The following is a 288,358-nucleotide window of genomic DNA, read 5'->3' as shown; positions in this document are numbered from 1 at the left end:
CAGGGAGTTATAGGCCCTGAAAACAGCAGGGTGCTTTGAATGGTTAATTCACCCTGGAACAGAAAAACCACAGTTTGCCCTGTGGCTTAAGGGTAACTAAGGTTTTCTTTTAAAATTAAAAGTACTTTACTTTTAAAATTAAAAGTAAAAGTACTTTTTACTTTTAAAATTAAAAGTAAAAAGTACTTTTACTTTTAAAATTAAGAGTAAAAAGTACTTTTACTTTTAAGAGTAAAAAGTACTTTTACTTTTAAAATTAAAAGCAAAGTACTTTTACTTTTAAAATTTAAAGTACTTTTACTTTTAAATTTTAAAGTAAAAAGTACTTTTACTTTTAAACTTAAAAGTACTTTTACTTTCAAAATTAAAAGTACTTTTACTTTTTAAATTAAAAGTAAAAGTACTTTTACTTTTTAAATTAAAAGTACTTTTACTTTTTAAATTAAAAGTAAAGCAAATTACTTCTACTTTTAAAATTAAGAGTAAACTACTTATGTTAAAGATGCCCTAGGGACTGACTAGTAGGTACCCATCATTTAAAATCCTGAGATTATTAGAGTTCCTCTAGAGGATGTGTTGGGCTGTCCCCTACTATCCACTTAATGGCCTGTTTATTAGGAACTTTTGTGAGGATTCTATATCAAATTCAAAGCTTTTTCCACTCAATCATACAGAGAGGGTCTAAATAAATAAAAAAACACAGGAATAACTAACTTATCTTTCCAACAGACATTGATGAGAGATCTCAGGTTCAAACTCCACTATGGCAACTAATACCACATACAGGCTTTTGCTTCTTCCCCCATCTCAAACTAAGTTTAATAAATCAATTGAGACATATATATGGATATTAAAATCCAGTCACTCATGCATTTATTCACTTACTCAAACTCTAGCAAGGGTCCATGCTCGATTCCAAGCACGAAATCAAACATGACAAGCATCCTTAATAAATAGATGCTGCAGGGTCCCTAAATGGTGAGTGAAAGTTTCTTATGGGCACAGAGAGTCAGGATTAGGAGAGGGGTCAGCAATTCTTTCTTCTCAAATCTCAGTCCCACCACACTTGACTGGGCCTTGTGTAGAATGAGGCTATATCCAGAAGCTGAAGCTGCTGTTTACGGAAGGGACAGGACACAAGCAGTGCTACTTCGGTACTCAGGTGTCCAAGTGTGTCAGAGCAGAGAAGGAAAGAGCACATTCTGCATTTCTGCACTAACACATGCCATTGGCACATTGTGAACTCCAGGAAATACAGCACCATGTTTTTAAACTTTTTTTTTTTGCCGTACGAGGGCCTCTCACTGTTGTGGCCTCTCCTGTTGCGGAGCACAGGCTCCGGACGCGCAGGTTCAGCTGCCATGGCTCACGGGCCCAGCCGCTCCGCGGCACATGGGATCTTCCCGGACCGGGGCATGAACCCGTGTCCCCTGCATCGGCAGGCGGACTCTCAACCACTGCGCCACCAGGGAAGCCGTAAACTTTTTATTTTATATTGGAGTACAGTTGATTAACAATGTTGTGTTAGTTTCAGGTGTACAACAAAGTGATTCAGTTACATATATACATGTATGTATTCTTACAGACTGCTATATTTAAAATAGATAACCAGAGCTTCCCTGGTGGTGCAGTGGTTAAGAATCTGCCTGCCAATGAAGGGGACACGGGTTTGAGCCCTGGTCCGGGAAGATCCCACTTGCCGCAGTGCAACTAAGCCCGTGCGCCGCAACTAAGCCCGTGCGCCGCAACTGCTGAGCCTGCGCTCTAGAGCCCGCGAGCCACAACTACTGAAGCCCGCACACCTACAGCCCGTGCTCCGCAACAAAAGAAGCCACTGCAATGAGAAGCCCGTGCACCGCAACAAAGAGTAGCCCCTGCTCACCGCAACTAGAGAAAGCCCACGCACAGCAACAAAGACCCAATGCAGCCAAAAATAAAAATAAATAAATAAATTTGTAAAATGGATAACCAACAAGGACTTACTGTATAGCACAGGGAACTCTGCTCAAATATTCTTTAACAACCTACTTGGGAAAAGAATTTTTTTTTGATACCTAGAGGTAATGCAAGCAAAGCCTGGTAGCACAATTCCAGGCAGTGCCATTCACACTGAGTGTATGGAAATGGTGCTTCCTGAGGTTGTGCAGGGCATAACCTTTATGGTCCTACACAGACCTTCCAGTGGCCTTGTGCAGAAGATCAGAAGGCTGCCACTTAGCAAAGATATTAGCACGGCCATGTTGAGCCTCTCAAGCAGTTTCCAATCAGCATAAATCAAGAAGGGAGCTGGAGGGCTTCCCTGGTGGCGCAGTGGTTGAGAGTCCGCCTGCGGATGAATGGGACATGGGTGCGTGCCCCAGTCCGGGAAGATCCCACATCCCGCGGAGAGGCTGGGCGTGTGAGCCATGGCCGCTGAGCCTGCGCGTCCGGAGCCTGTGCCCCGCAACGGGAGAGGCCACAGCAGTGAGACGCCCACGTACAGAAAAAAAAAAAAAAAAAAGAAGGGAGCTGGAGTAGAGGTCATGACAAACCTTTTCAACTCAAAAATACGTTCCTTTCAAACTCCCAGGAATCACTGCATGAGACACTCAGGGAACTTGAAGGTCCAGTAACTAGCATACAGAACAAGTTATTGCTGTTAGTTTAACAATTTGGGGCCTAGGGGATCTTGGGTTATAATTTATTAAAAACAAATTTCTTGAGCACCTAATGTGCTAGAGTACTGTGCTATAAATTCCTCAGAGAACCTTTTCAAGAAACATAATAAAAAATCCATGCATTCACCCTGGAAGTTTTGTCTATAATCACAGATTTCCCTCTACGCAGCATCCTATTCTATGCTTCCCTCATTCGGAACAGCAGCCGTGTCTGAGGGGGTCGGGCGGCGGGGGGGGGGGGGGGGCGGGGAGCGCAAACGCACACATTCAGGTTTTTCTTACTCTATTCATATTTTCATTTAAACAGAAATAAACCCTAACGTCCCCATGCATGCTCTTTTTTTCCTGACTACACCCAGCATAAGTGATAAAACAGAAAAGATTTTCTCTCTTTCCTTCCAAATTCCAAGTGGTATTAAAAAGAACAAGTTCCAATAAACATTGGTGGTGTGGCCAGGTGTGGTGGAGGCGTAATCATTGCTTTTGTATTGCAATTTATTGCCTACCTTTAATTTGATGTATCCACAGAATGTTACTGCCAGAAATGTGATGCTGAGAAGGGAGGGACTAATTCAGATACATTTTACCCTCAAAACAACTTTACTGTAGGTATTAAGATTATCTAACACAGGTGTCATCTTCCCTTAAATATTCTTGTTGTGTCCTTGGACTTTGATTACTTACATGAATATAACTCAACCTATGAAAATGCCTCATAGAATTGATTTATTCTCCACATATGTAAAATCTCTATTTTACTTTGAAGTCTAGTTTCAGGGCTACAAACCAATACAACATAAAAACAAGAAGAAAAAAAAATCAGGACACTGCCAGCAACGTCAACTTTCCCCCGCAAAATCCAAATATTCCAGGTTCACAGCACACATAAAACCTTTTATACTGTTGCATTGAAAAGGATATTTCCAGTGATTCACCCATCTATTTTTTTTTAACTTTAAATATCGTAATCCCCTGGATCATGCTTCATACTGGAGTTCCCACCCTGGACATGAAACTGTTAAGCTCCAAGTGACAGATTTTTGTTTTAGAACAAGCAGCTCACTACTCAACAAAATAAATTCCTGTCCTCATATAGATTGAAGTTTGAAGACTGCCCCTCCCTCCCCAAGACTCAGTCTCTAGATCAAGCTAATGCTGAAGCAGCAGTTTACCTGGTACTCTGACGGAAGTTCCATCAGAGGGCCTTTGTTTAAGGTCCTTTCAGAGGTGATAACTGAGAAAGCCCTTTAACAGAAATTGATTTAAGCAAACCCTTGGCTCACTGAAAGCTTTTTCTCACAGTATTCTCTCTACTGATGTGAAGTCCAGGTCAACAACTAAGAAAGGACAGGGACACCTTAGGGGCAACAATGTTTCTGACAATATGATAAAGAGGATATTGAGAATTGAGATTTCCATAAAATTAAAATAGTTTTGCTTGATCTAATGATCAAATGGGACTATTTCAGAATGAATTCTAAGCCATCTGTAGGCTTTCTGTTTTAGTCATATTGGAATTTGTTCACCTTCATGAACATTACTTAAGTCACATATCTATGTAGAGGCAAACCATTCATATATTTATGTGTGAGGTTGTTTGCATTTTTCTTTGTTTGATATAAAGAATATATTTTACTAAGTGTTAGTGCCTGTCACTTAAAAAAAAAGAAATCAGTGCTTATTTCACACCTGGAAAAGTGATCTCTTAGTTTTAAATTGCTTCATGGAAAAACAATTACATTTTGAGTAATATTTCAATTATACTTCCCATGAGGCTGTGGAAGTAAATTCAAGCTCTTGTTGCTTCCTAACACCTACCGCCAAGCACAGGTTTAATGAGGAACTGAATATGATAATATCGTACCCAGATATTTAAGGTGAAAAACAGCAGCTGTGTTTCTGGCTTCAACTGTGCTAACAACATAAACTGCTTTACTGTTTAGGATAAAGCAGAATAGTCAATTTTTTTTTTCATACACACACACTGTATTTTATTTTTACAAGAGATAAATAAACTGACACCAAGCATTGTAAATGGATGGCCACAACAAAAGCAACAGTGATTGCAATTACCAAACATGAAAGAATAGTCCATTTAATATAAAAATAAACACTGTGGTCAGATCAGTTAAAATAGTCAAATTGTTTAACAGTATCATCCACATTTATATTAGCCAAGGTTCCCAAACCTTTAATTATCAAATGTTTCTTTTACCAGTTAATGAAGAAAATTTTCAATATTAAAAGGACCTGGGATGAGTGATAATTGAACAGTAGAAAAAAACTACTGAGAAATTGATGCCTGATGTATAAGAATGGAAAGAGTTACATTACATTGGATGGTAATTATAGCCTGGTTTAGGCAACATAAAAATCATAATTTAAATGTTTTCTTCTAATAGAAAACATGTAAATAGGCTGCCGTATTCTTAAGTAAACTAGCATAAATATGTCTGCATATTCTTACGAAAAATAAGTGCTAGTTGTAGCAGGTGAAGGATTCATGGCCAATTTTGCGTTTATCACATCTCCCCTTACAGGAAATGAAAGTGAGTGAAATAATAAATAAATAAATAAATAAAGCAGAAGGCTGCAAATATGGTCAAAGGCAACTGATGCTTATGAGTACATACTTAACCTTCCTGGCTAGCATTTTACAAGCTTGCCTGTATCATTACATACTGAAATCACATCTACAGACAATTTTGTCCTAGTATAGTGACAGTCTGATCCTTATTTCGGAGGGTGGCTAGAGACAGGGCAAGCAGGGATAAGAAACCCAGCCCAATTTAATAAAATGTGTATATCTGAGTTTGTTAAGGAAGTACATTTTTATTATTCTCAGATATATAATAGTAAATTTAAACTGGAAGTTAGTGCAATTCTTTGATTAGAATGAGAAGAAAAATTAAACCGGCTTTAATGAGTAGAAAAAGACAAATTTGTAGTTTAGGGAAGGAAAACAAAAACTTTCAACAGGGCCACCGAGTATGATTGTGCACCCTACACAAGGGTGCCCAGCCCAGGAGGCCAGGGGAGTTGAAATCCAGCAGGCACTCCTCTTGCCAAGCCGTATACCCCAGTGGGGCCCTGTGTCTGCCCAGAAAAGGGGCACCTTTTTCTGATGCTTACAAAGGCACCCTTCGGACAAGCATAGGCCCTACTTTAAAGAGAACGCTCAGTTTTTGCTAGGGTTCAGGAAAATAGAAACTCACATATACTGCTATAGGAATAAAATTAGTAGAAATTGTCTGGAAGGCAATTCAGAAATATGTATGAGCCTTAACATGTTCCACATCCTTTGATCCTTCAAGTCCCATCTTTAGGAATTTAAGGTTCACAAGGTTAAGGACATATTTTAAGTTTTTGAAAGTATGTCCATACAATTTTTTAAACACTCCTCCCTTCAAAAGATGGAACCTAATTCCTCTCCTCTTGAAGGTGGACCAGATTTAGTCAAGACTCACTTCTAAGAGAGACAACGTGATAGAAGGGCTGCTATACGAATCTCAAGGCTACATCACAAGAAAAACAGCTTCTGTCTGGCTTTCTATCAGATAAATTGCTTTGGGCCAGGAAGTCAGCTGCCATGTTGTAAGAATTCTCAAGCAGCCTGCGGAAGGGCCCACATGGGGAGGAACTGAGGCCTACTGCCAAAACCCAACACTAACTTGCTGGCCATGAGAGTGAGCCATGAAAGTCAAGCCTTCAGCCTCTGGCAAGGCTTCAGATGATTCTTCAATAAGTGGTGCTGGGAAAGCTGGACAGCCACATGCAAAGAATAAAACTGGACCCCAATCTGACAACACACAACAAAAGTCAACTCAGGAATTCCCTGGCAGTCCAGTGGTTAGAACTCAGCGCTTTCACTGACACGGCCCTGGTACAATCCCTGATCAGGAAACTAAGATCCCACAAGCCACATGGTGCAGCCAAAATAAATACATAAATAAATTTTAAAAACAAAATCAACTCAAAATGGGTTAAAGATTTGAACGTAAGTCCTGAAAGCATACAAATCCTAGAAGAAAAGGTAGGGGGTAAGCTCCTTGACATCAGTCTTGGAAGTGATTTTCTGGGTTTGACACCAAAAGCAAAGGCAACAAAAGCAAAAACAAGCAAACAGGATTACATCAAACTAAAAACAGCTTCTGCACAGCAAAGGAAACTATCAACGAAAAGGAAACCTATGAAATGGGAATAAATATTGCAAATCATATCTAATAAAGGGTTAATATCCAAAACATATAAAGAACTCATATAACCCAATAGTAAAGAAACAATTCAATTTAAAAATGGGCAGATAAAGTGACTGGACATTTTTCTAAAAAAGAATACAAATGGCCAACAGGTACATAAAAAGGTATTCAACAACACTAGTCACCAGGGAAAGGCAAATCAAGACCACAATGAGATTACCTCACACCTGTTAGAATGGCTGTCAACAAAAAGTTAGTAAAGATGTGCAGAAGAGGAAACCCTCGTGCACTGTTGGTAGGAATGTAAATTGGTGCAGCCACTATGGAAAATAGTATGGAGGATCCTCAAAATTTGAGACTAGAACTACTATATATATGATCTAACAATCCCACTTCCGGGTATATATCTAAAGGACATGAAAACAAGATAGCAAAGAGATATCTGCCCTCTCATGTTCACTGCAGTATTATTCATAATAGCCAAGATATGAAACAACCTAAGCATCTTTCAGTGGATGGATGAATGGATAAAGATGTAGTACATATATACGATGGAGTATAACTCAGCCATAAAAAGGAATGAAATTGGGTCATTTGTAGAGATGTGGATGGACCTAGAGACTGTCATATAGAGTGAAGTAAATTAGAAAGAGAAAAACAAATATCATATATTAACACATATATGGAATCTGAAAAAAATTGGTATAGACGATCTTATTTACAAAGCAGAAATAGAGACACAGATGTAGAGAACAAACGGGGAAAGAGAGGGTGGGATGAATTGGGAGATTGGGATTGACATATACACACTATTGATACTATGTATAAAACAGATAACTAATGAGAACCTACTGTAGAGCACAGGGAACTCTACTCAATGTTCTGTGGTGACCTAAATGGGAAGGAAATCCTAAAAAGAGGGGATATATGTATACGTATAGCTGATTCACTTTGCTATACAGTAGAAACTAACACAACATTGTAAAGCAGCTATACTCAAAAAAAAAAGATGCGGTGTATTTTCAATGGAATATTACTCAACCATGAAAAAGAAGGACATCCTGCCATTTGTGACAACATGGATGGATCTTGAGGACATTATGCTGAGTGAAATAAGTCAGACAGAGAAAGACAAATACCATTCTATCTCACATATGGAATCTAAAAAAGCCAAGCTCACAGAGACCAGAAAGGTAGTTACTAGGGGCCTGGGGTGGGCGCATTGGGGGCAGGAGAGGAAGGAGTGATGTTGGTCAAAGAGTACAAACTTCCAGTTATAAGATACATAAGTTCTGGGGATCTAATGTACAGCACAGTGATTACAGTTAATAATACCATATTGTGTACTTAAAAAAAAGAGAGCCTTCAGATGACTACAACCTCGGCTGACATCTTGACAACAGCCTATGAGAGACCCTGAACTAGACCACCCAGTATGCCTCTAATTCCCGACTCACAGAAAATATGAGGATAATAAACGTTTGTTGTTTTAAGCTATTAAGTGTGGGATAATTTATTAATGCAGAAGTAGACAATACAGATATATACAAAGCTTTGACTACACGGATATATATTGTAATGTTATCTTACAAAAAGTAAGAAAAAACTTAAGTGCTCAATATCAAAAAGTGAATAGAGTATTATATGACTACCCATAAAATGAAATAGGCACATAGCAAAAATTATATTCTAAATAAGATTTACTAAGGGAATATTTTAATATTAAATGAAAAATTTAGAAACCGTTAGGCCCAATAGAATTCTGTTTTGTAAAAAAAATTTCCATATATTTATGTCTCTAAAAAAGACCAAAATAAAATGTTAGCGGCAATTATTTATGAATGGCATCGAATTAAAGTTTTTTTTTTCTTTTTTCCCTGCTGGTCTCTATTTTTCAAATTTTCTGCAATAAGCATATGTTACTTTTGTCAAAAACATTTTTAAAACTCGCGGTGGCAGGGCAAGTTAAATGATTAGAACAGGGGCATCGGATACCCCTGATGTTTAAATCCCCTCTACAGTACTCCTTACGCTCAGTCCCTCTACAGCGAGGTGGAAACTTACTGTTCCACCAGATGGCCCATTCCATCATTAAGCAGCTTTGACTAAGAGAAAGTTATTTTTATATGATCTGAAATTAGTTTTCCTATAACTTTCATTCAAAGTTTCTGAGAGATTGTACAATAAATACTGTACAATCTCACTTATATGTGGAATCTAAAACAACTGAATTCATATTTACAGAGGATTGCCAGAGGAGGGCGTAGCGATGTGGGGTGGGCAAAATGGGTGAAGGTGGTCGAAAGGTACAAACTTCCAGTTATAAGACAGACAAGTCATGCGGATGGAATGTAGAGCCTGGTGACCACAGCTAACAACACTGTACTGTATATTTGAAAGCTGCTAAGAAAATAGGCCTTAAAAGTTCTCATCACACACAAAAAAATTTGTAACTATGTGTGGGGTGACGATGTTAACTAAACTTATTCTGATAATCATTTTGCAATATATACATATATCAAATCATTATGTTGTACCCCTGAAACAAATACCACATTATGTCATCTATATATCAATTTTTTAAAAGTTACTTAAAATTACAAAGCTAAAAACTAGAATAAAAACGTTTAATTTCCAAATTATTAGAAAAAACACACTTAAAACAAAGCAAACAACTGAGGAAATCTGAATAAGATCGGCGGTTGCATCAATGACAACATCCTGGTTGTGATATTGTACTAGTGTTTTGCAAAACATCACCATTGAGGGAAACTGAGTAAGGGGTACATGAGATTTCTCTGTATTATTTCCTATAAATACATGTGAATCTACAATTATCTCAATTAAATTTGCAATAAAAAAATTTCTGAGAGAGAACACACCCTCTGTGTGATAATAATTTGTGAAGAATTAAAGGACATTTTTGTCTCTTCTACATATAAACTCTTAGTGAAGCAGAAGATCTTATTAACTTTTGTCACCTCTTTATATTATCAATAAATCCGGAGCTTTCTGTCAAATACAAATCATAAATTTTTTCCCAGTTTTGCCACAAGCACTATACCCAGCCTCAACTTAATAAAAATAATTGACATTTGTGCAGAAAAGATTTTTCAAATATTTTGAACAAGGATTTTCCTTTAGTCATTTAAAAGGATTTAATATTCAGTAAGATGGGTCCTGGGAATCCATACCTTTAATAACACGTTTTTCAGATGATTCTGAACCTCAAATTACACTTTGAAAAACACTGAGATTTTTGTAAGAGTTATATAGCCTTGCCTCAGAAAAACACTCAAAAACTTTGCACTCAATTTTAGGGGTTTTGTGGACTTTCTCAAACCCATCATTTGTCCTCTAAATTGATGGTACACTGGTCCATTTTAGGGGTCTTACTTTTCAGCATAATTTACCTCAACTGCAGATTTTCATTCCTTCCAACATACTCCAACATACTCCATATTGTGGCACACACAGAAAATGATCATTGTTGTAGTGCTAAGCAGATAAGGCTGAGGGCAGGTTCTTCCAGTTTTTCAGACTCCACCCGGCCGCCAAAAGGAGCCAATGTTACCACCTACGTGTAACCTGTTTGTGGCACACTTGTAGGACCCACTATTTGGTAATTATTGGCAGAAATCAGGTATTTTGAAGTATAAAACCAAAATAACTATTTTAAAATATACCATGTTAACTTATGCAAGAATAAAAGATAATGTCTAGATAGGAAGCTAAATTGTTTTTTTTGTTTTTTGGTGGAGGGGGATGTCCAATATATGAAAGAATGGCATGGACTCCTAAATGACCCTTAGTTGGGGCATAAAAACCCAAGTGTGAAGCAGTTCTTAGGTATCTTTATTTAGTAAACATTGATCAGTGCCTAATATGCACTAGATATTAAGTGCTTAATAAGCTCCTAAAAGTCAAAGATTTGAGAAAAGGACAAGAGGAAGGAGAAAATTTGGCATGTTTATATGATTTGCGTTTGTAAATGGAGAGTTCGGACTAAAGGAAACAACTGGAGTAATCTCATTAGACAATTTAGACAGGCGACAGGTATATCATAGATTCAAAATTTTAGGAAATGTTGACCTAAAGAATAGAATAAGAGACTTCTGGTTTAAGGTGGTAGATTGGAAAGAACTCTCCACTACTGAATATTTTATAAAGTTAGCCATAATAAATATAAAAAGATTACCTGACATTAAGTTCTCTCTATATGCCAGAGACTGTTTTAAAAGGTTTACTTGTATTAATTGATTTCATCTTAATCTTTTGAGGAAGATATTTGGCAGACTGGGAAACTAACACCATGGAAGCTACTTTTCTGATTCCAAGTCTCAGGATGAGCAAGTGGCTGAGACTTAAAGCCAGGCAGTACGGCTCCAGAGTTCATGCCTTTATGCGCGGTACTAAAGTTGCCTTTTATAGTTTAAAGAAAAAAAAAGTGAAATGCAACAAAAAGAAAAATTCACCAAGCCGCCAAATAAGGAAAGAGGTATAATCTATTGCAATAAGAAACAACTGATTTTGGAATGAAACAAGGATGAAAGACATAGCTTGGCTCAGAATGCAGCCCTCAGCTTTCCAGAAACTATGATGGTGGGTTCACAAAAATCTGAGAATTCCCATAAAAACTTCCAAATATGGAGAAAAGGAAACTGAGTTGGTTTTATTATCCAATTCCTCTTCTGACTGAGGAACAGTGGAAAAGGACTAAAGGGGAGAAATGGGTGAAACAGAAAGCAATCCAAAGCCCAAGAGAACTCCCCAGTGTGAATGGTATTAAGCCCTAATTAACTGAAGTGAATCCGTGTACAGGATATGTGATAAAATCTCAGAAAAAAAAGCACAAGACCCCACATCATCTGACAGCCTGCATGCTACCCTTCCGTTCCTCACCACTCCTTTAGGGTACAGGGAAAAAAAAGTGTAAGAACATGTAGAATCTCAAGCTGTAGGTAGGAACTGGAAAAAAACAACAAACCCTCAGATACTGTAGAAACAGTTAAGAAATCACTCCCACCTTAGCAGAGCAAATAGAGTGGAGAGTCACTCAGGCATGAACAATGCAAAAAGAAACAGCACAGCAACTCTGCAACTTGCAAACATTAAAATGGCAAGAAACAAGGAAAACCCACCAGTAAAATGAAGCAAAAGGATAGGAACAAACCATTCAAAAGACGGGGCGGGGGGGGGGAAAATCAAGCCAGAAAAAAATAAAAATTCCAAACACAGGAGTTAACTCTTAAGTGCCTTGCATCATTCACCCTAATAAGAATATCAAAACAATAATAATAAAGAGCTTAAAGATGTGATTATACAACGAAGTGAGATGAAAAGAAGCATGGCAGTTGAAATGATACAAAGTTAATAGCTTGGGAACATAAAGTCAATTCCAAAGTAAGAATAATTGAGAGCTCAGAAGCAAAGAGCCCAGGAAAAGAATAGAGCATATATTCACAGATAATATAAGAAAATTTCTCTAAAATGAAGGGAAAAACAATATTTGCAGGATACAGACTCAGGAAAGTTTGATACAGAAATCTTAAGCTTCACACACAACAGTTAAGTTATGCAGCTTCAGGTCACAGATCAAAAAATATTTATTTACAAATCTAGTCAGAGAGAAAATTAGTCTAGACTCAATCTAACTTATAGCAAAGCTTAATGCTAGAAGGTCAACGAAGCAATGTTTGCCAAGTTCTAAGGAAAAGAAAAGCATGACCCATAATTATGAGAGCCAGCACAAATGTTTAAATATAAATGCAACAGGCAGAATTCTCAGTGGTAAAGGAACTTAAGAATACAGCCCTATGAGCCCTTCTGAAAAAAATTACTTGACAATGAAATCCAGCTTCTAAGAACTGAATCAAAATACAGAATATAGAAATAAGAAAGTTGTGATAAGAGCTGATGGCAGCACTAAGTAAATTTAACCATAGTATTATTAAGAATGGGCATGTGTTCTATAGAACAGAATGGTAACATTATAAACCTGGGCAATATAAAACAATAACATAAATGACAAAAGTCAGGATGTGAACGAGGGAAAAGGTATTATGAGGGTGCTCATGTTCAAACTTTCATAACCAAGGATCAATTTCTACTATTTAAAAGAACTTTAAAAATAGCATGACCCTGTCAACTTTTAAAAGTTATTTGTAAGTTATTTTTTAGACTTAGCACAGTGTTTTAGGAAATACTGTCTCCTGAGGTGTTTATGTACACCATATATGTGTGCATATGTGTATGTATGTACTTAACAATTCATTCTCTTCCATTCTCTTAGCATTCAAGTAAAATTAAATGCTTTTATATTAAAAGTAGCTTCTATAGTATGATCCCAATTTTGTAAAAGGATTTCTACATATCTATATGCATAGAAACATTTTGCAACTGATGTTCACCTAATGTTAATGACGAGTATATCTGGTGTGGGATTTGGGGTATTTTTTCTTTCATTTTGTACTTTTCTGCACTGTTGAAATTCTTTATAATCAACATGTATTATTTGAAAAAACAGAAGAGTGATGAAGATGAAGGAAGGGAAATAGGAATTAAAGAGGAAGAAATATGTAAAGATTGGTTATAATCCTGGATGGTAAAAATGTGAAACAACATATTCTTTGTGAATTTTCCTTTCTTAAATTTCCAATAAAAAGTAAAAAAGGGAAGTAGAACTATAGGTAAGATGGAGGTTCTTTGACGTACACACAAAAATCAAAGGATTACATGTAAATTTTATTCGGTTGGAATTACCTGATTTTAGAAAGTCGGGAACTGAAGACCTAATTCAATCCCCATGTTTTATGTTTTGTTGCTAACCACCTCCCACCTCTCCATGGTTCCCAGAAATACCCCTAGAAAGTTCTGAAACTTTGACCCTAGGCAATTCTTACTTTTAAGGTAGTCAGAATGAAACAAGACAATGTTTTAATTCCTATTCTGTTGGCTCCGGGTCACCAGACCAATGCAAACTAGCAAGAATATGTTTCTTCTATTATATTAAAATCAAACATAAACAAAAACAAACACAAGGTTCATCAGCGTTTCTCCTTCCCCAGCCTTGCCTGGGTTGAAAGTCACAAGTGGTGTTTGAGAAGACAATTTTTTCCTCCATTCTCCCTTCCTGGTGATTTGTAAGAAGAACCTCACTGCCCCCTCATGTCAGGGGCGGCTATGAAAATGGTTATTTTAATATCCTTTGGAAAACTCTTGAAAAAACTCAGCTGACAGAACAATTACCCTGAAGCTAATGGTTAAAGTGGAGAGTCACAGAGTCAGGATATAGATTGAGTGAACCACTTCCGGCTTTCTAACATTGCTTTTGACTCTTCATGTGTCCTCTGATATCCTACAGCACCTGCTGCTATGCTAACACGCAAAGGGACTACAAAGACAAACTAACAAGCCACAACAGCCCTGACTAGATTTTTTTGTTTGTAGACAAACTGTCAGTAATAAAGTCATGCTTTGATTTAGTTGAACAACTATTTTCAGGTGAAAATACTTAATTTTAGAAAGTACTGAAAATTGATAATCAGGTACAATGCTATTCTCTGATACTATACATTAGACAATTAAAGATACACAATTGGCACTGTCATGACCAGAGGGGTGAACTCGGGCAAAAATACTCAATTTTATTTCCTACTAAATGTGGGTATTTTCTACATACACCTCTCCTCATTTTCCTTTTAGTGGAAGTTAGTTCACAGCCTGAGACTATAAATAATCCTAAATACATGAAGAGAAATTAAACTGTATTTCAAAGATCCGTATCTTTGAATCAATGAAGTTCCTCTGAAGAATGGAATTCAGATTAAATGAGAGTGAAATGTGCTAATTATTCCCTTTGAGGATCATTCTTCCACTCATTCATTCAATAAATATAGTATATTGAACACTAGTGAACCTCTGGTTCCTTCCCTCTCCTCTTTTTTCAGTTACAGCTCCTATATGTTCCTTTGGGGAATAACTTCTTCTCCTTTCCCACTCAATCTACTTGGTTCTGTTGGTGTGATTTCCATTCCTGTCACAAGACCCACAATTGGTCCATAGCATTTCCTGCCCCTTTGGCCGTAAGGATTGGTTCAAGGATGGCACAGACCCAAAGACAGGCCCATGGGACTCAACTCTGGACTTTTATTGGAAATACTGGCAAAGAAAGAGAACTTTTTCCACTGGGTTGGCTGGATTGAAAAAATGTGAATTTGAGGCCACCAGCAGCCATTTTTCTACCTCAATTTCATTCAGTTAGCGGCTGAGGGCCCTTGAACTTGTAAAGTTAGGCCCCTCCTCCAGTCCTAAGGGATCATGATTGGTGTTTTAAGTAGTAGTCAACCTTGGCTGCACATCGGAATCACTTGGGAAACTGAAACAAATAAACCTGATGCCTGGGTCACACCCAGAACAGTTGCATCAGAATCCCTGGAGGTAAGACTCAGACCCCAGTATTTTTTAAGTCTCCCAAGGTGATTTCAATGTGCAGTGAAATCTGAGACATGCTGGCCTATGTCAATCATGGTAATCCCTTTCCTTTCACTAGGGATTGATCTGCATAGGCATGTGACCCAGTTTTGCCTAATGTGTATAGACTGCAGTTCTAGCCAAAGGGATGTTAGCCACAGCTCACTGCTTCTGAAAAACAAATATTCTACCCAGGTGAATAGAAGCAAAAGCCTTCTAGTAGGACCTTCTCTTCCTGCCTTGCACCAGTTGAGTGAGGAACAGTGACAGCCAAATTATCATCACGAGAGAGGATGGTAGACTAGAAAAGAAAAAGAACCAGGGTCCTTGGTGATATAGCCAATTCCTTCTGAAACCTGCAACTGCCTACCTTCACTTTTCCTATTGTGTGAAAAAATCAAATGTCTTTATTGCTTAAGCCACAGCTAGTTGGGTAATCTTATTACTGCTGTTGAAAGTATTCCTAACAAAATTAACTGATAACTTATTTAAGAAACAGGTTTTAGAAGGGAAGTATCTCAGCAATAGTCAAATATGGCTCAGGTCATAGTCTTTTTATACATCAAGTGTTTACAACATGTGTAAGGTGGAAACGAGAAGCAAACTTGGAAGATTTGTAGAATGCAATGCTAAGAAATATGAAGGCATATATGCAAGAGGATGGAATCAAAGAGGACTTTGCTGACTCTTGCTTTGCCCTCCAATACGTCTGGCTTTCTGAGTCCCCAACTAAGGATCTGCCTATTTCACCCTTACTTTTAAGATCAATCCAGATTTGAAGCAGACAGTAAGTACTTAAACAACCTTAGCCATAACCTGCCTCCCCCTCTGGTGAAGCAAAATATCAACACTTTCCTTTTTCATCTGCAGCGGGGTCGATGCCCCTGGGTCAAAGCTCTATCCCCACATTTTTCCTACGTGTACCAAATGTATGCTTCTGGCTCTCCACTTGCATTACTCTTTGCCAAATAAAATTACAAAAAATGTTAACCTCTTTGTCTAATATTTTACCTCATTGTCCAACCTCTTATACGTCTACATTTATTTCTACATTTATGTTGAGTTCCCTTGTCTGAGTTTTCCTGCCTCTGCATGCCTTAGTCACGTAACTGGGGTTTTCTCATGCTCCCTCTTTTTGAGGAATCTGATACCTAATGTAGTATCCCAGCACACTTCTAGTAAAGAAGTCCTATCCTGATCTTATTAATCATCTTCCCTAGGATAAAATTCTGTCCTTATATCCCTGACCAGGGTCTGATCTCTCCTTCTTACGGTTGGTCCTCTCTCACATAAACTTCCAAGGATCCCCTATCTTGGGTTTTCTGTTACTGGGAATTCACCTCTTACAGTCTCTCATTTCTTATTGGATCTCTATGCATTGTACAGTGCATCAGTAAGTGTAAACCTCTTGCCAAGAACTGTGAAGGGTCTGACATTTTGCTCTACTTGCAAGCTATCAAAGTTAGCCTGCCTCGGTTTTATGGATACTTGCAGAAGATGTGCGTTTTGAGTTAGAGGCAAAGGAATTTATTAATCAACAGCCATAGCCAGAATATTAGCATTTTCTTACATCAGTTCCTCAAGCTCCAATTCCCACAGGGCAATGCAAAGAGGGTCAGGTAACACTTGCACCAGTGGTTTGCTTTCCAGGAGAGGAGACTTGAACTTGGAGAACTCAAATCTTTTGTGATGGCCAATAAGCATGCCTGCCCTTTGTTCCACAGAAAGACACTATCTGTTCTCCAAGATTGTTCCTTACACAGATATAGTCAAGAAAAGATAGTCCAGAGAAAAAACCATCAGTAATTCTTCTTGTAAGACAAGTAGAAATATGAGAGACGCAGAGAGAATTGTCTCCCAGTCCCCCACCATACATCACATATTCAAGTATTTCTCTTTTCTTCTCCCTTAATCAGTATAACCGTCATCTGAGACTACTGCAGTAGGACTCTAAATAGTCCTCCTATTTCCACTATCATTCTCTTACAATCCATTCTACACACAATATAGTCAGAATGCTATCCTTAAAATGTAATTCAGACTTTGCCTTAAAATCTCTTTTCCAGTGGAAAAGCTTTTTATAATATCCAACTCCATATGGTTGGCACATGTGTTTGGGCCTCCACCTCCTTCTTTGGCCTCAACTTCTACCACTTTCTCTCTCCTCCACTATGCTCCAGATCCCTGGCCTTCTTGGTTTTCTGACATGTAAGCTTATTCTCTCTGCCTGAATACTCTTGGCCTAGAGTTTTGCAAACTCTGGTTCTTAATAAGGCCTTCCCTGACCCCTATCTAACTTCACTGATTCTGTTTTCAACTGTGGTTGCAGTTAAAGTTATCTACAGAGTGCTTAACTCAGTTATCATTTGTCTAGTTTTATTTGGTTAATTTTAAAATCTGCTAAGACTTTTTAAAATAAGTTTTCTGTTCAGGTATTTTTAGGTTTGTCTTTTCTTTCCTTAAACATGATTTGTTTTAAAACATAAATTTATACTTAAATTTTGGGTAAATATGTCTCATATTAACCCTGAAAATTTCTATAGGTCTGCTTTTGTTGCCTGTTGTTTCTGCTGGTTCTTGCTGATGGTATCTTACTTCTTTGTGTGCTTGATTCTCTTTGGCTCTGAACTACTTTTTTTACCTTGAAAAATTCTATGTGGGAAATCTTTGAGGCCTGGGATGTAGGTGGGTTTCTCTAGAGGGGATTTGCATTTACTTCTGCCAAGTATACAGGGTACTACCAGTTCTGGAGCACTTTCAGTTATATTCAAGGCTTGCACTTTTGGGGGTTTCCCAGAAGATGTGAATTTTATCTATAAAATTCTTTTAGGACAGGCTTGTGATTTCAGCTTCTCAGGGATTGCTTTATTATTTTTTCCCCCAACACCCTGCTTTGTCTAGTAACATTCATAGCAATTCTTACAGTCCCCTGATGTTGAGGGAATGGAAGAAACAGAGTTTATCATTAGTTCAGTCTTACATCCTTACACATGTAGCATAACACTTTGAGGTCCCAGGGCTAGTAGGAATTTACTTTTTAGACTGCCTGGCATTACATTAGAAGGGCTCTGTCTTCTACCCTTCACACTCCACAAGGCCTTGATAAATTAAGCTAGCTTAATTTAGCGTAACAGTTCTGCTTAACTTTCTGGTTACTGCCTTTTACGTGGATTTGGGCTTGATGTTTTTTGTTTGTTTGTTTTTACTATTTTTTCCAGCATTTCTCACATATTTTCAGCAAGAAGTTTAGTGTAAATACTTTGATGGCCATATTATAGATGTGGAGCTCAGAGGCTACCATTAGTTCCAAAACATTTATGGAATCCCTTCCCCTTCTCTCTAGTCCTATGATTCTGCCCTTGTTTAAGTCATTGCTTCTTACCTGAATTGTTGAAAGTCTTTTAAACTGTTTTCTCAGCCTCCAGTCATTCCCATTAATCTCATTTTCTACCCTACTGACAAATACACTGTAAAACAATGAACTGTCATGTGACTCTTTAAAATATCAATGGCTCCCTGTTTCCTATAGAAATCAAACTCTACTCTTGTCCCAACTTGACTTGCTTCATGTTCAAACGCTTTCTTCTCCACACACCAAAGTATGACACTCATTCCTAAATGACCGTATACTTCCATACTTCCATGCCTTTGTTCAAACAACCTATTCTACCTTATGTACTATTCTCTGCTTGGTAAATTTCTTCTCCCTCTACATAAACCAGGTCTCAAATCTTCACTTCTAAGGGCAGCCTCTACTCCTACAGGAAGAACTAACCCTTTTCTTCTACTACTCTACCATATTACATATTAACGGTTTGCATGGTCATTTGTCAGCATAGATTGTGAGGCTGAAATAAGTCAGGGAATGAATGCTATTTATTTAAAGATTTCTAGCCTTTAATATAGTGCCTGCTACATAGCCAGTGTTTAACAAATAAATAAATGAAGACAGCTGGCTTGGACTTTCTAAAAGTACAATGTGCACCTTTTTGTTTTAAATTCCCCACCTTCGGCAGCGTAGTCATAGCACTGCAGAGTTAAAAAGCACTTTAAACGTCATTAGTATGATCACTTTTATGACAATAAAAAACTGAGGTCCAAAATAGTTAAGTGCAAAACTGCATGGAAATTCAATGGATGTTTGTTGTGAAAATGAGTACTATTTATTCACTGTTTACTGTATATCATACACAACCATCATTAAGTATTTTTATCTCATTTTCCCCATGACCCTATAAATTAGGAATACTTACTTCATTTTGTGCACAGTGTTTATCAGTTTACCAACTGAACTTTGATCCGAAATAATGCCATAGGTTCAAATTATTGTACCTTTTCATGGCCCCTGGCACCTTCTCCTTCAGCCAGTTCCTGGTTGCCATGTAGAGGAAAAGGTTTTATTGCTTCCTTAACACCTTCTAGTTACTCTAGGCTCTTGATTTTTCTCCCGCAGGGCTGTTCCTGATTTAGAGGCTAGGGCTCGGAGTCTCTGTGCACTTTCTGCTGTTATCAAAATGATGGCAAATAATGTCCAGAAGCTCTCCCCACACTGAGAGCTGCTTCTTCTTGGAACAATTCCTTTTTATATCTATTTTACATGTATTTTAAATATATTTCCTCCCATACCATGTAAACCAAATCTGAACAATTAACTCATTTAAACAAGCATCATCTGATTCAATCCGGATTCCTTCAGTCATAAGTTTTCTAATTCTGTGGGTTTTATCTCATTATACCAAATTCCCCTAGCTATAAGTCTTTTGTCACAGAACAGTTTTCTAATTGTCTCAGATTCTATATGATTTTCAAAATGGAATCTCATGAGGCTACATTAGTTGGAGGCATTCAGTAAACCAGTTGATTAGGCACTGGGAGCCATTAACTGCAGGAAGCCTTGGTAATTCAACCCGGATTTTGATAACCACATCCTGGTGTTAGTAAAAATACTGTTTTCCTAATTATGGGTATCATGATCATGCCCCAATCAAGAACTGACTAAGAAATCATGGAATTCTTAATAAATGGAGAAAGAATGAGAACATCTTAATAAACGGAGAAGGAATGAGAACAGAAAAACACCACTAGGCAAACATTGTTTTAAGGCAAGAATGAATCATCAATAGATGACACATTTAGTGAGCAAAAGTACAATAAGCAACAGCATATTTGCATCCTATGAAAGTATCTCCTCATAAGATATTTCTTAAAAACAAAGAAAAAATAATTACTTCATAGTAGAGAAGCCTGGCAGACACCAGATTAACCAAAGGTGCAAAGATCACCAGTAAGAAGATAAACTGATGTTAAATAAACACTGATGTGATGCACCTAGAAGGGCACAACAAAGATACATAACCTGAAGTTAATCATAGGAAATGCCAGACAAACCCAACTTGGGAGACATTCTACTAAATAATTGACCAGAACTCTTCAATAATGTCAAGGTCATGAAATACAAGGACAGACTGAGGAACCGTCACAGACTGGAAGAGAACAAGGAGACATGATACTTACCATAATGTAGAATCCTGGATTGGATTCTGTACAGGTAAAACACTTCCCTGAGAAAACTGGTGAAACCCAAATAAGGTCTGCAGTTTAGTTAATAATATTGTATCGATGTTAATTTCCTGGTTTTGATCACTGCACTACCGTTATACAAGATGCTAACATTAGGGGAAGCTGGGTGAAGGGTATACAGGAACTCTCTGTACTATTAGTGCAACCTTTCTCTAAGTCTCAACTATTCCTAAATGAGAAGTGAAAAGAAATCATGCAATTTCAACAAATAAGATCTCTGGGCTGTTTCTCCTTTTCAGTTTATCCCAGAACAGAGAAAAAGAAGCCTGGACTGGGCCAGTTTCCTGCACTTCGACTGCCACTAATGGTGCCCTGAGGAGACTCTCCAATCATTTTCCTACAACCAGATCTGAGCCTTCAGTTTCTCCTGAGATCTCTGTGAGCTGTTCAGTATCTTTCTAACAAATGATTTCTTTTTTCTTAAGACTGTCAGAGGTGTTTTTTACTTTGTAAAATCTAAAACTTTAAGTAGTTACAAAGCATTATTACACCTAATGAAGTACCTGTCTGTACAAGGTGAATAGATAAAATTGACTCTTGTTTTAGGAGTTTACAATATGCTTATCACTGATAAATACTTGCCTCTTAAGAGCTCCTATCCTCACACTCCCAGCCTCCACTGCTGTCTACTTTCTTCACTCCTGTAGAGCCATCCAGAGTTTGGTTGTGTTGTTTGTAAATAGCCTGTACATAGACAAGGTTAGAGCTCACCTCACACGTATGACCTTCTTATCCATCCTCCACGTAATTTTCTCTTATTTTATTTTGGTTTTAACTTGTACAGTACTTTTATCTTAACTAATACCTTTTTTGTGCTCACGAGCTCTCTAACTCTCCCCTCAAATTTCTAAGCACATCTTACTGTATCAACTGGCAGTTCACAGTGCAAATTAATACCGACTTTCAGATCTTAGATTTCTGATTTTTTTAATATCTTTATTGGAGTGTAATTGCTTTACAATGTCGTGTTAGTTTCTGCTGTATAACAAACTGAATCAATATACATATACATATATCCCCATATCCCCTCCCTCTGCGTCTCCCTCCCACCCTCCCTATCCCACCCCTCTAGGTGGTCACAAAGCACCAAGCTGATCTCCCTGTGCTATGCAGCTGCTTCCCACTACCTATTTTACATTTGGTAGTATATATAAGTCCATGCCACTCTCTCACTTCAATACCAGCTTACCCTTCCCCCTCCCAATGTCCTCAAGTCCATTCTCTACATCTGCATCTTTACTCCTGTGCTGCCCCTAGGTTCATCAGAACCTTTTTTTTTTTTTTTTTTAGGTTCCATATATATGTGTTAGCATATGGTATTTGTTTTTCTCTTTCTGATTTACTTCACTCTGTATGACAGTCTCTAGGTCCATCCACCTCACTACAAATAACTCAATTTCATTTCTTTTTATGTCTGAGTAATATTCCATCGTATGTATGTGCCACATCTTCTTTATCCATTCATCTGTCAATGGACACTTAGGTTGCTTCCATGTCCCGGCTACTGTAAATAATGCTGCAATGAACATTGTTGTACATGACTTTTTGTATTATGGTTTTCTCAGGCTATATGCCCAGTAGTGGGATTGCTGGGTCAAATGGTAGTTCTAGTTTTAGTTTTTGAGGAACTTCCATACTGTTCTCCATAGTGGCTATATCAACGTACATTCCCACCAACAGTGCAGGAGAGTTCCCTTTTCTCCACATCCTCTCCAGCATTTATTGTTTATAGAATTTTTGATGATGGCCATTCTGACCAATGTGAGGTGATAGATACATCATTGCAGTTTTGGTTTACATTTCTCTAATTATTAGTCATGTGAGCATCCTTTCATGTGTTTGTTGGCAATCTGTATATCTTCTTTGGAGAAATGTCTATTTAGGTCTTCTGTTCATTTTGGGATTGGGTTGTTTGTTTTTTTGATATTGACCTACATGAGCTGCTTGTATATTTTGTAGATTAATCCTTTGTCAGGTGCTTCATTTGCAAATATTTTCTCCCATTCAGAGGGTTGTGTTTTCATCTTGTTTTTGGCTTCCTTTACTGTGCAAAAGCTGTGAAGTTTCATTATATCCCATTTGTTTATTTTTGCTTTTATTTCCATTTCTCTAGGAGGTGGGTCAAAAAGGATCTTGCTGTGATTTATGTTATAGAGTGCTCTGCCTATATTTCCTCTAAGAGTTTTACAGTGTCTGGTCTTACATTTAGGTCATTAATCCATTTTGACTTTATTTTTGTGTATGGTATTAGAAAATGTTCTAATTTCATTCCTTTACATGTAGCTGTCCAGTTTTCCCAGCACCACTTATTGCAGAGGCTGTCTTTTTTCTATTATATATTCTTGCCTCCTTTATCAAAGATAAACCCATGCACATATGGTTATCTTACCTCTGGACTTTCTATCCTGTTCCATTGATCTATCTTTCTGTTTTTGTGCCAGTACCATACTGTCTTGATTACTGTTGCTTTGTAGTATAGTCTGAAGTCAGGAGCCTGATTCCTCCAGCTCTGTTTTTCTTTCTCAAGATTGCTTTGGCTATTCAGGGTGTTTTGTGTTTCCATACAAACTGTGAAATTTTTTGTTCTAGTTCTGTGAAAAATGCCACTGGTAGTTTGATAGGGATTGCAATGAATCTGTAGATTGCTTTGGGTAGTATAGTTATTTTCACAATGTTCATTCTTCCAGTCCAAGAGCACAGTATATCTCTCCATCTGTTTGTATCATCTTAAATTTCTTTCATAAGTGTCTTATAATTTTCTGCATACAGGTCTTTTGTCTCCCTAGGTACATTTATTCCTAGGTATTTTACCCTTTTTGTTGCAATGGTAAATGGGAGTGTTTTCTTAATCTCTCTTTCAGATTTATCATCATTAGTGTATAGAAATGCAAGAGATTTTTGTGCATTAATTTTATATCCTGCTACTCTACCAGATTCATTGATTAGCTCTAGTAGTTTTCTGGTAGCATCTTTAGGATTCTCTATAGTATCATCTCATCTACAAACAGTGAGAGTTTTACTTCTTCTTCTCTGATTTGGATTCCTTTTATTCCTTTTTCATCTCTGATTGCTGTGGCTAAAACTTCCAAAACTATGTTGAATAATAGTGGTGAGAGTGGGCAACCTTGTCTTGTTCCTGATTTTAGAGGAAATGATTTCCATTTTTCACCATTGAAAACAACATTGGCTGTGGTTTGTCATATATGGCCTTTATTATGTTGAGCTAGGTTCCCTCTAATGCCTACTTTCTGGAGAGTTTTTATCACACATGGGTGTTGAATTTTGTCAAAAGCTTTTTCTGCATCTATTGAGATTATCATATGGTTTTTACCCTTAATTTTTTAATATGGTGTATCACATTGATTGATTTATGTATATTAAAGAATCCTTGCATTCCTGGGATAAACCCCACTTGATCATGGTGTATGATCCTTTAAATGTGTTGTTGGATTCTGTTTGCTAATATTTTGTTGAGGATTTCTGCATCTATCTTCATCAGTGATAATGGCCTACAGTTTTCTTTCTTTGTGACATCTTTGTCTGGTTTTGGTATCAGGATGGTTGTGGCCTCGTAGAATGAGTTTGGAAGTGTTCCTCCCTCTACTATATTTTGGAAGAGTTTGAGAAGGATAGGTGTTAGCTCTTCTCTAAACGTTTGATAGAATTCACCTGTGAAGACATCTGGTCCTGGGCTTTTGTTTCTCGGAAGATTTTTAAGCACAGTCTCAATTTCAGTACTTGTGATTGGTCTGTTTATATTTTCTATTTCTTCCTGGTTCAGTCTCAGAAGCTTGCGCTTTTCTAAGAATTTGTCCATTTCTTCCAGGTTGCCCATTTTATTGGCATAGAGTTACTTGTAGTAATCTCTCATGATCTTTTGTATTTCTGCAGTGCCAGTTTTTACTTCTCCTTTTTCATTTCTAATTCTATTGATTTGAGTCTTCTCCCTTTTTTTTCCTGATGAGTCTGCCTAATGGTTTACTGATTTTGTTTATCTTCTCAAAGAACCAGCTTTCAGTTGTATTCATCTTTGCTATTGTTCCCTTCATTTCTTTTTCATTTATTTCTGATCTGAAATTTATGATTTCTTTCCTTCTGCTAACTTTGGGGTTTTTTTGTTCTTCTTTCTCTTATTACTTTAGGTATAAGGTTAGGTTGTTTAGGTGTAAGGTTAGGTTGTTTGAGATTTTTCTTGTTTCTTGAGTTAGGATTTTATTGCAATAAATTTCCATCTTAGAACTGCTTTTGCTGCATCCCATAGGTTTTGAGTCATTGTGTTTTCACTGTCATTTGTTTCTACGTATTTTTTGATTTCCTCTTTGATTTTTGCAGTGATCTCTTGATTATTTAGTAACGTATTGATTAGCCTCATGTGTATTTTTTACAGTTTTTTCCCGTAATTGATACCTATTCTCATAGCACTGTTTACAGAAAAGATACCTGATATGATTTCAATTTTCTTAAATTTACCAAGGCTTGATTGGTGACCCAAGATATGGTCTATCCTGGAGAATGTTTCATGAGCACTTAAGAACGTGTATTCTGTTGTTTCTGGATGGAATGTCCCATAAATATCAATTAAGTCCATCTTGTTTAATGTTCATTTCAAGCTGTGTTTCCTTATTCTCTTTTTGGATGATCTGTCCTTTGGTGAAAGTGGGGTGTTAAAATCCCCTATTATTGTGTTTCTGTCAATTTCCCTTTTACGGCTGCTAGCATTTGCCTTATGTATCGAGGTGCTCCTATGTTGGGAGCATAAATATTTACAATTGTTATATCTTCATCTTGGATTGATCCCTTGATCATTATGTAGTGCCCTTCTTTGTCTCTTCTAATAGTCTTTGTTTTAAAGTCCATTTTTTCTGATATGAGAATTGCTACTCCAGCCTTCTTCTAATTTCCATTTGCATGGAATATCTTTTTCCATCCCCTCACTTTCAGTCTGTATGTGTCCCTAAGTCTGAAGTGGGTCTCTTGTAGACAGTATATATACAGGTCTTGTTTTTGTTTCCATTCAGCCAGTCTGTCTTTTGGTGGGAGCATCGAATCCATTTACATTTAAGGTAATTACCAATATGTATGTTCCTATTACCATTTTCTTAATTGTTCAGGTTTGTTATTATAGGCCTTTTCCTTCTCTTGTGTTTCCTGCCTAGAGAAGTTCCTTTAGCATTTGTTGTAAAGCTGGTTTGGTGGTGCTGAATTCTCTTAGCTTTTGCTTGTCTGTAAAGGTTTTCATTTCTCCATCGAATCTGAATGAGATCCTTGCTGGGTAGAGTAATCTTGGTTGTAGGTTTTTCCCTTTCATCACTTTAAATATGTCCTGCCACTTCCTTCTGGCTTGCAGAATTTCTGCTGAAAGATCAGCTGTTAACCTTATGGGGATTCCCTTGTATGTTATTTGCTGTTTTTCCCTTGCTGTTTTTAATATGTTTTCTTTGTATTTAATTTTTTTATAGTTTGATTAATATGTGTCTTGGCTTGTCTCTCCTTGGATTTATCCTGTATGGGACTCTGTGTTTCCTGGACTTGACTATTTCCTTTCCCATGTTAGGGAGGTTTTCAACATAATCTCTTCAAATATTTTCTCAGACCCTTTTTTTTCCTCTTCTTCTGGGACACCTATAATTCAAATGTTGTTGCATTTAATGTTGTCCCAGAGGGCTCTGAGACTGTCCTAAATTCTTTTCATTCTTTTTTCTTTATTCTGCTCTGCAGTAGTTATTTCCACTATTTTATTTTCCAGGTCATGTATCCGTTCTTCTGCATAAGTTATTCTGCTATTGATTCCTTCTAGAGAATTTTAAATTTCATTTATTGTGTTGTTCATTGTTGTCTGTTTGCTCTTTAGTTCTTCTAGGCCCTTGTTAAACATTTCTTGTATTTTCTCCATTCTATTCCAAGATTTTGGATCATCTTCACTATCATTACTCTGAATTCTTTTTCAGGTAGCCTGCCTACTTCCTCTTCATTTGTTTGGTCTGGTGGGTTTTTACTTTGCTCCTTCATCTGCTGCATATTACTCTATTCTCATTTTGTTTAACTTACTGTGTTTGGGGTCTCCTTTTTGCAGGCTTCAGGTTCGTAGTTCCCTTTGTTTTTGGTGTGTGGTTGGTTCAGCAGCCTGTGTAGGTATCCTGGTGCAGGGGATTGGTGCCTGTGTTCCGGTGGATGAGGCTGGATCTTGTCTTTCTTGTGGGCAGGGCTGTGTCCAGTGGTGTGTTTGGGGATGTCTGTGAACTTAGTATTTTAGGCAGCCTCTCTGCTAATGGGTGGGGCTGTGTTCCTGTCTTGCTAATTGTTTGGCATGCGGCGTCCAGCACTGGAGCTTGCTGGCCGTTGAGTGGAGCTGGTTCTTAGAGTTGAGATGGAGATCTCTGGGAGAGCTCTCGCCAATTGATATTACATGGGGCCAGGATGTCTCTGGTGGTTGAATATCCTACACTTGCCTCTCCCACCTTAGAGACTCAGTCCTGACACCAGGCCAGAGCACTAAGACCCTGCCAGCTACACAGCTCAGAAGAAAAGGGAGAAAGAAATTTAAAAAATGAAAAAAAAATTAAAATACAAAAATAAAAGAGAGCAACCAAACCGATAAAGAAATCCAATGATAACAAGCGCTAAACACTAAACTAAGATAAACATAAAAATAACACATCAGTCGCAGACAGCAAACCCCATGTCTACAGTAGATCCCAAAGTCCACTACCACAGTTTTGAGATGATTCATTGTCTATTCATGTATTCCACAGATGCAGGGTACATCAAGTTGACTGTGGGGATTTAATCTGCTGCTCCTGAGGCTGCTGGGAGAGATTTCCTTTTCTCTTCTTTGCACAGCTCCCGGGGTTCAGCTTTAGTTTTGGCCCTACCTCTGCGTGTGGGTCACCGTGAGGCATCTGTTCCTGCCCAGACAGGAGGAGGTTAAATCAGCGACCGATTCAGGCTGCTGAATCTCCTTGCTCATTCAGGCTGGGGGAAGGGAGGGGCACAGTAGTTATAACTGGAATAAAGGGCAAGCCTGCGGTGCCAGAGGCTGACATGAGATTACAACAGCCTGAGGTGTGCTGTGTGTTCTCCCAGGCAAGTTGTCCCTGGATCACGGGACCCTGGCAGTGGCGGGCTGCATAGGCTCTCAGGAGGGGAGGTGTGGATTGTGACCCTATGCTCACACACAGGCTTCTTGGTGGCGGCAGCAGCAGCCTTAGCATTTCATGCCCGTCTCTGGTGTCCACGCTGGTAGCCGCAGCTCGCGCCCGTTTCTGGAGCTCATTTAGGCAGTGGTCTGAATCCCCTCTCCTCGCACACTCCAAAACAATGGTCTCTTGCCTCTATAGACAGGTGCAGACTTTCTCCTGGACTCCCTCCTGGCTAGCCGTGGCGCACTAGCCCCCTTTAGGCTGTGTTCACCCAGCCAAACCCCAGTCCTCTCCCTGGGATCTGACCTCTGAGCCCGAGCTTCAGCTCCCAGCCCCGCCCGCCCTGGCAGGTGAGCAGACAGGCCTCTCAGGCTGTTGAGTGCTGGTCAGCACCGATCCTCTGTGCGGGAATCTCTCCGCTTTGCCCTCCGCACCCCTGTGGCTGCTCTCTCCTCCATGGCTCCAAAGCCTCCCCTCAGCCACTCCCTGTCTCTGCCCGTGAAGGGTCTTCCTAGTGTGGAAACCTTTCCTCCTTCACGGCTCCCTCCAAGAGGTGTATGTCCTGTCCCTATTCTTTGGTCTGTTTTTTCTTTTTCCCTACCCAGGTACGTGAGGAGTTTCTTGCCTTTTGGGAGGTCTGAGGTCTTCTGCCAGCATTCAGTAGGTGTCCTGTAGGGGTTGTTCCACGTGTAGATGTATTTTTGATGTAGTTGGGGAGGAAGCTGATCTCCATGCCTTACTCCTCCGCCATCTTGAAAGTCCTCTTCGATTTCTGCTTCTTAAAGTGCATTTGTATGCATTCCTATATTGGACCTTGTGAACTAGATGTGCCTGTTATTTATCCTGGGTTCAGACAAGGAAATTGAGTCCCAGAGATGCTACTTCACCCATTAAAGAAGCAAAAAAAGACTGATAGATCCTGAGCAATGAGCCCTGCAGCTTTGAGACCCAGAGGGCTCCAGTAGCATGGGGCGGCGGGCGGCAGTACCGAGAGGGCTGTAGCACCAGAGGGGGCAGCAGCCCCCAGTGTGTGATGGCAGACGTGGGGAGCACATCAAGATGCCCCTTCCCGAGTCCTCCCAGATGTACACTTTGCTGGGAAGGACTCCCAGGAAGCAGAGTACTGGGAGACTCAGTACTTCCAGCAGTGGGGACCTGTGCCTTTCATTTGCTTTCTTAGTGGAAAAAATCGCAGCTTCAGAGTCCTCCCCATAATTTCTCTTTCCAACACAGAAAATTCTCGCAACTGTCCTAGTTCGTATTTTCCAAAATATAAAAATAAAGGAAAAAAGTTTCGTTATTCCAGTGCATTTGCTCTCAAAACATACAGTGATTAGAGAGAGCTATGTCGTTTGGCAGTGACTACTGGACCACCCTTTGGTTTTGTCAGTTCCATTCCTGAAGGCCATGGGAATTCTTGGAGCTCAGCTTTCTGTTTTCACAGCTTTGCCCCAGCACCTGTTCCAAAATCAATTGGAAGGGCTCGACTGGATCCTGATTCTTAATTTTCAGCTCACAAGCAAGAATGTTTAGGATTTAAGGTATAATACTATATTTTACAGTGTAAGAACTAAAGCTTTTATGTGGAATTATACCATAAAACACTTCACAATTTAGGGAAAACAGTATATTTAAACCGGTTTTTGTCCTTACTGAAAGAGGAAAAATAAACATATATAATAACCATGTAGGGAGGGAAAAATACATATTTGTATGAGCTTTTATTATTTTGATTTGTCATTAGATTGTAAACATTTCCCTATGGAATCCTGCAGAGTGTAAATGCCTTATAAATGTTGTTTTTTATCAAACAAAGAATAGTACTCCAGTACTTTTAGATGTTTGCCCACCTACATGAATCCATGATACTTTCAATATTGTAACTGTGTAGAAATTCTTCATTAATTCATCAAGAATAAAAATAATTAAAGTTCTAGTTCAGTATATACATAAAATAATGCTCAAAATTGTTATCTGAGTATCAGTCAAGTTCATCTAAAGAGGACTTGTATCAGATGGTCTTGGAAAAGCAAGCTTTTAAAGTACTTTAGGTGATTTGGAGACCACAAGGGGAAAAAAGAAAAGAATTGTGGGGGGTGTCTTCTGTCCTTTGGACTAAAAGAACTAAACCACTACAAATGACTTTAAAATAGAAGGTCACTTGTCATCTAGAATTCACTCAGCTTAAAAGTGATGTCATGATTATAAGGGATGCCGATTTAGTGGGACACTGGACTTCAGTGGGGACTCTCTTACTGGGTAGGGAGTGACCAGGGAAGTCATGGGCCTGTTCTGGCCAGGGTTAAGTCAAGGACAATTACGTGGTGGGGAGTCCCGGGTGAGAGGAAGGCTCAACCAAATCTTGGAGCATCAACTCAAAACAAAGCAGAGAACAAGGATAGGCCTGAAACAACCAGTATGAAGGAGTGGGCGCCAAAAACCTACAAGGTTTGCTATGAAATTAAGGACAGGAGAGGGGAGTAAAGAGGTTTGTGAGTGAGAACCTGGGTACAGTTCCCTCGTGACCTGCAGGGGGTGCAGGGAGCTGGGAGCAGCAGCTCCAGGGGCTCCTGCTGGGAATGACCACGGAGCCAAGTGGAGGCTGGGGCTAGGTGGCCAAGAGCGGGGTGCCAATGATATGCGGGGTGCTGGTCACAACTGGACTTCAGAGAGTGTGAGCAAGAGACAAAGTGGACGTTCACATTCAGCTTTTCTGTAAAAGAACAGAATGTCATTCTGTCTCAACACTGGGCTCTGAATTGTGCATGGAATGGCCTATCTGAAATCAATTGTGAGATACAGTCACCTTCGCAGCATTTCCCAAAAGACAGAAGAAATGATAAATTCCATACATGAGAAAGCTCATTAAGAATAAAAATATTTATGTTTGTTCACTTTACACAAAGTCTAAGTAACAGATTAAGAACTCTTTTACAGTATTATCATTCTGTATTTTTCCCATTTAAAGTGTGGACTTTTGCGAACTGCCTCTTTAAGCTTTATTTTTACTAAATTGTTAATATAAGTATCAGTAGAAATGACAGTGGAACACAAACTGTTAGAAAGTTTTTATAAATCGATCTGTGAAAGCTGAAGTTACATCCTAAACTTCTAACTTCTGTGCTTGTAAATTAAATAGCCATGAAGAGCAAACTAGTCATTTCAAACAACTGAAAATCTCTCTTTAGTCGCTTGAAGGGTTTGCTTCATCGAGTAAACTGTACATTCTAGAATTGTAACAACAAAAAGAATATGTTATGCTCTTTTTCAGATGCTGTGTTCTGATTTTAATATTATAAGATTTTGTTTAAACATAGAGTGTTAGCCTTAAGAAATTTGGAAGTCTCTGACATTGTCCAAACTGAGGCCGAGGATCACAGAGCATCTAAACGAATGGTGGTGTTATGACTAGAACCTGAATTTCCTGACTTCCACTCTGGTGCCATTTCCATTAGAACATACTTAGGCAAGTAAAATGAAGCTGATTCAACTTATGCTGAACTTTAAAAAATTATAATAAAATGTAGTTCCAGATTTTGCTAGTAAAATAAACGTAGTTTACTTTTCTTTTAATTCTCAATCTTACTAGTTTAAAAAAGAAAGTTTTCAATTTGTAGTAGTGATTTAAATATGAACTTTGTGGATCAAAGCCATATTGTACTGTTAAGTTCATATTTTAGACCCTAGAAATAAGAGTATAGTGGAATTAAGTATATACTAGAACTATGAAGGAGGAATTCTGCCAATGTCATAAAATTCAATACTGTAAGTTTTCAGTTTTAACCAGAAATGTTAAAAAGTAAACAAATAAGAACACACTGAGAAATTATGCTGAAAATATACTAAATGTTTAAGGGGCAATAAAACTGCCACCATCCAATAAATATTCTTAGAAGCATTAGATCAAGAGCCAGTAGTACCAAGTTCCCACAATTAAAGAAAAACAAATTCTACAGGACAGACTTATGGAATAAAAATGGCTTAGTCATGGGTGAGAAAATAAATGTATTTGATATTCTAAACATTATATCTATCTGCACTATTGTGTACCATAAGCAAAATAATTGTTACAAGAAGACAAGTGTTGAAGACAGGATGTTTTAATTCAGGATAAAATTAAGAACTAGGAAAAATCTTCAAATTCCTTAACAAAAACCTAAGAATATGATGCACAGTTTGTTTGCTTTAAACAAAGTTGGAAAGGGAACACATGTTGTGTTCTTAATGAGGTAAAGAAAATGAGAACATGGAGCCCTCCTGCACTGTTGGTGGGAATGTAAATTGATAACAGACGCTATGGAGAACAGTACAGAGGTTCCTTAAAAAACTACAAATAGAACTACCATATGACCCAGCAATCCCACTACTGAGCATATACCCTGAGAAAACCATAATTCAAAAAGATACATGTACCACAATGATCATTGCAGCTCTGTTTACAATAGCCAGGTCATGGAAGCAACCTAATTGTCCATCGACAGGTGATTGGATAAAGAAGATGTGGTACATATATACAATGGAATATTACTCAGCCATAAAAAGAAATGAAGTTGAGTTATTTGTAGTGAGGTGGGTGGACCTAGAGTCTGTCATACAGAGTGAAGTAAGTCATAAAGAGAAAAACAAATACCGTATGCTAACACATATATATGGAATCTAGAAAAATGGTATTGATGAACCTAGTGGTAGAGCAGGAATAAAGATGCAGATGTTGAGAACAGACTTGAGGACACAGCGGGGAAGGGGAGGCTGGGACATAGTGAGAGTAGCACTGACATACATACACTACCAAATACATAATGGATGGCTGGTGGGAAGCTGCTGCATAGCACGGGGAGATCAGCTTGGCGCTTTGTGACCACCTAGAGGCGTGGGATAGGAAGGGTGGGAGGGAAGCTTAAGAGGGAGGGGATATATGAATATATGTGTGCATATAGCTGATTCACTTTGTTGTACAGCAGAAACACAATATTGTGAAGCAATTATACTCCAATAAAGATGTATGAAAAAATGAAATCATGTTGTGAAGAATGTAAGTGTAATTTGTGAATCAAAAATTATATTAATTTATGTGATATATTTGTGTAATATTAAAGAGAACATTCATTTTATTCAGATATTTCCTGACAATATGAAAGATTACTCTAACAAATTTAGTGAGTTGTTTCTATCAGAGTTGTTGAATTTCAAAGAAAAGAACTCAGTTAAGGAAGCCTTTATTGTTGGAATACATGTGGAATCTCAGTTTTCTGATAGGTGTTCTCAGAAGGGCATAGGGTATATAGAAATAGAGCTAGGTTCCCATAGAGAATAGACTGATCATTGCCAAGGGAAAGGGGGTGTGGGAGAGGGATGGAGTAGGAGGTCAGGATTAACAGATGCAAACTGGTATATATAGAATGGATAAACAATGTCCTACTGTATAGCACAGGGAAATATATGCAGTATCCTTTGATAAACCATAATGGAAGAGAACATGAAAAAGAATGTATATATATGTATAACTTAGTCACTTTGCTATATAGCAGTAATTAACATTGTAAATCAGCTATGCTTCAATTAAAAACAACAAAAGAAATAGAGCCAGGTTCTACCATTAGTAGGGGGAAGTCTTACTTTGATAGACTTGTGTTTGTATCCACCCAACTTATGTAAGCTATGCAATTCGGCTCTCTGGACTTGAATCCTGAGCTCACCACATGCTAGTGCTGTAACATTTTTTTATTAAAATATTGTTTTCTAGCTGCAGTTAGAAAATATAACACTTAAATATATTTATTGCTTTTGTCTGCAACTCTTCTAATTACTTCAAAATACAATTCACAATTTATTTAAATAGAAGAATAAAAGCACTTCAACATCTATATAGTTGTAGTAATATGGTTGATGCCTCTTCCTTTAAGGGTTTCATTATCTACAAATGTTTTCTTAGTGGCCTTGCCAGATGAAGTGAACAGAAATCAGACTTGAGTCTATACAGGATAAGGAATCATTTATAGGAGATCTTCCTCACAAAAAGCTGAGGTGCAAATGAGTCACACCTTCAGGATAAAGTTGAACCATAGGTAAACCAGAGATCGCCTGGATTTGCAGTCCAAGTTCACATAACCTGGGTTGTATAGGAAAATAATTGTGTCTATATTAGCAATGTCCCCAGGATAGTGCGACTATATTACACCTTAAGGCAGAAAAATAAATAATTAGTAGAAGTAGAGACACTTAATAGACAGAATATATAATTCACTAGGAAAATATAAATTTGTATGCAGCTCATAATATAGCTTCAAAATGTATAAAGTAAATTGACAGAATTAAAAGGAAAAATAAAGTCAAAAGGAGAGTTCCATGAGTAATTTGATAGAACAAATGGACCAGAAATGAAGATTAAGGGATTATACAAGCCAGTTAACTAATTTGATCTCGTGGCCATACATATACATATATATAACAACTGCTGAATATATATTTTAAGAATATATGGCACATTTAAAAGTGTTAAGCATATCTTGGCCATAAATCAAGTCTCAAGAAATTTCAATTAATTGAAATCATATAGAGTGGTTCTCAAACCACAAGTTCTAGCAATTACGCTAGAAATAGAGAGCAAAAAAGAAAACTAGAATTCTACAGTTTGGAAGAAATTTACCTCTACATAATTTAAGGGTCAAAGAATAAATCAAATTAGAAAGTAACTTTCAAGCCAAGAGCTAACATCATATTAAACAGTGAAATACTGAAAGCTTTTCCTCTACAATTAAGACAATGATGCTTACTCTCACCACTTTTATTCAACATAGTATTGGAAGACCTAGCCAGAGAAATTAGGCAAGATAAAGAAATAAAAGTCACCTAAATCAGAAAGAAAGAAATAAATTGTCTCTATTGCAGATGACAAAATATATATAGAAAACCCTAAAGACTCCACTAAAAAAACCCATTAGAACTAATAGATGAATTCAGTAAAGCTGCAGGATGCAAAATCAATATACAAAAAAGTTGCATTTCTGTATACTAATAACTAGCAGAAAGAGAAGAAACAGCCCCATTCACAATTGCATCCAAAAGAGTAAAATACCTAGGAATAAATTTAACCAAGGAGGTAAAAGACTTGTACACTGAGAACTATAAGATACTGATGAAAGAAATTGAAGATGGCACAGATAAATGGAAATATGCTCATGAACTGGAAGAATATTGGTAAAATGTCCATACTACCCAAAACAGTCTATAGATTCAGTGCAATCTCTATCAAAATTCCAAAGGAATTTTTCAAAGAAACAGAACAAAAAATTCCATAATTTGTATGGGAGCACAGAAGACTCCAAATAGCCAAAACAAACTTGAAAAAGAACAAGGGTGGAAGCATCATGCTTCCCGATTTCAAACTATATTACAAAGCAATAATAATCAAAGCAATATGGTGTTGACATAAAAAGAGTCATGAAGATCAGTGTAAAAGAATAGACTGCCCAGAAGTAAACCTCCATATGCATGGTCAATTAATTTACCACAAAGAAGCCAAGAATATACACTGGGGAAAAACAGTCTCTTCAATAAATGGTGTTGGGAAATGGACAAACATAAGCAAAAGAAAGACTGGATCCTAGCACACACCATACACAAAAATGAACTCAAGATGGATTAAAGACTCAAATGTAATACCTAAAACCATAAAACTCCTAGAAGAAAACATAGGAAAATCCTTGACATCAGTCTTGATGATGTATTTCAGATTGACATCAAAAGCAAAGGAAACAAAATAAAACACAAACAAGTGGGACTATATCAAATTTAAAAAGATTCTGCACAGCAAAGAAAACAGGTAACAAAATGAAAAGGCAACCTACCAAATGGGAGAAAATACTTGCAAATCATTTATCTGATATGGGGGTTAATATCCAAAATATATGAAGAATTTATAAAACTAAATAGCAAAAAAACCCAAATGATCCAATTAAAAAATGAGCAGAAGAACAGAATAGACATTTTTCTAAGGAAGACATACAGATGGTCAACTGGTGTATAAAATGGTGTTCACACCACTAATCATCAGAGAAATGCAAATCAAAACCACAATGAAATATCACCTCACACCTGTTAGAATGGTTATCATCAAAAAAAAAGACACAGCAAGTGTTAACGAGGACATGGAGAAAAGGAGACCCTTGTCCACTGTTGGTGTGAATATAAAATGGTACAGCCACTATGCAAAACTGTATAAAGTTTCCTCAAAAAATTATAACTAGAACTACCATATGATCCAGGAATCCCACTTCTGGATATTCCTCTGAAAGAAAAAAAAAAAAAACTAACTTGGAAAGATATCTGCACCTCCACATTCATTGCAGCATTACTTACCATAATGAAGACACTGAAACAATCTAAGTGTCCACTGATGAAGAAAATGTGGTATATATGTACACAATGGAATATTATTCAGCCATAAAAAATAAGAAATCCTGCCATTTGTGACAACATGGATGGACATTGAAGGCATTATGCTAAGTGAAATAAGTCAGAGAGCAAAAGACAAAAACTGTATGACATCACTTATATGTGGAATCTTTTATTTTTTTAATTGAAGAACAGTTGATTTACAATGTGTTAGTTTTAGGTGGATGGCAAAGTGATTCAGTTACATATATATTCTTTGCCATTATAAGTTATTACAAGATACTGCATATAGTTCCCTGTGTTATATTATTACAAGATATTGCATATATTTCCCTGTGTTACACAATACGACCTGTTGTTTACTTTATATATAGTAGTGTGTATCTGTTAATCCCAAACTCCTGATTTATCCCTCTCCACCTCCTTTTTCCTTTGGTAACTATAAGTTTGTTTTCTATGTCTGTGAATCTGTTTTATAAATAAGTTCACTCATGCCATATTTTAGATTCCACATATAACTGATATCATATGATATTTCTGTTTGACTTCACTTAGTATGAAAATCTTTAGGTCCATCCATGTTCTTGCAAATGGCACTATTTCATTCTTTCCTATGGCTGAGTAGTATTGCACTGTTCATATATACCACATCTTTATCCATCCATCAATGGACGCTTAGGTTGCTTCCATATCTTGGTTATTGTAAGTAGTGCTATGAACACTGGGGTGCATGTATGTTTTTCGAATTCAAGTTATCTCTGGATATATCCCCACGAGTGGGATTGCAGGATCATATGGTAGCTCTATTTTTAGTTTTTTAAGGAACCTCCATACTGTTCTCCATAGTGGCTGTATCAATTTACATTCCCACCAACAGTGCAAGAGGGTTCCCTTTTCTCCACACCCTCCCCAGCATTCATTATTTGTAGACTTTTTCATGATGGCCATTCTGACCAGTGTCAGGTGATATCTCATTGTATTTTTGATTTGCATTTCTCTGATAATTAGTGATGCTGAACATCTTTTCATGTGCTTATTGGCCGTCTATATGCCTCCTTCATCAAAGATTAATTGACTGTAGGTATGTGGGTTGGAATCTTAAAATTTTTTTTTAAGAATGCACTTACAGGGATAAAAAGAAAGTATCTTCAGTGGAACAATCATTAAAACATTAACTTTCAAATCTTGAAAGTTAAAAGATTAAATAGATAAAACAAGGAAATATGGGGCTTCAAATACGTATCTTAGAAAAAAATTACATGAGGTAAAAATTAATGAGGTACCTATGCATCTCAATAAGTTAGAAAAAACAGCTAAATAAATCCAAAAAAAGCCACAGAAAGAGAATAAAAACAAGAGCAGAAATCAATTAAATAGCCACAAGTATATAATTGAGATTTTGATCAATAAAACAGAGTCCCTCCCATCAGGACACTTGCACAAGCCTCTTAGATAGCCTCATCCACCAGAGGGCAGACAGCAGAAGCAAGAAGAACTACAATCCTGCAGCCTGTGGAACAAAAACCACATTCACAGAAAGACAAGACGAAAAGGCAAAGGGCTATGTATCAGATGAAGGAACAAGATAAAACCCCAGAAAAACAACTAAATGAAGTGGAGATAGGCAACCTTCCAGAAAAAGAATTCAGAATAATGAGAGTGAAGATGATCCAGGACCTCGTTAAAAGAATGGATGCAAAGATCGAGAAGATGCAAGAAATGTTTAACAAAGACCTAGAAGGATTAAAGAACAAACAAACAGAGATGAATATAATAACTGAAACAAAAAATAGACTAGAAGGAATCAATAGCAGAATAAGTGAGGCAGAAGAACAGATAAGTTACCTGGAAGACAGAACGGTGGAACTCACTGCTGTGGAACAGAAGGAAAAAGAATGAGAAGAAACGAAAACAGCCTAAGAGACCTCTGGGACAACATTAAATGCAACACCATTCGCATTATACAGGTCCCAGAAGAAGAGAGAGAGAAAGGACCTGAGAAAATATGTGAAGAGTTATACTTGAAAACTTCCTTAACATGGGAAAGGAAATAGCCACTGAAGTCCAGGAAGCACAGAGTGAGTCCCATACAGGATAAACCCAACACAAAGAAAAATTATTGAAAGCAGCAAGGGAAAAATGACAAATAACATACAAGGGAACTCCCATAAGGTTAACAGCTGATTTCTCAGCAGAAACTCTTCAAGCCAGAAGGGAGTGGCAGGACATATTTAAAGTGATAAAAGGGAAGAACGTACAACAAAGATTACTCTACTCATCAAGGATCTCATTCAGATTCAATGCAGAAATCAAAAGTTTTACAGACAAGCAAAAGCTAAGAAAATTCAGCACCACCAAACCAGCTATACAACAAATGCTAAAGGAACTTCTCTAAGTGGGAAACACAAGAGAAGAAAAGGACCTATAAAAACCCCAAACAATTAAGAAAATGGTAATAGGAACATACATATCAATAATTACCTTAAACGTGAATGGATTAAATGCTCCAACCAAAAGACACAGGCTCACTGAATGGATACAAAAACAACACCCATATATATGCTGTCTACAAGAGACCCACTTCAGACCTAGGGACACATACAGACTGAAAGTGAGGGGATGGAAAAAGATATTCCATGCAAAAGGAAATCAAAAGAAAGCTGGAGTAGCAATACTCATATCAGATAAAATAGACTGTAAAATAAAGAATGTTACAAGAGACAATGAAGGACACTACATAATGATCAAGGGATCAATCCAAGAATAAGATATAACAATTATAAATATATATGCACCCAACATAGGAGCACCTCAATACATAAGGCAACTGCTAACAGCTATAAAAGAGGAAATCGGCAGTAACACAGTAATAGTGGGGGACTTTAACACCTCACTTACACCAAAGGACAGAACATCCAAACAGAAAATTAATAAGGAAACACAAGCTTTAAATAACACAACAGACCAGATAGATTTAATTGTTATTTATAGGACATTCCATCCAAAAACAGCAGATTACACTTTCTTCTCAAGTGCACACGGAACAATCTCCAGGATAGATCACATCTTGGGTCACAAATCAAGCCCCAGTAAATTTAAGAAAATTGAAATCATATATCTTTTCTGACCACAATGCTATGAGATTAGAAATCAATTACAGGGAAAAATACGTATAAAACACAAACACATGGAGGCTAAACAATACGTTACTAAATAACCAAGAGATCACTGAAGAAATCAAAGAGTAAATCAAAAAATACCTAGAGACAAATGACAATGAAAACACGATGATCGGGCTTCCCTGGTGGCACAGTGGTTGATAGTCTGCCTGCTGATGCAGGGGACGTGGGTTCATACCCCGGTCCGGGAAGATCCCACATGCCGCAGAGTGGCTAGGCCCATGAGTCATGGCCGCTGAGCCTGCGTGTCTGGAGCCTGTGCTCCGCAACGGGAGAGGCCACAACAGTGAGAGGCCCGCGTACCGCAAAACAAAACAAAACAAAACAAAACACGATGATCCAAAACCTATGGGATGCAGCAAAAGCAGTTCTAAAAGGGAAGATTATAGCTATACAAGCCTACCTCAAGAAACAACAAACATCTCAAACAATTCAACCTTACACCTAAAGGAACTAGAGAAAGAATATCAAACAAAACTCAAAGTTAGTAGAAGGAAAGAAATCATAAAGATCAGAGCAGAAATAAATGAAATAGAAACAAAGAAAACAATAGTAAAGATCAATAAAACTAAAAGTTGGTTCTTTGAAAAGATAAACAAAATCGATAAAGCATTAGCCAGACTCATCAAGAGGGAGAGGACTCAAATCAATAAAATTAGAAATGGAAAAGGAGAAGTTAGGACAGACACCTCAGAAATACAAAGCATCCCAGGAGACTACTACTATGCCAATAAAATGGACAACCTGGAAGAAATGGACAAATTCTTAGAAAGTTATAACCTTCCAAGACTGAGCCAGGAAGAAACAAAATATTAACAGACCAATCACAAGTAATGAAATTGAAACTGTGATTAAAAATCTTCCAACAAACAAAAGTCCAGGACCACATGTCTTCACAGGTGAATTCTATCAAACATTTAGAGAAGAGCTAACACCCATCCTCCTCAAACTCTTCCAAAAAATTGCAGAGGAAGGAACACTCCCAAACTCTTTCTATGAAGCCACCATCACCCTGATACCAAAACCAAACAAATATACTACAAAAAAAGAAAATTACAGACCAATATCACTAATGAATACAGATGCAAAACCCTCAACAAAATACTAGCAAACAGAATCCAACAACACATTAAAAGGATCATACACCATGATCAAGTGGGATTTATACCAGGGATGCAACGATTCTTCAATATACACAAATCAATCAATGTGATACACCATATTAACAAACTGAAGAATAAAAACCATATGATCATCTCAATAGATGCAGAAAAAGCATTTGACAAAATTCAGCACCCATTTATGATAAAAACTCTCCAGAAACTGGGCATAGAGGGAACCTACCTCAACATAATAAAGGCCACATATGACAGACCCACAGCAAACATCATTCTCAATGGTGAAAAACTGAAAGCATTTCCTTTAAAGTCAGGAACAAGACAAGGATGTCCACTCTCTCCACTATTATTCAACATAGTTTTGCAAGTCCTAGCCATGGCAAACAGAGAAGAAATAAAAGGAATACAAATTGGAAAAGAAGTAAAACTGTCACTGTTTGCAGATGACACGATACTGGACATAGAGAATCCTAAAGATGCTGCCAGAAAACTACTAGAGCTAATCAATGAATTTGGTCAAGTTGCAGGATACAAAATTAATGCACAGAAATCTCTTGCATTCCTGTAACTAATGATAAAATCTGAAAGAGAAATTAAGGAAACACTCTCATTTATTATTACAACTAAAAGAATAAAATACCTAGGATAAACCTACTTAGGGAGACAAAAGACTTGTATGCAGAAAAATGTAAGACAGTGATGAAAGAAATTAAAGATGATACAAACAGATGGAGAGATATACCATGTTCTTGGATTGGAAAAATCAATATAGTGAAAATGACTATACTACCCAAAGCAATCTACAGATTCAATGCAATCCCTATCAAGTTACCAATAGCAATTTTTTTTTTTTTTTTAACACAGAACTAGAACAAAAAATCTTAAAATTTGTATGGAGACACAAAAGACCCTGAATAGCCAAAGTGGTCTTGAGGAAAAAAAACGGAGCTGGAGGAATCAGACTCCCTGACTTCAGACTACACTACAAAGCTACAGTAATCAAGACAATATGGTACTGGCACAAAAACAGCTTCGGCTGTCCCCAAAGCTTATGCTTTTTTGTGCTGCTAAATAGGCTTAGCAGGTTTAGCCCTGCCCCTTCGTAACAGGGAAAAGTCATTTCATAAACTAAAATCTACTTATTGATATTCTCAAAATTATGTTCTTCACACTTCATACTTAAAAAATAATCAAAGTTTTCTGAAATTAATCTTTTTCTAATAAACAATTTCTCTGTGGATAAATATTAGTCAAGGTTCTCCAGAGAAATATTTAGAACCAATAGGACATATTGTAGACAGAAAAGGTTTATTTTAAGGAATTGGCCCATACGATTATGGGGGCTGTCAAGTCTCAAATCTGTAGGGCAAGCCAGTAGGCTGGAAATTACATAGTCATTCAGTTTCAGTTTTTTCATCTGTAAAATCGCGTTGTTAAAAATAGTACCTATCTCATAGATTTGTAGGAAATAAAAGGGATAATCTACGCAAAGTTCTTTGCACAATGCTAAGCACATAGGAAGTGATTAAAAATTGTTGCTATAATTATTCATGATAAAATTGTGGTTTTGCAATTCTTGAATCAGTTTTGTTCAACCTTGTATTTAGAAGGAATCAGTGGGAAGGAAAGGATGAGGAAGCCCTGTGTCCATAGAAGTAATTTGAGCTTACACGGATCAAATGAGTAGGAGGTCGGTAGCAACTATTAAAATTAATTTGTGATTTTTCTATGTAGTAAATTTGAAAAACCACCTTATTATAAAACCCATCTCACAACCACAGTTCAACAATATTCATGTTTCATGTGCAATGCAATGTATCAGACTTTAATTTTCACTTAGTTCATATATAAATGAATTTATAGAGAACTTTAACATTTATAACCTCCTTTAAAAATATTTAGCCCCTAAATTTATATTTTTATAGTATTATATGTATTTCTTTTCTATTACATACCTACTGTCTATAAAATACACTGTTTCTATTTGTTGATTTATGCTTTGCAAATATTTTCTCCAAGACTGTGGCTTATCTTCTCATTTTTAAAAAATGGTCTTCGACAAATCTAGGTTTTGTACTTTAATGAAAAAGAATTTAGCAATATTTTCCTTTGTGTGTATTTACGTGTGGTATTTTAAAACTCTTATGCTACCTACGAGTAAAACATTTTTGTCTATATTTTATTCTAGTGATTTTGAAAGTCCACTTTTCACATTTAGATCTTTACACACTTGAAATAAATTTCTGTGTTATATATAAAGTACAAATCCAATTTTCCCTGTACATGGCCAACTAATAGCAGCAGCATTTACTGAAAAGATGATTTTCTCTGGCTGATCTGCAAAGCCACCTCTGATATGGATCCAATTTTCACGTTCATGGATTTGAATCCAGACCTTCTGTTTGTTTCTATTGATCTGTTTGTCTATCCTTGTGTCAATACTATTCCAATTACTGTTTTAAAACATATTGGTTATACAAAAAGATTTACTGCAAGGAGGCTTAAAATAATTAGATCCTTCAGGGCATTAACAACAACTGAATTGTAAAATATCTAACTCACATAATATTTCAGGAATGATCTATTCTGTAAAAGCAATAATCTACATTTACTGTGTGATCATGGGGTTTAACACTCACTTCTCACGGGTGAAAACTCTGGTCATTTAACAATATCTATTGCACTCCATACCTTTAAGTGTAATGAATGAATGGATGACTGACAACCTTTGGATGGAGAATTTCTGGCATGTTTTTTAGAAACAACTTTATTACTCCATAATTGTCCTTTTGATTACTAACTCTAAGGTAAAGGTGTGAGAGCCAAGAACTGTCCTTGTCCAAAGCTCAGAGCTTCAAGGAATGGCCTCAAAGGCATCATTTCTTTTATTCTGGCAATTCACTTCTGCACTGGGGTTCAAGGGATTCTTCTTCATAAATTCCTGAGCATATGTGTATGTGTGTGTTGTGTATGGTTATGTATGTGTGAACGTGTGCGCTGGGGGGAGTGCATTTATCGTTCTCAAATTGTTTTTCTATTCAAGTTTTCAAAACATGCTCATAGACCTCAGCTTTCTGTGCAGAGACAGTGCCAGCTGTCAGCAGAGAACAGAGCTCTCACTGCAGCAGGCAGACCTGTTCTTCAATGAGGAGGAGAAAGGAAATGAAAGGATGTAATAGAACTTTGCCCCAAGGCAAGTGCAGGTGGCCGTTCAGGATCTTTTTAAAATTTTTATGGCAAATTGGCATCTCGTTTTGAATTTATAGGAAACTGATGATCCAAAAGTCAGTTGGGAAAGAAGCAGCAGGAAATGAGTCTCATTCTATGGGAGTTTAGAAATAGAAGTGAGTAGGGTGTGCACAGTCTAATTTACAAGGCTAGCCCTAAATATGTCATGATGATTTCTAGTAAGAGTCCAGAAGCAATTTCTGTTGAGGCTCAAAGAGAGAGGAAAGCAGATTCTGATAAAGACCACAAGGCTGATGGGATACTTGAACCCACTGAAACTGGAATGATGTACTTTAAAAATACTTCTGAGGGCATAACCCAGCCCTTAAATTCTTGTTGGAATTGAAAGCTGTTTTTCAGAATTTGTATTGCTCTCAGTGACTATTTCTGAACTTACTATTGAGTATTTTATAACTTCCGTTTATGAGAATTGTAACATTTCAAGTTAACAAAAATCTTTAAGAAAATAGTGACATACGATGGTAAACCTCTGAAAATCTCCCCAAGTCAAAGAGACTCATGTGCTATCAAGGATGCCTGCTCAAGGAAAACAAGTTAACAAGGACTATATCTAACACTTTAAAGTGTTTACTAGGTATGGGCAGTGACCTGTACTATTGTCAATAAACTTCATGATCCTGAGGTGAGATAATATCTTTCCCACTTGACAGATGAGGAAACTGAGGCTTAGACAAATTAAGTAACTTTCCTAAGACTGTATTTCTAGTAAGTGGTAGAAGTGAACGGGAATTAGGTCTAGTTTGACTCACACCATTTTTTTTCTATACCAGTTGGGTTGTATGCACCATACAGCAGCTGAGGTAGGCAGATAATAGTCATCCAAAGATGGCCACACCCTCATCCTCAGAACATAGGAACATGGGGTCTACATGGCAAAAGGGAAGCTGAAAATGTAATTAAGTTAAGGATTTTGAAATGGAGAGATTAGCCTGGATTATGAAGGTGTGCTTGATGTAATCACAAGGGTTCTTATGCATGAGAGAGGGAGGCTGAAGTGTGAGAGTCAGAAGATGTGTCCTGGAAGCAGAGATCACAGTGATGCGATTGTTGGAAGGGGCCGCGAGCCAAGGAATACAGGCAGACTCCAGAAGCTGCACAACACAAGAAATGAATTCCTCCCTAGACTCTCCAGAAGCGTAACGTAGCCCTGCCAAACCCCTGCTTTTAGCCTTCTAAGATCCATTTTGGACTTCAACCATACCAGTATCAATTCTGATGCCTGTGTATTTTTTTCCCCCATAGCATCAAGCAATTCTCCAACACCAGCTGGGTATCCTACAATTCAACTCGACTCCAACACTACCTAAAGATAGCATTGGATTCTAGAGGTTAAGTGCTCAGTTCTAAATGACTGCACCCCTGCGCCTACTTTAGATGTTGAAGAAGTCTAGGTTGTCATCTGTGCTTCTGACTGACCAGCTACAGATCAGAGGTTCCAACCATCCCCTCCTTGCGTTCAATTAACTTGCTAGAGTGGCTCACAGAAAACAGTTTACTTACTAGATTACAGGTTTATTAAAGGAGGATATACCTCAGGAATAGCCAGACAGAAGAGATGTGTAGTAAAAGTATGGAGGGAAGGGCGTGGAGCTTCCATGCCTTCTCTGGGCACAACACTCTCCCCAAATCTTTACGTGTTCACCAAACCAGAAGTTCCCAGGACCCTATCCTTTGGGGGTTTTATGGAGGTTCCATGACAGAGGCATGACTGATTAAATCATTGGCCATTGGTGATTGAATTCAATCCCCAGCTCGTCTCCCCTCCTCAGAGGTTAGGGTGAAGGGGGGTGGAACTGAAAGTTTCTACCCTCCAATCACGAGATTGGTTCTCCTGTCAACCAGCCCCTCCCCCTTAAGTGCTTTCTAAAGGTCACCTCATTAACATAACAAAAGCCATCGCTACTGCTCTCCTCACTTAGGAAATTAAAGGTTTTAGCAGGTGTGTGCCAGGAATGGGGACAAAGGACTAATATATATTTCTTATTATATATCATAATATAACAACTTACGACCTTCAGAAATGTAAGGTAATAAAGTTGTACTGTTTTAAACCACTAATTTTGTGATCATTTATTATAGCAGAAAAGGAAAATAATACATTGGCTAAACAGAATGACAATCCGCCCTTGATTAATTCAGAACCTGAGTCAACGTCTAGAAACACACAGACTTAGCCAACGCTCGTTGAACTGATAATGTTCAGTGTGTAATCTGGTTTGAAACCCTAAATGTGAGATGTAAAAAGACACTAAGATGCTATGGGCTGTGAAGACCTCGGTTCTAGCGTCCTCCCAAACTTAGGAAGATGTTGGGCACCTCTCTGCCAAAGCAGCCAAAGCCTTAGTTTTCAGTGGCTGGTGAGTAGCTCCAGTAACTTCTACTTTATTCTTAATGAGGCCGTGAATGGACACAGACTTCCTAAAAGGAACTACAATGACAATGTAACGTCAACAGTTAAAACTGTTTAGGACAGTTTTAACTGCTCAGCCTGAGAGCCTGTTCTAAACTCTCAATGATGGAGTTCACAATTCATGTCTCAGGCACCTGCTCCCAAGGGCTGAAGATGCTGGGGAGCCACTAGATATCAGGAAGCAGCATGACCACTTGCCACGGGATATTAATTAAGTATTTGTTGAATATATTATGTGAGTGAACAAGATAGACAAGGTGCCTGTCCACAGAGACCTTATATTCAGATTGGGGAGGCAAAGCACTGCAGAAGTAAGTATGTCAATGGAACCATGCTAAATGCTGTGATGGAGAACGACAGTGATGGGCCAAATCTAGTCTGGAGACCCAGAGTAAGTCAGTTAACCTGTGGGGGAAGATTAGAGAGTGGTTTTGAAAATGGTTTGAAATTATTAACAACTAGATGAGATCTTATTATATAATGTGATTATAAAGCAAAGTTGTAAAGTCATTTGAACACGTGACTACATGAACACACAGGATTATTATTTTAGAAGACATGTTTCTGCTTGAAAGAATTCAAAGGCCTCCCTTAGCCCTGGAACATGGTGCACACTCCTTGACACGGCCCACGAAGCCCTCTGAGAGCTGTGCCTTGCTTCCTTTCACAGCCCATCTCGGGTGCCTCTATCACACACGGCTGCCCGTACCCTTCCTCTCCATTGATTCCTCTTCTTCTCCCCAAGTTAGCAGCTTAGCCACGGCTGCCCCCAGAAGTCTTCTCTGATGCTGAGTCAGGGTCGGATACCCTGCCCTGTGTGCTTATGGCTCCTTTTATGTTCCCTCTACCTGCACCTACCACCAGGTGCATCAACTTATTTAATTACTCGTGAAATGGTGATGCCTCCTGAACATGAATTCTTTGAGGGCAGTGTTCATGTCTCATTCACTGGGGATGTACATGTATGCATGGCTTAGGTAAATGGAATGGTGATGGGAAGAAAGGAGAACAATGCTGGGAACCTCTGCATGGATGGTAAAGGTATCTGCCCGTGGGGCTGAACTTGGTATGAAAGATGAGAAAGGGAAAATTGCGCCTAAGCATGTACCTCCAGAGTCATGCTGCCTAGGTCTGAGTCCCAGGCCCTCTACTTGCCACGTGGTCTGCCTAGGACAACCGATGTAAAGCGTCAAAGCTGCAGGGGAAGCTAGGCCTCAACTGGAGTTAAAACTCTGCGTACTGCTCCCCAAGGCTTATGCCCTGGTGCAGGGCTGTGTCTGCTTTGAGGAAGTAGTATCTCTGTTACAAAAATGATGCCCACACTCTAAGATGTCAGCTGAATCCCTGTTGGGGGGCTATACAGACATAGGACAGGCACCTTTTCATAACTCCACTGCTCACTGGAGTACCTTTCTATAATTGATCTACCCTTAGATGCTGCCTTTTGATTTGATACAATGGCCAGATACAGGCTAGCCTACCAGGTTGAGAACTTGTGCAAGTTACCAATCTCAGTAAACCTCAGCTTCTTATCTACAGCTCATGGGGCTCTTCCAAAGCTTATGTTAGATGACCCACATGAGATACTTAGCACATAGAAGTGTTCAAAACTGGTAGCAATTTTAAGTGTTTAAATCAGTCAGGAACCCACGTCACCATTTTGTGTTTAAAAAAAGCCTTACGGGGCTTCCCTGGTGGCACAGTGGTTGAGAGTCCACCTGCTAATGCAGGGGACACGGGTTCGTGACCTGGTCTGGGAGGATCCCACATGCCGCGGAGCGGCTGGGCCCGTGAGCCATGGCTGCTGAGCCTGTGCGTCTGGAGCCTGTGCTCCGCAACGGGAGAGGCCACAGCAGTGAGAGGCCCACGTACCGCAAAAAAAAAATAAATAAAAATAAATAAAGCCTTAGGAAAAGTGCCCTTTCCCAAAAGCCTTGTAGGAGGTGCCAGAAGTTTCAGAGATGCCTTGTAGGAGGTGTCAGAAGTTTCAGAGACGCCTTCTTATTTGCCTGTCCTGCTTACATTGTGCATCATGCCCTTCTAGGCCTACTTGTAAAACTGCAGGATGCCGATTTCCTTACACATAATTCTCACAATGGATATTTAAAATTTATGGCCAAATCTCCCACATGAAGGTGGTCTGGCAGCCATAATTTTTTCCTTCTGTATATAAATGACTATTAACTTGGCGTTTTGCAGACAGGTTTTGATGAACTATGATATTTTGCTTAAAATCATTCCAAGAATAATGTCAGACTTCATAATTGCCTTACCCATGACCACCAGCAAGCAAAATTCACCTCAACAGCACAGCTTATATTAAAAGGAATCAAAATACAACCAGACAGAACTGTGAATTCAAGAACACAGGGCAGACGGCTCCTATTCCGCAAGGTTTTGGAGTATACTCAGAAGTGGCAGAGCTCAGACTATAAATATGTGTCAATTTCTACAAGCAGAGAAATATGCTAGGAGCATGGCTTTTGTAGGCTCTTTCAGATTTAAAAAAAACAACTTGGCAGATGGCTTAACATGAAAACAAAGCAATAATCAAAATTCAGTCACAGTGGCAATAAAAATATTTCAGTTTGTATTTGGGTGCTGTTTAGAACAAATGTTCCCAAATACCAGACTATGTTAAAATGTTCACTCATTCAGATCAAGATCGGACAAATTTATATACGTAACACTTCCATATATGCATTTGTTTTTCCATGTATATGTCAGGACTAGGGACTTACCTGGTGGCACAATGGTTAGGAATCCGCCTGCCAATGCAGGGGACACAGGTTCGATCCCTGGTCTGGGAAGATCCCACATGCCGCGGAGTAACTAAGCCCGTGAGCCAAAACTGCTGAGCCTGTGCTCTAGAGCCCGCGTGCCGCAACTACTGAGCCCATGAGCCACAACTACTGAGCACATGCGCTGCAACTACTACTGAAGCCCGCGCACCTAGAGCTCACGCTCCGCAGCAAGTGAAGAGTATCCCCCGCTCACCGCAGCTGGAGAAAGCCCGCGTGCAGCAACGAAGACCCAATGCAGCCGAAAGTAAATAAATTTATATATGCCAGGGCTAGATTGTCAACAAGCTTTACTTAGGAAGAGTTGTCGGTTATTCTGAGATTGTGTCCTTTCAACTTCTTTGATGTTAAAATGTTCTTTTATGTAATGATTTCCATAAGCAAATGATAGCTGTCAATCTGTGACAAGTATAAAAATTGGCAGCCTCTTGGAAACGTGAACGCTACAGAAAATCCAATGGCGTCAGAGCCAAAGATTGACTGTATTTTCTATTTTCCCAGCCACTGGTTTGCTCTGACATAGACAAGGCCGACTTATTCTCTGTCAAAGAACTGGGGTTGGGGGAAGGGTGCCTAGACCTCCTCCATGTTGTCACAGCCTCAGGGCAAACAGGTTTGCATGGAGAGCCACAGCCCACCATGAAATCCACTGAGAAGAGTTCTAGAGAAACATATGCATTCATATATGGGTTATAAAGAAACATATGCAAAGATAAAGAAAAAATATCTGGCTCCTTATGAAATGTATAGTTCCAATAAGACCTTTGCTCAAAACCTGGTACTTTGCATCATTTTCTGTCATTTCGAATAAATGGACTTTCTCACGCATATTCAACAGAGAACAGCTCTCATGCCACGCAACCTTGGGTAAAATCGCTTTTCCTAGACAGACCTTTCTGTCCTCAACTGTAAAACAAGGGTTGGATTCAGTTGCTAACGTACCTCCCAACACTAACAAATAATTCTCTGCTCCCCAGAATAGCTTGTTTAGTGGGGAGATTTGAATGGAGGTTGGTGAGTATTAAGGATTAATAGCAGTTGCATAACGGCCATGTGCACCAAATTTAAAGATCTATTTTCATGTATCCCTTTGTCCTTTTTCTTGCTTCTTAAAACTCTTTCACCATGTTCCTCTCCCACTGAGAGGAGAGCCCTCCGTAGCTCTTCATTAGTAAATCAGAGGCCTGGCACTCGAGTGTTCGCAGGACCAGGCAGATGACGCAGATGAGTGGATAGCCAGCCTGCAGGACCACAGGAGCAAACTGAGAACGAAGTGACAGCAGCCACTTGGCTCCAGCACCTCCCCACCAGGAAGGCTGGAAGCTGCCACATCTTCAGAGCGCCAAGACACAATTCTGACTTTTGGGTATATAATCTTCAGAGTTTGAACAGTTGCCAACTATGTTAAAAAAAAATTTTTTTTTTAACCTAATGGCCATATAGAGATTGCAACTGGCAGGCAGGCTGCTTGTTTCCAATTTCTGACATAAAGGATAAAAATTCTCGTTGTCAAGACTCTGTCATGTAGCCCTGACTTCTACTGGTGCCCCAAACATTCTCTTCATTATGTCTTGAAATCAGCAAGTGAGTCCAACACTTCTGAATTATAGACGAGGGCTTAGAACAATACAAGGGCTGATTCTGTCCTTTGCTACCTTGTGAAAAATACTTAAGTATTTTGAACCTCAGTCTCCCTAGCTTTAAAATAAAGTCACTAATTCTTCCCTTCTGGGTTGTTAAATGCCCCCCCCCCACCGCACCCCTTTCCCTATTCCTTCCAGACTGGAAGTATCTTTGGACACATCTTGGGCCTATTCTCCACATGCCATTCTCCGGGATTCTGTACCAACGTTAAGGTCTGACCATCTGTACCACTCCCCTATGCCGCCCTTGCAGACCAGCTAAATCTGGAGTGACTTATCGGCCTCATCCTCTCCATAAACATTTGTTTTTTGCAATCAAATATTTTCTTTTGGTCTGTTGTTCCTCTGTCTCACTCTGGATTTAAGAGAAGGTGTTGAAAATCATTCCCACTTTCAAATTATAACCCCAGAAAGATTTAAATTATTTGAAAAGAGAATATGCTCAGAAATCGTAGTTTTCAAATTTTTTTTTTTTTTTTTTTTGCAGTACGCGGGCCTCTCACTGTTGTGGCCTCTCCCGTTGCAGAGCACAGGCTCCGGACGCGCAGGCCCAGCGGCCATGGCTCACGGGCCCAGCCGCTCCGCGGCATGTGGGATCTTCCCGGACCGGGGCACGAACCCGTGTCCCCTGCATCGGCAGGTGGACTCTCAACCACTGCACCACCAGGGAAGCCCGAGAGGTATCTTTTTAACAGGTGCTTTTTTGATACCGACAAGGACCAAATTTCAACAGCCACAACTGGGAACCTGTTCTACTCTGCTGGTTAAACACCAATAATTAGAATGTATTGTCACAGCTGCTTCCTCTTGTCCCCCAAAACATGGTCCTAGTTCTGAACTGCTAATAAGATTCTGCTCTAATTCTGCTCTGGGCTATGTCCAGACTCGATGGTGAAATGCTCTGGCTACACCAACGTACGGGGGAAGCCCCAGGAGTGTTTTTTGTCAAAGCCTTGCTTTAGTGATAAACCCTGCTCTCTAAGGAGATAAGCAATGCTCTCCCGCGGCAATCCATTTCAATATCTGTCCAGCACAGGTTTCTCTGCAGATTTATTTGCACTAAGTCCCCATGATGTCACACAGAGGTGGTGATCTGGAAACAGAATTAGAGAAAAGTGTTTGCGGGAATCATTCTGAGGACTGATTGGTCAAGGAGGCTGGTAATGGAGAATGCAACACCAACGAGCCTTTCCTACTTGGGCTAAGCGATCAACTGTCAATGGTTCATAACCTTCTGAAGCTCATAAAATGAGTCATACAAATTGGCACACACACGACGTACCTGGATTCCAGAAGGAACAAATAGTGTCCTGAGTATAAAACATTGTTCTACATGTTTAGAGGGAACCATCTGTAAAGATGTGAAAACTTTATTGCCTGGCCAGAAAGCAGTTTGAAGAACAAAGTAAATGCTATCCAGCTGGACAGTCACTCGAGGTGACGGAGCCAGGGGCAGGGAGGAGTAGGGCAGCCAAGGAAGCATTTTTCTTGCCACTACTAAACAAGCCACACCACCAGTTCACAGCCTCCACGACCGACCAAGTCCCACAGCAAGACCGAGTTTAAATCCTCATAGTCAACATGCACACGTTCATGATTTGTTTGGGGGAGTCCCTTTTACCTTTGAGCTGCTGATAGTTATGTCTGGGGTGGAGATTACAGTGTGATTTCCCCAAAGCTTTGCAGGTTTCTAGAACGGTGATTAGCAACACTTTAAGAGAGATAATCAATGAAAAACAAAATACAGGAGTCTCCTACTTTTAATTGCAAGTGAAGTTCCCCAACACCTCTTGTGAGGGGTTAAGGGAAGAAGGTAGAGGTTATATTTATTTCCTTCACCTGTGGATGCAGGTACATCCACTTAACCTCTTGGGCCGTCAGCAATGTAACAGCTGGTCATTTCATCTACTTCCCACACATCCTGGCCCTGAGGAATTCTAGGGGAAGCCCCTTCTCTGTGCCTAAGAGCCTATTTGAGCAGGGAGTTATGGAAGGCTCATGTCATAGTGTGGCAGCCCTGCGAGAATGAGCTTCCTCCAGGCCCAGAAACGGCAAGAAAGAAGAAAAGGAAAATTGGAGACTACTAAATTTTGTGTTACGGAAATTAGAGGAAGTCCGGACTTGTGAAATTTCATCAAGATGAGAACTACATAATTTCTCTTACAAGCCAAAAATAGAGCGTTCAGGAAGCCCTGCCCTGGGAGCAAATCACAGTAAAAGTCAAAGGTGGTTAGTAACACTACAAACACACTCAGGCCTTCATTCACTTAGACATCGGAATGTGGTCCTCCAGTTGCCAGAGATCCACCTCACAAGTGGGGATGTGCAGAGAGAGAGGGGGAGAGGAGAGAAACATGCCATCCCAAAGGACTCGTTAACTATTTTCCATTAAAGTAAAAGCCCAAGTGCCCCCTGCTGGAGCCTTCCCAACCCCTTTCTCTCCCTCCCCAGACCCCTTTCTCTCCCGCTCGCTCCAGCCACTTTGGCTCTTTGCTGTTCTCTGAATGTGCCAAGATTTTTCCTTTGCCTGGAACAACCTTCTTCCAAATATCCATGTGGCCCTCTCCCTCCCTCCCTGTCTGGTTCACCAACACCGGCCCTGCATTTCCCTCAACGCTTCTTTATTTTGTTTCATTCGCTAGCTGATATGCTATAGATTCAATTGCTACCTTGTTCATTGTGCCTCTCCTGATTGAATGTAAGCTTTTGGAGGGACAACACCTGTGCTAAATCTCAAGTGACTAAGATGGTGCATGCTAAGTGCTAGGTGCTCCAACACGTTTGTTCCATAAACGAATGTGCGAAAGGATGGGCGTGGCACCAACGTATGTGGACCATATTTTTTCAACTCCCTTGCAGAAGTATTTTCTGGGATGAGATTTAATATTTTGCTCTTAGAGCTGATATAAACATGACTTTATACAAATGATGGTTTTTCCTACCCATTCCGAGATTGAAAACATGTGCAAGAGACCTTGGGTAACAAAATGGCCCAAGGATCAAACACAAAGTCCTTTAAGAATCCAGGGCCAGGAGCCTTCCTCATGACACTTATTTGCATCTTTTAAATCTGAATATACAGACCACAGAGCACCTTTCTCTTAATTGCCAGGAAAATAATAATGTAATAGGACCGTTGTTACCAATACAGGGAAATTGTGCACACGTGTAAGGGGCTATTCTAATTAAAATTATCTGTGCTTTCTGTAAGTTTTATGATCTTCCCTTGCTATTATGCTCTATATTGATAGGTGTATCTTCTTGTTCCCTAGTATGTCGCATAGCATTAGAAGTAATGTTATTTTGCTGTTTCCTAGGAGACCATGTTCTTCAAATTGTTTCCAAGTCCCTCTGAGATGGACGGAAATCAAAAAATCAGTCCAAATATCATTGTACTGGAATAAACCAAGAGGCGAGTCATTTCCCAGAGGGTGGGCAGAGAGAGAAAGACACAGAGACAGAGAGAGAAATGGGAAATTAAAAGAGGATGACCCTGACGCAACAGTGAAGAAATATCGTGCTGTCTTGCCTCCAGACTAACCTAAATGTCACCTGGAATCTCCATTGCTCCGTTGAGAACTGCATTTACCTTGGCCTCTGGCCAAGAGGGTTTAGTGGGAAAAGTATTAACGCCTGCAAGGTGGTCTCACAGCAAGGTCCCTGAGGACAGAGGTTCCAGTATAGCTGGGGAAAAGCTGGAGGAACAGGCCGATTCCAACATGGTGGCGTCTGCTGCTAAGTGACGAGGCACTATATCGTATAACAAACCGCAGCTTTAAAATGGGAGAGGGTGGAGGAATGATTGAAACCCCTATGTCCCACAGGTGGATGCGAAGTGAGTGAGCAGCGCTGTCCTCGAAGAACATAATCTACACCTGAACAGGCAGGGGTTTGTTTAGGTTTAAGCCACGGCAACAAATTGTAGCTTTGCAGCTCCCAGAGCAGCTGTACCGAGGGACCTTGGGCAAGGCCAGCAATGGCGGGCCAGACTCCCTGCTCTGGGCTCTGTTGTATTATATCTTCAAACAGCACTTAAGTATTAAACCTTCAGTTCATTTGCACAGCGCAGCTAAGAAAACAGAGCAACTCCCAGACCTCCCTGAGTGGCTGCAGACAACCTTTCCTCTTCCCTCCCCCTCCCAGACCAAGTAGTTTTCAATAGTTTGAAAAGAAAAAAAAACAACAACAAATAACAGCTGCTTGTTGGTTTCCGGGGTGGGGTGGGTGGGGAAGCATTGAAGACAAGGATTATGATTAAAAACAAAACCATAGAACTATTCTTTAGAAGTCAAAGTCATTGCCGAGAACGTGAACGCACGTGTATCCAGCAGAACAAATCCACCATCCCCAAAGGTGGTTGCATGCCCGCACTGGAAGAAATTTAGGCGGCCTTTCCGTTAGGCGAATTCCAAACCTTGTTCATAAGAACCTGAGAAGCCCAGAGTTTCTTTGGTGGTTTTGCAAGTCAGAAGTAGCTTTTGCTTAAACAAAAAAAAAATCTAGGAAATTAACGCGCCAAATGCTTACCTCTGGGATGTTCTATGTGTTAGCTTCTGAAGATGTGTTGAAAGAGTTACTAAAACAATCAAAATGTAGACTCTACTGATCTAGTTAATTTTTATAGAGAAGGAAGGTCTGGTCAGGATTGGACCCAGGCCATTTCCGAGATCAAAGAAGTAATTCGCAATCAACCGGACCAAACACCCAAATCCATTACTCCCGGCTCCGTGCACGCTCTTTTATAACTCACTGCCGCACCCACTCGCTCCCCACTTCACGGGAAATTAACACTCCTAATATGGAATGAGGACGAAAACCCCTACCACTTGAGATTTAATTTAACTCCTCACTTACTGGCAGGGCTGCACGTTGACTGGGGCATTCAGTGCTTCAGCTCAGCCAACGGGCAGGTCTGTACGGGATCTGCTCTGCTTTCCACGAGCGCCATAGAAATCCTGAAAAGAAAAAATGGTGAAAGAAACTTGCAGAATTCCCAGAGTACATCGTGTTTTCCTACGTGTCTAAAATTTTCAGAAATCGAAGCATGAGTCTGATTTTAGCCACAACAGGAAGAGCGAAAACGTTGGTTTCTCTGAAAGCCCCTCACCATTTTGTTTCAGGACGTCTAAGCGAGAGAATCCCACCTCCGCGTGTGATCAGTGGACCAGCAGTGTCAGGCAGGGCTCGTCAGAATTGCAAATATATTGACCCCATCCCAGTCCTACCCAATCAGCGTCTCTGAGGGTGGGCCCAGGAACGCCTTTTAACAAGATCCAAGGTTATTTGCATATTAAAGTGAGAAGCAAGGGTCTAGATCTATAACAGGTGCTTCCCAAAGCGTGGTCTTCAGACCATCAGTATCAGCCTCACCTGGGAACTTGGTAGAAATGCAGATTTTCACCTGCTCCAGACCTACTAAATCAGAAACTGGGGGTGAGGCTCAAAAAATCTAGTTTTGTCAAGCCCTCCAGAAGATTCTGACACACACCAAAGTTTGAAAACCACTGGTTTAAAATGTGAAGGCAGACACGACTAAGGGTATTCACGCTAAAAGAGAAAAGATGAGCTAGTATTTCCCAAATTGTATTATGTAGAATACCTAGATGTTTTAAAAATATATTTAAGAAATGCATAGTTAAAACTGTTATTTTTCTTTCTCATGGTAAGGTTACTCCGTTTAAATGTGCACTGTGAATCTCTGAGATAGCTGATGGCAATTCCCAAATTTATTTGGGAACATTTAAGATTTAAGCTATAGCAGTCCATTCAGATATTACATGATAGGTCTCATTTTCTGAACATAGGACTAACAATTTGAACCTGTTTTTTGAGTAATATCTCTTATTGTCTCCTAGAAAAAAGGCTGAATAGATTATAGCTCTGGTATGTTCACATGGACTGTCTTATTTGTGTCTCAACAACTCGCTAAGATACTGGAGAATTATCCTCCAAGATGGTGAAGGGACACACTAGTAAAAAAAAAAAAAAAAAAAGCACAGACTCAACCAAATTCTGTAGCTTTTCCAAGGTCAGAAGGTTCCTCAGGGAGGGAACACCAGAGAAGCTGGTCTGCTGGTTAATTGCCCAGGGTGTCCATACATGAGAAGCTCTAAACATCACTGGAAACACTAAACATCTCATGGAGAAAATTGTAATTCCTTAGGGTGATTCTTGGGGAGAGAACTTCATGGGGTTGAATGGGATACTTTAATAAGCAGCACAGAGTCAGGGATTGAGAGTCCTAAGGGAGACTTTGGAACAACACCAGCTAATCCTGGCCGAGGGCTTCTTTGCTGAGGGGGATGGACGAGTACGGGGCAGAACCAAGTGGATCAGAGCATGTTAGGAAGTTGATCTCTGCTTCCCGGGATCCTCCGCCTACCCCTTTCTCCGCAACAAAGTGCTCAGCCTTCCCTTTACATAAATGTTGAATAAAAATATAAAAAAAGCAACACCGTTGATTGGGGGGTGATCCAAATTATTAGCCTGCCTGTGGCAACCCTGTAAATAAGTTCAACCTGGGTGTAATCAAGATTCAACTCAGAGAGGCTTGTCAAATGCCAGTGCCTGTATCCCTCCCAAACAAAGTTCCCTCTCTAAACGCTTGACTCAAATATTTACATACAACTACTGCATTCAGTATAACCGCTCTACTCTGACAACAGCTAAAGTTGGTCTTGAGATAAACTGAACTGTGTTCTTGAACCTGTTCCATTGGTTCCCCATCAGATTAGTGTGAGAGTGAAATTTATTAGCGTAGGCGTGAACTTCATTACAATCATTTCAAGAGATTCTACAGTCATTTTCTCCATCTTTTTTATTTTCAGAACATTCTGCTACAACCTGGAACTCAAGCAAGCACTGTAACCAAGTCAGGGCTCTCAAAGAAGCTGAGAGTAAAGTCAAATCACACAGAATTCTGCATATAATAACTGTAATCATTAGAAGTCTAAAAGACGCTATTTCATCAACGTTCTTTTAGTTTGAACCAGTTTAAGAGCCTAAACACTTAAGACTTAAGCCAGAGAAGTCCGTTCACATATTTCATAATATGTCTCATTTTGTGAACAAAGGATTAACAACTTGAATGTAAGAAGCAGGTGTGACCACTCTTGATAGGTCAAAACCTTAACACCACCAAGACAAGTCTCTAATTTCTGGGCACAGTACATGGCATGCGTGAATTTTGTTTCAATATGTTTTCCATAGTGATAGCTTAGCAAGTCACATAGCCATATTCTACCCAGACTTCCATTCCTAGCGGCAGAATTATTTGCTGATGATTGAAAGGTCATGTAAAACAGATGTGAGGGCAGCTGGATTTTCCAGCTATGCTTCAGTGGACTTAGCAGTGGTGCCTGCCATTACCAAACAGCAGAGAGATTTTATTTCAATTGAGCAAAGAAAGAATCTTAGGCAACCTTGTCAGCATAATTGGATGTATATGCAGTTTCTCACCTTTTCCACCTTCCACTGTTCACTCAGGGCCTGGAACTAACTTCATCACACTGCAAAGGTAACAATGAACTGCGTGTCAACCACCCTGACATGTTTTCCAACATGTTATAAATAGGTTATTATTGACCTCTGAGTGTGGAATTAATGGAAATTCCATTTCCTACAGCTTTCTCATTTGTTTGGTATCACATTGGGTATTATCTCCACTTCAAACTAACATAACTTACTCTCATTATCCCTATGCTTCTTTGAAATGAAGCAACACAAAGAACAGCAAATGGTGCATTGCAGAGGGGGCTACTGCATCACAAATACCCTTGAAGAACAGATGGTCCATTTGCAAACCTCCCAAATATTGACATCTGTGTGGCAGGCAACTGTACAAGTCAGAGAGATACAGCTTTAAGTTTTACACATTCTATCAAAATTAATTCCTAAAACTGTCCTTTACTAACTGAATATATGGGAATTCTCCCTTATTAATAAGACGAACTCCAAAGGACTGTGAATGAAATACTAAATTTTCTCTCTAATCTTTTAAAAAGTCTAAGTCTCAGATTTGCCAGTTAATAACTATGTTGTTAGAGAATCATTTCTCTGAGTCTTCATTTTCTCATCTCTAATACTTGGGTTAAAAATACTTGACTCTCCATTTATTAGAACCTGACAGTGTATTAGTGTACCCTAGTGTGAGAGATGAGATAATATGCCACACAAGTTACAATGACTATACAACAAATATAAGTTATTATTATAGATCCACTGGACTTGATCTTTCATGGTTTATTGTGAAGGGGAAATTATTAATCTCTTTGCTTTCTATACTAATATGAAAATAATCCATTTTTTCTATTTGATAGGGGTGTAGGTTTATACAGAAAAACTTCTATTAACTAAAATTCCAATTAACTAACACGAACTTTCATTTAAGAATGTTTTACTCATTTTAACCATAGGAAAGCATTAGTACAATAAAATAAACTCATTAAAGAACCTTTTGGCTATATCTTAGGATATATCCAACTAAATCTCTGAAATATTCAGAACTGTTCAATTATACGGTATGTTTAGATGGTAGCTCTTGAAAAAAAACAATCAGTGCTACGTTATGTTTACTTCACATATTGAAGGTATACTAATTATCAGAGAATTTTGACAATGAAGAGAGAAGTTAGGAGAATTTCTTGTTCTACTTTCCACTTCATCAAGAGTAGGCATTGGGCTTCCCCGGTGGCGCAGTGGTTGAGAGTCGCCTGCATCGGGTTCGTGCCCCGGTCCGGGAAGATCCCACATGCCGCGGAGCGGTTGGGCCCGTGAGCCATGGCCGCTGAGCCTGCGCGTCCGGAGCCTGTGCTCCGCAACGGGAGAGGCCACAACAGTGAGAGGCCCGTGTACCGCAAAAAAAAAAAAAAAAAAAAAAAAAGAATAGGCATTGATGTTCTGGATAATGGAGGTTTCAATTTAGTTCAGAATCTAAAGTTTTATTTTGTACCCAGACATGCCAGTTAACAACTTACTGATTTTCAGTTCCCAATTCACCCTTCAGTACCTGCTCCGTGATGCTGCACCAGACTCTTCAACCATTTCTCCAATACAGTGAGTGCAGCGTTAGGCTTTGTCAGCTGTCAGCCAAGGAAGCTGAAGGAACAGTGCAGAAGTCAGGGGCTTCTCTTCCCGGCTCCAGGTGCTGCACTTGGCTTTGTCTTGCTCCAGCTGCATGGTTCAATCACGGTGCAGGTGTGTGGGAACGTCTGGTGGAGCGCTGCCTCAGCTGCGTGTCCAGCGTGCACGGTCCCTCAATGACCTCACGCCCCTGGCCTGGGCCTGGTGACCGCCTTGCCATAGCCCCCTCGACGTGGATACTGCCTGTTCCACGCCTCGTATCCCCAGCAGTACCCCAATGCCCTTTGCACACCTACCTACCGGTCTTAGCTTACCTGTATTCAGAGGGTTGTTTCCTAGTTCTGGGCAACTGAGGACCAGCTCTGGTCCAGAGAACTTCTGTGTCATTGTGAGCTGCAACCACACTTTCTTCAACAAGGTCTGACCTCCAGCCATGGGAAGGGGGCCTCCTTCTAAAGGTGGCCTTCCTTGGGTCCTCTCTCTCAGCCCAAGGTTACCCCTTAGAGTTCGCTTTATATTTTCATACTTATTTTCCTATCATAGCTTAGTAATTCTCTGCACTAAACTTCTCCTGTTAAGTTATTGTGTAATATCTGACTCCTGATGGGACTTAGGCTGACCCACCAGGACTCATCAAACACATTTCCCTTGCAAGCTCTAATTTATAGTCTGAACATCTATATTATGTTGATATATTGTTGAAGATCATTTACAACTCCCTGATTCAGGCATAAGAAAACTATAATAGATTCACATCATTGATTTGTATCTTTTCAGGCATTAGTACTGGGTTCACTTCAGTGCCTCTCATCTTGCTTATTAAGTTCATTTTTATTTGAAGTATTTATAATAGTACCAGAAAAATTAGTAAGTAGTATAATAAACAGAGCAGAATAAACGGTAGGTTTCAGTTGATAAAGCCATAATTACTTTAACTTATATTTCAAATTTCATACTTGAAAAGCACCATGGATTCTTCTGCTCTTCATTTCATTCAACTAAGGACGCTTGGGATTGCCAATGTTCTCAAGCAAACAGGGTAGAGAAAATTTCCAGGTTCAGATGATACCAATAGGAGGTTACCTAAGCAAAAACTATTATTTATGCAAAAATTAATATTGGTAGAAGTCACTGGAGTTTAGTTTACTTTCCTACTTACCAAGAGAACAGTTTGGCATATCAGTGATACACTAGGGGAAAAAAAAAAAATCAAAAGACACCTCTAAAGAATACTACAGACTACTAAAATACCTTAAACAAACAAACAGAATTATTTTTGAGTAAGTGCATAGAATAGTACCAGCTGTGTGTGCTTTACAAGCAAAAGAAAAAAATTTTTAAAAAGTATATTTGAACTTAGCAAATGTGACAATTTAGAACATGAAGCTGAAAAACTAATTTGGAACCCAATTATTAAACAGAAACTTTGCCCTTTGGAACATGGATGCATTAGAGACCATGTCAATCAATTCATGGAGCTAGCACAGAAGTCATTTTCCTTGGGAGCTCAAGAGAAATTGACAAATTATACTCTCTGTGAATTCTCAATTGTTTTATTTTTTCCCCTGAGGTCAGTGATCAGTGCTTTTCTCACATGGAAATGTTTTCTTCTTTTACACTAAGCAATGGTTCCAAACTTTCTTGTATATGATTAACACAGTTACAGACACAGGAAAAAAAATTCCTTCTTGGCAAACTTTCATTTAATAGGGCTCCTCCAGTGTTTTGCCATGAGTGCCAATCACTAAACACACCTTGCTTTTCCCCAGTTCTGTGTTTAATGTTTGGAAGCCACACCCTTCCTATTAATCATTGATGCAATCTTGCTACCTACTCAGTCAGCTTCTAAATCATGGACTAAAGAGTAAAAGTTCAGTAATAGAATACCACAGACAATATTCTTCATAACATGGACAGTTGAGGGGATCAGACACTTGCCACCAAATACTATCCATATCTGCTTAGTATGATAAACAGACAGGCTACTTTGACTTTTGGAGGGAAAGGGATTCTTTCACAAACTTCTGTACTTGGTGTTTCCTGAGTTAAATGCTCTCATTCATAAATACAACACAAAACCGTATCAGTCTGAGATTTCTGTTGGGTAGCCATGTGTCCTAGCCCCTTTCCTCTTTAAAATTTTAAATACTGCACAGGAACCACTTTCCCTGGGTGGCTCCCACACTGGGGATGAAACCTCCCCTGTGGAATTTTGGCACCTTATTAATTAGTGGTTATGAGTAGGAGCTGCTCTCAGCAACTCCTATTCTGCCATCAGTCAAGTGTGATTCTGTAATAAATTCCCACGAAGCACACTATTTCTGGTAATTCTCCCTAATTAACACCAGGCCTGCTAATAATACATCAGGTCCTATGTGTTTCTGATATAACCAAGATCTTGTCTGAGAGGACTCAGAAACGGAAACCACCAACCTAAATTAAGCTTTTGCTGGCAAAAAAGATTTTATAGGTAGTTCTGTAAGAAAACCTTTGATAATCTTACATGGGGGACATTTTGGCCAGAAAACACTGAATGACAGGGAGGCTTGTTCTGGTTTGAGCACTGAATGGGGACTTATTGTGAACACACACTGTTGAGTCTTAAGCCTATAAATCTGGTACTGGATTACTGTTTCTTAAAGAAGGAATGACAGATCTCTTATTTTGTCGGTGCATTTTAATGTGCAATGACGTGATTGATAGAAACCAAACAGCAGCTATTAAAATGTCAGATGCAGACTTGATGTTCTTATAAGTTTGGCTTCTGGAGTTTCATATACTGTGAGCAAATACACTTGAATTTGTCTTTTATTCCAACATACAGCCTGCAACAGAAACATTCCTCTCAAATTTACACAGTTGGAAAAAAATCTGAAAGCAATGAACAGACAAGGAATAGGTGAGCCTACCTAGTTACAGAAAAGTTAGCTAATGAGATCAGAATGAGTTAAAAATGAAGTAGCATACCCTGGTCAATGAAAGACATGAAAATGTGGATGACAACTGATGTTGTTTGAATGTGATATATGATACAATATAATGCTTGACAGGACAGGTTACTCCAATCGATGATTTCAGCAATAAATATTTTTAAAAGAAAGACAATTAGAGCTTACTATCTATTCACAACCATTTATTGTGCACATGCCACATGCAGAGCATAAATATGGATTAAAATAGAATAAAAGTGACAGTATTTTCAAACCTATTGTTTCTGGGACATTTTGATAGGCAAATACCATAAAAGAGGAATTCTCCTGAGAATTATCACATCTCAGCCTATCCTGTGAACATGATTTTTTTTTTCCCATGACTTAATGGAAACCACTTGCCACCCAAAAAGAAAAACCAGGAAAGCCTGTCTACATCACTGCAGCCATTTATTTACTGAGTGTGTGCACATGAAGGTATTACTATACTGATTATATTTCTCATGTGGTTTTTAATTAGAAAATCTATCCAAAAGCAAAACAGCACAGACATATACCAATTGAAAAATGTAAAGAAACAGAAGATAGAGATTAACACATAAGGCAAATGACACATTGAAAATCCAAACCCAAAACCTTAAAACATTTGGGGGTGATGGGGGACAAAATGAAGCCACATTAAATTTGTGTAAAATTATTCAGTGTGTTTTCCCTTCCCTTATGTCTGAAAAGCTTCTTTCAATAGGAATGACTAAACTCCAAATATCACAAAAATGTTAATATAACTCTAGATTCACACTTGAACAGGGAAGAGGAATTATTTTCTATAAAAGTGGTCCTTGAAAACGGTACCACGAATGCCTTTTTGTTATAGATCATTTGTAAACATAACGCTGAACTAATATTTTGAAGATTAAACTCTTATTTCTACTTGTCTTCATACAGTGACCAAATGATCAGGTTTTAGTTTTAGGCTCTAACTGTAATCTGAATCAACAGGAAATACGAATGCTACAAGCATATGCAGAGGGCATTATTTTTAGGCTGCTGCTTCAGTGAGCAACATTCCGTCCCTGTAAAATGGTGTAGATCTGAACCGATCACTAACATCTGGAAACTGGGGAACTCAAGCAGGGGATGCTTTAGAGTCGTGTACTGTGATCTTAATCTGTATTATCCTAAGCACAACATTCCAAAATATACATCTAGAGAGACTGAAAGTAATGCTCTACAATAAAGAGGTAATAATTAAAAAATTGCTACTGACATGGCATATTTATAATCAGAAAAATAAATATTCAGGGAGCTCACCAGAAGATTAAAGTGCTGCCAGTTATTAAAAGATTAATGCTGGTGTATTAAATATGGCATTCCCCACTGTAAAATACAGAGATTCTTCTGGGTTATAAGCAATATTTATTTCACGGGATTAACTGTTTTAGGAACAGACAGAAGAAAGCTTTGCCACAGAAGAGAAGGACAAAGCACAAAGACAAAATGTTAAGTTAGGAAGCGACGTTATCCTTTTAGGGATAAAATTTAGAGAAATGCAACATTATGCTCTATGAATAATATGCAGAAAGAAAAGTGTAATAAAAATGAAGTGCTTAATGTAAGATAACTTTATAAGAAATCCAGGTCAAATAAAATTCTTTGAAGGAAATACCCAAATGCCATTCCAATGCCACTGACTTATCAAATACTATCTTGGCATATAATCTGTAAAGGCAAAACTAAATAACAACAACAACAACAAATCTCTACCACACCAAAACAAAACCACCAACTTACTTTATGTTGTGTAAAGCAAAGGACTGACACTAAGATAACGTGACAATGCACACAGCCGGCATGTCTTCTACAGGTGGTTTCAGCAGCAATGGGAAATAATGCACAATTCAGTTCCAGCTTTTAGAAAACAAACAACAAAAAACTTCCTGCCTCCCTACAGGTGCAGGGTGAGGAGGTAGTTTGGGGGTGCTGTTGGTGAACCATTTAGTTTGCCGCTTTGTGTCACCCTTCTCACTCTTTTATCCCCAGTTAATTATTATCTGCATGTTAAGTCTGCTAGACGATAAATTAGCAGCTTTCAGGACAGATACCTTGAAAAGTTCTTAGGGAGGTTAAACAAATATTATAGCCTAAAACCGCCCTCTCTAACAAACATGCACACAATGGAAGTGAAGTCGCAAGTGACTGATGGGACAGGCAGGGCTTGGGGCTCAGTCTCAACTATAAAAGCACCCTTCCCCGAACAAACTTAAATGATAACTCAATGTGATCATGGGCTTTTGTCCATTTTGGTAACAAAGAAATAAAAAACAACTATCAAATGCCATAATCTCTTCTCTCAAATATCACTAGGATCCACAATTTTACCACAATTGCTTCTCTGTCTTCCTGTGGTATCTACATAATTTTTTCCCTAAAATGAAAAAAACAAAGAAAGGCTGGTCTGAATAATTAATCACGTTCCTCTCTATACTATCAAACCTCTGTGAATTCCAAACTTCATGATTACATTTGGAAGTGGTTCATTTATTACTGAGAAAGAACTACCAAAAGAAAAAAAAATCTAAATTTTTATCACATCCCCAAGCCAATCTTTTATTTTTCCAATGTAGAACTAAAGAAAAAAATTATTCTGCAAAGAGAAATTTCAAACCTTCATCAGTCAGTAGTATAACTCTGAAACTGATCTAATTGATTCATTGTCCAAAAAGGGAGAATTTAAAAAATTTTCTGATCTAATCCTCTGATTTACCATAATTCCCAACAGCATTCTTTTCTCTTTATTCTCTTTAAAGACAGAGAAAACTTTCAGAGTCCAAAGTTATTCAACAAGGTCTTTACCTCAGCATGGGGAAGGGAAAAAAAATAGTTTGACTAATACAGGTGGTGAAACATACACAATGAGTAGAAATGGTCATATTTTAATAAAAGGCAAAAATTTAAAGTTTATAAGCTATATGGTAGCTTTTCTGGGGTGGAGGGGATCAGAGAAAAATATAACATCTCTTTTGGGCATGACACATTTTGATCAAAATCTCATTGGCCTTTCCTACTGGAATGATCAACTGTAAACACACACAAAAAAAAGGATACAGTTTAAAAAACCCTGACACCTACTATTGATAAAATTCTGTTTAAACTCCTATTTACTGTTTTAAAGATAAACACTATTTTTTTTAAAAAAAACACCATGTTTCACTTATTAATTAAGTGAAGGCATTTTTATTGCCTTTTATAGATTTACTCACAACTACCTAGTATGGAAAGAAGGTATAATTATTTCAGCATAGAGGTTGAAGGCTTTTATTCTGAAATTTAGTTCTTCACTGATTTATTCTAAGATGAATTTAACAGTCAACCAGGAAACTGGCTTTTATAAAAGTTATTTTATGGGCAGAAAATGCAGGAAAAAAAGTAATAATAAACGCCAAACTGTCTCTTTACTTTATGAAACCAGATATTTCCTCATAGACTTGGTTTTCAAAGCCTGGAATTTATCCCTTCAGGGCCACTATTATTTTTCAAAACTCCATATAAATATTAAATCTAAAAATTAATCGGTGATTTAAATTCTCCTCTTTCTCTTCAAATTTCTTCTCTTCCCCTGGACTGTTGACTTTCAAATATTCACAGAGTGAGCATGTTTCTTGCAAAGTGGCTTGTCTTTCTTGGAGAAAAAGGTCTGACCTTCCAAACTTTCACAACATACCTGAAAAAGAAGCATTATTTGAGAGAATATCATTATTTTATCAAGTACGCCTAACAAGGGGAAAATGATTTTTTTACCCAATGGATAACACGACAAAGCACTTTAGTTGGTTGTGTCAGACCCCCTAGCATTTCATGATTACTATTATATTCCATGGAATCTTTCAAAAGCAATGAAGAATGACTTTTTCCTGGAATGCATTCTGATTTATTTAAACTCATTGATCATTATTTTTCTCTGTTGGGAATGACTACTTGGCCCTAGTGAAAAAATTAACACATAAATAGGTCACATTAAATATAATTTCTCTTCTCAGATTCTAGTCAATGTTTTAAATCTGCCTCTTGTTGCAGAGAAACAAAGCATTCAGAGAAACAAACCAAAAAACCCAGCACAGTTGCTTTGCCACCCATTCCCAAGCCCCTATTATACAGTCACAGAATACCTGACAGTTATTTTTAATTCGTTTCTTTGTTTCTTAAAATGAAAACCCTAGTCAACATCTGGCTGCTGGAAGTTATGTCGTCAGTTAACTATTCACACTTATGTCTTATTTTTCCTACTGTCTTTGTTAATTTTAATGCTCCTGAGCAGATCTACCAGAGAATAGGAGGCGGCAAATCTGCTAACAGTTGTGGCTTTTTACAGATTTTATGAAGTCTAAGAGATGGATGAGGTAAACAAGACAGGGTTCAATGGTAATGTTTGAGGAAATTATTTGACTTCAATTAACAAGCCTTTTCACCCTTCCTACAATGGCTTTAAAAACTATTAGAAATATTAAATATAATTAAAAAAACAACATCTGAACAGAATACTTTATTAGATATTTACTTCTAAATTTAAAAAATATATATCTTAGGTTCACGTTAATCTCTGAATCTATACTCATCATTAAAAATAAAGCCAAAAATATTAAAATATCAAATGAAAGAGGTAAATATACTACTACAAGTTTATTATAGTCTCAAAAAGAAAAGAACATTCATAGACTATTACTAAGGAAGGAAATGGATCAACGTACCGTTTACTTCCAGTGTTAAGTCAGTAATAGATTTTTATAACAGTTTACTTCTATTTTAAGAAGTACCTATGTTTTCATAAATGACTAAAAGTACTCCAATAAAACATAGTTTAAAAAAAGTAAAAGGCTCTTATTGTTTTAAGAAATATATAGCTTCTCCTTATAAACAAAAATGTATCAAAAATAGGATTTTCTCTAAAGGGATAAACATCACATTATTTTTGAAATTGCTAAACAATTTCAAAAAGTACCGAAAATTTTAATAAACAATTTTCAAAATCACTGTAAAAATATTTCTAGGTTTAAAGCACTGAAAGATATAAAAACTGTCATTCCCATTTAGTGCTTAGGCTAGAACCGGCCATACTGTGCTCCTTCAATTCGGAAACAAGAGTTTACTTACTGAGCATACAAAGCAAGTGTCGTGCCAGGTGTAGGCCAGAGCTTCCAGGAACATGTCACCAGCTTCTATGGGAAACTCACATCCATGGCATATAGTGCCAAAGAGGGCATAATAATCTGTATTGGGGCAGGGGTAGGGGTAGACACAAGTTAAACATGCCAAAGCTTTAGAATGATAGGTTTTAGAAAATAGCAACAAAATGGGAATTAAATGAGATGATGAAGATAAAGCTACTAGTAACTGGAAAATTTTCAGATGGCATAAAATTTGGCTTGAGATACACGCGTAGTATATTTCAGGTTACCCCTGGTAAACGTTATATACGCAACTTAACATCCTCTATTATATTTTTCCATATAATACTCCTCAGTTCTGTCCAACTTCTTAAATGCCCAAATATGCATGAAGAAGAACACTGTTCTCTGATGTTATCAATAGCCATGATTGTTTCAATAAAATATAAGAGAACTTCCAGTAACTAGTAACAATGAGACTAATGAACATAAATGAAGAAGAAATACCTGATATTAGCAAATTTCATAGCACATCTGACTTGGTAAGGAAGAAAAACAAGTCACAGGAAACCTCCATGAAGAAATGCTGTGACTGAGTTTCTGGCTGGACTGTATCACAACAATATTAGCCACTATTTCTTTTGCTGTATTTTCTTTTCCATTTTATGACTTCATGCTGAAAATCCTTAGCCAGAGAACACCTCTTACTTGACACAGATTAGAGTCATAAAATATTAATATCTTCCTTCTGAAGAAAGCAGTTTTGACAAGATGTCTCTGTATTATCACTAAATTAGAACTTCCTGGCAATTTTCTTTTCTTTTCTGCAGCTGCTCTTACTATGTGTGTTCACTCATGGTTCACTCTGTGACTTTGGACACTTCCAATCCCACCTGGGCTGGAGGAGAAAGTAGGCTACCACCCGCGGCGTGAGTCACCTTTCCAGCAATCCTCAATACTCCTCAGTGCCAGCTGTTCAACATGCACCCACAGAGCCCCACTGTGCGCCAGGCGCTGTTCTAGGCACCGGTTGGGGGCACAGGGGAGAAGACAGACGGGGTTGTTCACCTCATGGGCTTTACAGTCTCATTGGGAGCAGGATGTCATCATTTATTATATTTTAAAAATAAATGATAATAAACAACTTCAGATTGTGACAAAGACCATAAGGGAAAGGAAAGAGTGATGCGATAGAGAATAGTTGGGGGAGGTGTATAACACTACACTCTAGAGGAGGGTTAGGAAAGGCTTCCCTGAGGAGAAAACAGTTGTGCTGTGACTTGAAAAAAAGGGGGACAGAAATCACCTCAGAAAAGCTGGGGAAGGACATTCCAGTCAGAAGAAATAGCGAGTACAAAAGCCCTGAGGCCGGAAGTATCCAGCAGGTTCAGAAACAACCAAGGGGCCAGGTATGGCTGGAATCCAGCGACAGAAAATCAGGGGGAGGAGATGAGGTTGGCAAAGCTGGACCTAGGGAGGAGCATAGTTTTTACCCTAGTGGAAGCCATAAGGGTGTCAAGCACAAGCTGATTCACCTTCACACAAGTACTACTGTGGCTATCTGAGGGTAGGGGGGAAGAAGTAAACCATTTTGGCTGGCAATTATAATGCCCAGGCAAAGAGTGAGGGTGAACTGGAGTTAATGGGGACAGTGGAGGTGAGAGAAATGAATGAATTCCACATCCACTGGGGGTAGAACTGTTAGAATTTACTAATTAGATTGGGCAAAGAAGCGTCAAGTCATGTTGACCGGCCTCAAATTAGAAGCTGACTGCTTCTTTAACTTGACTACTATGGACTATTCCCTTTGTCCAGCACCACCCTTTGAATTGCAAGGTAGAACAACAATAAAACCCCAGAGTGGCAATGCAGGGGTACTGAGTCGAGGCATAAAAAAGGAAAAATATTTTATTTTTTGAAACATGTATGTGGAGTTGTTAATATCTAAATAAGGATAATATTAATAAATAAGTGCTAAGAAAGCTCACTTATAGTCTTTGGGAAGGAAAAGGAAGTGTTCACAGTTTAGGTAATAGGACAAATGTCGTAGACTGGTCTTTAGAGCCTGTTTTTAAAAAAATAATCTTAACCAAGGGAGCAGTCCAAACCACAATTACCCTCCCATTCAGTAAAAGTAATAAAGGATTTCCAATTTGTTGTCAAAGCAGTGGTCTTCAAGAGCATATCACTACTATATTCAAAAGTTGAATATTTCTCATTTTTATAACCACTGAAAGTTCACTAGTGGAGTGTAAGGGGTGGCTTTAACCTACACGATTTGGTAGGATTTATATCCAGAAGTTATTCGGGATTCAAGAATAATAGTTTTCTAAATTGCTTACATGGTCATTTCTCTTAATGAAGCTGGGAATATGTTTTGACCAAGTCACATGCAAATCTTACGTATTTTTTTTTGCTATATATTTAAAGTAACATTAAGTGCTCCTAGAACATCCAGCAAAACTATTTTGCCCAATATTTCCTTTCGGCTTTATAGCACTATAAGGGACAATGTTTTGTCTTCATTCAAAACTTAAGAAACTCCTGGCTTTAGGATCTTACCAGTCTCACAGTAGGGCTCGCCGTCCTCCAAGTGAAAGACATTATTACGAATGGGTTTCCCACAGGCCACACACACAAAACAGGAAACATGCCAAGTTTGTTTCAAAGCATTGATGACTTCCTGTTATAGAAAGGAAATGGACGTAAAGAAAGGTGATGATTATTCTACTAGCTGTACCAATACAGTCCTTTTAAACTGACCCAAAGTAGACACACATGCTTTGTCTTTGCCTAAGCTTTTCATCTACTGAACTAGAGATATTTAAGGACAGACTCACAAATCATCTAAACTGATGCATCATATAAAATACGCATTTTCACAAATACACGTCAATAAACTTACTTAAAGAATGAGTAGTGTTATTTAAACATTATAAATGTGGTGAATCCAAGTAAGCATTTCATAAGTGTTTGCTACCCTACATTCTGCTTTCCCTGAAAGGGTGTCAGGAAACATTAACTTGTAAAGATTTCACAGTATTATCTTGAAAATGTCATGGAGGAATGGCAAAACACTTAAAAACTAAAACAAGCCTATACTGTGTCGCACAATGGAAGCAACAACTTCATCAGTGTAACCCAATCATGTTTAACACATGGTTAGGATCTTGGAAATCAGCTATGGCTGTACTAAGCACACATTCATATGAGTGTCTAAAATTTGAACCATAAAGCATGGATTCTAGTCAACAATAATCCTATGGTTACATATACCAAGCATCAAAGACCTGGGCCAGATTTTAGTTAGTAAAAGAAGTTCTGGGGAGTTGGATTTGCAAGGAATTGTTTCTTTGAATTGACAGAACGAGGTGGAGTCATTAAAAATCATTTTTGGGGCTTCCCTGGTGGCGCAGTGGTTGAGAGTCCGCCTGCCGATGCAGGGGACACGGGTTCATGCCCCGGTCTGGGAAGATCCCACATGGGCCCATGAGCCATGGCCGCTGAGCCTGCGCGTCCGGAGCCTGTGCCCCGCAACGGGAGAGGCCACAGCAGTGAGAGGCCCGCGTACCGCAAAAAAAAAAAATCATTTTTGAAGAATAGTTAACATTATAGGAATTTACTCTTTCCACAACATTTATCACAAAAAGGAGGATGCTATACATAAAGTATGGTTACAATTTTGTAAACGAATTACTCATAAGAAGCAAACTGGAAGAAAACACATCCTAAGGTTAAGAGGAACTCTCTGGGACTGGTAAATATATAGATCATTTTAATTTTATTCTTTACATGTTTTGTATTTTCTAATTGTTGTAGAGTGAAATATTTTCTTTTCTAATAATAAATATTGTCAAAATAAAAGACAACAAAAAAAGAAGATGATATAGATAAGTTATTGGCCATAGAAAATGCCGTATTTCACTACTGAAGGGCTATGGGAAGAAATGGAAGTTATTTATATCCAAAGAGATCACCATGAACATGTACAAGTGGACATTCAACCAAATCATTTCCCAAGGCTTCTAGTATCTATTCAACTCTCTATCCTTGAGACAGATTACTATCCCTTCTTTAACAGGTTATCAAACAACTAAAACACAGTCCAGAAAATCTGTCCCTTTAGTGAAGTTCTGGTCCATGTCTGAAGCAATGAGTTTAAGATTTCCATTTCCTAGAACCTCATTTAGTGCTAAGACTCTTACTTAACTTTATTAATCATTCTAGAACTCATGGAATACATTTATACACTAAAAGAGTATTAATGTATTCTACTTATTAATTATTTGTCATTTGAAAAGGTACAGGCTGAATCATTCTCCTCTTTTCCTCTTCATATATTGTACAAATTAATAATATAGGAATATTCCAGTAGTATATTTATAATTTTAAAGTGTCTTCAAAGTTTTAGACCCATTTAAAGATGTATTCTAAAATTAAGGCTACTCAGTAATTCATACTAGCTTTTCTCAATTGGTATGAATTACACTTTCATTATTGTATTTTCATATTGAGAATATTAGAACTCAGCAATGTAATTTCCAAATTTTGCATGAGTTTCATATGAGTCCAGGTACCTTGGCTGCTTCTAAAGTAAAATTTCAACTCCTGGTCACCCACAGGAAATGCCTTATCCTTACTTCACAACTGCAAATTGGGTATTCCAGAGTAGGAAATTCACTAATTCATCATTATTTATTATGTATCTGAATCCTAAATTACTCCCTTTTTGTTTAAAAAAAAAAAAGGTGTGGCTTGATTATTTTTCTATCACATTATACCTCATAAAACTGAGGTTATATTTTTAAACATTACATGCATTCAAGAAAAATATATCATTAATAAGCCTCATGTTTTATATATTTCATGAGATCTGTGCCCTGAGCTTGAACCCTGACAGATGGGGAAGTGCTGCTCTTATAAAAGCGATGGAATTTAATTTAAAACAGTGAAGGTGTCAATTCTGAGAACTCAGATGTGTGTGGTCCTGTGCGACCTCTTCATTCCTGAGCAAACAGGCTCCTGTTGAGGTAGCACACCCACAGTAAATTATTTTTTCCCCACAGTGGCTAGACTTTCACCAGACAAGCCAGCACTCAGTAAGACAAAACCAAAGACAACTTAACCCCATGAGTCTGACAGACTTCTACAGAGGTCTATTTAGTTTTGTTTTGCAAAAATAAATAGTGATGAAAGCAGAGAGGGGATCAAGCAAGAGGAAAATAGAGAGCAAAAATGACAGAAGGGTTTCATACCAAAAAATTGTTCTGCTTGAAAACTCACTCGGAGTGAAAAGGTTTCCAATACTTACTCCAAGGATCTTCCTCTGGCATCGACCACATACAGGGGCAAAGAATCTCTCATAGCAGAGCTCACAATACAGGGCTCCCTGCTCCTCTACGAATCCAATGTAGGCCATCGTATTTTTGCAGTGAGCACAGTTAAATTCTTCTGGGTGCCAAGATTTCCCCAGTGCCACTAGGAATGGTCCCCTGCCAAAACAAAAGAGATCAAGTTGGCTTAGGAAAGAGGTTTCTAGTTAGCCTGAAGAGGACCTCTTGTACGCAATGTCCAAACAATTAAATACTTGCTCAATTGTCCTTCTCAGGGGTGCTGGAAATTTACATAGGAACTCTGCTCGTTGAAGTGAAAAGGACGGGAGAGAGGAATAAGCACTGAAGGGATTCCTTCAAGAAAGGCCATCTCTGCCCCCTGGTTTTCTGTATTCAAGGGATTTGGTAGTTAGGGTTTTTGAGCTGCAATGAGTGAGTGCGTCATGATTACGACTGAGACTGAGAATATTAACTGTGACAGAAAATGAAGTAACCAGGAAAAATATATATGGGCTAGGCAGAAATGAGAGTTCGAAATTTCCATAAAATAAACAAAAGGAAAAAAAATCTCAATTTGGTAATGTCAGCGTCTTAAAAACAGTAACAATTATTACTGGAAAAAAACATTCTAGTCAATTTCTCTTCCCCATACATTGTTTCTTATACTTATTTCTCAACTTTGTTAAACACACCAAATCCTCCCCCTCCAAAATGACTACAGAAATTATAAACTGGGTATTAGAGATGGTTTGAAGCTACTTAGAAAGGTTTTATTTAATTCAAACATGACTGATTTTTAATGTACATTTGTATCAAGGTAAGAAATGTTTGTAAAGTGATTTTTTTCCATTAAATACTATACAGCCATGAACTGATAAGATGGGTTTGGTTTGCTTGACAGGAATCCATTATGAAGATTTATCTAGTCATGAAGCCTGCGGAGATTAACCTTTCTAGCCTCTGCAACATGCTTTTCAGTAGCTACATCACACTAATTTTTATTCATAGAGTGGCTTTACCTCCAAGCCACTTTTACAGTTATCTAATTTGTCCATGCAACATTCCTGTGAGACAGACCAGGGCAGTTATTATGAACCCAGTTTAACAGATGGAGAAGCTGAGATACAGAACGTTCACAAGGTATGACATATATCATAAAATCACTGATTGAATGAAGGCCAGAAGCTGAATTTCCTGATTCCTATTACACTGCTCTAGTCAAATGATATTCTGTCTCTGATCACACTACCATCAATTATCATCACTGAGTAACCACAGGGTATCTAATTCTTAGTAAGCATAGGATATCTGACTTTTAGATAGATTATTAGTGGGAAAAGTCACAGTAACGAGCATCACAAAGCCGAAACATTTTTTAGCCTCTGACAATAACAGAAACCTTGATATTCAGTAACTATCTTCCATTGGGAAATTCTTTGCAAATACACTGTCATTTTCTCAGAACCAGCACTTACCTGACTCTGCAAGAGTCAGGTAAGTAGAAAGGCCCTTGATGAATGATTAAAATGTGTTCTGTGGGAATAAGAGGGTATTTTTTACCTACTTTTTGTTAACTTGTTTCTTATTACTAATATGATGCCATTTTGTATAAGCTAGTGCATGCAACTCTCTTAACATTTGAGAAAAGTAGTTTATTATTATTATTATTTTTAAACTTTAGGGTACCATTCTTGTTACCACTAACAAGGAATGCCTTTGTTAACTAATTCCTGCCAGGAAAAAAAAAGGGCTACAGATCACTTATTCTGTAACCAAATATTTTGGTAGGCTGTCCCTCAACTTGTAACTGGTTTATAAACTACAGTCCTACTCAAGAGTTCATTTCATTTTCTCAGTGTATACCTGGCAAGTAGTTTACTTTCAAAGATAAGCCAGAGTCACAATGCTCAAAGACAGACAAAGTTTTAGGAGAGCACTTAGCTCTTCCACCAGGTAGGTAGCTCGTTATGTAGGCCTGAAAGATCTGCCAGGCTAAATTTACTGTGTAAATTTAGAGTATGGTAGAACTTTAGGGTTTTATGCTATGATTTGCCTGGACATTAAAGCAGGTTCTAAACTATTTACGAGGGTGAATTTATCAGGGCACATCTTCAGCTCATCCAGAAGGGTGGATAGCCCCTGAGGCCGGTATCCTTATTGACTCTTCAGTTTGCAAAAGAAGTCAATTCAATCTCAATTTCCACTTTCTGTTAAAGCAGAAGTGTTAGTATGCACTTGGAAGAAAGAGTTTTCCTCCTGAAACATGCCCATCAGTGCTACCAAATACTTAACAAACTTCATCTGAGAAAAAAAAAAAGACATTTAAGAACAGCTGACTGCATTTTCTAGAATTTCTAAAATATGTGTTGAGATCAACTCAGAGAACCCTGTTCTGTGAATCGGAGCAGACTGGGCCTGCCCCTTCCCACAGGATAATTCCTTTAATGATGGGTGCTAAGTGTGACACCATCAGTCTGCACTGACACTTGTGAAAGGAAACAGCTCCACGAAACCCACCCCTGCTCTTTCTGGAAGTTCCTGTTGAGAGTGCTGTTCGTTAGATCACACATGGCCGTTTTTACATGGATTCCTTGGAGAAGTTCCTTTCAGGTTTTTGTAACAAGAACGGTTTTGCTTTTTCTGGACAAGAGATTTTATTTTTTTATCTCACTGAACAGTAATTTGCAAAATTAATTTTCTTTGTTTTGTCAGCTGCTAGAAGGCTTACAGCCAAATTCAGTCTAACCAAAGGCAAGTATATATGTCATTACTGTCCAGACACAATGACAAATTTTTCTCCAGGCTTCATTTTTAACAGTCCCATCCATGATTTTCATTCTTCTTTTGCTCCCTTTTGTAATTTAGAAGGTTTTCTTATATTTCATATATTCTTAAAAAGTCTTTTTGAAAGCTTTCTGGGATAGAGTCCACTATATATAAATAAATAAATGACCCACTGAAAGGGTATTTTAAGGTATTTACTTAAGTTTCTTTGTCAAATTTGAATAGTGAACAATCTTAACGACAGTAAAGAAATTCCCTCTGCACCTTTAAAAAGTGATTTGAGGGCTTCCCTGGTGGCACAGTGGTTGAGAGTCCGCCTGCCGATGCAGGGGACACGGGTTCGTGCACCGGTCCGGGAGGATCCCCCATGCCGCGCAGCGGCTGGGCCCATGAGCCATGGCCGCTGAGCCTGCGTGTCCGGGGCCTGTGCTCCGCAGCAGGAGAGGCCACAACAGTGAGAGGCCCGTGTACCGCAAAAAAAAAAAAAAAAAGTAAAAAAGTGAGTTGACAGTGACCTGTGCTCCTGCCAGCCTTCCTTTCCTACATAAACAGGCTCTGTGCAGATACTCCTCGGCTGAACTGAAAGAGCATCTTCCCCATCAATGCCACTGAAGTTATGTATAAACAATAAAATCTATACATAACAGAGTCCTGTCTTGTCTGTGTCAGCAGAGACTAATTTAACAAATTCATTAACACAGGATGAACAGAATACGTTCTTCTTATCCCAGGTAGGATTGGGTTTCCGTCTGGGAACTGGAAGGCAGGCTTGCGTAACTGCACAGTGGAATGAAGCATTCAGCTCCCTCTCAGAGCTCTCTGCATCCATGAACCCCCCTGAATCCCTGCTGACGGACAAGTGAAGGAAGGGGAGACAGCTGAAGCACTGATTGGCTGAGAGAGCAGAGCTATGGCGCGGAACTTTTCACCCTGTTCATTTTCTGTGAGACTGATGCCAAAAAAAAAAATTATTAATAATGGAAGGAAAGGTAGGGAAGGATGCTAAGGGAATAATTCAGAGAAAAAGAAGAGCTTAGTCAGAAAGGTGAAAAGAACTGCAAATTTCAACAGGCACAGCTAATAGGGATTTAGGTTGAAAATCAAACGCTTACTTCTTTTTTTCTTTGACTACCACAATAGGTTTATTGAACATCCACCATTCTCATACAGATACAAAATTAAAGAAATAGAAAAAAAATTTTTCCTGGTGATGAGAACTCTCAGGATTTACTCCCTTAACTTTCAAAGGTAACATACAGCACTGCTGATTCAAAGGCTTACTTCTTGCTTCCCTTTGTTATTTAACTCTTAACAGTAACCCTCACTGATAGAACTTAACTCTATAAATAGATGGAGAAAACATCAGAGAAGTTAGGCAACTTCTCTGAGATGATGTGGATCATGAACTGGAAAGCTAGAATCCTCCAGGGCCCAGCCACTACAGGTTAAAATGTTTTATTTAACCAGAAGTTAAGTGCATCAAAAGAAGTTAACAAGAAAGTTTAAAAAAATCAAAATAAGTTAATTAACAAAAGTTAAAAACAAAGCCACATTAAAAAATAACTCACATGCTCAAAAATAAATATGGAATCTGATAGTTGGCTACAGGGATCAGTGAAGCAGAAGATGTGACATATTATACCAGATCCATATGTATGTAAGTATTGAAATCACCAAAATGAATTCCCATTATTAAAGATGTTCCTAAGGCAGGATTAATTTTTGAACTTTACAACTATGACAATTTAGAGCCCTATAGATATCTCATGACTTTTCCTCAGTGCCATGATTCAGGACTCCTTACTATGGCTATAAGGGCAGTACATATATATTACTTATATTACCAGGGTACTATGTACTGCTCATGACACTTACATTACTGCATTATGGTTATCTATTTCAGGTCTCTGGCTTCCTTATCAGGTGATAAAATACATGAAACCAGGGACTGCCTCTTAACATTTATATACTATGGTGCTAGTATGGCAACTTGCACTTGTTTTCTTTTTTTAATATATTAAAAAAATTGAGATGTAATTGACATATAACACTGTGTAAATGTAAGGTGCACAACGTGTTGGTTTGATATGTTTATGTATTGCAATATGATTACCCACCTTAGCATTAGCTAATACTTTATAAGTTTTTGATGGATATTTGTTGTATAAAAGTATCATTTTATGAGTAGACTATTGAACTTTATTGCTTGCAATTTCTTTCAAATAAAAGTAATTGGTTGTTGAAGCTAGATAATCCCCATCTCTCCTCTTTGCACCAACAGGATTCTGGAGGTATCTTTATTAGACTTACCACATTGATATGGCTGTTGATTTGCTTGTCTGTAGTTTTTACTAGAGTGTAACTATTAATTTGCTAGAACTGCCTTAACAAAGTGCCACAGATGGGATGGCTTAAACAACAGGAATTAACTTTTTCACAGTTTTGGAGGTTAGAAGTCTAAGGCCAAGATGTTGGCAGGGTTAAACTCTTCTAAGGCCTCTCTCTTTGGCTTGTAGATGGTCACCTTCACCTGGTCTTCCCTCTGTATGTGTGTGTGTCCTAATCTCTTCTTAAAAGGACACCAGTCATACTGGATTAGAGCCCATCCTAATGACCTCACTTTACTTCTTAAGGACCCTATCTCCGGTTACAGTCACAGTGAGATATTAGGGGTTAGGATTTCAACATGAATTTTGGGGGGACACAATTCAGTCTATAACAGTAACTTCCTTAAGGGAAGGGAGTAAATATGTCTTTGATTTCTGTATCACTGGTATTTAAAGGAGGTGGCACATAAAATACTCAATGAGCACTGCTTATAGGATGACTATATTTCTATGAGAAATAGAAATATAGTCATCCTATAGTCTCATCTATAGTTAGACGAGAAACTGGAAATGTAAACCTCTCATCCCCTCGGTCATCTCTATGAGTCTAGGAATGCATGTATGGGGTACAAAGTCATTTGGTGGGGAGGAAAGAACCTGTAACTGTTTGGCCTATCTATTACTTTCTCCTTTCTCACTTACCCACTCTAACATTATGAAGAAGAGTACCTTGCCACACTCAAGTTATGACAGGTCTGCTTAAGCTGTTTTTTTCTCCTGATTTAATATAGGAGTATATATGATTACATATATATAGAGTCACAATATTTATATATATTATATATTTATATATCTTGGTATGTATTTTCTTTACACAAAGTTAGAATCATATTTTATTTAGAGTTCTATAGTCCTTTTTCTATCTTAATACTATAACTTCTTCCTAAGTAGTGGAAGTTAAAAGCATGAATATAATTTAAAGTTAGATCTGAGCTCAAATGCAGGTTTTACCGTTTACTATCTAGGTAACTTCAGCAAATATGTAACTTTTCTGTGCCTCTGTTTTCTCATCTGTGAAATCAGGCAATTATAATAACTGTCTTACAAGGTTATAAGAATTTAATGAGAAGCCAGTTAAAATTCTTAGCACAGTATTTGGCATATGCTAAGAATACATTAAACAATTATTATCCAAAACAGCATCTTAATGGCACCATAATATTACATCATATAGATGCTGAACATTTTGTTCTTTCCAATTTTTCACTACAGTAGATCTGAACTCTTGGTCTATGCATTGCTCATAAATCTTGGTCTATGTCTTTGGTTATTTCTTTAAATGGAAGGACTAACACATTAAGACAAGAAGCCTTTTATTTTCAAGTAAAATCTTAACCAGAAGGGAAAATAAATAAAACCTATTAATAATGGAGTGCTCAGAGATAGAACTGGATGGTGAGACAGGCAAGAAAACTCTGCTGGCTTCTTCCTGGGGTAACTGAGATGGCCCTCCTTATGAGAAAAGTTTGAAAATAAGTGAGCAGGAAATAAATCAATAATGTTAAAATTTTCTCTGTCGCTGGAATAAACAATGAGTTTGTGATTGTTCTGGTGCTGGACTGTAGGCAAAGACAGGATAATAGCATTGTGGCTATTTTTTTTTTTAAGCATTTCATATCAAAGAAGAAATCAAGCACCATGAATCCCTTACTTCTTTCACCAAAATGCTAAGAAGCTAAATGTGAATGGTCCATTTAACTTTATGTAATACAAGTGGATTTTAATGCCACTAGATGTAACAGTTCAGAAATAAGCTAGTGTTTTCATAAGCCCGTTCTACCAGAGAAACTAAATATGGCTTTGGCTATATTAGTAGCCTGATTTTCTGTTTCCCTATTATAGCAGCACTCCAAACAGTCAATCTGTTCATGAGTATGAGTTGAGGAAATGGCACTTCTATCATAAATGGATTGGAAATGTTCTAGAGCAATTTAATCAGAGCTTCAGTAGGATTTCCTAAAATGTAACGTTCTATCCATCTGTAAAAGGCAACTGACTAATCAAAGTATTGCCTAAATAATACAATTTAGGCAAAACATCCATCATCTTTTCAAGATTCAAATAAACCAAAGAATTATAAACATTAGATGAAAATAAAATGATCTATGGAGTTTTAAGCTAAAAATATGTTCAATAAGAGATAATCAGTTCAGTACCAACATTCAGTGACCCAGGTTTCTGAGATTTTCCAAAAACAATGAACTTTTCTACAAAAAAAATAAAATAAAACATAAAATTTGTCTTAGTTTGCCTTTACTTAAAAATATTTTTGAAAATTTTAAACATTTAGAAAATAAATATAAAACAATATAAATTATAAACAAATAATGTAAATTACACTGTGGAAAACCAAACAACAATATAAATTATAAAATAATCTTAAACTTCTCAGGTTCTGCCAGGTTACAATATTCTGTACTGAAAGTATCAAGCCTACAACTGCAGCTTGTTTTTAAAACAGGTGTCCAAGAGAATGTCACTTGACCTAACGCCTCCTTGCTTTGGTAAGTGATACTGACACTGAGGCCAAGAACTAGAATTATGCTTTGACTAGCTCTCTGAACTGACCACAATCTATTCAAGCTGCTTTAGCATTTGAGCACCAAGCAAATGTGCTATGTTAATTACTGTTATAGGATCTTGACATGAGCTAATACCTGTTCCTGTTAACTTCCCCAGTAAATGAAGCTCTAATGCTTAGCTGATAACAAGTGCTGAGATAATCCAGAGTAGTATAAAATTTAACAGATGAGGGGGCAATAAGTGGTGGCTATTCATGTTTTTAACGTAATATTTATTTTACTTGGCAGAAGACTGTGCATTAAAATTATATCCTAGGCTAGCATTGAAAACTGAAACCATGGCAGTTAGGGGTGGGGAATGTAATTTCTATTTTGATCTTCATATATTCTCCATACTAAGTTTTTCAGATGTGCTGGCAGTGGTGATAGCAGGATATCACAGAATTTTATAATCAGACAACAAGAATCAGAAACTGATATGGCTTGACATTTTGTTAATCCATCCAGTAATCACTTGCTTATTACAACAGGACACAAACAGCAGTGACTCCTGTCTCCATAAAGGGTGTTTTTCTCCGGACTAAAGAATCCCCACATACCAGTCTACATAACCAAAGCACCATAACTTACAGAAACAATGTTACAAGTCAAAACTTATTTTTATTAATATTAACCTTAAAAACATAACCCAATATAGAGTTAGTAATTAAAAACATTGCTTTATTTATTGAGACAAAGCAGTATCACACTAGATTCTATAATAGTTTAAATATTTCTGTTAAGACCCTATAGTAGTACTTTAAAAAAAAGTCTCTAACCAAATTGATACTATGATCTGAAGGGTGAGTGGGTCTAGAGTCATGTATGATCTGTTCAGGTCAAACACTCACCGAATGGCTTTTGTGTGTCGGATACTGTGCTAGACTCTGGAAACTTCTACTGAGTTTCTGCTTCTCCCCATAAACCATTATTACCCCTCCCACTGCTGCTGGCTAATTCTTATACAGCAGGTGCTCACTGTGGAAAATACAAACTAAGGGAAAAATAACAGCTTACAAAATATCATGATTTCATTTCTGTAAAACAACATCTGTCCTTATGTGTGTGTGTTTTAAAAGTGTGAACTAAAATACTAATAGTGGTTACCTTGGGATGTGGAATTATGGATGAACTTTTATTTTCGCTTTCTGTTTTTCCGTATTTTGGAAATGTCACAATGAACGCAGACTACCTTTAAAAGGCAAAAGCTATTTTTCAAAAAATCATGTACTCTGTGCTGTGCTCTTGACACATTTATTATTTAATAGTGAATTAAGGAGAAGAATATTTATATTTGGTTCTTAAATAAGGTATTGAGACTCCCTGTGCTCCATTTTAAGTAGTAACTAGAAACATTATCCTAAGCAATAATTATGTAAGAGAGGAGGGGAAAATGCAAGTAAGTCTTAACCTTTTTCAGCTTTAGAGGCGCTGTTGTTTCAACTATTACAAAACAAGGTAAGTTAAAAATGATGAGAGAGCTTGAGCAGTCATTTCAAGTAATCATCTGTTACTGCCAACAAGAAAACTCACAGAGGCAACAGGGTCCTCTGGTGGGATCCCTGCATTAACATTCACACCTAAGCCTCATAACATTCTTCTTTTTTTTTTTTTAGATGTTGGGGGTAGGAGTTTATTAATTTATTTTTGCTGTGTTGGGTCTTCGTTTCTGTGCGAGGGCTTTCTCCACTTGTGGCAAGCGGGGGCCACTCTACATCGCGGTGCGCGGGCCTCTCACTATCGCGGCCTCTCTTGTTGCGGAGCACTGGCTCCAGACGTGCAGGCTCAGTAGTTGTGGCTCACGGGCCTAGTTGCTCCGCGGCATGTGGGATCCTCCCAGACCAGGGCTCAAACCCGTGTCCCCTGCATTAGCAGGCAGATTCTCAACCACTGTGCCACCAGGGAAGCCCCCACCCCCATAACGTTTTAAAAGTCACTTGTTCAGAAACGCTGAGGTTTATAAGTGCCAGTGTAATACACTCACTTAAGAGCTTACTTTTAGCCTTTTCTGCTTATCAGAATTAAAGAAACAATAAAATACATTGGGATAAAAAATATTTTAAAGAAGCAGATTATGACCTAATCTAAAATGTAAAGCATTTATGAATAGATCTGAAGGTAATTATATCTTTTAGAGCTTAGGTATTCAAAAATCCAATCTTCTTTTCTCAAGGACTCAAAGTTCTTTATTTTACATCATTAGTTATTTTTCATCTAAATGAAAGTCCTCACTTTTACAATTTGTGAAATAATGGAGTTCTTTGGGGTCCCTTTGAGTCTTAATATTTGATTATTCTCTGAAAAGCCACATTAATCATTATTTTCCCTTAGTTCTGATAGGAATTAATAACTGACTAGATTGGTATTTTTAGTTTTATTATCACAGAGCCCAGAATTACTTTTTATTAAAATAGATTCTAACAAATGTACATATATTCATATGTGTCTACTTCAATACTATTATATAGAAATACAGCAAGAATATTTTCACTAATAAAATTTCTAATCTTCCAGAATATTAAAAAAAATCCATATTGGTATTAAGTCCTTTCAAGAAAAAATTAAAATCAAATAACCAACCTGATGACCTGGTTGCAGTGGGCACACATCGGAGTTCGTTTCCCTGCGGGAATGTGCTCGGCCCTTTGCACCAAAGTGTCCTCATCACTGGGCTGAGGCTGCCTTTCGGCTGAGTTGGCTGATGCCACTGCTCCTGTGGATGTCCCGCTGCTTGCGACTCTTCTGGTAGAAGGTGCTAGGAGTTAAAACAGAAGAATCAGAATGACAACAAGCCAAATATAAACTTTTCCCAATAATCAAATAATAACATTACTTTAAAAAATAATCTATCCACTCACTTCTTCACTCATTCACTCACACTTATGGATAGGTTACAGACCAAACACTGGTCTGAGACTACAGAGTTAAAAAAGAAAAATTCAAGGATGACAACCCAGTGAAAGAGTTATGACAGATGACTGCAGAGGGTTTTGTAGGAAAAGCAGAGTCACCTCTGCTTCCAAGAGGAGATATGGTTAATGTTGAATATTGATGTTGAAATACTTCTAGTCATCCAGACATCTCTGCGAACCATTAATTAGATTTAACTCAAAATCTGTCAGAGCACATTAAAGATTTCAATGTGTTGAAGATAAAAGCAAAAATGAACTCCCTATATTCTGTCTCTTCCTGTACTGCCTAAGTAGACTGTGAAATCGGTCACCCGGTCATATAAGGCAGATACATAAGAATCATCTCATCCTAGGGCCTTCCTCTCCCTCCTCTGTGGTTATAATGGGTCCTGCTGACTTTACATCACAAATGGTTCTTGATTTCGCCCCCTCGTCTCCATTCCTACAATACTGTCCTGGTTCATGTCCTCAAAGTCTCCCACCTGGACTAACCACCAAATGCCTCGTCCGCCTTAAATTCGTACTCCCACTGCCACCGAGGACTGAAATCTTATCTGATCACAGCTCTGCATAAACCCTTTCAAGGATGTCATTCTTCTTTGACCACTGAGTGTAGTCCAATCTTCTAAGCACCACATACAGGTCCCTCCAGTGGTCTCTGCCTGCCGCACAGCCTCATCTGTCACCACCCTCTGCTTTTCTCTTTATGCTACAGTGAATACAAAACTGGCTCATTTCCCCTGTGAATGGGGCTATCTATTCACAGCCTGTCCTCACCTCACTTCTCTACCATTCTTCCTATTCACCTAGTAACCACCACTCATTAAGATGCAGCCCAGTCTGACTGGTGTGAAGTGATACCTCATTGTAGTTTTGATTTGCATTGCTCTACAATAAATGCTGGAGAGGGTGTGGAGAAAAGGGAACCCTCATACACTGTTGGTGGGAATGTAAATTGATACAGCCACTATGGAGAACAGTATGGAGGTTCCTTTAAAAACTACAAATAGAACTACCATACGACCCAGCAATCCCACTACTGGGCATATCCCCTGAGAAAACCATAATTCAAAAAGTCATCTAACACAATGTTCATTGCAGATCTATTTACAATAGCCAGGACATGGAAGCAACCTAAGTGTCCATCAACAGATGAATGGATAAAAAAGATGTGGCACATATATACAATGGAATATTACTCAGCCATAAAAAGAAACGAAATTGAGTTATTTGTAGTGAGGTGGATGGACCTAGAGTCTGTCATACAGAGTGAAGTAAGTCAGAAAGAGAAAAACAAGTACCGTATGCTAACACATATATATGGAATCTAAAAAAAAAAAGTGGTTCTGAAGAACCTAGGGGCAGGAGAGGGATAAAGACGCAGACGCAGAGAATGGACTTGAGGACACAGGGAGGGGAAGGGTAAGTTGGGACGAAGTGAGAGAGTGGCATGGACTTATATATACATTACCAAATTTAAAATAGATAGCTAGTGGGAAGCAGCCGCATAGCACAGGGAGATCAGCTCGGTGCTCTGTGACCACCTAGAGGGGTGGGATAGGGCGGGTGGAGGGAGATGCAAGAGGGAGGAGATATGGGGATATATGTATACATATATCTGATTCACTTTTTTATAAAGCAGAAACTAACACACCATTGTAAAGCAATTATACTCCAATAAAGATGTTAAAAAAAAAAAAAAAGATGCAGCCCAGGAGTCAGCTGCTCCACAACTCCCCCCTGAACTATCTCTCCCCGCTTCCTCTTCCACATAATCCAGATTAAAGTCTTTTTCCCATGTTCCCGTAATTTTCCAAATGACTAGATTATTGCCTCTACTGCATGTATTTGTGTCTTTTCTTCCCCAACTAGAGAGTAAGCTCCCTGAGGGCAGGAACTATGTCTTATTCTTCACCATAGCAACTAATACAGTGTCTGGAATGAATAAATGAATAAATGAATGAATGAATGAGTAAAGTGGAATCAATACATAAATGAACAACAGCAAAAACTGCGAAGGATTAAAACCAACAGGTCTGCTACTTACCCACAGGTGATTAAAGTGTAGTGGAAGAGAAAAGGCATATATTCTAATGGTTGACAAGGAACAACTTTTAAGAAAAGCATATAAATAATATAAATTGTGTGTGTATGTATGTGTGTGTGGTACGTATGTGGTACGTATGTACGTGTGCGTGTGTGCTGACGGGATTCACATTAAAGGCATGGTTAGAACTGGATAAGGTTAATTAGCATACTTGAAAGGCTATTTCTCCCTCAGGAGAATAAAGCCTGTTTGCAATGATGTGCAACTGCAGATCCAGAAGCCCTGCATTTATAAACACGTGGCACATCTCCTCCAGCTCTGCCTGGCACTTGAGCTGTGAAATGGCACTTGACAGGCCAGGGAGCTCGACTAGTGCCCATGTTTCAAGTGAGTCAACTGGATTAGGAACACGTTTTCACTCTCTTGGACTCACACTTTCTCTTACAGAAATGCAAAAGAAAGTTACTGTAATGTTTGCTTTGTCTACTCTCTTCCTAATGCCCTCACTGGCTTGCATAGCACAATGCTCCTTCAATTTCTAGATCCAGGCCTGACTGCTCTTGGAGAAAGCAGATATGCATCTTCACTGCCGCAAAGCTTGTTCTTATCTTTAAATTCAAGACAGGCAACATGGATTTCATCTGCTTGCGCACATTACCAGCTCATCCTCACTATTCCTGCATGTCTGCATTCTCCCACTTACTCACGCATGGCCCTCTGGCTCTGCTGTCCCTGTCAGCCCCCAGACCCTAAGAACTGTTCCCTTGGAAATGTTTCCAAGGTCTGTCCCTTAATCCAAACCCACGCTCCAGCATTTGAGTCCTGGTCTTGAACCCCTCAAGTCTGGACAATTCCAAGTCTCCTAACCAGTCTCTCTGTCTTCAGTCTCTTTTTCAGCCTATTCTGCTGGATTATTTTTCCAAATACACTACTCTGATCATATTTTCTTGCTTATAAAGCTTCCCTAACTCTTCCCTGCAAACTCTATGCATTCCTGACAGTCCAGTCCCTGCATGAGCTCACTCCAATCTTCTTTACAACCTTGTTTTTTATGTTCACCCACATCCCCGCCATTATCATCTAACTCAGTGATCTTTATTTACCATTTAACTTGTGCCGTCCCTATTGAAGGCTCTATTCTCAAATCCTTACAACAGCCTTATGATTTAGGCATGATTAGTACCACACTTTTACTCTAGCTGAGGCAAAGAGAGGTTAAGAAAGCGGCCCAAGGTCACACAGCAAATTAAGGGCAACCCTAAAGCCAGGCAGTCTGGCTCCAGAGTCTGTGCTCTTAAACACTATGCTATCGTCTACTCACTGTCCCCTGGACATGCCGTGACAGGCCCTGCTTCTATGAGGCACAGTTGATGAAATGTCCCTTTCTCCATGACTACTCATGGATTTCCCATTCTGTAAGGCTCATGGAAATTCCATCTTCTTCCCCAGTATTCCCTGATTATCCCAGTCAGAAGTGTTCTCTTGTCCCTCTTAACATCTTTAACACCTCCACCTATGAAATATATTCGCTATTTATCAATATCCTGTAATATTTTTCCTTCCTAAATCAATGATAAACTCTGTAAAATGACAGCTTCCTTCTATTAACTTCTTTCTACCCATTACCAGAAAACTGCCTTAAAAATAGAAGGCAGGGCTTCCCTGGTGGCGCAGTGGTTGAGAGTCCGCCTGCCGATGCAGGGGACGCGGGTTCGTGCCCCGGTCCGGGAAGATCCCACATGCCGCGTTACGGCTGGGCCCGTGAGCCATGGCCGCTGAGCCTGCGCGTCCGGAGCCTGTGCTCCGCAACGGAAGAGGCCACAGCAGTGACAGGCCCATGTACCACAAAAAAAAAAAAAAAAAAAAGGCAAAAAATTAATATTTAATCAAGTAAATGAAAAAGAAAAGGTTCCGAATCACTTTCATTTTGCCTTTTTAAAGAACACAATTGAGATAGCTATTTTTAAAATATGGATTAGGTTCAGGATTTCAAACAGTGGGAAAGTTACCAATTGAAAAATCTGAAAATCAGACCTCAAAGAGGGTCAAACCCTTTCATCTACCATATGCCTTTATTTCATCACATCTATGCATAAGCCCTAAAGTACTGAGTCACTGAGACATTTATAGCAATAAAAGAGTGTAGTAATTCCCCATCAGTCATTGTAAAATGGGACAGAATCCATCTGGCCCATGCTTCAAGGAGAAGGTACATGGGAACTAACTTATTTAACACGAGAAGCCATTCTTAAACATGAAACATGTGACTGTGTCTTAAACACATATAAAGAGGGTCTGAGCTCACTGCTGTTCCTTCCTTGGGAAGAAAAGCCTTGTTTTTTGTTACTGCCCCATTTTAACCACTTTGGATAAGATAGAAATTCTCACACCTCCGTTTTGTTGCTGTGTTGCTGGTACACTGGTCCTCACACAAAGCTACACAAGCCTTGTTAATTTTTACCAAGCCCTGAACATTTCCAAGGAACAGTTATTGCCCTTATGAATAAAGTGCTGTTTCATTTCTTCAGACTGAATTTCTCACTAGTCTAGCACAGGAGTGGGCAACTTTTGAGCTGTCAAGTGCCCACTCCCTGGCCTCTGCTCCCTTGGCTTATTGGGGAGAGGGAGGTGTAAGAAGGTGAAGTTTTAGAAAAGGGGAAGCACCACAACATGAGCCCAGCTTCCTTTATAATTCTGTATAAAACTGCACTACCGGCTTCCCTGGTGGTGCAGTGGTTGAGAGTCCACCTGCCGATGCAGGGGACGCGGGTTCGTGCCCCGGTCCGGGAAGATCCCACATGCCGCGGAGTGGCTGGGCCCGTGAGCCATGGCCGCTGAGCCTGCGCGTCCGGAGCCTGTGCTCCGCAACGGGAGAGGCCACAACGGTGAGAGGCCTGCGTACCGCAAAAAAACAAAACAAAACAAAAAAAAACTGCACTACCACACAGACAAAAACAGTCTTCCACGGGGAGTAGAGAGACCAAAATACTTCTAATTTATTGAAACTGCCATAAAAATAAATTTTATGTAGAAAAAAATATACATCTCTTTAGAGACAGCAGTTTAAAGACCTCAATCTACTTATCTGTAATAAAACCAGATTTTTCTTTTAAGTTCTAATAGAGGTATTAAATGGGAGCATTGAATAAGCCCTATTTCATAATATAGGAACCTAAGTCACAAAAATTTAAGTGACTTATTCAAACTGAATAATGAGTAAGTCAGTAAAGTGTCACAATGAGAACATGAAGCGGAGCTTAGTTCTTGACTCAAGTTTTCCTTTTTAATCTTAATCTTGAACATCTTCCATTAAATTAGGCTTCTTTCATGGCTGATCTCTATCCCAATGGAACCATGTTTAAAAGTTAATTTTTTTCTTTTGTATTAAATATATTTCAGCATCATAAAACTCATCGAGAAATTTAAAGCCAGTAGCTACTCTCCAAAGTAAGTGTTAGTGAGATATCTTTTATTAACTTTAGAATGATAATTTATGAGTCTTAAAGGTTTGGAATGACATACATTCATACTTATTCTAAGCTTTTGTTTTTAGCACTATGATAGTCAAACCTAAGATTACAAAGATTATCATTAAATAAGTTAATATAAATTAGTGGGAAACCTAGCAGCACACTAGAATACCTTCTCAGTATATAATATGTAAAGTTGTCAAATTAATCAAGTAAAATTTAACCAACGCACAATATGTTGAGTTGCTAGTTTTTAAAATATTTGTCATAGTGATATATCTGAGAATTCTAAGGGGCAATACTTTTTAAAAAAGCAAACAGACCACTGACTTACTAACCATGAAATTTAATTTACTACAAAGAAATAAGGTCATTTCTTTTGGACTATAGACTATAAATTGGTGATAAAGAATTTTTAAAAATTGAACCACGTGATATTCATTAATTTAGTAGAACACGTACCTCCTGATATTGGGGAAATTTTTGTGGTATATCACTTGGAAAGATAAAGTGAAAACTCTTTACTCTAGAAAGACCTTAATTGCATTTTTCCCCAAGCAGATGATTCAAGTTTGCATCATTTAGCAAATTAGTTAACACAAGTTTTAAGCAATCTTATCCTGAGGTTTAATTTTCTTTTCTAACCATTTTAAGGCCCTAACTATGTGATTTTCAAGTTTATCCAAGTAACTTCTCAGTAATGTGCCACATAAATATATTACTGGGGATTTGTAGAGTATTATGTTATAAAAGACTATGTAACATATAAGGAATTAGAAATCATCTAATTATTTACTATGTGCTTCAAATATAGCTGAGCTCACTAAAAGGCTCTTGTTTATATATATAAAGTTTCCAGAGAGAAAACAAAGATTAAGACCATTAGAATTCCAGGTAGTACAATGTGTGAATTCTCTGAAAACAGATGTTTTCCAACTATATTAAGAATAAGGTGGGTTAGGGACTGCCCTGGCAGTCCAGTGGTTAAGACTCCGCGCTTCCACTGCAGGGAGCATGGGTTCACTCCCTGGTCAGGGAACTAAGATTCCCGTATGCTGCAAAATAAATAAATAAATAAATAAAGAGGTGTTAAGATAAGAATAAGGTGGGTTATATGATATTTTTTCAAAAACAGCTGTTAACTCTAAACCAATATTGTTAAAAAAAAAAAAAAAGAGTAGTGAAGATTATAATGTAGATTTAAATATCTGGCCAGGCTGTACCTGAACAGGCATGAAATTCATCAGTTAACTCTCTGGTTCAAGTCAAATTACTCAACTACCAGTAAAATATTCTTATTACTGGCATATATTAGGTGAAAAAACACTACGTTACATCAAACCTTACTTGGAAACTTAACATAAGTCAAATGGGGCTGGGGGATGATATCCCCCTAAACAAACAGATGTCGCTAAGCGTCTTCCAAGGAAGGTTACTCTTACTAGATGTAGTGCTTTTGAATTGCTGAACATATCATTCAGTAGGAGAGCAAGTTGGTGTTGAAAGATGAACTGCCCACGACAATATGAGAAATATATAACCTGATGACTTCTTACAACGTCCAGAGTAAGTACGTCCCAGTTCAAGCCATCATTACCTCTTGCTTGGATAACTTATTGCAGTGACTGCCTAAAGATCCTGCTCTACCCTTCCAAGGACATAGAGGCCAGGAAAGACTAAATCAGGTCACGCTGCTCCTCTGCTAAAAACCCTCCAACAACTCCCTTCTAAGTCAGAACTAAAACCAGAGGTCCTATAGAATCTGACTCCTGCGACCTCTCTGGCCTGATCTGCCACTTTTCCTTTGCTCACGAGCTACAGGGCACACTGTCTTCCTTACTATTTCTCTAAATGGCCAGTATGCTTCTAATTCAGGGCCTTTGTAGTTTCTAGTCCCTCTGCCTGGAAATCTTCTCCCCAGCTGCTTGCATGGCTTGCTCCCTCATTTCCTTCCTGTTCTCTGCTCAGAGGCCCTTTTACCCATGTGGCTTTCTCTCATCACCCTACATAAAACAGCAACCCTCTCTCTCCAAACCAGCATTCTCTATACTCCTTAACTGGTTTATCATCCCCATCTAACGTATTTTATATTCTTCTTATTGCTTTTTATCTCTCTCTCCACACCTTGAGGCCAGGGACACTGTCTGTTTCGTTCATTGCTGTATCTCTGGCACCTAGAACAGTCCCCAGCACGTTGCTTAACAAATCTCTGTTTAGAGAATGAATGACTCTGGCACCAAAATTATTGTCTTCCCACTGAAAGGAACCAGACTCCTTAGAGAAACTGCTGATTCTAGGATTGGGACAAACAATGAACATGGAAAGTCCAGAATATCTTGTCGAAGTAGAAAGCAAGAACGCTATCAAAGAACTAGAGTTGTATCAAATGGACTTAAAGAAGCAGATGAGACAGCCTGAACATTAATAATAATAATAATAACTACAAAGGATTGAAATACTTCAAATAAGTTAACATGAACTTACAATGATCCTGGAATTTAAAAAAACCACATTGATCATCTTTAGAGGATGCTACGGAAACAATTCATTATTTTAAAAACCCATAAAATTTAATAAAGAGGAAAAAAATCAAGCTTTACAACGTATCACCTGATAACCAATCATGTTTCGACTATATTCGCTCACTCCCCTGCCGTCTCTGAACTGTCCTGAAGCAAATTCAAGATTTATCATTTAATCCATAATATTTCAACATCATTTCTAAGAGTACTCTTTTTAAAAAATCTACCCATAATACCATTATCACACCTAAAATAAAACAAAAATCTCCTTATCATCATCAAATAACCAATTTTCCAATTTACTTCTGATTAACCTCTGTATTAGTTTTCTCTCGCTGCTGTAACAAATTACTAAAACCGCATCGACTTAAAAACAGCACAAGTGTATTATTTTACAGTTCTCCTATACTGATATTACCGGGCCAAAGTCAAGGCGTTGGCAGGGCCGAGTTTCTTCCTGAAAGCTCTAGGGAAAATCCATTTCCTTGCTTTTTTCCAGCTTCTAGAGCTGCCCAAATTCCATGGTTCATCCACCATCTCAAAGCCAGCAGGTTGAGTCCTTCTCACGCTACAGCACTCTAACCCTCTCTTTGCTTCCCTCTTCCAGTTTTAAAGGCCCTCGTGATTACAGTGGGCCCACCAGGATAATATCCCTATTTTAAGGTCAGGTGATAAACAATCGTAATTCCATCTGCATCCCTAATTCCCCTTCGACATGCAATATAACATATTCACAGGCTCTGGATATTAGGACATGGACATCTTTGGCGGGACATTATTCGGCTTACCACACACACCCCAACACAATATTAATCAGGATCCAAATAAGGAAGGTCCATATACTACAGTTGGTGTATGTCTCCTAAATCTTTTAGTCTGTAATCCTTTCCATCTCCCCACTCCTTGCAATATACATGTAGAAGAAACTAAGTCTCTAGTTACATGTTTTTGTGTGTATTTGAACTTTTTTTATAGTAAAAAGTTAAAGAAAAATTGTATACATATTAAACTGAATTGTTTCATCTTTACAACAACAATATAAGGTAATATTATTACTATTTGATGGGTCAGGAATACAAAGCTCAGAAAGGATAAGTGATTTGCCCGAAGACATGTACAGCAATAAAAAGAAGCAAGTATTTTTTGAATAACTACTATACACCAAATAATGCGCTAGGCTTAACTGCTGCAAATAAGACAGATAGGATTTCTGCCCTCATGGAGTTTAAAGAAGGTTACAGACCAGTAATTAGTCAATTATGTTATAGTGGAGTTAGTGCTAGGATGATGGAAAGATAATCAGTTTAATTACAGATATCCATTCAGTCAAGTGTATACCTGCAGCCTACGGTGTGGCAGGTACTATGTTATACGCAGGTACCCAGTAGAGTAGGTGTACATGTTTCGTCCTTTCCCTCATAGAGCTCAAGCCTTTTTTTTTTTTTTGAGTTGGAGGTGCTCTTGGTTCATCTAAGTATAGACAGTCTACTGAATATATGAACTCAGGAAAAAGATCTGAGCTAGAAGAATGATTCAAGAGTTATCAGCACATTGATGACAACTGAGGCTGTGGGAATAAATGAAATTGTTCAGGGAAAGAGTGGCATGAAATAGAAAAGCTCCTAAGGCACAAGACAAATGACAGAAATACTTTGGGAACAGAGAAAGAGGTAGGAGAAAAACCAGGAGAGTGCATCATGGAAGCCAAAGAAGCAGAGTAGAGAACATGGGATCCAAAACCAATTCTATCTGACTCCAAAGTCTATGTCCCTAAGCACTCGTTCACCAAATATTTATTATGTGCTTACTGTGTGCCAAGCTCTTTGCCAGGCACTACCTTGACCCAAGAAAATATGAAGGCAGATCTTCTTGACTGTGATCTAAACGTGGAAGTACTAACTTCTAGACCAGTTTAGAAGGAGGGGATAATGATAATGATGATTATCTTCTGCTATTTTAATTTTCTTAATAAGGCTGCTATGGTAAATTTAGGAATAATATATGAAAGCATTATTTTTTTATTTGCCCTGGTATGCCTAACATCTTAGATTATCACTTTTAAGTCCTTCATGTACCTGTAAAAGATAAGTTTATGGGCTTCCCTGGTGGCGCAGTGGTTGAGAGTCTGCCTGCCGATGCCGGGGACTGATTCTGATCCCACATGCTACGGAGCGGCTGGGCCCGTGAGCCATGGCCACTGAGCCTGCGCATCCGGAGCCTGTGCTCCGCAATGGGAGAGGCCACAACAGTGAGAGGCCTGCATACCGCAAAAAAAAAAAAAAAGATAAGTTTATTACAGAGATCTAACTTTCTCTTCCTCGACCTGGCTGTCCATCCTTTTCAGCCTTTATAATTAATGGCTTCAAAGTTCTTAAAATATAACATATGGCTATAAAGCTAATTCTTTATGTTTTGAGAAACATTTCAGAGAATTTATATAAACTGCTTCAGAAAGGGAAATATAATTATAGATCTAATGCTTTTGCTAAAGACAAAGAGGCCTGTGGCATTAAATGTTGAATCCATTTTTGTTGTACAAACTATATGGATGTAAATATTTCAACTACTATATTTGAATTAAGAGAAAGCAACAGAGAAAGTTATAGCAGTAAATCTATGGATAACCATCAAATATGTTTTAAGAACGCTGTAATATTTCATTCTCATTAAGTCAGAAATAAGGCTGAAATTAAGAATCTTAACATTCTCCCTCAAAAGAAAAAGGACAGATGTTTACAGCCTGGACCGAGAAGTCATACGTGAGGTTTTATGGTGTGAAAAACAACTGGCTCTACCAAAAGGCATATTCCTGTTATAAACACTGAGGCTAATGGTGTCCTCATATAAATAACTGGGCTACATCACAGTGACACTCTGGCACTCTTGGGGAGATACAACATTATAATTCAACATCTCAGAGAATATGTTCACGAAGGTATGGTCGAAATTTTACACATACTAAACTGGGTAGCGGTGATGGCAACACACTTGCATATTATCACGGGCAGCAAGCGCGTTCTTCTCTGTCCTGTCCCCAGCCGCCTCAAATAGATGGTGGCCATGAGAAGCGTAGAATCTGTGCGTTTTGTCTGTCAAGCCCCTTATGTTGAAAGCATAAACAACAGTCTACTCTTCATAATCCAGGCATGAAATCATATCCAGTAGAAACAGAAAAGGTTTAATGTTGAGCCAAGATCTAGGATCAGAGGAAAATACATTCTAGAGAGGTTTGTACAACTTTTGTTAAGTGGAATCAAAAAAATTTTTAATTCAATGATTAAAAGCAAAATTGGACAGATTAAACTATTATCATTTCCCTAAGCAGTGGAGAATGCTGGTATGTACACCATAAAGAATTGGAACAGGTGCACCCAAGCCTCAAAGTATCGAATATTTCCGCAACTTCAGGAGGTTTGTTTCTTCCATTAGCAACCAGCCTTTCAACTCTTAAGAACGCAGATTAAACTGGATCTCGGGTGTCTTAATTAAAGTGAGTGTGGGGACTTGGATTAGGTTTTCTCTGCTTTTTCAATTTTTTGCTTCACACATCATTAAAATTCGGGATACAGAAACTTGCCTTTATCACCCTACTAACTAACTTAACTAACTACTTACATAGAAAACTTCCATTTGGTCAGAGTTACAACTAAAAGAAACCCAGTCCGTACCTTGTAAATAAAGATAACAGATCTTAAAAAAATATCTGTTTTTGCCAACATTCTATTAAAAACCAACAAATTATTTATCACTTACAGAGTTTTCTAAATCATCTCAGTACCACTGTTACAATTTCGACTTTTATAATGGGAAGACAAGGCCATGCTCTAATCATGGGCACTCAATGTGCTTCATGCTGAGAGAGAGGCATGGGGGAGGGAGAGAGAGGGAGGGGAGGGGGGAAATAAAGACAACGAAACAAAGTCAGATAAAATAGTTAAGAAACCCACAAATCTGAGACGTGATTCATGACCTCCGGCGTACTAGAGAGGATCACTGGTAAACTCATACAGACTGTGCAAGCTAAGAATTTATTTAAAATACTAAATTTGTAGAATTTTACTCATATTTGAATGAGAAAACCATAAGGACATATATTAAAATTATTTATACTCACATTATATCTAGAGTTCTCACACATTTTATTGCCAAAGTAACATGAAATCCAAATGGGCTTGCCTTTTTACCATTTTCCCACCAATTTTCACCTATTTATTTAAGTGAGAAAGCAACCTAGTCTTAGAAGTAAAGGAGAAAGTGACCTCAGACTTGAGTGCTCATATAAATAAGGATTCTTTTAAGGTAGGCAAAACAAGCAGAAAGGGAAAGAAAATTTAAGAAGAGCTCCCCATGTCAAACAATACCAAACATGTCTCTAATGATGAATACAAGTTACTGGAAAATGTAAAACCTGGGATACTCCTTACATTTCCATTACTACTATTAATTCTCTAAGGTATCTTTCTCCATTAAAGTCATTAGATCTCTAAAATAAACAAAATTATATTATCATTATCTAAAGTTATGCTTGAATTTCATATCTTTTAAAAGCAGAGAACATTGCTCAGCTATTTTATGCTGGAGGGAGCAGTATCTCTAGCATAATGACTGACGTTAAGAGACACTTGGGCTCCTCGTTCTTCTAATTTCTAGTGTGAACTTCGAAGTTCCATCATTTGGGGACTTAGTTTCCTCATCTGTAAAACAGCAAAAATAATAACTACCTCAAAGTGTGAGAGGGTTAAATAAGGTACTATAAGTGTTTACTTATAGTTCCTTGAGTGTGTAAGAAATGCTTCATAAATGTCAATTATTTTATACTCTGACATAAGATCTTAACATGGTTAAAAGAAATAAAGTATCCACTCATTCAAGAGCTACCTAGTGAGCACATTCAACGTTTTAGGTCTAGGAACTCTTCTGGTAGGAAAGATACACCCAAGAATAAGATACCTGCCCCCAAAGAATTTATCTTCTTATGGGTGATGTTCACAATCAAAGTGAACAGAGTGCTTTAGGATTAGTGCCTGTCAAGACTGCTCATGACCCCCAATAAAGTGTGCATCTACTATGCAGAATTAGCAAGCATACTTTTACTTATTCCTGTGGTCTAAACCTAGGGTTGGTAATTTTTTTTCTGTAAATGGCTAGAGAGTAAATATATTAGGCTTTGTGGGCCATATGGTTTATGTTGCAACTACTCAACTGTGCCACTGGAGCACCAAAGGAGCCACAGACAACACGTAAATGAATGAGCATGTCTGTGCTCTAATAAAACTTTATTTACAAAGACAGGTATGTAATAATAAGAAGTAATAATTCTTTCTTTAAAAATTTTATCAAAGTAGAGCTGATTTACAATGTTGTGTTAATTTCTGCTGTATAGCAAAGTGACTCAGTTACGCATATATATTCTTTTTCATATTCTTTTCCATTATGGTTTATCACAGGGTATTGAACATAGTTCCCTGTGCTATACAGTAGGACCTTGCTGTTTATCCAACCTATATGTAATAGTTTGCATCTGCTAATCCCAAACTCCCAATCCTTTCCTCCCCGCACGCCCCCTCCCCCTTGGCAACCACAAGTCTGTTCTCTATGTCTGTGAGACTATTTCTGTTCCATAGATATGTTCATTTGTGTCATATTTTAGATTCCACATATAAGTGATATCATATGGCATTTGTCTGTCTCTCTTCTGACTTAAGGAAGTAATAATTCTTTATGAAAAGCATATGTGAATAAATCCAGGTATCTTCCCTTACAAAAGATTTAATATTTTAATCTCAGGATGAGACGAAAATGGGGAGAAAAGAAGAGCTTTCAACACAGAGCACTTGCATCAGAGCTGGGAAGGTTCCAACATGGGAAAAAATTCCAATAAGAGGACATTTAAAAAAAAAAAAAAAAGAGGGCAGTTAATGGCTGCTACTTTTATTTTTTCCTATGTCAGGGCCATAATTCTAAACAAAAATATATTTGTTACATAAAGAGACAGAACATATTTATATGCTTCACACCATGGTTTTGACAATGGACAGCTCCAGTCAGGCCTTTACGGCAAGTGGACTGTTTAGTTTAATGATGTCAAAATGCAGGGGAGCAGATGGCAATAAAACATTATTAGAAGAGATGAAACATACGCAACTGGTAGCAGTTTACTTATTCATATCAAAATTTAAAAATGGAACCAATAAATCTATCCATCTTAGCTAAGCAAATCTAGTTATCTTGATTTATTACTGCAGACTAAAGCCTACAATGAAATTTGGGATGGTTGTAGAAACAGTAATTTCCTTTCTCACCCCTATCTTCTTTAGGCTTCAAATAAAATATAGAATTTATATCCACTTATAACTGAGATGCACATCACTCAGTCTTTGATCTAATCAGATCTCACAAATACATTCGAGTCTTCCTTGAAAAAAACAAAGAATACATCAGATCTCCCCAAAGCTCTGTCCATAGTGAATAAAGAAGCTTTTGCTTGTTGCTAAAATGTAGCATACACCAGAGGCAGGGTATGATAAAGGGTCATATTAACTAGAATCTTAGCTAAATTTTTAAAATGTAATTGAGATGCAATGAAAATGTTACTTGAAACAGATCTTAATAATTGCTAGTTACCTAGTTTATCTGCCCTATACAATCTTTTCTATACTATCCCAAAGAGAGTTAGTTCTCCCTAAGTATATTCACTGATTTTATCCTATCATACAGAAAACTGCACTATTTAGTCAAAATAACAGGGGTTCAAATCACGATAGGACTCTGAACAATTCTTTTGACATTTCTCAGACTCTGCCACCTCACTGGGAAAATGATGCCCATTTAAAATTTTAATGACATTCTCTTACTGTACACTCTGAATAAAAAGATACTTTTAAAAACTGAAAGTATTACAAAAACATAATTTTTTTTACTACTAATAAATGATACCCACCATTTTACTGTTAAAAGAGGGTATCTGTTCCCTTCGAGTCTACCAACTACAGTCTTGAGTTCCAAATGGCCAAATGATGAGTACTCCACAAAGACAGGATGCAACAGAAACTAAAATTAACTAAATATTCATTTTGAAAGCAAGTTTGTGCCTTACTCCCTTTTTCATTTGACCAAAATAAACTTACTGTGTTACTAAAAGATCTTCCAATGATCCCAACTTTTCTATTTATAGCTTACTTGCATTGTGCTTCTTCAAAACACAATTCATATTTTAAAAAAGAATCACCAATTTTTACAAGTCTCACTGTCAATTATGAGCCATTGTCTTCACTATGTATATTAAAATTGCTCCATAAAGAAAAAAGCAATTCACTAATAAAAAGCCTATATACATATTACAGGTATCCCCGGCACTGTCCTAAAATGCTATAAGAACTGCTAATGAAAACAGAAAAAGGAAAAATTTCAGCACAGCTAGACAACACTAACTACTGTGAAAGAAAACATAACAAAGCTTTTCATTTTCAATGGCCCTATGAAATAAGGTCACACTGCTTTCTATAGAAAATGGTGATTAAAGTATTAGCCAAGACTATATAGCTCCATGATTTTCTGAGTAAGAAATTACAAGTTATTTATTAAAAACTTATCATAATGTTAACACATTGAAGTATTATTACAAATGCTCTCAAAATCAACATATTTTGAAAGTGGGAAAGAAGGAAAAAGCCTGTAATTAATGGAAAAAAACCCTGAAAGCCTATTTACGGACTTAAAGCTTTCAGAACTACATACAAATAACAACATGAGTATTTAATTTTTGATCAGTGAGATTTTACAGAATTTTTCTTCTTTTGTCTTGGAAGAAACCTCTTTTCCATCTCATAATGTTTATTTCCATGACAACGTGTAGTATAATACATGTGCTTCCTGAAAAGGTAAGCAATTCGGTGAGGATCATGCCAAAGCTACCAGTCTCATATCTGCCACTATAAAGAACTGAAAGAGTCAACATTTACAAAATGCTGACTTAGGGGAAATCAATGCACTCACCTGAGGAAATGCTGCAAAAACAGGCTATGTTATAAAAGTAAACTTTAAGTTATTTCTCAAGTACAATACAAAATGCAATCTACTCAGATTTATATTTTGTAACTACACACATTACATAAACAAAGCTGTATTCAACCAAATTTTTGTGCCATAGTCTGACTTAGAACAAAGTATAGTTTCTTCAAGCCAAGTACAATCCTCTACCAGGTTTTAACAGAGGATACGTGAATACTCCATAAGGGATAAAGTTCCCTAGGGAAGCAATGGTTAGAACTTGCCTCCCCGGCAGATTTAAGTGTAAGTACTTTGCATTCTCTTGGAATTCTCTCGGTTCGCACCGGGTAACGTTCATTATTATTACCCCTATACTGGATAACCTCAACAACCTCTCAATATTCTGCAGGACTCCAGTCTTAATCTCTACAGTGAAGTCATCATAATCTTTTAAACACATTAACACTATCATGATCTCTTAATCATGCAAATCTGACTGTGTCACTTTCCAACTTAGGAATCTTTCGGCATCAATCCACACTCTGTTACTTTCAAAGCCCCTTCTGACCAGCCCCACTAACCCATCCAGCTTTCTTTCCAGCCACTGGAATATATCCATCCTGGATATATTGAACTACTTGCCCTTCCACCAAGAAGGCAAGTTCTCTGACAGCTTTTGCATGTGTTGTTCTCTCTCCATCTTGGCCTCTTCCTAAAAATATTCAAGGAACACGGACTTCATACAATTTTACTTCAGGCACAAACATGAACACTGTGTTCTTGCATAAAATACGACTCCACTATAAACAAATACTTACTACACCTCGAGACTGTATCACTGCAACATTACTGGCCTCTTTCTCCCCCTTCCATTGATCCAGACCTCCACGCCTCTGGACCTTGTTATCGGATTTAACTCTTTGTATTTACCTTGAGGTTTTTTTTTTTTTAATTGATTTCTGTTACTGGCGTTTTGCATCCAAGTTAATTTGTCCATAGTGACAAGGTGGGTGAATATCCCTAATATTTCCTCTGCATTCCACTGCTTGGTTCCTTATATGCCATTAAGTTTCCAAATTTTCTGAGAAAAAAATTCCTGTGATACAGCTTCGGACCTATTACTAATTTTTTTTAATTACCGGAAAATAAAAATAAGAGTACTAGTTACAGTATTGCTAATGTTCACAACTTTTAAGGTTTCTGGGAGTTTAATGCTTCAAGGACAGTGGAGTCCCCTTCTCCTTTACCAATGTGTATAGTTCTTAACGGCAGCCATTGGCAGACAGCACGTCCACCTTTGTTCAAGGACTGTTGCGGGAATTTCAGGTCTGATAGGAGGAAAGAACAAAGCCTGGGGAATTCCTCAAATCATGTGAAGATGTCCAAAATAAGACAAACTAACCTATCCAGCCACTCACTCACTCACTCACTGACATTTACTGAGGGCCTATAAATGTGCCAGCTATCGGGTAAGCGCCATAAAGATTAGTAAGACTTGGTCCCTGTCCTTACGGGGATCTAAAAACAGTGGTAAAATACACATATGTAAACGACCAAAATGAACATGATGAACGTTATAACAAAGCAACCATCAAATTTCTGTAGGAACACAGAGGAAGGCAACTATGAAGGCTCAAGCAAGGTTCACAAAGGACGTGACATCTGGGCTTAAAGAGGGAAGAGAAAATTTCAGGGGTGGAAGGGTGGGAAAGCATTTCAAATAAAAGGAGCCTCTTGTACAAAGCTCAGAGGTGTGTGCCTGAGGAATGGTATGAACTCATGAGCCTGAGTGTGGCTGGGCTGGAGGAACCATGAGGAACGACATGACAACGTGTGGCTGGAGGAGAGGCTGGCACGAGGATGTGAGGGGACGGTAAGCCCTGTTAAGAAGCCAAACATTTAATATGTGGGCGGCAGAGCGCCCAAAACATTTTCAGGCAGGGAAGTCACATGAGGAGAACTGTTTTATTGGATGGTAACAGTGTAAGTTATTAATACTATCATTAAAAGGAATAAAGGGCTAGAAGCTTAACCTTTCTTGAGTACCCTCTATGGACAAAGCACTTCAATATATTTATATCATTTGAGCTTCCCAACAATGCTCTAGTGGACTTTCTGGACACTTATTTTAATAGATCAAGAAATCGAAGGCTCAGAATCCTCCATCTGGGGAACATTCCTGGCTTTCTGAAATTCCTACCCCAGAGGGCAGGGGTACCTATTCTTTAGGCCCCTCGAATCAACAAACTGTGATGAACAATGGGCCTGGAGGAGCTTCAAGATGGCAGAATGGTAAGACGCAGAGATCACCTTCCTCCCCACAGATACATCAGAAATACATCTACACGTGGAACAACTCCTACAGAACACCTACTGAATGCTGGCAGAAGACCTCAGACCTCCCAAAAGGCAAGAAACCCCCCACGTAATTGGGTAGGGCAAAAGAAAAAACAGAGACAAAAGGATAGGGACAGGACCTGCACCAGTGGGAGGGAGCTGTGAAGGAGGAAAGGTTTCCACACACTACGAAGGCCCTTCGCGGGCGGAGACTGCGGGTGGTGGAGGGGGGAAAGCTTCGGAGCCGCGGAAGAGAGCGCAGCAACAGGGGTGCGGAGGACAAAGCGGAGAGATTCCCGCACAGAGGATCGGCACCGACCGGCACTCACCAGCCCGAGAGGCTTGTCTGCTCACACGCTGGGGCGGGTGGGGGCTGGGAGCTGAGGCTCGGGCTTTGGTGGGACCGCAGGGAGAGGACTGGGGTTGGCAGCGTGAACACAGCCAGAAGGGCTTAGTGCGCCACAGCTAGCCGAGAGGGAGTCCGGGGAAAAGTCTGGACCTGCCGAAGAGGCAAGAGACTTTTTCTTACCTCTTTGTTTCCTGGTGCGCGAGGAGAGGGGATTAAGAGCGCTGCTTAAAGGAGCTCCAGAGACGGGCGCGAGCCGCGGCTAAAAGCGCGGACCCCAGAGACGGGCGGGAGACGCTAAGGCTGCTGCTGCCGCCACCAAGAAGCCTGGGTGCGAGCACAGGTCACTATCCACACCCGCCTTCAGGGGAGCCCGTGCAGCCCGCCACTGCCAGGGTCCCGTGATCCAGGGACAACTTCCCCGGGAGAACGCATGGCGCACCTCCGGCTGGTGCAACATCACACCGGCCTCTGCTGCTGCAAGCTCGCCCAGCATCCGTACCCCTCCCTCCCCCCAGCCTGAGTGAGCCAGAGCCCCCGAATCACCTGCTCCTTTAACCCCATCCTGTCTGAGAGAAGAACAAGACGCCCTCAGGTGACCTACATGCAGCGGGTCCAAATCCAAAGCTGAACCCCGGGAGCTGTGCGAACAAAGAAGAGAATGGGAAATCTCTCCCAGCAGCCTCAGAAGCAGTGGATTAAATCTACACAATCAACATGATGTACCCTGCATCTGTGGAATACCTGAATAGACAACGAATCATCCCAAATTGAGGAGATGGACTTTGGGAGCAATGATATATATATATTTTTTTTCCCCTTTTTCTCTTTTTGTGAGTGTGTATGTGTATGCTTCTGTGTGTGATTTTGTCTGTATAGCTTTGCTTTTACCATTTGTCCTAGAGTTCTGTCTGTTTTTTTTTTGTTTGTTTCTTGTTTTTGTTTTTTTTTTTTTAAGTAGATGTTGGGGGTAGGAGTTTATTAATTTATTTATTTTTGGCTGTGTTGGGTCTTCGTTTCTGTGCAAAGGCTTTCTCTAGTTGTGGCAAGTGGGGGCCACTCTTCATCGTGGCGCGCGGGCCTCTCACTATCGCGGCCCTCTCACTATCGCGGCCTCTCTTGTTGCGGAGCACAGGCTCCAGACGCGCAGGCTCAGTAGTTGTGGCTCAGGGGCCTAGTTGCTCCGCGGCACGTGGGATCCTCCCAGACCAGGGCTCGAACCCGTGTCCCCTGCATTAGCAGGCAGACTCTCAACCACTGTGCCACCAGGGAAGCCCTGTTTTTTTTTTTAGTATAGTTTTCAGCATTTGTTATCATTGGTGGATTTGATTTTTGGTTTGGTTGCTCTGTTCTTTCTTTTTTTTTTTTTAATTACTTCAATCCTTCCTTCCTTCCTTCCTTCCTCCCTTCCTTTTTCTTTCTCCCTTTTATTCTGAGCCATCTTGGTGCTCTGGCTGGGCATCAGGGCTGTGCCTCTGAGGTGGAAGAGCCAAGTTCAGGACATTGGTCCACCAGAGACCTCCCAGCTCCACGTAATATCAAATGGCAAAAATCACCCAGAGATCTCCATCTCAATGCCAAGACCCAGCTCCACTCAACGACCAGCAAGCTACAGTGCTGGACACCCTATGCCAAACAACTAGCAAGACAGGAACACAACCCCACCCATTAGCAGAGACGATGCTTAAAATCATAATAAGGTCACAGACACCCCAAAACACACCACCAGACGTGGACCTGCCCACCAGAAAGACAAGATCCACCACATCCACCAGAACACAGGCACTAGTCCCCTCCACCAGGAAGCCTACACAACCCACTGAACCAACCTTAGTCACTGGGGGCAGACACCAAAAACAATGGGAACTACGAACCTGAAGCCTGCAAAAAGGAGACCCCAAACACAGTAAGTTAAGCAAAATGAGAAGACAGAGAAACACACAAGAGATGAAGGAGCAAGGTAAAAACCCACCAGACCAAAGAAATGAAGAAGAAATAGGCAGTCTACCTGAAAAAGAATTCAGAGTAATGATAGTAAAGATGATCCAAAATCTTGGAAATAGAATGGAGAAAATACAAGAAACATTTAACAAGGACCTAGAGGAACTAAAGAGAAAACGAACAATGACAAACAACACAATAAATGAAATTTAAAAACTCCAGAAGGAATCAATAGCAGAATAACTGAGGCAGAAGAACGGATAAGTGACCTAGAAGATAAAAGAGTGGAAATAACGACTGCAGAGTAGAATAAAGAAAAAAGAATGAAAAGAATTGAGGACAGTCTCAGAGACCTCTGGGACAACATTAAACACACCAACATTAGAATTATAGGGGTCCCAGAAGAAGAAGAGAAAAAGAAAGGGACTGAGAAAATATTTGAAGAGATTATAGTTGAAAACTTCCCTAATATGGAAAAGGAAATAGTTAGTCAAGTCCAGGAAGTGCAGAGAGTACCATACAGGATAAATCCAAGGAGAAACACACCAAGACACATATTAATCAAATTATCAAAAATTAAATACAAAGAAAAAATATTAAAAGCAGCAAGGGAAAAACAACAAATAACATACAAGGGAATCCCCATAAGGTTAACAACTGATCTTTCAGCAGAAACTCTTCAAGCCAGAAGGGAGTGGCAGGACATATTTAACGTGATGAAAGGGAAAAACCTACAACCAAGACTACTCAACCAAGCAAGGATTTCATTCAGATTTGAGGGAGAAATTAAAACCTTTACAGACAAGCAAGAGCTAGGAGAATTCAGAACCACCAAACCAGCTTTACAACAAATGCTAAAGGAACTTCTCTAGGTAGGAAACACAAGAGAAGGAAAAGACCTACAATAACAAACCCAAAACAATTAAGAAAATGGTAATAGGAACATACATATCCATAATTACCTTAAATGTAATGCTCCAACCAAAAGACACAGACTGGCTGAATGGATACAAAAACAAAACCCATATATATGCTGTCTACAAGAGACCCACTTCAGACCTAGGGAGACATACAGACTGAAAGTGAGGGGAGGAAAAAGATATTCCATTCAAATGGAAATCAAAAGAAAGCTGGAGTAGCAATTCTCTATCAGACAAAATAGACTTTAAAACAAAGACTATTATAAGAGACAAAGAAGGACACCACATAATTATCAAGGGATCAATCCAAGAAGAAGATATAACAATTGTAAATATTTATACACCCAACATATGAGCACCTCAATACATAAGGCAAACGCTAACAGCCATAAAAGGGGAAATCGACAGTAATGCAATCATAGTAGGGGACTTTAACACCCCACTTTCAGCAATGGACAAATCATCCAAAATGAAAATAAATGGAAACACAAGCTTTAAATGACACATTAAACAAGATGGACTTAATTGATATTTATAGGACATTCCATCCAAAAACAGCAGAATACACTTTCTTCTCAAGTGATCATGGAACATTCTCCAGGATAGATCATATCTTGGGTCACAAATCAAGCCTTGGTAAATTTAAGAAAACTGTAATTGTATCAAGTATCTTTTCTGACCACAACGCTATGAGACTAGATATCAATTACAGGGAAAAAAATCTGTAAAAAATACAAACACATGGAGGCTAAACAATACACTACTTAATAACCAAGAGATCACTGAGGAAATCAAAAAATACTTAGAAACAAATGACAATGAAAACACAATGACCCAAAACCTATGGGATGCAGCAAAAGCAGTTCTAAGAGGGAAGTTTATAGCAATACAATCCTACCTTAAGAAACAAGAAACATCTCAAATAAACAACCTAACCTTACACCTAAAGCAATTAGAGAAAGAACAAAATAACCCCAAAGTTAGCAGAAGGAAAGAAATCATAAAGATCAGGTCAGAAAAATAAAAAAGAAATGAAGGAAACAATAGCAAAGACCTATAATACTAAAAGCTGGTTCTTTAAGAAGATAAACAAAATTGATAAACCATTAGCCAGACTCATCAAGAGAAAAGGAAGACTCAAATCAATAGAATTAGAAATGAAAAAGGAGAAGTAACAAGTGACACTGCAGAAATACAAAGGATCATGAGAGATTACTACAAGCAACTATATACCAATAAAATGGACAAGCTGGAAGAAATGGACAAATTTTTAGAAAAGCACAACCTCCGAGACTGATCCAGGAAGAAATACAAAATATAAACAGACCAATCACAAGCACTGATATTGAAACTGATCAAAAATCATCCAACAGGGCCTCCCTGGTGGTGCAGTGGTTGAGAATCCGCCGCCGATGCAGGGGACACGGGTTCGTGCCCCGGTCTGGGAAGATCCCACATGCCGCAGAGCGGCTAGGCCCATGAGTCACAATTACTGAACCTGCACGTCTGGAGCCTGTGCTCCACAACGAGAGGCTGCGATAGTGAGAGGTCCGTGCACCGCGATGAAGAGTGGCCCCCACTTGCTGCAACTAGAGAAAGCCCTCTCACAGAAACGAAGACCCAACACAGCCATAAATAAATTAAAATTTTTTAAAAAATTAAAAAAAAATTACCCAACAAACAAAACTCCAGGACCAGATGGCTTCACAGGCTAATTCTATCAAACATTTAGAGAAGAGCTAACACCTATCCTTCTCAAACTCTTCCAAAATATAGCAGAGGAAGGAACACTCCCAAACTCATTCTACACGGCCACCATCACCCTGATACCAAAACCAGACAAAGATGTCACAAAGAAAGAAAACTACAGGCCAATATCATTGATGAACACAGATGCAAAAATCCTCAACAAAATACTAGCAAACAGAATCCAACAGCACATTAAAGTATCATACACCATGATCAACTGGGGTTTATCCCAGGAATGCAAGGATTCTTCAATATACGCAAATCAATCAATGTGATAAACCACATTAACAAATTGAAGGAGAAAAGCCGTATGATCAACTCAATAGATGCAGCAAGAGCTCCTGACAAAATTCAACACCCATTTATGATAAAAACCCTCCAGAAAGTAGGCACAGAAGGAACTTTCCTCAACATAATAAAGGCCATATATGACAAATCCACAGCCAACATCGTCCTCAGTGGTGAAAAACTGAAAGCATTTCCACTAAGATCAGGAACAAGACAAGGTTGCCCACTCTCATCACTATTATTCAGCATTGTTTTGGAAGTTTTAGCCACATCAAAGAGAAGAAAAAGAAATAAAAGGAATCCAAATAAGAAAAGAAGAAGTAAAGCTGTCACTGTTTGTAGATGACATGATACTATACACAGAGAATCCTAAAGATGCTACTAGAAAACTACTAGAACTAAACAATAAATTTGGTAAAGTAGGATATAAAATTAATGCACAGAAATCTCTTGCCTTCCTATACACTAATTATGAAAAATCTGAAAGTGAAATTAAGGAAACACTCCCATTTACCATTGCAACAAAAAGAAGAAAATACCTAGGAATAAACCTACTTAAGGAGACAAAAGACCTGTATGCAGAAAATTATAAGACACTGATGAAAGAAATTAAGGATGATACAAACAAGGCTTCCCTGGTGGCGCAGTGGTTGAGAGTCCGCCTGCCGACGCAGGGGACATGGGTTCGTGCACCGATCCAGGAAGATCCCAAATGCCGTGGAGCAGCTAGGCCCGTGAGCCATGGCCGCTGAGCCTGCGCATCCGGAGCCTGTGCTCCGCAACAGGAGAGGCCACAACAGTGAGAGGCCTGCGTACCACAAAAAAAAAAAAAAAAAGATGATACAAACAGATGGAGAGATATACCATGTTCTTGGATTGGAAGAATCAACATTGTGAAAATGACTATACTACCCAAAGCAATCTACAGATTCAATGCAATCCCTGTCATACTACCACTGGCTTTTTTGACAGAAGTAGAACAAAAAATTTCACAATTTTTATGGAAACACAAAAGATCCTGCATAGCCAAAGCAGTCCTGAGGGAAAAAAACAGAGCTGGTGGAATCAGGGTCCCTGACTTCAGACTATACTACAAAGCTACAGTAATCATGACAGTATGATACTGGCACAAAAACAGAAATACAGATCAATGGAACAGGATAGAAATCCCAGAGATAAACCCATGCACATATGGTCACCTTATCTTTGATAAAGGAGGCAAGAATATACAATGGAGAAAAGACAGCCTTTTCAATAAGTGGTGCTGGGAAAACTGGACAGCTACATGTAAAATAATGACATTAGAACACTCCCTACCACCATACACAAAAATAAACTGAAAATGGATTAAAGACCTAAATGTAAGGCCAGACACTATCAAACTCTTAGAGGAAAACATAGGCAGAACACTCTATGACAAAATCACAGCAAGATCCTTCTTGACCCACCTCCTAGAGAAAAGGAAATAAAAAGAAAAATAAACAAATGGGACCTAATGAAACTTAAAAGCTTTTGCACAGCAAAGGAAACCATAAACAAGACGAAAAGACAACTCTCAGAATGGGAGAAAATATTTGCAAATGAAGCAACTGACAAAGGATTAATCTCCAAAACATACAAGCAACTCATGCAGCTCAATATCAAAAAAACAAACAACCCAATCCAAAAATGGGCAGAAGACCTAAATAGACATTTCTCCAAAGAAGATATACAGATTGCCAACAAACACATGAAAGGATGCTCAACATCACTAATCATTAGAGAAATGCAAATCAAATCTACAATGAGGTATCACCTCACACCAGTCAGAATGGCCATCATCAAAAAATGTACAAACAATAAATGCTGGAGAGGGTGTGGAGAAAAGGGAACCCTCATACACTGTTGGTGGGAATGTAAATTGATATAGCCACTATGGAGAACAGTATGGAGGTTCCTTAAAAAACTAAAAATAGAACTACCATATGACCCAGTACTCCCACTACTGGGCATATACCCTGAGAAAACCATACTTCAAAAAGAGTCATGTACCACAATGTTCATTGCAGCTCTATTTACAATAGCCAGGACATGGAAGCAACCTAAGTGTCCATGGACAGATGAATGGATAAAGAAGATGTGGCACATATATACAATGGAATATTACTCAGCCATAAAAAGAAATGAAATTGAGCTATTTGTAGTGAGGTGGATGGACCTAGAGTCTGTCATACAGAGTGAAGTCAGTCAGAAAGAGAAAAACAAATACTGCATGCTAACACATGTATAAGGAATGTAAAAAAAAAAAGGTCATGAAGAACCTAGGGGCAGGATGGGAATAGAGACGCAGACCTACTACAGAATGGACTTGAGGACTCGGGGAGGGGGAAGGGTACACTGGGAGAAAGTGAGCGAGTGGCATGGACATATATACAGTACCAAATGTAAAATAGATAGCTAGTGGGAAGCAGCCGCATAGCACAGGGAGATCAGCTCAGTGCTTTGTGACCACCTACAGGGGTGGGATAGAGAGGGTGGGAGGGAGGGAGACGCAAGAGGGAAGAGATGTGGGGATATATGTATATGTATAGCTGATTCACTTTTTTATAAAGCAGAAACTAACACACCATTGTAAAGCAATTATACTCCAATAAAGATGTTAAAGAAAATAAAAAGTAAAAATAAATAAAAGGTTAAAAAAAATAAAAATGAGAAAAAAAAAAAACAACAGTAGGCCTGATCTAGCAAAGCACTGCTTATATTCTAATGAATTGGTCATTCTCATTTAGTTTATATAATTAAAGTTAGAAAACTGATGTGCATCAAACATATAGTCCTTCATAACTTTAAGACTGGATTTGTTAAAAAACATCTGACTGTATTTGGTAAGATAGTAATATTTTATATATACACTTGTGTCAAATGAATTAAATTTACCTAAACTGGTATCTATAACCTAAACAGAATCGAGAAAAAATATTATATAGCAAACTAGGGCACCTACATAAACACAGGAACATATTTTTAAACTTATATGATTAAATTTATGAACTTTTTAAGAATATCTATCTAACTACTTATTGTATACAATATGAAGGTTTTGAGCATTAAAAAACCTATTAGACATACAAATATAGTGAATTAAAATATTAGTATAAAATTACAAATCCTCAATTCTGAAAAATATCAAGAAGAATCTCAGCTTTTGTGTATTTTTCTAGATCAAGTAAACAGGTAAACATTTCTAAAGGGACTACTGCATCTGCATTATGGAAGTATTACCAAAACACAGGGCAAGTAGGCAGTAGTACTGCTAGCTTACTTAAAAACTCAAGCATGGATTCTCACTTCTTTTGTATCTTGATACTTTCATGCAGACTATGAACTTTTTAACACGTTGCATCTGAAAATATTTCTCTGTTTGTCAGTCACCGGCAAGCTTGTGCATGTGTGGTGGTGTACGTTAAAACCACATGCCCGAGAAAAAGAAGAGGATCCAGTCTAAACCATAACGCTGTTACATATTCACCTAGTTCCTATTTACCAACTGGCATTACGTTACTGTCTTCTTGAAAGACTTCTGGATACACAGGTTATACTACACCACAAGTGAAATGATCTAAGATTTAAAGTCAGAATTTCAATGGAGGTAATAGAAACCCCGACAGGTTCAGAATACTCTAGTAGGTCTTAAAATTTCAATTAGCCCCTTCAATGCAGTCTTTTTTTTTTTTCGGTTATCATTTCAAAACTAAATTAGTCATCCCAAATAGACAAAAGTATGACTAAAATACTTATTTAAGTAAGTGACTTTCAAACTTTTTCTTAACTATAAAAAATAAGAAATACACTTTACCTGCTGTTCATTTTACCTGCTGATCCAAAATATATGTTAGTACGTGTGTATAGATATACACTTACATACATATATATAATCTAAAGCCACATTTTCATAACATGATACCTACCCTTAATATGTTAAGATACTTCATATAGTAGAATATTCTGATATTTTCTATTCAATTTCATTTTTTAATGAAAATGTTGGCTATGATTCATTAAACTTTCATAATCAACTAAGCAGGCCACAGACTGCATTTTAGTGATTCTAATCCCATCCTGCCCACTCAACTGTAGGAATTAACTTTAAAATGACATTATTAGTGGGGCTTCCCTGGTGGCACAGTGGTTGAGAATCTGCCTGCCAATGCAGGGGACACAGGTTCGATCCCTGGATCTGGGAAGATCCCACATGCCGCGGAGCAACTAAGCCTTGCACCACAACTACTGAGCCCACGTGCTGCAACTACTGAAGCCCGCGCGCCTAGAGCCCACACTCCGCAACAAGAGAAGCCCCCGCTTGCCGCAACTAGAGAAAGCCCGCACACAGCAACGAAGACGCAACACAGCCAAAAATAAATAAATTTTAAAAAAGAAAGAAATGCCTTAAAAATAAATAAAATAAAAATGACATCATTAGTGATAGGCACTCTTGGGTGATGGTAGAAGGGTGGGAGGAATAAAAAATCTTTTTTTTCCTCCTACTTTACCCACACTAGAGCACAGCTGTGAATTATCAAGAGAAAGACACCTGAAGTTCTCAATGTGAGAGAAGCACTGCCGCCTGCTTAGCACTTCATCTGAGTCCACACTAGTGCAGTGACTTGCCTTTGTAGCTTTTGCACCCTTTGGTCGGAACTGTCCTTTTCACGGGTGAGTTGTGAAGAACATAAGAACCCATCATGTGACAGTTACCACCTTCTGAATCAAAAGAACTTTTCCCATTTGCATTAGGAAGCCCTTGAAACTATTTATCAAAGACTAAGAGTAGATTCTGGGGTGTTGTTTTGTTTTGGGTTTTTTTTGAAATATGGTATACTGTTAGGTAGAGTAGAATAAAATAACTTGAGTGACTGGGAATTCTGTATTTATTTTACAATTTTTACAAAATAGCATAAAATAAGTAACTTTTAAATAACATAAGTGCCAGTTTGTGGCACCCAGAGCAAGATAAACAGCAGGAGTTCTGCAAATATTTTCTGATTTGAGCTAAGCATCATGATGTAATTCAACTAAGACTTCACAATGGCAAAACATTTTCTTTCAATAATTAATGCTTTACGTTATATAATGTATAATTTTCTAACCTGTTCTAGTCTTGCTCAAAATAGATTCAGCTATACCTTCTGTAAAAAGATTAGTATTTTAAATGCTAACCACGTGAATCATGATTATAGTTATTTACCTGCTTTGATTATTAAATTAGACTGAGAGAAAGAAGGATTCGATCGCCCTCTTGTGGTAATTTTGCTGTAGTGTATCCTCCAGGAGTTCCACGTCAACTGGAATTTTTTCTTTTTACTCTAGTCAGAGTGGTCTTCTGTCCATAGTTTCTGAATTTCCAAAGGCACTACATATACTTTCTGTCCTTCACAGTACATATACTTTGTAGCCTCCCTTCAGTTTCTACCTCTGAAATTTAGCCTTTTCCTTGCTCTTTTAGGAAACATTCTCCTGTTCCCTTCCAATTACCATACCAAAAACTTTTTTTATGAAAGTTGCTTCCAGTATTCTAATCACATACGAAATAATTACAGCAACTCTCCATCGACATAGATAAGCTTTAAGTAAATGGAAATAATTAAAAATGTGTGGGGCTAAGGTGTCAGCATTTTTTCCAAGAGGACAGGTGCTAAGTCAATTAATAGTCCAGAAAGTTCAGAGGCTAATGATATTAGTCTAAATAGTTTTAAGTTTTCAAAAGTAATAAAATAGCCTTTTCTTTAAAATAGTCTAGATCGTATGCAGTAGCCTTTCCTCTTTCTCCCACAGCACAAAGCTTTGAGCTTCTTTGCAAAATTAGTAATGGAAATTCAAGAATATACAAAATGACACTACGAAGTATTTTTAACTATATAAAAAATTCATGATTTCTTAAAGATAATTTACAATAAGTGAAGTTAGTGTTAATGTATTTAAATGTTATAGAAAATACAAAGATGGATTCCTAATTAATTACAAGTTCACTTTTTCCACTCTTGCGAACTGTAAAAAAAAAAAAAAGTTCTTAAATAATGAATGACCGGGCTTCCCCGGTGGCACAGTGGTTAAGAATCCACCTGCCAATGCAGGGGACACGGGTTCGATCCCTGGTCCCGGAAGATCCCACATGCCGCGGAGCAACTAAGCCCGTGAGCCACAACTACTGAGCCCGCGTGCTGCAACTACTGAAGCCCGCGTGCCTAGAGCCCATGCTCTGCAACAAGAGAAGCCACTGCAATGAGAAGCCCTCACACTGCAACGAAGAGTAGCCCCGCTCGCTGCCTGGGCGCAGCAACAAAGACCCAATGCCGCCAAAAATAAGCAAAATAAAAAAAAAAATTTTTAATAATAAATGATCTATTTTTAAAGCTATCATATTTTTCAAGCAGCCCCTTGTGTATTCAATCAATACTCATCCCAAAACTGATGAGGGAAGACTAGAAATACATAGGGGATTAGGTTAAAAATGTTCCTTCTTTGCAAAGGAACCAGAACTTTCAAAAGCAGAGTAGCATGGCATGTCTCAGTAACTGAAGATACTCTACTAAAACCACAGCACAGATTATAAATTGGGAGCAGCAGGAAATGAGCTTGAAAAGTTAGCAGGGGTCATAGTGGCAAAGGTCTTAATGATTAGTGAAGGAGGGGGAAACAGTCCAGCACCTGAAGCAGGAGAGTGACACGGGCAAGTGAGAGCTTTAGAAGATCACTTGCACTAAGGAGGACAGACTGACAGGGTGAGAAGGAGATGGGGAAATTAGTTAGGAGCTGTTTGTAAAGACCAGGGCCTGAACCAAACCAATGGCTGTGACCACAAAGAGGAGAAAAGAGATTTGAGAAATGCTAAGATGTGGAATCATTAGGTATTAGTTACTGTGGGAACATGGGGGTGGAGGCGGGACTCTCAAGCTTCCATTCTAGCTTTGGCGCCTGGGTGACTGTGACATCTCCAGAGACAGGTACGATATTTTCAGACACACTGCATTTGAGGTGCCACCCAGAAACAGTAAGGAGGTCAACAAGTTTGAGGGTACGGAGATCAGGAGAGAGAGGACTGTAAATTATCAGTGGCTGGGTAGTAAAAGGAACCTGGACGAGAGATCTATCAGGGAGAGTGTAAAGAGTGTCAAGAGGTAAGACTGAGGGTGGCGTCAGCAACATTTAAGTATAGTCCCATTTTCCTCTTAAGAGAGGTACTTTTGTCCGATGACCGTAACCTTCATTCAGGTTGGGAGAAGCATTTAGTCTCCTTCCACTTTGCAGATCAGAAAACTGAGGGTCAAGGTTAAGTGACTTTATTTAAAGCTCTTTATCTGTAGAAGTGAATGAAAACTCAGGTTTCCAGATGGAGCCCAAGGACAGGAAGTAAAAGAACTTTCTTCAATAATTGTTTGACGGCAGCAAGTGCTTCTGTTGTTATTTTGTATACGTGATGAAAACTAAAATGTATTTCCAGGGCTAACCTTCCAACAACATAGTTTGTTAATAAGACCCCAAATTTACAATGGAACCCATGCCTCCTGGGTAATCCAGGAAACCAGGCCACGCTCTCAATTCTATAGTTATAAATAGCAAGTGGCAACACACACAGAGAATGTTTATACTGTACCTAGTGCTGTACCTACTTTTCCCAGTCCTTTGTAAATCTTAGATCGTTGAGAATGGGTTTCCCAGAACACATTTTCATAATTATACTTAAAGGCAAAAAGCAAGAGATTTCTTGGGCGTAGTACCTGCTTGGTTGGGCCGTTGCCAGCTTGGTGACTTGATGCCACCGGTGGACCCTAGAGGCTTGAAGGCGGCAGCAGTGGTGAGCCCGGCCACCCCTGGTCTGGCCGAGCCTGGGCTTCCCGGCCCCTCAGGCATGCTCCCAGCTGCAGCTGTGGCGGCGGCCAGTGGCTGAGAGGGCTCCTGGGCGCTGCTGGAGAGAAAAGAAGGAAACATTTCTGGTGATGCGCTAGCGATCTAACTTAGCAATGATTTGTTCTTTCCTCAATTTATTAAATCTCTAAGGAAAACAAAAATACATATATACACTACCAAACGTAAAATAGATAGCTAGTGGGAAGCAGCCGCATAGCACAGGGAGATCAGCTTGGTGCTTTGTGACCACCTACAGGGGTGGGATAGGGAGGGTGGGATAGGGAGGGTGGGAGGGAGGGAGACGCAAGAGGGAGGGGATATGGGGATATATGTATATGTATAGCTCATTCACTTCGTTATACAGCAGAAACTAACACACCATTGTAAAGCAATTATACTCCAATAAAGATGTTAAAAAAAACACAACTAATTAATTAACTGATATTTTAAAAAGAAAAACTCTAATACCATGACTGAGGGGCTGCCTTTTTTAAAACAGAAAAAAAGAAAAAGGGAAGGAAAGGAGTCAGACTGCAGTTCTTTCAATGCTTTGGAAATTCTCTTTAAAAAGTTCTACCATGAGAAATGAGGCACTGAAAAACTTATACAGCCAATCCTTTTAAATAAGAAGCTAATTGCCTCTATCTCAACGTTTCAGAAGGGTCATCTACATTAAAACAATTAATTATTGGAGACTCCTTGATAATTTCTATGAAATGGCACAGATGCTGTTTTCCTCTTCTCCACATTCTTCTAGTATTTTATGAACCAAGCTTCCCTGACATCTTACCAGTCACTCTTTTCACTCACACACTCAGTCACTCATTCATGCAATAAATACTTAAGCACCTACTATATTCCAGACATTGTGTTACACAGTGGTAAACAAAAGACAACATCCACCGCCTAACACAACATCCAGTGTTCTGTGTTCAGGATTACAGGAAAACAAGAAACAAGTCTGCCACTGCCTTCTTTCAATCAGAGCTATTTGCTTAACAGGTGGAACAGGTGGTTCCAGTTTGATTTAGAAGATCATATGGCTTTTATTATCCCAGTCATTTGTTATTTATATTTATATATCATCATTTCAAAAAAAAATTTTAGGTAGTTCAAATTATAAAATACGCTCTTTGGAATGATGCAATACTATAAGTTTCTCTCAGGTAAAGTATAATAATAGTAACAACAATGACAACAACAATAATACATACATCCTACTAAGTTTTCAATAGAAATTTAGCTACCGCTTGCTAAAAATTCCATGCACAGAAACTCAATTCCTTCAATACCTGAAATCAACAGCTAGAGGAATAGATCAATAAAGATAGGATATTATATAAATGACTTTAGTAAAATAAATAGCCTTAATTATACTGTTAGGTTGAAATTTCAATGCAATTTCAAATGCAATCGTGCCCACTATACTACCAAATGACCAAGATTACCTAATTTTCGCAATGCCTCTTGAACCCTGGGTAACACCTAACAGAGCAGGCCTGAGGCTGCCTATGCTTAGGAAGCCCCGCTGCAAGGCTGCCCTTTGACTGGCTTTTGGCAACTTGGCTGGTAAACAGTTCCCTATGGTCATATAAAAGTTTCTCCGAAAGATAAACAGTGGCGGGCTTCCCTGGTGGCGCAGTGGTTGACAGTCCGCCTGCCGATGCAGGGGACGCCGGTTCGTGCCCCGGTCCAGGAAGATCCCACATGCCGCGGAGTGGCTGGGCCCGTGAGCCATGGCCGCTGAGGCTGCACGTCCGGAGCCTGTGCTCCGCAACAGGAGAGGCCACAACAGTGAGAGGCCCGCGTACCGCAAAAAAAAAAAAAAAAAAATATATATATATATATATATATATACACATAAACAGTGGCTCATTGTGCCTAAACTATACCAACAATGTGGTTTATGATAAACCCCTGCTTTCCTTTGGAGAGTCTGGAGTTTGGGTATGAACAAGGCACAGCGTGCCTACATGACAAGCCCCAATTAAATATGTCTTAGGTACTTAGTTTCTGAAGAGCCTCTCTGGTAGAGAACACTTTGCACGTCTTCTCATAACTCACTGCTCTAGGAATCCACACATCCTGTATGACCTCACTGGGACAGGACTTTTGGACACCTGAGCCTCCTTTCTTCTGGACTTGGTCCTATGCACCTTTCTCCTTGCTGATTCTGCTTTGTTCTCTTTCAGTGTAGTAACTCTCTGTCAGGAGCACTACGATGGACTGAGTTCTGTCAAGTCCTCTAGTGAGTCATCACACCTTGGGGTGGGTTCTGGGCACCTCTGACACTAAATAGTTTTGAAAAATTATATTAGAGCTATTTTAACTTTCTTGAAATACTGTTCCCTATTACTGTCCCCTCAAATTCAAGTGCAGTAGAGCCATCACCTTCTCCCAACATTTCTAATCAGTTTAATGAAAAACTCACATCTGCTTGATGTTAAAACATACTATACTATGAAAAAAATAAGCACTTTAATAATTTTTATCATAAATAAAAAGTGAAAGATGGTTTACTTATTGGTAGTGCTGAACACAATTCTCAGTAAAGATGACACACTAAATAATATTAATAGAAACAGGGTTTAAATGTTATAGGTCAGTCCTTATAAAAGATTTGTGAGGGACAGGTTATTTTACTTCTCTAAGCCTCAGTTACCTAAACTTTTAATGGGGATAATGCTTTGCTCATAAGAATTCCGGGGACTTAATTAAGATATTTATGTACAAAGTACTTAACCATACTCTAGGACACAGAATATGAGCTTAACATATGAAAAAGATAATTAATGTATTCAAATAATAAAGACTTATTTTCAATATTTTTACACATTACAAACAAATTATTTTTGAAAGTAACAGAGAAGTATAGACAATTTTAATTCTAGGGTTAATTACTCATGAGGATTTGAAAAATAAAAACAACTAATAATCCATATAGCCACAATTCTGAAAAGAGAATTCATGACCAAGCAATACTGGAATTTACAGATGAAACACAGAATCTGAAAATAATAATAAAACCCAAATCATCATTTAATGTGTAATAACCTGAAATCGTTAAAATTTAATTACAGGAGAGTTGCCAACTCACTTAGAAGAAAGTGACCAGGACGACAGGAAATCAATGCCAAGCCTAGTGAAGTCAGGTTGAGGGAACTGGTTAACTGGCCCATGGTATGAAAGAAACTCAGAAGAAGCATAAGACTAATGCTCAAATATCTGACATGTGGATTCACTCTATATGGCTATGCTCTCTCTGTTTGCTGAATGTTGAGTCAAATCTATGGTGAGATAGACTAGGTTCAATAAAAGGAAGTATTTCCTAATATGAAAAATCATCCAAAGGAAACACTTTCCATGAGAGGTTTGTTTCCAGAAGGCACTTCACAAAAGATGGAGGTGCTGTAGACCAGATCCAACCATTTAGAGAGTAGAGGACTAAGTTACACGTCGGCCTGACATTTGAAGCCTCCTAAGATAGAGCTACAATCTATCTGTTCAGTCATATCTCCTACCACTCTGCTACACAAACTATATTCTTGCCATAGCTCCTTTCTGTCCACAGCTCTACATCTTTGCCAGGCTCTACATGGAAGGTGCTCCTCCACTCTCCCTCTGCACCTGTCCAAACCTTATCCATACTTAGCAATAGGAGTAGTAGCACAATAATACCCATCATGCATTGTGCACTACGCTAAGCAATTAACATATTTTATTTAATCACTCAATCTCCTAGAAGTAAAGACACCCCTTGCTTCAATGCATGGCAGATATCAGCTGCATGGCATAAAGCTACACTTCAATTTGTAATAGCTACAGTTTTTCTTCATTAATAGTAACTTCTTTATGTATCTTGGCTCCTCTACTACATTATAAACTATTTGAGGTTGGTGCATTTATTGTGACCTTGATATGTTACTTAAACTTGGTAAATTTCCTCATTTGTAAAATGAGGTTAACATACTTTTAGGAACACTCCTGCACTGTTGGTAGGAATGTAAATTGGAGCAGCCACTACGGAGAACAGTATGGAGGCTCCTACAAACAGTTACCATATGACCCAGCAATCTCACTCCTGGGCATATATCTGGAAAAGACGAAAACTCTAAAGATACGTGCACCCCAATGTTCATAGCAGCACTATTTACAATAGCCAAGACATAGAAGACACCTACGTGTCCATCGACAGATGAATAGATAAAATAGGTGGCGTATACATACATACATACACACACACATTGGAATACTACTCAGCCATAAAAAGAATGAAATACTGCCATTTGCGGCAACATGGATGTACCTGGAGATTATCATGCTAAGTGAAGTAAGTCAGACAAAGAAATACAAATATATGATAACACTTATATGTGGAATCTAAAAAAAGATGCAAATGAACTTATTTACAAAACAGAAACAGACTCACTGACTTAGAGAACGAACTTACAGTTACGATGGGGGATGTGTGTTGGGGGAGGGATAGATAGGGAGTTTGGGATTGACATGTACACACTGCTATATTTAAAAACAGATAACCAACAAGGACCTACTGCATAGCACAGGGAATGGTGCTCAATACTCTGTAATAACCTAAATGGGAAAAGAATTTGAAAAAGAATAGATACATGTATTTGTATAACTGAATCACTTTGCTGTACACCTGAAACTACCACATTGTTAATCAACTGTACTCCAATATAAAATAAAAATTTTTAAAGAATGAAAAAATGCCATTTGCAGCAACAAAAATAGACCTAGAGATTATCATACTAAGTGAAGTAAGTCAGACAGAGAGGGGCAAATATCATATGCTATCACTTGTGTGGAATCTAAAAAAAAGATGCAAATGAATTTATTTACAAAACAGAAATAGACTACACAGACATAGAAAACAAACTTATGGTTAACAAAGGGGAAAAGGGCAGGGGGGATAAATTAGGAGTTTGGGATTAACAGATACACACTACTACATATAAAATAAACAACTAGGACCTACTGTATGGCAGTAGAGATAATACATGTAACACATGTAAGGTATTGAGCACAGTGCTGAGCAGAGTATATGCTCAAGAAACGCTATTATCTTGTAATATCTAGCTAGGATATCCAGGAATACATACATTCATCAAATAAACATCCTCCATCTGTACTAATAATTCTGCTTCTAAATGTAGTTTGTAGATAGTTCTGGTCCAGGATTTTGAGACCAGGCACAATCCTGCTTCCTCAATTTTAAATAACACAATATTTCTTAAAATTCCCATGGACTATAATTCATAAGCAAAAAAAGTTTTCATTTTTTTATTGTATCCTTTGTACATAGTCTTGTATATATTCTCTCCCAAAAGGCCTAAGATGTTTACATCTTAAACAGTACTCTTCAGATACAAAGAGTGTGCAGATTATAAAGAATTTATAAAAATCTAAGTTATAAGCAAGAAAGTTCTTCCATTTACATTTATATTCAGGATTGGTCAGTAAAGTTAATCTCTGGGGAAACAGAGCTCTATCAACTTAAAATATTTAATGTAGTAATGGGAAGATATTAGGTTTTATCTAGACAATCACATATTGGAATATATGATGTATAGGTCTCTAAAAATCCCATGTCTTTTTTTCTAATTTTTAACTGTTAGCTACTATTTAAAGAAAATACATAAACATTAGGTATCGTATACTAAAGATTAAAAAATTAGTAAAGCCACTGGCTATGTAATTTTATATTTGGGAAGAAAATGTTATCAGTAATCACTAACAGCAAAATATTTCAAATTGATGACTAATTTATTAATATAATATGTCATGAATACTTAGATTGGTATCTTATTTCTGAAGTAATGACTCACATATATTTTTTCTAAATTTAAATTGTTTAAGGTATACCTAAATTCTAAACAAAATTAAAATGCTTTCTGAAAGATTCTAGTGAGGAAATCAGAGCAAATCCGTAAATACTGTTGGCTAATACCACAGAAGCTAACAATCAAATATGGTTATTTTCACTAGTCTGCCAAATAAACAAGCACTGAAATAAAATGTTAAATTAATATGACTTCCATCTCAAGAATACTAAAGATTCTGTTTCATATTCAAAAAACTGAAAATGGAGAAAAACATACTGACAGAGCAAAGGTTTCTTTTCAAAACTGAGCTAATGAGGACAAAAGAAAAACTAAGAGAAGTTAACTTTCAGTGTCAGCAACCTGATTTATCTTGAGTTTACATTCTTTTCCCACATTTGTTTAACTATTACAACAAATCAATTTCAGCTGCAGATTGGGAACAGTTGGAAAGTTCAAGTCTATTTTCAAAGGAAAATCTGTTCAAAGAATAATCTGGAGGTAACTTTTATTCTAATTACACATTTAAATGTTTTTTAAAAAGCCAGCTGTACATTGCAAGTTTAATTATCAGTGTTTAAACTACACAGTTTTTAGCTAAAGTTTTACAAAAATTGATATACATAGATTCTGAAGTAGTAGAAAAGGAGTATTTTTGGAAGGTCATAATTATAAACAACTTTTAATTTCAATAGAATTCTCCTGTCAGAACTCTATGAAAGGACCTAGATGTATAGAGCAGTCATGAGTCTCCTTTGTTCCAGAATCCTATTTACAAGAAAATTTTTTGTATTTTCCTAAGCAAAATTCTTTAAGTTAGACGTTTTGTATCAAAATTCAACATGTTAAATATACTATAATAGAAAGGCACAATTCTGGTATTATACTACACTTTATTATAATTTTATTTTAAAGATTACTGTTATACAAAAGCAAACATCAGAGATAAAATACCTCTGACATTAACCCAACTGCTCTTTTGGTACTCCTCTCACTGAAGTGGCAAGGTCTCCTCAGGAAACCCTGCACTCCAGCTTTGCAGAATGCCAACTAGCTTACCTTGTTGAGAACCATTTTCCTTTCCCAAATATCGAAACATATTTAGTTTGTGCCTATTGCTGTTAATAAAAAGTAATGTAAATGACTACTAACACTTCCTCTAGAAGTGGGTGCATGGATAAATATTCAGTTAGTCCATAAGTACAGGCATACCTTTTTTTCAAAAACAAAAAGTTTATTTAAACAATAAGACACCTGACTTGAAGGAAAAACTATCTAGGATTCATTTCTTTTAGAGTAAATTTTCCTGCTTACAGATTGCCTTACATGTAACAACTACATACAAAAAAGTTATAAAACTGTCCTCAGTTTTACAATGATAAATGAAAAGCATTAAAATTCTCCAATCAAACAAGGTATGCCAGGATTTTTATGTTGTTCTTTTTCTGTTAAAACAGGGAGAACAAAATAACTTACTGGAATATAAAGCGAAAAGCTGAATGAGCATGGTACTAATGGAGAAAGGGAGTATTTTCTCATAATCAGCATCTTTCCCCATCCCATCTCCATTTAATGTCAATCAATGCTTAGAGCATTCCATTAGGTTCTCAAAGGAACCTTTTATTCCAAGGGTAGTTAGTAACCTGTCTTTGTACAGACTTAGCCCTGACAATGTAATATTTCTGCTCATTTAACAATCACAATTCCACAAGTATAAAATAATTTCGGGTATATTTTTTCTTGGAGCAAAATGTACAATGACCTCTTGTACATTTTGCTGTTTGTCCCCCTGTTTTAATCTCCCTTAAAAGTAATCTAGAATTATACAGGGACACCTCATTTTATTGCACTTTACTGTGCTTTGCACACATTGCATTGTTTTTTTTTTAACAACTTGAAGGTTTGTGGCAACCCTGCAACAAGCAAGTCTATTGGCATCATTTTTCTAAAAGCATTTGCTGCTAACTTAGTGTCTCTATGCCATAATTTGGTAATCCTTACAATATTTCAAACTTTTTCATTATTATTACATTTGTTAATGGTGATTGGTGATCAGTGATCTTTCATGTTACTACTGCAAAAAGATTATGACTCACTGAAGGCTCAGATGATGGTTAGCATTTTTAAGCAATAAAGTATTTTTAAATTAAGATATATACATTAACTTTAGACATAATGCTATTGCACACTTAACAGAATACAATATAGTGTGAACATAACTTTTATATAAATGTACTGGGAAACCAAAAAATTTGTGACTCACTTTATTGCATTATTTACCTTATTGCAATGGTTTGGAACCAAACCCATATCTCCGAGGTATGCTTGTAATTAAGTATAATGAGAATATCCATAACAGTGGGTAGGACACAAACACATGATCAACAGGCAGCCTGTGTCATATCATGCTTTTACGAATTATAGTCATAGTTGTACCCTCTGTCATTAATTTTATGTTCTGTCAGAAATAATATAGTCATTTCATTAAGATTATACCTTTAGTAAATACTTAAGATATTTTTATTTTTATGTTATACCTAATAATTTTAGCATAATTGTTAAGTTTAGGAGAAAAATTCATTTTTGTGTTTCAGTATTTCCCAGATATGGAGAAAATTAAGTTGTTTGCCCACATAAAACCTTCATATCTACGAGCTATAAGATAGTAGCCAATCAAAACCAATTATTTTATTATTCTTTTTCATTTTTTCAAAAGGTATAAAGGTATGTTTTATTAAACATTTAACTCTTCTCATATAGCAACATCCATGCAATAAAAAACAGGGTTCTACTCTAAGTTAAATACTTGTACTATTACTCGTAATTTCATACCAAATATCAAATGTGCTAATAAAAGATGTCACAAAGGATTAAAAGGCAAGTTAATAATCATACAAAATAACATGCTTGTGCATTACCACTGCATTGAAATTACGGTTAATTTAAAACTGGACACAAATGAGCTCTAGGATTTTCTCATCTGGGCTGTTAATATGACACTTCAGCGTTAGAGAAAGCAGTACCTTCCACAGCAAACCACCCCTTGTGACATCCGCTCTCCCAGTACCTGGTTTTCTTAACATGGACAGAGTCAGTTGATTTCCTCGAGGGCTGGAGATATGAAAAAGCTAAAGGCTTGGAAACAGGGCTGATGCAAAGTGCATCCAGGAGTGAGTGATATTTTTCAGGACTGGAGAGCCTGGTGAGCATTCAGAAAGAGTTTTAAGTTGAAAAATCACACTACCAAGTGCAGAAAGTATGTAGTTTTTACAGTTTATGATTTGAAACATTTCCAGAGAAAGAGAGAGATAGGGACAGAGACAGAGAGAACAAAGATGTGGAAAGAGGACGAAGAGAAAAGTCTATTATGTTATTCTACTCATTAATACAGAATTGATTAAATTTTCACCAAAACTGATCAAGGCAATCTTTTGGAAAGCATTTAAAGCTATGAAGACTACTATAACTTATGTAAAAACAAAACCCCACAACAATAAAAAGGTTTTTACTATTTTTATAGGAGAAAGGGATATTAGAATAGTTAGGCTTTAGATCAACCTCAAACATAACCAGTTAGTAGGAGAAGGTAAAACCAACAGAAACTTAAAATACCTATTTATAATTGGTTCTGTTTCAGATATAAAGATTAAAAATGATAATAAGGCACACAAAATGCAACAATCCACACAACTGAGAACTATCATAGATAAATGGTGGTAATGAAAAGAGATAAAAGGATAATTTAAAGAAAAATCAGTAATAAACACTGTGGGATATATCTGCAACCTAGAAAAAATGTCCCCAATACAATTAAGATCTCACAATAGGGCTGTGACTATTTCAAATGGGTAAGTTTTCTCGGAGGTGAGTTGTAAGACAGTGAAAAGTGCTGGGTTCACATGAGACGCACATTGTACACGTAGTTCTACCTGGTTTTTGCAGCAAGAACAGCAGACACAGTAGCGGCTGCGCTGCTCAGAACGGCAGCACTATATCTAGCAGGAGAAGACAAGGTAGGCAAGTTTCGAGACCCTTCCAAAGAACTTGTCGCCACATTTCTTGTGGAGCTGCTTAAATTGATCAGTAGAGAAAGAAAAACAGAGGAGAAGAACAAAAAGGAAAGTGAGAAGAGGTAGCATAATAAAGATAAGATAGCAGCCATGCTATATTAATATTTAGATTTTATAAAGGTGTGACATGTCACAAGTGTAAAAGGAGCTTGGGTCCTTTATTTACTGTTGCTAGGATTTCTTTCAGAAATTCAAATCTGATACATAATCCTCCGTAAAACTGATGTTCTGAACATACAAACTTTCTTTGAATGTTTTTAAGTTCACTGTCTCTAATCCTATTTATAATGAAATCAGTATAACAACACACATTTGAAGACTGATTTGTCAACAACTAAGTAGAAACTAAATCCAAACATGAAGTGTGAATTTCCGTAAGCAGAGAAAGGAGGAAGGTTATGTTAATTTTTTCAAAAAAGTCTCTACATAAAGAGTTTTACCTTAGAGATGATATACACCCAGAGCCTCACATTTTAATGAGACTTGTGTTTTCAAGAGAAGCAGGTACAACCAGCTGCCTATTCAAAAGCAGCAATATGTATTAATATGGACAAGAAATAACTTTAAAATACTGAGAGTAAAACTATTTGGGGATGGCAAGCACCTTTGTAAAATAAACAGTAATTACAGTGAATATGACTAAAAGATCACCTTCTCTGCGGACACGCTGCATTTCTATTTTCAGTTAGCCCTGTAAAGATTCAAAAATGCTGGTATGAAATTTTATCTTCAGAATTCTTATTACTTAAAATAATAATTAGTTTCCTTTGGTCTTTTAGAAAAGGTCGTACACCTAGACAGGACTTAACACTCCATCATTAGGACTGTAATGATTTTCAAGTCTGGTTATCAAATTGGAATTTGAGAATTTCTTTTTTATTAAGTAAAAAGAAAGTCTAAAATGCATGGGGTGAAATCTGTGTCTCCTTCATTTATGAGTGCAACTTCTTAATGAACATCCTCACTACACTACGATCACCTTTTCCAAAATTTGGTGACAATGGCCACCTCCAAAACAAAGTAATTATGTACCAAACTCAACCCAGGCTAATGAGAGCTCAGATGTCTAAAACTGTGAGGGTTGACATAAGTCTCTTCTCCCTGTCAGAAGAATCTGATAATCCATTATTCCTAGTTCCACTGGCTACAATTTTACAAACCATTAGAAGACAAATTTAAAAAACAGTGGCAAGCCATTAAATATATATATATATATACACACACACACAGAATTAAGTATAATTTTTTGTTAAGTCTATAATTTAACTGAACTCTATGGCTATGTTTTAACTGTTGTGAATGGCTAGAAGATAAAGAATGGGGGCTGAGAAAGAGAAAAGAAAGATGTTATCAGTGGCAGAGCAGGGGAATATGAGTGTCATGCCAAGTGGAAGAATAAAGTTATCAGTGACACAACTTTGAGTTTCTCAATTACTCTGCATCTTTGAGGCAATGGCTACTATTTGAGGGAAGTAATGGTGAATAATAACGAGAAACTGAAGTCTATAAAAAAGTCAGCTAAAAAAATAAATCAGCTAAATTATCCTTCTTCTGTAAAAAGAAAAGGAAACTAATGAATTTCTTTTATCATATTGTATCACAAATAATAATATAAAAATACTCAGTATCAGCAGAGTCCAGAAAAATCTCACAAGAAGAATTAACCAGAATACCTTTAGAATATCTGGGCAACTGGAACACATAATCTCTATCACTCTTTTTTTAGAGGGGAATGTTCTAATTCAGTAAAGCAGACTTATGTCAAACTTAAGGAAGCTGACTTTCCAAATCACAGTGAATAAACAAAAGGCACAGATTTCCTGACACTAAAACTTAGAATCTAAACAAAAAATTAAAAATGTAAAAGCGGTGTAAAGCAGTGTTCCAAAGCTGAGGCCAAGCTTTGTCTATATTTTAGTGATGTCAGTTCTGTAATCTATGATCCCTTTTTCTTTTTTAGTCAAACAGTTTTAGTATTTTAATTTCACCACCAGCATTAAAATTTAGACATACCAAGAGGAAAAAACTCTACCTAGGATACGTAGTTACTTTAGAAAGTGTGGCTACTTGGCTACCAACATGTAAAACCTGAGGAGTTGCAGGTGGGTGAGGTCCACTCTCAGGTAGATCTTCCAGAGAACTGTCAAACCTGAGTTTTCAGAAGTAAAATAAAGGCAGAGGAAATATTAATGAAAAGTATAGACATTTATCATGTATACTACCTTAAAAGTACATTGGTTCATTGTACAATGTACAAAAATCTAGTACATTGCTAGATTCTTTTTTAACTTCATATCTGCATAAGATTAAAACTAATACCAAACACCCTCACCATCACCAAATATGGGCTGTTTTTCCCCCTAATTTTTTAACATGGCGACTTTCTTGTGATGAAAGATCATGCTTACAGGGGAAGAAAGGTGGATGGGAATTTCCATCACTGACTATGTATTTTGCATGCTTCAGGGAAACTTAGGCTCCAAGAAATTAATTACATTGCCCAATATCATATACCTAGTAAGACTCAGATGGAATTTAAAGCAAGTCTATCTGTACAATTTCCACTACGTTATGCTTTCCAGCATCTTGTGGGGCTGAATAGTGCAATACACAGAAGCAACTAGGAACTCCCCTCAAGTCAGAATGATGTATTTGCAGATCTGATATTATATGGATATTGTTTATCTTGACGTATTTTATCTAGTCACACAACAAATGTTTACATGCAATTGTGTTGTTTGAATATTATTCACTTTGTTCTTCTGATGTCTCTACCAGTTTTTGTTTTGAATGCCAGAATTAAATTTTAGAACTATTACCAGGTAAAGAAAAGATGAAAAATTCAGCGTTAGGTCTGAAAGAAGAAAGCACCAAGTATAACACTTTTGGAAGAAAAAAATAAACAGGAAAAACACAAAATTACCCATTATTTTTTAAAAAGCCTGTGGATAAAAAAATAGAATGGGTCAGTCATGTCATTTTCAAATGGAAAATGTAACACTAAGATAAAGAAATAGAAAAGAAGGGGTTATATTCCCATTTTTTATTTAGCGTTGGTCATACCTTTACCAGAGTGTTGAAAAACATGTAGACAACTTAAGAAAAATGTCAAGGTAGAAGTAAAACATCATTTAAGAGGCAGAGTAAAAAAAGTTAAACAAATAAGAAATATAAGTACTATAACAGGGGTCAGCAAACTGTGGCTCTCAGGTCAGCCTGCTTCCTATCTGTGTATGGCCTGGGAACTAAGAATGGCTTTCATATTTTTAAGTGTTTTTTTTTTAATTAATTAATTTAATTTATTTTTTATTTTTGGCTGCATTGGGTCTTTGTTGCTGTGCGTGGGCTTTCTCTAGTTGTGGAGAGCGGGAGCTACTCTTTGTTGCGGTGTGCGGGCTTCTCACTGTGGTGGCTTCTCTTGTTGAGGAGCACGGGCTCTAGGCACGTGGGCTTCAGTAGTTGTGGCTCGTGGGCTTCAGCAGTTGTGGCATGTGGGCTCTAGAGCGCAGGCTCAGTAGTTGTGGCGCACGGGCTTAGTTGCTCCGCGGCATGTGGGATCTCCCCAGACCAGGGATCTAACCCGTGTCCCCTGCATTGGCAGGCAGATTCTTAACCACTGCGCCACCAGGGAAGTTCCTTAAGTGGTTTTAAAGAAATAAAAAGAATATTTCACGACACATAAAAATCTGTATTAAATTGAAATTTCAGCATCCATAAATAAATTTTATAGAACAGAGCCAGGTTTGTTCACTTACATATGTCTCGGCTACTTTCATAAAACATGGAGAGTTGGGTAGTTCCAACAGACCATATGACCCACAAAATTTATTATATTTACTATCTGGCTTTTTTACAGGAAAAGTTTGCTGCCTCCTGTCATACAGAATAATGTTTCCATACAGCTACCAGAGTGAACTTTTAAGACACAAATCTGATCCTGTCTGGTTCTTAGATACTTCCAGCACTGCTCTAAGGACAGCTGTGATCCTGGGCTCCCTACTCGCCAGCCTTTCTTATGGAGCTTTCTCTTTGGCTTGCTCCAGTCCAACTGGTCTTCCATCTCTTCTTAAACAGGCCAAACTTCTTCTCACCTCAAGGCCTCTGTGGAGTCTATTCTCACTTTCTATACCCACCTCTCTGCCACACCTTTACTATGCTAATTCTTAAGTATCCTTCTGGCCTCAGCTTAAATATCACCTCCTCAGGGAGGCTTCCCTGATTCCCCACCTTAAGGTTGCCCACGTCATACACTTTCATACTACCCTGTACTTTTTCTTCACAGAATTTGTTATTATTACAATTATACAATTTGTGTGCTTATTTGTTTGAATCTGGACTCCCTCGCTAGAGTAGAAGCCCCCGAGGTCAGGGACAGTTATGTTCACTGGTATAACAAAGTGCTTACCACACAGTAAACAACAAGTATTTGCTGAATAAATGCATGAAAGAAACTTACTGTTTTCAAATACAGACTCACTCACGATACACACGTATTTCTCAGAACATATTTGTACCTTCTAGAGACTGCTTCCCAATTCAGGTGAAACAGGTATTACTGCTTAAGAATTGATATGAGATCAACCTCAAAGAAGTGACTAGAACTCCAAAAATACCTTTTAAAATGTCCTTTAAAATATAAAGAAGTATCAGTATCTTGGAAAAAAGAAAATACAGTTATAAAGAATTATCAATACCTATATAATAATATATAATGAGGACAGGTAAGAAAAAAGAGTGAATTGGAGAATTTGAGTTTTCCAACACCTCCACAAACTAGGTGGATTGGAAAAGTGAATGCCACTTGAGAATAAAGTTCATATAATTCATGAGATACCTTTGAAAGCCAGATCTCCAAGTTTCCAAACAAATGCACTTGGGAGGTTTCCCATGTGTTACACACACACTGATTACCTATTCCTTTGCTTAGCCAATACTAGACTTAAGAAAATCTAAAATTACCTCATTTAATATGGAACAGACATCAATATCTATTCTCATTGTCATTCCTTAATATTTATTCTTTTTAGGGTTGGAAGAAGCTCTGATTAATAGCACCTCTACAGCAGCCAGACTTTCTGCTTTGTCTATTACTTGAGTTTCCATTTCTCACCAGAGAGAGGTATGAAGACTTCCCAGATATATCGGGAGAGTTGGGCTTGCAGCCTTTTGGCCTGCTTTTCTTAGGAAAAATGAACAAAAAGCTATCTGTGCATTATCTCTCTCTGCAGTTGTGCCTTTCTTGGCATAATCTCCGCACTGAGTCTTTGTACGCTTTTCCGTGGGGAAATCGGGGACCCATGTTAGCTATCTGCCCAGGCAAAGCAGGCGTGAGGCTGCCCACCTTATTAACTTACCAACCTGACCATCCTGCAGGACCAGCGTGAGGAACTCTCTATCCACCAGTCCTGACAACTGTCAAAGAGCAACATCCTTATGCTGTGGACTCTAGCTCCTCCCTTTTTCTCAGGGGCCTCAATTAATCAATCTCTGTTTCTCTCACTTTTTCCAGTTCCCCACTGCAGGCTTTATAGAAAGCATCCCCATTCAAAAATGCTCTTAAAACAACAACAACAACAAAAGTACCTTCAGCTTCTATTTTCCAACTCACCTTAACATTCAAACTCTGTGAAATAACCATTTACTCACGTAGTCTCCATTTCCTCACCTGCCTGCCCCTCTTCCACTGCCTCACTGGGGCTCACTCCCCAACCCCTAGAGAGCCATATCCTTGCTGAGGTCACAAGTGACCTCTCTGGGGCTAAATTCAATTGACAATTTGCATTCTTCATTTTCTTTTTATTGTGGTAAAAAACACAACATAAAATTTATCATCTTAGCTATAACGAAAAACAATCTGAAAAAGAATATGTACAACTGAATCACTTTGTTGTACACCTGAAACTTGAATACAACATTGTAAATCAACTATAATTCAATTTAAAAAAACTTACCATCTTCACCAATTTTAAAGGTACAGCTCAGTAGTGTTAAGTATAGTCACAGTTGTGAAACAGATCTCCAGAACTTTTTCATCTTGCAAATCTGAAACTCTATACCCATTAAATAACAACTCCCCTTCCCTCCTTCCCCCAGCTCCTGGTAACCACCATTCTGCTTTCTGTTTCTATGAATCTGACCACTGTAGATACCTCACACAGGTGGAAACATACTGTTTCGTCTTCTGGGGTTCATTCCTCATTTCACTTAGTCTCAACATAGGACCCAACTGACAACGCCTTCTCTTCTTCCGTCTTCTGTGCTCTGACCCTATCTCTACACTTGCCTATTTCTAGTACTATTTCACTGGCTATTCCTGGTGGCAGGATGGTAAAACGCAGCATCAGTAATAGAATTTCAAAATGTTAATTTGGCTCATCCATATTTTGATGGAATGACATCCAACCTACGTAAGGATAAATTCTTCCCAAGGGCTAAGCTTGAGAAAGAATGCAGAAACTTTCCTTTGCACTATGAAAACTTCAAGTCTCCAGCTACAAATTTCAGTGCTTTGTCACTTTCCACAGCAATGTCACAAAATAATCAAAGAAAGGGACTTATTGCATCCCTACATGGCAGGTTTTCAATAAGAGAAATTCAGATATCTTAAAATATGTATTTTATAGCAGGTAAAGGAGGAAAATGACAACAGGTTGTTGTTGATTTTCACTCTTCCACAAAGCAAACATTCACGGAATAATACTGCTAAGCAGAAAGTGGGATATACCAGGATCGTGGTTGTATTTTGTGCTTTTGGGGTTCACTGGTATAGCAAAGCTATTTATTTTAGCCAAGGAAACTGCTTGCCGTCAGGGAAAATGGGTATCTTCCACTGGCTTCCTGACAATAAATATGGCGAGTGTGTTCACTTGTAACTACAATCTCCCCTTTGGAAAATTAAAAAAACTAAACCTCAGTGGGAAATTTCTGATGCTCTTAATCACAAGCTAAATTTACTAATTAACTCCGACAGCCTTTGTTTCTTTAGCAGCCTAAAAACATTATTTGAGCCTGCTAATTCTACACGTATTATAAATGGCATCTTGAAGAGAATATAAAAATCAGCAAGAGGGCGCCTCCTTGATTTGCACATGGAGGGGACGAGGGGACTAAGTGTCAGAGGTTAAAAGAAGATTATGAAGTAAATAGTAATATCACCTCAATAAATAAAATGAGGTTTATTTTTTGTGAGAGCAAAAGAAAAGGACTGGCTCAGAGAAACTTCTCTTGGAGCTTTCTAATTTACCGATGCAAAGAAAAGAGGGAAACCTAAAGGGAGATCCTGAAGGAACTGGAACTTATTTGTTAGGCGGAAAGAATTTGCTCTTTGTCGTTATATCCCATTTTCTTCAGCGCCTTTCAAACTCCGCCTTAGCCTTCACGCATTTCTCTGCTCTTGCCTTCCCGTAATGGATCTTACGTTATTAAATGTCCAGACTTAATATGATGTGAACTCTTTAGTTATCTATACTATTCCTTGATCTCTTCAGAGAAAATGTAGTATGGGGTCTAAAGATAAGATAGGTAAAGAATGAGCATATATTTATACTATGTCTATAAAAAATACCAATAAACTATAATGATTTTAAGGTGTAACACCAACTTAAAAATCACTTGTAACAATCCCCTGATAAAAGTATGAGTCCCTCAGTAACAGCAGCGTCCTTACCACTAACCTTAGCTCCTCTCGCTGTGCATCATCAGTTTCATCACTGGATCATTCCTATTAGTGATTTCAGTGATTTCTACTAGTTAGGAACAGCTTCTTCTATAGGGCAAAAATCTGCCATTTTCTAGTAGTAATGTAATCTTAACATTACAAAAAGAATTAATATACGATAAAAGTATTTCTCCAAATTCAGATTAAAAGGATGCATTATTCAACAGTGTTCAATCTGTTACCAATTTGAAAATATAAATAAATCTGTCTGAATGCCTAGTGTTCAACAGCCACCATTGTGAGTCCTTGGAGAAGCCACGTGTCTTGAGAAAGCTACCACAGCACCCCATGCCCAGCGAGAATGTCCTTCCAACGTTAGACAACAAAAGCCAAGGGCCACATGCTCTCTGGCTAAATGTTCTGGATCACACGTGCTGAGCTCTCCCATTCAGTCACTCATTGCGTCCACTCATTCATTCAACAACAAAATATTTGAAGTCCCACTTTATGCCAGGCATATTGCCCACCTGAAGCTCCTCTCATGAAGCTTACAGCCTGGTGTCCACTTCCCTCTAACAGACCACGAGGATCAGTCCCATCATACTTTCCATCCCTGTCTACCTGCCACAACCAGAAGTACAGACCCCTTGAGTCGTCCATCACCTCCTGAACTCATTTCTTTACTGTTCTGTGTATCTCCTAATCTGATCCATTTTCCATCCCTCTCAGCCCTCACAAACCCTCTACACCACTCTATACCTTCCTTGTAGTTCCTTCAAACAGAAGTCCCTTTTCTTTCACATATGTTTATAAACCTGGAGATAGATGTCCTTCTCATTACTGTTTCTGACACCTCAATCATCTTTGATCCTGCAAAATGCCAAGTCCTTGGAGGCCTGTGTCACCAGACGACACCACTGACTCTGCACCCAGTCACTGTCTTGTCTCGACCTCGCCCACCGTTTGCTTGAGCCCCCGGCTCACTGTCTTCCTCTTTACCCCAGTCCAACAATCTTTCTTGATGACTTCAATGTTCTCATGCTGAATCACTGAATGACGCAACTGCTAAATTCTTTGACTTCTTCACTTCAAGGATAATCGCTCTACAGTTAAGTCTTAGGCCTGGGATACACTAGCCATGCACTCCAACATTCAAAACCTCTGCTTCTTCATCAACAAGTATAACATGTCTAAAATCTGGATTTTAAGCCCCTTTTTTCCTAACTCACTCTCTCCTCTACCTCTTGATGCCCTTAGCTTTTTTACTGTACTGAAGTGACTCATCAATTTCACTGACTCTTACCAACCAAATTAATTCTTACCAAACTCACTGACTCAGCAATTTTCCATTATCCATCACCAATCTCCCCCACCCACGATTCCTACACTCCTGTTGTTCTTCCTCTAAAATATAAACCCGCCCAATTCTCTGCATCTCTATTAGGAACTTCATGGCCTAAGCCACTACCAACTCTTGCCTGAAATAAGAAAATACACAGAACTAGCCTCCTGCTTTCATTATTTCTCCCTTAAAATCAAGTTTCCATAGTATTCAGAGTGATCTTTTAAAACCATACATCAGATGTCACTTCCATGATTAAAATCCTATATCTGGCTTCCTATTTAACTGAGGTAAGAATCTAAACCCCTTAACACGACCTACAAGGCAATAAGTGATCTGCCCCCTGACTACTTCTTCACTCAATTGCCTGTCACTCTCCACTGCCATCTATGAGGTCTGAGACTGAGGGAGAATGTTTGTGGAAGAAGACACAGCTGTGGATTCAGGTCAAGGAACTAGCTCATATTATCAGCGAAAAACAGGCACTCATATAACTGCCTCTGACCCAAAGACAGCTTCAATGTCCCATGATGTTCCAGTTGATTTTCTTGGGATTATCTATATAATTGTCAGAGGTCAATGCCACAGATAAAACACAATATGCCACGTTAACGTTTACTAGCACAGAACAGAACTATGACTTGCCTTATAATTTTAGAGGCCATATGACATGACAAACTCATACTGGGTTCATTTTCTTCTAAAACCCCTAGTTTTTCAAGTATTAGTTTTTGTTAACCGTATCCCAACCCCACCCCTGCATATGTCCCAGAAGAGCAAATGATGTGATCCAAACTGCACATAAACCATATGAAATTTCTTCCATTTATTTTAAACTAGATTTGGTCCATTTTCCTACATGCCCAATATATTTTTGAAGGAGGATCTGGTTATGAAACATGAATGATATACCTCCCTGCTTCATGTCACCCACAAATTTAGGCAGTAAGCCGTAGAGGTCCTCATCCAAGGCGCTGATTCATCTTTAAACAACAGCCTTTGGTTAAACTCCTTCAATCTGTTATGAATCTAAAAACTTGATAATCATTAGCCTCATTTTATTATTAAATTAAATGGGATCTGAAAAGTTTTTCTTTGATAATCTGTTAAAATTAACATTTCCTCCAATCTATCCAAAGTGTGTTAGTTGGGTGATCTGTTTCTTGAGAACTTAATTCTCGGTCTTGGCAATCCTGCCCTCCTTTTCTCAGTGCTCACTAGCTGGCTTTTAAGAATGCCTTCTAGACTTTTTTTCAGGTGACCTCAAGTTCAAATTAGTTTATAGTTTAGAAGCTGACCTTTTTTCTTTTTGAAAATCAGCACTATATTTCCTGTTCCCAGTCTTCTACTTACCCATTCTCCAGACTTAAAAAAAGAAAAATTGTGTTACTTCGCAAATCTCATCTGTAAGTTCTCTAAATACTTACGCTATAAATCATTGAGAAAAAGAGACTCCAGGGAGCTCATTAAGAACAACTTTCTACCTGGGGCTTCAATTTCCTCCAGAAGGTAAATAAACCTAAACTTCTTCAGTATTTATCTCTGGGTTTGAGTGACTTTTGTTTGCTTGTTAAGATCTTTCAACAACCAGCATTTATTATTTTAATAATCCTTGACATACCTTTTTTTTTAAACTTTTTTTTATCTCTTTAATTAACGTTGCCAGGTTGTTTTTATCTTTTACACTTAAATGACTGTTATGTGTATGTATATTTTCTTAACATGCATGTGGTACTGCTTCAATATCCCTGCTAGTATCACTGCTAAGAGATTTGCTGATTTTAACAAGAGATATTTGATTCCATTGCTGTAAGCAAAGGATAAGTTTGAGTACACCAAGTTTGTTTAAAAGTTTCACTTCTTTGTATTAAAACCTCATGTTCACCCATTACCTAAACAGTGATATACAACTGCCTGAAGCCATTAGAATCTTTCAGAAATTTATCCTCAAATATTTTTCCTATCCACGAATTACAAGGATATTTATGAGCATATTGGGATAAAGTATGTGAAAAGATAAAATACATAGGTACCACTAACTCAAAAATTGATGAGGTGTTATCCTAGCTTTAACATATTCTTCTGTTCAAAGAAATGAATACAGACTCTTCATAAGTAATTGATTAGGTGAACCTGGGAGATGAACGCCTATATCTAAGTTGGACAAAGCAGCACTCAATGTACAACTGTTAATAGATATAAAAATAGAGAAATACAAAAGAGAAAACATGGACAATTGAGACCGCTTTTAAGATTAATGTAATTTGAAAATAGAGTTCTTTAACTTGACTAAGAAGAAAATTAGGACGTCTAGATGTCCATACCTGTCATATGCTTTATGCTACACTATGTAATATACTATTTCAATTTTCTTTTATAAAATCATACCATCATAATAAACACACCTTCACATAAAGGTAGAAAAACTGGGGCTTCTGAAATTTTCAACATGACTGAAATACGTAAAACTGAATAGTGGGAAAAGATAGAAAATTAAGCCTTCCACCATGGGGAAGACTGTCTATTATCATTACCCCTAGTTAATCATTTTAAGCTGTAATTTCTTTTGAATTAAAAAAGTAAGCTGCAGGAGGTATCTGCAATATTGAGTATTAGTTAAGAAAATAAGTTCCTTTTTTCTGGTTTAATTCAATAAAGTAATTTTGTTGTTAAATGTACCTCTCTAAAGGTGAAGAGAAAAGAATTTATTCAAACAGCATCATAAGAGAAGCACTGCTGGCCTGATAAAACTTCCAAAGAACTCAGTGCATATTCTGGACTATGAAAGTCAATTTTTGCTTATTATGAATATTGATTTTTATGAAAAAAACTTCATAAATGCTAGTCTTCCCAGTTTAATTTGGGAAAAGTACCCAAGTAATTCCATAATTAAACAGAGAATTAAACAATTTGTGTCTGAAAATACAGAGTAGATAGGAACTATGTTTCTCGCTTCAATCATTTTATAAGTACTTTTCCCACAAGAAATTCAAGTGTAGTAATTACTAATGTTCAATAGATGGCGACCTTTACATTATAGTTACCAAACCAGTATTAGCCTAGGACAGTGTAATCCAACAGTAGAAAATGAAAGGAGATAAATTACAAATACCATATTTTGCAACAGACAATAATTATTGTTTGGTTATATACCCATGTTTTTGAACCTGTGGTCTTTTTTCCAGGTTGGTGAAATACTTTGCAGGAATGCATGTGATAATATAGGCTAAGTGATTCTATCTAGCTGTAAATGTTTTATTTTTACTTTTTAAAAGTAGACTATGCTGTGAAAGCCTTGGTATTCTGTGTTGGGGGGCAAATCTGACTGTTAATTCCTACCTCATGAAGATATGTGAGAATATGAGCCTAGGGAATGATTCCTGATTTCTCTGCATAGCTTACAGAGGAGAGCTTTAGGTAATTTACTCAAATGACATGTGTCCTAATAAGGATAGGCAACACGAGTCCAGTATATTTGTGAAACAGCAATAATGAAGACATGGCAGGTCAGCAAACTGTGTTTCTTCATTCATCTATTTTATGTGGATCCTGTGAATATCTGTGAACAAGCTAAAATGTTTAAAACCTTGCTGTAAAAAGAGTGTTTGGAAGCACTTACGTAGCTTTCTAAACTTTCAATGAATGTACAAAGGCAATAAGATTCTGTTCAAGAAGCAACTTAACATCTGTACCGATGGCCTTCAGCTGCAAATCGCGTGGACATTAGTTAGTGCCAGTGGACAGCCTAGAAGAGGATAGTTTTTTTTCTATAACTGCTTCAGTTTTGGGTAATGTAACTTGTGACTGGAGTTTGTACTGTTTTCCAACTAAAGGGAAAGGCAGTCACTCCTCCCTTGAGGATTATATTTTAAGTCTTTGAAAACTGGGAAAGCACATCATACATTATAATTCTTAATCATAATATGTGAAAAATCAGAACCCACCATTCCTTGAACGAGAGAAAAGAAAGACTAATAAAAGTATGTTTTGATCATGATAATTTTAGGCATCTTTTTGCTAAACTAAAATGCTGCTTTATATAAGCCTATACAAGCATAAAAAATTTGAAACTGCCTATTAGATAAATATTGTACTATAGAAAATAGAAACTGAGAAAATAGTGAGCTCAAGAAAATCACACTTTAACTTAAAATAAATTGTATGGTGCTTGGCATAATGATATATTTTAGGTATATATGCTTTTAAAAGACTTATTTTTAAATGAAATTTTCTATGGCATCCCATAATTCTCTATACTGGTAGGCCACATATTACTATCAGCTTTCAGTACTAATATCTAACTAATAATATGGCAGCTGTTTCTTTTTTTTCTTAAGATTTTTAGAAATTTGGTGTAATGTCTGAAACATTTATATTAACATATTTCCATAGAAATAACCCAAAGAAAGTTTAGTATTATTTGTTTGTTTGTTTTTCTATACTGCAGGTTCTTAATAGTCATCAGGTTTTTTTGTGTGTGTGTGTGGTACGCGGGCCTCTCACTGTTGTGGCCTCTCCCATTGCAGAGCACAGGTTCCAGACACACAGGCTCAGCCACCATGCACGGCTCATGGGCCCAGCCGCGCCGCAGCATGTGGGATCTTCCCGGACTGGGACACGAACCCGTATTCCCTGCAGCAGCAGGCGGACTCTCAACCACTGCGCCACCAGGGAAGCCCTAGTCATCAGTTTTATACACATCAGTGTATACGTGTCAATCCCAATCGCCCAATACAGCACACCACCATCCCCACCCCACTGCAGTTTTCCCTCCTTGGTGTCCATACGTTTGTTCTCTACATCTGTGTCTCAACTTCTGCCCTGCAAACCACTTCATCTGCACCATTTTTCTAGGTTCCACATACATGCGTTAATATATTTGTTTTTCTCTTTCTGACTTACTTCACTCTGTATGACAGTCCTAGATCCATCCACGTCTCAACAAATGACTCAATTTCGTTCCTTTTTATGGCTGAGTAATATTCCATTGTATATATGTACCACACCTTCTTTATCCATTTGCCTGGCGATGGGCATTTAGCTTGCTTCCATGACCTGGCTATTGTAAATAGTGCTGCAATGAACATTGGGGTGCATGTGTCTTTTTGAATTATGGTTTTCTCTGGGTAGTGGGATTGCTGGATCATATGGTAATTCTATTTTCAATTTTTTAAGGAACCTCCATACTGTTCTCCAAAGTGGCTGTATCAATTTACATTCCGACCAACAGTGCAAGAGGGTTCCCTTTTCTCCACACCCTCTCCAGCATTTGTTGTTTGTAGATTTTCTGATGATGCCCATTCTAACTGGTGAGAGGTGATACCTCATTGTAGTTTTGATTTGCATTTCTCTAAGAATTAGTGATGTTGGACACTTTTCATGTGCTTCTTGGCCATCTGTATGTCTTCTTTGGAGAAATGTCTATTTAGGTCTTCTGCCCATTTTGCATTGGGTTGTTTGTTTTTTTAATATTGAGCTGCATGAGCTGTTTATATATTTTGGAGATTAATCCTCTGTCCGTTGATTCATTTGCAAATATTTTCTCCCATTCTGAGGGCTGTCTTTTTGTCTTGTTTATTGTTTCCTTTGCTGTGCAAAAGCTTTGAAGTTTCATTAGGTCCCATTTATTTTTGGTTTTATTTCCATTACTCTAGGAGGTGGATCAAAAAAGATCTTGCTGTGATTTATGTCAAAGAGTGTTCTTCCTATGTTTTCCTCTAAGAGTTTTATAGTGTCTGGTCTTACATTTAGGTCTCGAATCCATTTTGAGTTGTGTATGGTGTTAGGGAGTGTTCTAATTTCATTCCTTTACATGTAGCTGTCCAGTTTTCCCAGTACCACTTATTGAAGAGACTGTCTTTTCTCCATTGTATATCCCTGCCTCCTTTGTCATAGATTAGTTGACCATAGGTGCATGGGATTATCTCTGGGCTTTCTATCTTGTTCCATTGATCTGTGTTTCTGTTTTTGTGCCAGTACCATATTTTCTTGATTACTATAGCTTTGTAGTATAGTCTGAAGTCAGGGAGTCTGATTCCTCCAGCTCCGTTTTTTTCCCTCAAGACTGCTTTGGCTATTCGGGGTCTTTTGTGTCTCCATACAAGTTTTAAGATGATTTGTTCTAGTTCTGTAAAAAATGCCATTGGTAATTTGATAGGGATTACATTGAATCAGTAGATTGCTTTGGATAGTACAGTCATTTTCACAATATTGATTCTTCCAATCCAAGAACATGGTATATCTCTCCATCTGTTTGTATCATCTTTAATTTCTTTCATCAGTGTCTTATTGTTTTCTGCATACAGGTCTTTTGTCTCCCTAGGTAGGTTTATTCCTAGGTCTTTTATTCTTTTTGTTGCAATAGTAAATGGGAGTGTTTCCATAATTTTTCTTTCAGATTTTTCATCATTAGTGTATAGGAATGAAAGACATTACTGTGCATTAATTTAGTATCCTGCAACTTTACCAAATTCATTGATTAGCTCTAGTAGTTTTCTGGTGGCACTTTTAGGATTCTCTATGTATAGTATCATGTCATTGGCACACAGTGACAGTTTTACTTCTTCTTTTCCAATGTGTATTCCTTTTATTTCTTTTACTTCTCTGATTGCCGTGGCTAGGACTTCCAAAACTATGTTGAATAATAGTGGTGAGAGTGGATATCCTAGTCTCGTTCTTGATCTTAGAGGAAATGCTTTCAGTTTTTCCCCATTGAGAACGATGTTTGCTGTGGGTTTGTCATATATGGCCTTTATCATGTTGAGGTAGGTTCCCTCTATGCCCACTTTCTGGAGAGTTTTTATCATAAATGGGTGTTGAATTTTGTCAAAAGCTTGTTCTGCATCTATTGAGATGATCATATGGTTTTCATTCTTCAATTTGTTAATATGGTGTATCACATTGAATGATTTGTGAATATTGAAGAATCCTTGCATCCCTGGGATAAATCCCACTGGATCATGGTGTATGATCCTTTTATTATGTTGTTGGATTCTGTTTGCTAGTATTTTGTTGAGGACTTTTGCATCTATGTTCATCAGTGATATTGGTCTGTAATTTTCTTTTTTTGTAGTATCTTTGTCTGGTTTTGGTATCAGGGTGTTGGTGGCCTCAAAGAATGAGTTTGGGAGTGTTCCTTTCTCTGCAATTTTCTGGAAGAGTTTTTTTCCTTTTTTTTTTTTTTGGCAGTACGCAGGCCTCTCACTGTTGTGGCCTCTCCCATTGCGGAGCACAGGCTCCGGAAGCACAGGCTCAGCGGCCGTGGCTCATGGGCCCAGCCGCTCCGCGGCATGTGGGATCTTCCCAGACCGGGGCACAAACCTGTGTCCCCTGCATCGGCAGGTGGACTCCCAACCACTGCGCCACTAGGGAAGCCCTGGAAGAGTTTGAGAAGGCTGGGTGTTAGCTCTTCTCTAAATATTTGATAGAATTCACCTGTGAAGCCATCTGGTCCTGGACTTTTGTTTGTTGGAAGATGTTTAATCACAGTTTCAATTTCATTACTTGTGATTGGTCTGTTCATATTTTCTGTTTCTTCCTGATTCAGTCTTGGAAGCTTATACCTTTCTAAGAATTTGTCCATTTCTTCCAGGTTGTCCATTTTATTGGCATAGAGTTGCTTGTAGTAGTCTCTTAGGATGCTTTGTATTTCTGATGTGTCTGTTCTAATTTCTCCATTTTCATTTCTACTTTTATTGATTTGAGTCCTCTCCTTCTTTTTCTTGATGAGTCTGGCTAAAGGTTTATCAATTCTGATTATCTTCTCAAAGAACCTGCTTTTGGTTTTATTGATCTTTGGTATTGTTTTCTTTGTTTCTATTTCATTTATTTCTGACCTGATCTTTATGATTTCTTTCCTTCTGCTAACTTTGGGTTTTGTTTGTTCTTCTTTCTCTAGTTCCTTTAGGTGTAAGGTTAGATTGTTTTGAGATTTTTCTTGTTTATTGAGGTAGGCTTGTATAGCAATAAACTTCCCTCTTAGAACTGCTTTTGCTGCATCCCACAGGTTTTGGATTGTCGTGTTTTCATTGTCATTTGTCTCTAGGTAGTTTTTGATTTCCTCTTTGATTTCTTCAGTGATCTCTTGGTTATTTAGGAATGTATTGTTTAGCCTCCATGTGTTTGTGTTTTTTACACTTTTTTCCCTATAATTCATTTCTAATCTCATAGCATTGTGGTCAGAAAAGATGCTTGATATGATTTCAATTTTCCTAAATTTACTGAGGCTTGATTTGTGACCCACGATGTGATCTATCCTGGAGAATGTTCCTTGCGCACTAGAGAAGAAAGTGTAATCTGCTGTTTTTGGATGGAATGTCCTATAAATATCAATTAAATCTATCTGGTCTATTGTGTCATTTAAAGTTTCTGTTTCCTTATTTATTTTCATTTTCGATGATCTGTCCATTGGTGTAAGTGAGGTGTTAAAGTCCCCCACTATTACTGTGTTACTGTCTATTTCCTCTTTTATAGCTGTTAGCAGTTGTCTTATGTATTGAGGTGCTCCCATGTTGGGTGCATATATATTTATAATTGTTATATCTTCTTCGATTGATCCCTTGATCATTATGTAGTGTCCTTCCTTGTCTCTTGTAACAGTCTTTATTTAAAGTCTATTTTATCTAATAAGAGTATAGCTACTCCAGCTTTCTTTTGATTTCCATTTGCATGGAATATCTTTTCCCATCCCCTCACTTTCAGTCTGAATGTGTCCCTAGGTCTGAAGGGGGTCTCTTGTAGACAGCATATATATGGATCCTGTTTTTGTATCCATTCAGCAAGCCTGTGTCTTTTGGTTGGAGCATTTAATCCATTCACGTTTAAGCTAATTATCGATATGTATGTTCCTATGACCATTTTCTTAATTCTTTTGGGTTTGTTTTTGTAGGTCCTTTTCTTCTCCTGTGTTTCCCACTTAGAGAAGTTCCTTTAGCATTTGTTGTAGAGCTGGTTTGGTGGTGCTGAATTCTCTTAGCTTTTGCTTGTCTGTAAAGCTTTTGATTTCTCCATGAAATCTGAATGAGATCCTTGCCAGGTAGAGTAATTTTGGTTGTAGGTTCTTCCCTTTCATCACTTTAAGTATATCATGCCACTCCCTTCTGACTTGTAGAGTTTCTGCTGAGAAATCAGCTGTTAACCTTATGGGAGTTCCCTTGTATGTTATTTTTCGGTTTTCCCTTGCTGCTTTCAGTAATTTTTCTTTTTCTTTAATTTTTGCCAATTTGATTGCTATGTGTCTCCCCATGTTTCTCCTTGGGTTTATCCTGTATGGGACTTGCTGCGGTTCCTGGACTTTGGTGGCTATTTCCTTTCCCATGTTAGGGAAGTTTTCGACTCTCATCTCTTCAAATATTTTCTCTGGTCCTTTCTCTCTCTCTTCTCCTTCTGGGACCCCTATAATGTGAATGTTGTTGCGTTTAATGTTGTCCCAGAGGTCTCTTAGGCTGTCTTCCTTTTTTTTTTTTTTTTTGCTGTATGCAGGCCTTTCACTGTTGTGGCCTCTCCCGTTGCAGAGCACAGGCTCCAGATGTGCAGGCTCAGCGGCCATGGCTCACGGGCCCAGCCGCTCCACGGCATGTGGGATCCTCCCAGACCAGGGCACGAACCCGTGTCCCCTGCATCGGCAGGCAGACTCTCAACCACTGCGCCACCAGGGAAGCCCCGTCTTCAATTCTTTTCATTCTTTTTTCTTTATTCTGTTTCGCAGTAGTGAATTCCACCATTCTGTCTTCCAGGTCACTTATCCATTCTTCTGCCTCAGTTATTCTGCTATTGATTCCTTCTAGTGTAGTTTTCATTTCAGTTGTTGTGTTGTTCATCTCTGTTTGTTTGTTCTTTAATTCTTCTAGATGTTTGTTAAACATTTCTTGCATCTTCTCGATCTTTGCCTCCATTCTTTTTCCGAGGTCCTGGATCATCTTCACTCTCATTATTCTGAATTCTTTTTCTGGAAGGTTGCCTATCTCCACTTCATTTAGTTGTTTTTCTGGGGTTTTATCTTGTTCCTTCATCTGGTACATAGCCCTCTGCCTTTTCATCTTGTCTATCTTTCTGTGAATGTGGTTTCTGTTCCACAGGCTGCAGGATTGTAGTTCTTCTTGCTTCTGCTCTCTGCCCTCTTGTGGATGACTCACCAGTTAAGAAGATTGTAGAATGGGTCTCATCAATGCTGGTAGGAAAATCCATCCAATCAGGCCAGGGGTTCTATGTTCTCTTGGATGGGTCAGCAGCTGTAACTTTCAGCGTTTTCATAGTCCAGCCAACTCCAAATGACTCTAAGCCTGAGGGTCTACAAGCTGCAGGAACAGCTGTTTATTTTTAATCAATATTTTAGATTAGACTCTTAACTTTAAATGTTTCCTTAGTAATGATAAAAATTTCTGTTGGTTGTTCCAATCACAGTACTAAGCATTTCATTTGCCTGTTTCTAAAATTAGTCAGGTATTGTCACCTCACAGGAGTCACTGAGCTATTCGTGTCAAAACAGACCAAAAACACAAAGGAAGATGGATTAAGGAACAAACGTTCATTTAATTTAAAAAAAAAAATACCTTGCACGACTACTCAACAGATAATACCAAGGGAAAAGCATCAACTTTTGCCAGTTAGATTGTCCAGAGCACAGTTCTCCTTTCAAGCAGCTTAGGTATGATTCTACTTTACCTTCAGTATAGATATTAATGCCTTGATATTTTTATGAAATTTTGACCTTATGTTGACTTTTTATTAGATTAAAAGTTACATAGACCATATTGTAAACAATCTCCCTAAAATTTAACAATTAGGGAATTGGAGAAATATGCAATTATATACAGTTGGTACCATTAGTAAGTGCTAATTAGAACCAAATATGGGGGTGGGGGGTGGTGAAGACTACAACAACTTGTGTTAAAAAAGCTTATACTCTAGTTAAGTATACAGGACATGGAGACAAATACCTGTCACCAAATTAGAAAAGGACGCACCACAACAGAGGTAACAATGCTACTTTCAACTAGGTCTAAGTCAGTGACTCTACTGCAGAATAACTTTTTCTTAAATGCTCATTGGCCAAAATGAATATTAATACAGAACGGTAGCTGGTGTGTATTGTGGACTGAATTGTGTCCCTCCCCCAGATGCATGTTGAAGCCCTAACCCTTAATGCAATAGTATTTTTGAGACAGGGCTTATAAAGAGGTAATCAAGGTTAAATGAGGTCATAACGGTTGAGGCCCTAATCCAAAATGACTGGTGTCCTTGAAGGAGGGGAACAGATAGACACCAGAGCTCTTGGAGGGAAGGCCATGTGAGGACACAGCGAGAATGTGGCCACCTGCAAGCCAGACAGGCCTCACCAGAAACCTACCCCTGCGAGCACCTCGGTCTTAGACGTCTAGCTTCTAGGGCTGGGAGAAAATAAATTTCTGTTGTTTAAGCCATCAAGTTTGGGTATCTTGTTATGGCAGCCTCAGCTGACTAATATAGGATATTTGTAACTTAAGAAGTAGTTCACTAGACATGAAGCTTACACTCCTAACACCCACCTTCAAACTGAATTTGTATATTTATATACAGCTGACCCTTGAAGAACACGGGTTTGAACTGCACTGGTCCATTCATACGTGGATTTTTTTCACTAAATGCGTACTATAGTATTACACAATCCATGCTTGGTTGAATCCACGCGTGTGGAACCACAGAGAGGGAGGGCCGACTATAAAGTTACATGTGGATTTTTGACTGTACGGGGGTTGGCGCCCCTAACCCCCACTGTGTTCAGGGGGCAACTGTATTTACATACATAAATATTTATATTTTTATGGTATATTTACATATCTCTTTGTGTATAAACGTCTAGAAAGAAGTAGCATGCCTGTCAGAATGCCTTTTCCTCCCAATTTATATTACACGGAGACTCTGGTATTCAAGGAGCTCGTACTCTAGTTGGGAGATTTAGGACATGCAGACAAGTATCCACGGTACAAATTAGAAACGGAGGCGCCAGGGAGTGGTAAAAACGGCACAACTGCTACTTCAGAAGTGAGGCTCTTTCCGCCGTGGGGCTGGGGCTGGGGGCAGGGCTGGGGCTAGGGGTGGGGTTGGGGTAGGTGTTGGGGTGGGGTTGGGGGTGGGGTGCTGCGGGAAAGGATGTGCAGGCGACGGGCTCAGTAGGCAGCAGGGGAGCTGGGATGAGGGAGCATCTGCGCTTGGCCCGCATTCTCTGGGGCCCAGCACTGGCCGTTCGGGCGGATGACGCTCGATCCCATGGGATTACTCAGAGCACTGCAAGACGGCTGGTCCCCCTGGTCCCCCAGTAGCACCCTCCTGACTCTGTAAGATCTGTAATATCCCCTTACACATTTCCAAAGGCCGTTCAGCAGCAGCGTCTCCCGCAGGAGAGAAGAACTAGAGGTAGACTTTTAAAGATGTGAAGGAAATGGCAGAGGTGCTCAAATAAAACGTATTACATGACCCATTAAATGATTAACACGTGTGATTCTAAAAATGGCATATGGAAAATTACTGCTACAAAACTTATCCTGCCACTCACCAGTTACAAGATCTTATCACATTTGTTCAGAGTTAATCTTAATTTTCTGTCTTGAAGCTTCTTCTTTCATTCATTCATTCATTCATAGAGCCCTGATTATATTTGATTTCTTTCTTTTTTCTTTCATTTTTTTTTTGCCAGTACACTTGCTTTATTGCAAAGATAAAGAACAAAACCCTACAAACACCAAGGTAGGAAACAAAAGTTATTTATAATAGAAATACCTTTACCTACTCGTTACTCCCAGGGTGCTTCTGATGGAATCGACAAACATCCTTTACTCGAGAGAAAGAAAAGTGTCTTTCTTTTGACTTCCATACACGTTTCAGGCTACCCTAAACTGATCTTTCACTTTAATGATCTCCCTAAATAGTGTCTGTGATCTGGTTTCAAAATGTAGGAGAAGGGATGAGAAGTGTCCCAGACGGAGAGAATGATGAGAAGGTGAAGACAAGGCCCACGCTGAAGAGAATGGATACAACTGAGGTCCAAACCAGGATCTAACAGAGCCAGCAAGGTCCTCCCCAGTCAGCCGGCCTGACAGCGACCAGGCTTCCTCTCCACCCTCCCCCCGACCCTCAGTTCACTGCATGTGGGCAGCTACTCACGGAGACTGTGGCCTTGGAGGAGGGGATGGGTGGCTGGAGCTGAGGTGACATGTGAAAACCAAGACAGGTTTTTATAGAGAAGACTAAATTGTCAAATTCATCACTAAATTATGAAGAGAGCATTGTATGTCACATTTCTACACGTGAAAGTTTTGTTTTTGAGTGACTTCATGTGTGTTTAAGGGGCATTCTGTTCCCTACAAATACGTTACCAACATCTACTACATTTCTAGGACTTCAGTGGGTCTCAATGGGAAAAGCATTAAGTTGATCATTATGCCCAGGGCTGGCACTAACTAGGTGGGTATACTTTATTTAGCAAGTTGATAACCTCCCCGATTCTTCATTTTCTAATTTTACTTGAAGGTGGTTAGATATGATAATTAGACAACTTCCCATTTAAAATGCTGTGGATAGTACTGGGAACGTATATTATTTGCCTCTACGTGTTAAGCGTTGTGTTTTTGGATCACGCTTCCCTTCACATGCCACATTTGGGCCACGCTGTCTTTTTGGTTCTGTGAACCCGCCATGCTCCTTTCCACTTCGGGATTCCCACATTTGTTTCCTCTGCCTTGAGCACTCACCCCAAGTCATCACATGGTTGACCCCTTTTCCTCCCTCAGGTGATGGCATTAAGGTCATCTCCTCAGAAATCCACACAATCTAAGTAATCCCACTCTACCTAAGCCAAACTTCCTTTATATTAACTTATTTTATTATCTTGATAACACAATTATCTTAGATTATCTTGTTTATATATTGATATGCTATTCTTCTGAATCCCTAGCACACATCAGTCCCTGGAATTTAAGCATTCAGTAATTATTCATGTGAAAGAATGAATGCAGGCAACAAATGAATATTTACAATTTATAAGGTTTTAAATCCACATCAGCAACACAACTACTGCAAAATTATTTGTCTTGGGAAATCTATTCATCCTATATTTCAGGAAAAAAAAATGAATAAAAGAAGGGACTGCTACTCTCTTTCTTAACACCACAGTTTTTATTAAACACGCTCTCTAAGATGTTTTTTACCTGAGTCTTCCTAAAGGGCATAATGATGTATAAAAGGAGTAGGTTTCTGTTTCCATAGATAATTGTTTTTCAAGTAGCAAAAAGACTGACTGTGTGGGAGACATTCTATCTTCTGGCTGGTAAAATATTATACGAAAAAAACTGTTGAAAATTCTAAAGAGTAACTTTCTAATTTTACATGAAAAACAAGCCTGTGATAAAGTCTGTATAAGAGAGACAAACAAAAACAAGCTATAAATTAGGTCACTAGACTTACAACAATATTTTTGCAAGAAGTTTTTATAAGTTTTGGCTAGCTTTTAAGCTTGGACTATAAGATGTCCCAGGAGGCTAAATGAGCACAGGAATTTCTCCTCTGACAGGGTCAAATGCAATGTCCTTTGCGAGCCTGGCTGAACATTTACCCTCATGCTCAAATGTGGATCATTCCATTTACCTAAATCTATGCTTTCAGTAAGACATCAAGTATTTTATCTTTAATTAGGCAAGGCATTAAACTCCTATTTTCAACTGCACCTATTTCAAGTTATAAAGCTCTACATACATGCATACATACGTTCTCTTGTCTTTATTAAGGAAAAACTCTTTTATTTACCTAAAACGCTCTTTCTTTCTCTCAACTCCGAAGTTATTCTAGAAATTTGGTTCTTGGTGTAAAATACCATGTTTACTCTACCCAGACCATTTATTTTCATGAGAATTTGATTCTTCTTTCAAGCATCATCTTTTGAGATCAATGAAGAATTAAAGGGTATAGGAAAAGCTGGTGTAAGTAAATAGATTTTCTTACAGAGGCCAGAGACACAGTGGTAACTGGGATTGATGTCAGAAACATAAAATCATAAGAAGCATCTGAAAAAGTACTGATATAATTAAAAGAAAGACATCGTAATATATTATATAGTAAAAATGAACATAGATAAATCCTAGAATTATTTTAAAAAATGCATCTGGCATGCCAAATTTTAAATAGTAATCACTAACTGAAATTAATGTTAGTTTCTCAAAATTATCAGGCAGTTTTCCTACTTTACAGTGACATTAAAATCAAGAAAACCTGGAAAAATAAAAACGGAACCTTGAATGCAAGCAAAGATGCTTCAGTAATAATTTTCACACAAAGCCTCATTCTATGTTGTGCCCCAGTCTAACTGACCTTATCTGTTACTCACATAAGACGTTATGTAAAATAATGAAACAATGCAGGAAAAAAAATATGGATCTTTGTCATATTCCACACTCACATTTTAGCAACCTCACAAAATTAAAAACGTTGTCCAAATTAAATGTCAGGAGAATTATTTATTTTACCAAACTGATAATGTACGTCTTGAAAGGCTTGTTACTAGCTTCAAGGAAACAGAAAACAACTACAAAGCTAAGTTAAAGGCAACTTTATTACAATACTTTTCCAAACTTCAAAATGCATTTATTATTGAATTTAATCTAATATATAATACATTATATTACAAGACAGAAAGCATTTCTGGTCAGATATTTAGCTTGCATGTAAAGCCCAATACAAGAGCTTCCTTGGAACAGCAATAATGCATAATAGTTTATATCACTAAGTAAAATATTTCTCTGATGTTGCATAAAGAATCATTCATATTGCAATTTATTTTATGTTCATTTCCCCTGATTTAGAAATAAAGCAAAGCTATCTTTTCTTCAACTTACTAGCTTATACCTAGAAGTTGTCTATATCCTAAACACATCCACCAGCTTAGAAATAATTGCTTTGGTAGAAAACAGGATTTTAAAACTAACGAAACCAAACGAACACTATTATTTTCCCATTGCAAACAGGGGCAGAATTCTCTTCTTTCCTTTTTTGGGAGCCAAATCTGGGCCCTCCTGCTCTTCAGACAGTCACCCTCAATAGTTTCTGCTTTACAAAAATACCCAAATCTGTAATGAACTCTATTCTAACAAAGTCATTTCTCTTTTATCTTGCCTCCTCATATTTGCTTACTTAGAAGCGTTTACAGCCCACTTTGAACATCACGTAATAATGAACTTTATAATAAAGTAACCTTGGGAAATGCAGTAACATAAAGGAAGTATTTTCCAAATTAGACAAGGACATTATTTGCTCATCTACCTCTGCTTCAACCAACCAACCAGATTCCACTTACGAAAATAATTCCTTTTCCAAGGTTACTCCTATAATAACAATAAAAACAGATGTAAATCCACTGAATCAATCTGGCTCCTTACTTCGCTCTCTCGGTTTAACATTTGTGAGCTACCAACTAGCACAAAACGTGTTCATCCTCCTTGTTTTCACAATGGCAGGAAATGGTTAGAGAAGTATAGAAAAGATTCTATTTTGTCTTTCATAAGGCAAATTTAAAACGGATTTTGCTATGAAGTTGGAGGAAAAGAAAAAGGGAACGAAAAGGCATGTGCTGGCTGCTCTTGGGGCAAGGTTCATAAATCACTGTACGTTAAGAGCGCGTGCTGAAACTTCATGGTGCCAGTCACGTAATTTTGTGTATTTGGGACTAAAGACGTGAAGGGGTGTCTTTTCCCTGTGGAAATAAAAAGAAAAGAAAGAAGAAAAGAGAGTGATAGAAGAGTCACAAGAAAGAGAAAGAAAAGGTTTCTACACTTAGATCACCATGCAGAAAACGTGCCTTCCAAAAGCTTAATTTCACAGAGCTGTTTTGTTTAACAGCGAAGATTTCAAGGGTAGAGCATGTTTAGAAGTACAGAAATTAATCTCTAGAGCCCTCTTGGAAACGTCCATTTTTTTTCCCCAAACAAAGCGACTGCAAGACAACATACGAACTCATTCACAAACACCTGTAGTGTTAGCAAAGCGCCCCCAGATATACCCTTCTGCCCACTCACTTCAATACTGAAGAAAACAAGCCACAGACAAAAAATCCAGACAGCATCAACTAATTTAAAAATCTGTAAGTTGTACATTTCAGTCCCACAAAAGGCATCAAAGTTAAGCTTAGCTCCTAGGTGCAAAGACAAAATGCCATACCATTCACTGGAAAAAACACAAATTGAGACCATTCATAAAAGGAAAGCATTCAATTTACCAAAAGAAAGGACAACTTACTTTGCCTTCTTTGTATTATCAGTTTCAGATTCTTTCACTGAAATAAAATAAGCAATATCCAATGTCAGTTTGCTTTTTTTTTAACTTTAAAATCACTTAAGCAATTACCTGTATCGATTAATACCAAATGGTCAAGTTACACAGAGCCGCTAAAAAAGTTCCTTATCACGTTGGCATTGGCTATACGCTATAGTCAGTACTATGACTACTACTACTGCTACACTTTTCAATATAACTCTCCTGAGCTGGTTGCTTATTTACAGTACCACTATGCATGGCATAATTTAAAAGCAAACTGTCTCAGGAAAATTACTATTTTCCAATAACTGTCCATCAGTCTAAATGCCACTCTCTGTGGCAGAGAAATATTCATCCATTAGAATCCCTAGGTATTCACTTACTACGTTCAGTCCCAGTGATCTGGGCGAGGATTCGGAAAGAGCGAGACTGAGTCGTTCCAGTCCTTGGACGCCAGTCTTCAGTATCTTCAATCAGTCTCTTCTTACTGGCATCACTGTGAGTAGGTATGTGATAAAACTCTGTATAACGATCCATAATGTGTTTTCTTGGTGGGCTAGGGTTCAAAAGGAAAAAAAAGGATTAAAGTATTTATAATTATGTTAAGAACAAAATAACTTCTCCCATATTATTTATAACTTATACATTTAATCCTCAATGTTCCTTTTGTGTATTTTGCTTTTTCAAGTATACTCAGTAACAATTTTTCTTAAAAAAAGAAAGCATCCTTCTAAAATAGAGTAGACTAGGTTATTTTTTTAAATTAGTTTTAAAAAAGGTACTTATATGCTAATATAAAATAATAGTATAGATGGCTATTCAACAGAAAGGTTACCGTTTGGGTAGGATTTTCCTTTTAATTGACAGAAGAAGGCAGCAGAAGAGAGATTTCAACATGAAGAAAAGGAAAAGAAAAGAATAAGAAAAGAAGGAAAATAACAAGAAATTGCAAAGTCCACAGTAATTAAAATCAAACAATTCAAAATTACTGGTATTGTTCATCTTATGGCTAACGAAGCAGATATGGACTACATCCACAACCACTGTTAAATACCCATATGCTGCTAAAATATGTTGGCTTTCACAAAATTAAATGATCATTTCTTCACCGGGCCCAGAAGCCATGAATGGTGTAGTACAGGCTAAACCAACAATTCCAAACACAATTTTGAAAAGGGTCAGAACTTATTTTCTACAGTATTCTCATTTATGTGTACAGATATCCCTAACCCTAAATAACGCTGGGTGCAGGATCACTGCTGTAAAGAGCTGTGGTCTATCAGAAACCAATAAAATATTTATCAAAAGACCAAGATATGAATTGTGGCTCTATGACTTTTGACTAGTCAATCTCACTGAGCCTCAGTTTTTTAAGAATATCACATATAAAGTAGCACTGTTCTCAGGATTAAATGAAATAATATATGTGAAAGGGATGTGTAAACTACGGAGTTCAAGAACTTTGAGTTTGCTAAGACTATTCATTTTTCTATTAAGAAAGCATAAATACCAATACTACGGAATTTACAATGTACATTATTTTATTAACACGTTAACCTAAGATCTAGGTAACTTTATAAATACTCCTCCCTTCTCAACCCCGCCCCCCAAATAGGATAAATGCAAACTAAATTAGGAGTTTCGTTTCAGAAGAGAAGAAGGAACCTGAGCCTGGACTAGCAGACAAGTGGCACAAGATCCCAGCAGAGAAAGTACCCTAAGAGTGCCAGATGTGTGTGGCAACACCTGCTAGGTTAACTCACTGCTAAAAAATCACATTGCTATCAGAATGCCACGTGACTGGTGTCATTGTAATAGGGATACCATCAAAAACTGTCTCAGTACACTAGAACAGTTTTTGCCCAGTGACATGGTAGAATTAATGTTAACACTAGCTTTACAGTCAGACAGGTAGTAGTTCTAAGCATACATCCTCCATTCAGTGTGTATTTTATGCAAGTCATTTAACTTCTCCAAGTCTCGATTTTTACCACCTGAGAAATGGGGATTGCATCTACTTTAAAGGGTTGTTTTGAGGAATAAATAAGGTAGGTAAAGTATGTAAAAGTGCTTTCCACACTAACACAAAGTAACATAATGTGTTCTTTTATGATTATTAGAAAAATTATTTGCAATGTATGTTCTAAGACTACAAGTCATCATATATGTAAAGAACAGAATCAATAGTATTTACACATAATACTAATAATAGTATTTTAATAGTATTTAATGGTATATTTAGTAGCATATTTTAATAGTAATTCAAATTATTATTTATGATAAAATTTTAATATTCCAGGAGTGAAATATCTAAAATACCTTTTACTGATATTGAACAAAACCTCCTAACCCTTTTTAAAATAGACATAATTTTCTTTAATTACAAAATAATAGACATACGCTATTTCATAAATACACTGTCTCTGGCAGATTCCCAAACAGACAACACTTTATCTTATGCAATTACTTGAAAAACTTTATATTTAAGCTACTAAACTTATAGTTTTAAATTTCTCTATAGTCAGTAAGTGTTTACTCTTAAATGGTGCCAATTTCAGCTATAAGACTGTTTTATCCTCTATAAAAGGTTTGGACTATAAAAATACAAAAAAACAGTGTTAAGCTAAGACACCAAGATTAATAAAATGTCACCACTTAAGAATATTTTTTAGCCACAACACACTTGTGAAAAGTACAGTGCGTCTTAGACTCTTTTGTGACATTCACCACAGCTTAAGGTCTGTGTCAAGTGATAGAAAGTTTCTAAACGTTTACTGCCTTTGAAACTCTCATGACTATGATTAAAGAAGGGAATAATCTCAATAATTTGATTTTTTGAAATGTATTTGGGATAGAATATAAATTCAACTATCAAGAGCAAACAATTTATTTCAAAATACAGACATTCAAAATTAGCAAATTTATTCAAAATTTTAAAAAATATTAAACACGGGAGGCCCCAACCATATCTCTAACTCCAGTATATACTGTCTATAATAATAATCTATCTTTCTGAAGGTTTAGCTTTCTAGCATGGAAAACAAGTTTCCTAGGCTCCTAATATATTTGAAAATTCTAAGCAATGAGAAGAGACTAACAAAATTTGGTGATGGTGTTAAGTTGAAAGCCAGATGAAAAGTTGCAGAGAGACAATGATGAAAATTAGAAAAGAAACCACTGATGAGGTACTTACACAGTGCCAGGGTTACTGAAGGAGGAATAACACACACACAGAAAGATGTGATAGAGTAGAGAAGACAGTGATGTTCCCAGGATGATGGGCAACAAAGATGAGGCCAAAAAAAAAAGAAGAAAAAATGAAATAACAAAATTCAAAAAAATGAAGACATTACACCAAACATCATGCTTCAAAATAATCACGTAAATGCAGACAAACAAAAATGAACAAGTGTTAGTCAAAATTCTGTTACACTGTTATTATTTGGAGAACAGTTTTATCTGTATTTGTTTGTTTCCAAAAAACACTGAAAAATATTTTATATATTAATGCTAGTTGAAGTCTCAAGTTACTAATACCAAGAAAGATTCACTATTTAAAATTTTTTTCTAGGTTTTTATAAAATTTATTTTAGAGTGAATCCAAATTCCTACCATGGTTCCTAATAAAAGGCAGAGATTAAAATATAAATAAGATGTCAGATATAGAAACAGATCATTTTAGAATCACTTTTAAAATCAGAGCAGACTAAGAGAAAATCTTTCAGTCTCACATAAGATAAGAAGTATACATTACTAATAGCAAGTGTAATCTTCTCACATAAATTATCCTGAGCCATACATTATAAAGGAATAATATGCTATATGAAACTTTTCTCTTATTTTTTAAAATGAAGTGATTATGATGAAAAATATATGAAGCAGTGGGTCATAAATAATAGTCTATTACTCAATTTTCATACTCTCCCCTGTCCATCGTTACCACCGCCCTCATTCAGAAGCAAATTCCAGGAAGTTTAGAGCTCACTTGGAGGAACTCCAGAGTTCTGTGTTATCAGCAACCTAATTATTGCCCAGAAAGGCATGTTTGATATGATAAAAGAACTAGGTTAATAACACCTAAAGAGGAAAGACATAATTCATTCATACAGCCTATTAAGCATAAAATCATTAAAAACAAATATATTCACATTCTATTATGTATAGAGACGATGAAAGTATAAAATGCTACACAGCTTCTCTACGCATTGTTGAATCAATCCTACCGCAATGATGTTTGGTCAGAGTAACTAATTACTCATTATAAACACAGTGAGAAAAGCTGCCTACCAGTTTGAATACTAAGACTGTGCATTGTAGCTAAGCGGTATTTCCGCACGTCAAAGTCAGTTTCATTAACTCAATAAAGGGCTGAGTTTTGCTGAGTGGGGGTGAGATGCAGGATTAAGTTAATCTCAGTAATTTATGGGTATTTAGTCTTCTCTAAACCATAATGCAAAGCATTCTCTCCTCTGCCTTGCTATTTTAAATAGTAGGGAAACAGTTTTTCAAAATAACCTCCTCTGAATCACCTCAGAATAAAATCTTAGATATATATTTAAACATTTTAAAATTTAGGGAAGAAGTTTTATGTCAAAATGAAGTTGGGGGGAAATATTCTATGATGTGGTAAGGGGTAGCCAGCGGAGGGTTGATTAGTTAAAACCTGAAGATGCCAATTTTAATACTTTGAACAGATATTTTCATGAATTTTAGAAAATGTGCCCAAGTGGAATAGCCCATCATACACCACAGTGGCATTTGTGCCAACGTGACAAGTCAGATGACGTGGCTTTTCACCCTAGCTACGCCACCCACTTCCTCTGTGCCTGGACAAGCTGCAATCCCCAAGAAGCCTCCTTTTCCTCAATGGTGAAATGGATTACAATGTCTTCATCTCTCAGAATTCTTGTAAGGGTGTATGTTTTTGTATTTGAAAGCACTCTGAAAACTATACAAATACAGATTTGTTGTTAGAATAGATCCTCCAGCGACTCAACATAGAAAAAGTATCAAACCCAACGGTAGTTTATGCACATTATTCACTCATGTAGCCTCAATTCACTCAATTTATCCTCAAGTCTATAACCATGAAAAACAAATACTAATTCAAAGTAACAGAAATAAGCCCAGGGCACAAACAGGTGACAGAACCAAAAATTTGGCAAGACACACCAAAATTTGGCTTCAAAAAACCCTAGGCTTGAATCTTAGCTCTATCACTTGAGAATTCAATCACATACTGCATTTAAAAACACCTAGCACAATGCTTAGTAATAATGAAAAAATTAATGAATCTTAATCTGCATTCTAAAAAATGTATATTTAACCTAAATGCTTAAATTTATTTTTCCAAGTCCCATTTTTTTCCCCTTTATAAGTCAAATTGTTACACTGGAATCTAGTAACTAGTGGAAATCTTTGTGTACAGAATTTAACTTTAAATAGACAAACAATACATCAGGGCTTGGGGGTGTTTCTCTAGTGCATTGTGCAATATTCTTATGTGTCTATAACATGAAACTCTTCAATTAGTGAGATCATAGCCACGCTGGAAGAAAGTTGCTCTAATAATTCAATAGTTAATCCCTCCAGTGTGTCTAAGATAGATATTCCATATTTCCAATTCTACTCTAGAGTAGGATGATAAGGAAATTTCAGCACATGCTCAGAATAATCATAACATAAAATTAATTTAAGTTCTTACCTAATGTGATTTTTATCTATTTTTAAAGCTAGTAATCACCAGTTTATCATCAATACCAACAGACACAAAAGCAAGGTTTTGAAGTTATACCACAGTTATTTTCAATGCCTATGCCAACTACCTGTGACACTTAACAAGCTGGTACTTAACTCTCTTAACAAATTCCAAGGTGCACAGAATTTTTATCATCCAGTGACACACAACTGCATATACAGAGTTCTCAAACTTTCAATAACACTGGCTGAAAAATCGAAATGGTTCTTAAAGATTTTACCTGGGAAATATTGGGTTTTGATATGAATTTGGAAAACAACTCAGTTTTATATGTACTATTCAATAGTGGTACATATGTTTATGCTTTACATTCTATCTTTATCTTTGTATTCTAATAGTCTTGACTGATACAAATTACCCCGAACATTACCTCTTTTAAACCATTACACAGCAAACCCCACATATATTTTATGATAAAAGTTAAACACTACTATTTACTACCATAAAGGAATTCACCACAACACAGCAATGCAAAACCAAACTTATTGAAAAGGCTAAATGTGGTTATTCTAAATTACAGCTATTTTGCAAAATTTAGCCTAATTTTGCAAAAATCGGGCATTCATGCTGTTTACTCATATATAAGTCACCATATTTTCTCTCCAGTAATGTGGATACTAACTCTGTCACTTTTGTTTTCTGTAAAGAGAAAAGCATTTAAAAATATTACTGTCATATCATGTTTTGTATCTTCCAAGGCCAGGTTCTTCAAAATCCCACATAAGAGCTGTTAGAAGAAACTGCAGTCCAATGAAATTAAAATTAATTAAGGATGCATGAAAGACTTACCTCTTGAAAGCAGTGGCACATTATAATGCAAGGGCATATGGAAAGGGAAAAGGTAAATCAGTTAAACTACTTGATGTAAAATAGACTCCTTTCCAGTTTGGAATATAAAGTTCCATTTTGCTCTAAGGAGAGTAAGGAGAGTAATAAAGAAGACAGTAAGCCAAAACTAAAAATTCATATATGTACAAGATGGACTAAAAATTTCTTAGAAGTACCTTGTTCATTATTACTTATAAGAAGGAATAGGAATGTTAACGTAGTATTATTAAGAAATATTATAAAGATAGCAACACAATCGTTAGATTTCATACCATTAGGATGAATAACTATTTCTCAGTAATGATGCATAATTCATAAGCACTTATTTGTCTTATGTTTATTAATCCTAGACAAATTTGGGTGGGATGCCTATAAATCACTTAAAAACTAATAGTCCTCCAGCTTTGAAGAAAAAGATAACTTATGCATTTAACTTCACATCCTCCTAAACTCCTAAATTTTTGGTTACTGGCATGTATTAGTTATAAAATAAAAAGTAATTCATAAAAAGTAACAACTCTCTCTTTAAAAAAAAGGAACAACCCTCAACTGTGAAAGAGTTTTGCTGAAGATCTTTTGTCACACTATAAAAATGTGGAAAATTCAATAATCACATAATTAGTAAAAACGCTGACAGTGATTTCAGGAAAATAGTTTGACACCGGATGCAGGAAATTCATCAATATCACAAATCACCTGCTCTTCAAAATGACACATCACTGACTAGTAAATAGTAAAATGTGTGATGTATTTTCGATTTTTCTGCTCTAAATGTAGTAAGAGAAAGAGCACTGCAAATATGTCTCAGAACTTCATAGATACTTTGTTTTCAAGTTTTCATCGTGCTAACATATCTGGACAACATCTGAAATTAAGCTATTTTTAAATGCAATCAATTTACGAATCCAAAGCAGTAATTTGCTTGTTAATGATGCAAAATATGTAATAATCCCTTCTGTCCTGAACCTTGTGCAGCGCTGAACACCAGGCATGTGCTCGATAACCACATGTCGACTGATTAAGAAGCCACTGTAGAGACCCTGTAACCATACCTCTGCTGCCTACAGCTTCAGTTGAAAAATAATAAGCTTTAAATCATTTCAAGTTTGATCACCAAAGCTGTACTCATAAAACACAATTTCAGCTTGGTATTTTCACATGTTTTCAATGTAGTACCTTTCCGTAACCTCAATTTGCTTTTATCTCTACAAGTTTCCATTAAGAAGGCTTTCTTATAAAATTTCAAGAAATGTTAGCAAGGAGAAAAGATTTTAACTCAAATACTTCCTTCAAAGGACTTTTTTCTACTGAGCCTGGAATTTAACAAACACAATAAACTTCTGCTTTTAGTTTTCTGTGGGGCTAGCATTTGACAGGCAGCATCTGTTTTTTCAAGGTACTACTTTGATTACTCTAAAATCTATTGTCTTAAAAAAGACATACCAAAAAATATATAACCAAACGCATCTCAACACTACATACTACTTCTCTTCCTCACATGAAAGAAGAGATAACTTAGGACACTAGTTTTCCTCAATTTATACATCGAAACTTTCAAAAGCCATCCACCACCACAAAACCGCATGTAGGGCCCAGTAGCTGTCCTTCCAGACCTGCCCCTTCCTCTCAGCAACAGCCTGGAACCCTGCCACTTTCTTTTTCAAAGCCCCCAAGTTGCCATGGTAGCAGTGCTATGAAAGCACAGCCCCTTCATTACATGAATTAACATTCAGAAGGGATTATCTCAGAAAGGACCTATCTACACAATTATTTTAATTTTATTTTCCTGGGAACCGGCATTGGTAAAAACAATCACGCATGCAGATTATTTCCTTTTGTTTTCCTTTTAAAAGACACTTTTGTCACAATAAATCTGATCAAAATGATTTTACAAAAATGACTTTGGCTTAAAGTACGGTCACTGGATTCCAAAAAGAATAAAATAACCGTCTATAAATGGAGGCTGCTGAAAACAGACTTCAACCAGTTTTTAAAAAATCTGTACCATAAAGAGGGGAAAATTATAAGGAATGGATTTTCAAAAAATTCTGCTAACATTATATATTTAGTGTCCACTGCTTTAAATTTTAGAAATATTTTTACAGTGAAATATCCTCTAATTTGCTTCTGATATTTTTTAAGCATCCTTTAATGTTACTGTCCTCTCATTACTGTTTGATTTTAAAGACTAAATTCCAGCATAAGTTTATCTGAAAAGAATGTTGCTTAGCTAGCTGACCTAAGCTAATGCATCATACATAGACATGAGTCAAAACTAAATTTGTTTTCTGTCTTAAAACTACTTCCTAGAAAAAAAGCTTCTTACAGACTTCTCATTTCCTCTCTTCAGCATGAGATACATAAGCTGACACGACTGCAACCACTCTGTTTCAACTTTTGTTGGCTCATAAAAGGATGGAAAAATTGAGGAAGAAAGATTCAAGGTTTGCCTTGCATTATAAGGGCCAGCTGCTCCACGTTGTGCCAGGACTTGGAGAAAAAGAGTTACAGAGTCTGTTACATGGTTCATAACAGGTCAAAATGCATAATTAGGTCTGGATTAACCTATAATCGCCTTGCAGAAAGTGTTGTATTGTATGTAACATAACACTACATGCTAATGAAGCAAATGAAACCTTCATCTCCCTCCCTTCAAAGAACAGCTGATTTTGGGGGGGATGGAAATTAAGTTTTGCTTGGAAATTGCCTGAAAGAAGAGTTTTGATAAGAGCAGAAAGCACCCTTGGCCACCTACCCATTTTGCTGTTTACTGTCACCCTGGGATCCTCTTCTCTGTCCCTCCGCTAGCTCCTGGGCAGTCTCGGCACACACGCTGGTGACTGTGGGCTGCCGTGGGACATTAACTGCAGGTTTACCAGCGCTCAGTGCAGATGACCGCTGGTCAGCACTAACACTGGCATTAGCATGCGGTCCAGATGCAGCGAATGGGGGAGGAGTGACAGTGGCCCCAGGTGCAGGGGAAGCATGTGATGAAGTGGTCGCATGGGCTGGGGTGAAGGCGGACGATGGTGATGGGATGGATGTGACTTTTGGTGAAGACACAGAACCAAAGGGTCGTGGTGCCTTATTGTAGGCCATGTTGGTTGTGGAAGTGACTTTGGACACAGCAGGAGATGGAATGGGCACAGGTTTAACTACTTCTTTAGGTTCTCCCTATGTAAAATAAAAATAAACATACACAAAAACAGGCCAAAGACATGCAAAATAGATCCACTGAAAAGAACACACAGCTAGTTTGTAAAAAGACAAACACAATCATGTTAGCAGGCCAAACTTCACACGTTTTCAGATAAAAACAATGAGTTGATATAACACAGTATGCATGCCAACTGGTCCCAGCATGCATAACGTGGATGCACATACTGAGTAGATATTTTTTTTTAATAAAAATGAAAGGAGTTCAAAATATTTAGGAAGTAGATTAGAAAAGTTATCAAAAAGCCTAAAGGCCAAAATAAGTACCAATTCAGACATATTCCAAAGGAAAATTTTCTAAATACCCCACAGTAAACAAAACATCACTAACCAAAATATTTATTTTAAAATACCCAGAGTCTCAATTATAATTCCATCTTTCAAACCTGTTTAATTACTCTCCAGAGTACAATTATTTGATTCATGCAGAAGCAGCAGCACATTTCTAACTCAATTAAAAACAAAACAAAACAAAACAACCGAAGGAATGTTCATTTTCATCTGACTCAGAAATGTGCACATTCTAATTATTTTGAATCAAGAAATCACTCCTTAAAAAAAAAACTCAACAAAAAAAGCAAACAAATCAACAAAACAAAATCAATCCTTTCCCTTTCCTGTAATCCACCTGTTGTTTCTCTCTCTGGAATGTTGTGAGATATCACTAAAGATGGAATAAATTTCTTCCCTTTTCTAAAATAAATATTTAATATTTAGTAGTTACATGAGGGGAAAAAAAAGATCTTAGATGTTTCTTCACTGCCATCAGTCAAAGAAAAAAAATAACAACTAGGAAAGCTCAATTCTTCCTAAAATTAACAGAATTTGTGTTTGCAAATCCCTATCCCAGAGTAAGTATGAAGTTAAAAACGAAAAACAAAAAACAACAGCTTAAGCTTCTATGACATTCAAGAATAAGTCCCTACTATCCCCAAAGAAAAACAATCAAAATTCCTTAAAAAGCATACAATGGTGGCTCTCTTATGTTTAATTTGAAGGAAAAAAAAGTAATCTAAATTAATGTTACAGAAATAATAAAGCTAACTGCGGGGGATAAAGTACCTTCATGCCTCTGGGAATCAATATAAATAAATTCAATGGAAAGGCACAAGTAAAATTAAGGAGAAAACCCCCAAAAGCGCAAAACCAGATTATATGAATAATGGCTTAGGAAAATTTCAGGATATATATGAGAAAAAAAGGGTACTTGCCAATAACCTAATCCAAGAATACTCCGAAAATGTAATTTAAAAACTCATTAATATTACTGATAAAATGTTATTAAAGACTTACTGTGATATTCATCTTTTTAGATTATGTGAATAGAGATAGGCAAATTAAAAGTGAAGGTAAGAAATCTGGATATGAGTTATTGATAACATACGACATTGGAAATAATGTTTAAATGATGAGGAATAATTTCAGATGATAATTCTGTGTGTGTTGATTTCCACTTTCCCTCGTCATCTTTAAAGAAGAACTGTGCGGAGAACTGCATCGAAACTATAAATTGTCAGTATGACTGGAGACAGGAACGCAAGTTACAGTGGTTCAAGAGGGACAGTCAAATAATGTCCTAGTGATGCTAGATTAGAAACACACCTTTTGAACAGGAACCGGCTCAGGCTTGGGTGTAGCAGATGCTCTGAGGAAAAAAAAGAAAAAGGAAAAAAACATGAATTTTTGCAAACTTCTTACTAATGGAATTTTTATTATTATATACCTCAATATACTAAATCATCAGAATTTACAGTTTCATAATTCATGGTTTTACTATTCACAATCTAATTAGTTCATGCAGCTCAAATGCCGTAAGATCCAATACCTCATATACTAGGTATTCATTAGTGTATGAACACCCACTCTACCCACTCAAGAATGAGGAAAGACAAACACCAGTCCTGTTTGCTAATGCATCCATGTTTAACCTTTAAATTAAGGCTATTCCCTAGCAAAAAGGGTAAGGTAAAATAAACATGACTTTCTGATCCCTGCATGGCTCCTGAAACAAATAATCTGCATCTCTATCTCCAATAGTATCTGCCTTTTCTCCTATCATCCATGAATATGCCCAGAGGACAATGGATGTTTTTGTGAAGATACTGAATAAATTCTGGTTGAACTGGGTCACTGAAGGCATATTAATTTTGTATTTATATTCTTCAGTGCACGTTACTGTATCTGTTCTACTAAAACCAAACTAAGTTCTTCCACTAGGCTATAATTTCAGTGAATGCAATGACCGCGCCCCACTTGTGTCTATATCAGCACTGCACCTGGCATGTAATAGGTCATCAGTAATGAGTGTAGAAAGGAGAGAACAGGGAAGAAGGACAAAAATCCATGCACAGAACTATTCTCATATTCAAATATATTATTCTTAATCTATGCTTTTTTGCATTATTACTGTCCCTTTGGTTATCATGGACTAATAATAATGATAATTGATTTGGAGTGAGTATGTCATATAATCAAGACAAATAACCAAAGTAGCAACTATCATTATCCCCATGCTTCACATGAGAAACTCCAAAATTAAAGTAAATTACTTCTAGGATGGCACTAAGGCCAACGGTCCTTATATATTACAATACACTGGCTGTAGTCAAGGACAGTAACTAAATGATTGGAGAGCTTCTAATGATTTAAAGGCTATTTTCCCAGAATTAAGGTACATGTTATGTTTAATAATGTCAGAAGCAGTCTGACTCCTCTTACAACACATAAGCCTGAGGATAAGACAGCAAGTGCAGAATTCAAGAAATGTAACCATAGTAGGTAAATAATAAGTGATAATTTTAAGATGCAAACCATGAGATCATTTGACTTACAGAGAAGCTAACACAGGATATTTGGTCTCCATGATCATAACCTAGTAATGAACTCTGATCAACATTTTTAGCAGCAACTGAATTTCCCAATAACAACTAATTTGGTTAGCCAGGGCAGGCACAGACTGAATAATTGGCTAACCTAATAGGAGAGAGCACAATGGATGCTAACATTTGGTTAGTGCCATGTAGAATTACCCTCTGGCAGTTGTACAACTTTCCACGTGTGGTCTCAATCAGACAATTTCTCTTTTAGCTTATAGGGTTATTATAACAAGCAAAGGAAACAAGTTCAAATACAGAACAGTGGAATCTTCCTTTCATTGAAATTTCACAGTAAGATGTAATCACAAAGGATCTACTCATTAAAACTACCCAAGACATGATTGAAAGTTTGCCATGGGACTTCCCTGGTGGCACAGTAGTTAAGAATCCGCCTGCCAATGCAGGGGACACGGGTTCAAGTCCTGGTCTGGGAAGATCCCACATGCCGCAGAGCAGCTAAGCCCATGCACCACAACTACTGAGCCTGTGCTCTAGAGCCCGGGAGCCACAACTACTGAGCCCACGTGCCACAACTACTGAAGCCCGTGCGCCTAGAGCCCGTGCTCCACAATGAGAAGCCACCGCAATGAGAAGCCTGCGCACCGCAACTAAGAGTAGCCCCCGCTCGCCACAACTAGAGAAAAGCCTGCGTGCAGCAACAAAGACCCAACGCAGCCAAAAAAAAAAAAAGAAAGTTTGCCATAATAGAGAAGACAATATTCTTTTTCATTTTTCATCTGGACACTTAAAGGTACATGGAGCTCTTCTAGCAACACAAAAACAATTTATACAAAAGACGGATGTTTAACAGTCACTAGGTTTCCAAACAGAAGAAAATGCACATATCCTACATCTATGAAAACAAACCCCTTAGTTTTTTCTAGGTGTTAGTTCTTATTTAAACAGGTTAGCAACAACAATAACAAAAGCCCCAGAATGGTTAGTTTTCATTAACTTTAGAGCCCAACCTCTTAGTTTGTTGAGAACGCAGAGTAATGAGTCTTAACATATTTTATGGAATGAAAGTTCTACAAAAATACTTCTTAAAATATGAATTCACAAAAAAATTTTAAACTGGATCTTGAATATCTGCCCTGCTTGCCTTCTAATAAAGTCCCGTAAGTGCAATGACATGAAATAAGAAAAGCAGTCAAAGAGGGACAACCTGTCCTCAAAATTCCAGGATTGAATCCACTACATGTTAGAAACACAAGCATCATTTTGTAGGTGGAAAAAAGAAAAAAAAGATGGCTTATAAGTAAATGTCAAATGGAAGAGTGAACACTAGATGCAATAAAAATTAGTTCTGGTTTAACTATTTAAATAACTACCAAATGAGTCCTAGAATCATTAAAACTTAGAAGGTTCCTTAGAGTTACTCTATCACATGCCAATCAGATACATGTCTGACCTCTGTTTGAATATATATAGGAGCTCACAGTTTAAGACATGTAATTTTTGAATCCTGTTTAAAATGGCCTTCATTGTAATGTTATTTTGCTTTTTTGGAATAAACAGAAGAAGTCAACTGGTCCACATCAAAAATATTTGGAAAAGCATTTTTAACACACAAAATACGTATACAAATCTATAACATACATTATTTACATTTTAAAAGATCAGTAGGGTACATAAATCTCATATTTAAGTGTGATTACATATTCTTACAACACAAACTATTGTGGCTTGGGAAATTTAGAATACATGACAATTGAAATCTGAATAATGAACAGCAATCACACCAGCTTTTTAAAAATCAAACTTTACTAATTATCACAAAACAACAGAATAAAAAGATACAACACCTTTTATTTTCAAAGTGTCAAGATTTTTAAAAAATATTAATGCATAATGTTTGTGAGAATACTCTGTTGCTGGAAGAATTATATATTATTACAGCTCTTTTGGAAAATAATTTGGCATTTATTTATAAAAGGCTTGAAGAAAGCTCACACCCTTTGACTTATTAAATCAATTTCTGGGAGTCTATCATAAGGAAATAACCTAAAAGAGGAAAAAGACTTTATGTAAAAATATACTCATTCCCTACAGTATAACTTATAATAGTGAAAAACAGGAAACAACCAATTAAATATACAATGAGGAAATGGTTAACTGTAATATAACCAAATGATGAAACATTATGCAATGATTAAAAATCATTTTGAGAAAGAATTCTGAATTGCATGATAACATGCTTACTTTACGATATTAAGTGAAAAAAGAGAAATATAAAATAGCATATAGAGCATGATCAATGCATGGAAAAAAGTGGTTGGAAACACACCAACATTTAGTAGAAGCTCTCTATGAATATTTATTTTCTTCTCTTTCGTGTGTTTTCCACATTTTATGCACTGTACACGTGCTATTTTTTATAATAAGTAAGACTATTTCTCAAAGCATGCTTCACAGAAAACTACTTTCTAAAACACAACCCCGCCCCACCCCCCAAAACAAAGGTTCTGTTATCAAAGATATCTAGAAAACTTGAAGTTAAAGTTACGTAAGCATTGTTAAAGTTACGTAAAGGGACTACTCAAAGCCTTTAAATGCCCAGGAAGAAAATACTGTGGATCATGATCCACACCCATTTGGAGTTTAGAATACTCATTTATGGAACTCGTTTTCAGAATATTCATTTGCTCAGGAAACCTTTCTCAAGGTTGGAGTTAGGAAAGGGAAAAACCCTCTGAGAAATGCTATTTTAAAGAAACAGTAAAGAGAGTAAACCTCTGTCAGCCTGAAAAGTTTTAAGTCTCCTCCAGGTGGCTACAATTAAGGGAGAGAAACATTACAGTCCACAAAATCCTGGAAACCTTTTGTCATACAGAATATCGCTCTTACTGAGATGGTGCTTTCATGGACTTGGTTAAATAAGATACCCAAAGCCTCTGAGCATAATTTAATCGATGTTTAACGAGGAAAATCTCATTTCCTTCACCAAACTGAAATATGTATTTCCCATATTTCCTGAGGGGAAAATCCTAATATATGAATAAGGAAAGCTAGTTCTCAAAATTAAAATTTTTGTAGTTGTCTTTCTTTTTTTTAGAACAATATTGGATTGAGCATCTGCTCCTTTACTTTAGAAATGTGATAGATTACTTAAAAGCAAATAATTTTATAAAGACTTTAAAATAAGGTTTTAAAACCTGATGTATAATTATTAAAAATTATTGCTACATTTTTCTGTTCAAATCCTGGGAAATACACAATGGGATAATAGATTTCCCTTTCAACCGCAGCGAGCGACACAAGTCACTTTTGTGCAGTGTGGTGTGTTTCAAACCAGAAGAGATCCTGGCAATGGCTTGGTGCCACGGGTCCAACAGTCTTCTTATTGTTCTCTCTTCCCTTAGTGCGAAGCCCCTGTATGGGAGTAAGCCACGATGGCGGGAGGCTAGTGCCCTGGCCCGGTACTATCCTCAGCTCATGGAATTCAAAGAACAAAGCCGTCAGTGTGGCTACAGCAATCTATTTTGAAAGCTGATTGACTTTTGTGAGAGCAGTATCCAAAATAAAAATCCCTGATGCATTACAACCAGTTTCAGAACTTCTGGCTGAACAGTTGCAAGGAGTTCTAAATTACAATGTTGTATTCAAAACTGGAATTGTGGTGCCCTGGTTAGAATAATGCATAGGAAAAATAATACCATAAATAAGCAACAGATCTATTAAAGATTAGATTCAAAGGAATCATGAAAAACTGCATTGTTCGAACGCTCAATGAATTTTCTAATACTGCTGTATAAAGTAATACGTTTTTAGCTAATAAAAGTTGCCAATGAATGTTCACATTAGTGTTTAAGAATGAGGAATTATGCAACAGAACTGGAATGATAAAGATTACTCACATTACTCATTATGTCTTGGTGAAGCCTTCAACCATATCTAATACACTTAACTCATAAACAATCATACAGAAAAGAGGAGGATTTTTAGTTCATCTTCCGTGAGATGAGCTCTATCTAAGTTTCCCACAGCATGGCCATCTTTGGGCTCACTGACCTCAGGACCCATAAACACTAGGGCACATCATTAATCACTTTAATTGCAAAGTTGTCAATTTACAATAACAAAGCAACTCCAGAGGGGAAAAAAGTGAGCACTCAAGTGTGTAGAGGGATGTCTCTTTAAACCATTTCCCTATATTTAATTGTACTTCTAGTCAGCTGGCTCTCCTAAAAACTCAAACCTTAAACATTTAAATCACTTATGGCAATGCATCAGTGGTTTTTTCCAAATGATCTGAGAACACGTAAAGATTATTTTTTCTACAAACATAAGTACAAAATAGTACTTAATATCAGCATGTTATAACACCTTTTAGCTTATAGAAGATTATATTCACCACATATACATGCATTCATACACAGTCTCATTTTCTTTCTCTCTCTTTGCATTTTCTCTATTTTACTATGGGTACTAAGTAAAGTATATTTTTTCCTCTAGAGAGTAAGAAATAACCCAAAGCTGGACAGACTTTGAAAAGTGGGAGAAAGAAGGTAAAAAGAGAGAAGCAAAGGAACTGCTGGAGCCCATCTGAGCACCCAGGACTCCCTCTGCTGGGGCTTGGCTTGAAATTGGGTGTGGCTCAGAGAAATCCAGAACAGGCAGTTAGCACTTGATAATTACCTCCCTAGGTAAGGGAAAGGGCTTTTGTTGTAAAGATCCTTTTCAGGTGGTCACAAGAGTTGATGGGGCTTGAGAAGAAATTTTCAGCAACCAGTTCTAAATGAAGCCACAGAGGGAGAGAGGGTGAGGAAGGGAGGAAAGGACTTCTACTGAGCTTCCCTGACCCACACGGTTACAGTATTATCAAGGAGGAAAAAAAGGGGATGGCGGGGAGGGGAGAGAAGGGAGCATTAGGCTAAATTTAAAATGATAACATATTTCCCATTATTTGAACAATGAGAGGATCGGTGTCAGCATTCAGCTACCATTTATTGGGATCGGTCATACTAGGAGCTCAATACTGAATTAAAGGCCTTATATACAATTCTTAAGTTTCAGAAATAAAGTCTAGAAATGTTAAATAACTTGGACCACTAAAAAGTTTAATGCCAATTTCTACATTATCCTCCCTCTAATATATCCATCTCACTTAGCAGAAGCCAACAAATTAACAAATATTTCTTCATCTCATGATATGCTACTTTATTTTCTATGGTTGAAGTACTGTTCCAAGTTTGGGAACACGGTGGTAAAAACCAGCCAAAGAAGGTCCTTGCCCAGAGTCTACATTTTAATGGAGGCGGCAGATAGTAAGTCAATAAGTAAGGTAGTTTTATAAAGTGATAAATCCAAAATTTCCCATTATTCTACTTGATTCTAGATACAAGAAATGTTTTTTTACCCTACGTTTATTTCCAAAAGAACATTTTTATTGGGGAAGAAAGTTTCATTTGTCTGTCGTGCCTCATGTCCACACTCCCAATAATCTCAGCCTCATTTAAGGAAAAAAAAATGCATTTTTCTAACTAGTATTTATAAAATAATTTCTATAAAAAAGAATGTTGAAGAAATTATATAATATTTAGATGTGTTCAAGGTTACATAAAAGGAATTTCAAAGTTCAGGATAATTCATACTTATTATAAGTAAAATTCTTTTAGAGTGAAAATACCATTTCAATAAAGGGTTTTATACAAGGAGGCTATTTTTGTATGCCCCATTGTTAAGAAATGGCAAACTTTACCGCAAAGGGCCAGACAGTCAATCTTTTAGACTTTGTGGGTCACAGGATGTAGATTCAACTATTCAGCTCTGCTATTATAGCTAGGAAGACAATCCAGACAAAATATGAGTGAGCATGACTGTGTTCCAATAAAGCTTTATTTATAAATACAGGAAGGGGGATAGAGTTGTCCTGTAGGTCATAGTTCGCCAACCCCTCGTTTAGATTATTTTATGGTTTTTACTGTAACAAACACTCTAGGAAATAACTTACATGACCATGGCTCTTTTGGAGTCTAAACCTCATAACCATTCTGCATAATGGAAAACCTCAGATTACAATTTGTTCAGCCACTGATTGCCATAAGAAACGAGAGTTGAGCTTCCATTATTCCTTCTGTGGTTGCAGGACACTACTTTTCAATCCCTCTTAACTCCTCTACTCCAACTTTCATACTACTTGCCGTTAAATGATCCATCTAAACTTCCAAACCACACATTCAAATAAAATTCACACCACAGGGCACTGATACTGAAGCTTGGTAAAGGGACAGGTGTAATATTATTGGATTAAGGATGACATTTTAAGCACTATTTTTAACTCTGCACCTCAGTTCCTTTACTAATACATGATAAAGGCTACTAAAAACCTCTCTCACCTTCTGCTTCTACATATTATAAACGCAACTATTAGTAATTTTTTTTTAATTCTAAAAGAACAACTAAAAAGGATGCGCCATACATTCTGTAAGAGAAACTGAGAAGTATAATTTCCTTCTTTCCCACTAAAACCCTATTCTTTATTTCATATCAGACATAGATTATAATACTTTTAGGATTAATATAAACAAGCAATCTATAACAGAGTTGCATTCTCTCAAAACCTACTACGTTTATACCTTCCTTAGGGCACGATGATAATTCTATTTAATATATCTTCTCTTCCAACTCATCTGGTAGAGAAAAAAACATTATCAACATAGTACTATCAACATAATACTTCATTATTAATAAGAAACTAATAGATTTGCAAAGCAAATAATCTGCCTGTGAAAAATTAGGAGTTCCATTTATACATCTACATTTTTCTGGTTCTTTCGTGACATTATTAAAATGCCCTTGAACAACAAATGTGGTTAAAATTCACATTAAGAAAGTAGGCATCAATAACAAACCATATGCATAATTGGCTTTTCCCAGATATCTAGCAATGCATGGTAAGAGTCAGATACTGAAGAGTAGGATAAAAGGTAAGTAGGTACGACTCACACCCTGATGTTTGTCTACTTATTTTTTCCTTCCTTTTAGGAAAAGCTTAGAGCCTTAAAGAGACAGAGAGATCCTCCTACCTTTCATATTCAGGGTTTCTCTTATCAAGGTCTTCCTTGATAGAGGAATACTTTGATAAACAGGAGAAATAGCTAATGAAGGTTGCAAGTCTAGGTTACCAACAAAATAAAATAGCTACTCTACAGTTTCTTTGCTAGTATGAGGACGGTAATTCTTCCACTGTAGAATTATTTTGAGGATGGAATGAGGTCATGTATGTAACACACCTCACGGTGACTGGCACAAAGTAAGCAGCAACAGACTACTTTTCTACCCCTTATGTAGAAGATACGACCCTGGAGTTCTGGAAATTATTCTGTTTCTGATTATATACTGTTATAACCAAACCAAACCAAATTATCTACCAGGATAGGTTTCAAGAGAAAACAACAGAAACAACAACAAACTAGAAATTATTGAGAAAATATCACTTATTGAGTACGTACCAAATAGCAATAATTTCATTTGGCCCCATTCTGTCAATTATCTCATTTATTCTTCCTGAGCAAGTAGTGTTGTGCTCATTTTAATTACAGGAAGCAGAAGCTCAAATAGGTTAAATAATTTGACCACAACTTAGAATTTGAAAATAGCAGAGGCAAGATTTGAACCCAAGTCCTCCAGATACTTTAAATGCAACTCTAACACTCTGCCTTCTAAAAATAATATCAAAGTGAAAGTCATAAAAGTAACTTTGGTAAAGAACTTCAGAGATCTAGAAATGCTTTCAAACAATGAATGACTATTAATTTTCTATTAACTAATAACTATTCATTTTTCAATCATGTTACTTATAGAATGTCATTTTTGGATTAATTCATGTAAAAACTGAAGTTACTCATGGTAATACATACATATATGTGTACATATGTAGTTAACATATAGATATACATAGAGAGAGGATATATATGTGGACATCTATCTACCTATCTGATTCTCGGATCTATAGAAAGTACACATTTTACAGCATGAACAATATACACATAAGTAAGAGTTTAAGTACTTCAGGAAATTCCCAGTTAAAGGTTTATAAACATGCAAAAACAAAGAAACAAGCGCCTTAAGTCCATTCTTCCTTATTGTTCCAGAGAAGAGGAATATTTTTCCCCATAGTAATAGGAATTCTTTAATAACTTCATTTTCCAGCAGGATGGGGCTGGAAGTTCCTTAATGAACATCACCTATGGTGCTAAACTAGGTGTTCTGGTCAAAATAGCAGCCAGCTTCTGAAGTTAGCGGCCATGCAGATCCCAAGACACCACATCATGAGATCTTCTTGTGGGTATGTGTCGAGAACCTCATGTTTATATCTCGTCTTCCTGACGATCTTGAGAAAATAAAGGACCATTGTAGTCCCCATTACAGCTATTGATGGTGATATGTTACCAATAACCCAGAGTGAGTAAGACTGATGGTCTGATGTGTGCCCTGTGATACAGAGGTGTATACCGCACATGTAAGATTACAGAAATAACCATGATGCTTCCTTCTCAATTTGGTTTAGCTACATATGTTCATATATACCTAGTCACTGAATAATACATTTTAATAGGGTTTAATTCTTTTTGAATCAGCCTATACTTTTATAAACAAACACACACCCTTATGCTATGGTCAGACTCTAACTCCTGTTAACCCTCCAGATCTATTATAATTAGTATGGGCTTCTCTATTACCATAAATTATTTTAACCAAGCACTTCTCATTCCTGACCAATATGTGTTACACCTAATGCCACTTCAAGTTCAAGGGCAATACTTGTACTATATATTTTCCTTAAATTAATTTATTTTGTTAATTTATTAATTAATTCCACAAATATTCATTGAGCCCCTAACGGAACAGGCTCTGATGTAGGAGGTTCATCAACAGTAATGAATAACAGACAAAACCCCTACTTTGAAGGTGCTTACATTCTACTTGGAAGAGGCAGATTAAAAACAAACAAGCAAAGAATGTCACATGGTAATGAGTGTAGTGGAGTATAATAAAGCAAGACAGGGGCAGGGATACATTATTTTATATGAAGAAGTCAGAGAAGGCCTCTATAATATGAAATCTGAGCAGAGACCTGAAGAAGAGAATTCCAGGCAGACCAAATAGCAAGTGTGAAGTCTCAGAGGCAGGAATGTGCCAACGAGCTAGAATGGGAGTGAAAGCAAAAACAGCAGTGACAGATGAAGCCAGAAAGCTCACTGGGAGCCAGGACACATAAGCTACTCCATGCCACTATACGGTCTTTGTCTTTCCCTCCTCTAAGTGAGAGGGATACGCGGGCCTCTCGCTGCTGTGGCCCCTCCCGCTGCGGAGCACAGGCTCCGGACGCGCAGGCTCAGCGGCCATGGCTCACGGGCCCAGCCGCTCCGCGGCATAAGGGATCTTCCCAGACCGGGGCACGAACCCGTGTCCCCTACATCGGCAGGCGGACTCTCAACCACTGCGCGACCAGGGAAGCCCCGGAAACATATTTCTAAATACGGTACTTCATCTTCTAAGAAAGTTTAACCCAAATCTCAAATTACAGAACAGTAAATCTAAATACAGTGTTGACCAATAAATTAGCCTATAAATATGTTTGAACTGTATAAGCCTACTAACAAAAGGAAGGGGAGAGAGAGGGACTAAAACTTGCCCCAAATCTTAAATATATCAAGACAAATAGAATACAAATGGAAAATAGCAAAATATCTAATTTGTCCTTCAAACATCCAAAGGGTAAGAAAATGCTCTTTGAGGCTCATTTTTATATGCTCTGTCCTATGCTAATATTGAAGGCACAATTTTGGCACTAACTTTTTCCAGATACATCTTTTTCTATTTTTGTCTAGGCTAAGCACATTCAATTGCAAAATTTTTTGGTAAAGTGGGTATTTTTAGGTAATTCAATAAAATTCAAGGGGAGAAGCATTCCAACATTTAGCACAGCCTTATTAGGAAAACAAAGTCAGTCTACTGTCTTGTGGAAAGCACAGAAATGAAAACTTTTCATTCTTTGTAGTCTAAACTTAGGTTTTTCCATTTATTTATTTAACTCTTAAAAAATAACTTGGGGGTGGGTTTAGGTTTTTTAAAAATCTGGAGTACTCAGAGTCTAGGAATTTAAAAATTAGTGATCAAATGTGGCTATTTTAGCCATAGATAAGCTAGGTCTGTCCTTGTTTAATAACTTTAAGATGAGCTATAAATTTCACATTTATCAGTTCAGAAGTAGAATCATCTTCATCACTGAGTCTTATTAAATTAATTCAAAGTATTCTATATAATAATATCTAAATCTGAAAAAAGAAAATTTGAAGCAAGTGTTCATATATTTGTCATTTAAGAAAATTCTTATATTATTTGTGATTAACTTCACATTTATACTATCACACATAAAGGGCTGAAACACATTCAATTGTTTCTTTAATTTAAGAAACTATTTCTGTTTATAGAGACAAAAATTTGTTTATAAAATGACAGTATTACTTATATTTCTGATTGATAATTCAATGGATTTTGTTGTAAAATTTAAGCTATCTTAGAATTCCAAAGTTTTCCAATGTTAACAAAATATGTTTTTAAACAAAGAGACAATATAAAACATTATATTCTCTAATACCTCTGTCATTACAGGAAGAAAATCTGAAACTAGCAAATTAGAAACACATTCTGCCTATTTTACCAAAAAGCATGCTTGTTATCTTGAGAGAATTAATTCCCTCCACCACAGTGTGAATCTAATATATTAGAAAATGACCCTAGAATAGTGCTTCTCAACAATACACAACTCAGAACATGTGTGGCTCACCATGCACGTTCAACAACACCCAAACTGTTCTACATCTTTCAATGGGACAAATCCACTGATCCAAAGCTTGACAATTGTGGCTATGTCAAATTGCTACAAAATTTCTAAATGCTTATTCTCAATTTCAGTACTTATCGCATTGCAGACCAGGGACAAACAGTTCAAACTGGCACCAGACTTCAGGGACTGCAAACTTAGTAGCACCGAAGTAGACTACTGTTTTCAAAGTTTTCATCACAATACACAGTCAGAGATATATTTTATATCATGACCTACATGGTACAAATCTGAACCAATAAAAACATATTTTCACATGCAATCCATTATTATGTTTTGTTCTAGTCCATTTTATTTACAAAACAAAAAAAGGAGGTTAGGGCAGATGCTGGCCCTGACTCCATAAACTGAATGCATAATAAGCCTCAGTTTGATAAAGAGTAATCTTGATGGGGGGCAGGGGGTGGGCAGAGAACTCAGAAGGGTTTGGAAGCTTGACAGGTCATATAATAAACATGATGGCTGCCTAACAGTGGTCACACAAAAATTCTCACTGAACTGAAACAGCCCATTCACAAAACAATATTAAGCTGGTTTTAATTTGTGAGAAGTATTGCATTCAATAATATCCTTAAAGGCACAAAATAAACAAATGTAGCAACAACAACAATTAACACAAAGTTCTGGCTAGTACATGTCTTAAAGCTCCATCTCACCAAATTTGCTTCTGACAGAATTATAATTACTGAGAAGAACAGAAGTGCTGACCATAGGTTACTACACGTATTGTTCCAACAACGACATCCTCCAGCAAGTACTTAAAAACTGAAGTGGATAATGAACATTTTCCCTATTTGAAAATGTGTGAAAATTTAGAGAAGCCAAACACTAATACTTAACTCTTAAGACAAATAATCTGAAATGTATTTGATTCTTTAGTGAAAGAAAAACACAACCTCTAATGTGATGTTTCCCTTAAGCTGGTGCTAAGCATCCCCTAAAACATCTCTAGAGAACAGAAATAGGAGATTCTTGTCCTATTTACTTCCTCTTTTCAAAAATTCACAGAAGGACCTGAGACCTCACAAAAGATTAGAACCAGTTCAGAGACAAACACACAGTGTGCTCTATACTGTGATCCGTTAAAAACTCTTTACAATAAATGAATATGCATTTATGTAACTCTGACACCAAAGTTCCTGATTCCTTTCAAGATAACAATGCTTCTTTTCTTCCATAACTATTCTGATATTTAACTCTTTTGGCTGCTTTTTCTAAAATGTTCTTGCTGAACACCGACCATGAGAGGTGTCTAACTGGAATGGGCTGTCCAGTGGTGATGTTCACAAAGGACCTATAATACTATTGCAGGGATTCTTTCATAGAAGACAAGACCAATTGGCCACAAGGTCCCTTCAAGCTCAGGGGAACACAAACACCTCTATAACACAGCTTGTATCATACAGTGTTCTTGTTCTTTCTGAAAATCTGTCAATATTAGCTAATTCTTTTATTTCCCTTAGGTATATATGACAGGGGTGAGACTCAGGACAGCCTGGCAAATAACCCCGACACTAATACTGGCCTCAAAGACAAGCAAACCATAGGTAAATTTAAAAAATTCTTTGCCTGGGGACCTCTCTGGTGGTCCAGTGGTTAAGAATCCGTCTTCCAATGCAGAGGACACAGGTTCGATCCCTGGTCGGGGAACTAAGATCCCACAGGCCACAGGGCAACTAAGCCCGCATGCCACAACTACTGAGCACATAAGCCACAACTAGAGAGCCCACGCGCCACAACTTGAGAGCCCACATGCCGCAACAAGGAGCCCACATGCCGCAACAAAGAGCCCGCGCGCTGCAACGAAGATCCCATGTGCCGCAACAAAGATCCCACGTGCCACAACTACGACCTGATGCAGCCAAAAATAAAATAAATAAATATTTTTTTAAAAAATAGAAATTCTTAGCCTGGTCACTTTGATGAGCAATGTAGTCCCTAGAATGTCCAGTATCTGACAGAGTTGAGAAGCAGATTTCTCTGAGTCAAATCCTAGTGTCAGCAGGTAGTGTAGGGAGTCCCCAGAGAAAGAGAACCAGGCATGGTTTTTGACATAAGAGAAGCCATCTTGGCCTAAGCCATTTTGTGATCTAAGCCTGGCCACAATGTTTGCCTTTGAAGGGTCTCAGTCATTAGTGATCTTAAGGAAATTGAGGGAATGCAGGAACAAAGGGAAAGCAGTCAAGAAACACTAGTTCAGTGATAAAAGCTCCTCCTCAAGGGATATACATAACCATGTGATCCATATCTTTGAACTCCGCAGGCACTAAGGCCCCCACCCAGGTGGAGGATGCCAAAACCGCAGACTGGTCAGAACCTAAGGAATGATGATGTTGACCTTTTCCAACCCTTGTGACTTCAATCCACTAAAGCTTGCACTCTGTGAACCGCTTCCCCAATTCTATGTTGAATTCTTCTCCATTCAAACCCCTTCATGAATATGTCTGTATCCTTAGCTTAAAAGGTCCCCGATTTTGCTGTTTGGGAGACACTGCTGTGGGAAAGATCCCCAGTGTTCTCCTTACTGGCTGCAAGTAATAAATCCTCCTTCTGATCTTTGGCTTGGTTGTGTCTTTTGGCTCGACACCCACCACTAGGCAAACCCAGTTTTCAAGAAACACTAGTTCCTCCGTTCACTAGTTGTTCGACCTAGAACAAGAGTTACTTAGGCGTTCTCTCTTAGTTTCTTCACATGTAAGATAAGAATAATAACAATATTAATCCATCACTAATCCATCTTACAGGGCCATTGTGAAAACAAAAGGAAAAATGTAAGGTGCTCAGAATAGTGCTTGCCACATAAATATACACTATTAGAGTGTCAGCCATGATATTTATCATTCTCCATGACATGAAAGCTGAACATAAATGGCAATTATAATCTTTCAGGCTCTAGGCTTTTGTAAGAGAAGAGAAGAGTCTAACATTAAACACAATATAGTTTTGTGAAAGCCACTTCACAGGTTCCATTTCAGAAAACGTCAGTTCTTGGCCACCGTAATCATGGGAAAGTAACTGGGGGAGTTTTGGCGGCAATGGGAAATGGCAGAGATAACTCAGTTACAAATCATCCATAAGATACAGAATCACCCCTAAATTCCCAGAACTGGTTTTCTAGACAGTTCTTTCACCTAACAACAATGCAGGACTTGGTGCTGGCTACATTTGTTTCTGAAAAGTTAGATGGAGGAGAAAGGTGAGGTCAATGACTCTCCTTTTCTGAATTCCCCTCAGGCACTTCCCTGAATCCAAGGTACAAGGACAACACCTAGGCTCACCAAAGCAGGCAGTTATGTGCACCTGCCCGCAGAAGTCATGTATGGGTGACAGTGTGGGCCTTGGATGCCTCTGAAACCATCACAGTGATTAGCAATGGAGTTTACATAGATAAAAAACTATCACAGACTGGCCAGAGAACAAGCTGTTTCCAATCCCCACAAAGAAATCCAGCATATTAAACTTTCTCCAAAAGTGCTTCCAAGTACTGAAGTTCTATGAACAAAAAAAATTCTGATGACACAAACACCAAAGCCAGAAATATGTATGTTATGTTTCCTTCATTTTCATTTGCATCAATGGTTACAACCCAAAGGCCCAGTCATACATGGCAAAAAAATACATAAAAATTACAGATCAGAGTTAGCAGCTGTGTTCACAGGCCACACCCAAGGCTGTGGATAAGCTGCAGACCTCGATTAATGTTGGGATCCATATTTAAGGAAACTAAACTTGCATTATAACCTTTGTTCCCATTTTGATATGCACAACATCTAAGGGTTTGGCTGCTTTCACACATGGCCTTGCTTTTAGCTGTCTGTCACATAAAATTGCAATTTAGCACCTCACTGATCTCCTGTTTTCTAGGGAAACCTATCCCAAAGCAAACACTGGCATATGCTTATGCTTTGGTGCTCCTATGAAAACAAAACGTGGCACGACTCACTGTGCTCTGGTTGAATTATGTGTCTTACGTTAGTTCTGAAAAAAGAGACTAGCAGTTGGGCTTCCCTGGTGGCGCACTGCTTGAGAGTCTGCCTGCTGATGCAGGGGATGCGGGTTCGTGCCCCGGTCCGGGAGGATCCCACATGCCGCGGAGCGGCTGGGCCCGTTAGCCATGGCCACTGGGCCTGCGCGTCCGGAGCCTGTGCTCTGCAACAGGAGAGGCCACAGCGGTGAGAGGCCTGCGTACCGCAAAAAAAAAAAAAAAAATGAGACTAGCAGTTAAATGTGCTGGAATATTGATGTGTATGGCTGTAAGAAACCAGTTATTTAGTAGGAACGTTTGTTGAGGTACATCAGACTTGTAAAAATAGCACTAGACAGAAGGTCCAGTTGAGATCATTACAGTTTTTCATTTCAGAATAACCAATAATATCTGCTGTATCTTAGATATTTGTATAGCCTATGTTTGATAAAGTTGGATATTCAGAAAACTAGGCCAGTTTCTGAAACTTGACAAAATTCTCAGAAAAGGCTTGAGAAATCAAAGACTCACACAGATCTTAACTGGTCATCTAGACTGACTTTCCTTAATATCAACATCAAAATCATAATGAAATCTTCATTTTTTCCAGCTGCCTGATAGACAAACAATAATAACTTAGTCAATGTCAAATTATCACAATTTCCTACTAGTCTAATCAGAAGTTCTCATTCTATAATATAAATTTATTTTCTTTAGTTCACCAAAAATACGGAGCATGGATATCTATATACAGACTCAATATCATTGTTATATACGAAATGCTTTAGACAAAAAAAAAAAATTCATCATATCTACTTGGATATCTAACAACGCATGTTGTTAGTAAAAACACTCATAAAGATCAATATTCACTTATATAAATTAATTCTCATTAAATTTTTTACTATCCAAAAAAAGGCCATGACAGGTCATTTAATAGAAAAATAGAGAACTGATTTACTTATGATCTCACCTAGAATAAAAGTAAAGTAGCAAATCAAACCTGAAAGTCCAAATTTTTATTTCCAAGCTAGGTTAGGATCATAATCCTTCGTTATGCTTAAATGTGTTTCAAGGTTCAGTATATAAAACAAATTTTAAAAGTACAGCTTTTCTAGTTGAACTGAAAGTATAAGCAGAAAATGCAGAATGCATCCCACTGGCCTCCTGGTACCACCACTGTAGCACAGTTTGATACAGACGAATCCCCTTATACAGAGACAGGAAAAGTCAAGTTCAGGAAGAATAGGCTGACTACTATTTCATTGCCTTTTACATTATACTTGAAATCTTAGTCTTTTCTTTGCTTCAGTTTTCTCATTTGAGAAGTGGGTATAATACTTCCTACTCATCTACCTCACCATTACAAGATGAGAGCATAGTATCAAGAAAATTAAAAACATGAATTTTATTTGGAGCCAAGCAAGACTTACTGTTGAGATCTTCACAACAGTAAGTTAGTCCAAGTTAATTAACTTCTCTAAATTTGTTTCCTCATCTGTAAAAAAGGTTACTACTCATCTGACTGGGTTATTCTGAGGATTAAATGATGTAATATATGTAAATTATCTAGCACTATACCTTAACTTGTAGTGAACAAAAAAATAGCCTAGAATATGTATGGCATTTCCATGTATTTATAAAATAAATCTACTTAACATTAAAATCATCATACGGTACTTTTATGGGCAAGTTCAGTATAAGCAGTATGTCCCACTACTCTGCCACTTGACCAGTGGCTGAAATGAAAGATTCAAATGAAAACGTTTATATACGAAAGATAAAGTTGAAAGCAGAAGGATTCTTCACATTAGTTAGTATTCAATTCTACTAGGTCACGATTCTATAATATCTCCTAAGGAGAAATAACTTTTGACAAATTTACATACATTGGAGAATGTGTGTGTGTGTGTGTATATATATATATATATATTACAGAGGCATTTTAGTATGTATTATGACAATTTTTTTTTTAAATGACGAAATCTGCTTGCAGATTTGATAATGCTAGTCCCTTCCTTAAAACTGTTTGTGTTCTCTGAATCACTACGCTGTACACCCAAAACTAATATAATACTGTAAATCAACTATTCAATTTTTATTTTATTTTATTTATTTATTTTTTGGCTGCTCCATGCAGCTTGCAGGATCTTAGTTCCCTGACCAGGGATCAAACCTGGGGTCGCAGCAGTGAAAGTGCCGAATCCTAACCACTAGACTGAAAGGGAATTCCCTATACTTTAATTTTTTAAAAAGCTATTTGTGTTCTTATACCACATGCATTTGTCCAAATTATAATTAATTATGTTACTATATGTTGATTATCTCCTTTATTAGCTAGTGTAGCAGGTCCATGATAGCAGGGCCATATCTCTCTCGTTCACCTCTATATTCCTGAAAAAAATGCACTATCTGTGTATGTGTATGTATATAGTCAGACTAGAAGAGCACATCCCAAAATATGTTTGTCTTCTCTGGATGGCATATGAATTTCTTATTTTCTGTATCTTCCAAATATTCTTCAAGAAAGGTGTAACTATTTTACAAATAGGAAGAAGCCACAAAATATTTTTTTAAAGATAAAAGTGCTTGAAATAAAAAATAATAGAGAACAAGGAACACAACAGCATTAATTTGAAAACCACTTCAACTCAAATGATTTTGTAACCTCTTGATGGAAGATGGCCTCTTAAAGGGATTAAGGCATGTCCCTTTACTCACATAAAGGGACAGAGAAAAGCAATTAAGTAGCTTTAAGTAATAAAACAATGAACACTGTATAAAGACAACAGAAAGATAAGACAGTAGTCCAATAACAAAAGGGAAGATGCACGTCTCATTCCTAGCAAAGACATTATCTGTACAGACAACACAGTAGAACAATATAAATATATGAAGAATGTGAAAGAAGAGTTTTTTCATAAAATGTATTTTTGGAAAATATTCTCCCATTTCCCACAAGCTTACTTAATCCAGTCATCCTCCAATACCAATTTATATATATTCTCTGAGATGCTATATATATACGCATATATATATGGAAATGAAGGCCTGCAATCACGGGCCCAGCACACTAAGCTAATCCACAGAGTGAGGGAGCCATGGCTCATACACTCCTTTAGGGCCCACAATACCTGGAATTGGTCTCTGTGGGACACTGTCAACCCTCTTGTTGAATTCTGATACACTGAAATTTCCCAAACTTTGGCTCAGCACTGAATACTTATATTGTCCTAAGAATGAAAAGATTGAATATAGATTTTTTTAAAAATTTACTGTTAAATAATCCTCCTAAAGTGATGATCTTTTTTTTTTTTTTTTTTTTTTTTAATTTTGCGGTAAGCGGGCCTCTCACTGCTGTGGCCTCTCCCGTTGCAGAGCACAGGCTCCGGACGCGCAGGCCCAGCGGCCACGGCCCACGGGCCCACCCGCTCCGCGGCACGCGGGACCCTCCCAGACCGGGGCACGAACCCGCGTCCCCCGCACCAGCAGGCGGACTCTCAACCACTGCGCCACCAGGGAAGCCCTAAAGTGATGATCTTGACAAAACTGGAAGAGAAACAGAACTAGAAGTAAGGTAAAATTCTCACCTACCTAAAGAGGAAGTCAGTGAATAATAACTAAAACTGATGATTCAAGAGTTAGCAGATGATTATTATTTAGAAATACAAAGGTAAATACCAGGAGAAATAATTGGTTGCCTCTGATGGAAGAGACCAGGTAAGTGGAGGTGCAAAAAAGGGACTGCTGAGGAGCTTTTTTTGTATATAAAGCTTTTAATGTCATATACTATTTGCATAAAACATTTTGATTAAAAAAAAGCTAACTTTTTTTTTTTTTTTTGCGGTACACGGGCCTCTCACTGTTGTGGCCTCTCCCGCCGCGGAGCACAGGCTCCGGACGCACAGGCTCAGCAGCCATGGCTCACGGGCCCAGCCGCTCCGAGGCATGTGGGATCCTCCCGGACCGGGGCACGAACCCGCGTCCCCTGCATCGGCAGGCGGACTCCCAACCACTGCGCCGCCAGGGAAGCCCAAAGCCAACTTTTAAGAAGTACATTTGGTGATTCAAAATATAAAATAAGGTAGAAACATGAGGGATATATATAAAGAGAGAATTTATGCCTAATAATTTCAAATATCATATAAGAAAATTAGATTTACTAAAAAACAAAGCAAAACAAAGGAGACCAATATCTACCAACACACAACTTCACTACATTTCTCGCCACTCCCCTCCTGCTCTGGAAGCACTTCAAACCAGACCACCTAAAGTTACCCAACCCTGCCTTGCCGTTTCCAGGCTCTATAACCATGTCACAGATGGGCCTGATGTTCCCCTGGGGACTTTTTTTCCAACTGCCACTATATGAAACTAGATCAGTCCCTTTTTAGCCAATTTCAAATACCACTATTTTATGAAGCAAAATCTGAGGGACAAAAATCTTTTCCTTCTCTGTGTTCTTATATCTTTTTGCTTAGGGAAAGTTTCTTATTCTGACTTACATAATACTAGTATACATTAAAATGAGATTTTTACCTATAGTAAACTTTGCTATATATTAAGAGATTTTTATACCTTATTTTAATTCACTTAGTCAACAAGTGCTCTACTGAAGTCATAGAATGCATAACCAGAAGTTAATTTTAATACTGTCTCTTTACGTAACTACTATTTAGAAGACACTGGGCTGGCCAAAAAGTTCGTTCGGGTTTTCCATAAGATGCTACAGAAAACTCGAACAAAATTTTTGGCCAACCCAATATTTACAGTTAGCATTTAGTCTGTTCTCATTTTTATTTTAAAAACAGACCCTAAATCTCAGATATAATCCACTTCATAATATTAGATTAAAAACATCTTTTGAACAATAATTTCATTTTCTCCCTAGAATGTTGCCCACATTTCTTTAAACAAATCTCTCAGCCACTCAACCTGACAACTTGAGGATATTTTTCAATTATACCAGAGTATATGTTACACTGTCAAGAAACAGTTGCCACTAAATGGAATATATGACTTATAAAGGAGACTGAGCTCCTCATATCTGAAAATAGTTAACTGCGATGATACATAAAAAAGCATCATCAAAGTATGCATTTTCCAACAGCAGTAAAACACACATCTATGTCCACATCATCTCAGCTAGAGAAGCACACTCCTGTTAGCCAATAGGTAGCTTCTGAGAATTGATTAAGCAAGCTTTAAAATCATTAGGCAGAGCCAAAAATCCTACCATATTTAAGTGAACTTTACTATACAATATCTTTGCCTATTTATCATATAAGAAATAATCAGTTCATCAAGAGTCAAAAAGTCAATCAGTCCTTCTTCAGCGAATGAATATCATTTCCTAAAGCAAAAAGAAAGGAAGCTTCTTCCACTCCTCCATTTCTTCTTAGAGAACAATTTATATTCAGCTGCACCAGAAGACTTTTCCTTCTGAGCTGACCTCAGTTGTTTTCCGTTTTTCCTTTACGGGTCATATACTGGCCATAGAGGCTGGTTAGGTAAACCACTGTGTTACCTGGATTTAATTCCTCATGTGTACGCATATTTTAGCATCTCTTGCGCGTTAAGACTCTGTTATAGGTTTGTAGGAGATATCACAGAGCAGAATAAGAAATGAATCCTTCCTTCAAGGATCTTACCATTTACTGGGGGAGATGAAATAAACAAGCAGTAAGGGCCAGTAAATACATGGGCTGTGGAGTGACAGAGACTTCACTCTAGAATCAGTCTCTGGGATGGAACCCAGTAATCTGCCTCAAGCTTTTTAAGTTCGATAAAGTTTCAGGGCCTTGATTTTGGAGGATCTAAGGGATGCCCCTTGATTTACTGCACACTCATAAATTCACTAGGATCCCGTTTTAGTACCAGCAGTTTACGAGGCCCTGTATAAACAGTAAATCCAGTAGTCTTCATTCAGATTACCAATTTTTCTCTCCTAAGCATTTGGCAGAATGGTTGGCATGAAAGAGGTACACAGTAAATTTACCAAATAAATGCTAATTAGTAAATGAAATAGCTTCACTAGGAAAGAAACCTGTGGATTTAACTAGAGACAGATCAGCCAGAAAACTCTGAGATGAGAATGATCTTTTCCAGCAGAAGCATTAAAATGATTCTGCAGCCTCATAGCGATGATTCCACACTGCCCTTGGCTTTATATTGTGATGTATTGTAGGACAATCCTCTCACTTTATTCTTCAAATTTTTCTAAACTCTTCTTGAGTGTTTGCTCTTCCATTTGAATTTTTAAATAGGCAATGTTTAAAGTTCAAGCTTCTATTCTTTGGGGGGGTTTTTTTGGCATTTCTCCTTCTCTTGGTTCTTTCTATACCTATTTAATTTTATTCTGATAAGGACCCTGACTTCATAGTTCAGGTAGAGTGTAATTTCATAAAAGGTTACACACTATTTTCATGGACTTCTTTCTAGTAATGCTTGTGCAAACAAAATGCTGAAATATTATAATGGGTAATTTTTAATATGAGAATAATAAAAAAAAATCATTAATTACAAATATTAGAACTATTATTCCCTTTTGCCCCTCAAGTAGGGAGAACTGCTGTTGGACATGGCAGAATTTCAAAATTAGAGTTTTAGAATTCCAAACTTTGAGGGTTCCAAAATTAGACGTGTATGGAGCTGCAAGTCATCAATGCTTAAGTCAATCTCTAGTGTCTCTGATGGATATTTTGAAGTGGGCCAACTAAGCTAAAATGCCACTGAAGATAATACACCAAAGTTATTCTGAGAAGTGATAAGCTCCAGCCAAAGCCACATTGTTTCCTTCATCCTTCAGTGTGTGACAACAGATAGAGCTTAAAATAATTTTACAAGGACGGCAGTACATGTTAAACGCTTGCTAACAAGTCTTTTATTGTAAATTCCTCCTCTTCTGTGATTCATTTAGTCTTTACGTATTAGAAAGTGATTGAAAGATTTCTACTAAATAGATAATGCATAAATCTTTCTGAAATGTCTTAGTTTTGAATCCAAAAAGTGAGAATAAAATGTATTTCATATAGAAATATAATTCATATGCAATCATAGATTAGGACAAAAATGGTACTTAAGACTACAGAGATGTCTTAAATCAAGCCTTATAAATAAGTAAACTAAGAAAATGTGTTCAGATGATAATCCTATTGAATCATTAGATAACTATATAATATTATATTATTATAAAATCAATATGTGTATGTTTGTGTGTATGCCGGATACTGTACCACTGACTTCAGCAAGGAAGCATATAAATAGAAGCTTTATATTCTGCAAACCATTTGAAAGATATGAGGTACTGGTATCACTGTCATTTTCCTGAAGATTTATGCTCCTGAAGATTTACTGAAGAATTTTAGAATCATGGTATTCTAGACTTCAAGCCTTCTGGTCATGCTACAATTTACCAATCTCCATTTTCCTAACAGTTGTAAAGAACTTGGCCCAGGGATGTTTAATAAATGGTTAAGAATAAATGAGTAAAGCAGCTGGCAAAACACCCCTTCTTCAATAATAAAGAAGCCACCTCTGACGACCAGGGCAAGTAAACATGGCTTAGAAAAGTGACTGCTTCGTTCAGTGTGCCGAAAGAGAGGGTGCTCCAATAGGTTATAACTTTTCTACAATGCTAACTTCAGAGAAGAGAACCAGAAAATAGAATAGTGAGTCAAAGTACAATCTAAATTTAGTAGCACTTTGGCCACCACAGGGCATTTGTGCAGGGTGTGGTGTGTGGCGGTGTGTGTGAAGGAACGGGTGGGTAGAGATAGGTGACAGGAGGGGGCTAAGCTGACAGTCATTTAGATTTCAGCAGTCCCTAAGAGCACCAGAATGTCACACTAAAGATGCATCTGTTAACCTAAGGGTAGGATATCACAGAGGGAGAGCCTGGCTGGGTTCAAAGGCACGGTGCTGCCGTTTACTAAAGGGATGGTCTCAGGCAAGTTACCTAATCCTTCTGTGCTTTACTTGGCTTGGATATAAATTACTGAATATCATTTACTTCACAGAAAAGATGCTGTGAGTGTTATATGAGTTCATATATATAAATCAGTTAGAACAATGGTTTAGCTATTATTAATTACGTGACAGGTGTTCCAGTACCTGGCTCTTGTCCTGATCTTCACCACCTCCCTATGCACCCAGGTGCAAGGTGTACCTCAGACAATGAATGTTATTAGAAAAGTTCGTTCAAGAACTGATCTATCATATAGATAAAATACCAAACTCTCAGACTATTACGAAAGGTTAATGTGCCAAATACCCAGAATTCAGTTCAAACTAGAAAAATTAAAAAAAAAAACAAAAACCCTCAAGATGCCTGTGACATGGTCATATGCCAAAAGCAGAAGAGGATGCATCTTCTGAAGCCTGAGGAAAATTTGCAAGCACTGGAATAAAGGTCAGCTTAAATTCTTATGCGCATCAAGGATGGCCTCTCACACTCCATGACACTGCAAATGACACAGAAGAGTAGGGGGACAAGAAGGTGCCTGCTTTCTACTCTGCTAGCAATTTTTTTAATCAAAAACTTTTTCATTACAGCATGCCGCTACCTTACAACTGCATCTTTGGCACCTTATAATAAATGCTGCTTATAAAAAGATTCTGAACTCCTAGAAATGTTTAATCATGCACTTTCTAATACAGAAATCAAGTAAATGTTACCCAGATAAACTTCAGCTCTGTCTGACAATGAAGTTCATATTCCTTCCGTTGTACCATGTAGTCTCCTTCAGCTAGAGAGAATAACTCATTTATCCAGGAGATTCAGATAGTAATAATTTGCTATAGCCAAGACATTTTCTCAGGTTTTAACTAAATTTTCCCAGCTCCAAATTATCATATATATAGTTTCAAAACATTTTTGCTAGAGGCAGTAGTTACTTTCAAGAATAACGACTTCAATATTTTGGACTATTCAGATGCCAAATCTCTAAGTAACTTCAGTCATTCTTATGGTTTAATCAATGAGGCATAAAAGATTTCTAGATCTTTCTGAAAAAGTTGACAATAGAAGCAAAGAGCGTGAATCCTTGTTTCTAGTACAGTCTCCAATTAGGACTCCTGATTTCGAGTACAGTTTCTAATATAGAGAATATTTTTTATGCATTCTCTTCTTCTAAAAGAAAAATTTAAAACTAAAGAAATATAAATATGTTAAGGTATCAGTTCCAACTGTCAGAGCTCATGTCCATCAAGGGCCTTTTCTGAGAACGCATACAAACAGGTAACCTAACAAGAGAATGAGAATGCATATGGAGGGAGGGGAGGGGAGGGGAGGGGAGGGAAGGGAAGGGAAGGAATTAAGGAGTATAGAAGTCATTTAGCAACTAACTGTATGCTCCGTATAAAATCTCCTCACTGTACATAAGAATATGAAGCTTCGGGCATTATACTGGCCCAAACAGAATACAAAAGCACGCAAATGAAGGAAAATTAACTCTGCATACAGTGTCCTAAACTTTAGGACAGAGAGCAAATATGCAGAAAATGGATGTTTTCTGCAAATAATCATTTGTGGAAACCAAGAATGTAGAAACGAAGAAGAGTGGCCAAATAAAGCAAAACATGAATTAGAAGACAAAGTGACCATCACTGTGTACTTAGTACCTTAGATGACTTTCAGCTCTCAGAAATATTGCCAAGGCAATGGAACATTCAGGATTGGGCAAAATATTTGTTAGTCATCAGGTACTCATTTATATAAGGAAGAAACTGAGACAGAATAGGAAGTTTGGCCCGCCGGAGGACATCAAATCACCGCTGGCAAGGTAACTGCATAGCAAAAGTGGTGAGCTGAGAAAGACCAATTTATCTGTGAACTGTACTAGGCTTAGAGGGAAGTGGGTGTGCCTCGAAGAAGATTAGATGAATTCCTAACATGTTTTTAAAGCAGAATACTGTGAGTGACTCACAGGGAGTAAACAGGCACTTTATATCTGATGTCTTTCAGTTCACCCCTTTATTTCCTCTCTTATCTTCCCTTAGAAGACTGTCACAAAAACAGCCCAATTCCTTATCTCTTCCCAAGTTGAGAATTCGGTTTATATGAACTGTTTCTACTTAATCTGCTAAAACAAAGTTATCATCCCTCAGATTTCCTATTTCAGCCCTCTAAAGGGGCAAGGCAGAGTGAAAGCATCAGTCCATCTTACTCCCATCTTCCTGCTAGTAAATGAAATTATGTTCAATGTAAGTTTCTCCCTTCTAGTTGCAAAGCCGTCTTCATTAAAATGTCATGACAAACGGATTTCAAAAGAAAAAGCTCAGGGTTTAGAATGAACGTTGGATAGCAATTCAATAGAGCGGTAAGCCCGGGCTCTCCCGGATTAAGTAACCTTGGGTTCAAATCCTGAATCAGCCATTGATGAGTAACTGTGCAAATTACTCAGAATTCCATTTCTTCACCTTAACACACACACACACACACACACACACACACAAAGTACTCTGGTACACAAAGGAAAAACAAACATGAAGAACAAAGGGTGCAGCAGACAGCAAAAAGACCAGGGCAAGACTAGAATCTGACAAAGATCAGACGTCTTAAAAAACTGGCACCCTAAGTGACCAGAAGGCAGATACATCAACCGTGGTGATGATGAGAGATGTGATGATAAGGACAGGAACGGGCTTTTCGGTAATAAACAGAGTGGACAAATGAAAGATTACTGAATAGCACTGTACCTCCCAGGAGTGAGAAGCGGTGTGAAAACACTGATCTGTATCCCAACAAAAATAGCCCTTAGTGACTCTGGTAGAGAAAATCTCTACTGTGTCTGCAGAAGTATAGTCACCTACAAAAAGTACTAGTGAACCACAAAGAAGGCCCAGCAACCAAGCTGAGGAAGCTTGCAAGGGACTTTTAATTTCACTTTGGGGCAGTAGATGGTGATAAAATAAATCAGTCGGACCTCCTATCTCGTGCGATCTACATAATTACAGTCAGTTCAGTACACATGGTTCGACACTTTAAGAAGGCAAAGTGTGGTAGGAAGAATAATGGCCCAAATGGACATCCCAAAGATGTGCCTATCCTAATCTCCAGACCTGTAAACAATGTTAAATTACGTGGCAATGGGGAATTAAGGTACCCTTAAAGTGGAATTAAAGCTGCTAATCAGATGATCTCAAAATAAGGAGATTATCCTGGATTATTCAGGGGGCCCAATGTAATGACAAGCGTCCTTAAATATGGAAGAGGAAGGCTGAAGAGTCAGTGTTAGAATGATGTGAGGTGAGATATAGTCTGTGGTCTTTGTCGCCTTGGAAGATGGAAAGAATGGGAGCCAAAGAAAGCAGGCAGCCCCTAGAAGGTGGAAAAAGCAAGAGAACACCCTTGCCCCTAGAGCCTCCAGAACCCTGGCAACCCTGCCAACACCGTAAGTTTAGCTCAGTGAGACCCATTTTGGACTTCTGACCTCCAGAATTGTAAGATAATGAATTTGTGGGATTTTTTCAGCCACTAAGTCTGTGGTAATTTGTTACAGCCTCAATAGGAAACTAATACACAAAGAAATCATTTTTGAAAGACTTCTATGAAAATGTTACAGTAAACATTTTAAAGAATTGAGGTATTTAATGTCAATTTATCTAGAAAATTCAGTTATTCAGAATTAGCTATGCCCTGAGGTTTGAGGGGTAACTGAAGTTTTACCACTAACTTTTGATAAATGCTGTTTCCTTAAGCCTAAAATCACTAACAGTAACCGTACAACTAGATGTTACGATGCTAATTGAGATAACCACATCATAACCCAGATGCAATTTCTAATACTTTAAATCCATTACATATTTAGATTTGAAAAAGGAATGGCCTGTTGCCAAAAGGAATGTTAGGGTTGAATATATTAAGTAAAAAGCATAAGTAATGTGTGTGTGTGTGTATAAAATATCCTAAAATATTCAAGTTTAAAAATTTGACATCCCTGATGCTTTCATATCTCTTACCATAGATTAAATTTAGCTTTATGTTTTAAAAGTTACTTCAAATTATAGATGGGATGTTAAATAATCAAGAACACCTACACATGTTTCAAAACATCTTCTATTAATAACAGAAATTTTTATTTATATTTAATATCAGATTAAATATTAAACCCATTAATGTATTTCCTAAAGAGTAAGGGTACAGAAAACAACACATTTGGAAACTTTTCAGAGCAAACTCCAAAAGATTTCCAAATACAGGCAGACCTCGTCTTGCTTTATTGCACTTTGCTTTTTACAAATGGAAGGTTTGTCGCAACCCTGCATCCAGTGAATCTATTGGTGCCTTTTTCCAACAGCACCAACAGTGAATCTATTGGTGCCTTTTTCCCTTCGAGTCTCTGCATCACATTTTGGTAATTTCTCACAACATTTCAAACTTTTTCACTATTATTATATTTGTCATGGTGATCTGTGACCAATGATCTTTTACTACTATGGCTTGCTGAAAGCTCAGAGGATGGTTAGCATATTTTAGCAATAAAATATTTTTTAATTAAGGTATGTACATTGTTGGACATGATGCTATTACACACGTAACAGACTACAGCATAGTGTAAACATAAGTTTTATATGCACTGAGAAACCAAAAATTTTGTGTGACTCACTTTATTGCAATATTCACTTTATTGCGGTGGTCTGGAACCAAACCGACAGTATCGCCAAGGTATGCCTGTAGCTTTTGTTTGATATCAATTTAAAGAAAAAGTAAATGCAGAGAGGAAAACTGTTACTTACATATACTTCTCTAAGTGGAGTTTATCTTCTTTTTCTACATTGTTACATCCACTTAGAAATGTGGGTGTGTACACATGGGTGTCTATGTATGTGTGAAGGAGGGGGTGAAGATGTTTAAATGGGGTGCGGTAGGAACAAACCATTTTCTACTCCAGGAAAAGATTAATAGCAGGAGCAGTATGAGTAATGCAATGTCATTTGGGTCAGAATATTTTAAAAAATCTATCACTCGGGCTTCCCTGGTGGCGCAGTGGTTAAGAATCCACCTGCCAATGCGGGGGACACGGGTTCGAGCCCTGGTCTGGGAAGATCCCGCATGCCGCAGAGCAACTAAGCCCGTGCGCCACAACTACTGAGCCTGCACTCTAGAGCCTTCAAGCCACAACTACTGAGCCTGCACTCTAGAGCCTTCAAGCCACAACTACTGAGCCCGCATCCCACAACTACTGACGCCCACGTGCCTAGAGCCCGTGCTCCACAGCAAGAGAAGCCACCGCAGTGAGAAGCCTGCACAAAGAAACGAAGAGTAGCCCCCGCTCGCCGCAGCTAGAGAACGCCCGCGTGCAGCAACGAAGACCCAATGCAGCCAAGAATAAATTAATTAATTAATTAATTTTTTAAAAATCCATCACTCCATTCAACTCTGTGATAATATACTCTGCCCGAAGCAAGCATCATAAATGCTAATGGTCAAAAACTTTGCAGCTATTATTGTACTATCTGCACAAAAGTAGAAAACAAATATTTACAAATACTACTCAGTTGGGCCTACCACTTCACAGCGTTTTGCATCATCTAAACAACAGTTCTATTCAAGACAGATTATGTTAAGACTAGTCTAAAAGTTTTTATAAAACACCAAAAAATAAGACATGTTTCAAAAAATACTGTTTTCTAAAATATCTATTTTTGAAATTTTCTCAGTTGTCAGGAATTTAATAGGATAAGAGAAGACAATATTGAAAAAAAAATCAGTCCTTTCACCAGAAAAATAGATGAAAAATATAGCCAAGCACCATAACCTTATTATCAAATAGGCTTACACAACAAGAATAACAAGAATAAGTAAGTGAAAAACGAACAAGAATAAGTAAGAACGACTAGACTGGGGCAGTTTGTTTTATCCGGCATCCAGTATTCTCAGTAAACATCTACTTTAAAAGGGCAGGGCTTCCTTGGTGGCGCAGTGGTTGAGAGTCCACCTGCCGATGCAGGGGACACGGGTTCGTGCCCCGGTCCGGGATGATCCCACATGCCGCGGAGCAGCTGGGCCCGTTAGCCATGGCCGCTGAGCCTGTGCATCCGCTGAGCCTGCACATTCATTTCAATAAAATGAAAGATGGTCATGTTTTCCATCTAGGAAATATTATTTAGAATTGGAACATAGGGCTCTTAAAAAGAAACAGTGACCTCCAACCTTAACAAGAATGTCTCCTTAGGAAGAAGCTAGCGCTCACAAAATGCTGAGAGTACAATAATCCAATATTGTGACCTGAGCAACATTCTTTCTTGTAATTTCTACCTTTTTGATATGTGCGTCAGGCACTGGGTAAGAGAAATAATCTTTAAAAAAAACAAACCATAAAACCAAAGTGTGCTGAGGGAGATACCACAAACAGGTAAAGCAAATATTATCTAGGCTTTTAAAAATACCATATATGTACATGGATAATGAACGATGCTCATGTATTAAAATTTTAATTTAAAGAAGCAAGCTCCGGGAATTCCCTGGCGGTCCACTGGTTAGGAATCCACACTTTCACTGCCGGGGGCCCGGTTTCAATCCCTGGTCAGAGAACTAAGATCCCCCAAGCTGCGTGGGGCAGCCAAAAAAAAAGAAGCAGCAAGCTCCATCATTTGTGATACAGAGAACTGTTTAAAAAGTATAGCTTTTGTTAGTAAAGAGCGCGAAACAAGCCGTAAAAATTCATGGACATTGGAATTATAGTTTTTAAAAATTAATATGCTTAATTTAGGCAAACTAATTTTTTAAACTGAAGTACAGTTGATTTAGCAAACTACTTATTAAATGCTCAGGTTTAGTTTTTCGACTAATCTATCTACTCTACAAAATAGAGATTCCTAATCTATGGGTAAATAAACTGAGGTTTTAAGAGCGGAAGTAACTTGCTCATAGCCCTGGAGCTAGTAAGTGATGAAGTCAGGGTTAAAGCTCTGAGGTTGCTGATTGGTCCCGCTGAACCAGAAAAACCAGTCTATGTTGCCTCTTCTCTGCTGGAGTTACCCATGGCACAGTAACTCCAGTCTTTATCAAGAGAATTCATCAATGAATCTTACGCTTATACGTCCCAAAACAGATACTAAGCAACAAGCAGAAAAAACTTACCAAGCGTGAATTCATTCCTAATTAAATAAAAGACTAGCTATCATACAGGTAATACTTCAAAACAGATCATCTAAAAACAGAGCAGAGGGCTTCCCTGGTGGCTCAGTGGTTGAGAGTCCGTCTACCGATGCAGGGGACGCGGGTTCATGCCCTGGTCCGGGAAGATCCCACATGCCGCGGAGCGGCTGGGCCCGTGAGCCATGGCCGCTGGGCCTGCGCGTCCGGAGGTTGTGGAGAGGTACAGCTTCTGCTCATAATGGATTTACCCCTCACTCACTCAGAGCCTCCCTGGAAAACTGGGGTAATAAGAATATGCACCTGTAGTGGATTGAATGGTGGTCCTCAAAAAGATATGTCCATGTTCTTATACCCAGACCCTGTGAATGCTACCTATTTAGAAAACGGGTCTTTGAAGATATAATTAAGTTAAAGATCTGGCGATGAGATCATCCTGAGGAGACCCTATAGCCAATGACAAATCTCCATGTAAGAGACAGAAGAGGAGAAGACACAGACAGTAAGTCTTCTATGCCCCTAAAAATAGCTACATAATGGCTCAATGAGGGGCCCAGCTCTGACCTTTGAGAAGCTAGGGAACTGTAGACCTCCTCAGCCCAGATGAATCCCTCAAATCGCTTAAGAAATACAAACAGAAGATGAACCATACAAATAACCATGGCTTTCCCAGAAGTCTGTATCATTCTGATAGCCCCTCTCACAGTGACTCGAATTACAGGTTCTGCACTTATCTGACCTGTCATACACCTCGTTAAGGCAGGGACTGTGTGTGTCTCTCTCTTTTATTTTCTTTTCTGTAACTGCACAGTAATTAATGTAGCCTCACACCAACTAAAAACCTGACAAATATTTGTTAAAAGAATGAGGAAATAAGCATTACTAACGGGAGAAAAGAGAGAAGAGAGAAAAACTAAACAGAAGGAACAGAATCAAGTTCTAAATGGGAGAAAGAAGCAATAAGCAAGGAGGCAGGAAGACCGGAATCAGCATAGCTGCTCACCAGAAAGTTACCCAAGCAGTTTTGGAACTTTCTTCCTCACCAGCAGCAGAACTCTCACCACCTCTGTCCAGCCCAGGCCTTCACTAGCTCCCACCTGCACCTGTGACCGGTCTCCTGACTGGCATCCTCCTCTCCAGGCCCTACACATCCTGCACGCAGCCCGAACGCCTGGGATCCTGACCCCGCAGCTGAGTGCAGGCACAGTTTGCCTTATCTTCAATAGAAGAAGAAGAACCGCATCTAAGCCTCGCAGGTTCTCGAAAGGATTAAATGAGTTATGCGTAAAGCATTTAAAAGGATGCCTGACATACAGTACCTACTCAATAATCTATTATTTTTAAACATATTATTGCCAATAACTCTCCCACAGTTTCCCACTGACGAAGAACCAAAATTCAAAATGTGACTTATGGCAGCTAAGCACCTTTTAGAATAACCCGAATCCTCTGAGCCCTCGAACCATGTCCTACTCCTCCTGTTCTCTCAAAAACTACGTTTCAGGGCTTCCCTGGTAGCACAGTGGTTGAGAGTCCGCCTGCCAATGCAGGGGAACACGGGTTCGTGCCCCGGTCCGGGAAGATCCCACATGCTGCGGAGCGGCTGGGCCCGTGAGCCATGGCCGCTGAGCCTGCGCGTCCGGAGCCTGTGCTCTGCAACGGGAGAGGCCACAACAGTGAGAGGTCCGCGTACCGCAAAAACAAACAAACAAACAAACAAAAAACTACGTTTCAGCCATAGTGGACTACTGGCAAGTTCTCAGAGCAGGGTGTGCCGCTCTCTCTACCTAGAATGCCCCTCTCTCTTCCTACTGCTGACCCCCTGGCAAGCCCCGATTCTAAATTCAAGCTTCGACTCATGCCTTAGCTCATGGAATATCTTCTCTGCCTCCTTCTGACTCCTTCCTCTACGTCCCAGATGCTACTTGTACACACCTGCATTCTGACCATCACTTACCTGTATTATAAAAATGTCTGCTTCTTCCCATTAGGGGCTTCTTGAACTAAGAGATGCATTTACTCTACTTAGTCCCTGATCCTAGCATAGTCACTGCCCATATATTTAACTATAGTTAAACATACGCTTTCAGAAGAAAGGGGGAAAGGGAGGGAGGAAAAGAGGGCGCTCTCTCTCCCATACATCATGGCCTCAGTGGCCCCAAGATTCCCCGACATTTCTCCATTCTCATAAGTGTCCTCTTTAGTCAACACATTCACTCAGCAGCCTAAAGTTTTCTACACTACAAAGTTCCTTTCACTACACTACAAAGTTTTCTACACTACAAAGGAATTGGGGGTATGAATTTGGTATTATATATAGATACACATGCATAAGCACAAGTTACAGAAAACTCAGTTCATCTTGTCACTCATGCACATCTTGCTGAAGTTTGTACAGTCCTTTTAACCTCCAGGACAGCTCATCTCATTTGATTCCTGAGAAAACAGAGTTCTTTTTGTACTAACTTATAACTTGCCCTGTATTTTAATCATGGAATCACCCTGAACTAGGATCTCTCTTCCCTGGGGTCCCGGCAAACTTTCTCACTGCCCTTAGTCTAAACAATTCTTCCTTTTCAGAATTTGAAACTTCAGGTGCTTGAACAATGCCACTCTGTTCCTTCCTGCCATCACCACTCATCCCACGTGTGTGTGTGTGTGTGTGTGTGTGTGTGTGTGTGTGTTACGGTGGGGGAGGGGCGGTGAGGTGAAGGTGGCTGTATCGTAGTGTCTCTAAGGTCTCGATATCCACTGAAACAACATAAACATTTTACTTATTTCTGTAGCTCAATTACATAAGGTTTATTCAAGCACCAGACATGTATAATTTGGGGAGGAAATTTTGACACCTTAGAGTCAAGAGGAGGGATTTTAAGGCTCCAAAGAAAGAAAGAAATGCAGGAAGATAAGCAACTTAAAGAAAGTAGGAGAAAAGATTAGAGAAAAGAGGAAACATATTGGTTTGTTTAACAGTTACGGTATTTCCTATAAACCAATTTACCACTAAATCCAGCATTATTTCCCACTCTCGGCTTAAGATACCGATGAGAGACCTAAGAGAACATTGTAATTAGACCACAAAACACATGAGAAAAGAGCAGAGCCAGGTGAAAGGTGCTGGGGTGCGGAGGTTCAGCTCATAGGCTGACCTCAGCTCCTCTGCTGTACAACTCCAACGCAGTGTCACGACTGTCACAGAGTGGTCACCGTAGGTATTTTTTACACACATCAAAAAGAAATTTTGAAATACAAAAAGAGACAAATTGTGTAGGTGGACTAACGGCTCCACAGGTTGACAGCTGGAGTTGCTTCAAACTCTAAAATACTGTGAACCTACAAAGTCTGTTCCCTATACTTGAACTTAGCCATGCATTTTAATTCAACTGAAAAACTGTTCCACAGATGAAGGTATTATTAAAGCTGCTTTAATTTACCCAGAAAATGTATACATTGGAGCTGCTAAAGGAATGAATGAGGTAATATTACCGCTAGAATATTCTGTGAGTTTCTAAAAAAGCAAATTTTTCAAAGAGCATTGACTCCTTGCTAGTATTTTCCATGGAATTTGAAATTTACTGGAATATCAAACAAAGTTAATGGCAAAAATGCTTATTTTGTGCTGTATTTGGAAAAGCAAAATGAACTTTTAGACAACATGTATTATGATGATTGTACAATAAAAATATTTTTTAAATTCCTTTGTTTAAAGAGACAGTGTAACATTGTAGAAAAATCATTATATTAGGAGGGAAACAGATCTGAGCTTGACTTCTGGCTTACTTACAAGTTGTGTGACTTTGAAGTATTTACTTAACTTTCCTGTAAAATACAGTGATAATATCAATATCTGCCACAATAACAGCTGTGAAGATTAAATGACTAAAGTATACAAAGTTCCTAGCTTAGTAACTTGTTGGAGTAGAACTTTAAAATTCCAGTTTCTTTTTCTTTAATATGCTTTACTTGCTAAATTCCTACTGTGTACTAAGAAACATGACTGAAATAGCATTCCTAGGAACTTTTTTTTAAGTGTTTGGTATTTTATTTTTAAATTCTAGAGTGCTTTATAATTTTCAAAAGTTTCACACACGTGACTTCATATAATCCCATAATAACCCTTTTTTAAATCCCCTACCCTATATTGCCCCTCCCCCTTCCCTCGCCCCACTGGCAAACTTGTGGTTACAAGTTTGTTCTCTGTATCTGTGAGTCTACTTCTTTTTTGTTTGTTTTCACTACTTCATTGTATTTTTTTGGAGTCCACATATAAGTGATACCATACAGTATTTGTTTTTCTCTGTCTGACTTATTTCACTTAGCATAATGCCCTCCAAGTCCATCCGTGTTGCTGCAAATGGCAAGATTTCATTCCTCTTTATGACTGAGTAGTATTCCATTGTGTATATATACCACATCTTCTTTATCCAGTTATCAGTCGATGAACACTTAGGTTGCTTCCATACCTTGGCAATTGTAAATAATGCTGCTATGAACACTGACATCCCTAGCAACTTTAACACTTTTTCCATCAGATATCTCAGAAGAAAAACTATTATCTAAAGTCCTTGGGAACATGAATATTGCTATAACCCATATAAGCTTCTATAAAGGGAAAATAAAAATGAACACTTTTCTGCATAATACTAAAATAATTCAACTGTAAATATTATATAGCAATAAAAATTACACATAAAAATCAAAAACATCACAGCAAACTTTCAATAAAGGAACAATTCACTTTGATCCCTTGGACATAACTCTTTGCCTTACTAAAGTAAAGAGGTTCTCATTAGAAAATGAAATCTACGTGAACATTACAGAATCTATGAAATCTATAAAAGAGATGTTCTATATTTCAGTGTGTCAAAGAGATTAAAATCCTAGTTTGAAAGAGGCAGTTAACTAGTTTAGCTTTCAAATACAAAAATACTTTTCTTAATTTTAAGAATAACTTAGTGACCAGACATATCTCAGGATAACAAAAACATTCTGGACTAATAAATAATCCACTATTTCAAAACACAGTCTATATAACAAAATTCCAATAAAACAAAAGAATCTGGAAAGCCCCTCATATTCATTGTAACAGGATGAATTACACAGGAAAACAGTGCCATAAACTTCAGCCACAACAGTCAAGATAAAGGCAGACTCGATTGTAAGGGAGGTCACTGAACTCAAGATTATCATCTATGGATTTTTATTGTAATGTAGAAATGAACTCCTGCTGTATTATACAAGAAATTAAAATTCATACATACAAAAACCAGATAAATGAAAGACTTTCATATGCTTTAAATTTCAGAGCAAATGTTAATAGGGATCATAGCTGATAAAAGAAATTATTAGGACTAGTAATATTTAGAAATCTATTTATAAAGCTGGTTTACTAGGAAAATACAGCCTTTGAAATACATGAAAGAAAAAGTAAGCTGCAAAGTTCAACTGTATAAATACTCTGCTGCTTGTGCTCTGCACAGCCCTTCACTCTTGTTTACTTTCCAACTCATATAAAGCCTAAGCTATTTCAGCCTTTGAGACCCTAATAGCAACAACAGCCGCTGGAAACAGTTGGGAGTGACCTGAATTTCAATCCTTTCAAAAGCTCTCAATGCAATGGACAACATGTTTATTTTGAATTCCAAGGAGACTGCTGCCATTCAAAACACAAGAATGACCAGTCTGTCACTCTACCTCACTAATAACTCCTCGTAAATTATTTCTCAATCTGTTATGCAAAAGTAGAAAAATTACTGTATTTTTAAAAGTAGCAGTCTCTACTACTCAAGGCAATAACTATTTACTGAGTATCTTCTATGTCCAAGCCACGGTGATAGGCACTGGAGCGTGTAAAAATAGAATATTATTTCTTCCCTTCAAAAGTTGGGCATGATATTCTTTCCACTTAGGGTGCATGTTACATCTTTCTCAGCTATTCCTTTTTATACAAGGAAATAACTGTATGCTTCTCCTCTTACACTCTGAAATTAGCTTTTTTTCTTAAAATGATACTGAAGGTAAATTTGGTAGAACCCGATGTTGTGGAACCATGGGTCCTTTTAATCTGCTATAAGCCGATGTGACCAGGAGAATCTTCTCCTGTTACTCTACTCCTTCAACGGTCCTGCAGTCTGTGTCTTTCTGTCTTTGTTTCCCTCCCCATCCTCATGCGGTCTCTCCTCAGTCTCGCCTTCCCTGTGGATGTCTCTGCTCCCGTCTCTCTACTTCCAAATGGCTTAAATGTTTTTGGCCAGTGGTTCCCAATCTGTGAACCACACTTGAAGCAGCTGGAGGTAACAGGCACACAGTTCTAAGTTTTCACAAATGATTCATGAATTCATCTATGTACTAAACACTAAAGTCTGCTTAAATCATGTATTATATATTTGGATTTTTAAATAAATGTAGATTCTTATACATAAACGTAAAAAAACTTCCTCTTCATTTAAAACTGCAATACAATATTTACAAAATCTGCAGTTACTTTAAAAATAATTGTTATCCTAACATGGTGGGGGAAGGGTTGCCCATGAAATATTTGACATTGAAAAAAAAAGGTCCTTATTTAAGGTCAGAAACCACTGCTCTACCCTGTGAGCTCCTACAGGGCATGTGTGAGGACTTCCTTTCCCTCCCCAGCGACCAGCACAGCAACTGTTCAATTAGATGGACCTTAAACCTTTCTGTTTAAGATATAGGCATTAGGGCTAGGAGCTGTGTCTCTCCCCACCAATCCACCCTGAGGCCATGCTAATTTATTCTATTCTATTCATAGTGTGCTTGGAGATCTATGCAAATTGTACTGAACAGGTGGTTAGAGATGGGCGTGGGAGGTTCAGCAAGGAATGAGTCTTTCTGATCTGGTAACAGGGTGGATGGTGGGCCCTTCACCAAGATAAGCGCAGCAGGAGACGCAAATTGGTGACACGCAGTGTGGAGCTCAGTTTTGACCAGCTGAGCTTGAGGAATCTGTGAGACGTCCAAGCGTCAGTTTCAGTGACATGACAGCGGCAGAAGCCAGGCTCCAGTGAGAAGAGGAACGAGGGGAAGATGAAAGGAGAACGGAGCCTGGGTCCAGCAGGCTGAGCACCTGAGCTGTCTTCGGTTTTTCCCTCTTCCCTCATATCCACACCATTATTGTGGCTTTCAGAACTCCTGTTCACAAGTTCTCATTTCTCCCATTTCTCCTCTGTTTTCCACTCCAAGCCCGCAAATAGCCACGTTACTGTAATACTTGCCTGACCAGTCTCCCTGCCTCACCTCTCCGCCTTCTTCCAAGCTATCTCACTAAATATTATCCAGAAAATGTCACTTTTCTGATCAAAACTTTTAATATCTCAGTGTCTAAGACTCTGCAAAGCACTATTTGAATCTAACTCTTATTCTTATCTCCATTTCCAACTGGTTCACATACTCCTCCCTACAGGTGCCTGGGGACTGGCCACCTCCATCTGAGATGGCCTTCTCATCAAAGCCTAGCCCAAGATGCAGCACCTCCAGGAAGCCTTTCCGTTTCAATGAGATCTTGTCCTCTTTGAACCCCTGTTGCACTTTCTGTGTCTTCTTATCTCAATGAATGTCCTAATAAATAGATATAAGTTCATTAAAGGCAGAAATCATAAATCACTCTCTTTATATCTACCCCTTATGGCTTCTGGTCATAAGGTAAATCTAGAGAAGTCCGATGTTCAAAAATTTGGAACATTATGCGATTTTTCAACTAATTAAGTAATGACAGTGTTGATGAGAAGTTACAAGAGAAAATTATTTCTAAAAGTATCATAACACAGTCCAAAAGTTAGCAATTTAACTAATTTAAATTACTTTAAAGGGAATACACATGATTTTGGATGGGAGAGTGACAGAAAAAACACTTGTTTTGTTTGTTTGTCTTTCTGGCTTAACCCACAGTAAAGGAGAATTACACCTGCATTTTTTCCTCTAAGGAGAACAAGAGGAATCAGCAGAAAAAAGAAGACTAGGTATGTACTGGTTTCTCTTCGCTGCCATAAATTACTGGTTGAGAGTTTTTAACCAAAGCAGTAGTTAGCTGGCACTCAGCATAATGTTTGTATCCCCTCATGCTTTTAAAAAGCTTTAATTACAACTGTATGATCAAAAACCACTCACTTGACTAAACAATCCTTTCTTCTAACACTTGCATAATCATCTTTCTGACTTTCCAAGATAACTACCTACCCGACTGCCCTCTCATTTTCTCCCTATTTCCCTCCAGTCACACCCATTTTGTTGCTAAGAAACAAAATAAATATAACCTCCTGGAAGTAACCTTACAATGGATACTATATTAATACTTACTTATACTGGAGAAATAGGAAGAAAGAAGAGAAAACTTATCTCTGTTATATCCTAGGTTCTTTACATTTGTTATTTAATCTTTACAAGTTATTACTTGTAATAATCTTTACAAGTTATTACTATGCCCATTTACAAATGGTTAACGGAAACTCACTTATGTAACTTGCCTAAGCTAGACAAGTGGTAGAATCAAGGTTTGCACCAAGTTTGTCTAATTTCAAAGTCAGTTTTATTACCATTCCCCTTCTTTATATCTCTATTTCATGGTTTCGTTTAAAAATTCTGCACAGATGAGGGCTTCCCTGGTGGCGCAGTGGTTGAGAGTCCGCCTGCTGATGCAGGGGACACGGGTTCATGCCCCGGTCCAGGAAGATCCCACATGCCGCGGAGCGGCTGGGCCCGTGAGCCATGGCTGCTGAGCCTGCGTGTCCGGAGCCTGTGCTCCGCAATGGGAGTGGCCACAACAGTGACAGGCCCAAGTACTGCAAAAAAAAAAAAAAAAAAAAAAAATTCTGCACACATGAAATGTTCTACAAATTAAAATTTTACAATAAAGCTTTAAACATGTCTTTAAATATATTATTTCCTAGGATTTTTTCCCCAAAGGATTATAACTGAAGTAATTTTTCCTTCAGAAAAATAAATAAGACTTTTATGTTAAAAAATGAAAGTTAAAAATAAAAGGGACTTCCCTGGTGGCACAGTGGTTAAGAATCCACCTGCCAATGCAGGGGACACGGGTTCATGCCCTGGTCAGGAAAGATCCCACATGCTGTGGAGCAACTAAGCCCATGTACCACAACTACTGAGCCTGCACTCTAGAGTCCGCAAGCTGCAACTACTGAGCCCACGTGCCACAACTACTGAGCCCACGTGCCACAACTACTGAAGCCCGCGTGCCTAGAGCCCGTTCTCTCCAACAAGAGAAGCCACCGCAATGAGAAGCCTGTGCACTGCAACAAAGAGTTAGCCCTGGCTCGCAGCAACTATAGAGAAAGCCTGCGCACAGCAACAAAGACACAACTCAGCCAAAAATTAAATACATAAATTTATATAAAATAACTGCGCACTTTCAAGAGGGAAAGTTCAGGGAAGAATTTAAAAATGCAAAATACACCCCGATGAACCTATACTCAAATTGCTACAGACTATCAAACAAGATGTACTAATTTGAGCCTTCAAGTTCATTTTCAGCAATCTTTATCCCTACTGAATTGAAGAAAAAGACACAGAAGAGAAATACTTCTCTTCCATGTCTGTTGATGGATTTGTTGATTGACAGTTTTGGTATCTTTTCCAGTCAGTGTCACATTGAGCAAAAAGTCTTAAAAACGTATTTTTTTTAATTGCTGAATCCTTAGTTACTCATGGGATGCCTACACAGAAGCCTGCTGAAGAACAAAGTCTTCAAACTTTAATACAGTAATAATTTAGCAAATATAGTCAACAGGCTTATAAACTTGGGAGGGAAAAATAAAAGATGATATTCTGACTTAGGACAGGCAACCATATATACAAGTCAGTATCCAAATGAATGCTCCTATCTAGTGACCCGTGAACCTATTTAGCCTCCTTTTTCTCTTTTACTTTTATGCTAACCTACAGGGTCTACGAAGCACATAGAAAATAATTTAGGCATAATATTTATTACAGAATACCAACAGGTGAGTGTGAAAACAGACACTGTTGCTTACAAGTGAAAGAGTCAAAGAGTTACCCCTACTGAATTACTATCCTGTCTTATCAAATTTTATTAGGAGACTATAGTCACTAAGTCCTAGCTATAAGAAAGTGGGGAAGGAAATAGTCTTTGAACTGACCTGGGTTTGTTATGCAAGTCACATAAACCCTCAAAACCATAAATTAATCATCTGGAAAATGGGTATGTTAACTCCTTTCTCAATGGACTGATAGAAGGATTAAATGTATATGTGAAAAGATTTGCACAGGGCTTCCCTGGTGGTGCAGTGGTTGAGAGTCTGCCTGCCGATACAGGGGACATGGGTTTGTGCCCCGGTCCAGGAGGATCCCACATGCCGCGGAGCGGCTGGGCCCATGAGCCATGGCCGCTGAGCCTGCGTGTCCGGAGCCTGTGCTCCGCAAAGGGAGAGGCCATGACAGTGAGAGGCCTGCATACCGCAAAAAACAGAAAAAAAGACTTGCACAAAAGAGATGTCAATGGCTGCTTGTCCTCATCCCCTTTCCTAAGCAGCACTTCTAATTTTAATGAGGGAGAGGGAGGATTAATCAGACAGTCCTTCTGGAAAAGAATTTAAAAATGAAACTAAAACCAACACAAACGATCAAACAAACAAACAGTAAAACCTATATTGCAGAAAACACATTCAAAAAGTATGTGAAATACCGGGGGAAAAAAGGAACCTGAGGTGGGATAATGTGCAACTCCAATTAAATGAAAAGGTAATTGAACTAAATGTCTTTTAATTCACATGAATTGAAACATCCCAGATACAGAACTGAAAACTTGGATTTTAAAAAAGTATTTTTTAATATCTTGCCTCTGTGCTAATAGTGAAAGAAAGAGCAGAGGTGAACTCATTAAAGTTAACAGTAACAGGATGTTAAGCAATCCATTAAAATGAAACAAAAGATGGCTAATAGCTTCAGTCTGGTACCACAGCTACTTCTTTTCTTTTTGTAATTCACTGTGCCTATTAAATTATTCCAGTCTGTCATTTATTAGTAGTAGTTACCGGACCTCTGACAATTTTTCTGCTGTTTGAAGGATGAGGAAGAAGGGGGAGGCAGAGAGTACATCAATATTTTTCAAAACTCAATCCTTCTAGATCTTTCACTTCCAATCATAACAAGTTATACACTAAATGAAATTTAAGGAACCAAAGTAAATAAGTAAATAAACCCACAGATATGCCACTACTGATAATGTAAAAAACAAGGAAGATTAGAAAAGTTATATATATTCTCTGTGATTCTGAAAGGATTAATTTTAAAATATAAAATAAGGACAAGTATATAAAGTATTTTTTTATGATTAAGTTCTGTTTGAATATCCAGCTGACCTACCTTTCACCTTGAAGTCGGCAGGGTAGTACAAGTTACTTTGCTAACCTGGCATGGTTTAAGATAACTCCAGTGAAGAAAGTCCAATTTCCTGATACTCTCAGCCAAAACAAGCAAACTGACATTAGTCTGATCTAATAGCAAACTTTAGGGAACTTATCCATTTACAGCTAAAAAACCAGAACAAGAACCAGAATTTAAGGGAACTTAGAAATCACTCATGACCTCATTTTATAGTCAAGAAAATTAAGGCCCAGAAGTTCAGCACCTTACCCCAATTCATACAGTAAGTCAGTAACAAGTTTATCTATGTTATACAAAGAATTAATGAAATAAAATGAAATAGTTAAAAATCTTATTCATAGACTCCAACTCTAATATAGTTCATAGATTTATTTGACATCAAAGCTTCAGAAAGTAGTCTTCTTCTATTATTAGCTGAAATAATGTAATTGTTAAAATGATCCACTTTGACGTGGATCAAAAGCATAGGCAAAAAGCACTTGATATTTAAAAACAAGCACACTACTATTTGCCTGTTCTCCCAAGAGGAAAAATAATTTCAAATAGAATTTTTCATTGTCCAGTTGTAGCACTCTTAGAATCAGTGCCAGTTTCAGGGGGAAAAAAATATTTTCCAATCTTTCCCAATGATAAAAGAAATCAAAATGAAATCTTCCACACCTCTATATTCATTAGATACTAGAATATAGTGAGTCAAGTCTTATTTTTTTAGGATATCAATGAGAGAGCATATGTTTGCTTTATTACATACCCCCAAATAAGACAAGATTGAAAAAAAAGTTCCAAAATAACCTTACGCAAGCAAATATCTTTATCTTACCTTTTCTTATCTAAACCTTATTTTAGGATTGAGGTTGGGCTTAAACAAGAGGTCAATTAAATATATATATATAATGAACAAATATATAACAATAATACTTAATACAAAAAAAATTCACAAAACAAAAACAAAGATGGGGGACTTCCCTGGTGGCACAGTGGTTAAGAATCTGCCTGCCAATGCAGGCGACACGAGTTCAAGCCCTGGTCCGGGGCGATCTCACATGCCATAGAGCAACTAAGCCCGTGCACAACAACTACTGAGCCTGCACTCTAGAGCCCACGAGCCACAACTACTGAGCCCACGTGCCACAACTACTGAAGCCTGCACACCTAGAGGCCATACTCTGCAACAAGAGAAGCTACTGCAATGAGAAGCCCGTGCACTGCAACAAAGAGTAGCCCCCGCTCACCGCAACTAGAAAAAGCCCACGCACAGCAACGAAGATCCAACGCAGCCAAAAATAAATAAATAAATAAATAAATTTTTAAAAGATGGGTTTTCTCTGTCATAGTCTCCTGCTGGGGGTTCTTGGGTGGAGATCAGCAGAAGTGGTAATCGTCCAGTATTTCTACCGCACTAGAAGAAAAAGGCAGTGCCATGGCTATCAAGACTGGGGTGAGGCTTGGTCTGCTCTTCCTTCTAGCCCCTTTCCAATAATGAAACCACCTCTCTCCCAAATCCTGCTGTAGAGCTGGCCAAGCAGCTATAACTCTTCAAGGCTTTCTCACAACTTTCTACAGGCCCAGGAAAATTTAAAGTCGATTACAAATACTACAGTGACGCATGGGTCCTACAAGTACTGTCCCATCTCCACTCACTTCCTGCTATCTCTCTGACCTCACTTCTGACCTTGCTGCCTTCACCCCCTCTGCTCCGGGCCCACTGGCCTCCTGACAGGACCACTGCACCAGCTCTTCCCTCTGCCGGGGACACTCGTGACCCAGATATCCAATAACCTTCTCACTGAGGCTCTCCCGACCACTCTATTTTATTTTATTTTTTTGCAGTACGCGGGCCTCTCACTGTTGTGGCCTCTCCCGTTGCGGAGCAGAGTCTCCAGACGTGCAGGCTCAGCGACCATGGCTCACGGGCCCAGCCGCTCCGCGGCATGTGGGATCTTCCCGGACCGGGGCACAAACCCGTGTCCCCTGCATCAGCAGGCGTACTCTCAACCACTGCGCCACCAGGGAAGCCCCCGACCACTCTATTTTAAATTGCAATTTCCTACCTCTGCATTCCCTATGTCCCTTACATGCTTTATTTTTCCCCAAGGCACTTACCACCTCCATGTGATATACTATACATTTTTACTTACTTGTTTGTTTATTTATTTATTTATGGCTGTGCGGCGCGGCTTGTGGGATCTTAGTTCCCTGACCAGGGATCCAACCTGGGCCCCAGTAGTGAAAGCACCTAACCACTGGACAGACAGGGAATTCCCATTACTTAACTTGTTTATTGTCTGCCTCTGCTCACTAAAAGGTCAGCACCAAGGAGGCAGGGATTTTGTTTGTTTTGCTCACTGCTGAATGTCCCCAGCATCTACAACAGTGCCTGGCACATAGCAATAGCTCAAAAAGCATTTGTGGAATAAATAAATGATGCCAAATTTGAGAAATAATGCTGGTGCCCATCAAATATTTATTAGACACTAAAAGCACAAAACTATACAAGATGCCAAATACAAATAGCGCAAAAAACAAGGTCTTTGCTTTCAAGGAGTCTAGTTGGTGAAACACAGAGTAATTAGTTAATTACATAGGCAGTATTAGGTATGACTATTAACCAGTTAGGTTTATTTGTATATGACTCATGGAATCTGCCTTGTCATTCCTGGTTATACCTAGTGTACAATTAAACGCTGAGTCGAGTGGTATAAATTTGTCTTAAGAGTTTAGAGGGGAAAAAAATGAGTAAGTTGCAATAGTAAGAAAAGACCATGGGTAGATGATGAGGTTTGATATGGGATTTGTGGAGGTGGAGGTATGCATTGGCAGTGAAAAGGTGGGTGGGCATTCTAGATGAAGCAAATTTCATGAGAGGACAAAAAAGGCATGTGAGGGACAGTAAGAAACCTACCTTAAATGGAAAAATGGTATTCGCTGACGAGTAGTGATGATCTGGGGAGGACAATCTTTCTTTTTTTTTTTTTTTAAACTTTTGGCTGCACCAGGCGGCATATATCCCTGACTAGGGATCGAACTATCGCTCCCTGAACTGGGAGCACAGAGTCTTAACCATTGGACTGCCAGGGAAGTCCTAGGGGGAGGACAATCTGAGTGTGCCTGGGTCACAGAGAGCCTAATCCTCTGAGCAAAGGACTCCAGTCTGGAAGGAATCTCACAGCACGTGCTATTGGTGCCCAGCTTGGGTCCTCTGGAACCCTTCGACTGGTTTGGTACATCCAGTCCCAAAGGTGCTCCCTGCATTGCTAATGGTTCATACCAGCAACTTTCTGTGGAAGTAACAGAAGCTACCTCCTAGACCTCTTCTGCACTCCTGCACACACACATATTTCCAGGACAGCTGGTGGTCAATAAGTAACGAATGAAGGGGAGAGGGGACAAAAGCCCAGTTCCCTTGCCTCAAGGCAAGACAGACTCTATGGTACAATTTTGTTCCAAAATTCCCTCCTGGGTCAAGCTGAGGCTAGACATCCGATGAAACCAAACCCTTCCTCATCTCAGTTTCTTCTTCTTCCCAATCCCGCTTGACTTATTCCCTTTTAAGTAACATGTGAAAGAACTCTCTTGATACATCATTTGCACATGAATACCATCTCAGATTCTGTTTCTAGGGAAACTGGACTAAGACAAGTCTGTAAAGGAAAATACCTAGATATTCATGAAGAAAACAGTTACACAGAGAAAATACTGTTGTGGGTCACTCAGTTTGGAAGAAGAATGCTCAGCAGTTTGGCTGGTGACAGATGGAATAAAGAGGGTAAGGTGACTGGAGGCCAATTAAGGGTGCTGTTGTTCAAACTCAGAAATAAGTGGAAGAAAAAATATTTGCTCTGATATAAGAAAGAGAGAACTTAAGAAGAAAATGGCTTTGGTATAGGGAAGAATTGATGATAACTCTTCAAAGTTTTATTTTTTCCATAAAAAACAAAAAGTCTTTCTTCAGTAGTACCAATGTTATACCATGAATTCTCTTAAACGCAAATCTCTTTTAGGCTGACATTACCTAACACAAGAAGTGTTCAAAACCTTAAGAAGAATAACAATGAATAACAACAGGACTCTAAAATTCTCTCATAGTTTGAGTCTCTGAATATCCATATTCAGAAATACGAAGATAAGATTAAGTAGTATCTCCAAATGTTTATAACAAGTTGGTTTGTCAGATTTTGTATTCAAGTAGCTTAAAAGAATCTGTATTAGAGTCAGTAGCAGATTACTTAAATTGCAAATTCATCCAAACAGGGTAACATCTGGTTTTCATCTACTTTTATGGAACCAGAAGTGCTGTCAATAGAAAATAAGATACTGAGTCCTAGGTTGTAAAATAGGGAGCACAATGTGAAAACAAGTAGGCTACTATGAAAGAAATGATACACAGCCCAGAAGGAAAGATTATACCCTACATAAACTTTCACTTTAGAATTTGAGAAACAGCCCAACATCATCTGTATTTGTTTTGCTTTGTTGATATCTCAGACAAGTTAAGCTTCTTGACTTCTTGGTTTCCTTTCAAAATTCATACTTAGCAAAAATGCCTATGAGTAAAAATGACTATTTTCACTTAATTAGTAACAATTTTTGTGTTACATGTCTAAATATATAGAACAGAAAGGATACTATCGAAACAGGACTTTTTAGCAAGGTTATTTTTTCTCATTGATCACTTTTCTATGAATTAAAATGTATAGCTAATAGCTTTCAAATTTTAAATACACATGACCTTTGATTCAACAGTTCCACTGAAAGCAATTTCACACACAGACACACACACACTCCACCAAAAGAAAACTGGTCAGAAAGTCATGCTACAACAAAGTAAATCTATAAGTCTAAGTTTTTCTAAATTTTTCCTATTCAGTTTTAAGACCAAATTGATACTCTTCCAGACAAGTACATATAATTTGCCCTGTATATATCCTTTAAATACTCCCAGGAGAGACTCCAAGAAAAAAAAGGTTTCTTAGCTATAAGTGTTAGGAAGGTATGGCATGTTGTTCCCCTCTTAAAGATTTATAATAAAGACAACAATTTACGGAAGCCTATGAGACGTTTTTGGGGAAAATGGCATTTTCCAAAATTTATAGACCAGAGAACACTTATGTAATTATCAAAAGCAAGAATTGCTTAAAACCCTCCATGACCACCTGGTAAATGATAGCTACTTCCTTATAAACCTAAAGGTTCAGAGCCATCATTCAATCACCCTCCCTCTATCCTCTCTTTCTCCTCCCTTCCCCTCAACCCAAGACACTGCAGTAGTTCTAACTTCATATTTCATAATAATCATAGAAAACTTATTCATATATAATTCTTGGTCCTTACTTCCAGATATTCTGATTCCTATCACAACTTTTTTTTTTTTTTTTTTTTTTTTTGCGGTACGCGGGCCTCTCACTGCTGTGGCCTCTCCCGCTGCGGAGCACAGGCTCCAGACGCGCACACTCAGCGGCCATGGCTCACAGGCCCAGCCGCTCCGCGGCATGTGGGATCTTCCTGGACTGGGGCACGAACCCGTGTCCCCTGCATCAGCAGACGGACTCTCAACCACTGCGCCACCAGGGAAGCCCTATCACTATTTTTAACAAGCAATCCAGGTGATCTCAATACAGTTCAAATGTTGGGATGCTGAAAAGATCTGATATAGTACAATCAATGAGATGATTATTTTTAAATTGAAGCCAAACTGAGTTCAGAAAATTTGGACTTCAAATGAGTATATTAAAATTCTGTTTTTCTACCCAGGGAAAGAAAGGGAAAAGGACATACTAAGAAAAGCCAAATCATATCTTAAAAGAATACCCCTAATATACTGCCCAGAATATTAAGGCCAAGAGTTTTACCCCGTAACAAGAATTCTTAGGCTGCACTCCATTGAGAAATTTCAGGAATTCTTAAACTCTCTGAAACTGCACACACAATCTTTATGCGTATGTGAATACATGCCTTATAATCCAAAGCTTTCACCAATTCTCATACTGCTCAATTACCCAATTTAAAAGCCATTCTATTTTTTATTTATCCACCTGAAACAATGGCAACAGAAACTGCTTCTTAGTTAACACCATGAATCAGACACACGAAAACACATTCCTCAGTGTTGTCTTTTCTCTCAGAGCCAAACAAAAAGCAATTTACCTTTGCAGAGTCATATTCAAAGAGCCTGTACAACCCTTAATCTTGTTCTGGGCTTCAAGATGAGTCATGCCATGTGCACTTATTCCATCAATGCTGAGAACCACATCACCTATTCTTACGTTTGCCTGGGATGCTTTGCCGCCATCTTTTAGCTGTAAAAAATATATTTCATTAGAATTGTCACTCTTTAAAAATAGACACAGATGAAAATTATACTTTTGTTATATCAAAAGAGAAGTATATTAATATACTATTAGACAAAGTAATACAAATTATCTTGCTTAACAGGTAACGTTAAAATTCAAATGACTTTCATACTTATTTCCTTAAATTCTTACTTGTTTTCTAAAAAACTGAACTAATTGTCTGAGAAAAGGTCCCTGATAAGTTCTCCATTTCTTTACTGTATAACAGTAGTGTGTGATTGTTACAAATAAGGAAGAGAAGTAGGCAAGGCAACTACATTTTAGCAGAAAAAAAAAGAAAGTAATATGAATAGGGTATTTAATACTCTTTTAGAAATAACTTTTAAAACTCTTTAAACAGCTGTATTTTTGTTTGAGCACAAAGAGTAATACAGATGGAGGATCTACTGAACTATCCTTCCTGTTGAGTCCAATTCATATCCAGCGTTTGAGGGACTGAATTCTTTAAGATCACAGGCCCAAATATCTTTTATGCTGGCTGTGCTTCCTGCTCCAGGCATTTAGAACGAGGGGACGAAAACCAGTTGTGTCTGAGACTGTCAGACTCATTTGTGTACCACGATCTTTAATCCCCAATCTTTTTTTCCCTTTTTACAAAATTTTCTACATGTTTACATTTAGTTTGATCTCCTTCAAACTTCATGTGTATCTATTTCATTGCTCCAAAAGGAGCAAACAAATATAAAATGAAGTAAAATGAAAGATGATACAAATTTAATAGATACTCAGAAACATGGAACAAGTACAAATCAAAAGGAACCATTCTAATTAAAATGACAAGCTTAGAATTCAGTGAGTACAAGTAGATCACAATGAATACTGGGCTGTTGGAAGACAGGTGAGACTAGGCCCAAAAAAGAAAGAAAGAAAACAACCACTATTTCTCTAATACTTAAAAGTGTAGATTTTATGCAGGGATGATGAAAAACATCTGGAAAAGGATAGTGGTAATGACTGCACAACACTGAAAATGTACTTAATGCAATTAATGAATTGTGCAATTAAAAATGGTTAAAATGTCTAATTTTTTTTTTTTTTTTTTTGCTGTACGCTGGCCTCTCACTGCCGCGGCCTCTCCGGTTGCGGAGCACAGGCTCCAGATGCGCAGGCCCAGCGGCCATGGCTCACGGGCCCAGCCTTTCCGCAGCATGTGGGATCCTCCCAGACAGGGGCACGAACCCGCGTCCCCTGCATCGGCAGACGGACCCTCAACCACTGCGCCACCAGGGAAGCCCAAAATGCCTAATTTTTATATTTTACCACAATTTTTCTAAAACTAACAAAAACTAAATATTTTAGAGAACATTTTACTAAAATTACTTTTTGATTAAAAGAAAAACATCCCTCAGCAAACTGAACGAGGGGTGAGTGCTAGAATTCATAATCTGGAAGCAAAGCAATAAATACAACTGGATATTGTATGCTCAGATAGGTTTTGATTACCATCAGTTGTCAAATCCTTTCCTTAAAAATAACGATCAAGGCAGATCAATCCTAGTGTACAAGAACAACTCTTTGGATCTAAAATCAAGAAAACAGTATTGACTGCTAGATCCACCCAGCCAGCACCCATGTCTGCGCTTCTCCCCAACTACCCTTAAGCTAGAAGTGTGCCTGACACTATAGACCTTCGTTATAATATATACTGAATGAATGGATGCCACGTATTTATTATTTAACACTGGCAAAATCTATGGCTTGTTTTAAAGTGCAAAATTAGGAAGAATTAGAATTTTAAATAATTTGAAATTTATCTCATTTAACACATAACTATCAAATGATGGATATAGTTCTTGAAATTAGTAAGAAAAAATATCTATTTGAGCAAGAATATGTAAAATCTAACAGATACAAAGTGTAAAATAAAAGATTTCAAACCTTTCAAATGAAATATTCTCTATTATATACATAGTACATAGAGTTGACCCTTGAGCCACGTGAGTTTGAACTGCGTGGGTCCACTCACATGCGGATTTTTTTCAACAGTGAATGCTATAGTACTACATGGTATGTGTGTTTGTATACGGAGGAACCAAACTATATGTACGGAGGACAGACTATAAATTACAGGCGGATTTTCAACTTCGCAGAGGGCCAGTGCCTCTAATCCCCAAGTGTTCAAGGGTCAAGTGTAGTGATTCTGTTTTCATCTTTGTACTAATGTGAACAAACAAAACAACTCCTCTCAGCTGCCCAGATATTTAAAGGTAAGAAAAATTAATGAAATGTTGACAATAAAGAAATAAATTTCCAGAGTAATAAAACAGATGAAAATTTAATGCATATCAAACTTATCAACATAGCTATATTACACACATGTGTATGTATATACATACATATAGACACACTTTTCATTATATATGACTGGCGAAGTAATACCAAAATTCAATGAAAATTAAATAAAGTTAATCTGAATTCCAGGATCACTGGATCAAGAAGAAAAAAATTAAGATAGAACTTTATTAAGTATATTTTAAAATACTGTATAGACATATATATTTATTAAAATATGAAAGTAATGTATGCGTGTGGAGGGAGTAAGAAAAAAGTCTTTAAAAATAATGATATCTACATTAAATGTTACAGTTTTACTGTATTAAGTAACAGGTGTGGGGACTTCCCTGGTGGTGCAGTGGTTAAGAATCCACCTGCCAGTGCAGGGGACACGGGTTCGAGCCCGGTCCGGGAAGATCCCACATGCCACGGAGCAACCAAGCCTGTGCACAACAACTACTGAGCCTGCGCTCTGGAGCCCACGAACCACAACTACTGAGCCCGCGTGCCACAGCTACTGAAGCCCGTGCGCCACAACTACTGAGCCTGTGCTCTAGAGCCCACGAGCCACAACCACTGAGCCCATGTGCCACAACTATTGAAGCCCACGCGCCTAGAGCCTGTGCTCTGCAACAAGAGAAGCCACCGCAATGAGAAGGCCACGCACTGCAACGAAGAGTTGCCCCCACTCATCACAACTAGAGAAAGCCCGCGTGCAGCAACGAAGACCCAACGCAGCCAAACAATAAAAATAAATAAATAAATAATAGGTGTGGACTCTTAATAATTAGTATTTCTTTTTTATTAATATAAATATTAAAGAAATAATTTAATTTAATAACAAATAACTGTTCGTCTCTCCTGCACAGAACTAAATTGTTCAAACTGTGAAGGACATTTACAAAGAAAACAACTCCTAAATCTAGCAATGCCACCCATTTTCCATGGAACTTACTTGTAGGGTTTTATAAAGATTATGTGAGATAACAGCTTAATAAATGTTAGCTATTATTATTATTATTATTCTCCTGACCTCAGATTACTAATCCAAGAAATGTGGAGGTTGTACTGGATGATGTCAAAGGCCTTCTAAGGTCCCTTCCAGTCTTAAAAGTTTTATCTATCTGTGAACTGTCTATACAAAGGTATAACTCTAATCCTAAAATAAGAGTCATATCTGAATGGTAGGGCAAAGGGACATCTATTCCCTACGAAAATAAATGAATGGAAATTTGAATCCTGATAATAAGACAAAAAATAAACATAATTTATCCTACATTTTGTTTTAGCCAAGAAGGGCATCCAAAAAAAAAAAAATTTTTTTTAACCAGAAATAGAACACAGCTAAATTACCTACCTCACCATTCTTCACATAAGATAGCCTTAAAATAGAAACACTGAAACCTAAGGGCATTTGCTCAAAATGTACCCAACTAAAGCAATTTAAATACTCCCAGTCCAGTAATATAAAGGTAATGAGCAATTAAGAAAATAATCTAATATTACTCAGCCATAAAAAGAAAAACAAAATTGAGTTATTTGTAGTGAGGTGGATGGACCTAGAGTCTGTCATACAGAGTGAAGTAAGTCAGAAAGAGAAAAACAAATACCGTATGCTAACACATATATATGGAATCTTAAAAAAAAAAAAAAAAAAGTTTCTGAAGAACCTAGGGGCAGGACAGGAATAAAGATGCAGATGTAGAGAATGGACTTGAGGACACAGGGAGGGGGAAGGGTAAGCTGGGATGAAGTGAGAGAGTGGCAAGGGCATATATACACTACCAAATGTAAAATAGATAGCTAGTGGGAAGCAGCTGCATAGCACAAGGAGATCAGCTTGGTGCTTTGTGACCACCTAGAGGGGTGGGATAGGGAGGGTGGGAGGGAGATGCAAGAGGGAGGGGATACAGGGATATATGTATACATATAGCTGATTCACTTTGTTATAAAGCAGAAACTAATACACCATTATAAAGCAATTATACTCCAATAAAGATGTTTAAAAAAAAGAGAAAATAATCTAATCTAATCAAATGTCATACACTAGATAAAACTTACTCCTTTGTTGCAGCTGCCTACTCGATTCTGAGAGCCTATGATCTCAAGATGTTCAAATCCAACTTCTCAGAATTACCTATCTTTTTAGGCTTGCTTTTACTCTGCCACCCTTATTTTCAAAACATGGAGCATAGAAATCATATAGCCCCCGTGTTCTGCCGTTTCCTTGAGCACCACATCTAGGGAAATTACTAAATTTTGCTGATTCTTCCTTTTGTCTCCCATGCTAGTCCAAACCCTGATCATCTGTCACCTTGATCTTGCCTGCTGCCTACAGTAAGAGTTTTCTAAAGACCTCCTTACTGCCAAACTCTGCATGTTCCTTGCCCTTTCCTCCATCTTACTGTATTTCCATAATGGTGACCCTACTACCACTTCACACTGAGGAGTTCCATCATGTCCACTATTTATAAAATGAGGGTGAAAAACTTCAAATATCTTCTACTTCCTACAGTGTAGAATAAAGCTGAAGGCTGAAATAGAAGCAATCTATAACTAGTCATCAAGCTGCTTCCGACTTCAAAGCAAGCGCCATAAGGTCAGGGATCATATTTTATACTATGTTCTCAAGAGTCTTGAAGATTGTAGGTACTAGAAAAACAGATGATTAAACCACAGTAAATAAGAAATCAATGAATCTATCCATCCGTTTAATATGTGAAATTCTGGTATAAATATACTTAATTCACCGAAGAGAAAAATAGATAATCTGAAAATGAGAATCTTCAGTTAAACATTAGGCTGAGCTAACCTAAGAAAGGTCAAAAATCAAACTGTATTTTCAATAGAACAAAGTAAATCCATTTTGGATAGTTAGTTAATATATTTTTCCTAGGATTTCCAAAGAGGTGTCACAACTCCCCTTGGTACTTTATCTAACAAGTATTAGGAAGAGTTTAATTGTATTTAATCTCAACCCTTTCTCAATCAGTTATCAGAAATGTAAACAAATGCTCATCGCCATCTGTACAATCTTTCATGTTATTTAAACTGTCAAACAAACTCCTTTTTGTCTACAGTTTTTTTGAGCTTACTAATATTAATCATCTTGGATTTTTGACATTAACATCTTTTCTAAATCTCTAACCATCTTTATTATTCAATACTCAGGCTTTCTACTCACTATTTAAAGTGCAGAAAGAGCCTAAACGAACGCCAGTGGGAAAGGCCCAATGCACAGAAACAAATGTAAAGCTTGTTAAAGGTGGCATCTCATTGAAAACTCCTATGAGCCTTCATTTATCCCCAGAACTACTTCCTCAAGGCATCCACTCAATAGAACGATAAATTTTTTGCCTTAATTGGGTAGGATGTATCACTCTTAGGAATTGTGAGCAGCTAAGAAAAGACTACAAGGTCACTCATTATTTGCATAGTTCATTTTTTCCTTTGTTTTTTCAAGCCTAAATAGTCTGCATTTGTTTGAAGCAGTAATAACCTTCTGTCATCAGTAACTCTTGTACATACTATATGACAGCCATAAATGTGTGTGTATCTCATAAATGCACAATGTGTAGGAAGGAAGCAGTCATGGGAGGCTCCTGAGTCAGCTTCATTATAAATCAAACTAATCACAAGCAAATGCTTCTCCTTTGATCTTTAAATACATTTTTCAGTACTGTTGTCCAGTTTTCCATAAACTTAATTGTAGCTGTATGCTTCTTTAAAAACACTGCTTTGTGGTCTCACTTAAGTTGCAAGCAGACATGGCTGCAGATGTCAGAACTACCTCTGAACTTCTGTTTACTGATGCAGAAACCAGGACAACTGTATGCTCTTCAAGAGAATGGTCTCTTTACTGAGCCTCCCCATTGGCTTAGATAAGAAAGGATCTAATATCAACCACCTGTTATCAGACTACGCCATCAATTCACATAGGCTGGACATCTACCTCAAGCACCTAAGGGCAGAGAAGACAACTTTTCAAACTGACCAGTCAGACCTGATTTTTCCCTTCCCTCCTTAAAGGAAGACCAAACACCCCTCTTCTCTTCCCTCTGCTTCTCTAAGCCTCAACTTTCTCTTCACTTACCAAAAGAGCTTGATATGCCACCGAATCAGGACCCCGGCTCCCCGTGTCCTCCTTCCCTGCTTACCACTATTCAAGTCTGAATTTTCCAAACTCCATTCCCACAGAATGGTGGCCTCAAGATCACCACTTTCCAGGACAGTCTGGCCACTGTGCCAAAAGGCCAAAGGATAAGAATCAATGAGGTGGGCTTCCCTGGTGGCGCCGTGGTTGGGAGTCCGCCTGCCAATGCAGGGGACACGGGTTCGTGCCTCGGTCCAGAAGGATCCCACATGCCGCACAGCGGCTGGGCCCGTGAACCATGGCCACTGAGCCTGTGCGTCCGGAGCCTGTGCTCCGCAACGGTAGAGGCCACAACAGTGAGAGGCCGGTGTACAGCAAAAAAAAAAAAAAAAAAAAGAATCAGTAAGGTGATACTGGTGAAGAAATCTTGAACTGGGGGTCAGGGAAGGGCAGGAAGGAAAGAAAACAAAAGAACACATGACAAGGGAGGGCACTGGGAAGAAGGCAGAATAGGGAACCAAGGCCATGAGCAAAGAAAGGGTCATGAGATGTCCCTGATTTGGGGTCCAGGCCTTCTCTCTGGGTGTGTTGTACATCACCGTGCACGTGCACAAAATAATGGAAATATTTAACAGAACATCAAGATAGTAACTAATTATAGAAGCAAGAAGATCTTACACTTTAATTGAATAACTAAAATAACCTAAATGACTATAACTATGATGTAGAGCCAATTAACTCACAGTAATATTTATGTATGTCATCAAACATGTCATTATCTTTATTGGACTCAAGTAAAATTTATAACTAAACTCCCAAATGCTTATTAGCCTCTATACAAATGTGCGGATCCAACAGTATTTCTTCTTAAAACTTTTTAACAAAAGAGGAAAGTAGTACTATGTCTTTATAAAACTGCATTGAAAGTAAAATACTATCTCAAGATAGCATACCACTTAGACGAGGATCTCAAAGACACACTGAAGAGAAAAATCTGTCCTATCCATAAAGAAGTAAACTACGTGGGATTCATAAGGGGTTATAGCTATCCCTGTTAAACTAACCCTGCCCCATAGCTATTACCTCTTAAGAGGCATATCATAGAAGCAAACCAATCATTGAACTCACAGCAAAAACCAAACAAAATCAAAGGAAGCAGTATAGAGCTTTCATTTTTAAAAGTTAGAACCCAGTATGGCAGATATCATTTTAAGTATGTCTAACTGCTTAAGCTTTCTGTCTAAAATGAACATTTAACACAGCTGCTATACTGTCTGCAGCCTTTTCATAAAAAGGCAAAATGTTTAGTCATAGCAGTGACTCCAACACTATCTTAGAATTCCCTAATGAAATGTATCCTTCCAAATCATAGGGAACTCTCAGTATGCACATAGAAACCGCTATCTGTCTTCCCTTGGAAATAAGCCAGCAGTTCCAAACCTCAGAAAACAGGTGCCAGCAATAGAAATATTTTTTGAAAATATATGTGCCCAAGAACATTAGAGATCATTTTATAATACAGATAACATTGTATCAGTCAGATGTTTACTGAGAACAATCTATGCTGGTTCAAAAGAACTGGTATTAATCCGATTAATAAGATCAAGATTGGTATTAATCCTATTATATGCTACAGGTAACAAATAGAAGACAGGTACCTATATAATAAGCCACTGCCAACGTCCAGTTTTCAACCTCCTGCATATTTTCAACAAATATGGAATGCTTGGGAATGTGTGACCCTAACGCCATGGGTATGACAGGAATGCCATCAGGCTTAGTAAATGTAAAAAAAGGAACACATAAATATGACAGTTACAGAAAGAAACACTAACAGAAATTTCCCATGTCCAAAAACCATGGGAACTAAACCATGGGAAAAGAAAAGCTATTGTTTTTCTAACAGTGCCGTTACCAAAATTCAGAGAAATACATATACTAAAAAAATTATATCCATCTGACCAACAGGATCTTCGTGAGGCAGAGGAAAGCACAGAGAAAAATCTCATTTTAAAAAATACCTAATTAATGGGCAATCTTTAATTTTGCTTTAAAATATATTTTCTAGTAGTACCTACTGTAGAATAAAAAATCTGAATCCAGTTAGGAGCCTATGGTCAAAAGTATCTAGGTGTTTATCTCCCACATACTTCCCAGAATACTGTGAATATGATTTTTTTGCACTACCACCCCCCAAAAATACCTAAGACTAAATGAGCATTATTCCAAAAGAGAGAACTCACAGAACTTGTTTTCCTGCCAAATGATGAATGCTACTCAATTACCAAGAAATATCACAAATGAAGAAAAATGGTCAGAGTTTTCAGCCACCAAAATGAGCCGAAGAACACTGAGAAGTACTAAATTTTTTCCAAACATATCCTTCAAGGCTTTTTTTCAAATCCCAATTTATTTACCACCGCTCCAGTGCTTATTAATCTGCCCTATGTTACTACACTCAACACTTAAAGGTGTTCTGTCTTGCACTGTTTATTGTTATAGAATGTTGGCACCTCCACTGGCCTACAAATGCAACTCAGCTACGTACAAAATGTCAGTCTCTGGCCTGGATGTCTAGTGTGAATGTGCCCCTTTAAACCTGGAGGCTACTTTGAATTCATTTGAACACCTTTTTTGTGAAATAAACTGACTTGGCTTTCTATAGGTCAGAATAGGGAGATAAAACAAGCAATCACTGATGTCTCTCAGTGAGTACGTTTGTAAAATCCTGACTCGTGGGCACTGGTTACTTTAACTATGGGCCTTATTTTTTAGCTTATGAGTCAAACAGTAATCAATTTTACCCAAAAGTCTGAGAATACACCTTATATGGTAGCAACGAAGAGAATACCTCAAAGTATGTGTCATTATGCCTTACAAAACCAAACGGAAGTGAGGGTGATTACTCCTCTTTCCTTATGTAGTCACTGAGCTACCTAGTTCAAAACATATGTTGCTCTGCTAATATGTTTGTTCTAGTAGTCTAAACGTATTTCCTTGATGAGTCCTACTTAATTGAAACAACATCTTTATTCTTCTCTACCAGTGACCTAATAAAATAGAAACACGCCTTCTTAAACTGCAATTCACTATTAAGATGCCACATAGCATTTTCTTTCAGTTAATCCATATGTGTTTAAGCCCAGAGATTTAATGTGCTCTGTAGTCCATGTGTGAATATAATTCTACCAGAAATGTGAAAAGTATGGCGGTTTGCTAAAAAAAAAAGAGCACATCCACAAACATCTCAAAATCAAACAAATTTGTTACTTACAGAGAAACTAGTGTTTCTATATAGTCCATTCTATAATTATAAGGAAAATGGTAAGAAATGTCAGAGAGCTATACAGGTTCAAAATGAATTAGTCAACTCTAGTTTACCTGAGAACAGATTAACACGGAAATTCACACATTTCAACCCTCCCTCCTCTTAAGGTTCTTTTCAATGATGAGATGAATCCCCCTCAAAATTGTATGCAAATTGTGTGCAAGTATACATGTATTTTCCACTGAGTTGGTCCACAGCTTTCCCCAAATTCTCAAAGGTATCTATGACCAAAAGAAATGTTATGAACTAATGATTTAGTGAAATCTTAGAACACTGTTTCTCAAAGTGTGGTTCCTAAACCACCAGTGCCAGCATACTTCAATGACAGGGGAAACAAATCACAAGACCTTCAAAACCCACATGCTAAAGATGTTTCAAAACAAAAACAAAAATCTGTTAGCATCAAGAAAATTTAAGAACTCAGAACAGAATTAATATTTATTCAAAGTGGTGCAAAATCATGACTTCACATGCTAACAGCAGATAAGTATAGCTTAAAAAAGCGGGGACTCGCTTTTAAACTTTTAAAATCTTCATAGCATAAATCACTAACATCTAATAAGGGTCTCTATTCCAATGAGGCACTACATTCAATACGGAATTCTGAGAACAGGCATAGCCCTTCCCCTTATCTACCGTTTTCTACTATTTAACTTTTCCCACCTGTATTGCAACTCTTCAGAAAGCAGTGCTCCTCAAACTATCTGTGGTGGAAGATACCATCTGGGGAAAGATTTCTCCCCATTTGCCTTTACCAATTCTTCTGTAATCTACAATAAATTACTGAAAAAACAAAATTTAAAGAAGCCACTCAAATTATAAGACCAAATTCTTTATCATCAGATTCAATAGACATAAAATTACTCTGTCAAAAGACAAAAGTTTCTAGATACTTACTCTTCACTTCTATCCTTATTTCATCTCAAACTGCAACTGACAGTTTGCTGATCTGAAGACCAGCAAGGATGCTCCTTCTAGGCAAGGACTACATCTTTTATTTCTCTTTAGGTTCATTGTACAAAGACTTAAACATAATACACAATAAACATGTGATGAATCACCACACTGGAAATTAAAGGTATTTAGTAAATAGGCTATTATTTAATAATTTAACCCATTTCCTTTTTTTTTTTTTTGCTCTTATGTTAAACAAAGTGATGAATGATACTGTACATTTATTTTGGCACACTTATCTTTCTTTAGGAATTATTTCTAAAAAGGTATGCACATTTAAATTTTTGATGCACGACACTAGATTGCCGGCAAGAATATTTGCAGCCATTTACAATCCTGCAAACTGTGTATGAGAATGTCCGTTATCCACACCGTTGCGACCCTTAGTTTTATAAAAGAAACCTGAGGGTAATTCTAGCTCCACCACTAACAAATCCTGTGACCTTGGGCAAGTCATTTACCCCTCTGGCCTCATTCTGCTCAGCTGTACAGGAGAGTTGGATCAAATGTTCTAGGGTCCCTTTCAACTCTAAACCATAATAAATATTTACAGACTTCACAACCTCTCATTAAAGTCATTACAATCAGTATCCGTTACTCAGGCACTAAAATGAATTTTGTATTATTCTCCAATTACTTCATACATATTACACTTATTTCTTCATTACAAAACACTAAAATGGCAAACATGGGTGCTTTTCAAAAACCTGAAACTGTGTCAACATTAGAAACTCAAAAGGTTGGATTTTGGAGCTAATTACGAGAGAAGAGAATCTAGCTTATCTACTTTTTCAGATCCCAAATGAGTTTTTCTTTTAGAATGAATTAGCCTAAATGACAAGACTCTCCTTTCCACTGGTAGCAGCTGAACCCTCTGGCATTTAATGCTGAGTTATGCCTTCATTCATACCGAGTGAGTACGTATGGACCAGATGCTAATGACTATAAGAATAAATTATTAGGCTAATGGGGAAACCAAATACTCATTTATTCCATCATTTAACAAATACTTGCCAGGTGTCTATTATGTGCCAGGCTATTCTAGACACCGTGATACAACAAACAAAATGAATCCATGCCCTCATGGAACTTTACTTCAATCAACTGGAAAGAGAAAGTCAACATATAAACATGCAGATAACTAACTAAATGTCAGGCCTATAATAAAGGGCACAGTAAGTGACAATAAGTAACTTCAGAAGAATCTAAGTCCACAAGTTGCTTCCACATCAACTCATGTGGGTGTTCTTCACGTTTCCATTGCTTAGAACAGACTGCTTACATTTACAACTATTACTCCTGGACACCATACTGTTCCAAGAAATCCACGCTTGTCAATTCCTGGCTCCTTTCAGTGCTGTTTCTACCATGCCCTTTCTCTCATCCCTTAAAGAAGATGGGTACGTCTTCACTCCATTCCCATCTCCGGAAGTGTGATCTCAGTTTCCTTTGTACATCTGTAGCCTTTAAGAACTGAGACTCATCAAAACTTGGACCCAAGGATTTAACACTTGCTGTACATGGAATTATTTTATTTATCCCGCTTGGGATTTGTTGAGGGGGAATAAGAAAACAAACAAACAAACAAACAAAAACCCCCGGGAATCCTTTCCTTCCAGCTCTCTTTCTTTAGGTCAGAACTACTACCAATACCCTTTTATGGGTCTCCTATGCCTTTTCCTGCCATCCCAGGTTTATTTTTCCAGCCCAGGAATCCAGCCTGCACAGCTGGCTTTCATTGAGAGGGCACCAATTGTTGGTAGATCACGTCTAGCACTCGGGTCTCTAGTCACAAAACACTGATTTACCCTAGAGGCTTTACACCCTCCACAGAAAGCAAACACGTGATCACAAACAGCAGCAAGACATGAAAAGGAAATGTTCTTACGTCAGTGCCACTATTTTTTTTTTTTTTCCTTTTTTAAACTAAAAGAGACTGGAGCAACACTGAAGAATTCTTGTTTCAGTGTGACTGGTGTACCATATGTGTCTGAGCTCTGGGCAACATGGGACTTGGCAGGGGGCAGGGTGCTGACAGCCGTCAGGGAAAGTCTATTAAGCAATGTCACTGTTTCCAGTTGCGCAAAGCCTGCACAGAGGTGGGAGTGAGGGAGTGGAAGGGGCCAAGATTTTGGTTCCCTGGTAGAATACGCCTGAAGCATATCGTCTGCTGTTTCATCTTCACCCTGTTTCCCACTTACTACACCAGCACTTCGATGAATCAAACCACCTCTTCCCTTCAGAGTAAGAGCCCAGGGTCACTTAACTATAAGGACAGGACTAAAGCCATTATTGTTAAAGAAAGCAAACATTTACTGGCAGAGGTTACAGGTAAATCTAGTCTCAGAGCTTTTCTTGTATAAATCAAAAATATCACTACTACCAGCTGTTGATCACTCTTGAATGATGAAAGACCAATGTCTTACTTAAGTCTTTGAGTTAAGGTGTTGAGTTGGCCAAAAAGTTCCTTCGGTTTTTAAAGTAAAAATAAAAGACACATTTTTCATTTTCACCAAGAAGTTTATTGAACAACGTATTCACCCTTTTGTTCCATTACCTTCTGCCATTTTTCAGGCAACCTCATAATTCCATCTTCCCAAAACTGTTTAGCTTTTTGAGCAAAGAACTGTTCCAGGTGCCTTTTACAGTCTTCCAGGGAGTTGAAATTTTTTCCATTGAGAGAATTTTGTAAAGACCAAAATAAATGGAAATATGAAGGTGCAATGTCTGGTGAATATGGCAGATGAATCAGAACTTCCCAGCCACGCTGTAACAGTTTTTGCCTGGTCATCAAAGAAACATGTGGTCTTGCGTTATCCTGATGGAAGATTATGCGTTTTCTGTTGACTAATTCCAGACGCTTTCCGTCTAGTGCTGCTTTCAGTTGGTCTAATTGGGAGCAGTACTTGTTGGAATTAATCGTTTGGTTTTCCAGAAAAAGCTCAGAATAGAGGACTCCCTTCCAATCCCACCACAATCACAACATCCCATTCTTTGGACGAAGACCGGCCTTTGGTGTGGTTGGTGTGGTTCATTTCGCTTGCCCCACTATCTCTTTCATTCCACGTTACTGTACAGTTTCCACATTTCATCGCCCATCACAATTTGTTTAAAAAAAAAAACGTTTTCATTACGTTTAAGTAGAGAATCGCATGGGGAAATATGGTCAAGAAGGCCTTTTCCTCTTAACTTACGTGGAACACAAACATCAAAGTGATTCGTATAACCAAGCTGGTGCAAATGATTTTCAACACTTGATTTGGATATTTTGAGTATGTCGGCTATCTCTCACATGGTGTAACATTTTCAATTAATGTCTCGATTTGATCGCTATCAACTTCAAGTGGTCTACCCGACCGTGGAGATCGTCCAGCGAGAAATCTCCAGCATTAAACTTCACAAACCACTTTTCACACGTTCAATCAGTCACAGCACCTTCTCCATAAGCTGCACAAATCTATTTTTGCGTTTCACTTGAATTTTAACCTTTCTTGAAATAATAAAGCATAATATGCCAAAAATGTTGCTTTTTTTCTTCCATCTTCACTATGGAAATGGCTACACAAAAATTCACCAGTTTTGGTAAGTTTTTTTAAAAAATGCATGCTGAGCACTTGATCCTATAAATATCAATTAACTCCATCTTGTTTAATGTATCATTTAAAGCTTGTGTTTCCTTATTTATTTTCATTTTGGATGTTCTGTCCATTGGTGAAAGTGGGGTGTTAGAAGTCCCCTACTATGATTGTGTTACTGTCGATTGTGTTACTGTGTTTCCCCTTTTATGGCTGTTAGCATTTGCCTGATGCACTGAGGTGCTCCTATGTTGGGTGCATAAATATTTACAATTGTTATATCTTCTTCTTGGATCGATCCCTTGATCCCTTATGTAGTGTCCCTCTTTGTCTCTTGTAATAGTCTTTACCTTAACGTCTACTTTGTCTGATATGAGAATTGTTACTTCTCCAGGATAGATCATATCTTGGGTCACAAATCAAGCCTTGGTAAATTTAAGAAAACTGAAATCATATCAAGTATCTTTTCTGACCACAATGCTATGAGACTACATATCAATTACAGGAAAAGATCTGTAAAAAATACAAACACATGGAGGCTAAACAATACACTACTTAATAATGAAGTGACCACTGAAGAAATCAAAGAGGAAATCAAAAAATACCTAGAAACAAATGACAATGAAGACATGACGACCCAAAACCTATGGGATGAAGCAAAAGCAGTTTTAAGAGGGAAGTTTATAGCAATACAATCCTACCTTAAGAAACAGGAAACATCTCGAAGAAACAACCTAACCTTGCACCTAAAGCAATTAGAGAAAGAAGAACAAAAAAAACCCAAAGTTAGCAGGAGAGAAATCATACAGATCAGATCAGAAATAAATGAAAAAGAAATGAAGGAAACGATAGCAAAGAACAATAAAACTAAAAGCTGGTTCTTTGAGAAGATAAACAAAATTGATAAACCATTAGCCAGACTCATCAAGAAAAAAAGGGAGAAGACTCAAATCAATAGAATTAGAAATGAAAACGGAGAAGTAACAACTGACACTGCAGAAATACAAAGGATCCTGAGAGATTACTACAAGCAACTCTATGCCAATAAAATGGACAACCTGGAAGAAATGGACAAATTCTTAGAACTGCACAACCTGCCAAGACTGAACCAGGAAGAAATAGAAAATATGAACAGACCAATCACCAGCACTGAAATTGAAACTGTGATTAAAATCCTTCCAACAAACAAAAGCCCAGGATGAGATGGCTTCACAGGTGAATTCTATCAAACATTTACAGAAGAGCTAACACCTATCCTTCTCAAACTCTTCCAAAATATAGCAGAGGGAGGAACAATCCCAAACTCATTCTACGAGGCCACCATCACCCTGATACCAAAACCAGACAAGGATGTCACAAAGAAAGAAAACTACAGGCCAATATCACTGATGAACATAGATGCAAAAGTCCTCAACAAAATACTAGCAAACAGAATTCAACAGCACATTAAAAGGATCATACACCATGATCAAGTGGGGTTTATCACAAGAATGCTAGGATTCTTCAATATATGCAAATCAATCAACATGATATACCGTATTAACAAACTGAAGGAGAAAAACCATATGATCATCTCAATAGATGCAGAGAAAGCTTTCGACAAAATTCAACACCCATTTATGATAAAAACCCTGCAGAAAGTAGGCATAGAGGGAACTTTCCTCAACATAATAAAGGCCATATATGACAAACCCACAGCCAACATCGTCCTCAATGGTGAAAAACTGAAAGCATTTCCACTAAGATCAGGAACAAGACAAGTTTGCCCACTCTCACCACTCTTATTCTACATAGTTTTGGAAGTTTTAGCCACAGCAATCAGAGTAGAAAAAGAAATAAAAGGAATCCAAATTGGAAAAGAAGAAGTAAAGCTGTCACTGTTTGCAGATGACATGATACTATACATAAAGAATCCTAAAGATGCTACCAGAAAACTACTAGAGCTAATCAATGAATTTGGTAAAATTGCAGGATACAAAATTAATGCACAAAAATCTCTGGCATTCTTATACACTAATGATGAAAAATCTGAAAGTGAAATTAAGAAAACACTCCCATTTACCACTGCAACAAAAAGAATAAAATATCTAGGAATAAACCTACCTAAGGAGACTAAAGACCTGTATGCAGAAAATTATAAGACGCTGATGAAAGAAATTAAAGATGATACAAATACATGGAGAGATATACCATGTTCTTGGATTGGAAGAATCAACACTGTGAAAATGACTGTACTACCCAAAGCAATCTACAGATTCAATGCAATCCCTAACAAACTACCACTGGCATTTTTCACAGAACTAGAACAAAAAATTTCACAATTTGTATGGAAACACACAAGACCCCGAATAGCCAAAGCAATCTTGAGAACGAAAAGTGGAGCTGGAGGAATCAGGCTCCCTGACTTCAGACTATACTACGAAGCTACAGTAATCAAGACAGTACGGTACTGGCACAAAAACAGAAATATACATCAATGGAACGGGATAGAAAGCCCAGAAATAAACGCATGCACATATGGTCACCTTATCTTTGATAAAGGAGGCAAGAATATACAGTGGAGAAATGACAGTCTCTTGAATAAGTGGTGCTGGGAAAACTGGACAGGGTACATGTAAAAGTATGAAATTAGAACACTCCCTAACACCATACACAAAAATAAACTCAAAATGGATTAAAGACCTAAATGTAAGGCCAGACACTATCAAACTCTTAGAGGAAAACATAGGCAGAACACTCTATGACATAAATCACAGCAAGATCCTTTTTGACCCACCTCCTAGAGAAATGGAAATAAAAACAAAAATAAACAAATGGGACCTAATGAAACTTAAAAGCTTTTGCTCAGCAAAGGAAACCATAAACAAGACCAAAAGACACCCCTCACAATGGGAGAAAATATTTGCAAATGAAGCAACTGACAAAGGATTAATCTCCAAAATTTACAAGCAGCTCATGCAGCTCAATAACAAAAAAACAAACAACCCAATCCAAAAATGGGCAGAAGACCTAAATAGACATTTCTCCAAAGAAGATATACAGACTGCCAAAAACACATGAAAGAATGCTCAACATCATTATCATTAGAGAAATGCAAATCAAAACTACAATGAGATATCATCTCACACCAGTGAGAATGGCCATCATAAAAAAATCTAGAAACAATACATGCTGGAGATGGTGTGGAGAAAAGGGAACCCTCTTGCATGTTGGTGGGAATGTAAATTGATACAGCCACTATGGAGAACAGTATGGAGGTTCCTTAAAAAACTCCAAATAGAACTTCCATACGACCCAGCAATCCCACTACTGGGCATATACCCTGAGAAAACCATAATTCAGAAAGAGTCATGTACCAAAATGTTCATTGAAGCTCTATTTACAATAGCAAGGATATGCAAGTGACCTAAGTGCCCATCGACAGACGAATGGATAGAGAAGATGTGATACATACATACAATGGAATATTACTCATCCATAAAAAGAAACGAAATTGAGTTATTTGTAGTGAGATGGATGGACCTAGAGTCTGTCATACAGAGTGAAGTAAGTCAGAAAGAGAAAAACAAATACCGTATGCTAACACATATATATGGAATCTAAGAAAAAAAAAAAAAGGTCATGAAGTTCCTAGGGGTAAGACGGGAATAAAGACACAGACCTACTGGAGAATGGACTTGAGGATATGGGGAGGTTGAAGTGTAAGCTGTGACAAAGTGAGAGAGTGGCATGGACATATATATACTACCAAACATAAAACAGCTAGTGGGAAGCAGCCGCATAGCACAGGGAGATCAGCTCAGTGCTTTTTGACCACCTAGAGGGGTGGGATAGGGAAGGTAGGAGGGAGGGAGACACAAGAGGGAAGAGATATGGGAACATATGTATATGTATAACTGATTCACTTTGTTATACAGCAGAAACTAACAGAAACTAACACACTATTGTAAAGCAATTATACTCCAATAAAGATGTTAAAAAAAATGCATGCTGATATGACAGCTGTCACAATACAATCTAACAACATTGTTCTGAATAAAGTTAAAGGCAACTAAGCACTACGGGAGCCATCTTTCAGAAAAAACAAACGAACTTTTTTGGCCAACCCAGTAGTTGACATAAATTCCATTCTTTCAGTGAATGGTTATTGAGTACCTGATTATACCAGTGAATAAGGTACCTTGCATGCATGTATGTGTGTATGTGTGTGTGTGTGTTTGTGTGTGTGTGTGTGTGTGTGAGAGAGAGAGAGAGAGAGAGAGAGAGAGAGAGAGAGAGAGAATGTGGGGGAGAGGGGCAGGAAAGGGGAGGTAACAGAGTTATATTTTTAATTGTTAGAAGTATGTGAAATTAACATAATATTTATAAGACTAACTATCATTTATTGAGTACTCATCACATGCCAGGCACTATACTAGACACTTGTTGACTTTCTCTTTTTACAAAACCTTCCATTTCCATATGCAAAACGACAAAGATCAGATAACAAATGAAAAATACCACATTTGCTCTTCATCTCATGGGTTAACATCTTGCCTTAAAATTTCTTCGATATATGCAAACATCTATTCAAAAAGTTAAACATTAAGAATACATTTCCAAGAAAATATATCTGGCAAACCCCTGGTTAGGTTAGGTATTATTCTCTGCTAACAATTATTGTAAGCCATTTCCCCAACTTCCAAGTAAGATGGAAAATAGCACACCATATTACAATATTATTTGAGTTAGAAAACTCTTACTCTGACGTAAAAGCCTGTAACTAGTCTGTAAGTTCTCCAGCAACACTGTTCAACATTATAGACATAAACTAGAGACCAATGTGCTCACATGTAACGTCTAATAGCTCAGAAACACTCAGGAAAGAAACATATTCCTTGCAACAGATTCTTTAATCACAGGCACACTTCATGGACTAAAAACTGTTCTGGCACAAAACCAATGGAATAGAAACATAAATTTTTACTGAGAATTCTCCGAAGAGTTACAGCAAGTTTCAAGGGTAAAGATTTTTTCAGTAAGTATTGTGGGGTTTTGTTGTTGTTGTTGTTATATTTCATTTTGTTTGGAAGCAACAAGGGAGGAAGGAGAGACAGTAGGCATTTTGCCCTACCAAGGTGATTTGCAAACCAAAAACTTTTCTCCTTAAGGCAATGTAAAACACACAAAAACCTCAAAAACTGGCAGACATGACCCAGCCCCAGTTGAAATGGATGGTTTAGTATATTTATTTTCTTCACTCAAAATCTAAAACTATATTTAGGTATTTAAGTAAATGAATGAAATCTTTCTTGATTTTCACTTGATAATTACTCCACAATCATAAAAAAAATCAGCAACAATTTTTTGGAATCATTTGAAAAGGATAGGTATTATTAGCAAGGATGTAGAGAAAAGGTAACCCTCCTGCACTGCTGGTTGGAATGTAAAGTGGTGCAGCCACTATGGAGGTTTCTCGAAACATTAAAAATATAACTATAATACAATCCAGTAATTCCACTTTTGAGGATTTATCCAAAGAAAATGGGAACACTAATTTGAAAAGATACATGCACCCCCATGTTCACTGCTGAAAAGTGAAAAGACCGAGTGTATATGATAGTGGACTAGAATTACTGTGTTTTACAAAGCAGTGATTCCCATACTCAGCTGATCAAAATCTCTCAGGGCACTTTTTAAAAGTATAGGTGATGGGGACTCATTACAAGAAATTCTCATCTAGAAAGTCTGAGTGAGAACCCAGGAAACTAATAATCCTCTAGGCAGGAACGAGGGTCCATGGGTACAGGTTCCAGAAAGAAAGATTTCAATTCTCAGCACAGATAAGGGCTTGAAAACATTCAGAACATTCCAGAAATGAAATGGTTTCCTTGCAAAGTAATGAGATTCCTACTCCTGGGTATGTCTACGCAGAAGGCAGACAGCCACATGCCATGGGTACTGCACAGGAGATATATGAATCTGAAAATGAAAACTAGAGTAAGTACACAATAAATTATTGGTGAGTAAACGGCCAGATGCAAGAAACCATTACATAATTTTAGTCACACATTGTAAATGGTCTTTCTCCATGAGAGTAATAAAATCATGAAGTTCTGATTCTCATTACACATCAGTCATCTCAGTCAGATTGCAAAAATTTTTTTGTTTTACCATAGCAAGTGCTAGAAAATGAAAACTGAGTTTCAATCTAGCTAGCGTTCAGAGAAACTGAATTTATATTATTAAAATAAATAATAAGCATAGCTTCAAAATAATTTCAAAAAGAAGTACAGTAACTTTCTGTTAAAATGTGATGACACTGGTAAATGGAAGAAACGAGAGAGGAGGATGTTTCCTAGGTCAGAAAGAATTGATTATTCAGGGTACTATAAATTATCTCTACACTGAATATTTAAATTGTCCCATAAAGATGTAACAGTAATCACTCCAAACAGGAATAAAAAGATGCTGTGTGAGCTAAACGCAGTCGATTTCCCTACCATTCGGTATAGAATAAATATAAACTCTCACATTAAATAACTAGATGTTAGACAGTCAAAATCACAACCTGCAGTTTAGGAGCTCACAGAAACAAGCAAAAGAGTAAAACCATAAAAGGGGCAGAACTCTGAGTGGTCTGGAGTTACATGTTCTAATGACATTTCTTGAGTGTTTGATAGATAAGAAGCAAGTCTCAGAGAGCAAAGCTGGTACAGGTAGGAAGATGTCTGGGCCTTTTAAAACAGGACTATTATCAGATTTTGAATGGTTTAATTGGTAAGAAAATAATTTCTTCTGGTGGCCAAGTGACAGATACAAACACCTAGCAGGAGAAACTTGGCAGATCTCTAAAATAAATCCACATCTGACCTGGACAATATTACTGCTATTTTTGTCCCAATGTGAACTTGCACCATCAAAAACATCTTCTTTCTACATGATGAAAGGCTACTATAAAACAATACTATTTTGGGAGAGATCAGTGAAAAATACCCATCTTAATTAAAAATTCTACCAGCTAAAGAAAGGTTAAGGAATCCTCTTGTAGTAATAATTTAAATACTGAATTAATATTCAACAAAGTTATTTTTAAAAGGAAGTACACCCACACTGAATGCATCTGTCCTGAGCTTGTTCACCTATTTAAGAAAATAAGTGGTGGGGGAAGGGAGATAGTTTGGACTATATAATCTAAGGTGTCTTGCCACTAACAATATAACTTTCTATGCCTGTTTGTGACCATTGGTTCCATAGGGAGATGGGAAATAATTGAATAATTTCAGAAATACCCAACATCTGATCCATCTAATACCTCTGATCTTGAAAACAAAAAGATAGCCACTATCACAAACTTCTGTTTGTTGATTTAAAAATCAACAACAAAACTTTCAAAATGGTGAAGTAGGAAGGAAGAAATCGGACTACGTGCCCATCCTGCAAAATACTTGGCTGGTACCTACACCAGTGACAACACCCACACAGATATCTATTTCCACATGCTGCCTGGTACAGGCTTGATGCTGATAATACAGAAGAGGAGGAGCGTTAGATGGTATTCATTCATTTAACCTCAGAAAGACACGATAAAGCACTAGCATTCCTAATCTATAAGTGAGGAAACTAAGACAGAGAGTTACTAGTCTAAGGTCACAGAGCTAGGAAGTCACAGTGCTGAGGCTGGAACCCAGGCAGTGTGATTTCAAGGTCCATCCTGTGACCCCAGCTGGGCTACTCTCCCACCCGGCACATCATCTGTCACTCTCCCTCCTGAGATAACACACTGCACCCTCCAGCCAAATGTACACGTTTTACTCTTCACAGTTTATTCCCTTAAATCCCATCTATCTGTCCCTCCAATTTAGATAAACTAGGCTGGATATAGCAGGAAGGAAATCTCTCTCCCTTAAAGTTTAGCTCTAAACCATTACCCTGATTAACTCTCAGGTATCCAAAAATAAGTATCCATACATCACACAAGTTAAAAAAAATTCCTCAGTCAAAATTTCTAACCATGCAGACCAAAAAAGAAGGGAAACTGAGGAAGCTGAAGATGAGAAGGCAGGAGGGAAAAGGAGGGGAAAGAGAAAGTAAAGGAAGAGACGAAAAGTGGCAGAAGACAGGACCCCCTCCACCCAATCTCCTTTCCTCATTTTAAAATCAGTTCTCTTACTGAGCTAATCTTACTCCAAAATCCAACTCATAGGCTCACCTAGGGGGGAGACAAGGTAGCCTGCCCAGTTTCTACCTTCCAAGATGGGGCAGTACCATAGTTCCTCCCAACATTTTAATTTTGGTAGAAGGATCTTCCCTAAGATGCCGCTGATGAATGATGACAGAAGCCTCTCTCAGAGGAGGCTGGTGAGGTACGAGTATGATTGATCAATGAAATATAATTGATCAATGAAATAATACAGAGCACATCTCCTCAAAGCATCTGTGAAGAGCCAGTTATTTTTCTAAATCTCCAATCTGTTTCAGACCAATACCTTAATAAAAACACAACAAAAAAATTATCTGAAAAATTTAAAAAGTTTATAAAATAAAAGTCTCATATTTCTACTATTAGATTCAACAGACATAAAATCACTGGGTCACCAGGAGGAAAGGGGTGGAGGGATAAATTGGGAGACTGGGATTGACATATACACACTACTATATGCAAAATAGATAACTAATAAGGACCTACTGTATAGCACAGGGAATGCTACTCAATACTCTGCAATGGCCCATATGGAAAACAATCTAAAAAAGAGTGGATATATGTATATGTATAATTGATTCACTTTGCTGTACACCTGAAACTAACACAACATTTTAAATCAACTATACTCCAATAAAAATTTTTTAAAAATAAGATAAAATAAAATTACTGGGTCAAAATGCTATAAAAATTTCTAAATACTCTCAATTTCTGAACTTACGTTATCACAAACTGACAACTCTCTGGACAACACTTCGAATAACACTGTATTAGAACATCAAAGACCAATTTCTGTGCCTTAAATATCATGATATTTTAAAAGAGTTAAAAAAATTTTTTTTAGAAATTTAGAAAAATATTTTTTTCTAAGTGTCCACAGGAATTACCAGAAGGGATTAGACAACGTGATTATGGGCAACTTTACAATATTTCTTCTTTATACTCTATATTTTTAAAATTAGTAGAAGTAAATAAAATTTTAAAAAACAAATATCATTTCAGTTGCTATAACTTGTTTTATGATACATAAAAGCCTGAATACCCAAAACATCATTTCTGCCTTTTTATCTTTTTAGACTTTTTGTGTGTTCCTCCTCTCTTTACTCAGCCTTCAATTCCCCCAGTGTAAAAAGAAAAATGTATGCGTAACTTATGCAAAATTTCCTGAGGCTGCAGATTATGGGTATGGGTCCCCTAGCTTGGAAGATCTATTAAAATATTAACTGTGTTTACACATGTCCCTTTGGCTAAAAATTAATGAAAGAATTCACAGATGTTAATAAAATTCACAGCTTTTCAAAAACTCTTACAAGGTTTTAGATGCTCTGAAAGGAGCTGCTTTTGCTGACAGGCACAGTAACTTGTTCAGAAAAAAAATTACACTTTGAAAAAAATTATACTGTCAGGTGTGAATAGTCACCATTGGCAAAGTGATACCACGTTTGGATTCTCTACTACGTACAAGGTTTTAATATTAAAAGAATCTGCCCCCAAAGAAAATATATACAGCTCTTAAAACATATGAAAAGTAGATAAATGCTAAAATTATTTTTCACCTATCAGAGATCTATAAATGTGACAACTGTGTGTTGCCAGGATGTGGGGAAATATACACTTTCATACAATATTGGTGGGCAGTTTGGCAATATACGTGTTAAAATTACAAGTGTGTATGTGTATACAGGCAAAACCTTGGAGATATTGTGGTTTCGGTTCCAGACCACCACAATAAAACAAATACTGCAATACAGCAAGTCGCATGAATTTTTTGGTTTCCCAGTGCATATAGAAGTTATGGTTACACTACACTGTAGTCTATGAATTGTGCAATAGCTTTATGGCTAAAAAGTGTAGTTACCGTTACGTAAAATACTTTACTGCTAAAGAATGCTAACCGTCATCTGAACCTTCAGTGAGCTGTAATCTTTTTGCTGGGGGAAGGTCTTGCCTCAGTGTTGATGCTGCTGACCGACTGGGTGGTGGTTGCTGGGACCTGCGGTGGCGTGGCAACTTCTTGAAATAGGACCACAGTGACGCTTGGCCCACTGACTGACTCTTCCTTGTACTTGAACACTTAGAGGTCATTGTAGGGTTCCTGATAGGCCTCATTTCAATATTGTTGTGTCTCAGGGAATAGGGAGGCCCAAGGAGAGGGAGAGAGATGGGGGAACAGCAGGCTGGTGGAGCTGACAGAACACACACAGCATTTGTGGATTAAGTTTGCTGTTCTGCATGGACGCAGGCTATGACACCCCAAAACCACTATAATAGTAACATCAAAGATGATCACAGATCACCATAACAAATATAGCAATAACGAAAAAGTTTGAAATACTGTGAGAATTACTGAAATGTGACACAGAGACACAAAGCAAGCAAATGCAGCTGGAAAAACAGCACCAATAGACTTGCTGGACTCAGGGTTGCCACAAACTTCAATTTATAAAAAATGAAGTACCTGCAAACCACAGTAAAGTGAAGTGCAATAAAATGAAGTACTCCTGTATATACTTTTTTTTTTTACATCTTTATTGGGGTATAATTGCTTTACAATGGTGTGTTAGTTTCTGCTTTATAACAAAGTGAGTCAGTTATACATATACATATGTTCCCATATCTCTTCCCTCTTGCGTATTCCTCCCTCCCACCCTCCCTATCCAACTCGTCTAGGTGGTCACAAAGCACCGAGCTGATCTCCCTGTGCTATGCGGCTGCTTCCCAGTAGCTATCTATTTTACATTTGGTAGTGTATGTATATCCATGCCACTCTCTCACTTTGTCCCAGCTTACCCTTCGCCCTACCCATATCCTCAAGTCCATTCTCTAGTAGGTCTGTCTTTTCCTGTCTTACCCCTAGGTTCTTCATGACATTTTTTTCCCCTTAAATTCCATATATATATGTGTTAGCATACAGTATTTGTGTTTCTCCTTCTGACTTACTTCACTCTGTATGACAGACTCTAGGGTCCATCCACTTCACTACAAATAGCTCAATTTCATTTCTTTTTATGGCTGAGTAATATTACATTGTATATATGTGCCACATCTTCTTTATCCATTCATCTGTTGGTGGACACTTAGGTTGCTTCCATGTCCTGGCTATTGTAAATAGTGCTGCAATGAACATTGTGGTACATGACTCTTTGTGAATTATGGTTTTCTCAGGGTATATGCCCACTAGTGGGATTGCTGGGTTATATGGTAGTTCTATTTTTAGTTTTTAAAGGAACCTCCATACTGTTCTCCATAGTGGCTGTATCAATTTACATTTCCACCAACAGTGCAAGAGGGTTCCCTTTTCTCCACACCCTGTCCAGCATTTATTGTTTCTAGATTTTTTGATGATGGCCATTCTGACTGGTGTGAGGTGATACTTCATGGTAATTTTGATTTGCATTTCTCTAATGATTACTGATGTTGAGCATCCTTTCATGTGTTTGCTGCCAATCTGTATATCTTCTTTGGAGAAATGTCTATTTAGGTCTTCTGCCCATTTTTGGATTGGGTTGTTTGTTTTTTTGATATTGAGCTGCACGAGTTGCTTGTAAATTTTGGAGATTAATCCTTCGTCAGTTGCTTCGTTTGCAAATATTTTCTCCCATTCTGAGGGTTGTCTTTTCATCTTGTTTATGTTTTCCTTTGCTGTGCAAAAGCTTTTAAGTTTCATTAGGTCCTTTATTTCCATTTCTCTAGGAGGTGGGTCAAAAAGGATCTTGCTGTAATTTATGTCATAGAGTGTTCTGCTTATGTTCTCCTCTAAGAGTTTGATAGTGTCTGGCCTTACATTTAGGTCTTTAATCCAATTTGAGTTTATTTTTGTGTATGGTGTTAGAGAGTGTCCTAATTTCATTCTTTTACATGTAGCTGTCCAGTTTTCCCAGCACCACTTATTGAAGAGGCTGCCTTTTCTCCATCGTATATTCTTGCCTCCTTTATCAAAGATAAGGTGACCATGTGTGCGTGGGTTTATCTCTGGGCTTTCTATCCTGTTCCATTGATCTATATTTCTGTTTTTGTGCCAGTACCATATGTCTTGATTACTGTAGCTTTGTAGTATAGTCTGAAGTCAGGGAGCCTGATTCCTCCAGCTCCGTTTTTCTTTCTCAAGACTTCTTTGGCTATTCGGGGTCTTTTGTGTTTCCTGCTTTTTATTTTTATTTATTTTTTCATTGTTTCCTCACACCCAATTAATCACTCAGCCATTTTTGATTTTTTAATGTAATACTTATTGAAGTAAAGCACACACAGAGAAAAGTGCATTAAACATTAGTATGTAACTATATAGATAATGTTTTACAAAGGAATGACACGAGAGTAATTAAAACCTAGATGGGAAAACAGCACATGAAGCAACCTCAGAACCTGCTTTTTAAAGCACACACGTTTGATTTCCCAATGCTTAGCAATGACCTCAAAGGCCAGGTCACTCCTCATTTGGATTACTGGCTGAACATCTAGGTTTAGCTAAGCAGTTCTCCAAGGATTCTCCAATAACAGATATAACAATGAATGTAGTTTTTCCTCTCAGACTATCTAGCAAGTTAAAACTGTTAACAGCGTGTAGCTCTACACTCAGTCTGGCAGCTTTGAAGAGAAAAGTATTGGTGGCAAACAGTGATCTGAAATCTATGATTTGAAACTGGACAATGGCACACTAGATACACATTCTCCTATGTTACAATAACATATATAGTTAACATGAAAGAGATGCCCACTTTATTAAATGAAGCTGTTTCACGATCTCTACATAACTCTTTGTGACGCTACATAGACAAGTTACACTACAAATAAGATTGAAGCCTGAACTCCAGAATAATTCACCAAGATGCTTTTCCCACTTTATCTCTCTAACAGGAATGCCAAAATCCTCATTAACAAATGAGCACAGTCAATTTACTTTTCCAAAATGAATTTTGATCATATAATTGGTAACCATATTTCTATCATGATCATACCATGTTTTATATAGTTCATCGGGTATAAACTCTTCCTTTACTTTTTTACCTCTATTAGGATACTGGTATTAAGTGTCTGAATTATTATTTTCACTTCTTTAAATAAGAGATAGTCATTACTAGCAAGATAAAAAAATTATCTTCTCAACTTTAAAATACTAAGCAGAAAGATTTTATTGACAGTAAATATTTTATTAAGACATGCCCTCATAATGCTCAGCAGTATCACTAGGAACACAAAAACATAACAGAAAAGTGTTAATTAAATTAAATCCACTGACAATACCTTCCTTAGAGGGAAATAATACATATGACAAAGAATCATACATAAAGCAGTCTTCCAAAAAAAGAAACCTACACAAGAGGATAGTCTTAAGCAATTCTTAAATCACAGCTCACTAATTTAGTATGAGTTTGAAAGTGTCCCACCTGCTAGGCATAAATCTTCTGAAATCAGAAAGACTCAAATGTTAATGCCTTTTTATTTACTACCATCAATGAAAATTTACAGAGGAACTATATACTACAGTGAGAGATATAATTTTAGGTAAATCTGGTTTTTCTGGAACTACCTGACTTTGTAGGCTGTTATCTATTTATGCTCTAGTTTTCAGGATTAAGTCAATTGGAAACTGAAATTGGCAGTGAGTGGTCAGTTAGTTTCGTTTCTCCTTTATCAGGTCAAATGTGCATCCAGCAAGCCATCAGCCCGGCCATGTTCTTGGGCACCAGTGTGCTTGCTGGCCAAAGCAACGCCCACTAACTCAACCTGCTGCATGAGTGCTGTTCAAGTTGCAGAAATACCTCCCCAGACTTACCTTGGGAAACAGCTTGTACTGATCTTCACAAAAATGTCCGCTTACATATTCATCAAGTCAGTAACACTTCTACAAGAATTCTAATAGAATAGTCCTTTCTGTTTTTACATACAAAGCAACTAATATATTTACTTACTAATTGCAATTTAACATTCAAAAGATTCTAATTTTTAAAAATTTCCTAGACAGTTGGTTATATGAAATTTATGTGTTCACTGCTTGATGGACAAATCTGTAAGCCTAGAGGCGACAGACAAATAACTACAATACTAAACCTTTTTTTAAAAATAACTAAGCTCCATTTTAATTTTGGCATGCTACCTAACTGAAGACGTTGTCAAGGTCAACTTAGAACACAACCTTAATTGAACCATATTTACAGTTTACTGCAACTTAATGGAAAATCTGTTAAAAAATCTGAGGCTAAAGTTTAACAAAACATTTTATTCTGTAATTCTAAACAGTAAAACCAGACCAGGCTCATACAGTTGTATCATTTGAGATTACAAAACCCTGAAACAAACAAAAAATTATTTTTACGTATATGTTGATGATATCTAGATTCCCAAACCTAACTATGATCTCTCACTTAATGCTAGAAGTTAGGGGTACAATCACACCAATAAACTTTTCAAGTTGAAATTAGCATTAATATGAAAGATACACTGTAGAATATAAATAATATAGACCAGAAACCTGATTTGATCTATGCGTAGTTTAACTAGTCAGTATTGATGCCAGGCACAGTGGTAGGTTCTGAAATTCAAAGATGAATATATAAAATGTACTGCATGCTTAGAATAAATTTACACTCTGGGGTTGAAACTGAGAAAGACTTCATTGAGGAGGGCCACACTGGCTTCAACTTTAAAAGATGTGTGGGAATTTCCAGATATACAGAGCTCAAAAGCACCAAGAAATGTAGCTATAAAAATTTTATCAATATGTAAGAAACATGTATCAGAAGGAAAAAAAAAGCTGCAATGCCCCCAGAGACATGAAAGTTAGTCAAGAAATAGCATGGTCAGGGCTTCCCTGGTGGCGCAGTGGTTGGGAGTCCACCTGCCAATGCAGGGGACACGGGTTCGTTCCCCGGTCTGGGAGGATCCCACATGCCGCAGAGCGGCTGGGCCCGTGAGCCATGGCCGCTAAGCCTGCGCATCCGGAGCCTGTGCTCCGCAACGGGAGAGGCCACAACAGTGAGAGGCCCGTGTATCGCAAAATAATAATAATAATAAAAATACACTACGGTAAGTTCAAGAAGTCAAACACCAAAGAGCACATACTGTATGATTCCATTCATATGAAATATTCAGAATAGGTAAATGTAAGAGACAGAAAGCAGATTGGTAGTTGCCAGAGGCTGAGGGGAAGAGAAAACGGAGAGTAACTGCTTAATGGGGATGGGATTTCCTCTTGGGGTGATGAAATGTTTTGAAACTAGATAAAGGTGGTAGTTACACAGCACTGTGAATGTACTAAACTGCAACTGAATTGCTCAGCTTAACATGGTTACTTTTGTTAAGTGAATTTCACTTCAATTAAAAAAGGAAAACTTGAACAGTGCATCACATGTTGAAGACTCTAGAAATTTATCTTGATTTTAAAAAAAAAGATACTATACACCTATTAGAATGGCTAAAATTAATACTGATCATACCAAGTGTTGATGAGGATGCACAGAAACTGAACTCTCATACACTGCTAATGGGAATGTAAAATGGTACAACCACTTAGGAAAACTGTTTGGCAATTTCTAAAACAGTTAGGCAAATACCTTCCATATAATTTAGCCATTTCACTCCTAGGTACTTAACCAAGAAAAATGACAGCACACGTCCTTACAAAGACTTGTACGAGAATGTTCACTGCAGCTTTCTTCATAAATTAATAGTCAAAAATGAGAAATAACCTGAATACCCATCAACAGGTAAATAAACAAACAATGCTATATCTACACAAAGGAATACTACTCAGTAATATAAGGTAATGATCTACTGTTAGCTACAGCATGCATGAATCCCAAAATAATTGTTGAGTGAAAAAAACTCACACCAAAAAAAAAAAAAGTACATACGATATAGTTCTATTTATATAAAATTCTAGAAAATACAAACTAATCTACAGTAACATAGTGACAGAAAGCATATCAGTGGTTGCTTGGATGAGGGGACGGCAGGGAGGTGGGAGAGTGGAAGGAAGGGACTACAAGAGCTCCCAGGAAACTTCTGGGGGTGATTAATATGTTCATTCTCTTGATTGTGGTGAGTAGTTTTAGGGGTGCATAGATTATGTCCAAAGTTATCAAATTGTACACTTTAAATATGAGCACTATATTGCATGCCAACTAAACATCAATAAAGCTAAAAATTTAGGCTACAAAACATATATAGTGATTCCATTTCTGCATTTTAAAAATAAATATTTATATGAACAGTTTTCTTGGTAGTATATATTTCCTACTAGGATTATAAGGTATTTTTTATTTTTTATTTCCATCATGGAAACTCAGATGTATTTGGGGACTTCCCTGATGGTGCAGTGGTTAAGACTGTGTGCTCCCAATGCAGGGGCCCCAGGTTCAATCCCTGGTCAGGGAACTAGATCTCACATGCATGCCACAACTAAGAGTCCGCATGCCACAACTAAGGAGCCCGCCTGCTGCAACTAAGGAGCCAGCCTTCTGCAACTAGGAGCCCACATGCCGAAACTAAGGAGCCAGCAAGCTGCAACTAACGAGCCTACGAGCCGCAACTAAGGAGACGGCCGGCTGCAACTAAGACCCAGTGCGACCAAATATAAATAAATAAATAAATAAATAAAATTTTTTAAACAGATGTACTTGAATATTGTCTGTAATTCAACCAAAAAAACCCTAAACTTCTACTAGGTAAGAAAGCTTAGTTCAACATAAAAATCAGTTAATTCCAACACACTGTGCTATAAAAATCTGGAGTGCCTTTTAATCTACAAAATACATATAGGAGACTCTGCTTCATACATTTAATTTGGTCCTATTATCTCTCAACCATTGGGAAATGGGGGGAAAAAAGCACCTCTTAAAACTAAATAGCTCCTCTGGAATTAGTTCAGGATCTTAAAGCTGAAAAAAGTATACCTATATTGATAATTATGTAATTATTTTTATAGCAGCATACTTTAAAAGTAGGTGAAAGATCTCCATGTTACTATAAAAATGATATTCCTTCCCTTATCTGATTCTGGCATAAGAAATCTCTAACTTAAATGAGATAGAGATGATGAAATGGATATTCATCCTACCAATGCTATGAAAAAATAAAGCTCAGTTTATACATGTCAGTTGTAAAGATTATGAGCCTTGGTTGTCACTGAAAACTTGTGAAGGCATAAAGGAATAGCGATATAATATGCAAGTAATGTATTCCGCAAGTTAGCCAAACACTGAAGATACATTCTGAAGAGATTATTCAATATCCAATTTGTTCTCAGTTCAAAAAGAAAAGGAAATTGTCCCAGGATTTACGTATGAACTAGCAACAGTAAAAGGTTCATTATTTAATATAATCATATTAACTCGAAAATACCAAAATCAATGTCAGAGCTAAGAAGTTATGAAAGGAAATGATTTAATCAAACACCTGAATAGCTCAAGAGCTTGAAAGTGGGTTAAGTTTCTCGTCTCAAATGCAAATGCTAGAGGCCAATTAAATCAATGCCAGAATCCATTTCTGGCTTTTATTCTGAATAAGGTGATGATCACTGCATTTTCTACAATGAGCAAGTGACCATACCCCTAAATCAAAATATCAAGGATCTCTGTTAGTGAACTCAAACAAGGGTCACACTAGCGTGTAAAAATTTCCACTGGGAATAAATAGTGCTGCTTTGTGACTGAGATAGAGAATAAAGAGCTTCTGACAGATAAAGCTGTATAAAAAACAACAGTACACGGTCATTTAATATTTCAGAACAAAATTTATATTCACATATAATACAAAAAGAACCAAACATAGAACTGAAAGGTATATTAAGAATCCACTCTTACCTTCTTCTGGGTAGAACCCAAATTAATTTACTGAATTACTTAACACTGCAACACTGGCTATTCAGTAAAATGCTAGTCTAAAAGAATCATTTACCTAATCGCATCATCACCTCTTGAATCATCTCTCAGTTTTTCATATCTGGATCATATGATAAGCAGACCAGCCACATTTTTTTTCAATCCTAAATTGGCTTCTGCTGCCATTTACCATTTGCACAATTATCAGAAACACTGACTTATTTTAATAGCAGCTTACATAAAATAGGATTATAAATATCAAACTAAAGAGAAATTCTAGAAAGACAATACATGCAATATACAAAAGAAATTAATTTTGACCATTTACTCCTTTGGGTCATCTCACTAATTTTTTATCCACTGTTATATGGAAGGACATGTTCAGGAATTTTAAGTACTATAGATAAATAATATATAGCATATAGGATTGTAATTCTGGCTACTTTATTTATAAATCTTTAAATAAACATTTTTAGAGGTATAATGTATTAGTTACACATTTTTAATTTCGAGAAAAACTGAATGGAAAGCATATTTGCAGATGTCAAAATTTCAAAGATTTAAAAAAAATCTAGAATCATTCGAGTCTTATTTTACATAGAATCAAATATACAGAAAAATATTCATAAACAGAGTTTATAATATTTTACAGTCCTTGTTGACAAAAATGTTTAGGTTGTTTTCAGATTATTTTTAATTTTAATTGGAAATTTGCATATAACTCACCAAAACACTCATTAATAAGATTACCTTTTATATTTAACTTTTTCTGTTATTAACAGCCACATAAAGATATGTATTGGGCAAAAATAAATAAATAAGCAAACATTCATTTAAAAAATCTGGATATAAAGATAATTACTTCAGGGCTTCCCTGGTGGCGCAGTGGTTGAGAATCTGCCTGCCAATGCAGGGGACACGGGTTCGAGCCCTGGTCTGGGAAGATCCCACATACCGTGGAGCAATTGGGCCCGTGAGCCACAATTACTGAGCCTGCGCGTCTGGAGCCTGTGCTCCACAACAAGAGAGGCTGCGATAGTGAGAGGCCCGTGCACCGCGATGAAGAGTGGCCCCCACTTGCCACAACTAGAGAAAGCCCTCGCACAGAAACAAAGACCCAACACAGCCATAAATAAATAAATAAAATTATTTCAAAAACATTGATGCATAAATTATGTACATCAATAATAGACACCTATATGTACTGGCCTGGAAACATCCATGATACATATTAAAGAACAAAAGGAAGGGCTTCCCTGGTGGCACAGTGGTTAAGAATCCGCCTGCCAATGCAGGGTACACAGGTTCATGCCCTGGTCCGGGAAGATCCCACGTGCCGCGGAGCAACTAAGCCAGTGTGCCCCAACTACTGAGCCTGCGCTCTAGAGCCCGTGACCCACAACTACTGAATCCTGGGCACCTAGAGCCCATGCTCCGCAACAAGAGAAGCCACCGCAATGAGAAGTCCGTGCACTGCAACGAAGAGTAACCCCTGCTCACCGCAACAAGAGAAAGCCCGCGCGCAGCAACAAAGACCCAACGCAGCCAAAAATAAATAAATAAATTTATATATAAAAAAAGAACAAAAGGAAAGTTGCAGAACAACATGTATTAGTGGGGGAGAGTGGTGCACATTGGAATAGACAAATAAAGAGTAAAAGTCAGAAAGAATACATCCGGTTAAGAAAGGAGGCTGGAAAAGTCTGTGGAAATTTTACTTTATACTTTGTATACTTTATATTATTTGAATATTTTACAAGTTCATTAAACTTTAATTTTTAGATAAAGATACTTGTTTTAAAAGATATTACCAGATAGTAGGCAATATTCTTGACATTCTACACCTAATCAGTAAGGTTCATATTATGACCAAAACCATAAAAGCAACAAATTTTAACTGCCTGATAATCAAACTGTAGAATGACTTCACCATTTACATGATATTTATCATTCACATACAAGTGTGTGTCTAAAGTATATATAATTTACATGCATATGCATTCATAGGAACTGCATCTCATGTAACCTAAGACGATCAAACATTCCCAATCAGCCTGTCAAATTCTAGAACCAGGGACACAGTGTCCCAGACTGAAGTGTGCCTGGTTCACAGCTCCTAGGATAATTACCTGCCTCGATCATCCATTCTATCCCCCCCATGACTAAAAAGAGCCCACATACTATCTGAGACGGAAGAACTACTTGCATTTCATCAACAGAAGAAAATACATGTTTATGACCATTCCAAAAGGGGCATCTACTGAACTGCCTCACTCTCAGTGGGTGGTGTGCAAAGTAATTCTTGCGGCAAAACTACTTTCCATAAAAGGAGATGAGCTGTACTCTGTGTTGACCTCACTTCCTTAGTACTCTTACTCCACCTTAACTCACGGAGAAATAACTGCCCCTGAGGCAAATCCTTTATGGCATTCGCTTTAGTAAAGGGCAAAGCATTTTACGATGACGGAAACAGCTCAATAAAGAAGGAGGTGGTAAGGGGGAATGCAAAACACGTGCTCACCAGAAGGCCTCAAAAACACCTACTAGCTAAGCTGAACTTGCCATGGCTGAAGAACTAACTCAAAAAGTACAAACACTGTAAAATGTGTTAAGTGTTTCATTTTACAGATGTACAGATTCAGGTTCAGAGAAAGGTTTTGCTTGCTTATATATTTTACCTGGAAATGAAATATTTGTACCAAAAAAATAACAAGAGGTTTTTTTATGGCTACTTATAATACACATTTAATGGCAAAGATATGATTTAAAAGTGACACTGCATTTTTTCAAAGGTATAAGTTTTTTTTAAGGATGGCACTGATTTTTAAAAATTACATCTCCCTTTCTAAAGGACTTTGGGCAAGAGCGACTAAAAAGTTAACACCTATAAAAGAAAACAAAGATCGCCTCAATAAAATGAAGGTAATAGGAATTTCTGGAAAACCTGAACGAATATGAATCTTGCAAGTCAAATAAGCACCATTAAAGAAAAAACAGTTCCCTGGCTATTTGTAGACAAAAATTGTTTCAATTCAAGAGTAGTATCAATTACTCCATGATAAAATACTTTCCTCAAACATTAAACACTCATGTAAAATCGATGGAAAAGTCGACTTCACACACAAAGCCACCATTCCGGAAGCTGGAAGCCATCGACAACAAATGCCCACAGTGAAGGATGCACTCACCGGTGGAACAGGTTAATTCAGCGTCTTAATACAAACACGTAACTTGAAGGTTTTGTGAAAGAGGCTGGGGGAACCTAGAAATTCAGTGTACTGTTATTAAGAGCCGCAGGTAATTCTGATACAGGTGGGCCAATTAACACGGTTCCAGAGGCTCCCCTACACCCTCTGTAGTTTCTTAAGAAACACACACAGCCATCTGCAAGTACTCAAAGGAAAGTGAATACTCCCACCACACCTCGGAATAACTCCTGTGGAGTACCAGCAGGCTAAATTCAGCAAGGAGAAACCCAGCAACGTTTCGGATACGTGCGTGTGCCATCGTCTAAGGGGTGGATCTTTTAAGGAATGGCCAGGCTGCAAGAGATCAGAAAGCTGCAAACAACTTACAGAATCCAAACTGTAAGAACTTATCTGGATTCGATGTTTTCTTCGATTTCCCGTTCAGGAGGAGAATGGTCTTGAATCACATGATTCCTGATGAAATGTTAATGTCAAATTACATTGAAATATATGCTTTTTTCTCATAATCCCTCCATCCCAGCTAGTCAAGTTCAACAATAGTTGAAGTTCACTGACAAAATCTGTATCTGGCGTGCACTAATAGCTTTTAGTAACAAAGGCTCTGGTGTGAAGATAAACAAAATGTTTCTTATGAAGCAAAGTTAGGATTATATTCGGCTGCACATACCAGAAAATCCTTCTACGGTGGTTTTAATAAAAAAGAAATTGTTATTTTCTTCACGTAAAGAGAGGTGTAAAGGTAGGAGTCCAAGGCAGTTCCACGCATCCTTGTCGCAGGCTCCTCAGTCTTTCTCCTCAGCCACCCACATACATAGATTTCATCTACTTTTTAATTGTCACAAATGGTAACAAGAAAGTCCAAGCACCATGTCCACTTTCCTGACAAGGAGAAGAAGACAATCAATAGGGAATGGGGGGCACCTCTCTCAGGCAAACAGAAACATACCCTAGCAAACATCCACTTAGACTGCACTGCAGTGAGTCTACAAAGGCAAATCTCTTACCTGGGCACACTGCCACCCCAAAAAGAATTTATAGTAAGGAAAAGTGTTGATCAAAAGTACTAAATAAGCAAATTGCAGTGTCTGTCACCCAAAAGTTTCTTATGAGAAAAGTCATGTCAGCATTTCCCTCTAGAGAGCTTACCATGAGGTCTAACATACCAAGCTATCCTACTGACAAAAGATCTTTCTTTTATCTCCTACAGCCTTTATGCTGTAAGTATAGCGTTTTTATCTGGAAGCTACATGTAAACCTTACCCTAATTTATCAAAAGCAAAAGGATCCTTACTGAATAGTATCCTTTATTATTTGGTAGTATTTCCAAGTACAAAAAAATGTAAAGACTATTTTAAGGAAAGAAATTCTAGTGCTAAGGTAGATACTTACAGGTAGTAATCTACAGATCTACTCTGAGTGGTTGGAGCATAAGAAATACAACTAATATCATGGTGGCAGAACTTAGATGTGTACGATTCATCTGAGAGGTGAATCTAAGGGATCTTGAGAAGCACAATGACTCCCCAGTTCTGCCTTCCTGACCTTGAGGAAAACCTTTGAGACCACCTATAATCCTTAGCAGAGATTTTTAATCCATTCACCTTTTACCACACAGATGTCACATGATTTATGTTTTTTAAGAGATAGAATAGCCACTGGTGGTGATAATATTCCTTAATCGTAAGAGGTATGCACTAGTTCATCTCACTTTAACCACATAATTTCCCAACTGCATATATATTACATTGGTCACGCAATGTGTGAAACAAATGCTTTTATTTGTAGAATATTTTATTATATCACTTGATGACATAGTTCTAGCACAATAATAATATATAACCAAAAGAAGACATATTGCAGTTGTAATCCTAGAGTGCTATTATAACTAAACAGATAAGCCTAAGAGAAATAAACTTGGAAACTAGCAAAGATGGACGAACAAGAGAGAAATAGAGTTTGGCCAGATTCAAAGAGATAAAGGTAGAGATTTGTACTTTCTTCTGTCCTTCTGTCAAGTAACAGATGCCCATTAAGGCATGTATTCACCTTGTGATTCTGTTCTCAAAACATTAGCTTCTCTTTCCCCTGTCACTCCTTTCCTTCAGAGCACCCCACCTTTTAACAGCAGAGGCACTTCTGGTGGAGGGAAGACCCCACCTGACTAATGACATGTGGTTTCCACAAAGCTACTCGTGACAACTTACCATCCAACAGCCCCATATGGGTACAACCTTCTCATGTCTAGATAAATAACAGATATACGAGTCTTGTCCTGTACATAATATCACACAATTATAACTAATCTCTCCCCAAAACTTAAACGGCACTCTTTCATCTTCTAACAAAGCTCTTTCATGCTCTGCTGAAATTCACTTGTTTTTTTTAAGTCTGTATCCCCCATGTGACTGTGATGGCTCCAAGGAAATGAAATACATCTTATGCATTTTTGTATTGCCAGAGCCTATCAAAATTCACCAAATGAATGAAATGTAAATACACTGAATTTCCCAATTACAGAAAAAGGAACTCCACGGAGAACAAATTGTGTTAGAAAACATATACAGATGCTTTCCAGTTATTGTTTTGTTAGTTCGAATTCTATGAAAACTTTTTAAAAAGGCAATGAATCCTTACTTCCAAGTACTTATTAAAGATTATACTACTAAGATGGAAAAAATGACAATATGAACTCAGAACTTATTCTTCAAATTAAAAATAAATTACATTCCTTTCATTTACATATTTTTCAACTTAATTCCCAGAAAGTTCTGTAGCAAATTATCCAAATTTATAATGAGAATGTTGCTTAGTGATTTGAAATAAATTATCCGAGTTTATACTACATAACTAATGAAGAGCATGAGAAGCCAGAACATCTGATTTCAGATCCAGTACCTTTTCCTTATGGCATAAGACACACGTTCTGACTGCCAGAGCAACACCAAGCTCTACCCACCACCAGTCCCTCCCATAAGGAAGCTTGCAAAAGCCTCTTAGACAGCCTCATCCACCAGAGGGCAGACAGCAGAAGAAAGAAGAACTACAATCCTGCAGCCTGTGGAACGAAAACCACATTCACAGAAGGGAGACAAAATGAAAAGGCAGATGACTATGTACAAGATGAAGGAACAAGATAAAACCCCAGAAAAACAACTGAATGAAGTGGAGATAGGCAACCTTCCAGAAAAAGAATTCAGAATGATAGTGAAGATGATCCAAGACCTCAGGAAAAAAATGCAGGCAAAGATTGAGAAGAGGCAAGAAATGTGTAACAAAGATCTAGAAGAATTAAAGAACAAACACCTAGAAGCACTAAAGAACAAACAAACAGAAATCAACAATATAATAACTGAAATGGAAAAAACACTAGAAGGAATCAATAGCAGAAGAACTGAGGCAGAAGAATGGATAAGTGACCTGGAAGACAGAATGGTAGAATTTACTGACACAGAGCAGAATAAAGAAAAAAGAATGAAAAGAAATGAAGATATCCTAAGAGACCTCTGGGACAACATTAAACACACCACCATTCGCATTATAGGGGTCCCAAAAGGAGAAGAGAGAGAAAGGACCCAAGAGAATATTTGACGAGATTATAGTCGAAAACTTCTCTAACGTGGGAAAGGAAATAGCCACCCAAGTCTGGGAAGCGCAAAGAGTCCCAGGCAGGATAAACCCAAAGAGAAACACACAGAGACACATAGTAATCAAATTGATAAAAATTAAAAACAAAGAAAAATTATTAAAAGCAACAAGGGAAAAATGACAAATAACATACAAGGGAACACCCGTAAGGTTAACAGTTGATTTCTTAGCAGAAACTCTACAAGCCAGAAGGGAGTGGCACGATATATTTAAAGTGATGAAAGGGAAAAACCGACAACCAAGATTACTCTCCCCGACAAGGATCTCATTCAGATTTGACAGAGAAATCAAAAGCTTTACAGACAAGCAAAAGCTAAGAGAATTCAGCATCACAAAACCAGCTCTACAACAACAAATGCTAAAGAAACTTCTCTAAGTGGGAAACACAAAAGAAGAAAAGGACCCACAAAAACAAACCCAAAACAATTAAGAAAATGACCATAGGAACATACATATCAATAATTACCTTAAAAGTGAATGGAATAAATGCTCCAAGCAAGACACACAGGCTTGCTGAATGGATACAAAAACAACACCCATATATATATGCTGTTTACAAGAGACCCACTTCAGACCTAGGGACACATACAGATTGAAAGTGAGGGGATAGAAAATGATATTCCATGCAAATGGAAATCAAAAGAAAGCTGGAGTAGCAATTCTGTATCAGACAAAATAGACTTTAAAGACTATTATAAGAGACAAAGAAGGACACTACATAATGATCAAGGGATCAATCCAAGAAGAAGATATAACAATTATAAATATTTATGCACCCAACATAGGAGCACCTCAGTACATAAGGCAAATGCTAACAGCCATAAAAGGGGAAATCAACAGTAACACAAGAATAGTAGGGGACTTTAACACCCCACTTTCACCAATGGACAGATCATCCAAAATGAAAATAAATAAGGAAACACAAGCTTTAAATGACACATTAAACAAGATGGACTTAACTGATATTTATAGGACATTTCATCTGAAAAGAGCAGATTACACTTTCTTCTCAAGTGCACAAGGAACATTCTCCAGGATAGATCACATCTTGGATCACAATTCAAGCCTCAGTAAATTTAAGAAAATCAAAATCTATCAAGCATATTTTCTGACCACAATGCTATCAGATTAGAAATCAATTACAGGAAAAAAAAGGTAAAAAACACAAACTCATGGAGGCTAACAATACGTTACTAAATAACCAAGAGATCACTGAAGAAATCAAAGAGGAAATCAAAAAATACCTAGAGGGCTTCCCTGGTGGCGCAGTGGTTGGGAGTCCGCCTGCCGATGCAGGGGACGCGGGTTCGTGCCCCGGTCCGGGAGGATCCCACGTGCCGCGGAGCGGCTGGGCCCGTGGGCCATGGCCGCTGAGCCTGCGCGTCCGGAGCCTGTGCTCCGCAGCGGGAGAGGCCACGACAGTGAGGGGCCCGCGTACCGCAAAAAAAAAAAAAAAAAAAAATACCTAGAGACAAATGATAACGAAAACACAACGATCCAAAACCTATGGGACACAGCAAAAGCTGTTCTAAGAGGGAAGTTTATAGCAATAAAATCCTACCTCAAGAAACAAGAACAATCTCAAATAAACAATCTAACCTTACACCTAAAGGAACTAGAGACAGAAGAACAAACAAAACCCAAAGTTAGTTGAAGGAAAGAAATCATAAAGGTCAGAGCAGAAATAAATGAAATAGAAACAAAGAAAACAATAGCAAAGATCAAGAAAACTAAAAGCTGGTTCTTTGAGAAGATAAACAAAATTGATAAACCTTTAGCCAGACACATCAAGAAAAAGAGAGAGAGGACCAACTCGATAAAATCAGAAATGAAAAAGGAGAAGTTACAGTGGACACCGCAGAAATACAAAGCAACATAAGAGACTATTACAAGCAACTGTATGCCAATAAAATGGACAACCTGGAAGAAATGGACAAATTCTTAGAAATGCATAACCTGCCGAGACTGAACCAGGAAGAAATAGAAAACATGAACAGACCAATCGTAAGCACTGAAATTGAAACTGTGATTAAAAATCTTCCAACAGGGCTTCCCTGGTGGCGCAGTGGTTGAGAGTCTGCCTGCCGTTGCAGGGGACACGGGTTCGTGCCCTGGTCCGGGAAGATCCCACATGCCACGGAGCGGCTGGGCCCATGAGCCACGGACGCTGAGCCTGCGCGTCCGGAGCCTGTGCTCCGCAATGGGAGAGGCCACAGCAGTGAGAGGCCCACATACTGGAAAAAAAAAAAAAAAAAAAAAAAAAACTTCCAACAAACAAAAGCCCAGGACCAGATGGCTTCACAGGTGAATTCTATCAAAGGTTTAGAGAAGAGCTAACACCTATCCTTCTAAAACTCTTCCAAAAAATTGCAGGGGAAGGAACTCCCAAACTCATTCTATGAGACCACCATCATCCTGATATGAAAACCAGACAACAATACTACAAAAAAAGAGAATTACAGACCAATATCACTGATGAATACAGATGTAAAGATCCTCAACAAAATACTAGCAAACAGAATCCAACAACACTTTAAAAGGACCATACACCATGATCAAGTGGGGTTTATCCCATGGATGTAAGGATTCTTCAATATACACAAATCAATCAATGTGATACACCATATTAACAAATTGAAGAAGAAAAACCATATGATCATCTCAATAGATGCAGGAAAATCTGTTGACAAAATTCAACACCCATTTATGATAAAAACTCTCCAGAAAGTGGGCATAGAGGGAACCTGCCTCAACATAACAAAGGTCATATATGACAAACCCACAGCAAACATCATTCTCAATGGTGAAAAACTGAAAGCATTATCTCTAAGAGCAGGAACAAGACTAGGATGTCCACTCTCACCACTATTATTCAACACAGTTTTGGAAGTCCTAGCCACGGCAATCAGAGAAGGAAAAGAAATAAAAGGAATACAAATTGGAAAAGAAGAAGTAAAACTGTCACTGTTTGCAGATGACATGATACTATACATGGAGAATCCTAAAGATGCCACCAGAAAACTAGCAGAGCTAATCAATGAATTTGGTAAAGTTGCAGGATACAAAATTAATGCACAGAAATCTCTTGCACTCCTATACACTAACAATGAAAGATCAGAAAGAGAAATTAAGGAAACAATCCCACTCACCACGGCAACAAAAAGAATAAAATACCTAGGAATAAACCTACCTAAGGAGGTAAAAGAACTGTACTCAGGAAACTATAAGACACTGATGAAAGAAATCCAAGATGGTATAAACAGATGGAGAGATATACCATGTTCTTTGATTAGAAGAATCAATATTGTGAAAACGACTCTACTACGCAAAGCAATCTACAGATTCAATACAATCCCTCTCAAATTACCAGTGGCATGTTTTTACAGAACTAGAAGTAAAAAAAAAACACTTCTAGCCAGATAGCCAGACTGAACTTCACTGTCACCTGGTACAGTCATCAACCCTCAGTAAGGAGGATTGGCTCCAGGACCCCCTGCGGATACCAAAATTCAGGGATGCTTGAGTCCCTTATATAAAATGGCATAGTATTTGCATATAACCTATGTACATCCTCCATATACTTTATTTTTTTTATTTTTTTTTTTTGCAGTACGCGGGCCTCTCACTGTTGTGGCCTCTCCCATTGCGGAGCACAGGCTCCGGACACGCAGTCTCAGCAGCCATGGCTCACGGGCCCAGCCGCTCCGTGGCATGCGGGATCTTCCCGGACCGGGGCACGAACCCGTGTCCCCTGCATCAGCAGGCGGACTCTCAACCACTGTGCCACCAGGGAAGCCCCTCCATATACTTTAAATCATCTCTATAATACTTATAATAGTCACCTCTATAATAATCATCTACTTATAATATCTAATGTAAATGCTATGTAAATAGTTGTAAATACAATGTAAATGCCATGTAAATAGCTGCTAGCATAGAAAATTCAAATCTAGCTTTTTGGAACTTCCTGGAATTTTCCGAATATTTTCGGTTCGGTTGAATCCACAGATGCGGAATCTGCAGATATGGAACCCCCAGATATATGGGCTGACTGTACACTAAATACTACACTAAACCATATTCTACTGGTCACAGTAAGCTTCTTTAACTTCTTATGTGCCTGACGTGCTATCAAAAGTGAAATATACCTAAAAATTAGTAAGCAGAAATCAAATATTTTAAATGTATACTTACCATAAAAAATGATCGTTTGATTAATAACTTTTCATTGATTTTAAGGAGGTTCATAGAAGACTACACTAAAATAAAATTTTACAAATCCATGAAACCACAGGCCAAATTTTCTTAACTTTTTTGTTTCGTTACATTTCATCTATTCCAGGCCATTTTTTAAAACCACTTTAATATGAAAAACTAGAAGTCACGGTTCTTTTCCTCCAAATTTAAACTTAAAAAAAGAAAACTATATACATGGAGAAGTCAAAAAGGCAAATTCCAAAAAAAGAAGTGTCTCTCAAATAACGCATGCTACTTTTAATGCTTTAAGAATAGTTAAACACAAAGAGAAAGTAAATAGTCAGTAAGGTTACAGAGTGCATCTCCAGGCTAGACTACATGCCAAAATTCACTAACTCATATTAACTTAAATTGCCTTTTACTGGATCAAGAACCTTTAAAACTATTCCCTAAATTCCAAGATACAGCAAGTAGGGCTGGCTCTACTTAGAGCAGCTCTAGTCAAAGGCCACCCAAGATATGCCAAAGGCAATATGGCCAGAAAAGCTTGAATAACTGCCAACAGCTTTTCTATCCAGGTCTCTGAAACTCGAAACCTCCTTTCTACCACCCACCCCTCATCCTACCTCCATCCAACAAATACCTAATAATATCATGCACAAACTTCTGAAGAGATAGGGAACTGGCAAAAGGATATGTGTTGATGCCTGGACTAAATACCTAAAATCATTTGATATCTACCTCTCACTAAATTTTAGCAACCATTATACCCATAATAACAGCAAAAATAGTTTATATTAATATTTATATTGCATGCACTCTTTGCCAGGTATGCCAAGTACTTAAAAAATATGAACTCAATCAATATAAGTACACTACTAATTAATCTCATTTTACAAATGAGAAAGGAGAGACCCAGAGAAGCTTTGTAATTTGGTCAAGGTCACACAGCAAGAAAGTGTAAGTACTGGGATTTGAACACACAATGACTGGCTCCAGAGTCCATACTCTTACACACTATGATATCCTGCCTCTCTATCCCTATACTTGTTATATCTCTTCTAAACTATCAATATAAAAACTCAAAATATTTAAGTATGGAGACACACAGTAAAACAAGATACAACCAAAAAAAAGAGATGATAAAAGTCTTTATATATTGATGATGGAAGAAGATCCAAGATGAACTGTTACATGAAGAATGTTGGTAAAGTGTCTGCTTTTAAGGATACTCAGGAAAATGTCCACAGTTTTCTGAGTAGCTGGATTTCAGGTTTGGTGAGGTGTTTTGTTTTGGTTTCAGCTTTTTTTGTCATTGTTTCCTATGCATTTTCAACTAGAATGTGTATATGTGTGTGTGTGTGTGTATATATATATAATTTTTATAATCGAAAGTAAAAATTTTTTCCTCTTGAAAATTAGATTGTAATAAATTACTACTTACAAAAAAGATGACAATGACAAAGAACAACCTTTAATTAAAATATAACAATTCTTCAAAACAATTCTACAGACTATATTTTTAGGCAGAAAGAAGTGGGAAGAGGTTTGAGTTACCTAAAAAACAAAGTAACACTCTTATCCACCTACACTAAAATGTTCAAAATATCAGAATTACAAATAACATCCAATCAGAAATAACATGTGCCACAAAACTATAGAGGAAACAAGGGGAATGATTCTAGACCATCAGAACTGAAATACGACACTGGCTTCCTCACACATGTGTAAGCTTTGTATGCACGTTGCACCAATATATGAAGAATCAAGCTTCAGAGTGTTAATCAGTTAACACTAAATTGTCAAGTGCATTCATACGTCATACTCATGAGATATGTAGGCATATTTACAACATTTTTTAGTTTAGATATGATGCAAATTTAAGAGTTACTATTTAATAGTTTAAAAGACCTGGGAGTATAGACATATATATATTTATATATTATATATAAATACAATATTTGTGATATATACATGTGTTTGAAGAGAAAACAGAACTGAATTGCCTTAGAGTTACTGAACTGGGAGATGGTTTGCCAATTCTGACAAACTTTCCACTGTCTTTAAATATAGAGGCTATTCCCTGGTAAATCTGTTCAATTTCATTAAGAAATCATGTTACCATAACTATACCAATGCCTGAAGTTAAATTTTAGTTCCCCCAATTTCAAGTAAAAGTTAGTAATTTGCTGTCTGCTCATTCCTGTCTAAATGTTATTACTATATCTCTGGCACTTCAAGAAAAAATAAATCTTTCTTTTAGAATGTATATTTGTAACACATAAGAAATAGCAAAGGCTTATAAGCTGGTCATTTTCTATTGATCAAATAAAAGTCATATCAATTCGTGTAGTCCTGTAGTGGTAAATATATTTAAACTGTTGTGCAACAGATCTCCAGAACTTTTTCATGTTGTAAAACTGAAACTCTATACCCATTAAACAACTCCCCATCTCCCTCTCCCCCTAGGCCCTTTAACCACCATTCTACTTTTCTGCTATTGTTTTTAATTTTTATTTTCCTCTTTAAAGAAAAACTATGACTTTGTTGAGGTTAAAATAAAATTAACATCAATGCAAATAATAATCACCATTTCTGGCGAAGGCCGAATTTGACCGTGAAACTCAAGTCTATTGCATTTGCCAAAATGTGAATTATCAAAACCAGACAAGCACAAGACCTAATTATTTAAACAGCCTGCTAAATCAACTTCCAAATGTTGCTGAGGAAAACACTTGCTTCACAAAGTCACTGAAAAATCAGTCTTAAATTGTTACCAACTCTAGAAAAACAAATTACCTTGATTACGTTTGGAGCTTTACAGTTAGATTAGAAAGTAGCTCTCCATTAGAATAAATCTGTCCTTTACACAGCAATCTCCTTTGATGAGAAAATTTCTGTTTATAACACTTCTTGTCCCTGCTTCAGGCAAATTCAAAGGGCGGGGCTTCACTGACGGAAAAGGTAATACAACTGATTACGAAATTTTTCACTGGGATAACAGATAATTGTCCAGCAATAATAAAACTTAAAGCTTAAAAAAAGATGAAGGCTAACGGTGATAATAAAATAAACACTTTGGGAAAACTGCCCTTCCCCAAGAAAATATTTAGCTATTTTTATTTTAAATTTCAACAGAACACAGTCTTGTGACTGTAACAGAAGTGAAGACAACTGGACAATAATTACCAGTCCACCTGAGAAGCTAGTTGACTTCAAAAGGTCATTCCTGCCAGGTGTAAATGAAATGTTTTAATGATCATCCATTGTAATGAGACCAAAGCTTCCCAGGAAATGTTTCTGGAAGTAAAACTTAAAAGGCAATTTCAAATATTATTTGACCAATCCCTAAATAGACTGAATCATTTTACATACTAATATGCCTTTAATAATCTGCCTGTTACTTTAGTAATTACCCAACAGATACCAAAATTTCTCGATCTCCATTATAAAACTGAAAAATAAGGGTAAAACCAAAATCTTGGAGAAAAGACAAAAATCATTTTTTGTTTCACCTTATCTTTCCAACTAAATATTCTTGGAAGGGTGACAGCAATGAAATTAGTGAGCACTCACCACTCCACAAAAGTTACCATCACTGAACTATATATTAAATCTGACACCACTTCTCATTTCTAGTTACTCTTCCTACAGATAAACAACAGTACTAAGGATACAAATACCAATATTTACAACCTTTTAAGCCTCAAATACATTAACAATTAGTATCAATCCTGAATAAAATAACACTGCAGTCAGCAGACTTCTCAGACTTCAGAGAAATATTTTCTGTGTACCACAGTACTGTTTTCCAAAAACAAACCAAAAAAACCCCCCAAAAAACCCAAACCTATCAATTTGTTGACAAGGTCTTATTTTAAACTAGCGGCAAAATGCTTCTGTCCTATCAACTAACCTGCTGTAGATTTTAATACAATTAATCTTAGGAAATAACTACCTTCAACGTTCTAAAATCATCTTCTACCACTTTCCCCCTTAGTCTACTCCAGCCACTCAAGTCTTGCTGTTCCTGAAACATGCAAAGCAAATGTTCATCTCATGGTCTTTACCCTTTGCCCAAAATACTCTCCCCACCGCCCCACTTCATCCAAGTCTCTGTTCAATGTCACCTTATCTATGAGGCCTTATTTGCTCACCTTCTATAAATCAGTAACTCACATTCAACTACCACTCCCTTTCCCCATACTCCTTTGCTTTGCCCCAAACTATTTATCACCAACTATTTTTATTTATTTATTGTCACTTCTTCACTTCCCTAAAGTGTAAGTCTGGGAAGGCAGACTTTGTTTTATTCACACCACTGTATCCCCAGGGCCTAGGACAGTGCCTGGCATATAACAACATTCAGTAAATATCTGTGGAGTAAGTATAAATAAGTCAACGAAGAAACAGCAATGATTTATTTATACTGATTTGTATGGCTAAAGTTCAGAGTAGTTAAATTTTATATTTCATAAAATTCATAAGGCTTGCAAATAGTATGACCACATACAGAGATCTGCTAACTTTGTCTATAGGTGGCTACACTGCCTATAGACGGTCAAGCACCCATCCCAGGTCCAGCTGGCTATGGCCAGAAAAGCAAGAGGGCAAGGTAAGGATCAGAGACCAATACACAAAGGCTGATGCACCAAAACTGGAAAGAAATGGTACAAATGGCAGACACACTGCTAAGTTTGCCTAGTCTACATTCCACTTATATATTCTCTCTTATAATCAAATCTATCCTTCACTGGAGGAGAAAATTGTTCCCTAGAGCGACTGTCTCTCACCAGCAATACAGCTTACCATGCCTCTTTAGAAGAATTAAAAAAACAAAAAACTATAGTGAATGGCAATCACTAAGGGAAGAATGTCGAATTGGAGGTTATTACCGGTGCAAACTCTCCTTTCAGATCTTTTTGAGAGTTTATGCCAGATCATGACAGATGGAAGAAGGAAATGGGCTATTCATTCAACAAATATTTATTATATACCTTCTAAAAAGATGTTACATGAAATAATTCAAACTGCAGTGTGTGTATGTTGTGTATGTGTGTGCGTGTGCATGTGTATGTCTGTGTGTGTACTGAGAAGGATGCTTCTAGAGAATTTTCTATAAAAACTTATGAAAAAGAAAACCAAAATTAATTTGGAAGATGACACTATCTAAGAAGTGAGGGATCTAGAAATATATAGTGTCAAAACTGCTTCAACTAGATATTACTAGTAAATAGTTATTACTATAAGATAACCTCTGTTCTTATGAGGTAAACTTCACTGAGTTCTTACTATGTGCCAGGCACTTTACAGGTGTTTATTTATTCAATGCAACAAACCTATGATGTAAATATTATTTTTCCCCCATTTGACAGTTAAGGACCTGGGGCACAGTCGAGTAATTTGTCCAGATATATATAGCTGGTAAATTACAGAGCCAGGATTCACACGCAGACATTGTGCTCCAGAGCTTGCACTGGTAACAACTACACTAAACAGCATGTAGAATATTGTCCACTAAAAATATAATCTTAAAATGGTATATTGGGAGAAAAACTAAACCTCCAAGGACTGTGGTAAAAAAAATTAATAAAAAATACAATACTACTATATTAGCTTTGGTAATAAAACACAGTCATGGACGTTTGACCATTCATCATGATATAATCACAACTGCCTGCAGTGTTTTTCTTTAGGCTGGAAATTAATTACTATTAGATTACTTTAAATCTTAAGATAAAGTTGTTCAGAAAACTTTATCTAGACTGACAGTTCTTTTACACTAGTATTATTATTTTGTCATACTTAATGTAACACAGATATTCCTAAGTTGGCTGTAAAGTGTTATTTTGCAAATATACCCCAAAACTCATAGGAAACTCATTCATTCCCTGAATTTATAAAAAGTTGACCTTAAATATGAAGTATGAAGTTACATCATTTGCTAAAGCATTATGATTTATTATTACAGACCTAGAGCTACATGATATTGACAACACTTTTACCCATTAACAATGTATTTAAGGCATGAAAATCTGAATTTACTGAAGTGTCAACTGTCAGTCTTTTCTTATGAGATGTTAATCCTGTTCCAGTGACCTCTCTGAAAGGTTCAGAAATGAAAAACATTAAATCTCATAAACTCCCTCCACTTGAAATAATAAAGGGGCCACAAAACATAACTTTTGGCATGGGGCACATTAACCAACAGGCTAAAACATTCTTTTTAAAAATAAACACTATTAAAATATTTTCCAGCTCAACATATCTGACCTAGAATAAACACCCTAACACTCACTTTATCTCTGAGGCAGACTCTTGAAAAAGTGTTACCAGCGTAATTTGTATACAACTCCTGAAGGTGTATGCAACATTTCCTTATTAAAGTAGAAAAGGTCATAACATCACAAGTAACTGAAAACAGAAGCCATCTGGGAAACAAGCCGCTTCTTACAGTGATAATAAAACTTAAAAGAACACAAAAGAGAAAAACTGTAATCAGTGTGCAAATAACAATGAGAAAATAATAATGTATGTGTTACAACTTATAATTAACTTTTCCAAACAAACATATTAAAATGAGTATCTTACTTCCAAGTAGCCACCTTGGAAGGTTATATGGTTAGTCCTTTGCTCAAAGTATTTTTGGAATTCTTCCCCTGAAATTTCTATCAAAACCAATTTAAAAACACACCAGCTTGCAGATATGCTAAAATCACAGTAATAGTAACGCACTCTTCCTAGCTCAGCTCTGATCCAGAGGCATCAGAATCCTTCTCAAACCCCCAGTTGTCCCACCATCACCCCCAGTGACATCTCCTCACTCCCTTAAGCCTCCTTATCTCTTATTCTGATACTTGGCTTCCCTCCCATCCCCCATCTCATTCCACTTGCCTCCTTGCTCCCTGCACTCCTGCCACTCCTTTTCTCCTCCTTGAACACGCCAAGCTCTTTCTTGCCTCCAGGCCTCTTGATGCCTGCAGTGCTGTTCTCCTTCCTCTTCCCATGACTGGCTTCTTATCCTTAAGTCAATGTTGCTTCCTCAGTCAGAAGGGCCTGTCCTGACGGCCCAACTTAAGGTAAAACCCTTCCCCCATATACCCTTCCCCCAATTATTCCCTGGCACATCACCTTATTAAATTACATTGCTTATTTATCTATACACTTGTGAGTTAACAGCCCCTCTTACTGGAATATAAGGTTCATAACAATAATGACTTAGTTTTGTGTACTTTCAGTGCCTAGACCAGGACTGAGCACACAGTAGGTGCTCAATAGTGATACTGAATAAATGGCTCCATGCCCAGATGTAGGAATAGTAAATTCTGTCCACCGCTGCTACTTCTATCTCCTCTATGGATTCCACAGACACTAGTCGAGAAGTTCCCTACCATCCTAACTAGGCTGTATGATCAAAGCTCATATTACTGTGGTCTTTGACCAAGTCTCATTACATATATGTCCTCTCCTACTTCCAAGCTCCTTCTTATATTCCACATCATGTTCCATGTACCTGTTTGTCAGAAAACAGAGAACCACCCTCTCTATCCAAGCCTAATACACAGTAAGAGCCTAACGAATATATGTTAACTAACACCTTCTCTTAGGGCTCTGGCATGAGTCATTCAGGAGAAGGGCAGCATCAGAAGACAATACCAAGAGGACGTACTCTGCTGTACCAAGAATTTACCCATCTCTCCTAAAAGATAATAAATAATAATAATAAAATCTCCAAGGACTAAGCTTGAACACACCTCACTTACGTGTTTCTTGAATTCCTTCCCATGAAGTCCCTTTATCTTTCATGCAAACAGCACACACATACACAAACACCTGCCCCTCTCAGGCTCTCCTAACTTCCATATATGTCCAGACAAGCCTGAGTTTGCATGTCTACAAAGCACAGGGCAGTTTTAATTTCCTTTCACTTTTTAAACAAAAGACACACACACTGTAAAAATTGCAAATAGTATAATAGTATACAGAGAAAACAGTAAAAATTCTATCAAGCCCAGTGCCCAGGGCAGTTCTAAACCCTGCACTGTCTGGTCACAAAAATCAGTTTCGTTACTTAGTAACTATACTTCTGCATTGGTCTTAATGTATGAAGTGTTAGGTTCAGTTCTGGGAGTCACACATAAAGAGACATTTAAAAACTGAACTACTTTTAAAGGCAAATGCTCAGGGGTGTGAAGAGAGGCAACCGTCAAGAAAGAAACACTTGAAGAAATGGCTTCCAACAGAAGATCCACAAGACTTAAAAGGAAATACAAGTCAGTCACCTACTGGAAAGGCTGTAATGTGTGCGAGGGCTATCCTTTGTTGTGCATGACACTAAAGGATAGAAAGAGAACTACTGGGTCAAATACAGAGAAAACAAACTCGGGCTGACACACAGGAAGACTCCGTACCTAGGGAGGCAGAGGGCTATTACATTAAGTAACATAGGGGGCGTTTCCTAGAAACCAACCCTGACTAGGATTAAAAACAAAGAAAACCAAAATGTCTCATCAGTTAACTATAACTATTAATCATTTTCATTAACGAAACAATTCTAGAAGAAACGACTATAACTGCAACCCAGCTTCCCATTTGTCCCCATCATCATTACAATCATCAGTCAACAGTTATTGAACATGTACGGGGAATTTTAGTACTATCTTGAGTAAATAAGACCCAGAGCTGTAGCGGTTTTTTTCCTGGTGAGAGAGGTTCATGATTTAACAAAGTATATGACCTATTTGTATGTTCTTAAACTGTACCACCGTGAAACATAATATGAAGACCAAAAATGTGGCCTTAAAAAGACTATATGCAGTTCCTTTTAACATAAATTTTACCACTTTATCTTAACAATGAGGTATGAAACAAAACCAACTATACTTGTTATATACTTGGTTATATACTGGTTAAATTTACTAAAGATTCCTCCAGACGTCTTTGGTAAATTTAACATTCATTATTAAATTTTATAGTCTTAAAATATTATAAGTAATGTGCCAACTTCAAAGTGTTCTAAAGATACTTTCAGCATCATAAATAGAACTGAAGCCTGATATCATATATTATTAACACTGACATTTATTTCCGAAAAGGATTTGACCTATGTTGACTGAACCCTGAAAAAAGTGAAAAGACCAGTAGTCGGAGAAAAGCAGATCTGTCACATTATTTAGTCAGTGGCAGTTCCACTGCAATTTAGCCTTAATCTTTTTGATGAAGTGATCTAAATAACAAAAGATCCATACTAAAAATATTTTTAAGAAATAAAAGCTACATAATGTTCCCAAACATTAGCGTACAAAATGGGATTCGATGGTACACAAGAAACATCCATAAGGCATGTGAGAATCCCTAAACATCCTGAATTCAAAGTCTGGGCCTAGAAGGTACATTTTAAAAATCTCTTATGATGCTAATGATTAGTTTAGAAACTAGTCATAGTTTTAAAAGTAATCTCAGTTACTCCCATTTACACAAGTCTTTGATTCTCTCTTTAAGAAACACATACAAACTTGGTTGTCAGTAGTAAAAACTGTCACCTATTCCCAGAAAACAGAGTATACTGGTTTAAAAGTATTACAGTATTACTACTCAGTTTGTCTGGTATCACATCCTAAGCCTAACCAATTACTAGCTGTGTAACTTTGGGCATCTTATGTAACTGCTCTGTCTCTCTGTTTCTTCATCTGCAAATCAGAGGTTTTAAATCATACTTCCTCAGAGGGTCACTATGAGAATTAAATAATCGAACATGTGCAAAGTATCTACATCAGGGCCTAGACAATAACAGGGGCTCAATAAATGTCAGTGTATTGTCATTATTATTATTTAATATAGGAAAGAAAGGAGACCCAAGTGAGTTGGAGCCGTCAAACATTTCAAAGAGCACCTAGTATATGAATGTGCCCTGATGGATGGGTAGGGCTAAAGGTACTGTGCATGAAGAATAGAGAGACCAAGGACTTAAGGGTTCAAAACAGGCATTTTGGACTGTAAACTCAGTTCTGCCAAGTGGGTCTGACGGGATTAATATATTAAATGCAGGATTTTAGAATTCCTGCCTCGGCAAGGTGCCACCCTGAAGATGAGGAAACAGCCTAGGAGGGAACAAGCCATTGATGAAGTTTGGAAACACCTCTGTCTGCTAAGCTATCAAAGTGTCACTCTGAGAATTAGATACGAACTAGAATCTTCCAGAATGAATAAAGGTACATATAAACAGAAATGCCTAGTATAAAAAGATCAGAAGAACCAATCATAGAATATTTGGAAGTCAGTAGCATGGAGATTCTTCAAGAGAATGTCCAAAGTCATGAAAATTACATGTATAACAATGCTTGTATTTATTTACAAACTTCTTTCTCCAGATGATCCCTAAGGGTTGCTAGTTAAGGAACAAAGCATTTGCTTTCTAAAGGATATCTGTCCTCCAGTATGTTTTCTCAAGAAGAAAACACTTTCAGAACATATCTACAATCTCCTCTGGCTAGCATTATACAACCTTACTAAATTTTTAAGTTTCACCATCTCTAAAAGCTAATATCTCAGAAATCATTTGAGAAATACTGGTCTAATACTGTAACTGGATTCTCAATGGAACCAAATCACAACACTCAAGCCCCTAAGGAATCAACCGTAAATGGGATTCGGTTGTTAATGTCAATAAAAAAAAAAAAAAACACTTCCTCTTTTGGTAAATCAAAATTTACCCAAGATAATTACAATGAAGAACAGTGGTCATTGTTAAATCACTTTTTGAATCCTAGGAAAAAGTGTTTAACAAGTCACAGAATTCAAATAACAAATGGTGCAACTTATTATCTAGTTCCAAACACTTCTCATCATATTAAAAATTTTACAGCATAGTAAAGGGAAATTCCTCCTTCCCTCAACTTTAAGCACATAAACAAACATCCCTGGCATTCTGACTCTTCTTGTCACCAAGGTTACCAACACTTACACTCTCTGCTGCTTACACCCAGGTAAAATGAAGAAATATATCGTGCCACACGTTAGGATGCCTTCACATGCCTGACTCACTATGCTATGAAACACTGGAAACCGTTGTGACTTGTTATGCTCCACTGGCTAATAACAGTTGATATGAAAACAGTGAGGTTCCTAAGGGTGAATTTTACTATGTCCAGGGACCAGGCCAAATACCTCATTATGGTCAGTCTCTTTGTCACATCCGTAAGGGGAGCTAGAGAAGAGTAGGATTTAAAATTCCACAATATATCAGGCTGCTGGAGAAACTCCAAAGGCAACAACCTGAAATCTATTAAATGTGATTTGCTTAATTTTTCAGAAAGTTTATGACAGGGCACTATGCCAAAAACTATTCCACAAAAAACAAAAAAACCTTTCACCACGTAATTGGAAGTAATATGTTAACAGAGGGAGGAAATCCGTTTGGAAATAGGAAACAAATGATAGAGGATAATTATTAACCAAAGCTCTAAATGAAAAAATTCAAATAAATAGCATCCCCCCAGAAGTTAAAAAATCATTTAAAGAAGGTCAGCACATCTTTATTTTGTACATTCTCATGCAAAATGGAAAAAAAAAAAAGAGCCACTTAAAAACATACAGAATCCTCTGTAGAATACCTGTGATTAAGCCCTGTAAAAAAGGAGAAAGATGGAAATAGGCCCATCTGATTGGAAAAGATGAAAGTCTGTCCAAACTTGTGCTAGCACAGGTATGAGGAAACTGGCTTTCTCATTGTGGGTAGGAGTGTCTCTATAGAGATATTTGGCAATATCAATCAAAATTACAATTGCATACAACTCTTTGACTCAGCAGTTCCATTTCTAGGAACCTATCTCACAGGTATGCTCATATATATGCCATATACAGATAGATATAGTTATTGATGCAAAAATTACACTACAGTGTTACTAAAAGGAAAAGATTAGAAACAACCTAACAACCTAATTGTCCATCAATAGGAACTGGTTAAATAAATTATGATAAATCCAAATACAATGCAGCTGTACAAGAATGAGGATATATTTACTGACTTGGGGTTAAGTGAAAAAAGCAAAATGCCAAAAAAAAGCAGATTTTTAAGGATACTATTTGTGTTGGAAAGGGGGATGATGAGGATATATATGTATTTTCACACATCTGTATAGATTATCCCTGAGAGTATACACAGGAAACTGCTAACACTGGTTGCTTCCAGGCAGAGGAAATGAATGACGGGACAACAGGAGGCTCTTTCCTCTAAACGCTATTGAGTCATTTGGCTTTCAACGCATATGAATATCTTACCTAAAGAAAAGCATAAATTAACCAAACTTTAGAAGGGGGAAAAGGGTGAAGGGTGAAGATTTCTTGAGTACCAAATCTGACCCAGTAAATAACTGTTCCCACTGTGACCTTTTTAAAACTGCCTCTTTCTTTTTCTCTTTCAATCTAACTTGTTCTTTCCCTCCCATCAAGTCCCCGGTTCATTTTACTCTCCTCCATTTAGGCTGGACAAGGACATCTGCTGCAACTGCTTAGCCCTGCCGGGTGGACTAAATGCCAATGAGGTTGATGAACTTTGTTCCAGTAATTATCATACAAAATGGGTAACAAACTCAGCTGTAACAGAAATCTGAGTATTTACAGAAGGATAGATAACTCCACTTATGCAACAAGAAAGAAATGATAATAAGGTGATAGAAGATGGGGAAGTGAAGATTTGAGAGATTCCATTTTAATACTATAAAAAATTCTTCCAAGCCTGACTTTAAACATTCATTCAATACTGTCTGTTCTGTCCATACCTAAATATTTTATTACCTTTAAAAAAAAGAGTATCTATCCTATAAAAGTGATTTTCCCACTCTGTAATTTGAAAAACAAACCTGAATTCCCAGCAGGGCTATACAGTGGCTCTGCACCCAGAATACCTAAATTAGGGGTCACCACACCATGGTCACTGCTCATTACTTTCTTAATGTTTTCTTTTCATTCCCAATATTATATCACTTATTTGCAAATCCATACATATATTAACATTTCACATGTGAGGATCTTGTTTTGTCAAGTTTTATATCGTATACTCAATATTTCTACATTTCAAAAATTCAAACAAAGGCCTAGAGTCTCACCTCCTAAAGCTGAAACATAATTATCTCTTATAAGACGCCAAAGAGGGGCTTCCCTGTTGGTGCTGTGGTTAAGAATCCGCCTGCCAATGCGGAAGACACGGGTTCGAGCCCTGGTCCAGGAAGATCCCACATCCAGCAGAGCAACTAAGCCCGTAAGCCAAAACTACTGAGCCTGTGCTCTAGAGCCTGCGAGCCACAACTGCTGAGCCTGAGTGCCACAACTACTGAGCCTGCACACCTACAGCCCATACTCTGCAATAAGAGAAGACACCGCAATGAGAAACCCGTGCACCGCAAGGAAGAGTAGCCCCCGCTCGCCGCAACTAGAGAAAAGCCCCGCGCAGCAACAAAAACCCAACGCAGCCAAAAATAAAATAAATAAATTAAAAATAATAATAATAAGATGCCAAAGAAACAACCCCTTTTTATCTGGAGCAATGTTTGCTCCTAGATTAACTAGCTCATATCGTATTTCTCCTCCATGCAGTTGTAACTGGGGGAAAAGGCCATGACCAGTCTTGCAGTGCATGGGAACCTGGGTAAGAACTACTGCAAACAGGATATTTCAGACAAAGAGTAACTGTATATTCAGATTAACTATATATTCACACTGCAGCCTAACCAACAATCATCACAAGCTCTTTGCATTGAAAGTTCTCAAAAATGACTGAAAACAAGTCTATAGGCTTTGGTTATTCTGAGTTTAAGTAAGCAAATATTAGACCTAACTCATGAGTAGCTGAATAGCTTGTATGGAAATCTCCCTTACTTAGGTCTAAAGTGCTATTCTTACTTCACCCAATCTCTACAATATTGTTTCTTCCATCAGATACAAAAATCCTGCATACCAGTAAAATTCCTTTTAACCAATAACTTTCCAAAATGCCCAATATTCATTAAAAACTAAAAAAAAAAAAAAAGCCTTTTTTTCCTCAAGCTATTAACTTACAATAAAACATACTGATAAAGATTTTCATTTCTTTACAAATAACAAACCAGAAAAAAACCTTCAGAATTATCTTGAGATTCTTGACCCTTGGGACCACAAATGACAGAAAACTGCCACGTGGGAAAAGACAGGTCTCTGAGCCCCCCACAAAAGGTGATTAATATTTTAAAAGCAGAGGGTGAACATACATGTGAAATGCACATTATGCAGTTAAACAAGCTAAATTATCAACTTTCTCACTTGGCATAATAACAGGGTAGTTGGAAGGGAATGTAAAAGAAAATACTCAACAGCTTAAAATTAACAATGGGCCCATTTATTCAAGGGAGGATGGTTCTCCCATTTCAGCTTGAGGACTGAAAGTCTCTTTCTGCCCACCTCTAGGAGGGAAACTCTGCAGCTGGCCTGTCTGGAGAATCACTCAGCTATATTCACAGCTTCACTCAGACTCAAGCAATGGCAAGAAAAGTCTTCGTCTTCACTTTGAACTGAAAACCAACACAGAGAAATACTGACTTTGAGGTGTTCAGATTTCATTCTTCAAGGACCAGTTCAATTAATTTCTCCTGTAGGAAGCCAACCCTCTACCCCTAAACAGATATGAAAGGTCTGTGCCCACTGAAACTGAGAAACACTTATCTGTATCTCTGTCATTCCATCAAATATTGTCTTGTGACAGGTCTTATGACATTGTCTAGTACTGTGTTTATTTTTCTCCCCAACCTTTGTACTCCCCAATGCTTTGTCTCTTCTTCAATGGCTTCTAGGAAGTATCCTTTTAATTACTGAATGAATGAATTCACAGCAAAGTGTTTTCACGGCTCTTTCTCTGTTCTATTAATACTCCTAAACGGGACTCCATACTCCAGGAAATGGTACATTTCTTCTGCTTTTCAAATCCAACTAAAATCTTGTCTGACCTGGTAACAAATGATCCGCCCCTAACTGTTGAGAATCAAAATCTCTATTATTTGGGTATTAAAATGTCTGACCTGATTTTATCTGCTAAAGAAACACCATAGATGTGTTTATAGAGAATTGGGAGATCAACTTCAGGAAATCCAAATACTGACAGCTAAGGGAAAAATTCTAATGTCATACATCAGAAAATAACACAAGGAGAGTATTTCAATTTTAGGATGCTGTACTTAAAATGTTATTCACAAATACACTATCTTTCTTGTAATTCCATCATGAGGGTCAGCAACTTGCCAAAATACGGCCTTGAATTGTGCAACAAGTCTCCTATTTCTTCTTATAAAATATACTGGCAAAGACCAACAAACCCACACTGCTACAATAAAACCCATCCTCACATACCATGGCTTCAAGGCAATTCCATAAATACAGGGTCATAAAAAGACAGCCTGCAAACTCCAGTAGCCAACACACCACTTTAAGGATAGGAAATTGAAGACAATGACATGGGATCAGGCAATTACAGCAATTTGACGATCTTTTCAAGAAGTCTGCAACAATCACCAATCTTATCTTAGAAACCCACCTACTGAAAAAGTATGCAAAACTCATACAGAAGAGACGGGGAACAAAATCTGAGAGTAATGTTAAAATTTTACAGTTTGTATGCTTTACGAAGCAAGTCATAATCCATATATTCCTATGCTGGTAACGAAATCTCAAGAAAACAGAATGTTCAAGTCCCGGCCAATGGCTTATTTATCTCAAATACATTTGATATCACAGAGTTCCAATATTATAAGGAAACGTAAAGAGCCCTTTGGAGTTCATCATAATAATACATGACCGGAGGAAATACTGTATACGTTTGAACTATATATAGATGCAGGTTCCTAGCGAAGCACAAACCTGTAAGTTTATTTTTCTTTATCAATTCCAACAGACTGTAAGTAAAAAAATACATAACTGCTATGTTCCCTAAAATTATGGGGGATTTGATGTTTCAAGTCTCTAAATTTTTTCTTTTTAATTTCATATTATTGTAAAAGATAACAACTGAGAGAATACCATGCCAGACCTTGTTAAGAATTCCACATACATTATTAAAGTAAGAGAATCACTAAATTACATATTTTAAGGCATGCTTTCAGGTTTTAATTGCTTCTTGATACTACTAATTAAATAATCTGGTGACCACTGAAATATATCCCAATAATTTTACATAATTAAGGCAGAATAAATATAACCAGAGAACTAATTAAGATGAGGTATAACATTAATAATCTTACTACCACAATATGGATTAGTTATTAGGCACCCATCTTTATTAGGCAATGTTTCTAGGCCTGTTTAAACTGAACCACACAAGGGGTTAAAAATAACTACAATGAAAGGCCAACAGCCTAGCTGCACAGTTGCACCAACATTCCCTCTCCTCGCCAATCCAGAATGAATTGCATGCCCCACTGCACAAGGCCCAAAAAGGTCACAGGAGATGGCAGAGACTTTTGTAAGAGAACAGAAATAACTCAGCAGCTTTGTTACCGTAGTCTCTTTTAATCAGTGTGTTCAAAATCCTTTAATTAACACTCTGTCTACACAAGGAAAGCATTTCTTCTGTGCCAGGAGAGGGCACATATGTATGTACACAGTGTTCTGTTGTATCAGCATCACAACATGGAACTCAGATTGTCTGCCAGGAAACTGAAGCACAGAAAACTTTTTTAAAGGTATGGTACCACAACATTTACATACTCCATTTGCACTTCTACAATCAAACAACAAAGTGTGTTGCATGAGGTGTTAATTTGTTTCTACACTTTTTTTGCAGCAAAAAATGGAAGCATTTAAACCATAATTTTCTTTAGTCCATTATCATAAACTAGGATATTCAAAATTAATGTAAAATAATGTAAACAGAATGCAAAAACAGACAATATTCAAATATTCTTCCTTTCTTCATGATGGCTCTTCAGTAGGAGGCAAAAAGATACTGCCCCCCTCAAACAGGAATAAATCACAAGACACATTTTCACACAGATGCTTTACATTTAAAATTTCATCCAACCAGGCAAAGTCTTAAAACTTTCAGGCTGGATTACATACATGTGTTTCCTTGTAAAATCTGAGTAACTGGAATCAAGATGGAATTTGATAAAGATAACTATTTTAAAAATCCAGAGCCAAGAAACAAGGAAAACTTCATTAGTAAACTGGGATTTGAAGTATTTTAATAGAGATACGTAATTGTTACAAACTTATTTTTAATCTTTCAAAATCGAGTTGGATATACATACTGTAAGAAGCAGTGTGTGTGTGTGTGTGTGTGTGTGTCTGTATATATATATATACACATATATAATTAAATAATAAGTACCTATATAATTAAACCAAAAGATAACTCTCTAAATATCTAACTAGAGAAGCAATCTACCTAAATTTATGATAAAGCTTATTGGGGAGGAAGCAGAGCATTAACTGCTTGAAAGCCAGTTCTTCCACACCAGCCATGGGAGCTCACAGCACAGTTCTTTACAATGAGAATAAAACCACTACTTCACAGGTTGGTGTGAGAATTAACTGAGATGAAGTAAAGAACTTGGCAAAAGCCCAAAAGTTTGCTGGTAATGCTGTTGGGGGAATAGATTTTTTTATGTATTACACAAAAGTGCAAATTGGCATAACCTATCAAAATTATACATATATAATTATGTATATATGATATCCACTGAAGCATTACTTGTAATAGCAATACTGGCAACAGTATAAATGCCCTTCAATAGGGGATTACTTAAATAAATTTTACTTCCCTACAAAAGAATCCTATACATCTGTTATTAAAAAAAAAAGAAAAAGAAAAATAGTAACAGGGAAAGCTCTCTAAGGTAAATTGTTAAGAAAAAAAGCAATGTGTGGAACAGTGTGTATTAAGATGCTACCATGTAAGTAAAAGGTGAATAGATATTCATATTTATTTGAATATACAAAAAACCCTATGAAATGTTATACAAGTAATTAACAGCAATAATTATCTACTGGAGATGAAAGTGAAACAATGCCTGACACCCAGTCAAACCTCAATAAATGAAAGCTATAATTACTCCCTTCATCAGTGTCATTATCATCATGAAAACATGTCATTAAAATATATACACAGAATACATTCAAACTAAATCCATGAGGTAAACAGCCAAATCTTAAGCATTCAAAGGCTGACTATCTGGTTGGCCATCCAAGCCCTTCATTTTCTCTTCATAGGTAAGTAGCTTTTGGCCATTTTACTGTAGACTAACCCCTCACCAGAGAGCGAGCTGAGGAAATAACACCAAAAACAGTCCTTTTATTCAATATTGATCAACAGTTTCTAATAAACAGCTTTTGGAGCTGAAAGGGACCGTGAAAATCCCAGTGTAAACTTCTATTACATATGAAGAAACTAAGGTCCAGAGAACTCCCCAAATTAGCCACTGTTCAAAGACTTGGAGTCTGTCCCCCCAGTTAAATGCTTTCAATTTTATTATTAAGATGGGGGAAAATAAGCTTAATTGAAATCAATTATCCTTGCTAAATTCCCTCCCCAGCCCATCCTTTACTATACATAACTAAGTTTGCTGAGATCATATTCCATAAGCAATTCTATTAAGTAGAGCGCAGGTCATCCAGAAAATTCGACAACTCGGCCGTGATGTTTCTAGGACTATGCATTGAATGAACAACCACAATAAAATCTGTAAAGTTTGCTTACGCTAGAGATTGTCAGAGGCATGTTGAAATCCTTGCCACCTTGTAGCCGGAAACCCCAAGGAGCTGGGCCAACCAAGGACACACTGTAGTTGCTCATGGTTCTAATGGCTCAAAGTCCAATGCCCAAAAATGAAAGAAACTGTGAAAGAAAATTAGATGGTTAACAAAAATGTTTATCTTCAGTATTTTGTTTTGGGGGGAAGAGGGGATATGCAAAATAAGTCATATTAAGTTCTCATTTCAGTCAAAGAAAAGGAATCTATGAGCTAATACATAATCTCTAAACTCATGCCAATTTCCATAGTCTAAAAATTCCATATCAGAGTATATTTCTAGACATTTGATCAGTTTTACAACTTGCTACACTACAATTTGTGGCTTCTTGCATACAAACTTTAATTCAAAGTACTTTACAACACTTCATTTTATACAAAAAAAGAACAAAACTTTATTTCAGGTTTAATTCAAAATGATTTTCCCTGTCCTTCTGCCTGCAGTTAGCAAGAGTCCTTCAATTTCACTTACTTAAATTCTAAGTTAGCCTAACATATGAAAAGAACTACAAATCGGTAGACTCTCATTCATGCTTTCCAAACTCTAAATTCTTTAAAACGAGAAGTTGTTTTTTAATGCATAAAACTATTCTCTCCAATTATAAAGTACAACTTGTATTTCCTCTTCTGGGGACATGTTATTTTCCACGCAAAGAAATTATTTACATTTCCTTCAGACAGGCAATGATGGGCAATACTCTAGCACAATGATATTTCAATCAGAACCTGCTCTTTGTTTTATATACACACCTCATCGGGCAAAGTGGAGTGAGCATTTACCACACAGTGTATAAGTCTGACTAAACATGGCAGGAATAAAAGGTGAATCTTAATGCATGAAAGAATTAGCGCTTTAGAAAAGAACCAGCGCTTCAGTGCTTTCTTTCTTCTGTGTTTTGCTGGAAGTGCGCTCATAATGACTCTCATGGTAGTACTTCTATATAACAAAAAAAAACTAAAGAAAAAAAAGTGTGACTCGGAGTTTGGTGTTGGTTGTTATGGTGGTTATGTGTGAGTGGGAGAAACTGGGAGGAATGGAGGTCTTCTAAAATGTAATACTAAGACACCTATTATTTCCCTCTTTAAAAATAATGTGACACATGTGTAATAATTTTAAAACCACATTTTTTTTAAAAAAAGCTGTTTCAGACACACTTCCTTGGAAAATCTGTGCTATTCAGCCAAATCATCACCTATTATCTGTCTTAAAATATTATTCCATTTTTTTAACCCATTGAAAATTTCTATTCCATCACACCAAATTAATAGTGGCAGATGTAGATATGCAAATCACTGGGTATATTAAAAGCAAGCAGATTCCATCTTCTCATATGGGGAAAATGAGGCAAAACTTTCATATAAGTCCAGTTCTTAAAGAAAAATCAGTGAAAATCTGCCCTGCATCTGCCCAGAAACAAAATGGGCTTTTCCACTGGCATAGTAGTTGACTGAACTACTAGCCAATAATACATTACGTCAATACTGATGCAACAAACACTAAAAAGATGAAAAGGCCAAACCAGAGATCAAGCTATTTGATATATGTGAAACACAAATAGTAAGGAGCCACATAGTCTAATTGCTTTCTCACTGTAATAAAAGTTTCAGAGAACTTGTAGAGAAAGACTGGATAATGGCACACAATATAAATCAAAAGTGTGTAAAGCCAACAGATATTTCACAGGCAGCCTACCCCTCCTTCTTTTTTAATCTTTAACTTTTTGTCAAGAGAAGAATTTGAAAGTTAGGTTCCACTTCCTCTAATCCCAATGTTCCCTACAAGAAAATGTGTTTAATTCATATATCAACCTATGTACCTGCAGCTTCCCTTTACTTACGAGTTCCCTTCCTGATTTCTCCCATTTGTTATTAAAATCTCTAGCACTGGCAAGGTCACAGCCCCACTACAGAACCAGTGTCAGTTCATTTCTAGTGTCGTTTCCCTTCCAGTATTCTCCCTTTGCTAGCTTCACGTGCCTTAAAATATTCTGAAACCGAAGCAACTGTTAATACTATTGCCCTTTTCCAGGTCTGGTAATATTAGTGCCCAAACTCTTCCTTAAATACCAAGCAGGCAGGAAATATTGAGCAGCCTTTCTGCTTTCAAGCACGTAGAAAATGTTGGCACTTCTGTACCGTGCTGGATTGTCTTTTAGGGGAAAGTCCAAACAATGTCTTCGCTCTAGTACTTAGGCAGGAAGCCTGGCATTTCCCACACTCCTAGCCCAGCTTCTTCGGTGGGTGGGAAAAGGAAAAGAACTCATGATGAATTTCTCCGAGAAGGGTCTGAAATTAAAGCTGTATCTTGAGATCCTCTTCTTCCCCAGATTGAGCGACTGTGGAGGTAGAGTGGAAGAACTAAAGCCACAGGCACCGGGTGAAAGTAGCCGACGAGACAGTTTTCCAGCAGAGAGGTTCACGCCTAGCCCTGTTTGCCAAATAAGGTTCCCGAGCCGGCTGCTCCCTAGGCAGGCGGCTTCCAACGTCCCCGTGGTCAGGAAGGCAGACTTGGGAGAGGCTCTGGCGATCACAGCCGAGACCTACCCTGCCCAGCGCAGCCACGAATTTTCTTTCCAAGGACTGCCCTGTCCATACGTCCTTCCTTTTTCCACTTACTGTCAAACGAACGGGACCACAGTCTTTTAAAAACAGCCTCACCAAGTACGCGAGCACTAATAAATCTGGCGTTCATGACAGATTTGTTTTTTAAACAAGCTTTATTTCTGGACGCATGGAAGTTGTCCCCTAACAGGTTACACAATCCTCAATATTCGGGGGGAAATAAATGCTTCTCAGTAGCGTGAGAGCAAAAAAAAATCAGCACGCCGTTCCCGTTTAGACCCGCTTCCTCCCCACACCCCCGGGAGACTCGCGCAGGACGCGAGTGTCTCGGGACGCCTAGGTGCGTGCCCGGCGACGCCGCCGCTCTCGTCCCAATCCGCCCGAGCTCCAGTGCCCGTCCTCTGGCCTGGGGCCCGCTCCCGCGCCGCCCTTTCCCGGGCGCTCCTCTTCCCACGCCGCTCTCCCACCTCCGCTGATCCGCGTCCGGCAAACACCTGAGCAGCCACCCGGCGCGAGGCGCGCCTCCTCCTCTCCACTAGCTGGGCTTCCCTCCACGCGCTCTGCGTACGGCGACCCCTTCTTTCCCTCCTCCCTATCGGGGATCCGAGACGCACATCGCCGGCGGGCGGCCACTCACCTCGGGTCCGGCGCGGCGATGCCTCCGCCTCAGACGAGCGCTGACAAGTGACTCGTGGTGTGTACGCCGTCCCCACGGCCCCCGGGAACTTCCGCCTCCTGGCTCCCCAACCCCCACAGGCCCCGCCCCCGAGCCAAGGCACGCCCCCTCCTCCCCGGCCACGCCCCCGGGCCGAGCAGGGCTGGGAGGCGCTGGGAGAAGGGTGCTGCGGCGAGCAGAAGCCCCTGCGGTAAAACAATTGCACTACAGACTTTCGGTGGCAGTAGTCTTAGGGGGTTTTGAGCAGTACCTGGCAAAAGTCCGCTCCCCCTGCCTTTTTTATAGTGGATGCATTTCTCTCTAAAGAAACTTTGAATTGGCCAGCAGTTGCTTTGGCTAAAATAGGAGAGGGCTTTGGATAAATTCCTGTCTATGCAAGTTCAGCAGCCACTGCCTGGTTTTTTGGGTGAGCTTTATGTGCCCTGAAAAGTGAAGACGCTTAAAGTTTACTTGTCAGGAAAGTGAAAATCAGTAACTTTAATATCTAGAAGTTAAATCTTCTTATCAAACCAGAAGACCGTGATAAACAGCAGCGACCAAAAGTGGTTCAACCATTATAGCCTCAGCTTATTTTTCTAAATCCAGATCAATAGTTCACTTCGCAGTTTCTGTAAAGTTGCTTGATTTAGCCCAAGGAATTTATTCATGAGCAAATTTGAATAATGTTCAGTGAACATACAGAAAGTAACTTGTAGGCTTCTTTTAAACAGTGAATTGGCTTATAAAATATGAAAAGGACAATTCTTAACCAAGGGACATGTAAAGCAAGGTTCATGGGGTCCGTGAGTCTCCTAGAAGTGCAAACAAAATTCTAGAGAAGACCCAAAACTATGCTCTGTCCAAACCCGTAGCCACTAGTCACGTGTGGCTATTGAGCATTTGAAATGTGTCTACTGCGGCTGAAGCACTGAATTTTTTGTTTTATGTAAGTTTAATTTAAATTTAAAACCTGAAGTAGGATAACATGCTTCCATTAAACACAAACTTTATTGTTTGGGAAGGACTAGATTTCACTTTACCACTGAAAATGTAGTGCCCAAATTGAGCTATAGTTGAAGTAGATTTTGAAGACTTATAATGAAAAATATAATGTAAAATGTCGTTAATAATTTTATATTGATTACATGTTAAAATGACAAAATTTTTTATATTTGGTTAAACATATAATTAAAATTAATTTTGCCTGTTTTTTAATGTGGGTAAGGAGACATTATATTTTATTTTATGTGCAGTAACCATTGCTGTCTTTTTTTGAAATTTTGAATTTTATTTTATTGATTTTTTTTATACAGCGGGCTCTTATTAGTTATCCATTTTATACATATTAGTGTATATATCTCAATCCCAATCTCCCAATTCATCACACGACCACCCCTCGACACCCACCACTTTCCCCCTTGTTGTCCGTACGTTTGTTCTCTGCATCTGTGTCTCAATTTCTGCCATGCAAACCGGTTCATCTGTACCATTTTTCTAGGTTCCACATATATGCATTAATATATGATATTTGCTTTTCTCTTTCGACTTACTTCACTCTGTATCACAGTCTCTAGATCCATCCATGTCTCAACAAATGACCCAATTTCGTTCCTTTTTATGGCTGACTAATATTCCATTGTATATATGTACCACACCTTCTTTATCCATTGGTCTGTCGATGGGCATTTAGGTTGCTTCCATGTCCTGGCTATTATAAATAGTGCTGCAATGAACATTGGGGTGCATGTGTCTTTTTAAATTATGGTTTTCTTTGGGTATATGCCCAGTAGTGGGATTGCTGGGTCATATGGTAATTCTATTTTTAGTTTTTTAAGGAACCTCCATACTGTTCTCCATAGTGGCTGTATCAATTTACATTCCCACCAACAATGCAAGAGGGTTCCCTTTTCTCCACACCCTCTCCAGCATTTGTTGTTTGTAGATTTTCTGATGATGCCCATTCTAACTGGTGTGAAGTGATACCTCATTGTAGTTTTGATTTGCATTTCTCCAATGATTAATGATGTTGAGCAGCTTTTCATGTGCTTCTTGGCCATCTGTATGTCTTCTTTGGAGAAATGTCTATTTAGGTCTTCTGCGCATTTTTGGATTGAGTTGTTTGTTTCTTTAATATTGAGCTGCATGAGCTGTTTATATATTTTGGAGATTAATCCTTTCTCCATTGATTCATTTGCAAATATTTTCTCCCATTCTGAGGGTTGTCTTTTCGACTTGTTTATTGTTTCCTTTGCTGTGCAAAAGCTTTGAAGTTTCATTAGGTCCCATTTGTTTATTTTTATTTCCATTACTCTAGGAGGTGGATCAAAAAAGATCTTGCTGTGTTATTCCTATGGTTTCCTCCAAGAGTTTTATGATGTCTGGTCTTATATTTAGGTCTCGAATCCATTTTGAGTTTATTTTTGTGTATGGTGTTAGGGAGTATTCTAATTTCATTCTTTTATATGTAGCTGTCCAATTTTCCCAGCACCACTTATTGAAGAGACTGTCTTTTCTCCATTGTATATCCCTGCCTCCTTTGTCATAGATTAGTTGACCATAGGGGTGTGGGATTATCTCTGGGCTTTCTATCTTGTTCCATTGATCTGTGTTTCTGTTTTTGTGCCAGTACCATATTGTCTTGATTAATATAGCTTTGTAGTATAGTCTGAAGTCAGGGAGTCTGATTCTTCCAGCTCCATTTTTTTCCCTCAAGACCACTGTGGCTATTCAGGGTCTTTTGTGTCTACACACAAATTTTAAGATTTTTTGTTCTAGTTCTGTAAAAAAAAATGCCATTGGTAATTTAATAGGGATTGCATTGAATCTGAAGATTGCTTTGGGTAGTATAGTCATTTTCACAATATTGATTCTTCCAATCCAAGAACATGGTACATCTCTCCATCTATTGGTATCATCTTTAATTTCTTTCATCAGTGTCTTATAGTTTTCTGCATACAGGTCTTTTGTCTCCCCAGGTAGGTTTATTCCTAGGTATTTTATTCTTTTTTATTGCAATGATACATGGGAGTGTTTCCTTAATTTCTCTTTCAGATTTTTCATCATTAGTGTATAGGAATGCAAGAGATTTCTATGGCATTAATTTTTTTTCCTGCAACATTACCAAGTTCATTGATTTGCTCTAGTAGTTTTCTGGTGGCAATTTAGGATTCTCTATGTATAGTATCTTGTCACCTGCAAACAGTGACAGTTTTACTTCTTCTTTTCCAATTTGTATTCCTTTTATTTCTTTTCCTTCTCTGATTGCCATGGCTAGGACTTCAAAGACTATGTTGAATAATAGTGGTGAGAGTGGACATCAATGTCTTGTTCCTGATCTTAGAGGAAATGCTTTCAGTTTTTCACCATTGAGAATGATGTTTGCTGTGGGTTTGTCGTATATGGCCTTTATTATGTTGAGGTACGTTCCCTCTATGCCCACTTTCTGGAGAGTTTTTATCATAAATGGGTGTTGAATTTTCTCAACAGCTTTTTCTGCATCTACTGAGGTGATCATATGGTTTTTCTTCTTCAATTTGTTAATATGGTGTATCACATTGATTGATTTGCATATAGTGAAGAATCCTTGCATCCCTGGGATAAATCCCACTTGATCATGGTATATGATCCTTTTAATGTGTTGTTGGATTCTGTTTGCTAGTATTTTGTTGAAGATTTTTGCATCTATTCTCATCAGTGATATTGGTCTGTAATTTTCTTTTTTTTTTGTAGTATTTTTGTCTGGTTTTGATATCAGGGTGATGGTGGCCTCGTAGAATGAGTTTGGGAGTGTTCCTTCCTCTGCAATTTTTTGGAAGAGTTTGAGAAGGATGGGTGTTACCTCTTCTCTAAATGTTTGATAGAATTCACCTGTGAAGCCACCTGGTCCTGGACTTTTGTTGGAAGATTTTAAATCATAATTTCAATTTCATTACTTGTGATTGGTCTGTTCATGTTTTCTATTTCTTCCTTGTTCAGTCTTGGAAGGTTGTACCTTTCTAAGAATTTATCCATTTCTTCCAGGTTGTCCGTTTTATTGGCATAGAGTTGCTTGTAGCAGTCTCTTAGGATGCTTTGTATTCTGAGGTGTCTGTTGTAACTTCTCCTTTTTCATATCTAATTTTATTGATTTGAGTCCTCTCCTTCTTTTTCTTGAGGAGTCTGGTTAATGGTTTATCAATTTTGTTTATGTTCTCAAAGAACAAGCTTTTAGTTTAATTCATCTTTGCTATTGTTTTCTTTGTTTCTATTTCATTTATTTCTGACCTGATCTTTATGATTTCTTTCCTTCTGCTAACTTTGGGTTTTGTTTGTTCTTCTTTCTCTAGTTCTTTTAGGTGTAAGGTTTGGTTGTTTATTTGAGGTGTTTCTTGTTTCTTGAGGTAGGCTTGTATGGCTATAAGCTTCCCTCTTAGAACTGCTTTTGCTACATCCCATAGGTTTTGGATCATCATGCCTTCATTGTCATTTTTCTCTAGGTATTTTTTGATTTCCTCTTAGATTTCTTCAGTGATCTCCTGGTTATTTAGTAATGTATTGTTTAGCCCCCACGTGTTTGTGTTTTTTATGGTTTTTTCCCTGTAATTGATTTCTAATCTCATAGCATTGTGGTCAGAAAAGATGCTTGATATGATTTCAATTTTCTTAGATTTACTGAGGCTTGGTCTGTGACCCAAGATGTGATCTATCCTGGAGAATGTTCGGTATGCACTTGAGAAGAAAGTGTAATCTTCTGTTTTTGGATGGAATGTCCTAAAAATATCAATTACGTCTATCTGGTTTATTGTGTCATTTAAAGCTTGTATTTCCTTATTAATTTTCTGTTTGGACGATCTATCCATTGTGTCAGTGAGGTGTTAAAGTCCCCCAGTGTTACTGTGCTGCTGTCGATTTCCTCTTTTATAGCTGTTAGCAGTTGCCTTATGTGTTGAGGTGCTCCTATATTGGGTGCATATATATTTATAATTGATATATTTTCTTCTTGGATTGATCCCTTGATCATTATGTAGTGTCCTTCCTTGTCTCTTGTAACATTCCTTATTTTAAATTCTATTTTATCTGATATGAGTATTGCTACTCTCGCTTTCTTTTGATTTCCATTTGCATGGAATACCTTTTTCCATCCCCTCACTCTCAGTTTGTATGTGTCCCTAGGTCTGAAGTAAGTCTCTTGTAGACAGCACATATATGGGTCTTGTTTTTGTATCCATTCAGTGAGCTCGTGTCTTTTGGCTGGAGCACTTAATCCATTCACGTTTAAGGTAATTATTGATATGTATGTTCCTATTACCATTTTCTTAATTCTTTTGAGTTTGTTTTTGTAGGTCCTTTTCTTCTCTTGTGTTTCCCACTTAGAGAAGTTCCTTTAGCATTTGTTGTACAGCTGGTTCGGTGGTGCTAAATTCTCTTAGCTTTTGCTTGTCTGTAAAGCTTTTGATTTCTCCATCGAATCTGAATGAGATCCTTGCCAGGTAGAGTAATCTTGGTTGTAGGTTCTTCCCTTTCATCACTTTAAATATGTCATGCCACTCCCTTCTGGCTTGTAGAGTTTCTGCTGAGAACTCAGCTGTTAACCTTATGGGAATTCTCTTGTATACTATTTGTCATTTTTCTCTTGCTGCTTTCAGTAATTTTTCTTTGTCTTTAATTTTTGCCAATTTGATTACGCTGTGTCTTGGCGTGTTTCTCCTTGGGTTTATCCTGTGTGGAACCCTCTGCGCTTCCTGGACTTGGGTGGCTATTTCCTTTCCCATGTTTGGGAAGTTTTCAACTACAATCTCTTCAAATATTTTCTCTGGTCCTTTCTCTCTCTCTTCTTCTTCTGGGACCCCAGTAATTCGAATGTTGGTGTGTTTAATGTTGTCCCAGAGGTCTCTTAGGCTGTTTTCATTTATTTTCATTCTTTTTTCTTTACTCTATTCTGCAGCAGTGAATTTCACCCTTCTGTCTTCCAGGTCACTTATCCATTCTTCTGCCTCAGTTATTCTGCTATTGATTCCTTCTAGTGTAGTTTTCATTTCAGTTATTGTATTGTTCATCTCTGTTTGTGTGTTCTTTAATTCTTCTAGGTCTTGTTAAACATTTCTTGTATCTTCTCGATCTTTGCCTCCATTCTTTTTCCGAGGCCCTGGATCATCTTCACTATCATTATTCTGAATTCTTTTTCTGGAAGGTTGCCTATCTCCACTTCATTTAGTTGTTTTTCTGGGGTTTTATTATGTTCCTTCATCTAGTACATAACCCTCTCCCTTTTCATCTTGTCTGTCTTTCTGTGAATGTGGTTTTTGTTCCACAGGCTGAAGGATTGTAGTTTTGTTGCTTCTGCTGTCTGCCCTCTGGTGGATGAGGCTATCTAAGAGGCTTGTGCAAGTTTCCTGACGAGAGGGACTGGTGGTGGGTAGAGCTGGGTGTTGCTCTGGTGGGCAGAGCTCAGTAAAACTTTAATCAGCTTGTCTGCTGATGGGTGGGGCTGGGTTTCCTCCCTGTTGGTTGTTTGGCCTGAGGCGATCCAACACTGGAGCCTACCTGGGCTCTTTGATGGGGCTAATGGTGCACTCCGGGAGGGCTCATGTCAAGGAGTACTTCCCAGAACTTATGCTGCCAGTGTCCTTGTCCCCATGGTGAGCCACAGCCACCCTCCACATCTTCAGGAGACCCTCCAACACTAGCAGGTAGATCTGGTTCAGTCTCCTATGGGGTCACTGCTCCTTCCTCCGGGTCCCGATGTGCACACTACTTTGTGTGTGCCCTCTGAGAGTGGAGTCTCTGTTTCCCCCAGTACTGTTGAAGTCCTGCAATCAAATCCCGCTAGCCTTCAAAGTCTGATTCTCTAGGGACTCCTTCTCCCATTGCTGGACTCCCAGGTTGGGAAGCCTGACGTGGGACTCAGAACCTTCACTCCAGTGGGTGGACTTCTGTGGTATAAGTGTTCTCCAGTCTGTGAGTCACCCACCCAACAGTTATGGGATTTGATTTTATTGTGATTGTGCCCCTCCTACCGACTCACTGTGGCTTCTCCTTTGTCTTTTCATGTGGGGTATCTTTTTTGGTGAGTTCCAGTGTCTTCCAGTTGATGATTGTTCAGCAGTTAGTTGTGATTCCGGTGCTTTTGCAAGAGGGAGTGAGAGCACGTCCTTCTACTCTGCCATCTTGAACCAAACCTGAGACATTTTAAATGATCTATGTTGACTGGCATTATTATATTTTCACAGGATGGCTATAGTTAGTCCACAGTTTTCTTCACATTCTCTAAAAGATTATGTTGGAGGGAAGGGTTTCCGAGTATGAGCTGGTTTATAGAGTGCTTTAATATATGTCATCATGTTTGATATCTCACAAAAATAAATAAATAAATAATTAAATAATAATACCTGCCATTTATAATACCTGCCATGTGCTAGACAGTGTAGTAATCCTTACAATAACTTTATAAGACAAGTGTCATCCCATTTACGGTCAAGAAAATTGAAGTTGCAAAAGATTGCATCTTGTAACAGTTCCACAGGGCAATGACCGGAATTACCCTGTACCCATCTCTGCTTCTCCTCATCTATTTGATGCTAATACAGTTAGAGCCTGAATGAATCCAGGTTGACAAGACATCAAGAACTGCAGGCAGTGTATAGAGGTATCACTAGAGGGTAAGCATCTTTAGGTAATGAAGAGTTGAGAGTGTTATTTACCTATGCAAATTAGTGTTAGCCTAAAGACCATAGCCTGCCTCTGAATTCTCCTCTTCCTCCGACCACAGTTTAAAGCGGGGGGGGTGTAAGGGAAATGAACCAAATTCAAGAATGATGCATAGGTTTAAGTGCCCTCCAAAGAACCAGCTGTATCGGAATGGCACAGACAGCTCGTTAAAACTGCAATTTCCTGGGCTCCAGACCCAGGGTCCTTGCAGATGGGCCCCAAGAGTCTGCCTTTTTAACAAACAACCCCTCCAGGTAGTCATTCAACTATAATGCTTAAAAACCACTTCCCTAGAAATATCCCTATATCCCCAATTTACCGTGTCCTGTGCTTCAGTGAAAACCATGCATCCCAGATAGCAGCAACTTATCTCAGTTTCCTCATCTTAAAAGAAATAACTGTAAATTACCTTTTGAGGTTATCATGAGGAGTAGAGATAATATATATATAAAGTACGCTTGGCACTAAGTAGGCGTTAAATAAATGGTAGCCTCAAATGTAAAATAGATAGCTAGTGGGAAGCAGCCGCATAGCACAGGGAGATCAGCTCGGTGCTTTGTGTCCACCTAGAGGGGTGGGATAGGGAGGGTGGGAGGGAGACACAAGAGGGAGGAGGTATGGGGTTATATGTATATGTGTAACTGATTCACTTTGTTATACAGCAAAAACTAATGCACCATTGTAAAGCAATTATACTCCAATAAAGATGTTAAAAAAAAAAAAAGGTAGCCGTATGAAACTTTCCTAACCGATTAGATTTATTTATGTATCACAAAAGACAAATAGAGAACTTTAGCATTTATTATGCAGGTACTATTTCTTGACTTATGTATATTATTTTATTCTTACAACCATATAAAGTAGGTATTTTTTTCCAAGGAAGAATCAGAAAGTTGGAGATTAAGAAATTTAAGCAAGGGCACACAACTAAATAGTGATAGAAGTAGAGCCGAGGGCCTGACTCCCAAAACCATGCCCTTTTCATCTCAACACACTGCATCTCAGTAAATTCAGTAAGCCATCCAGCTTAAAGACGAGAGAAAGAAGGTGGAAAGCTATAGCAACTAACATTGTTGAGGGCCATGGAGGTGCAATCTGTAGCAAATTATAGAAATTAAATAAATGCTGAGTTACTTCTAAACAAGAGAAGACAAAACTCCTAAACCACGTTTGGTAGGGCATCTGCCTTAACTTGCTTTAGCATGAATTGACACTGAGCCATTCTGACTCCCCTACACTTTCTCCCCCGTGACTAATATTTATGAGATGGTTGACCATGGTTTGAAGGTCAGTCTGTGACTACAGACTTGCAGGAAGATAACTGAACCATTGGGAAATCAGACCAATGTCCTTAACCTCATTAACACTATGGCCTAAGCAATGAGGCACTCACCACAAAGAAAACCATATTAGCATCACTTTATCAAAACCAGTGCACAAAAAGCTAAATTAGAAAAGTAGATCAAAAGATTAACTAATTTAGCAGGAAGAGTTTTTAAGAATATTCCACCTAAACAGTATTTGTCTCCATGTATAACTGTTTGCTCCAACATTTTATTATCCAATGTATGACTCAGGATCCTCTTGCAGTACTTCAAAAATAACAGAAACTTTAAATTATAAGATGGCATGGCTGTGAGGAGCTGTTACAGGTGCACCCAACAAACTATAAAGTGCCAATCTTTAAAAAGCTCCTACATTACTCTAAGTCAATTTATCTTTTAAGTCCTAATCCTGAAAGATAAATAAACCACTCATAGGTGTGAGTATTTAACGTTTAATATCTGGAATGGAGAGGGAGTATTAACTATTTTAATACCTAAAGAAACATTTGGTAATCTAGGGAGAAAGGCATACTGTCATTCTAAAGCTTACTACTGACTCGTGGGAGAAGGGCCAGAGCTAAAACAGGCCCAGAGAGTGGAAAGAAATAAATGGATGAGAAAGAGTCTAAGAACAGATCCATGAAGCTTTGGTAACTGAGTAAATGTGCTTGAGGAAGAAGTTAAAAAGAAGTTTAAACTTGTTAAAACTAGCTTTCAAGTTTCAAGTCTGGGTTTTGGGGGTGGTATTAATAACTGACTGATACTGAAGAAAGAGTGGCAAGTATTAAAATGAATATGCATTTCACTGGTAATTTCCAGTAAGCAAAACAATCCAATTGGTAAGTGAGGGGTATCAATAAGAAGGGTAGATAGTAAAGACCCTGAAAAAAGTCCTTAGGAGCTCCAAGTTTGAGATTGCAGAAGGGGAGGAATGTTCCTTATGATAAGATCCAGGTTTAGCCAGTCTGATGTTTTGCTCAGATAAAATCATTTCTTTCAGGAGTCTGGGGGAGTTTGAAAGGATAGACCAATATATGATTTTGGAGATGAGATAGAAACAAAACATGTAGGTCAATCATTGAAAAAGCTGAAGAAAAATGTTATTTGAAGAAAGTCAAGAAAGTAAGAAATGGGCCTGGAGCATAACTTCTCTATTAGTTGGTACTACCAAGAAATCAATCTCCCTGGCCTGGGAGGCAAGACAGGCTGGGAAGAAACCTTATTCATTTTCCTATTTCCAATTTACCTTCACGTAAAAAGTTAAGAAGAAGTGTGTTAAGAAACCAAAAAGAGATAAATTTGAAAATTGTCAGCTTTCCATATATAACATCTTGCACATTTGTACTAAATGAGTTAAGGAAAATGTGAAGAAAGAAGGTTTAGAATGCACACTGTGAGAGTGCTCACTTAGAAAGATTTTACTTATCAAAGGTATTAGGTCATTTTGGAGAATACACTATGCCTACACCTCTATACAGTGTCCCTTTGTTAAGTCATTTTCAATTAAATACCTTTGAGGGTACCCTCTGTTTCCTCTCAGGATCCTGACTGATAACGTTGCTGGTGATTCTTTTTATCATCACCACCCTGGATAAATCATTAAAATGCTATGCATGCTTACTTACTGAGCATTTACCATGTTCATATAAGTGATTTTAAAAGCAAACTCATTTGGGGGAAAATATTAGATTTTGCTTTTTGGGTTTTTTTAATGGATGACTTTATATTAAGCAGTTTCAGTTTTTTAGAAGTATTCCCATTATTAAAATGTTGTGTGATGACTCACTGTCACTTAAAATCTGGAAATAAATATTTTCTTTCTATATCGTTAATTTTCTAACTAAAAGAGCTAGTAAAAATTGCAATTATTTATCACAAATAAAATACTTCTTAAATCAAGATCTTGTCTATGTATATATAATAAAGTATATACAGTGGTCATCTTTGGGAGATGGGATTATGAGGCTGTTACTTTTTTCCTTTATAATTTTCTAAATTTCAGATTTTTATAGAATATTTAATATATCTATAATGAGAATAAAGCAACACGTACTTGTTTTTTTAAAACTACATGAGTTGACTA

The 288,358-nt window shown here is 37.7% G+C and overlaps 1 protein-coding gene across 2 annotated transcripts; it reads right to left on the bottom strand.

Moving 5' to 3' along the window:
* Positions 1-65,420: 65,420 nt before the first annotated feature.
* PDLIM5 (PDZ and LIM domain 5) lies at positions 65,421-277,361 on the bottom strand. Of its 2 annotated transcripts, XM_082653030.1 has the most exons (16): positions 277,077-277,240; positions 273,996-274,133; positions 211,797-211,948; positions 163,078-163,120; positions 161,015-161,106; positions 152,057-152,229; positions 151,656-151,692; positions 127,430-127,546; positions 125,257-125,397; positions 124,395-124,526; positions 115,355-115,542; positions 83,660-83,834; positions 73,326-73,506; positions 70,577-70,697; positions 68,001-68,116; positions 65,421-66,573 (listed from the first exon to the last, which is right to left on the bottom strand). In XM_082653030.1, exons 2-16 carry the CDS (start codon positions 274,089-274,091, stop codon positions 66,484-66,486), a joined length of 1,854 nt encoding a protein of 617 aa, XP_082509156.1. In that variant the 5' UTR covers positions 274,092-274,133; positions 277,077-277,240; the 3' UTR covers positions 65,421-66,483. The 2 variants fall into 2 exon arrangements, with proteins under 2 accessions (XP_082509156.1, XP_082509157.1); XM_082653031.1 differs by lacking the exons at positions 65,421-66,573; positions 68,001-68,116; positions 70,577-70,697; ... (6 more) ...; positions 161,015-161,106; positions 277,077-277,240 and adding exons at positions 149,959-151,113; positions 152,509-152,526; positions 154,867-154,881; positions 158,054-158,070; positions 277,247-277,361.
* Positions 277,362-288,358: the final 10,997 nt, after the last annotated feature.

Source organism: Grampus griseus (assembly GCF_964374135.1).
Source record: "Grampus griseus genome assembly, chromosome: 4".
NCBI classification, from domain to species: domain Eukaryota; kingdom Metazoa; phylum Chordata; class Mammalia; order Artiodactyla; family Delphinidae; genus Grampus; species Grampus griseus.
This window is presented reverse-complemented; position numbering and strand designations above follow the sequence as displayed.

Bases quoted from the DNA above. Each gene is read 5' to 3' on its own strand.
- PDLIM5 (XM_082653030.1), bottom strand. From the start codon at position 274,091: ATGAGCAACTACAGTGTGTCCTTGGTTGGCCCAGCTCCTTGGGGTTTC. The intron at 161,107-163,077 runs GTGTGTTTCTAA...GTCCCACGGCAG, and splicing joins AGCCGGTTCCTGTTCAAAAG to CCCACAGTCACCAGCGTGTG. The intron at 83,835-115,354 runs GTACTACGCCCA...TTTAACTCCTAG, and splicing joins GCAACGGCCCAACCAAGCAG to CACCTTCTACCAGAAGAGTC.